Source organism: Argentina silus (assembly GCF_951799395.1).
Source record: "Argentina silus genome assembly, chromosome: 18".
NCBI classification, from domain to species: domain Eukaryota; kingdom Metazoa; phylum Chordata; class Actinopteri; order Argentiniformes; family Argentinidae; genus Argentina; species Argentina silus.
The window spans coordinates 5,345,862-5,559,622 of NC_139672.1; the positions used below are offsets into that span (position 1 = coordinate 5,345,862).

The window sequence follows — 213,761 nt, forward strand, 5'->3', positions numbered from 1 at the left end:
TTCTTAACTGTTGTTCTTATTTTGCTCATTTCAAACACATATAGCAACAAAATAGGAATAATAGGTATTTGAGAGAGCTTGATTGCTGTATCATATTGGATTCTCAATCATCCCTACCTAAAAAGGTGTTCTTTCTCTCCAGAGAGAGGAAATAAGTTAGAAAAATGACATATTGAATGTATTTCAGATGGTAATGGCAGTACAAAGTCAGGGTGTGGATGGCCCATCAATGTCCTCTCAATCCAATGTGGTCATATTTTCATTCAAAGTCCCATAACATTTACAAATCCTTGAAGTAAGCATTACAGTACATATCCTATTCCTTTTTAACAACCAGGCTTGGTTTGTTCTGACAGATTGCCCCAGTGGATTGGGTGACTGTAAAGTGAGATGAACAGCCTTGTGAGACTGAGTCTGGATGGATCAATGGAGCTGTTTGTCTGATGGAGTGGTGCTCCCCGCCAGACCTCCATAGACCGTTGTGATAACTCTCCTCTCAGAATAAACAGTTCCACAACTGACTATTCCATTGTCTAGACTCTAGAGAGAAGAAATATTCCTACTGTATGAACAAATGAACAACAACGAGGCTCTCTGTATTTGGCAGGTTAATGATAAACAAACACATATCTCATTGGCCAAGGAGTCATGGCAGAATTAATATTCCATCCACTTGTTGGTCAAAATATCAACATACTGCACATGAAATGAAACATTCATGTAGCCATTGTGTTCTACAGGTTTTTGGAAGTCCATCCTAGGCTCACATGTGCAAAAACCCCCTTTACGTGTCACAAGCTGTGATGGAGATGAAAAGCTGCTGAAAGGGTGAAAAGAGGAATCCTCGCCACGGTGCATATCTAGCAGTCGTTCATACACACCTCCCAGCACTAGGCACCCGTTCCCTTCTCATGACTATGCAAACATCTGTCTACTTGTTTTATTGAAGGAAGTAATCTCAGTTTCTCCTGGAGCGTCTGCCAGTGAAGGGCTCCCTCCTGGGGTTTGGACATAGCGAACATTAACTGGCTGTTGACCCTGACGATGACGCCTCTGCGAGGGGGAGAACCATGGCAGATGACAACAGTTAGCACAATGCTCCTCTGTGTCCATTTGTGCATTCATCTCTCGATCACTCTATTCCCAGTCTGCTGGAGCTTAAAGACTTCCGAGCGAGGGGAGTTCCTCAAACCTACAGCTGTTTTATGAACCACGTAGAGGGACCTATTATACTAGGCCCTGTCAGCTAAGCAGTACGCTTAGAAAATGCACGTTTTCATATTGAAATCATAGCTCCCAGCTGTAAATGCATGTTAAGAATCATGACACATTTACATCTCTGACTTAACAATACTCCAGGTTGACTTTTAATGATGCAGTTATCAGCGACATATCGCATTTCTATCCACCAATGGGATAATTTGGGGAAAAAGTTCTCAGAGTTTGGTTGTATCATTGTTGACAGCCTAAGCATGTCGACAGCACTACGAAAGGGTCCCATTTTCAACAGACACGGTGACAAGCTCCTGTTCTGGAACCTGAGGGAAAAATCAATATCCTGCAACGCAGCCCTCCATCCCTCCTCCCTGCCACCTCTCCCCCGCCCCTCTGCCCCTCCTCCCTGTCATTTTTATCTCATGCTCGCCTCTGAGATTGCAGTAGGCTCAGAGCCCCTCCGGTCCCACACCTTCAACACAGCAACGAACCCCAACGCTATCAGACTTTCATGACAAATCAGCCCACAACTGAGAGGCGGTGCAGGCTGCCCGTGTACTTCACACAACTTCAGAGGAAAAACATATTTCTACTGTATCTGCTCTGTTTAGATTGCAGGAAATGTCAAAGGTATGTAGCTCTGGAGGAGGACTCATTATCTACTTAATGTGTTATCTACTTCATTTGCATATTTACCCTATTTCTATATTTTTTAATTATTCAGTCATTTGATATTTAGCCGTGAGGTTGATATGTACTTTCTAAGGATTCACAGATGTAGTGTACAAATGTCGATCGCTACACGTGCCTGAGTAAGTCAGAGAGAGAGAGAGTATGCGTGTGTATACCAAGAAAGAAATCATTGACTGAGCTACATTTAAGTACTGATTAAGTGCACTGTCGTTCTGGTAAAGACAGTAAAGTTGTGTGTGCAGCATAAGTCCCATCCTACCTGTGGTGAATAAACTGTGTGTCCAAGACAAAAGGCACTGAAAACATTTGATTTATTGGATGCCCAGGCATTTGTATAGGTGGGCTGAATATCTCTATACTGCCAGCATCACTGATAATGTGGGTATGATTCATGCCTGGGATATTATATTCTTTCCTGACCTTCCTGTGACCCTCTTCCACAAGGCTGGTCTGTAATTCTAGGAAGAGTGTGTTTCTTAAAGAGGTTCATTCCAAGCATCAGAGGAAGCCTCGAACCCACCAAGGGTGTTTCCCTCAGAGAGACGTTGATCACAAACCACTTCAGAGCACATCAAGTTTCACTAAAACTAAGAAAAATGTAGTCCTCTTGAGCTTTTGCTTTGAAACATTAACAAACTGGCGACCAAAATAACATGGGAAGGCTTCTATTTGTGCTGCTTTGAGGTCTGGTTCTGATTGGGTGGGTTAGGATCTCCTCATAAGAACCTTGGTGTTTAGTGTTCACTATGTTGTGTTTTTGTCTATGACCATATGCTGTCTAACCTCACAAAATTCCCCTTCTGACTTCTAACAAATAAGCTAAAGATAGAATACCAAAAGGTCTCTCTGTCTAGGCCTGTCTTACTGCATATTGCTTTAGACCTCGCCATCCGTTTCAGAAAGCTGACCCCGACAAGTGTGAAGGGAGTAGTCTGAGATAGGATCTCTCTTCCTTTATACCTGATGATTGACAGGTGGCTTGATCATCCATTCTTCAAGGACAGGGCTGGCTGTCAGAGAAAGACATAGTATCTAAAAAATAAAACATTTCATACCCGTATGGTGGTTAGAAAAAATTATCCTGAAACGAATACAAAATCCAATATGTGTTTGGGTTTCACTACGATGCTTCATGTTTTCTGATTGACATGGAAATGTGACAATAATGTTCTCCATCAGCAGTTACTCTCTCCTGCCTCTCATTACCCACCATGCACCTCTCTGTCCATGCCATCAAGCACCTCACTGGTACACTAAATACAGCATGCTCAGGTTAACTTTCTGAAATATGCTGTGTGGAAAAAAATGGGTTGAAGAGTTTCTACCAAAACAGCTCAATAATCTTTGTTTGTGTGCCATGCACAGTAAAATCAGCGAAAGAGGGTTTAAATCATGGATGTAATTTGAAGTATGCATTTGAAAAGACCTGGAATTACGCTAAAGTAATGCCATTTTCAGACCACCGTGAATTTATCCAGTCAGCACATTAGTAGGTCTGTGAGGAGGGAGATGGGAAGCATAGAGGTTTGTTAACTGGACGGAGTGCAAAAGGACATTCTAAGTTAGTAGAAGCCGGCTGATTCTAATTCAGTTCATCAAAACAATTTGACAGAATGTACCTAAAACTGCCTTGGTCAAGACATAATCAGCCAGAAACGAAAAACCTAATCAAAAGAATCTATCCCTTCTAGAATATACCATCCAGTGTGAAAAGAAGAACGACAATAGAATGACAGCAGTGATTTCCTGTGTTGGCCTGGACTGTGATTGAGTTAGGTCTTATTGTATGCGTGAGCACACATGCAGAATCAATTCATTGGCGTGTTGACCTATGAGACAGCAGAGTTGTTGGGGTCCCTGATGGCTGTGATTAATCAGTCACTGCCTACAGGATAAGAGCTGTTATTACTGTGACAGCTACTCCAATACAAAAGGAGGAGACAATACTGGCATAAAACAAAACAACTGGTTGTGTAACGAAACGTTAAAGGTCTATTATTTAAATTTCTAATTGTGCATACTCAACTGCTAATTTCAGTTGATGATTATAGATAGACAGATAGATAGATACATAGATAGATGGGTACTTTATTGATCCCCGAGGGGAAATGAAGGTGTTACAGCAACTCACATCACAAACAACAACAACAAAATAAAGTGACAATAGAATAATAGAATAAAATAAGAATAATAGAATAAAACGAATACAATAATAGAATAACAGAATAAAATAAAATAGACATCTGAAACATTATATACAGTAAGAACAGTCCAATATGATTTGGCATCCCCCAGCCTGATGGCATCCCCCTCTGATCACCCCAATCGAGCCAGCCAGAGGAGGAGTTGTACAGTCTTATGGCGGCAGGCAGAAAATATCTCCTATAGCGCTCCTTAGTGCAACGTGGTTGGAGTAATCTGTTGCTAAAGGAGGTTCTCTGCTCTGCCACAGTGACATGTAGGGGATGGGAGGGATTGTCCATGATGGCCAGGAGTTTGGTCCTCATCCTCCTATTGGCCACCTCCTCCACAGTGTCCAGGGTGACACCGAGGACAGAACCAGCTTTCCTAATAAGCTTGTTCAGCCTCTTGTTGTCACTGCACTGGCCACCACTGACTGGTAGGACATGTTCAGCAGAGTCCTGCACATGCCAAAGGTAAAGCTGGCTCTGGCCCCTCTTGTACAGGACATCTGTGTTACCAGTCCAGTCCAGTTTATTGTCGAGGTGCACCCCCAGGTATATAAGTCTTTGATTTGGGGTCACACTAGGTATGACATTGTTCATTCTGCACAAATGCCTGCTTTGAATTGAAATTCAATCTTTGAAATGCTCTGGATAAGGGCACATGCCAGTAGATGGTAGTGTTAATGGATTCTTCAGCAGAGCAGTAACTGCAGTGAGAAAAAACAAGCTCACTGGAGGAACCCATCTTATCTGCAAAAATTCCACACAGATAAATGGCTATGGCTCAATAAATTGTATTTCTTTGAGTCACAAAAGCATGTGGGACCCTTGTTTAATGTAGTGTAAAAGTCTCTTTTGAGGTGCCTCCGATTCATTGTACCAGCCTGGCAAAGCTTAATCAGGGAAATCATCAAGAATGCCATTAATGTGATGGCAAGGGAAGAGCAGAAGGGAGAGAGAGAGAGAGAGAGGCCATGATGCAAAACTCATCCTGGGAAATGTTCTTCTCTTTCACAGAAGTAGACAGTCGAAGCTTGACAGAGACAGCACTTATATATCTTGAGTGTGGGTCCTGAAATGTCGAAGCCACCACAGCTTTGCCTCAGGCCCCTGTACAAGTGTTCCATTTGAAAGGTGTGCAGAGTGTCTCATCATTCGTTGACCTTTAACCAAGTCCAAGACTGAAGAAAGAGAAATAGCATTGAGGACTGATTGGTCCAAAGGACTGATTGGTCCAAAGGACTGATTGGTCCAAAGCTGACAACTGATCTGAGGCTGATCAGTCCTGGAGGAATCATTGTGCTTTACCACCATGTCTTGAGTGCAATAACTTTTTATGACAAGGACATTGATCCCTCCTAAAAAATGGCACAAGGTGGATTAAATGCCTGCAGCCAACTCAGCAAGTAATGCTTTATTACTGAAGCATTAGCAATATTGTTAATAGCTTGTAATACGATCTTGAAAAGTTCCACTGCTGATTTATTAATTATTTTACTGGACAAATACTTAATTTATTTGATAAAGAGCACTTTCATACTGTACAAATATAAACACAACAGTTTGGTACTGGACACAGTAGTGGTTAGTTTCCAATGTATTTTCCCACCCACAGTCTGAACCAGGGCTAATCTATTGACTGAGGAATCAGATCACAACACAGTGGTTGTACACCATCTCTCCCTCTGTTACTTGACTGGTCCATTGAACATCTCAAAGTTGTTGTTGGGCGCACATTTATGAGGTGAAGAGGCATGAAGACATAAACTTCAGATTAGAAACTATATTTTCTCTTTGGTCATCCCTCTTCATACAGCCAACAGTTTACTGTAATGAGAACAGCTTCCTTATGTGCACTGTGAAGCAGGGATGGACTTACTGTATGTAAATGAAGCTAGTAAAAACAATAGACATTAGACAATGGGCATTTTTCTTTTGTATTGACAGCTGGGAGAATTATAATTTGAATTCAGTGACGTATACAGCACATGATCAGCCTGTCCCTTCCTTCCCTCCTTCTTTGCCCCTAGTGTGTGTGTGTGTGTGTGTGTGTGTGTGTGTGTGTGTGTGTGTGTGTGTGTGTGTGTGTGTGTGTGTTGATTGCAGAATGTAAGTAGGAATCCCATGTTGCAGATACTTTCCCACTCTTTATTATTTCAATACAAAAACCATCAGCTTAACTCTGCATGCAGAAAAAGTATTCTTTGTTGTACAGGATTGCTCGCCATGCTTGGTATAGATACGGTTTCCCATATCTATTCTCCTCAACACACTGTTTAGTCCATTGTGGTGCTACAATCATTATCAATGCCCAACACATGTTGGCCTGGTTGAATCTGTCGTAGTAGCAGTGTCCACAACAGCCAATGCACTAATCCGCCTGTGTTGTAAATGTATCACAAACATATGTATTGGCATTTCCATCTGTCATGTGAGGTCGCTTGTGTCTAATTCTGCTGTAGAAATGATAGTGAGGACAACATATGTATCTCTTTCTCTTTCTCTCTCTCTCTCTCTCTCTCACAATTTGTCTTGAGAAAAGCAACAGTTACCTCAAATCTCTTTGAGATTTTAAATAAACATATTGCACATCCATAACGGCTCCATTATATGAAAAACACACCTACTGATGCATCTGATTCATTAAAAACAAGGTGAATGGCCTCTACCACACTTCACAACCCATTTGCCCCTCTTCCCGTTAACACGCAGGGGAGGGTGTCAGATGTGACCAGATTATTACACAGGGAAATTAAGCTGTCCGGCACGCAGATCGATGGCTACAGTGATGGATGGATCCTGTATCGAGATGAACGACCCCCAAGGGGCAGTTTGGGGCGCTGGCTCAGGCCTCGCCCCTGTCACGGGCAGACAGAGGATGTGACGGAGCAGATCATCAAGGTCAAAGACTCCTCAAACACACTGACCACGTTTGATGTTATTTACAGCACCCTCTAAGCTCATATGTGTGACCACTAAAAGGGCGGTTTGCACTACCTTCTCACTCTCTGGTGAGGTTTACAATGTCTAATGTACATACAGTAAATCTGCCCATGTGGATTAGAGTGGTGTCAGGCAGTGCTGTAGATCTAACAGTTCATGAATATGGGTGATTGGATTGTGATCCCCTGAGCATCTCTATGGTTCAGCCACAGCCTTAAGGGACAGGGGCTGCACATTGTGAAGCCTCTGGGAACAGGCTGAGTCCCATTAGAAACCTCTGTCCTTCTTCTGCTGAAGATGGAGTGGATTTGTGTTGACATGACATTGATTACTGCCCCTGGACGTTTAGACAGTCCTGCTAATGCTCCTAATCTGGTGGACCAACCACTATCAACAGAGAGGTCATATGGGTCTCACACAGCCACCGGGAGGCGGCAGATTATGGTTCTCTCTCTCTCTCTCTCTCTCTCTCTCTCTCTCTCTCTCTCTCTCTCTCTCTCTCTCTCTCTCTCTCTCTCTCTCTCTCTCTCTCTCTCTCTCTCTCTCTCTCTCTCTCTCTCTCTCTCTCTCACTTTGAAAGGTCAATATGTTCTAATGATGTTATGAGAAGAAAGTAGAAAAGTAACTACATTCATAGTCATAGCATTTAGACTCAGGGAAAGGCAACATTTCTATAGCCTAAGAAATATCAAGACCGCAGTTGCAGACACCTCTGAAAATGTGTGTTAGTGTTATTATCTTGAAATAAATGATGTGTGAGAAACGCGGAGTGTGAGTTAGAAGGGAGGAACAAAATGTTCAATTCAACCCTTGAAGATTTACATTTGCTGTTTGGACTCACTCACTTCAGCACATCTTATAGAAGGAACACTCACCTCACCGTCTCTGCTTGGATATTGATGTGACATAAATTACACCTCACAGGATCCTTACAAGTTCAAAGCATCCTCCTTGGTACAAAAACACTGTTTATTACAAATGCACTCTGGCACTACAAACAACTATACTCTGGCTCTCCCACTCTGTGGCATTTATCATGAGAGCCTGTACTCTCTCAACGGTGTATGTTCCTCACTTCCCAGTCAGAAGAATTGCCGTGTCTCCGCTGTTTCCCTGCCTGTTTCCAGTTTCCAAGGAGAAATAAATACAATTATCTCATAATGGGATCTGTTTTGATAAAAGCAGTCCTCCGTCATTCTGTTGGAGGTGCCAAAGTGTTGGATGGTGAGAAACTCCAGGTTAAGTGCTTTCTTTTATCACTGCTCCTTTTTATATGCAAATTGATCAGCCCGCCCATCTATTCACTGTTGCAGGTATTCAGACAGGGACTCAAACTGAGCCAGCCTACAACCACAGGGTGAGCTCCACAGCCAACACGGCGCCTGAAATAGATTTGATTAAACATTCAAAATACAGGCTTTGATCGTGAGTTTGTTAGCAAAAGGTGGCAAAAGGTGGATACAGATACTGTACATAACAATATCTCAATATGTCCGAGAGGGAGTTAAGTTTCGACGGTCTCTCCCAACATCACAGAGGTTTCTATTGTTCGTACAAATGTATAAATGGATGTATTTTGTGAAAATATTCATTTGAGAGAGGTGAGCCAGGAAGTGGGCTCATTTGCATCCAGACATTGGTTCCAATAAATGTGTCTTACTGGGTGGTGTTTAACAATAATCTGACATAAGCAAACTTCTATCCCAATCCCAAATACTTCCTTATCGTTTCGGGGGAAAATGCAGAGTCATGATTCCAAAGACCTGATTGGCACAACGGGCTCGCTATACAGTATTTGGATGTGCTTTGGCATGCCCATGAACTCTCTTGTAAACGGTTCTGCAGTTATCACCTCACAAGCAGATGGTACAGTACTTATCTAGACTTGTCATGTAGCTGAAGATAAACAAATATTATGATAATCAAATAGCTTACATCAAGATCGGCTCTTCTCTTTCTTTTTCTGCTGCCTGAAAAACAACATCCATATGGAGAGTTTACCACACAATTAGCATATTTATGTTTAACTATGCACTGCTCTTTGATATCATGTAAGTCTACGTGCGTGTGCACGGTTGGAAGGCCAGTACAATAGCTCTAACGTAGCTAACTCCAGTTGTAAAGCTGGGATTCATATTGAGGGTCTATTAAGGGAACAGTGCCAGATAGGCAAATACAGGCAGATTAGAGGCAGCTGGCCAACTGGCTTAATTAAAGTTAGCGGACGAGTGGTCCCTCCCCCTCTCTCTCTCTCTCTCTCTCTCTCTCTGTCTCTCTCTCTCTGTCTCTCTCGCTCTCTCTCTGTCGCTCTCTCTCTGTCTCTCTCTCTCTCTCTGTCTCTCTCTCTCTGTCTCTCTCTCTCTGTCTCTCTCTCTCTCTGTGTCTCTGTCTCTCTCTCTCTCTCTCTCTCTCTCTCTCTCTCTCTCACCACGTCTTATACATGGCTTATACATGAAGTTCAGTCAAGCCCTTGACTAAATCTGCCCTCTACTCTTCTGTGAGCAGGTTACAGTACTTTGAAAACCTCCCCTCATTTTAAGCTTCCAGCCTCTAATTGACAGGTCTTGATGTTCACACTGTGGAAAAGACCACGGATTTGCCTGGATTACAGAGGGAGTGTCGAAGCAGTTCCATGTTCTGCAATTGGATTAAATGACTTGATAGGAGAGGAGACGAAGGCTGTAGGTTTCCAAGATGGTTTGTGTGTGTCGGCGTTGGCGGAAGGTTAACTACACGACATTGTGACCACAATTACCAAGCCCACTTTTAAGATGCATGCGACGTTATGCAAGATGCAAGAGACTTTAAAATCAAATACAATACATGGATATATCTATGACCCTCTGCCCCATTCTGTCTCCTGTTCTGTCAGCAGCAAAGGGAGACAAACACACATGCCTAGTGGACCTAGAACAACAAAAAGCAAAAAAGCACAGCTCATCAAAATTTCAGAAGGCATCCTGCTACAATTCTTATTCATATGTGTAGAAAAGGTCGAACACCTCCTCCTACATTCCTATCCTTTTTTGTTCTGCTGTCATTTCATTTTTTTGCGTGTGCGCACACGCACGCACGCACGCACGCACGCACGCACGCACGCACGCACGCACGCACGCACGCACGCACGCACGCACGCACGCACGCACGCACGCACACACGCACACACACACACACACACACACACACACACACACACACACACACACACACACCCCTCAGCCTTCAGTCTCTTCATTGCTCTCATTCCACAGTGTCACCTTGACCTGTTTGTTCCAGATCACCTGCCTTTTCAGGTGTCTCTTCCTCTCCCTCTCTCTGCTATGGCTTCCCTGAGGCAGAGACAATTCTTTAAGAGCCTATCGACACGCTGTATCCATCCCAGAGAGATAGAACCTGCTTCAAGTCACCCAGAATCAGTCTCAGACAAGCCTTTACCAGTACCATTTGCCCCGATTTGCTATGAAGTAGGTCCCTAAATGCGTGAATGATTCCAATAATCTGATTGGAAAGAATTGTACAGGCTCCACACATTTCAGCACCATGTCCCTGTCCACCCCACTCTAATATTCTACACAAACATTGTACATATAGGGCCAATTCGCTGGACACAGAACAAGCGTAGTCCGCGACTAAATCATAATTTTCAATAGAATATCTCCATTGACGATGCATTTAAACAAGTTGGCCATGTAGCCAGTTGGCCAAGTTCTAAACTCTTTACCCACAGCCAAGGGACCAATCATGGAGCCTTATTTTGGCAGTCCTCCTCCAATTGCAGGCCTGGAAAGATAAACAGCCACAATCCTAAATGTTGCCAACCAAGGACTAGCACATTTTAATTACTGGATTGTAATCATTTTGTAAATCATACAGTACATGTACAATTAGTAGGCCCATATTAAATAAATATGAAACAATCAATCACAATGCGGTCACGGTATGCTAGAGAAATGATTATAATATTTTCTCTTTGTGAGTAACATGGACAAATAACACTGCCTTGTTGAGAACCTGCAGAGAAAGAGAGAGGTTGTGTGTTGAGATTACCATCTTAGTTGGTTGTGAGCAATCTTGGTCCGAATCCACAGTCGGCCCTTTATATCACATGGATCCCTGTGGTTTTCTAAAGCTGAAGTGAGAGACGACTTATTCCATTTCAAAGCAATAAGGGGGAAGAATCTGTGACTTCAAAGGCACTGCTGTGGCATTGCTCAGACACGTTGTGTGTTTCATTATGAAAGGGTTTTTCACGGACCTTTATTCCACTTTATTCCAACCCAATTGTTACTTATTACTTGTGGGAAATGCTTTTTTGATACATACTGCATACTCAACTCAATCTTGTTTGTGTTTCACTTTAACCTACGGTTTATCTTTTACCATAATTTAGGTAGCTCTGCAGTTTAAATTATGATGCAAATGCTTTTTGGTTTTACTTCATATTTGGTATACAATCATATTTAATATTTAATATCTCAGGCACAAATCTGAATTCCAGCCAGTAGTAATCTATTTTGATCAATCCACTCCCACTAGTAGTATACTGTAAGCACAGCACAGCATGATTTGATAGCTTTGGTCTGGGGAAATAGCATGTGCTGGGAGGGTGTCCAACAATGTCATGATTTATAGTTTCATTACTACAACTGTTAAGAGATACCCTCTACTCTACACATCTCTCCAAAATAACACACACACACACACACACACACACACACGATTAACATCATTCACACATGCCATCACCTGAAAAACAAGAACACATCAATGTTATTCCAAATATAAAATAAAAGAAAGTTGTAGCATAGACCATTTGTCCCTTGATAATTTACTAAACCTGGCACTCAAAGCATGTAGTATAATAGAACAATTAACTGAAACTAGCTGTCAAATTAGGGAGAAGAATTAAATGCGATCATGAACTTACTCCAAACATATGTCCTGTGGGCCAGATTTATTTGACAAGGTTTGTCTTTACTGTAGTTCAAAGTCGGACGAGAAAAAAAGGAACGATAACTCCCACTGCAAAAACGCCACATCTGACAGGCTGCATTTTTCTTCACATAAAACATTCATGTAATGGATCACTTAAGATATTGAAATACAAGAAAGCCGGGCAGACAGAATATTGTTCTATTTCATTCCAGTGGAAATATACATCACATTACTTACTTTGGGACAAGCAAAGAGTGAGAAGGAAACAATGCATTATGCATTTGAAATGGGCTGAGAAGGAGAATAGATTTCAGAGGTAGTCATGTCGCTATTGGTTTCCTACTGAGTAGCAGTACTCTCTGTATTCTGTATCAAAGAGCCTCTCTCAGACAGAAGACGTCATGCTGTACAGAAATACTGTGTTAGCATCTTGATGTCTTATTTATCACTTGTTCATAGAAAGCTGACATTGCAAAAATAGCTGAAAGGGTCATTCCAAGTAATGTCATTGTACACTGTTGCATTGGTCCACAAGGACTCGTCATTGGCAACAAGCTTGGTTTCCAGTTTTTAGAAAGTGCTCTTTTAGATATTCATCATCTCTCATACTGTTACATTGCATTTTGCCAATCATTCTTTCAACAACATCAAAAACCATTTCATCTGTGGCAGAGCAGCCACCAGAGAGAACTTTGGAATAGCCTCTGACTGGAGTTTACATTTACATGTATGGCATTTAGCAGACACCTTTATCCAAAGCGACTTGCAACAAAGACATTTGTTTAAGTAAGTGAATCATCTATCCAACAGTCATCATAAGACAAAATAATCAATGCTCATACCAGGGGCCATTGGCAGTCATAATGCCTTTTTTTTTTTTTTATTAACAGGAGAGAACTTGTACAGGGAGGTAGTGGGGGTGAAGAGGTCTCTAGGGTATGGGGTAGGGTTAGTACAGGGGGGGTAGTGGGGGTGATGAGGTCTTTAAGAGGGAACTGATTTTTTTTTATAGTGTAATTTCAATATTGTGACAAATAATAATCATAGTATATGGCACGGTGAACTTTGGTATTTGCAAGCCTTTTGTTATTCAGCAAACAATGCTTTGATAAAAGGACAATGTCATTATTGAGTCATACAGGTATACAGTATGGATACAGTCATCTGCAATATATTCTTTTCCTACTTGCAATGACCTTTCAATCGTTTCCTCATCATCATCATCATATCATATCTAGACACGGATATAGTAATATGTATGTTCGAGGAGAGAATATCAGTTGAATCAAGTGAGTTGTTGACATTTTTCTTGTTTCTGTAAAGGAGAGGAAAAGTTACCATGAGACATTTCAATGTGACTTGGATTGACCTGTTCTAAAAAAATAATCACCCCAAAACCCCCAGAAGCATCTTATTAACTTTAAGTAGAAAGATCCTCCTTGAGTCGTGTGGAACTTGAGGCAAGTAAACTGAATAAGCATTGATATATTTGTTCAAGGCTTGTTTCCTCAAGGACACAGTGACTCATTATACAGCACATCAAACATGAGCACATCTATGACACAAGGTCATCTTCGTTTTCCTGATCACATTTAGCTCCAGGCAATAGGTCCCACACCCACCTAGGGCATATGAATGGCTCTGTGACAGCTTCATCTGCACGACATCGCATCCTACAGACATGCTAATCATCACAGAGTACAATTATTTCTCATAGGGCTCAGTTTTGCTTCTACCTCATTTCTTAATGTCTACCTCATAATTATCACCCTGTCCTCTGTTCTTTTCCTACTTGATTCTATCACTTTGTCCCCTCAGTCTGTGAGGACATGAGTGAGGATGATGTGATGTATATTCCTCTTAGGGGCGAGGAACTCTTAATAACGTCTGTGTTTTAAATGCATCCTGAAGGATCTCTCTCTCTTCCTTCCTTCCTTCCTTCTTTGCCCCCAGTGTGTGTGTGTGCGTGTGTGTGCGTGTGCGTGAGTGAGAGAAAGTGTGTTTGTGTGTGGTGTGTGTGTGTGTGTCTGTGTGTGCGTGCGCATATGCGTGTGTGTATGTGTGTGGGTGTGTGTGTGTGTGTGCGTGCGTGCGCATATGCGTGTGTGTTTGTGTGTGTGTGTGTGTGTGCGTGCGTGCGTGCGTGCGTGCGTGCGTGCGTGTGTGTGTGTGTGTGTGTGTCTCTGTATATATATATATGGTTTGATTGAGACATGTGACAGTAGCATTGGTTATGTTGGAACATTAGGTGGGTGTCCTTGGGCTCCTCAGGTCCCTCATCAGTCTTGCCTGGGTGTTGTCCCTGGGCTGGGCTGTGATGTGACTGCCGCAGGGCAAAGCTATTCTCTGGATGGATCCCAGCTTCCTTCTATTATTTATGCCACTGTCAATCTGACATCAGCCCCCTCCACCTGTGCTATTCAGCCTGCCATATAGGATGTCAATAGGAGGGTGTGGTGGAGGCTAATAGTGTTTTCAGGGCAGACAAAGATCTGCCCACTTCATGTTGTTGTCTTACGTAAGCTGGGTTGGAGTGAATTGGTCCTTTGAAAATATACTGTACATAATTATCATCCAACATCATCTTTGTTGTTTGTGAAAAGCATACAGTAGGCAATCATGAAAATGAACCTCTTTCATAGCCACTGGATTAAAACATACAACCAACATTAAAACAACATTAACATACTCTCATTTGAAAATGACCTTTCACAAATACAACATAGCATACTTTATTGCACCTGGAAGGGATTATCTGAACAGCATGAAGCTTTTGGCACATCCAAACAGGTACTGTACTGCACACACAGGAGTGAAAATATAAAAACAAACATACTGGGGAGCGTGACCACCACCACAAAGGGGTTGATATGACAAATGAACAGTGATATCACAGTTCGAGGGCCTTTGGCTGCAGGTCCACAACTTTGTTTGATTGATGTTCCTGATCTACACATCAGTCAGTCTGTATCTGTCTGTCAGACAAGGCCAGTGCCTCTCTCTCTCTCTCTCTCTCTCTCTCTCTCTCTCTCTCTCTCTCTCTCTCTCTCTCTCTCTCTCTCTCTCTCTCTCTCTCTCTCTCTCTCTCTCTCTCTCTCTCTCTCTCTCTCTCTAGGTGGGTCAGCTCTGGCTAGGAGTTACTGTGTTGTTCTGCAGGGTTAAGAAATGCAAAGTCATTTCCTCTCACATCACCCGCCAGAGACAGAGAGAGAGAGAGAGAGAGAGAGAGAGAGGGGGGGGGGGGTGAGAGAAGAAGAAGGAGAAGAAGACGAAGATGCGCTGGACAGGGATCTGAGATCTTATAATAGCTTGTAGACGTATCTACAAATCTTAGTGCACATCTTGTAAAGGGGACAAGAGGAACCGAACTTAATGTCCCTGTTCTCTCCTGTTCTTTCCTGAGCACAGAAAAAAGAATAAATCAGGTAGTGAGTATTTGTTCCTACGGTGCATCACCCAGGCATCACCCAGGCATCACCCAGGCATCACCCAGGCAAATCATAGAACATGATGAAATAAAAATAACACAATACTGGTTTCTCAACATTGATATGTATGCTACTGTGTAGTAATGGTATAGTCATTTACAACAACACTGTATATATTGATTATATATTATAATCTATTCAACTAGTAATTCACACTGTGCCATCCAACTTCCATTTACGTCATAACACTGTAAGAACAGAAAAGCTCTGGAATTAAATAAGTTGAGTAAAATATACTTTCTCCTTACTCATTTGCACAGTTTTGTGTGTCACCAAAAGGTTGAGTAATGACACCGATAGCTCTTTTGAATTATTCTATTTAACACACAGTCGGCTATAGTATATGCAAATATGCAAATCAGCTGAACGGTATTATATTTCTCCCACTAAGTGAAGCGTTGATGTTATTTCAGTAACACAACATTTGAATAAATATTTGATTAAGCAGGAATAGAATTCATGCATGTTTGACAAGAAAAATCAATCAAAATGTTAGTTAATGCAAATGACATTTGCTGCACTATTAATGAGCATTGCTTCAACGCCTGCAGGGTCAATAGGGCACTCACCACCAGTGGGACACAGTAGCAATGATTTGGTGTGTGTGTGTGTGTGAGGAACAAAAACACATATTACCAAGTGAATCAGCTATTCTAAGTGAAAGCCTGGATGAAACATCCACATCTGCCACTCTGAAACCCATCCACGCACTCATGCACACACACAGACACACACACACACACACACACACACACACACACACACATACGCACACAGGTCTTCACAGGATTTCTGTCCTTTCACATGTGCTCAGAGGTTCAAAGGAGCATTAGATCACAGTGCTGCAGAGACAGGTCCTTGCAGGGTTAGTTCACTGGGAGGTCATGGTCACATCCTTGATATTTAATAGGCTTTACTGGACATGGAGTACAGTAGTAGAGCATGTGACGAGGAATTTACTGTAGGGAGGATATCATCCCTGGACGTTGGTAGGAAGTCATCCTTGCCAAAAAAAAAACCTGCCTGCTTTTCACTTGCTTTTCTTTGGAAAATAATGCTCTAAATGCTCTTGAGAAATTTCACATGTGCTCTATGGGCTTTCTGTGGATTTGCTATTTCATGTCTTTTGTGCCCCACCAAGTGTATGACTTGGTATGACAGCAGGCACGCACACACCCCGGCCACCCCCACACCCCCACACCCCCTTCACACCCCCACCCCCGCCCCCCCACACCACCCCCTACCCCCCAAGACACCCCCCAGGGAGAACAGAGCTCTGGGCTCTAGGCACAGCACATAGTTGTACCTCCTACTGTTTCAACAAGCACAACCTGAAGTCAGGTTGATTCATGGGAAACTGAAAAGATCATTTTTAAATACCTGTCAGACATTTGTTATTTATAATAAGGTCCATTTATAATGCATGAGGTGATGAAAACTGAAATGTCAAAATGAGACAGAGGAACCATTGGAGCTTGGAGTCAGGTAACCCAGCCCTCGCTGAAAGATACCGTTTTCATCATTAGGGCAGGATATTTGTTAAAGTTTCATTTCCAAACAATATCTAAATACAGACACACCTACAGTATTATTATTATTATTATTGAAGACTTATCGCTTCAGGTAAAATAGTCATTTACATGTTTACCATGTTGCATTTGTGCAAGCCACAAACAGGTATTACAGTACAATAGCAAACACTATGCCCATTCAAATATAATCACCACATAGAATCAGCAAGCGGTTTTAGTGCCATTTTATATAAATAGGGACAATAAAGGAAATTGCTGAGAATGGTCCCTAACAGTTCTATGTTTCTATGCACTTATTTTACAAGACGATGCACATTTGTAATCAGCAAATATCCCTATTGCACTATGAGTCACTGTTCCTATTCATTGGAATCCATCAATTAACTAATTAATTACAACAGATGTATTGTCAATAGAATTGGTTTTGCACTCAAGCTGTTTCGAGGCTAACAATTAATCTACGGCATAGCAATTACATTTGAATTGATTGCAGTAATGATCATTTCAATTGATTCTGATAACTTCCATAAGCAGGGGTTAAATGGAGGCCACTATATCACCGATACAGACAACATGAGTGGAAATCCGAGGACGGGCTCATTGTAATGCACAGAATGGAATGAGGAATGGTATCAATGAGGAATTGATGGAATTCCTCATTCCATTCCATGCATTTCAATGAGCCCGTCCTCCGATTTCTGCTTCCACCAGCCTCCCCTGACTGCATAGACATTACTCTAAATGTGGAACAGGGACATAATAACAGTGCTCTTAGAAGGCTTGTTCCAGGGCTATTATTTAATGGGTACGTTTTGCTACCGTAGGTCTAATTCTAAGTAACACTTATGTAACCAGTTTTTGCATCCAGACATATTCTTCCCACTCTGAGAATGGCTTCACGGCGCTCTTAACCGGGATTGATGCTACAGCTCGCTGGGTCTAAATTTAGTCTCCCCCGGAGAACATTCTTCTTCTTCTTCTTCTCGTCATTCGTTGTTGTGGGGGAGAGCAGTGGTTCTCAGATCCTAGGCGGTCACATGCTGAGGCGGGGAATCATTGGAGCTGAAACTCTCTCCCATGCGCCTCCCTCCCACCACTCTCTGTCTCTATAGCTATCTAGCTCCACATTCTTCTTTCTTCCTTAAGTTGTGCGGTTTAATTCCCCACGGAACTAAAAGAAGGAGGTTTCTATGTGCATAAGCTCAAACTCAGAAATCCAATTTGGGGCACTGTACGGTAGAGAGGTTAATTGAACATTGTGCAGTATAAGAACATATTACATTTGGGTTGAGAGAGGATTACAGTGCACTGTAGAAAGGCTATACCTCCTACATTTCAACACACCGTATGGGTGAATACCCCTCTAACACGTACTGTAAGTCTAAGTGACAGGTGTCAGTTACAGTATTATATCTCAGAGAAACACAATAGGAATTAGTTACAGTAATCATACTGATTACGCCATTTTAGTATTACTTCGGAGACTGGAGGAGTTGATCACCTGTCTTTGTCTCTGCGGCTTTCACAGATGCCTGAGCTTGAGTCACACTTCAGAGGCTGAGTGCTCAGTCGTAAAGTGCCGCTTTTCCAGCCAATGACCCGATGTGTGGAGTGGTTGCTCTCCTCTTGAACATGTGAGGCAGACAAAACAAGAGCTCTCGCTCTCGCTCTCTCGCTCTCTCGCTCTCTCTCTCTCTCTCTCTCTCTCTCTCTCTCTTTCTCTCAAAGCTGTGAGTGGCTGTAATGAGGACCTGCCAAGGATTGGACACTGTACTAGAAAGCTCAACCATAATGAGACTGAGGAGGCCATACTGTACAGTACATACTGCATGAGGACTTCATAAGAACAGCATGTGAATGTTTTATAGGGCCGGGAACATGCACAACCTATACAGGTTTAAGCATTCAATGAGATACTGATGTCAGGTGGTAAAAAAATGATCATGCAAAGGCATTTCTTCTCATTTCTGTTTTGATAAAGTCCTGCTGAGCCCAGGGAATGGTCCCTTTGAATAATAAAGTGCCTTTCAGAAAGCGATGGGCGGGCACACCTAAATTGATTCAATTTTGATCATCTGCCTTTGTAGGCTAGAATTAAGAAGATTAAAAAACACAATGAAAGCAATTTGGCAGCAACTCCACCAAAGGCATTTTGATTATCTCAGACATAGCTTTACTGAATGGTTTCTCTTGGCTAGTATTGGAGGGTATTTGACTCCGAGACAAAATAATACATTCATCAAGGTGCTGTCTGGGATGCTAACAGAAAAAAATCATAATTAGTAAGTTATCAAGGAAGTTAGAATAGGAGAAGGTGGAAATTAGAATAAAGAAAAAGTGCATTGAGTTTCTCCTCTGAGGAGCAGATATGGTATACCTGGCTGCTAAACTCTAACATTTTGATGTGGGCTTCCCTTATTGACAGAGCAAAATTAGCCTCATGAAGAGACAGTGTGAGAAAAAGGCATCATTTCCTCTACAAGTTGGAAAACTCCTATATATCTGGTAATCCTAAAGGGCATGAATGGAAACATACTAGACCTGCCTGTACATTCTCAACCCTAAATACCCTTCTTAGAGTATTCCGTCTTAGCTGCATCTCTGATTTTCTTTAAAGAAACAGACCTCTAACTCTATCCTCCCAATCCAGCCAGAGAGCTATTATGCATGGTCTCTTAATGGGAGATGAAAAACCCTCACTGGTAAAGGGGATAACAATAGAATGAATAGAACAATCATAGCAATGATTACCATGGTAATTGTGTATTATGATTCCATGTCAGCCATCTTTTGGTGTACTAGCCAAATTGCCGTGGTCTGAGGGACCATGTCCATTGTACTCATTCTATTTCTGCGGGCGAGTATACGTCTGTGCTCTCGTCAGAGTTCCCCTGTGGAATACAAAGCGCGGGTGAGAAGGTCAAGCTGAACCATTGATGCCCCTGCAGCCGTCATGGCAACTGCCATGGGGGGGAAAAAATGCTGTTAGATTGCGTCCATCGATATATTAGCCCGACAGAGTGTGTCATGCCCTCAGGGTGGCAAACTGGGATTGCAAGAATCTCATAAAGAACAAGAAGAAATAAATGAAGAACAACTTTTGGAGGAGAAACTTTTTGTGTGATCTGAAAAGAAAACAATACCCAAAGAGTAAACCTCATAAAAGTGCTATCGTCCAAAACTCATAATGAACATCCGCACAGCCTCATTTGTGTTCAAGTTCTGAACTCCATAAAGTCACGGGCATGGTCACCCTAAAAATAAATTAAGGCATATTCCAGTATTTCATAATTGTAATCAATTAACCAACAATTTTGAATGCAAATTTGGCACGACTTCTCATTAAACAGTTTAAAGATACTTTGAGGGGTCAGAGGGTCCACCCCTCCCAACCCTGCTATGAATATTAAACACGTCACTCTGCTAATCAACAGCACATACAGTGCCTTCGGAAAGTATTCAGAACCCTTCACTTTTTTCACATTTTGTTTTGTTATAGACTCAATTTAAAATGAGCGTATTTTTCGCTTTGTCATTCTGGGGTATTGTGTGTGGATTGATGGCAAATTCTTTTAATTTAATCCATCTTAAATTGAGTCTATAACACAACAAAATGTGGAAAAAGTGATACCGTTGCTCATTTCTGACAGCAGAAATATTTTATCACTGCATATGTCTACACTGGCAACTTACACAGCAATCACTGCCTCTTTCCCTACTGCTAAATCAATGTGTGGAAAATCAAGGCCTATGTTGCAGTATGAGCAGTCTGGGAGTTTTGTCTTGTATATTGATCCATGCTCACCTAGGACTACATATATACATTGCTGTCTATTTAATCCTCCTGTTAAGCCCCTCATTCCACCCCTCATTCCACCCCTCTTTCCACCCCTCCCTCCACCCAAATCACATTAATTCATCTTTCACTGTTTGATCTTTTCAATATGCCTCCTGGACTTAAATGTTGACAGCTCCCACAGATACCATCACAGATACCAATACAATTCTGATGTACTAGTACATTTTTGCTGCTAAAGTTGTTAAAGAGTTTCATAAGCACAGTTGTAAAGAATTTGAAATGCATGTGAGGTCTTCCTATGATACACTTAAAGAAAGTTTGTATATTAGCAACATAAACACATATACTCTACTTTATTGTGTGTAATTTACCAGCAAGTTCCCGTATTGACGATTCAAAAGACACTCTAAGAACCGGCTGTGCATCAACGCCTCCACAGTAAAGCCACTATGGAACCCATCTGCAATTGAGATCTTCTGTGAGATCGCAGTTTCACAGCCGCTGGAGGAGAAACAAGCAAAGATATCTGGCCTCCATCCAATGTCTCCGTTGCCAAATCCGAAAAGCATCTAAACAGGATTTTGAAACTAATCGTGAGTGCCTCATCCATGGCGAAAACTGAATTTCAAAGTGAATCTCTTCAGCAATCAATCTTCCTCTGGCTGTGTTACCCTCTCGGAAGTTGGAAGGCGTTGATGGAGGAGAAAAGTAACATTTACATTTTTCTGTCCAACTCTTAGTGGCAGGCTGCATGTTCTGGCCATGGCCCTAGATCAGTGGAGGCTGGTGGAGGCAGAAATCGGAGGACTGGCTCATTGTAATGCATGGAATGGAATAAGGAATGTATCAAACACGTGTGTTTGATACCATTTATCATTCCGGTCCTTGCATTACAATGAGCCAGTCCTCCGATTTCTACCTCCACCGGCTTCCCCTGCACTAGATGAAACCATCATGACTCATGACATGGGTGGGGGGGGGGGGGGGGGGATTCAATCAAACTATTTCTCTAATGGGAAAAGTTCAATAGCAGGAGGGCAATCATCTTACCTAAGCTCTCTCTCATTTCAAGGCAAGCAAACAGAAACTGCTGGTGAGAGGTGAGAGGTAGACTCTCTCTTCCCATCCACAATTAGTGCATCATGTATTCCTGCAGTAAGCTCTGAAAATCCACACAAAAAAAACATCAAAAGTAGGTTCATTTCAAATATTGGCATTTTAGTAAACTCTGTATAACAGGCCATGGTATGACCAACAATTAGAGACATTGCTCTCATTTGAACCCGGCTCTGATTTCCTGACAGAGGGGCCAGAACAGTAGGGCCACTCTCAAGAGAGTGAAAAACTCATCCACTGCATCCATCTCGGTGGAGTGACGAAAATCAATGGGCGAGGCAGTTATCAGGCGCATGTTAATAATTCATTGTGCGCCCATGGCAGGGATATAATTGATCAAGGGGAGATAACCTCTGGTGATAAATATTTCAAGGCAGGAGAGAGAGGGATAAGAGAGAGAGGCCTCACTTGTCAAAGCTCCTGCTGTCACCTCTCTCAACACGACACTGTGCTCATTGAGTCTCTCGGATTGGGAAGTCATTTTCTCCAAATGCCTGTGTGTTCTATTGATTGAGCCTTTGGAGAAGACAAAGGTGGGTCATACAAAGATGATCACGGGGTTTGAGAGGATCAGGGGAGGCTGGTGGAGGTAGAATTCGGAGGATGAGCTCATTGTAGTGCATGGAATGGAATGAGGAATGGTGTTTTATACCATTGTGTACTGTACAGATGAGTGGTATTTCAACTCCTCCAATTTGACCCTATGCCAAAGCAATGCAGTGTTGCTATCGACCAAAGCGTGAAGTTCAAGATCAACTTTCAATGACTAGATGTCATGTTTGATGAACAATAACCCAGCTAACCTCATTCAACTGAGAAGACAGACGATGACGGAAATTGAACATCTGGTTCCATGTTCACAATTCACTGAGAGGGACATTGACAAAGATATATGGGGGAACTGAATGAGATTGGTGAGCATATGTGCACATCAATCATCAATCATTAAGTCAATCATACTCTGAACATGTACCATATATGCTTAAACGTGCATGTGCTACAAATTATTTTAGCACCACATCAATGACATATTAGATATTGTTTAGTTAGTTTCCACTATCCTTAATTGTGACCAATATGAGACTTGTCACAATTCATTACAGATGATTAATTGCTCTCAGACAGTGTGTAAACAGCTGTGCCAACACGAGAAGGAAATGAGAAACAGGAAAACATGTTTTCCACAAGACCTGTGAAAGGATGTGAGTTCCACAGGAGGATATAAATATTCACCGCAAATTGTTTTATTAATGGGTTGTATTGTGTGTTGATTATACTACAATATTGAACTTATGTAACAAATAAAGATTCAGCCCCCTTGACACATTAAAAAACAAAATGTACCTCAATGAATTATCAGCATGACATGGCAAATAATTATCAGCATGACATGGCATTCTCAAAATCATTTGCACCTTTAAAAAATCTCAAATGCCTCAAAGTGTCAATTTATACCTGTGAAATGAAAGAGTTGAAGAGAAGTTCACGGGTATATGTTTGAGAGCACTACTGTTGCTAGAAGTATTCATTATTTTGAGCAAACCTGGAGGCCTCTTCAAGAACGCTCTGCTACACTAACGTTCCCTCTGCTGAAACCCATTCCCATTCAGGCTGGTTTCTGTTGGAAATATGAAGATGCTGCTTTTCTCCTAGATTCAACACTGTTTGCATACATGCCCATGTTTCCAAGGCCTTTATAAATTAAACAAGTACAAAATAAACACGTTCATAATTAATCGCATGAATAACCAAAGATTGAACTTGAGCGTCTCTTTTTTTGTGTTTGTTTTTTAATTGGAATAAATTAGTAATGTTCAGGTTGCTTTAACAAGAAGTCACAGTGGGGAGCCAGAAAGTCAAACAAAATGGCAGGAACATTCTACGTCTCTGAGAGACAAACAAAACTGGTACAAAATATGGCAACTTTAATGGGGGCAAATTTACTCAACATTGTGCCTCTCTTCTAATTTCACCCACCAGCCGGCTCCCTCTCTGTTGAGCCCCCTGGTCTCAGGGCGCACCAGATCGGGACTTGACTGGAAGCCTGTGTCAGGAGTGGCTGAAACAGCCGCTGGACTTAATTGGCTGATCTCTCAGTCCATCACCATCTAGAGCAACGTTTAGTACCGCCCGTCGTGAAGGTTTCTATCCTATCACAGTCTACACATCATAACATACAAGGCCTTTCCTGATTCAGGTACAGGTGTCAAGAACACATTCATGATTTGTCATGAAAAGTGCCTCCCACATTGAAGGCACCATGCAGTCTGACTGTGGGGCTGCAAAGGGCCTTGCTCTGAAAACTGCACGAGCTTCGATCTCACGACTCTCGTAAATTTTGAATGTGAGAATCCTATAGGATTCTATTTAAAAAATCTATTGGATTGTAATTAATATTATGTTACCCAGTAAATCCACTCCCCCTAAATTCCACACCGTCCCACGCTGTTACCAGGCTCTATACACTAGCAATCACAGCCTGAGGACAAGGTTACCTCTCTGTTAACAGAATATAATACATCCCATGGTTATGTTCCAAGTGAGGGATTTAGGAGAATGAGTCAAGCTTCAGTCCCCCACTGTATAACCATCAGATCCCCCACTGTATAACCATCCAAGATTATACTTTTTAATTGGATTGAAGACTGATTTACAGTACCATTTCACAAATAAGATAAAAATCAACAGGACTTCAGCAAATTCCTCAAATCAAGCTCAATGGCTTGACACTCTACGTACATTCTAGGTAGAATGACCCATTTAAAGATCCATTGCTTACACAGATTCATAGCTTAAAATCATAAAACCTGGTGATGGATGTGAACCCTGTGCCTCTTTCAAATATCACTGGATTAATTGCATATATTTTGAGCTCTGGGGTTGAGGATTCTGCTTAGAATCATTGGCACTTTCCAGCTCTCTGCCCACTATTGAATGCCTACCCACTGTGAGAGACAGGATTAAAGCTTACTGTGCCTTCCTTTATCCTTACTTTACTCAATTCAACTCAATCATGTGCAGAGCCTGAGCAAATTATTTTATGATGTAATATAATTGAGAGATCATAACTCAGCTGGAAGACGCAGATGGAGATTGCAAAATACCTGACCTTAACTGATGGTTAATGACAGAGCTCCCTTTTTAAGATTGAATTATGACTTTGCCATTTGTGCTTCGGATCCCATTTTCTCGTGCCATGGGCCATATGTTAATGGAGCCTTTTAATTAAATATTTCAAAGTTTAAACTTTAAAAAAATACTTTAACTGACTTGAAATGAAATATATTGCAGAGCAAAGCAGACAGATTGTTCGTCACAGAGGTAAAATGTTGCATTAACTGCTGGTGGTCAATTTCAAGTTCTTGTAACCCTCAATACTGAGTCTTAGAATTAATGATATGCAATAAAGGCAGCTATGAGATAATATTGGGTCTGCATAGTTAATAGATTAACAGTGCAGAGATAACACAGGAGTATGGTTAGGACCATCACTAGAACTGTAACTAGTATTTCCTATAGAGCAAAAAAACGATATTTAAAGGTGGACATATCTGGGATATGAAGCAACTACCTTTAACTGGCAGTGAAGCAGAATTAGTAGCAAATGCATATTAAAGCACAGGAGAAAAGCCCAATGTATTCCAGTTTGTCACACATAAATGAGCAATTTCTCATTCTTAGTGCCTCTGAATTTTATGCTCCAATTACACTTTGTGACCATATCACATTACTATACATGGATATTACAATGCAATACCTGAGTGTTTAATCATTTCTGGCAAAACAAGGTCAGGCTAGTTAATTGTGTCTTTGCTCAAGGTGGCTAATAAGGACGCTCTCGTGTTGTTGTGTGTGAAATAGGCGCTATATCTTTTCAAAAAACGATATGTCCTTGTGTAGTCACTTTCAAAACTCTGGCTCTTTTTGTTTGTTATTCTACACCGAGGCTTTTGTATTGTGCTCTAGAAATGATGTCATGCACAGTGCTTCTAACCCTACGGGAAATGCAGGCGTTTCCATAAACCTTACTCATCTGCAGGCTACTGTAGACAGGGAACTTGCCACCTATTTTCCATCATAGAGGTCTTACTGACTGATCTGACATTACAGTACTTTTTTGTTGGATGGTTTCCAACCAGACAGCATCATACCATGATTCAGTCAGTATCATATAGGGTCTGAATGAGTGATAGCTATATCTCACATTTCCAGAGGCTTCCTCAGATCTCCTCTTGGATAGCAGCTCGGGATTGGATAAGTGGTCTAAAACATGATCAACAGTCTCTCTTTACCAATAGTGCCTCGCAGCAAAATGAAAGAAGTGTAAGTAAGACTGTTCCCCAGTGATAAAAAGCTATGCCGTAAAAGGCTTTCTCACAGGGTAATTAATCTTGCGGGGGTGGAGGAAGGGATGGGGAAAGGGGGGTGGTTAAATTTCATCACGGTGTTTAAGTTAAAAAGTGGGACTCCACAGAGAGTACTGATCTATGCAGATTTCACACAGTGGCAGCCCTCTGTCTGAAATGTTTTACCTGACTTTGGTTGAATGAAAAAAGTACTGGAAATACAATGTTCAAAGTGAGAAAGGATTAGTAAATTGTTCTTCTTAATCCAAAACAGTGCAAACAGTCATAAGCAGTGCACCCACGTAGTGAATACACATTAGAGGTTTATGCTCCTGTCTTTCTCTGACATTCCTCTAACATTGTGCAGGGATTTAATATTTTAGAAGTTTTCTTTGGCAGTTCCGTATGCAGAGCATCCATCATTCAACCCTGCAGAAATGATGGTAAATTTAGAAGCTGTCTGAGATCTAAAGAGGGGCTTGACATCTTGAAGTAGAACCTCTGAAAGTGTTGCACTGACGCAGGTTTCTCATCAGCAACTTTTAAACACCGTTTCTTTCTAGCATCACAGTCTCCAGAAGCACACACAGTTTCACCTCACCCCTGTCTGACCCAGGTTCAATCGGCTATCTTGAAATAGCACCATCCCCTTTGGTGTTAAAAGTGCAAAATCCTGTTCATGACATATCACTGGAAGTCCCCAGAGCCCTCAGAACCGTCACCGCCATCATACACCTCCTCAAATGTCCCTACCGTCCCAGCAGCCCAGGGGCTAGCTATATAACAGGTCATGGCAAAGAGTCTTTTAGTTTCTCTAACGACACTGCCGTAGGTGCTTCATTACGTAACGTGGTGAGAACACAGTAACCAGCGAAATATAATACAGTATGTACACCTGTCTGCAGGGGTATTCACTCCCCGGGAATATATCTCATGTTTAATCCCCTCGACTGAACAGCCTAGTCAACCTCTCACTGCTTAGAAGAATAAAGCTTGCTGCAGCCAAACACCCGAACAAACAAACATCATCCTACCATCTGTAAATGTTGACTTTGGATTTCACCTCCTGCTCACTTACGGTATGTTGGGGCATCAATCAGGTTCTAACTGGGTTCGTTCACAGTTTGGGATGGGTAGCTCAGAGTTGGAAAGAGCATAATGGTGAGGAGGAGGAAAAGGTAGATGGTGAGACGAAAGAGTTGAAGGTGCAGGGTTGTTGGTTTCATGCGCGGAGGAGGTACTTTCACACACAGCGGGCCGGCTAGTCAGGTATGTGATGAGAACCATCTTAGATGATCAATTATTCAATATCTTTCTGGCCGAGTGACAGGACAAAAGCTTCCCTCTAAATTGAGGCTGTAAAGGAAGGAAAGCTCTTCATCTCAGTGCATCGGGGTCGGGTACAACATGTGCAAAGGTTTCCCAGGAATAGGACCTACATACTCTAAGTACGATCAAAATCAACTAAGTCCTATGCAGAAGGATAGTGTGGAAATGTAAAATCAACAGTCAATAACCTTAAAGGTCATATAAAAAACAGGATGTACCATCACAGAGCGTATAGACATTTGCTCCTATAGGAATGTAGCAACCAGAGGTGTCAAGTGCTGCATGTATTTCAAGACATGTATATTAGCCCATACCCAGCGGCGTATAATAAAGATTGAGAGCATTATTCATAAGTGGTAATGACTTCACAATGACTGTAGTTTATGTGAGGTCTATAAGACTTGACGTATGCTAATGTGACATCATATCTAAAGTTATTCATAAAAAAATGTGTGAAGGAATAGGAATGTAGGGGTTTAGGGTATATAGGCCTATCGCTTATCAACTAAATACATAATATGCATGCACATTATATATCGTTCTCCTCTCCTTCCATCCTTGAGTATTATTGGTCATGATTGAGACTTGTCTCATTTTCTCATCAGGATGATCCTCTCTTATCACCCTTCAGTTAATTAGAAGAGACTTTATGGATAATCCTTAATTATTTGTCACAGAACTAAATGATACTCTTTTATTGTTTATGGTATTGTTGTGAGACCCAATCAGAGAATCAGGCATTTTCGATTTAATTCCTAATTTAATTGGCATTTCAGCCGTCGAGAAAATAATCCAAATTTGCATATTTTCAAATCAGTAACTTCTCAAATGTTATTCAAGGACACTAATCCTCCAATGATCTGCCATGCCTCAGATAGCTTTTATGGTTTTAGCAACACTTTCAATTAAAAACCCCTGCTCATTAGTGTTTAATACTGTGCCACAGATGGGCCTAATCCTGCTAAAGTAGCCTATGCCTCTGTTGGAGTGACAGTAATGAGATGGGGCAGAGGTCTCTTACACAGTCCCAAGCAATAACTGTAAGGTCTTGATTCCAGCTCTTCTGCTCTATTCATAGCCTATGGGGCTCCACTGTCATCTAGTGATAATCCTATCACCACATTAATATCAGTCCTCTACGGTTTCTCTCTCTCCTCATCTAGACCGTGGCCCAGTTTGGAAGGAATGATCCTTCCGTTCTTCCTTTCCTTGAAGAACTCAATGATCTGACATGAGCTTAAAAGGTGAAAGCAATGCAATGAAAAGCTTGCAATGACCAAACCAATCATGAAAGATCAGTCATTACTTCAAGGAAGGGAGGAAGGAAGGAAGGAAGGAAGGAAGGAAGGAAGGATACATTTCTAAAGAATTGGAACAGGGCCACTGTTTCCATGACAGTGTCCAGGATCAGGGTGGAATGCATGAGTTAATAGTGTGACTGTGAGGTACATTTCAGGCTCCAGGTAAGAAATCTACTATAGCAACATAAGGTTTCATACTATACCCCAGCCATCCGATCCTACACATCTCTCAGAGGGTCCCATAGAGGATACAGTGGCCGTTAATTCACCACATACATTAGTTGAGGCACATTAATCCTGATGGATTTACATGCGGAAGCCATCACTATGGTTTGTCCTTTATTTTACCATAAATCAACCGTACCTACCGATACAATGCTCAATGACCTTGATATAAGGTATTATTGAAGAAAGAGTTGAAACACAAGTCCTTGAGTCGAACTTGCCTCCATGTTGAAATTGATACATTTATAAATCACACTGACATTGACAGGGCAGTCTTCAAGGACTTGACCATTTGGGCACTCTAACAATCCTGCCCCCTCAGCACACACCATGTTATTTCTAGACATACTGTATCAACTGTATCAACACATCCTTGGGTTCCAGGTGAGAGTATCGTAGAAAGTGTTATCGATTTTATCACTGGATATGAATATATGTTTTCGTTTCAGTACTGTATGTGTGGCGACATATAAATATCCGCAAAGAAAAGGAAAAGTGAAATGCATGTTGATTGATTGTGAAGAGTGCAGACAGTTGGGATTCTGAAGAGTGTGTGATTATGATCTTAGTTCACACATGCTGGTGTCCCAGAGCTGTTTCAACTGATAAAAGAACAGCATGGTCTGCAGTATGCTTCAACTAATTGCCCCATCTGTGAGAACTGTCGTCAAAACACACATGATTGTGATTTCTGTTTACTATAATGACATTGATGGTAAGTACTGGTTGATTTCTTATTGAAACTTCCATACATACAACAGAGATGTTTCAGGGTTGTCATACAGCACTAAACAGTAAACAGAAAGAGATGGAGAGAAAGGGTTGAGGAGACAAAGCACATGTAAAATTAAACGCATTGTTTTAATCTTTTTCAGTCATTTTTCTGGCAGCTAATGTGGACATTTAATACTACAAAAGAAATCATTCCCCCCAGTTTTGTTTCAGAATTGATCAGATCAGTCAATACTGTGATTCTGCTCCTTCTATTTTCTCCACCTCGGTGCACTCCCCATGGGAATACAAAACTATAATGGCTTTGGAGAAATAAATGTTATTGACTTTTCCACAGCCGTCTCTGTGCAGAATCTCATCTTCATTTGCAGCAAAATGCTGTTATGTTCTGCCTTCATATGAAAGCACGCTTGTACTGTATGGTGACAATCATGGCTGTGGGTGACACAGAGCATTCTGAGTGGATGATACCTGGTTGATTATTCAACTCATGTCACAATCTTCAGAAAAGTAACTAGCATATTCAGAAGTTTCCAGAAGCCAATTGAGCCTAATCTATTTAGTATTTGCGTCCTTCCTTACAGTACCACAACATCCTAACATTCACTCTTGGAATGTTAGTTCATCACGTAATGGTTACCTTCACACACTATTATAATCATCAGTCACAAGCCCAATGCCCCCCCCCCCGCCCCCCCCCAAGCCATTTGAACTCTGCAGGAGCTGACAACTAGGACTCCATTAGTAGACCCTTTTCTACATGTCTTGTATTAATGCCAATGATTATTGAGTTTGATGAACATTAGAGAGGCATTTCTGGCAAATTACACTGTGATCTGAACTTCACTTAGTGCACTACATAAAGGAGGCCTATGTGCTGTAATGGGCAATTGGGACTAAGAGACCCAATTAGGTAACATTGGCTCAAGAAGTTAGTGTACTTCAGCATTACGATACTTACTGGACATGAAAGCTATTCATCCATTTGTGATTACGTCACAAAGTGAGCTCTTGCCTTAGTGTTCAATCATATCTGTTCTATACATATTTAAAAGCATGGCAAGTTGTTTTAGAATAGTTGCATGTGCTTTTTTTTTTTATCTGCTGTTCTCTTCTAACCACCATAGGTTGATAGAGCTAGTTCAACTCATTTCAGTGGAATCCACTCTGATTTAAAATGTGACACTGCTATTGTCGCTGTTAAAGTGCTCTATTCAGTAAATTCCACCGGCACGTCTCCTATATTGCCCTTAAAAGACAACCATTTAAGGTAACCATTAAAGTTTTTAGTAATTTAGCACAGCCAGAGCTTTTACTCAGAGCGGTGTATTGTAAGTGCACATAACAAGAGATTCAAGACGTTACCTGAGTACCAAAGAAGGAGGGTATATTCAGGCCCTTTAGAGAGGGAATTATCTGAGCATCTCCAGTCACCATATCTTGGCTGATGGTTATGTTGTTCTCTGTGAGGTTAATGGTGTTCCACTTATTGGTGTGGTTTCACTACAACACAAAGGCAGAGATCATTCAGTTACCTCAATGGAAGCAGAATGATGGAAGATGAGTGTTTTTGTTGAGGGCCAGCACAGTGTGAAATTGCACCTTATTGGCAACATCATCTGATATGCGCTTACAAGCACTCATTAAAGGGATAGTTCACCCAAAAATCATCATTTCTTACTCTTTCACATACCTTGATGTTGTCTGTTGACCAGTAGTGACACCATCTGTGAAATGCATGTCATTCCATTTTGCGACAGCAGATAGCTGTAGCAAATAGCTTCGGATAACAGTTTAACATGGATTCTCAAACTAGCTCAACAGTATTGTCCAAATAAGCCTACTTAAACGATCCAAAAACAAAAAATAACCTTACCGTTTGCTTTTTGATGTAGACTAGGACTTTATGGGCATAAAGAAATGTAAAAGTAATTTTTTTTTTTTTCTTGGTTCTTGGTTTATGTTCCTCATTATGTTCCTCATCATCCTTCCCTGTGTATTTAGTCTGTGTTCCCCTGTCTCTGTGCCAGTTCGTCTTTGTACCTTCGTGTCATACATCCCAGCATTTCCTAGAGATAAGTATTCCTGGTTGACTTTGCCTTTTCGGATTATCTGCCTGCCTTTTTGATCTGCCTACCTGTGTACCAAACCCTGCTTTGCCTACCCCCTTCCTGGATTATCTGCCTACCCACTGACTGCCTACCTGTGTACTGAACCTTTCTGAAAGTAAAGACTATTCTACTGGATTTAGGTTTTTATCTCACAGTCGTGCGTTTGAGTCCTTTGCCTGAGTACTTCTGCCATTACACATGTATTTACATTTGCTTATTGACCTGCATTCCTACATTTACAGATTCCATGACCTTGACAGAATACAGAATACACAGGAGGGCTAGATGCCAGAGTATCTGAAATTAGCAAACATAATGATGTCACTCTTACATACAGAATACAGGGCTGGATTATCGGAATGGAAAATATATTTGGAACGGATAACATCGCTGCAAAATATTCTATTTCATGACAATATGAGTAGATGTAGGTGTGTAATGATAAGACAATACTGTTGGGCTAGATTGAGAATCCATGTTAAAGGTCTCGGCTGCTGTGGCAAATGGAATGACAGGTGCTTCACAGATGGTATCAGCTGGTCAACAGACAGCATCTAAGGTATGTGAAAGAGTAAGACATTTAGATTTTTGGGTGAACTATCCCTTTAACTCATCCACAAAGTCATAATCATAAACATTCATCAAACAATCCCACTTTCTCAACACACTCTCGATTTCTATAACAACATAACAAGACCAATGAAATCTGTCTGAAAGTTCAGGGCCACCACAAGGCAAAGTAAAAAGACTTCATATGCCAGATTTGGAATATAACTTGTTAGTGACGGTTGTTCCTGAAACACAGTAATAGGATTGTGTGCATTTCTTTGATGCAAGCTAATTCAAATTAACAGCAACAATTTTGTTAGGTCACATATTTTACATGTAGAAAACGTAGGAAAACAAATGTTTATCATCATGGGTCTGCATGCAGTACCTGTCACAATCACTTGGAGCCTGGAATAAATCCTCGTTGGCACTTCAGACTGTCTGATCTCACACACACACTCACTCACAAACACACTCACTCACAAACACACACACACACTCACAAACACACACACACGCACACACACGCACACACACACACATTCCGTCAAGATGAAAGATGTGTTTTGATGGGGTTTTATGATTATTTAATTGAGGCAAAACGGGGGTATGCCTTCAGCTATGGAGGCCTGGCCATGTGTGATGTGTTAAGGGGATTCCTTTTCTTGCTTTATGAGCTGTCTGCCTTTTGATTCATTTCAATTTGGAGTCCCAGAATATGTATCACGAATAGCACTTTATGATGGTCCAGTTTTAGCAAAAGAAGCAAGGCAGGGATGCACATACTCTTTGCTTTTGGAGCTGTGACCCTGTGTTGAACTGTAACTGTAGCCACAATTTGCACCCCAAGCCCTTGAAGACCATGCAGCAAATTACAATAATATAAAAAATATCTGTGTCAGCCATCACTACCTCAGATAAACCCCTGATTCATCTTCAGTTGAAAAGGGATCAGCGTTCAAAGCCACGCCGCTGGCTACACATGCCACTGAAGTAACAGAAAATTAGCTTTTCAGGCTCAACGTTTGATATTGTGACACAACCCACTGGAAGTCTTAACATCATAATGTATGTATTAGTTCCTTTATCAGATCCATGATTAAAAATAAACACATTTCATGAGACCTGACAGAGAAATAAATGGGAGACTTGGCATTCATTACGAAGAATGTCATTTCAAAAGAGGGAAAGGGCAAAGGTAATACTTGGTATAAATATCCACTGGTCGAGACATTTAAAAATGTCCCCCTGAGATATTTTAACAATTTGCTTTTTACTTTTGATACATACTATGTGGCTTGCCATATGTAGCGGTTATTACTGCTTTTTGCCTTGATACAAAAATGTTACAAAAGCAATGCCAAGACGCATCATTAATTTAACCATAACATCCATATCACAAATGGGTGGGGGTGTGTGGGAGTGACATGTTTTGAATGAAGCAATCTGCTTTTGTAATGTGTTTTATATCTGCTTCTTCAGCCAGGGCCTTGATAACCTCATAAATGTTTCTCTCAGAATGCAGGCATCCTTTTCAGCATTCCAGTAACAGGTCTCCGAGAGGTCAATTAACCATAATGATGTAATAATGTGGTTTACTAGAACCCTAATTGGATTTTCTTAAGCCAATGGACTCTCAGATGTCCCATATAAGAGGATGAACTGTGCATATAATTTACTGTGATTCCTTTCATTTCCCAGCCCTTGAGCTTGAAGAGAAATGGCTCCACAGAGGAAGCTATGGCAGGCAGGCAGGCAGGCAGGCATCAAAGACGCAATTGTTTGCCTTTTAAGTCTCCATCATTTTTCATTCCGGTTATTGAGAATGTTCACAAATCCCCGTCGACTGTACTTCCCCTGTCTCCATAATATCCAATTACCTGCCTCATTCTTATTATTTCTCTGTGGTCCCTTATTACTATGAGGGCCAACATATCAGATATGGAGGAGAAAGTAACTAATATTCACACAATAGATACAACTTCAGGAAACAACCAGCAACAATGTTATCCAAACTGTTGTTGATCATAGATCATGATCATCTAACCAGGATATTAGCAGTCTCCTAAAGGAATTGATGAGGTTACTTGCAACTGAACATTTTTTCTTTTTTTCAGGCATGCACCCAAAGCTTTTTGAGACAGAGCCAACGCAACTCGTCATTAATCAAAACAGTCCTTTTTTGGGATTTGATTTCTGTCATTAATCAAAACACACACAAGTTACACAAACAAAGCTAAAGGGTGCCAAACCAGAGAGATTACCCATGATGCAGCAAGGTCGGGTCAGGAGATAAGGTCAGTAGACAGTCTCAGTGGTTAAATTCAAATAGATGAAGAGGTCGGGTGGAATGTGGGACATTAATGCAAATTCGATTGGCTGAAATATTACACACTCAAAAGGCTTAAGTGGCCTTTGAGGTCGATTGACCGGTTGCTGAGTCGAAACGTTGCAGAGTCCGGGCTCCATATTTCACAGTCCACTCCACAGGAGAGACTGTATGAGATATCACTCCGGGTAGGCTCCTTTAACTCAGAGGTCCTCGGTGCCTTGGACCTGTGTCCTCTCAGGTCCAGTAGGATATAAATCAAACAGTCTTTGGAAAAACGCTTATTGACCTGCTTCCTGTAATATTGAGATTTCAATCAATCAAGAGGGAAGAAGGGGTCTTTCTGGACACTTCAACACAAAGATGCAAAGGGGTTTGAGGAAATACAATCTATAGCTAACTTAAAGCTTTTAAAGTTTGAGGAGAGGTACACTTTGAGAAGAAGCACACTTGGGGACTATTTTCATTCTTGTTTGTTAGTGACATTTCAAGTCCCTTGGTGTGATTCATTCACTTAGGATGGAAATACAATTTCCATGTTAAGTAGCTTCCTTCTCCTCAGTTGTGTGAAAGATGGAGAAGCTCAAATGTGCTCACATGCAATGGAAGAGCTTTTCAACAGAGATTTTATAAGGTTTCAAAACAATTTCCATCTATTGGATTTCATCCTGTCTTGACTTAATTCATCAGGGCTCTATCTGTAATACTCCTACCACAATTTATTTATGCTAATTACATTCGGAAATCTAAATAGAATATCATAAGCTCTGCAGGTGCACGCCAGGACTACATTTGCTTGCGTACATACGTATCTATGTTTTGCTTTCAAATTTCCTTGGAATGAAATAGATTATTTTTTCACACCTGTACTGTACATCATTGGTTTTTCGGTCATATCAACACTTTTCTTATGATTGCCAAATGGACACTTCCATCCTTTCCATGGAAACAGGAACTTTTTACCATCTGCTTCAATCAACTTTCCAAATAACTGTAGATATCTCCGAATTAAGATGGGTGAGTGAGAAGCAGACTGACTTCACAAATGGGCTGTATAATGCCTGTTATTATCTAGCATGCCTTACATTTAAATCTTACTTCAAATAAACATTTTGAGCAGGAATGCTCAGGTATACTCAGCATCCAAAAGACTCCCATGATACCATTCTCGATTATAATGGAAAATAAAAGACGTTCCTTGCCCTGCAATTTTTGGAGAGGAATCATTTTACCTGCAGCGCTTTTACCATGAAATTGGCTTTTGAGTCATGTCGTCGATACTTTTGATGTATTTTCAATGTTCACTGTTTTCACCCCCCTCAGATGTATACCTGCATTTTAGATCACCTGTCACTTTATCAACAGCTGTGGGGAAATCAAAGCAAAACCACAAGTGATGCTGAGGTGGAATGCAAGCTCTGCAAAGCCTAAGAGAAACTGCCAAAGTACTGCCAAAGTAAAGTAAACCTTATAACAATGTATGACTTTTGTGCTGTGTAATCACATGGCCTTCGAAGAGTTTAGTAGTTAAGATTACCGTCTGTCAGACTAGCAGAATATTACCTAACTTTTCTCAGGAATAGTTGACTTCACCCTAAGCCATATCAATGTGGAGTTGATTTGATTTGCTGAATTGTTTCTGCTTAACATAATTAATATGGAGGAGATTAAGAATATACTGTATTACTTTCTCTGCCTCGGCTAAAAGAGAAGACTGCTCGGGAAATGTTCTTATTTAATCCTGCTTACGCTTGGAGGTGTTTCATCAAGTTAAGTTGATGTATGTTATTATTTCATATTTTCCCATAGGGGACAGTGTTTATTTTATTTCCCTCTTTCGATCAGTCTGGATATCTGTAATCCCTTGTACACTATGTCACCCCATTTTGTGTAAGTAGAACTACCCCCCCAGTTATGACAAACATCTACTATCAGACCCCCAAATCCTATGGCAGACGTCACAGGGAACAAATTATTCACTCAAACTGACAGGTTTATCTTTCTCTATTGCAACCTGTCAACAACAGCCAATACTTTCGTTTTCTCAGCATGAGTTGTTATTGTACGTCGCCCTGAGTTGTATAGGTTTATAGCTCTATTGGATGTTCAAACTGAAAAGTTTAAAATGTCAAGTTAAGACTGTGTTTAAGTTTCATAAAGGGATAACAAATTATTTCTTATTTCTGATAGCTGGAATAGCACTGTGCTGGAATAGCACTGGCAAAACCGGTTTTGAAAAATAAATGTTTATGAGAATGGCAATAAACTGCACATGAAATACCACATGCAAATAATAATAATAATGCAAATAATAATAATAATGCAAATAATAATAATACGCAAAATAGGACATTTAACGTTGACCTCAGTGATCCAATGCTGTAGCACTGCCATATGTCTTGGAGCAGCCTTTCTGAAACAAAGAGCATTATTCATAAGGGCCTAGAGCGAACTTATCAGGGCTCACACTGACTACACAAACTCCGAGAATACTAACTCTGCCTCGTGTACATGTCACCAACATAGCAAGCACACTTCTCCCACAGGATCAGGAGGACAGTGTAGTAAGTTAACTGACTTACTGTCAGTCAGAGCAAAATCATAAGTATGTTGGAAAAAGAGAACAGCAAAATCACTAAAGATATATCTGGTTATGTAATTATACATTCTTGCTTGACTGTTATTTATATGGGATGTATGATATATGAAATGGGGATACATAAATTGCCACATTCAAATCATGTCACTCTAATATAGAATTTATAAGCTCTTGTATTTCTTATGAGAAGATCATCCATTTTGAAGTCAGACATACATTTGATCGCGTCTGCTTCAGTCTTAATTTGCATTTTACATCTAATTAGGATGCACTTCCCGCTCCATATAGGCCGACCTCCCCATCCAGAAACATAACAAGCAACATGACGTGTTGAGCATAAAATATGATTACTGTGGCTCATCATAAATGTGTTTTTGTGTCTGTTCCATGTACCCAATTAACTGTGGCACTTCAGGCATGAACATCTTGCAAATAGCACATTTTATTTTTGGATTGACATGTGAATCTACACAGATTACTCACATTTCCCGATATGAGCTATTTTCCTGTCACATGATTATTAACTATGACATTTATATATTTCTTTAGACTGCGGTTCAAAAGCCAAAACTTTTGCTGTTAACATTGACATATCATGAACCAATAATGCCGCCAAAAAAACTGTGTAATCCATCCTTCAAGAAATACTAAATGCTTAAAAAATATTTCCAGTCTCCTCTGCTCACAGCGTCTCCATCACAGAATATGTTGATGGTCTTACAAAACCGCCATATCATTAAATCAAGACATTTCTCATAGGGCCCTGTAGCCCAGGCCTTCTATATTAGCTGGTATAAAGAGAATCTTACAATAGCCCTATTCCTTATTTTGCATGACCAACTCTCATTTCGCTTGCTAATATTGTATGAATTAATAATAAGATGTCTCTGTGCTGTAGGTCGAGCTGTGTGTCATTCCATGAACTGGGAAAGAAGGGAGAGATAATTTCACACTTGAATATTTAACGGCAACATTTTAATCCCAGAGGACCTGACAGGAACTCTTTCAGATTTGATGAGGGCCATCATAGGTTATAAAGATGTGTTTCGTGTGTGTGTGTGTGTGTGTGTGTGTGTGTGTGTGTGTGTGTGTGTGTGTGTACAGTATGTGTGTGTCAGCTGTCATCTGGAATTAAATAAGAGCTGTCACATCTGGTTTTAGCTGAATGCTCACATCCAAGGTACGGGAATACTCAGGTATTCAAATTCAGCACTGCTAAAGTTAAACTCTTTAAGATGCAAATATCTGGTTGTACTATAAACCCATAAACCAGTGTAATGTATGAGGACAGTTTTGAAGTAGCATAACATGCAGATTTCCAAAGCAATATCAACTTTTAGCATCCATCTTCCCGGTTGTGAACCTTCACAGTTCTTTAATAATTTAACAACTTTTAGAGTTTCGCACTAGTCATTTCATTTTACCACGTCTGAGGAATAGTCAGTGTATCTACTATGGTTGAGTGAGATTAATCTGAGTTATAAATATCAATGGAGCTTCAATGGAGCACCGAGGAGGGCAGCTGAATGGATAGTTAAACCTGAATTATTTAAGACTAATTTCCCCCATTTGTTTCAGTCAGAGGGCCCCTGTTTCACTGTCAGCTGGATGCCAATTCAGCATCTGAGCAGTTAAAGGTACAGTGAGGTGTAAAAATGGGAGAAACCAACCAGGCTACTGGCACTTGTATCTCAACCATGAAATATGACAAGGTACTGTACAAATTGTGAGATGAATTTTCAGTACAGTGGTATAAAGGGCTTCGTGCTGATGCAGTGAACTTAAACACTGAAATGTCCTACGCCGATTGAGCAAAAAGATAATGGTGTTTAATGTGTAATAAGACATTGGATAAATTGTGTGCCTTGGTTTAATTGCTACACTGTCTACCGTATACAGGTGGAACAAACAAGTTAAATACTTTTATATAATGTAAAAGGGACAATAATCAATGATTGGATTTAGTCATTTATTTGCATAGTGTTTTATTACTACATGAATGGAATAAGGAATAGTCATTTAGTTTGATTGACTTGAATGAGCTGAATGTTACCCAAAAAGTATGTAGAAATCAGCGGATGGAGACTTCTATCCCTTCAGATTGAGTTGGCTAATGTATGATCATTTCAGTCCTTTAAGGTGTACGTGAATCCCACAGGAATGTGTCAGAAACAGGCCTTTCCTCCAAGGTAAATCGTCATATGAATGTGCTTCTCCTCCCATACAGAGTGCAGCTTACCCTCAGACTTTCCTTTGACTGACAAATAAATAAAGATTGAAATTAATTTGCTGTCAATGGATTTTGACAGGGTGCTATTTTCTCAGTTAAAGAAAGGTCAGGGTCAGTTAGTCAAATCTAACAGGAGGAATTGGAACACCTGAACTGCATCAGGATTGTACAAAATATTCTCATTTGATATAGAAAATAATTGCGTCATGGGAGCCTATTACTTTGGTTTCTCCTGTGGTCTGTTTATTTCTTAAAACATGTTATATTCAAGCACGAAATGTATTTTCACACAGTCTTTGTTCTCCAAGATCAATCAGAATTATCCCTGCCAAGGAAGTCAGGCTGATGTGCTTTCATTTCCAAGTCTCTCTCTCTCTCTCTCTCTCTCTCTCTCTCTCTCTCTCTCTCTCTCTCTCTCTCTCTCTCTCTGTCATCCTTCTCTCTCTCTCTCTCTCTCTCTCTCACTCTCACCCTCTCTCTCTCTCTCTCTCTCCTGATTTAGAGTAAATGTCATCTAGACACAGTGTGTTTTTGAAGATGTCTCTGATCAGTGTAAAACAGGCAGAAGTATTTTAGGCATCTGTCATAATGTTGAACAATCACATTTGATCACTGCTTTCATAACTTAATCTTCAGTAATTGTGTGTCTGATAACAACTCATGGGCTTGGTCAATACACCACTATCCACAGTGCTGCTGTTGTTGCTGCTGCTATAAAACAATATCAAAGTTCTCTGGTGCCAGAGATATCTCCGAAAACAATAGCACTAATAATGGATTATATTTAGCATCACAACAGCCTCTCGCTCAAGCATTTCCTCACTTAATCCAATGACGGCCTAATTACACCTATTCTGTTGTTTGGATGACGATGCAATAAACAACGATCGGGATGAATACTGGTATAGAACAAAAGAACAGACAACAAACAGAGATGGGAAGACAAACGCAGTTCCGGACCTACAAGAGTCTGCCCTCCTGCGTTCTGTTTTCACATCATTCCCCTGGGAGCCAGGATGTACCCTGCAACCCTGGAACATGTTCCCAGATTTACTACTGTAGACAGGGCCTGTTTTGATGGAAGATCAGAACGTTTACTGTAGTACGCCCTGTGTAACCATATCAGGTCTAGTCCCTAAAGACTCTCAGGTCTAGTCCCTAAAGACTCTCAGGTCTAGTCTGTAAAGACTCTCATGTCTACTCCCTAAAGACTCTCAGGTCTACTCCCCAAAGACTCTCAGGTCTAGTCTCTAAAGGCTCTCATGTCTACTCCCTAAAGACTCTCAGGTCTACTCCCCAAAGGCACTCTACCGATCATTCATGAAGAACACCAGTTTCCAAGCCCAAGCCAAACAACCAATCTCTAGCACCAGAGAGAGAGGTAGGGAGATGCTCTACCAATTAAGCCATAGAGCTCACCTAGCACTTGTAACAGGATGTGGACTCTTCATTGAAGGGCAGCAGTTGTGAAGAAGCAGATTGTTTACTCATGCTCCAAAAGAGGAACATGCAGGTGGTCTGATACACAACTTGAGAATGCACCAAGAGGGGGCCTTGAAATCTAAGGGTTTAAAAAAAACAACTAATTATAAAGAAACTAACTTTTATATTTATATTTTTTGTTTTTCCCTAAATATCCAAAACTCCAACCTCTCTGAAATGCCCACCACTGCAACTTAGAAAACACTGGCCCACAGTTTGAAGGAAGAAGAGACATTGTTACATTGTTGAGAAGGGGGGGGGACAGAGAGAGAGAGAGAGAGAGAGAGAGAGAGGGAGAGAGAGAGGGAGAGAGAGAGGGAGAGGGAGAGGGAGAGGGAGAGAGAGAGAGAGAGAGACAGAGAGAGAGAGAGAGGGAGAGAGAGAGAGACAGAGAGAGAGAGACAGAGAGAGAGAGAGAGAGAGAGAGAGAGACATGTGAGGAAGGGAAGATCCTATGGTGCGCCCACTTCTTTTTCATCCTAACAGAGGTCATCCTTCAGTCCCACAGGATGACCTCTGTTATGCTGTTTTCATTCTTTGTTGTTGTCATTTTTGTTTTATTCTCACTTCTTTACATGCATATGTATGTCTGGTACGCTTGTGACTCTTACAGCGAAAGACAAAAAGATAACAAACTTTAAAGAGGAAATAAAAACCTTTAGCAACAGCCTTTAACCTTTGTCCAATGCATCTGCCTTATGTTGCTTTACACAAATGTTAATTCTCACATGAATAGAGCAATATCCTTTGAATTATCCTACTGTAACTGGTGGACTCTAGCTGCTATTTTATATCCTGCTTTTCCAACATGTGTTGGATACCATTCCTCATTCCATTCCATGCTTTACAATGAGCTTGTACTCAGATTTCTACCTCCACCAGCCTCCACTCTCTCTCTCCACAACATGAAGACAAGCAGCGTACCTAATCAGGAAATGAAATTGAATGAAATGGGGCACTGAGGCATTGTGGGAAATGAGGGAGCATGATAACAAAGCACTGCTTATGATCAAGTCCCCAAAATAAAGAACAATGCTATCAGGTTTTTTTATCATGTGTTCAAGAATAAGCTTTAGTATTGACTTCAGCTCTACACCATTAACTCTTAATTGATTTTGGTCTTTCCAAAAAATGTCATTCTTGCACTGAGCAGGGTTAGGAGGATAAATGCCCAAAATAAAAAGTAGCACGAAAACAATTCCCTTCTAAGATGAAGGATCATTGCCTATTTGATCTGTAATGGCTCTCCAGGCATTTGGAAATGAAAGATAGTGTCTAACCAAATGTGGTTGTTGAAGTGATCATCATTCCATTATTTGTGTAATTGAAATGCTACCCTTCTCCTGAGCAGCTGTCCCACAGCATCTCTCTGCAAAGCACTGAAGCCTCTGGACCCATTGGGATTTTTACCATTGATCACATCATCACACAACAGGCTGGCCATCCATCTCACTTAAGTTAGATTCCCTCCCCCACATGTGCGCACACACACGCACGCACGCACACACGCACGCACGCACGCACGCACGCACGCACGCACGCACGCATGCACGCGCGCACACACACACACACACACACACACTATGAAATCCATCTATCAGTCAAGTTTTAGAAACTATTTTGGTGAGTAACTTCAAAACTCAGACGTGGGTATATTCTGTGTTGTTTACTTCTCCAAACCAACCAAAAATAATAAAAAAATAAACATATTAATCCTGAGCCTGTGAAGCAGATGCACATCTGTGGCATCATTCCTCAAACACGAATGATGCGAAAGACAGGAGGAAGGAGGGAGGTTTGGATGGTACGCCCGGGGCCACCTGTTGACCTGAATTATAAAACCGGCGCACGGCAGCAGTACTGTACAGTGTGTGAGACGCTTAAGACAGGCGCCTTGGGTAGCATGGAACGGAGGTCGGTAATTATATGGGGCTTGGTAGAGGAACCCTGTGTGTACGCTCCCCTATATGCTGTATAGGTGTTGTTCTGTTTTTACTTCAAGGCACAACAACTATGCATTCCCGTTTGGAGGTTAATAAACACTACAACAGTCGTAAACAAATAGCAGAGGGAGCACACCATCAGAATACAAATCATACTCATTACAGTACATGTCATAGCTAATACATGTATGTCATAGCATTGTTATGGAGGCACTGCCTCAGCCAATTAAATAACACTATCATGACAGCTGCCAAAGATATCTTCAAATTATCGATGACATTTTTGACAACCAATGACACATGTCATGAAGCCATTGTAAACAAGGAGTGTGAAATAGAGGGTGAACTTCTCCGTCATAACCAGTTTGGATTTTGATGGTACATACTGTATGCATGTGCATGCAATCTCCTGCCTCATTTGTGTGTGTGTCTCCACAGTGGCCTTGAATAATGGGGGTTTGGAACCGCACGTCTCTGGCAGTTCAGCCTTCCCTCACCTCCACTCTCCCCTCCTCCTTTTGTCTTTGACATCACCTTTTTAAAGATTCATAAGCCGAAGCAATTTACATAAAAGTTAAAGCCGCTGATTAGTAGTATTACAACCGACTCCGACCTGTATTAGCCTGCAGGGACTGCAAGAGCCGGCAAGGTTATACAGACAGCATGTACTCAACAACACTAGAGGACCCTCCACAAAGCTAGGAGTATGAAAGGCTGTGTATATTAAAGGTAGGAATACTGAGTATTTGATTTTCCTCTACCCTTCATGATATGAATATAGTCATCAACAATGAATAGCAATTAAAGGGGTTTGTACTGTATATACAAAAGATAACACTTTACAGTACAGTTGTTCATATAATAGACTACCTGCGGTAAATCTTTATTTACTGTAATTGCGAACAACATTGAGTTGTTGACGCATGATACCTTGATGTTTTGACATGTTGTTACACTGCTCGAATAATATGGAACAGATACTGAACTATACTGTATATTATGGGTTTCATGTTATATTCTGTATATCATATAATTATTCTGAATAGAATATGCTTCTAACATACAGGTTGTGTTCTTTCCGCTCATCTATAATGCAACGAATAACATTGTACTTGTACACTTCAAGGTTGCTCTAAAGATCACTTCTATTTTTTATTTATTGTGATGCATTTATTTTGTATTCTGAATGCATCAGGAGAAGTGACCATGGACTTAGGTGAAGATAGAACAATACTAGAGCGCACAAATACTTCAAAGTCAAAGCAGAGAAATGAAATTGAACTATGCACTGCTATTCAATTGAGGTCATTAAGCCTACATTTGCATTTAAATGGGGACATTAAAACATGACATGTCAATGGCTAACAGTGTGTTCATTCATATTGGGCCATCATTATTATTAATGTGTGTTTCCAAGCAAACCTGGGAGCCTAATTGCTTCGACGGGTGGTCCTCTATATCAAGAACACAATGTTTTGTTGCAAATCTCACAATGACCCGGAATGACCCTCATCATTTGGAATGCACAGAGTTGACCTGTGACACAACAATGAGTAATTCACAGTTTTAAAATTCGGGACTTTACTACAGCTAAGTCCTTGGTCCTCTATTTCTCTCTCTCCCTCTCCTCTCTCTTTTTCCCCATTTCATTCCACACTTCTTCACTCTTTGTATTCCTCACCCCTCTGCTTCTCCCTGTGCAGGTTTAGCTGTCATTTGGAATAATGTTGTAGTTTAAACGCGCCGTGTGTGCGTATGCATTTTGTAGGGAGCCCAGAGCCAGGTTCTTGCCCAGGTGACATCCCTGAGGCTTGACTGGAATACATAAGGACCTCTAATTGCCTCTCCTTTATTTCTCTGACATGCCATGAGCAGAATGGCCATGATGTTCTACAGGGTGTTAGAGGTGGCCTCTGTAGACAGCTGCTCTGACTGCTTCCTCAAAAATAAGGAAAGGACGGCTTTCTCAAGCGAAGGGGGAACATAGGCTATTAAAAACGTAGGGCCTGGGGGTTTCCCTTACCATGTGATCAGGAAGAACTCTGGGGCTGCAGTTATAAGCTAAACCTAGGGCCCAGTGTTTCCCGGAAACCTCTTGGCCCTATAGGAAATGAAGAATGTACAAATATCAGGCACTGTTCTATCAAAACTCTTTTCTAACTTTTTTCGGTCACTTTTTCTGAAAACTGCCACTTCAAGACTGATGTAGGGAGGATTCCGGAACAGCAATTTGTTCCTCGTCTCATCCATTAGGTCCTGTAATGTGGACCATTATCGTACAGGGGGGACATACAGGGGAGTCTGTCTCTGTCTGAACACACTTAGTGGCACTGCTGTGGTACTGTTCGTACCATTGACATTTTGTTTTTGTTTTTCTAGATGGAGTGAGAGGTGAGAGAGGTGACCATATGGTGGGTATTTATCAAGCGATGGCCCGAGTGGCAGAGTGATTGAATATGAGCTGAAGGTGAGGCAGCAGACAGCTGAGGGGAGAGGCCCCCAGGTTTGACATCAGGCTGTTCATCATCCCCTTCAGAAGAAGGTCAACTGGCCAATGAATCACCGGCAGACACCAAACTTACAGCTTCTTCCCTGTTAGTTGTCCCGTATCTTTACTGCTGCAATGTTGCTTTGGTGGCTGTTGAACTGTTGCCTGATACATTCGGAGTTATCTGAATTATCCTTTGAGGTGCATTTTATAAAAAGTAAGACATTCTTGTAAACAAACAAATGGTGTAAGATGGTGTACAATTCAGCATGGGCAAATACAAATGTATCATGCATTATTCAATGCTCAGTGGAGAGAAACTAGTAAGGGTACATGTCTGTGGATGAGGGTGATATATCTCAGAGTTTAGTGTCTGGTAGACTGTGACCAATGATGTACTGTACATAAACATTGCGACCTGTGCCTGTTGGTTACCGTGGATACACTGACAGCCGTCAGGAGGATGGCAACTGAAGCATTGTGCACTCTCATGGTCGCCCTTGGAGACCTGCTGTTCCTCACCATGGCTGCGTAACTAGAGGAGGAGGAAGAGCAAGAATGATTGCAAACAATGTTGATGAACCCCAGCCTGGGCCTCCTTAAAAAATCAACAAGATGAGAAAAAAGCCCAGAAAAGATTTGACAAGCCGCAGCAGAGAAAACATCACATTATTATTACTACTCTTTGAAAAGAGACTATACAGAGAAACAAGACCACTGGTGCATGATGAAAGGGCTTTCTGGGCCGTGAAACCAGATAGCCAATCAAGTAGTAGATGCAACGTTTTTGATTCATTTTTTTAGTCTTTCAGCCCGCAGAGCCTTGTGAACTGATTGTGTATTTTGAATACTGTTGTGTGTGCACTTCACTTGACCTACTCAACATCCATTTCACTCTCCTGCGTGAAAGATGATTTAGATTAAGATGAATAATTAAGTTTCACTCATATTCTGTCTAATTGTTATCTCTTAGAACATGTGTTGAGACAGGTTCACCACTCTACCAATTATCTTCAGACTCCAGGCGCAGTGTGTGATAGGAATGAAACACTAGTCTTATTTTATCTTCTCTAATCTCTGGTTCTGTTTTCATCACATTATCTAAATCTCTCAGAAGACACTTCGTAGCAGGTGGTAAAAGCTGCCAGTTCCCCCTTCATCAGCCTACCAGCTCTACAATCGCACGCACGCAGGCAGGCAGGCAGCACACGCGCACACACACACACACACACACACACACACACACACACACACACACACACTTAAACCAAACACATTGCTGTACCTCTGTTTCCTACCCCATTCCTCTACGTGTGCACAAAATACATATATACACTCACCAAACACTTTGTTAGGAACACTATACTAATACCGGGTAGGGCCTCCCTTTGCTCTCAAAGCAGCTTTAATTCTTCATGGCACTGATTCCACAAGATACTGGGAACATTCCTTTGAGATTCTGGTCCATGATGACATGATTGCATCACGCAATTTCTGCAGATGTTTCAGGTGCACTTTCAAGCTGTGAATCTCTTGTCTACCACATCCCAAAGGTGTTCTATTGGATTCAGATCCGGTGACTGGAAAAGCTACTGAAGAACACTGAACTCACTGTCATGTTCATGTTTGAGACGACTTTTACTTTGTGACATGGTGCATTATCATCATTATTATCATTATCGTGCATTATTATTATTATTAAGTAGCCATTAGAAGATGGGTAAATGTACATAAGTATTCAGACCCTTTGCTATGACACTCTTAAATTAGCGACCCTTGTCATTCTGGGGTAGTGTGTGGATTGATGGCAAATTCTTTTAATTTAATCCATTTTAAATTGAGTTTATAACACAACAAAATGTGGAAAAGGTGAAGGGGTCTGAATACTTCCTGAAGGCACTGTATGTAGGATGCATAATTAGAGCAGCAGCTCTAATTGAGTAACAGCTGCAGGGAAGAAGCTGTTCCTGAGCCTGCTGGTGTGTGACCTGTTCGGGTGGTAGGCAAACTGGTGGGGATCCAGTGTGGGGGGTAGGTGGTCTTTAAGGTGAGCCAGGACCAACTTCTCGAAGCACTTCATGATGATGGGGGTGAGTGCAACGAGGCGGAAGTCATTCAGGCCCGCTACCGCAGAATGCTTCAGTACCGGCACGATGGTTGCTGACTTGAGGCACGTGGGGACAACTGCCTGGGCCAGTGACAAGTTCAAAATGTCAGTGAAGACCCCGGCCAGCTGCTCTGCGCATGCCCTGAGCACACGGCCAGGGATGCCGTCAGGGCCAGCAGCCTTGCGTGCATTCACCTTGCTCAGTGTGCAGCACACATCAGTGGTGGAGAGTGTGAGGGGCTGGTCATCTGGGGGGGCTCAGCTTTGATGGCTGGTTCCTTGTTGTCCCGGTCGAAGCGAGCGTTGGAGAGGTTGAGCTCGTCGGGGAGGGAGGCAGTGCTGGTATGGGATGCTGTTTTTTTGGGCTTGGAGTCTGTGATGGCCTAGATGCTTTGCCACATGCGTCGGGGATCAGAGTTGTTCTGAATGATGCCCCTCTTCAGGTTAGCCCTGGATGAGCTGTAGGCCTCTGCATCGGCAGATCTAAAAGCGGCGTCGCTTGCCTTCAGCAGAAAGCGGACCTCACTGCCCATCCAAGGCTTCTGGTTGGGGAAAGTTCTTATCTGTTTGTGGGTGGTGACACTGTTGATACCATGTATTGATGGAATACAGAATGGAAGAAGCATATGAATCAATGTCTGTGTGGGAGTCCAGGGTGGCCTGAGTGGTGAACATACTCCAGTCAGTGTGTTGAAACTGGTGCAGTAGTGTAGAGTCCACTCCCTCTGGCCAGACTTTGGCTGTCCTCACTGTTGGTTTCACACGTTTGATGAGTGGTGTAGGGAGTAGGAACAATAAGAGGTGATCAGACTGTCCCAGGTCGGGGAGGGGAATGGCCTCAGCAATGTAAGCCTCAGCAATGTTTGTATACACATGATCTAGAGTATTTTGGGAGAACAGTTTTCATGTTGGAGTGGTTGAAATCCCCTCCAAATTCCACCAACATGTCTCCTGCCCCACTAGGGTATATACAGTATACCTGCACGCACGCACGCACGCACACCCACACACGCACGCACGCACACACACACACACACACACCGCCTATTGATTTCCCATCTCCCACTGCGTGAGACAGTGAAACTGATACCTAACTCTGGGATTACAAAAAAATCACCACACACAGAGAGAGGAAGGGGGGGGGAGGGGGGGGGGGGGGGTAAGGAACGAGAGAGAAAACAGTGTGCCATTCACTTGATCTGATCCCCTGAAAAGCAAATTGCATTTGTTCTGAATTTTGTTCCCTTGCCAGGGAACATCTCAACGCCAGGATCCCTAGGAGTGGTCGCTTATTAGAAGGGAAAGCTGCAGCCCAGCCATGTGGTGGTGGCTGTCACTCACATATGCATGAGCCAAGGGAGAGCCAAACTAAATTAATTGTTTCGCAGTTAGAGCTTTACTGGTCACCATTCATGTACAATACACGCATTACATGAACTCTACACCAAAATGTCTACATCATTCATGTATTCTCAAGATACAGCAGTATAATGCAGCTCACATTCTATCCATGCAAAGAACTGGAAATAATACAAATACAGAACACTGCATTCAGGGGTGACATCACTGGTGTATACAGTAGATCATTGGGTGACATGCATGGTGAAGAAGCAGAAATAACATGCATGGTAGGATGTCATTTCCCCTGTGCATGTAGCTCTGTTCAGCATGCATGCACTGTGTACATAAATGGTGTACATGGCTGTGTGAGTGTTCAAGCATGAGCGAGCCTTAGGAGCAGCAGTTTGAGCAGGGATGACGGGTGCATTTCTGCTGAGATGAAGAGAGGAGACTTAGGACATAAGTGCCTTCAAACATAGGTTGACCACTGGGCTGGATGCTGGGAAAATGTGATGCCGATGCAGCAAGGATAAGAGGATAATAGGCTTTGTGGCTATACTCACTGGTGTCTCTCCTACCACGGTTTTATTTTTTATGTTATCTTCTTATCTAAGAGGAGAGTGGCCCTTAAGACTTTAGCAAGGTGCGGTAGTGAATAATTCATTCTGAAGACTCCTACGCAAAACCTACACAGTAGGTTACCAACCCTGAAGTTCCAGACTAGCATTTTCAACCCTGAACAGAATATTTTCTTCCACTTTGGTCCAAAGCAGAGTTCAGTCAACCTTGGTTGAAAAGCTAGCCCTGAAGTGAGAATGCCAGTGGTGATGGAGATTCGTGTACACTTACCTGCTTGGGTGGCTTGGCACTATTGTCAGTCCATGCATTAGTCCAGCCTTCTGAGTCACAATAGGCCTACGGGCCAAAACTCGTAACATCTCCCACAAACAAACATCTGATTGGAATGCTGGTCAGGAGGAGCAGTCCACACACTGAATGACATTTCCGATTACATCACATTGCCCCCTAGTGGCCTGGCTGCCAACAACAGGACAAGCCATTTACAAATTCGGAAGAGGGTGCATTTGAGAATGTTACAGCTCACACAGCCCTAACCCATTTTAACACCACTGCTTGCACAGCCGTGAGAGAAGTCACTTGAATACTCTTGGCTTCATATTGATACACTAGATTTACCCTGTAGATCATTTGCCTGCAACCTTGTGTCACAACGCAATTATAGCAATTAACACGGCAGGTCTACCACAACCAGGTGCCAATAGAAACTGTAGGCCAAACAAATAAAACCGCGTAACCTTGCCAAACCAGTATGTGCTACAACTTGTTTCTCCCTGTGGGGGAAAACAGAGGGAAGCAACAGAAGGTGAGTTGGTAGAAAACTTCAAAGGTATTTGAGCATCCAGAATGAGATATTAAATATATAAAAACCACGAGTCATAGAGAAGCAACTGATTTTTTCCCTCTTTACTCTGAGAGAATGTGCAGCTGTTCAGGTATTCTGCCAGCAACACGCAAAGCCCTGACTCGCCTCCAAAAACCTATCCCACACAATCACCCAGAGCTGAGGGACCCATAGAGGAACCACACTGAGGTGCTGGTTTATTTATTAAATCATAATCGTGTTTTATGAGTGCAAGCAAAAATCCAATCCCCTCAGTATGGCTGTAGAATATAGACTGATTAAAGAGGGAGTCAGTGTGTGAGAAAGATTTATTTAGCTGAATCAGAGAGCAATGCTGATGTGTAATATGTTGTATGTATATGATTATTCACTTTTTGTATTCCCTTGCATGCACAGACCCTCACCATATGCTGTTCATTTTACCCTGTGTACCCATGTTCAGAAAAACATTTTTGGCTTATTTAGATATATGATAAATAAATAAATGTTTCAACATTGGACAGTTAGGATACTGTGCCCCAGCCATATCGTTTCCATGGCACTATTTTCATCAGTCGATGCATTTCAATATTTAGCGGGCAATTAAGTAACATTCCCTAGATCTGTTAGAGGCCCTTAGATCAACGGATAATTGGATTTTTCTAAACAAGCAAGTCTAAATACCATAGTAACATCACACTTAATTACTATGTGGTCCTACCTCCTCAAAACAGCTTTCTCTAATGCCCCTGAGTTCATTCTCAACTGAAATTCTCATCCAACACATGAATACAACATTCAATAACGCTTCCTGGCACATATCCAAACCAACAATATGACCATATTTAAGTAATAATTCAACCAAATTACAAAATCACATATTTGCTTTCTGCCGTGTCTCAGAGATGTAACTAAAACAAGATAACATCAATATTCTACAAATAGTCATGGCACTGGATTCAGAAACATAATAAAAAGTTAAATATACCCAGGGCCTTCATCCAGAAATCTAATGGTTGCAATTCTTCAGCACAGAGGAGAAAACAAAGTAAAAATAGTACTCTGAGAGTACTACAGCTCAGTTATGTAGCATGAATGATACAAATTGCTAGTGAGGTCCTCTTATTATCCTCTCTGTATTGGCCTGTATTCGTCTGAATAGGTAGCCACTGCGCACACATCTCCCCAACCGACACTACAGCCAACCCCCTCCCAGCCCCCAAATGTTCTACCAATTAAGCCATAGAGCTCACCTAGCACTTGTGACAGGATGTGGACTCTTCATTGAAGGGCAGCAGTTGTGAAGAAGCAGATGAGTGTTTACTCATGCTCCAAAAGAGGGACATGCAGGTGCTGATTCAGCAGTGGTCTGATACACAACTTGAGAATGCACCAAGAAGGGGCCTTGAAATCTAAGGGTTTATAAAAAATATATCTATATTTTAAACTAAGTGTATTTTATACACACACACACACACATATATATATATATATATATATATATATATTATATATTATTATTTATTTATTTATTATACATTTTTGTCCCTAAATAACCAAAGCTCCAACCTCTCTGAAATGCCCACCACTGCAAATCAGAAAACACTGGCCAACAGGTGGAAGGGAGGAAGAAGAGACATTGATGAGAAGAGAGAGAGAGAGAGAGAGAGAGAGAGAGAGAGAGAGAGAGAGAGAGAGAGAGAGAGAGAGAGAGAGTGAGATGGTGTTTTTGTAAGCCAGGTTTGACTGTCATGCTGTGCTTCCTGGCTTGCTTTTACGAGTTCAGATGCTGATGGATGGCTCAATCTCACAGCTCTCAGGTCAGAGAAATCACTCTCCAAACTGCAACACCAGCGTGCTTGTCATGTAAAACATACACACAAGGAAACAAACTTGATGCCACAGAACACACAGAAGCTTCAACACAGATACACAAGCACACTAGTAAAGCTCAAACAACAAAAACAAACACTTACTGTACATATGCCCAATTGTAATCTGATAAGCCTACGTCTAGTATAACGCGTCGGCAGGCATTAGTCATCAATCATCCTCAAGTTCAATCTAAGCCTTTCACTAGCATAGATTTGTTGCTCTTCAGGATACAAATGAGCTGTTCAGGATCATTAGAGAAAAGATCCAACAATCATTAGATATCTATAACTCTTAGCCTGTACTGAGACCACTGGTTTTACCAACAGGACTGTAGTGAACTAAACAAATCACTCAGGCCTGAGGCTCCTGAATGAGTTCCTGAGTTACGTGTGGTGTGGCACACCAGGCCTGCAGTGTAGCATGCTGAGCGCACACTGGACCTACAGGGGGAATGGTCTGTGTTGTATATCGTACTGCATCCTCATAAAGCTGGTCTTGATCCTTGAGTCTCTACTGGACTGTAATTAATGGTGATTAATTGTCCCTGTGATACAACACACACACACACACACACACACACACACACACACACACACACACACACACACACACACACACACACACACTCACACTCACACTCTCTCTCTCTCTCACTCACTCACACACACACACACACACACACACACACACACACACACACACACACACACACACACACACACACACACACACACACACACACCACTCCCATAATGCATATACATCTGTGGGCAAAACAAGAGGCAGGGGAGTGGACCAATTTGTCTACACTGCTTGTTGGAATCACCCCTGATTCAATGTTTCCTCTAATATTGGAGTTTATTGTACAATTCAAGGCCAGGAAAAAATGAATATTAAATTGAGCATGATAAGGGGGAAATGTGCTGATAACAAGGGAAACTGCTACAGAGACAAACGCGTTTGGAATCAGGTCAGTTATTTTTCACTCAGCCGTCTCCGCGCTTAGACGAGCATTTATGATTTTGATTGATGTGTGGGAACATTATAGATTGGGTTTACAGTGGATTATGAGGGGAGGAGGGGAATGCAAATGAGCATGATAGCAGCAGCAGCAGGAGGAGGAGGAGGAGGAGAAGGAGGAGAGGAGTATGAATGAGTCACAATCATCTACACTTCTTCACTGTAAGGATAGGAGGAGAGGAGAGGGGAGGAGATGGGAGGAGAGGAGAGGGGAGGAGAGGAGAGGGGAGGAGAGGGAAGGGGAGGAGAGAGAAGGGGAGGAGAGGAGAGGAGAGGGGAGGAGAGAGAAGGGGAGGAGAGGAGAGGAGAGGGGAGGAGAGGGAAGGGGAGGAGAGAGAACACACTGAGAGGTCAATAGTTCTGCTGTGACCTGTGAATAAGTCCATTCCACCTCCACCACATATTCATCTAGCATGTAGCCCAGCACATCAATAGAGAAGCAACCATGTCAGTCTTGTCAGTTGGACTGGGGAGATGATCGAATCACATCATGCCTGAAAGGAATAAAAGCCCCTGTGCCACTTATAGTGCCCTCAATAAGTATTGGAAAGAGGAAGCATGTTGTCTTCTTGTAGCTCCAACAGTTTGAATTTGAAATCAAGCAATTACTATGAGGTTGAAGTAGAGATTCTGAGCTTTTATTCAATGTTTTTTCTGATTGGTTTCACCATTTAGAAATTACAACCCTTTTTATATATAGTCCCCCTATTTCAGGGCACCAAAAGTATTGGAAAATTGACAGGTGTTTCTGGTTAGTCATAAGAGAGCTGCCAATCTCTAGTATTGATTCTAGGCTTCACATTTGGAGTCTGTCTACATGAGGACCAAAGAGACGTCAATGAAAGTCAAGGAAGCCATTATTAGGACATTATGAGGCTGAAATATCAGAAAAATCGGTCCGAAACATAGCCAAAACTTAAGACTTACCAAAATCAACAGTTTATAACATCATTAAAAAAGAAATGCTTCATCGTATAGTAAGACAATAACCCCAAACATACTGCCATAACAACTAGGGAGTCTTTCAGGGCCAAAAAGCGGAAGGTTCTTGACTGGCCAAGTCAAAGTTCAGATTTAAATCCAGTTGAACATGCATTTAATTTCCTGATGGTAGAAGATACCCAGCGCCTGGTGGGGTCAATGGGTCGCAGACTTCAGGCAGTTATTGCATGCAAAGGATTGTCGACCAAATACTAAACATGATATGTTTATCATGTTTAGTATTTATCTTTATTTGGACATTATATGAGTTTTTCTAATACTTTTGGAGCCCTGAAATAGGGGCAGTTTGTTTAAAAATGTTGTACTTTCTAAATAGTGAACCCAATCTGAAAAAAAACAACATTGAATTAAAACTGAGAATCTCTACTTTGACCCCATAGTAATTGTGTGATTTCAAATCCTGTCAGAGTATAGTGCTAAAAGAAGACAAAATGCTTCCTCTTTCCAATACTTCTGGAGGGCGCTGTATATCACACTCCTGCTCTTCACTCTGGTTTATAGTTTTACAGTAGAACACTTCCAGTCAAAAAGTGGTCAAACTGACCATCATGACAAAGTCACGTTCAGATGGTAGAAAGTGTTTGCAAACAGAAGATACTGTACCCCCTTGTTGATTCAGACAACTTCACTTAATTTGGAAAAACTGTGCCCAGTTAGAAATAATGAACAAGATGTTGACTCCCTGCAAAGAAAACATATAAATCATATGAATATGCTTAACATAATATACACCTGACATTCCCCTCTTCCCTGCAATATAATCTCACACGTAATACACAGACACACACACAAATGCACAAACACACGCACGCACATACTCTCTCCCCCTCTCTACAGTGCTATCCATTAGTCATGCCTGCCACACACCAATACAGAACACAAGCCCAGGTAAGGGAGCACAATGAAAAACAACAGAAAGATCTCTTTACTGGAATGACAGGGGGGAGACGGTGATTCATGACGTTATATTTGGTTGTAAGGAGATGAGCCGGCGGTAATGAATGAGCCTTAAGAAGGGCCTGGCCCCAGACATTAATCTTATGAGACTGGGAGACGCAGAAATGGGAGAGTCACTCTATTAGCACAAAGGAAGACATCCATTTGGTTACGCTTTATTTCACACACCTAGGAAATATTCAGATTGTCGTAGAGCAATTATTCGAAATCCAGTGGCCATTACACGGCTTCCCAGAAATAAATGAGAAAACAAAAAACTATTCCAATGAGTAAAGGAGAGAGAGGGAGAAAGAGAGAGAGAGAGAGAGAGAGAGAGAGAGAGAGAGAGAGAGAGGGAGAGAGAGGGAGAGAGAGAAATAGAGAGAGAAAGAGAGAGAGAGAGAGAGAGAGAGAGAGAGAGAGAGAGAGAGAGAGAAATCAAATCCTTGACCTTTCTTGACTAGAGTGGACACTGCAGCCAGTATTGAAGACATTTGAGCAGATTCTGAAAACGAAAACTGAAAACATATTCTGAGCACGAAAGTTTTAGCAAGAAAGCATAGCGTAATGTTATTAATTATTTTTTTTACAGCGACTCATCATACAGTTACACTCTAACCTCCAGCTGCTACTTGATAGGCCTTTAACACCGTTCACAGTGTCAAACTCACCCTTTCAAAAGCAGTGAAGAAGTACATGCATCAAAGTAGGTCCTAGTATTTTCTCCCCACTCATTAACGCTGCAATGCAGTTCCTTTTCTCCTCCGTAATGCAGACTAATGCATTTGGCATTCTCTCCTATCCACCAATAAAACAGGTTCTAATATGGCCCCCCCTGGCCTCCTCTTGAATCCAAGCCCAGCTGTCTCGCCCAGAATGAGATGGATTGAAATGGATTCCCTATCTGTACCTCCTCACGTACCTGTGTCCAGTGGTGAGCTTGGCAGTTCGCATCGGTCCATCACAACAACAAAATCCTCTGAAAGGAATGAAGGTTTTGAGCCAGGCTCATCTCGCTCTGTGAGCATCCGAGAGGAATGAGACAAGGAAAAAGCATTGTTTGCAGATGTTTTTTTCTCAGTTCAAAACCCTTGATAATTTCATTTTAATCACTGGTTTCACTTAGTAACCTAATTGCTTGTGAACATTTTTTATCCCTTACTAATGTGTCAGTGTCGCTGCCTTCAATTTTCACATTTTCCTCATCAAATCTTGCATAAAACATTACGTGCCTCTCAGGTGATGCGGGTGTTTTTGTGCTCGTTTTCTATTTTGTTTATTTTCCGTTCCTTCTGTGTTTTGGGATTGACAGTGAATCAGTGAAGAGTGGCAGGCGCAGCGTGTAAATTGGCACAATTATGTATGTTTTATTTTTAGAGGAAGCCTCAGCTAAAGGTGCTCCGTGGGGAATTAATCGTCAGACTGTTTGAGCTTTTTACCTGTTTAATAACGAATTTAATGACTTCCTCCAGAGGTTCAAGACTCCTAAAAGAAAAGAGTGTTTGCTTTTATTAACACACACAGTTTTCATTAAGAGCCAATTAGTGAGCATAAATTAACCAGCGCCATATTGTGTGTGTGTGTGTGGGGGGGGGTTATTAATTATATAATGATGTGTCCTACGACAAACACAACCACAGAGACAGGTAGGTACGATCAAGAATGTTCTTTACTACAGTTTTGGCTTAAAAGCATTCATTGGATCAGAAGTGCTTTTAGCTAAATCCACAGTGACGTTACCAATCTAAGACAGTTCAGTCCACATGTAGCTTAATCTGTTCCACGTCACGATAATAAGGAAAAACTGCCATTGCAACCATTACCACTAATACCACTATAACTAATACGTCCAGGCATAAAATCAGAGATAAAACATGTATATGTTTCCTCAAGTGACTTGCATGGCTTATAATTCTGTGGAGGTAACACTGGTAAATAAGAAAGCCCCCAGTCAAGGTCAATGTCATAGTTACAAGTCTAATTGAGAATTTGATCTGCCAACCCCCAGGCAGTGAGCAAAACTGCTGCTGTGAATGTTAAAGACGTGCTATCAGAGTTTTGATCAGAACTAATCAAAACCTACTTAAAAATCAGTTCCTTCTTCACCATGGAGAACCAGGGATGTCCGGGAGACTGACTGTGTTTAGTTGGGGGGGGGTTGTATTCTATACAGATTTGTATTCTATACAGGTGGGAACCTGTCATACTGTACGTGCTGTGAATGGAATGGATTGTGAAGGAGCCTTTCTCTGAACCTGTGGAAGAAGTTGTATAACTGAAAGTCGCATGACTGCCAGGAGAATTATACTTTCACAATCGTAGAAATGGAGGAGCATCAGCAGTAGCATTATTCTTGGGAAAATTAAACCCCACAGAATCGCCACACCTACAGTATAAAATGACCCAACAGGGTCACTTCCATCATCAACCCCTGTGTGCTACGCAACAATGACATGATATGGAGGGTTTTCTTCTCTGCCTTGTTTAGAGGTGGGTCTGATCTCTCTTCTGTGTGTCATGATGACCTCAGTGAATGTGACAGCTTGGAACATGTCACCGCAAACCAACCATTTATACAACACTTCTTATGTCTTAATGGCCACTCTCCTCTGAAGGAAAACAATCATGCCTTTCTCCAAACCTACAATTCATTGTCTACTGTAGCTGTTGGGTACCTTTGTAGAATAAGAAAAAAAAAAGTAATAAAAGCTGATGTTAGTTACCAGTCAGGACATGAACCTTAAGATGTGAATGATCCTGGTGAGACATGAAAACACGCAGACATATGGGATTTTATACAGTACAGCGGTAATGCACACACCATCCTAGAGTTGCTGCAGTGCCACTATATAATCATAAAAACATGGGCCTCAGTATAATGGCCTTTTATGGCCAAATAAACAAAACTGGGATGGGTGAATGGAAAGGCTCCAGGTCTGGAATAGTAGGTGTATGCACGTTCAGTAAATAGCTCTGATCGCTGTGATAAAACAAGTACAAACCAGGCTGAGTAATCTTACTTTGTCTGCTGTGAAAGTGTTATGGCCGCTCAGAGGGACATTCTATTGGGCTTGAGTTTGGGATTGTAACTAATAGGCCTAAGGCCTTTACAATGTTTACAATATGACATCCTACATTGCTGTGAACAACACTTCAGCATCTTGAAAGGCACCATTCCTGGTTCTAAAGTAATGTGAAAACGTTGTTTTCACTGGAAAATATCGCCATTGCCAAGTAGTTAGGGACAGACAGAAGTGAAACTTCACATGTGAGGCTTTGATAAAAAAGTAGCAGTGTCTCTTACTTACACTAACAACGTACAGTACATCACATCTAAACTTGTGTGAGAGGCTTGATGAACATCCCACCAGCTGACAGCCCGGTAATGAGAGCTCCTCTACCAGGCTTCTCCCAAGGCAAGTGATTACGGTGAGCTCTGCCAAGTATGACACCTTTTACCTAGAGCCCAAACAAAGAAAGAGAACATCACAACACATTTTTGACGTACAGTCGGAGTTGAGTTGAGTGTTGTTTTTTGTCTCTGCGTGAGTTTGTTTTATTATTCAAATTGGAGAGGCGGGTGGAAATTGGTTTTGCTAATGAAAATTACTTCCTGGCTATTATGAAAAAAAATAAAAATGAAAAAAGAACTAATGACTAAGAAGCATACCTGCATGTTCTAGTGCTCGAGTGGAATGCAAGTTGTTGAGCATGAATCATTTTGTCGGTGTGCCCTCTCTCTCGCCCTTTACCCAGGGTGCAGTGCAGCGCTAAGCCTCTATGAGAGGAATAACCTGTAATGGAGGAACGCTTCAATGTCGCCCTTTCCTCCCCTCCTCCACTAGTGATTATAGAATTGATTTTTTTTTTCCACTGGTGCCCGGTATAGGAGCAGTAATAACAATTTATCTTGGCTCCTTGTTCCATTACGGCAGGGCTGCTGAGAAACCAGAGGAAAGTGTGGTGGTTTATGATTTATGGGGCCAATTTGACCTGTGCTTATTAGAGGGATCTACAGAACGTGATGCAGGCTTTGGAAATAGACTATACCCCTCTGCTCTGCTCCGATGTGAACGTTACCATGATGGTTTTCAGAAAAGATTGAAAACATGGTTTGGTTGATTAGAAAACAAACGTGACCTAGTCTCAAGTGCCATTGGCATGTTTGAATTTCACATCAAATGTGATATCTCACCTCCAGATCATGGTCCACAGGAGGTTCAGTTCATACGCAAGTGGTCAAAGATTTGAGTCTTACAAGAGTACTGAACCTCCCATCCCTAAATAGACCTGATCTAGCTAGCTCACACCCAAGAGGTCAAAGATGTGAGTCTTACAAGAGTACTGAACCTCCTATCTCGAGGTGTTTATGAACCATCACACCATTTACCATAAGCGTCTCTGTGGAGTGACAGTTTCATAAAGAATAACATTATCATTATTGAATCACAGTTGAGTATAGGAACCAATTAGAATTGAGCATGGAGGAGAGGTCTGTGAGCTGTGAGATAATAATCGTCATGCATGGATGGAGACTCGGGTCCGAGATACAACCATAGCCTGTTGAAGACTCCTATATTCTCAGGAGGTTCTGGATATTCCTCATCGATTGGCATTTATAGAGCATTTTAAGCACGCTGCCTATCTACCTCCCTCTACCAAATCTAGGCCTCTCTCCTGCGGCCAGCAATAATATTTAACTGCTGACCTTATCTTCTGCTTCTCATACTTCCACTCCTCTCTTCCCCATTGCACGTGTAGCATGTTAATGTTTGACACGGCTCCACGTGTACCATGTTAACACATATCCCGCTCGGCTGATTAAAGATGGATATCGGTGAGATGGTAAACACACGCACACGCACACGCACACCCACACACACACACACACACACACACACGCACACACACACACACACGCCCCGGGCAGCTCTGTTGCACGACTGCATCTGTGCAGGATCATGTAAGCATTTGTCTACTTTATACCCCAGGCCAGTGCATAACGTTGCAGTCCTGACACAAAAATACATCCTCTATCTGCAAAGGAAGAATAGTTAGAGTAAACAAAAATGATATGATATATCACCCAATTTAGCTGATTAGGTACATATATTATTTGTTGGAGGACAAAAATGGGTAGGTAAAGTAAAACAATAGGTAAGGTTTTACAGCATGCCTTTTGTCCTAATTGGGTGTTTTTCAGAAGTGCTAAATCTTAGTCAGAGGAAAGGCGTTGTGTTCTCCGGAACAGCCTTGGTTCCTTAAGGTATTCATTTGGAGGATGCTTTCTGGTGTTGACAGAGATAAAATGTCTGCCTCCTTCAGTTGATCAATGGGGCACAACCTAAGCGAGTTGTGCCCTTGGACCTGTAGGTAGAGTGTCACCATGGTTTGGCAACTATATCACACAAATGTAAAGAACTGAATAGCACTAATGCCCGCCGTTCAATCCTGTGAGAAAATAACACGCAGAAAAGCAAGAAAACAATAGCAGCCAGAGAGCGGTCCCTAAAACGGCTCTGTAGTGGAGGGTTTATTTTCTCTCAAAGCCATCAGAGGCAATCATTATCTCCACAGGCCTGGGCAGTGGGAGAGAATGGCACTCTCCCCGGCTATCATATCAGGTGTGTTTCTCCACTATGGGAAGCCACAGGGTCACTGTGAGACTGGAGCGGAGCTCTCGCTCCAAGCCACTGCCAGAATACAAAAGAACATGGGGAGAGTGTTGTGTTCAACTGTCCGTACTCCTGTGAATGTTCTACCTCGGCCATTATAACATTATATTTCACACAGTAGAAATAGGCAAACCTCCCCGAGCTCATAACATTCTTTGAAGAGAGAAGAAGAAGAAGAAGAAGAAGAGATCCAAACAGTTTGATTGACAGGGGGACAGGGGCATAGAGAGTTTGGGGTGCTTTATCAGACAAGTCGCATTAGCGCTATCTACTGACGACAGGCAAAAGAGGAACCCTAGATTGTGGTGAACTTGCTTGCGGAATTAACGTCACCTAATTAGAGAGCACTTGCTCTCATCCGTGCCTGCTTTGGGACTCTGTCGGAGACTCTGGGGATTGTCATCAAAATGAGAGGCGGGAGCCGAGCAGGTTTCTCTGGGGAGCTGGTTCTCCAAGGATGTTGGATACCACGATGTGGAACGGGGCTACGGCGGAAGCTGCTTGGTGCGAGCAGGCGGGGTCTTTTGCCTTATGTGTGGGAGTCGACAAAGCACCGTTACCATGGCGGAGCCCTCTAGTTGGCTGAGCGCTCAAATGTTTGTAGTGTCACTACCAGGCTACCAGGTTGGTTTCTTAGCCTTTTGTCTCACGGGTGTCGTGTACCGTGTGCAGTATCACTTTGAGTGTTAATTCACTCCCTTTGCATGTGTCGGCCCTAGACCCATTGCAGCTAGTGGCCCGTTTGTAGGATTAGGAGGCCCCTACCTGTTACTCCTGCTGTTCATGAATTATAATAAACATTGCTTTTGTTTACCTTTAAACCCTTGTATTTATGTGGTAGTGTGTTGGGAGCTCTGACACCAGACCATACCGGCTTACTAAAGGTGGTGGCAGCCAGGGACGTACATAGTCTTATGGACGGGCAGGTGCTATTTCCCTAATAAAGGCACAATGGACCAATGGGAACAGGGGTGCGATGTGAAAACACCATCCAGGAGGACACTTTGAGAGTGATAGGGCAAAGGGGCAGGGGCCCCGACCTGTGCATGTGCCTGGTTGCAGCTAGATGCTACTCTGCTCAATCCTGTATTGACACCACCTGTCGGATGGTTTCAAGGTTTATGGCAAGATCATGGTGGTCTGTTTGCACTTAAGTATGGTTTTAGACATCCAGTTGCCATGCAAGTGCCAAAACAGCCGGATACTGAAATCTTCCAGTTCTGTTTGCAGGGAGGAGGAGTAGGGGGAGCTGCACATTTGCATAAATTAGGATTACTATGCATGACTGTCACTTCAAAGATAATCAAGCAAATTAGAAAATGCTTGAAGTGTTCACAAAGGTTGGAATGACTCAGACATAATCCACTTTTCTATTTATTTATTTATTTATTTGTTATTTTGTTATTTCTCCTCACAAGTCAAGAGCATTTGACTTGATTATGTAACTTAGATAGAAGAGGCATTATTGCAGAGCGGAGCAGCTGCAGGAAATGGGAGAAACAGCCAAAGAATATGTTGGAGACACAGAGACACTGTGTAACAGAGGGACAAGGGAAGAGAGAGAGACTGACTATGAGACAGAGAGAGAGAGACTATCTAGAGAGGGAAATGGATACCATCTCAATGAAATAAGCTCAATAATTCATATTGTCATCATTAGCACCTCCAGATGGGACTCTGTGATGGGCTCGGTTCGACCCTCACTACAAGACACGTACTCTGTGTACCTATTCGCTGAAGGCCCTGGCCACACCAAACTGTCAGAAAACGGATAAAAATGTATAAAAACACTATACGATTTGATTTGGGGAATTCGGGTGAGAAACAACCTCGAAACTGAACAATGCTACCTAGCAATTCAATACGAAACATTGTTTCTAATTGGCTCAGCGGAAGAACGGACTGTGGTAAGTTCAACTCCTTCAAACTCCTATGATTCTCCTGGGGCATTTGGTTGTCTCTACGTGAATCCTGCGGTTCAGTTTGACTGTTAAAGAAGAATATCGCATCATTTGGGAAGCCAAGTTCGTCTGTCTTCACCTTGTGCGCACCTGCTACTCTTTTGTGTTGTGTGTTCACTTTTTGTTGACACAGAGCCTGGAATAGAAATACATTAAATTAGGATTTGTTTCCCACTGATCTACCTGGTCTACCCACTTTCAAAGTGAACGAAAACATAAAAAAATTCCTACCCTGAGGCCTGGGGAGACTATAAAAACAATTAAATGGCTGAGAAGGAAAAGCATAATCGATGGGACAACATCATCCTAGTCACTCTATGAAATGTGTCTATATAACCGAGTGGCCAGATGGAATATCTTAATGAACAAAAGATATATTTCAAATACATAATTGTATTTGCATGTAATTGTATACATGTTGTATTTGCAACAATTAATTCAAGTGATTCAGTTTAGTGTAAATCCAGCACTTGCATCGCCGTTTCCACACCATATGAAACATACTGGTAGCTATTGGTATGCTTGTCACCGGCAGGGACTGGGGAGTTTGTCAGGATCAAAAGGAAATTGTTGTTGTTAGTGACAGCCTAATTAACACAGTGTGTAATTGACTCATATTCAAATCAGGGACCATATAAAGACAAAAATATTAATTCCGAAATCACATAAACTTTTATTCTTGCACTTAGAGTTTTTGTTTAATTTTTCTTTCACTTTAAAGGTGGCTGTACAGATCAGTGGGGAAAAAATCCTAATAGAATCTATTTCGATTCCAAGATGTGGGGCAACAAAAGGTGAACATTTTGAAAGGGGGTGTAGACCTTCTGTAGGCATTGCAAATTGAATATATGACCCCAGTGGTTTTGAGTGAAAGAAACGTGTGGGACAGGATTTTTCTTCCCTCCCATTAAGGCATTCAATTTCATCATCCATCTATGGCTTTGTTCCTTAACCTCCACAGAACAGAAACCTTATGCACTGGGCAATAGGAGAGGGTAACTGTCTTACTGTATGTTTGAAATAAATCATTTAAACCCATCATGGAGATGAAGGAAACCGCATACTGGAGTAACAAGTGTCTCCACACTCCAACCGCTGTAAATTCTGAATTACATCATCTGTGGATGCTGCCGAGAGCCTCATCAGCTGCCATAAAGTTTAATAAAGCCACAATAAAATTTGATTTTCACACAGCGGCGTTCATTTCCATAAGCCCTTCTATTACCACCCTCCTCTCTCTCCTCAGAGTCAAGTCTCAGTGTAATGGAGGTGGTGGTAGGGGGGTGGGGGGTGGGGTGGAGGGGTGGGGGGTGGGGGTTTGGGGGTGGGCTGCTGTTAGGGGGTGCTGTAGGAGCGGAACACATTCACAGCTCTGTTTTCATTTGATGTCATTAGAAATTCAATTCCCAACAAATGACTTTTTCAGAATTTCACAGCAGTCGCTTAAGATGCTGCGGCATGACCCACTTTTGTCCTGGCACAGCAGCAACTGACTCCTCTCTCTCTGTCTCTCTCTGTCTCTCTCTCTCTCTCTCTCTCTGTCTCTCTCTCTCTCTGTCTGTCTGTCTCTCTCTCTCTCTCTCTCTCTGTCTCTCTCTCTGTCTCTCCCTCTCTCTGTCTCTCTCTCTCTCTGTCTGTCTGTCTCTCTCTCTCTCTCTCTCTCTGTCTCTCTCTCTCTCTGTCTCTCTCTCTCTCTCTCTCTCTCAGCACCACATTGTAGCCTATCTGCCGATTTCTCAGCGACTCCCATTGATCGCTGCTCTTCAAAAAAAAATTTTTCAGTGTTCAGGCCTTTGGGTAGGACAGCCTGATGGTCACTGTGGGGGATCTTTGTCATTGACTTTCAGCGTCCCATGGCGACACTGCTGTACCGTAGCAGCTGGGCTACTTTCATCTTGTACATAAACACAGTCTGGGACCTGTGTGTGCCAATAACACCGCCTCCGTGGCGAGAGGGATGACGATGACAGAAATAACAACAACAATGATACTGTTACCCTTTTGAACTCTGTAAGGCAAAGGAGAGTACATTTATTCAGACTTTGGTCATTCCATGTACAATATGACCATGTAGCCTACTGTATCAAACTTTTTTGTTTACTGTGGATATCACCGTTTGACTCGGGTACTATGGTTTCACCGCTGAACTACACGTTTGCGACAGTACAGGAAAAAACCATTACATTTCCCAAGTGGTATTGATGAATGCACACATACTGTACTGCTGCAAGTGTATTACTACAATAAGTCATCACCAAACAGGTCCTTGTCTGTGATCTGTCTACTCCCAATTCCATCCTCCTCTTTTCGATAGGATGGAAACTGGATATCTATCAGCTACCCTGTTAAGTGTTACACAGGGCCCAGGTAAAGCTGACACATGTAACCTTTAGCGTGAAATGAATGCACTCACTTTTCTGTCTGTGCAAACAAGGCTTATTAGAGGTGATGCGCAATAAATCTGCCGCTGCTCCCTTTTTCAATTTCCTGCATCAGTGAGCACCTTATGGCAGCAGCTAGGGGACCCCCCTCTCCACAGGAAATACCTCACACCAGAGTGACATCACACATGAAGTTATATGACATGTATGAAATGGGTAGATACAGTGGAGCTGCTGTGCAAGGGGGAATAGGACTCTCACCAGAAAGGTTATTGAATCTCATCATTTCATCTGGGGAGGATCGGGTCCCTAGGATAGAGTGAAAATACATTAATGTGTGCTTGAACTGACCCAGAGGGATGGTAAGACATGCGATGATAATTTCAGTAGGGAAGAGCAGCAGCTATATTCAGGTTAATGGTTGTGTCCTAATACTGCTAATGGATGCTCCATCCTTGAGCTTATTAAGCTCATACTGTATCTTGGGAGAGGAGCTGAGTGAAGTCCAGCCAGAGCCCCCCGTAGTTGGTCTTATGCATCATCAGTCTTTAAGAGAGCTGGGTCTGACAGGTGGTCCTCTGTTGGGGACCAGACACCCCCTGTGATGCTGTCAGTCAGTCACCCTGACAAAGGTGACATTAGGACAGGATCCTGCCATGCATGAAAGGGCATCTGCACAGCATGGCCATCTTTAATGGTGCCAGGCCGGGTCAGACAGGCAGGTAGACACGCGTAAATGCACTCACACAAGGACACACTCACACACACACAAACATTATCTCTAAACACACATTGTAAGTGGTGGCTGTTTGTTACTTGTTTAACAATTGATGCCCTTCAATGAAAGTTGTTCATAGCTGATTACTCAAAAACCTTAATTATGAGGTTCCCCAATCCGTAGGGATGATTGATGCCACAAGGAATGCTAATGCACAGCGGCAAGATTGATGTGATCTTGCCAACCGTTTGTGTAAGTCTGATAAATAGTGGCCAAAAGACAAATGTGACTGCAAAATAGTAATCATTTTTAAAATAGTAACGCACCCCAGTTGGAAGGAAAATATACACTCACTTTACACTTTATTAGGAACACTATACTAATACTGGGTAGGGCCTCCCTTTGCTCTCAAAACAGCCTCAATTCTTCATGGCATTGATTCCACAAGATGTTGGAAACATTCCTTTGAGATTCTGGTCCATGATGACATGATTGCATCACGCAATTCCTGCAGATTTTTCAGGTGCATTTTCAAGCTGTGAAGCTCTCCCGTTCTACCACATCCCAAAGGTGTTCTATTGGATTCAGATCTGGTGACTGGGAAGGCCACTGAAGAACACTGAACTCATTGTCATGTTCATGGAACCAGTTTGAGACAACTTTTGCTTTGTAACATGATGCATTATCATGCTGGAAGTAGCCATTAGAAGATGGGTAAATTGTGGCCATGAAGGGATGCACATGGTCAGCAACAATACTCAAATAGGTTGTGGCATTCAAGCGATGATTGATTGGTATTAACAGGCCCAAAGTGTGCCAAGAAAAGATTCCCCACACCATTACACCACCTCCACCATGAGAAGGAGTACAGGTGTTCCTAATAAAGTGTTCAGTGAGTGTATATTAAAGTCCAATTCTAATTGTGAGACGTGTTCTCTTTAAACTGGCCTGCCTAAACCACTTATTCAGTGACACCTATGTCTGTAATCTTCTTACAGTCAGGAGTTTCATATTTTGCACCTCTTTCTGTCCCATGTCACCAATCAAACTCAGATCCAACTGCGGGAAATGGATATGGTGGATATGTTGAATCCTTCACTGCTTCTCCAGAGCATATAACTGTAACTGTGAGTGCTTGGCAGAAAAATGACACGGACATTGAGGGGAGACGCTCGAGGAGAGAAACTGAAAATCCTCTGAAAATTATCTCCCCTGAGTGATACGAGACAACAGTCATCAGTTCCTCCCTCTCCTTCCCCTCCTCCCTCTCCTCCCTCTCCTCCCTCCATTATTCCCTCCATGCACAGCCTCCCTTGTCAACATGCCTTAGGGCCATTAATGATGTCGATCTCTCTCGCTGGGTAATTGTGAATGCATCTACTGATATATATATACGGTTCAGTTTGGTTCTGTTTTACTATGGCAGGGTTCACCCCGGACTCACCTTTTAACTCACATACAGTATCATTATTTTTTGCATGCTACAGGCTGTCCCTGGATGAGATTTGCCGGATGCATTAGCAATGGGAGGAAAAATCCAAAATCCACTGCTAGTTGTTTGTGCACAGGCTATGGCTGTCCGAAGCCAAGCCAGAGGACAGGTTAAAGCTCCAAGGGCTGCAGAGCCATCGCAAAAAACACAGAACTGTCTTTATTTAACATGTGTTTCCTTTGGTCTGGGATTAATGTAGCGAGACAAACACAGGCAGCTCCGATGAGTAAAACATGATAACAGGAACTAATGGGTGCATCTCAGAGTGCAAGTTTATTTTCATGGTTAAAAAATGCATCATAATGGATTAATAATGGATGTCTGCATGCATAAAATATAATTTGTGCATTATTCACCATTAATAATAGTTGCTTTCAGAGGTGCATTGTTGTGCACGAGCGATCAACAAATGTTCTTTATAAACGTCCATGAATTTTTAATTTAGGTGGTGAATTATTCAAATTCATTGCAGACACTTTGAAAATGGCATCTTGATTTACAGTAAAGTGCCAGACACAGACAGCGGGTAGTAGCCATTGCTCCATCAACTTCTTCCTACCGTCAGAAACAGTCACAGTAACACATTCCCAGGGTAATGCCAAGTCACATTGTATAAGAGTGGAACAATCTGATGAATGTGGGATTTTCAAAGACACGCTAGTATCTATATTTATCACTCATGCCCCTACTCTAATGTCCTTATTTAGAACTCTGCATCACATGATGGTTCTGTAAGGTACAGTTTACCCACAAGGGACTCTTGCTTAATAACAAACGCCTGCAAACCAAGGACATCACACATACAGGCCACGGGGGATGTTAATGAAATGGTGATCTAATAGTGAAACTGTTCACTTCACACATAGGCAAATGCATATGTACATTTCCATATTCCATTACTGGAAACAAAACACATTTGAATGAGGGGTGAAAGAAGAGATGCGTGGCATTAGATATACAGTTGGAAACTGAATAATTTAAATTCTGTGACATGTGACCGCGCAACCTCCAGAGAGAGTAATAAGGTGACTGGAATACAGAGGCACGGAGATTGGCAAGATCGTATCATATAGGAGCAATGGTATATTAATCTTCTCTGCAATAGGGGGATATAAATACGTACAATGGGAAGGAAGAACTCTGCAGAGGTTACTATGTGGAAACTATGTCATAATGATGTGTTGTATTTGAATACAATACATAAAATGTTTGGGTTTTTTGTTATGTGGTAAAGCGACATCTGCTTACTTTTGGGGTGACACAGACTCTGATGGACTACATGTACTGTAGGTGAGGAATGATGGACACCCACATTTATAGAATTCTACTCAACAAAAAATACTTCTGCAGAGTAACAACTTCAACGCCGAATTGCATAACTGTGTAGAGGAACATGAGAGTGTCAAACAAGTAGGCACGTCCCAGCATACCATGGTGTGACAGTAGTAGTACTAGCCAAATACTTTAATAATTTAATAATTGTCCCATAAATGTCTGACTAATGACCTGCAAAAAAAAAGAAAGAAAGAAAGAAATTGTTTGAAAAACCTGACATAAAGCTCAGCCTAATTCAGATCAGCATTTCTTTGAGAATTTCCTCTGGGTAAACTTCTTGGCAAAACTGTAGAGACAGCTTTATAACTTGTGTCTGGTTTTGATGCAAGATCAAGGAGGATGAGTGTACATTGATAGGCTGAGGGTTGCTATCACACTCATTGTCCTGGGGCTTGGATGTCTTGGCTCTCTAACCGGTGGTGTTGCTGCTCACTAATGAATGCCGACTGGAATTGAAAGGTCACATCATAGAATGTATAATGTAACTACAATAAACCCCTAATATCACAATTTTAAACATTTACATTTCTGCTGAGAAAATATGCTCAAATGAAAAGAGCAAAGGTTTGCCATATTCAAATAAGAATGTTCTGATGTAATTACATTAGCATTTTTCTCTAATATTGCACAGTTGGAATATATACTTATTACAAAACCCACTAAACTTATTATGAAGCACATTGTTACTACACAGATATAGGACAACTTGTTACTATCTTCTGAATATGTGATTCTGAGCCCACAGGTGTAAGGCTGTTGTTTACTGATTGAGAGTCTTCCTATTAGCATAGCAATGTCCTTTGTTAGTCTCTCATGTAATGTACTAGCATGTAACTAGCACATTGTCAATCAAGAAGGACTGGTTGTCCTACAAAAGCACATCAATCAGGTGATACTGGACTAATAGACCTTCAGTGGCCATTGGAAATGGGAGGAGACCCACTGATAAATGGAGGAACACAGCACACACAACCCCTTGACCCATTCTCATCCCACTCCTATCACTCACCGTAGGAGGATAATGCCTCACACGAGGGTTGATCACCTGCAGTTCGGTGATCGATTGGTATGGTCTGGTATTGGATCTAGGTCAGCAATACTGACAGTTGATTGTGGGTCATCTACTGTCAACTAGAGGAAGGATTTCTCAATCACACTCTTGAGGATCCACTGCGTTTGCTGGATTCCTCCAAAGCTGAGTTATTAATTTGAGAATTAGTTTCATCAATTTCCCTGTTTTGCTATAAAGAACCAATTACTTAACGATGTTTAGGAATGCGCCTGTTCAATTAGACCCCATTAAGGTGAGTAATTGGTCGCTCTGCATCCCAGGAGCACAACTGTCCAATAGCTATTAACCTTCAGTCTCACTATCACCTTCCATTGCCTATCAAGTCATTAGTTTTGGTGGTGGGCAGTTATGTCTCAATGACTCCAGGGTAGTATGTTCAATGTCTCTAAATGCCAGATTCATTATACACAATTATTAATGGGATTTTAGGAGTATTTCTGGCATATTTCATTCATTTGGACTTCCAGGACGTAGTTAGAAGATTGATAATGGCAGGTGGCAGGTGGATTATCAAGAGAAGAGTCATGAAATGTACAATGTGTTTAATGAATCAGAGTGTAATATGAAATACCCATCTCATAAAAACACAGTTCTTGTTATGGCATTGAGAGGAAAATCAATTCACTTCCCCATGGATAACATTGTACTCTCTGGACAAAGAATGTCCTCATATTCAAAGCTGAGAAATGTCACAGTATGAATTAGTTGGTCTGTGCTTTTGTCTGGAGCTCAACTTTGTAAACTATTCAGACCAAAAAGCAGCAAACTGCAACAAAGTGACCTTCATTGAGGCTTTCTTTACATGTCCAATATGGCCAGAAATATGTTTTATTGCGTAACATTCTAATTCAAAGTAAATTATACATTTTTTTATTTAAAAGCTGAGTTTGTTTTTTTGATGGGTCTGCACTACAGTTCTGTATGTGCCCAGTTTGTACATCCAGCTGGTGCCACCCAGAGACCTGGGCATGGTTTATACCCCAGGCCATCTGTCAGGAAGAAGGGGGTAGTGCCAGCCCCCAACAGGCCAAAAAGGCCAGAGAGGTCATCTGTGGAGAGGGAAACTGTGACCATCCTATGGATCCCTATGGCCCCCCACAAGGCTGTGCAGTCCTTCAGTCACACAGTGGGAATGTAGCTGCTTCCTCTCTGCGATGTCACACCCATGTGGAGTACTGCTTCGCCCATTCTCACACTGGCAAAAGACCACAAATAACCATCCAGTCATACTGGTTCTAGAATAGTTATGGGTGTGTTATCTATAGCCTTCATACATGTCAAGTCATTTGCCTACAATTCAAGTGTATGAGAGCAGGCATGTTATGCTTTGCTTAAAGATTTTGCTTTGCTTGAATGTGTTATGTCATTCTCCAGAATATATGTTTTGCACAAATCACTGCACTTCAGTTGTGCATAGTATATGTTTTACTACTGACCTTCTCTTTGTGTATCATGTATTTACAGTATTCTGTTCATTTCTCTGTGCTGTTTATCAAGGAACTGAATTTTCTGTCTAAATGCAAATGTTATGGATAATAGTTTTCTGATTCTGAACCTGAATCTGACATCAATACATCATGGTGAAAGCATTACCAATGAGTTATAGGCAAGCTAATTCCTGTCCCCTTCCATTGTCGTCATACTATTCTGTATTTTAATTACTTGTGTGAATATTCATGCTGGATCATAGCAAGAGCAATCTGCTGATATAGCTGGCATTATGAGTCAGCCGTTAGTGAGTAAAGGGTACTAAAACCGCTTAATGAAGTGCTCTTGCTACGGGCCATAATCGTACTCTGTTTATATGCTGGGGTTCTCATCTCTCAACTCCACCCCCTCCTGTTATCTGGAGTATTTACACTGCTGCAATGCTATCAGAATGATTAATTAAAATGATGCAGCCTTCCACCAAATAGACTCAATCAGTCGTCAGAGGCTGACACAACAACAACAGCTCCCCTCCCCTGTCTCCTTCTCTCTGCATTTACATTTACATTTATGGCATTTGGCAGACGCCTTTATCCAAAGCGATTTACAACAAATACATTTGTCTAAGTAAGCGAATCATCAATCCATCAGTCATCATAAGAAAAAGTAATCTATGCTAGGACCAGGGGCTATTGGCAGTCACAATGCTAGAAGAAGGAATAATTACTTACTAATTGTTATTATTTATTTATTTTTAGTAATTTATTTACAGTAGAGAAACTTGTACAGGGGGGTAGTGGGGATGAAGAGGTCTTTAGGAGGGACAATTAAGATGTAGCCAGAAGAGATGGGTCTTGAATCTACGGTGGAAGATAGGTAGTGACTCTGCAGTCCTGACAGCAGTGGGAAGCTCGTTCCACCAGTGGGGTGCCAGGACAGTGAAAAGCTGTGAGTGAGTAGCGTGACTGCTGCATCCACGTAGAGGCGGCAGTGCCAGGCGACCAGCCGAGGTGGGAGAGCGGAGTGATCGGGCAACGGTTTGGGGGCTGTCTCTGTCTTCTCTGAATAGCCATTTACCTTTGTGTTTGTTGTTGGTGTCATCTCACTCACAGCAAAGGTGAAGTCAAGTAGAAACAGTCACTGGACAGATCTATCCCTTGCAGACATGGAGTAGATGGTGTTTTAATATGGTTTAACTTTTCAATACTCTGTGGTATAGTACTTAGAACTATGCATATTACATCCAACAGGAGCTACTTTAATAACCCAGCCTCCGTTGAGGGTATGATTCAAGAGTAATTATGATCCTTGTCAAAGGCAAAATTATCTTAATAGTTATTTTAACAGCTGTTTTGGGAAGGAATAACTTATTGGACGCAGTGGCTGAAATTCAGCCAGTGAGGTGAAACAAAAGGACAGCCCAATTCCAAATGGAACCATCGGAAATTGTGAGGCATCACAAAGGGAATCACCTCCCCCCCAACCCCCCTGTGATTGAACTAAAAATCCAAGACAGAATGTTACTGCACTGGCACAAACAGAGCACCATATGAGGTCATTTCATGAGCTCAATCTCAGACTGAGAGTACTGTACTGTTTGTGAGGGGAACCCATAGTGTGTATATTGTGGTGGGCCGTGCTACGTTATCATCTGTGTTCAAAGTGATGTTACCCATCTTTATCCATTTGTTCAGCATCAGTTATTGAGTTGTCTCTGATCCTCAATCTGTTATTTTGCCTCAGTCTAAAATATAAGACTCATCATTGCAGATAACCAAGAAGCTACCGAACATGGCTGCTGGAGAAAAAAAAACATCATGAAGTGAGAGGGAAGCAGGTTCGGAAGGTGAGGTGCCTCCAACAATAACACATCTGTCAAGATACAGAAATGAATGCATTTCTCTTAATTTACCATAATTCTACCTTCACACTTGCTCCTACTATTGATTAGGTGACAATGGAGGGACTGGGAGGATCTATTCACTGGAATCCATGGTACACAAGTTCACCTGCAGTAGGTGGCAGTGCAATAAATGTCCTTCAGAGATATTCAAGATGGAAACTTTACACATAAGTACAGGGTAAAGGAGAACAATACATGCCTAACTTTTTGTGAGGGAGCAAAGTGCAACGCATCAACTGAGGAGAGAAGGTTGTGGAGACGCCTTGAATGTGATCTTTTGATCATTATTTTATCTATAGAACATCATTTAGCTGACGCTTTTTCTTTTTTTTTTATCCAGAGCGACTTACATTGAGTGCGAGTGAGCGCATACATTTCAGTATATATGGTCCCAGCAGGAATCAAACCCACAACCTAAGCGTTGTTAGCACCATGCTCTACCAACTGAGCCACAGAGGACCACAGAGATCTGATTGTAGCAGTCTCACATAGCCTAGCGTTCAAAGGTGTTGTCGCTTGCAGGGTAAATGCCTTCTCTGATTTTCATGAGCTGTGCGCTCTGTAAGTAAATGTTTCATCAATTCACACAGGTCAAAATATGTTTTAGTCCGTAATAGCTATAGCAGACTAGTGCATCCTACCAGGAAAATGAGAACTTATATAATCAGCGTGAACATTCACAATGTTTTTAACCTTGCCAAATGTACTTTTACTTAAAAGGTACTTATTTAGTCATTGAGAGATTTAATTGCACTAAACAAATGATATCTTACTGAAACACATTTCTTTATAATATCTGCCCGCAGCCTTAAACAATGAGCAAATTGTGGTTTCAATCTGCAGAATCCTAATTCCAAGAAACTGGAGGGTTGTATATATTTTGATTCCAAGGACTGTTGTGAGGAAAACACTTGAGTGATTTTAATCACATTCTTCTTCCATTCAGCTCAGAGCAGCTCAGCCTCAACAGGACTGGTTATTAGTCTGAGTTGACTCTCAGGGTGATCCTGGATACAGTACAACAGCACCACCTAGTATGTAATTTGTGGCATTGCAGCAAGTCTGCCCTTCTTTACTGTACTTGAGCATGCATCACAGAGCCGATACTTAGTCTAGCCTACACTCGTGCTTTTGCCGCATTGCCCATTAACAATGCCAGACCAAAGATTAATAATGGAGACATCCCAAAACCATGAGAGTGTGTGCAGTCTTTGTTTCAAGTGTGGTCTGCCAACTGTCCCACAAGTATCAATCTCCCCTGGAAAATAGCATTCAAGTTGACTTTGTGATATCTTTTTCTTTTAGTTTTGTTTCAATTTGGCTCGGCCAGATTGTCTGAGTGTTGTGTTGAGGCTGTGTAGGGTTCAAAGGGAGAGATGTAGAGCTTTAGAACCAGCTGGCTGAGGGGAGTTTTCTCTCTCTCTCTCTCTCTCTCTCTCTCTCTCTCTCTCTCTCTCTCTCTCTCTCTCTCTCTCTCTCTCTCTCCCTCTCTCTCTCTCTCTGGCTCTGGTTTAAATGTTGCATGTTGCTCTCAATGCTGCATGTTCGCCTTCCTTTATCTAGAGCTCCTTTTATCTATACATGTTATATATTTTCATTATAGTTCCCTTTAAATAATACAAGTGAATGTGTCCAGTCTGTCCACTCAATGGAAGCTACTCTATGGCATCAAGACCTGGGTCATTCTTTCACCCCTGTCTTTCTACCAATGAATACATTTGTTTTGGTAATAAACGTGGCTGTCCACCTGTCTCTCTACCCCGCTCATTTATCAGCTCCATGGCAGCTGCCTGGTGTCCCGTGTGTGGGTGACTGTCATTAAAAATGAATGCCATCTCTCCAAACAGTGTCCTGACAAGGCATCCGCGCTCATTCGATAGCGGTCATTAAAATTTAGCGAAGGAGGCAAAAGGTGGACCGCCTATCGGGTTTCTAGGTTCTCATTCAAGCTGGGGATGAATTTTTCAACGTTCTATTACCTCTACTGCCACCTCGGCCTTCGTCCCAGGGCTGTACAGGCACTGACATTGCCGTTGCCTTTCTCAGTTGCCATTGTGCTATATCTGAAGCGTGACAATAACAGAACTGACAATAACAACATGACTTTCAGGATGGCTATACTGATTCATTTACTGTTAGTCGTTGGCAAGGCCGTCCCTAAAAAAGGTGAGTTATGTTTTTTTCATGTGAATGGGGTTTTGCCTAAATATGATGGGATTGATTATTATTGATATTGTTTTATGCATTGGGTAATCTAGGCAACTTTGAACAATGTAAAACAATGTTAAAAACCAATAAATTTGTTTCAGGTTTGAATACAATTATGGCAGGTGGTTCAATGCCATAATGAAAGAATGAAACAGAATATAGGCTAATTGTTAATCAATCAACAGTTAACCCTCACTGCAACACAGCTAATCAATAAAACAATTCTGGCTTTAATATCTGGAATGGTGATTTATAGAAATAAACAGTGTGAAAACACATGTGTAAACTGTGGTTTATATTGTTTTGCCAATGCTGGTAATAGCTCACATATCTACAGGTATTGAATTATATGGAACACATACAAAGTTGTTACATAATATGTCTTCAAAAGGACCAAACATGCTAATTTCATCTGAGTTATTCAGGGTATAAAAGTTGATCAAATAGCAGGGCATACTTCAACAAATAGCATGTTTTCAAATTATTTCATTTCGTAAAATGAACCAAATATATATATTCCCACATAGATAACTTTTATTTCTTCAACTTTAAGGTGTCAAATGTGGTGGAATCCTGTCTGCCTCCTCTGGCAACATATCCAGCCCCAACTTCCCTGGCCTGTACCCATACAACATTGAGTGTGTCTGGCTGATCGTGGTGGCTGAAGGCTCCTCCGTCCTCCTCACCTTCCACCACTTTGAGTTGGAATACCATGCCAACTGTGCCTATGACTACATCAAGATCTACAATGGCATCTCGGAGGATGAGGGGAACCTCCTAGGGGCCTTTTGTGGTGACATCTCCCCTCCCCAGTTCACCTCCTCCTGGAATGTCATGTCCATCATCTTCCACTCTGACCGCCATGTGGCTCATCGGGGCTTCTCTGTAGGCTACAGGAAAGGTGATGTCTAACAATCTACAACAGTATGGATATAGGGAATCAATGATTCACTTTCCTGGAGAGCTTTGGTGTTTGCTGTTTTTATGTAACCAAACAGACCATAATGTAATTGAATAGAAGGGGTATGTGGGACCACCTTATTTGGACTGATTAAGTACCTAGATGCTAGGTTGCATGATGTAATAATGGATTAATTAACTTGACGGGTCAGATCCTGCACATGACCTGGCTTATTTGGTGATTGTTGATTATCCCCCCCCCCCCCCCCCCCCCCACCCTCTCTCTCTCTCTCTCTCTCTCTCTCTCTCTCCCTCTCACACACACACACACACACTCTCTTTCTCTCTCTCTCTCCAGACATGTGCGGAGGGGTCCTGACCGGCCTGTCAGGTATCATCTCCAGCCCAGGCTACCCCCGGGAGTACAGCAATAATGCTGACTGCTCTTGGACCATCCATGTGTCCAACCGTAGTGTGGTCAGCCTGGTCTTCCTTGATTTCCAACTGGAGAACAACGAAGGCTGCCACTTTGACTTTGTCGCCCTCTTCGATGGCCCCACCGTCACACACCGACACCTGGGGAACTACTGTGGCGGGGAGATGCCCCCCAACACGGTCACTACCTCCAACCAACTGCTGGTGGTCTTCAAGTCCGACTTCAACATCGGGGGACGGGGGTTCAAGGCATACTACTACTCAGGTAAGATGGTGGGTGTCTTTGTCTTCTGTGTCTCCTAAAAATCACCTCCTCCTGACTACCCCACTGTTGTTGGTTGAGGTAATGGCAGTTGATATCCTCTAATATGTAAAGTCTTGATACTGTAAATACCTCTGATAGGTGTACGTAGTTTAGATTGGCAGTTGAAACAGTTAAGTGGGATATACAGTACTTACTTCTACTGAGCTTTTTAGAGTCCTTATCTTGCTTTTGAATTACTGTATTAAAAAGAGGAGCTATTAACTGACACCTGTTTTGCCCACACTGTATGTTTGATAGGAGAATGCCAGCAGCTCCTTTCAGCTGTGAATGGAAACTTCACCAGCCCACACTATCCCAACATCTACCCCAACAACATCAACTGCCACTGGACCATCACCCTGGCAAACGGGTACCGGATCAAGCTCTTCTTCCTGGCCATGGAGCTGGAGGACCAGAACAGTCTGTCAGACAAGTGTGACTACGACTCTGTTGCAGTGTATGATGGGAGTAGCCAGAGGGACACATTGCTGGGGCGCTGGTGTGGCTCGGAGAAGCCACCTACTATTATCTCCAATGGTAACAAGCTGCTGGTTGTCCTCAACACTGACCGAAACTCAGCGTATAAGGGGTTCTCTGCTTCCTACACAGGAGGTGAGTGTCTGCTCTTCTACGCTGTCTTCTAAGGTATCATAAACTGTACATGTAAAACCAATCGGGCAACTTAAAGGGTAAAAAGCAAACATTTTTATTCAAAACATTTATATTCAAAACTTTTTGCATAGGCATATTTCAGTACTCGTGATCATCTTTTCAGTCGAACATACTCCTAATTTGGCTGATGTCGAACTAGTTGCTAATCTGAGTGTTTGTGTCTGTATCCCTTTGATCCAAGTGGTACCAGTGAACATAAGCTGCACAAGGACAGAGTTTTCCATTCAGATATCCCAGCAGTCTTTGCCTCAGCTGGATCGAGAGAGCATCTACCTGGGGAACCCATCATGTGCAGCCCAGCTGACAGCCACAACCTATAAGATCCTGGCCCGTTTTGTCAACTGTGGCACTGCTGGACAGGTAACCAGGCATTCTAATGCCCTCCTCCTACCCTCATGTGCATGACAAGTAATCTTCAGAAAGTTTATAGTTTACTTTGTGTTTTATAATTCATTACATCTGTCTCATTGTAAACACAATGGAAGTGGAAAGAAAGACTTGCAGGATTGAGAGATTTTACAGTTTTTCAGATTGATTTGTTGCTAATATCAGACTTGTGCTCAACTTTCAAAACTCTTAACACAGAACACAAATCTAATAATACTTGTTAACATAGCCAGTCTAAAGTTCAAAACCCACCACTGTGCACTCATTTTCATTGAGACCTCTGTCAAATTGGGATCTTTGATCTAAAATAAACATTTACTGTGAAATGCCATAAGATTAAAATTGTACTGAGAGTTGAGATACAGATAACAACAGCAAAAGAAAACAATTACTGTAATTGTCAACATCAAGGTAGTCTGTAAAATCATGAGCTGTATGACCCCTGACCCCTTGCAGAAACGTCGGAACATCACCATGCTGGTGAACACGCTCTACATCGACTTCTCTAACGGGAAGCAGCAGAGCGTTCAGGAGTACGAGGTGCAGTGCGATGCCCAGCGGAAGATGGCCACCGTGGCCATCATATCCACAGAGGAACGCCACCGGCTCAACGAGCTAGCCCGCCAGGCGGAGACTTCCACGGGCGGGGGCGGAGAGGAGGAAGAATCTGAACCTCATGACCCCAGTGACATAGTCTTCATCAGTATCTGCGTGCTGGCTGTTGTCCTCATGTTGATAGCGGTTATATGGCTTGTGCTGCTTTAGGGGTGTTCCCCCCCTGCAACTTCCCCAAAGACACTGTGGCACAGGATAAGCAATAGAACATGTCTATTTTTAAATGTCAATCTATTTTTTTATAATAAAACATGCATGTGCTGATTCTGTGTATGCGCACAAAGCTACACTGGTGCACAAGGCAATTGTACTCCACCATGTCTAACCATTTCAATTGACAGCACTGCAATAATGTACAACTCATCAGAAATGCTGAGGCACAGGTGCTAGAGCAGCCATATATTCATTTAACACAAAAAGGATATACTGAATCTCTTTATTTCAGTTTAAAAATACTTTAATATCACAATTATGTTATATCATTCATTACATGTTATTCAATGAAAACACCAGCACAGAGCTCACTTTACCACAGTATAAATAAATGTGAGGGATAAAAAACAATTAAAAAACAACAATCAACAGAGGTAATGACGGAAACAACTATGTGCTTTCATAATTTAAAAAAGGCAACAGTTACCAAAGTCTATGCCAGACCCACCAGTCTCTCTGGCATTTCATTGAGTCTTATAAAGGCATTTTGGCTCTGAGGTTATTTCTTGTAGTTGGTAACCAGCTGGTTGACGGAGATCTTGCTGTCCTTCACCTGCACTCTGACCTCAGGCTTGTGTTTGAGGGCAAAAACCAGCGCCCTTACAGTCCGTCTGTAGGAGCCACTGACCAGCCGTGAGCTCTTGTGGAACACCTCTCTCTCTATGTTCTCCACAAGCCCACTGTCTGCCTGAGAGGGTTAGATCAGATACATCAAATTAACCACAAGGAACTGAGAAACAATCAGTACAGAACATACAACTAAAGAGCCACAGGGTAGATTGTTTCAGCACAGAAAAGTATGGTGCCAAAGGTAATATACTGCATGTACCTCCATGTCTGTCAATGTCCAAAATGTTTTTGGGTTTTTTCCCGCAGGCAAACACTTCTCACCTTTACTTCCAGTGCTTCAGACAGGAGTCTCCGGGCATTGTTTCTGAGGCCCTCAGACTGTTTGTCACATCGTACTTCTATGGAGGGCTTGTTGGAATTTTCTTCAATGAAGGTCCTCCACTGAGTGTAAACCTCTGCCGCCTGCGACCTCACGTCAGGGTCTGCATGCTTGCGCATCTTGTTAACAGTGTGACCTTTGGGGGAAAAAAGGTTTGCCTGCCTGTAAGTTGATTCTCAAAGGGCATGCACTAGTGTCTGAGCGGGTTCTAAGTTCTCAGACAGAGAGAGCTGGCTCTTACCTATTTTTGTTGACTTCAGCACCTCTCTGGAAGGTATTTTCTTGTTCAACTCTTTCAAGGCATCCAACAGGTTCTCCTTTGTCTGTCCAGGCAGCTCCAGCATCGACTTGAATCGCTCAATGTCCTCTATTACAACCACTCTCTGGTTTGGAGACACGTAGTAAAAATGGTATTCATGCCTTTTACGTTCACGCTTATCATATTAACATAATTCATTGGCTTGCTGAGAGTTGGGAGAGCTACAACAATAACATAAACTTACCCGTAAAGACTCAATGGTTGTTTGTCGATAAACCTTATCTGTACCCTTTGTTTCCTTGGGTATGCCCCCCGTTGGTTGCCGCACGACGAATTTGTCCATTGTCAATTAGTTACTATTCCTAAATGAACAAATAATTAAAATAAGTCATTTTTGTGCTCTTCATCACTGCTTTCACTCTTGTCCCACTGCGTCCTCCTCACTTCCTGTTTGGTTTGCGTGACAAAGTTGCGTTCGCGCGAGATTGCAAGAACAAGGAAGAAGAAGGATAGTCGCTTGTTGTTTGTTTAGATTTTCGCAGGGCAGGCAGGCTAAAATGGGGACGTTTAGGTCCTTTGATGTTATAGTGAGTCTGTGTCTCGTGCTTGCATGCAATTCAGCATCTTCGGATGTATTTGATGGCGTTTTGGGAAATACAGCATCTTGCCACAAAACATGTCAAATGACATACAGTTTGCACACTTATCCCCGGGTGAGTGACAAGAAAGCTATTTCCTCAGTACTAGCGTTGGTTTATCTGTGCCATGGCTTTATAATAATTAGCTAGCGTTATGTAAGCGGGTAGAATCGTGCAATTCCAACAGTGTAACGTTTGCCTATTGTAATTTACATTGCAAGGTTGTTTATAGTGAAATATCTGATGTTAAGATGAAAGTAAATTGCTGACTAGGCCATGCCCATCGTTGACTATATCGCATGTTTCTAGCCATGTCGCATGTTTCTTTTTGTATCCCGACTCCTGTTACAAGAAATGGGTTTAATCATTTTTGTTTTGTAGGAGGAGGAACTGTACGCCTGTCAGAGGGGTTGTCGTCTTTTCTCGATCTGCCAGTTTGTGGGTGACACTGAAGATCTGAATCAAACTAAATCGGAGTGTGAATCAAGTAAGATGATTGTCATATTGTCTGCCCTGATGCGCAGTATCATGCAGTCATCCATCCATCATAAAATAGAAATCCTAAACATTAGCTACAGGAGACTGTAAACTAACTATGCATTATTATGATTAACATATTTGCAAGGCTAGGTAAAGGGTATCAATAATATTTTGTCCTGCCATTTATGGTCTGGCTGAAATGGAATGTGTTATGTTGTTTGTAAGTTGCAATTTCCTGATTCCTCTACTGTAGCTTGCCAAGAGGCATACACCCAGTCTGACGAGCAGTACGCATGTAATCTGGGCTGCCAAAGTCAACTGCCATTCGCTGAGCAAAGACAAGAACAGGTAGAGTGACACTTATCCTGGAAGCAAATTGTGGTTAGTTACACTCATAACTCAATATATACTCATATCCGCCTGAATGAGCATTAGAAAGAAGGGCAGTTTACACAGTTTGAAGATTGAATAAACTTAAAACTATGTTTTGTGGTCTCACAGCTGGTGGCCATGATGCCCAGGATCCACATGCTGTACCCCCTGACCCTGGTCAGAGGATTCTGGGACGATGTCATGAGTCAAGCCCACAACTTCATTACCTCCTCATGGACGTTCTACCTTCAGGCAGACGACGGGAAAGTCGTCATATTCCAGGTAACGTCTTCTGCCAAGCAACCTCAGCTCAATAATTGTTGTACTTTGGGATTAAAAAAATGTGGTATTTCAATTTTGTTTTGTTTTTATTGACAGACTGAACCAGTGCAGTTCCTTCCCCAGTTTGAGCTCCAGAAAGAAGAAGTCAAGGGTGAATCACAGAAGACATGTAAGCCCTCCTCACTTCTCTTGTACCCATACAATGGATTTGGATTCTCTTAAATAGTAGCACAATGTTTCAGGGGTAAATAACTATACCATTTTAAATGTCAATCTCAATTCAATTCAAGATCAAGGCCTGAACAGCCCAGTTTACAAGGACTACCACCGCAGCTTCATCCAGGAGAGGGACAGGGACATGTTTATGGACCGGAGCGTCACAGAGGATGACTACAACCTCTTCAGCTGTCTCTCAAGGTACATTGACAGATGACAAGGTTTTAGGTAGGTATGTGTGTCTCAGGCAATACATGGGCTATTTGCTTTCAGTAGCCGATGAGCAAATGAGACAGACAGGCAGACAGACAGTCAGAGAGAGAGAAGGCAATAATTAAGTAAATGAAAAATGTATGGCCTCACTATCCCATCCTCCTCCCCAGGAACCCTTGGCTTCCAGGATGGATTCTAACCACAACCCTGATCCTGTCTGTCCTGGTTCTGATCTGGATTTGCTGTGCTACTGTGGCAACTGCAGTAGACCAATATGTACCAGCTGAGGTCAGTCCCACTTCATTCTAGATTACAACATGTCCAAATCTCTCTGCACATCTCAGCCTACACATCACTAAGGTGGTTTTAGTGAGAGTGTACATGAAAGTCCATGTGTGCCTTGTTTGAAAAAGGTCTGTTCAAACAAATGTTCTCAAATGTGTAAAATATTCATTCCCAATGTATGAAAATACTTTTCTCTCTTTGATCTCAGAAACTGAGCATCTATGGCGATATGGAGTATTCAAAGGAGCAGAAGCTGACCCCTTACCCAGCATCCTCTCTGGTGATCATCACCTCTGCAGGACAAGAGGAAGAGGCTGGACCCCTCCCTTCCAAAGTCAACCTCGATCAGTCCAATATTTAGGAGCCAAACCAATATGGCAGAACAAAAATATTCTTGAGGAATCAGAAGTTAGTCTTACTCCTTAGCACCTGACCCTTGCAGTCTAAATGGTTATAACTGCTTCCAGCACATTTTCTATGACTTTTGGTGTGTTCCCCTTTAAAGCTTTGAAAACTGGAGTAGTGGGGAGTGGTATTTTTTGTCTGTATATTGGTATAATTGAGGCATTATACTATCATAGTGATGGCACAATTCGATTATCTTTTTAGGATTGTCTTTCCTTTTTTGTTGTCTAAGACCCTCTTTTGATGTGCTTACTTTATCTTGAGTTATGCTGTGTTGATGAACTGTTTGCGACTTTGAAGTGTAGGTTTCATTCAGAACAGAAACCCTGAATATTTGATTTAAATTAATTGGGTTTGTAACGGGCTGTGCTTATACTGATGTCCACCCCTTTAATAATTGTGTTTTTGTTTACTCTGCTGTGGATAGAGGAGGGCCATGCCCCCCATTAATTGGATAAATTATACAATAAGGCAAACTATGCCCTCAATCAGTTATAGACATTTGGTATTTATGACTTCACTCTTGTGCTTTCTCCTTATTAAAATGGTTCAGAAATAAACAAGATTGATTCAACCACTTGTTGTCCATGCATTATTTTAATGGATAAAATAGCATTCCCAACTATAGGCCTACCATGGCTGATATTTACTTGTAATGTTTTTTATTTTTTTCTAATTGATCATGCTAGGAAAAACTCCTGAAGGGTGTGAGTTTCCAAGAAGTCCCTTGTAAACTGTCACTGAAAATTATTTCCGCATTTAAGCTTTGGTCCATTAAGTTTGATGCCCATTCCACTACAATACACTGAGCAAAGAAAAAAGTTGTTTGTCCTTGTCTCTTTGGGCATGTCTGATCTGGCATACAGGAAACTGTTTCCACAATGCTCAAGAGGTAACTAGGTGACTAACTGACCCTCCCAATCATATAAACGTCTTGTTTTGCTGTGCTGGAGTTCACAGAGATCATGTTGAAGACAAGAAGAATACTAATCTGGAGAAAACAGCAGATCTATTGAGAAAATAAACATGAAATCTAACAGGACCTATCCCCAGAAGGTAATGTGCTTGTAGTATTTTCAGTTTAGTATTCACTATACTCAGGAAAAGTGAGTGTACTTTAGTAAAAACTGAAATGGAAAACATTCATTTGGAATTAATCTCTGCCCTCTGTAGCCAATGTTTCTAAGAAGATTAATGTGTCCCTTTTTTTGTTCCATGTCAGAGACTGTTTGACAGCCATTGTTTTGGGTCAACTGCAACAATTGAGGAGGGTAAGGCTCAGGGGAGACTGGTGGAGGTAAAAATCGGAGGACAGGCTCATAAAAATATGGAATGGAATGAGTGTGTGTTTGATACTATTCCTTATTCCATTCCATGCATTACAATGAGCCTGTCCTCCAATTTCTACCACCAGCCTCCACTGGTAAGACTATCACGATTGATGTAGCTGTCACATAGAAATCAACATAGCTTAGAATGTGTGTGTAGGACTTATCTATCTCAGGGACTCAGACATAAGTACCACTGTCTGCTCGATCATTAGTGGTTGTTTACCTAACCTGAAATAGAACCGGACCTCTGTCCTATGAGCTGGGCAGGTTCTAACAAGTAAAGCTTTCTCCTTACTGTCCCTAGACAGCTGTGGCGAATGCAGCAATTGTCGGTGTTGCAGCAGAAGAGCTATCTGTATCTCTAGTATCGTGCTGTTAGGTCTGGCCTTGGCGGTCATAGGACTTGTGCTCGCTTTGGTCTTCGGCATCCCCAAACGTCCGCCTGGTAAGATATGGGATTCTGCTGGATCATCATGTTAGAACCCAGAAATGACGATCACTGATTTATGGATTTTCACTGTATAATGAGGTTTTTAATGCCCTCCCAGTGGACAGGACATGCAGGACAGTACATAATGGGACAGGCTTCCTATGTGATGACCGGCTGACCTGCATCCCACCCTCAGACGTCTGTAACGGAGTAGTGAACTGCCCCAGCGGAGCTGATGAGGAAAAAGACATGTGCAGTAATAATTAACACTTGCAATAATTATAACTTGCAGCCTCTAATGGCCCAAACCACTATATTGGGGTTTATCAAGTCACCATACTGTAAGCCGAACAGTATCATCAACTACAGCAAGACGATAATGTGTACTGTATGCAAATGCATTCACATGTTTTTCAGGTGATCTACCCAACAATCTCCCAGGGAATCTTGTGGTTCAATGCGGAAACCCTAAGTTCTGGATCTTTATTGACAAAAAATGCAACCACATCAATGACTGTGGAGACTGCTCTGATGAAATCGGAGCCTGTGAGTTTACTATTATTTTTTTATTTTTTTAATAACCAACATTTTGATACTGTATGTAGTCTACTCTGATTGGCTTTAATTAAGATGCTCATTAACCCCATCTTCCCCAACAGATGCTGGCTGCCCCTCCAACTGTGGGGTGGGATGGTGGTCCTGCATTCCAGTGGATTTCCAGTACTGCACCTGCATCCCCCGTAGTCTATGCAGAGATGGCCGGCAGCACTGCTCCGATTGGTCAGACGAGTATGTTTGTCCAAAACCCAGCTAGACTGCCTGCTCCAAAACCCAGCTAGACTGCCTGCTCCAAAACCCAGCTAGACTGCTTGCTCCAATACCCCCAATACCAGAGACAGTGAATGATATGAAACTAGATGTTTACAAAATACAGAACTTTATTTGTAAAAGTACATCATACTTCATTCAGTAATGTGGCCAATAAAATACTAAGAGTATTGAGATTCCTCTGCACCTCAGCCTGGAAACGCTTGGCGGTAGCGAAAGCAAGAAGATTGGCTATTCAACAGCCAAACAAATCAAAAGGAAGAAGTTGGTCCCTGCCCTGAGTGAAATGCACCCTAGATGCATGCTTCAGTAGCTGTTGAGCAGGTCCAAGTCCTCCGCTGTGAGAGATGGAGAAGAGACTCGTTTTGCAGGAGGGCTGTGACGACCACTGTTGTCATGTTCTGATTTACGTGGCCTTTTCTTGACGTTTTCTGTGAGTCGAGTCTGATGTGTTTGGATGCTTGTTGCTGGTTTACAAAAATGTATCCTCTCCCTCTTGTCATCTTCATCTTTGTCCCATACCAACGGCGATGCAGCCAGCACTCCTCGGACAAACTTCTGCCTGCCGACTGGAGAGCACAAGATGAATGTTAGACAGGAGATAACAATGGGACTGGAAATAGTATACTGGGAACCAGTAGGTTTCTGTGTCACATCATCTCTGTCAACTGACTGCACCCCTAGATAAGACCCAGCTGGCCACTGCAGAGAGACGATACATAAACTCACAAAAGCGAGCTGCTGATGTTCTTGACTCTTGGACCTTCTTTTGTTTTGGCAGCTCTGTCGCACTTATTTCCCACTGATTTATTACCTGTTATGAATGAATACGCAATCAAATTAAATGTGTTATTCATATACTTGTTGATACAGTGAATAGGTACAGCAATACAAGTTTAAAAAGCAATTGCATCTGTCCACAGTCTATGTTCATGACACAGTATATTTATGACAACAGAGTTTGAGGAGCTTTACCTGTTCTGCCCAACCTTCTGTTTTACAACATGAATGATCCAAGGCCTCCAGGGGTTTCTCAGACAGAACTAATCCCATCGCATCCCACAGGGTTTGCTTGAGAAACGTATCAAGCTGGGAGAGAAAGAAACGTCAGTTTGACTTTGATTACATACACAACTGAAAGGTATACAGTGTGAGTTCCAGGAAACAACTTTCTTACTTTCACATTAGTAGCTGACATGTCAAGCCCTTGTAGTTTTGGGAAGCATGTAAGATATCCAACTGCCCTCTCAGTGATGGGGTTATCTGTGGGACAGCGAAAAGACAGTCATGCCACACATCATTGCTGGTACAGGTCATCCACATGAACACAGCCTTATCCCATCTTCTCTGCACCATGGTCCATCAATGGACGTGGGCTGGAACAAAAGCATGCGCACCCTGTGGATCCCCACGATCAGAGTTGAGTAACACTACAGTGACTCACAGGACAGATCCAGTAGCTGCAGGCTGCTCAGTCCTCTCTTCATCATCCTGATAGGTGTAGTCAGTCTCTGTATGCCCATGTTTGACAGGTTGTTTCCTCCAAGGAATAGCTGAACAAGGCTTCTGAGAAAACAATGGCATAAAAAGGCTTTAGGGAATTGAAAACCTTTAAAATGTCACTCTCTCACACCAGCTCTAGTGATTACTAAAATCATCTTACCTGGACAATGAGTCGGATGTGAGATGTTGGAAAATGTCGTGACTGTCTCCCAGTCTGCATCCAAAGAGATCCAGGCACTTCAAACTATGGAACGTTTTGATTTCTTCCAGCTTTTCAGACAGTAAGGGAAACCTGTAGAAAGAAAATGAGTTGCAGGTTACATGATGACAGTTGATGGTGAATCGAGTGTCACTACTCATCATGGGAGATAAGCAGGTGGCTGTGGGGGGCGTTTACCTATTTCGTAAACAAAGTGAACCAAGAACAATTTCCCCATATGCGTCGCTGAATACTTGCAGAGCCCTGGGCGCAGTATCTGGATCGGAGAATATTAGTTTTTCTTCAGCTGCGGCAAAGATTCTATCACCCACTTGTTCTGGGAAGCCAACGAGGGAGTCGACATAATGGATGTTGTCAGCTATGAACAGCAAAGAGATATCGTAAAGCGATTTGGCTGAGTATCTCAGACTGCCTTCTTTGTTGTAAGTGAAAACGAAATGTTCCTTTTTCAGCGCCAGAGGATTTGTTCTTCTACAATGTGATGATGATGACGATGATGATGATGATGGGGGCTTCGTTTCCGCAAGCACAATGTCATTGACACGGCGAAGTTGTCCTCTCTCGCGGACATAAATCGTGCTAGAGTCAAAGTCGCCCATTTCGCAAAACGTCGTTAATACGAGAGCGCCTTCCCAAAGTATATTGTAACCTTCTAACCTAAATTATTATTCGACCAGACAATCATGTCAAGCAAGTAAGTAACTAGTAAGTAAGCTGCTTGTGGTTCATTTCGACCGCCAGGCGCCAGCAGCTGCGCGGCGATGAACGAACGTCCGCATACTGTCCTCCTGTTTGCTGTCAAAACAAAAGTCCAATGTTTATTTATGAGGCAAGCACTTTTAGGCAAGACAGAGCCATTCGTGCGCTCCACCTGTATCCCCAGTTGGCCTTTTTAATCATCATCAACAAAATAATGTTCATAAATTGAGGATTTGCATCGTGGTGAGCAGTGGGTTTGCAAATCAGATCAATAGACTTTTATTTAGAAAAATAAACATAACCGGAAGAGGGAGCTGTGTATTGTTTACAGTTCAGCGAGCTTCATCCTGTCTGCTGTGCTGTACAAGAACTGTGATTGAGGGTAAAGTGGACTTTTATGATATTGGACGGATGGTTAGATTAGTAAAGTAACTCCACGCGAAACGTCCGTTTACTACGGGTTTGGGTCGAATAGTTCAAAACGTAACCAAATGAAATTGTACTGTGACATGCCTGGCAAATGCATATGGCCCCTAAATGAATGTGTGATGGCATGCAGACGTTGCAGTGGTTGGTGAAGCAAAGCCAATTCTGGCAGCGACTTCGACTTGCTTGATTATCTAAACTAACCTCTCAAACAGCAACTCAGTGATGAATCACATTGACCTCGATTGTCCCCATCCATGTACTGTATGTATTGTACAAGCTACAGCTCCATATCGGCTAGCGCTATTCTGTCATTAAACTTTAATACATTTTACTCCACCAACAGTGAACCTACAATCTCCTGAATGGCGACTACAAGTGATTTCCACTTGCAGTTTCAAGGTCAGCATGATGAGCTCTAATTCTCTACTCAAATTGTATCCAAATGATTTATTGCAGCTTGTATGAACTTGGCCATTAAAGGTTTTTCCTATCATCATATCTTCATGATTTCAATGCTGAGGCACAGTCTTGGGTTATGATAATGCCTTATTCTGTCCCTTTTGTAACAATAAATTAGAATTTGAAGATGATGAAAACCTACTGGGAGGCAACAGGGATGCGACAACAATCAGCATTGAGGACACGGGTCACAAACCACAGAAGCAACAAAGACTTGGCGCGATGACTCCACGTGAGGACGACGAGGACTCACTGGCCAATGACGACAGGACTGAGGTAAGAGAAAATAATAATAAAAATAAATAATAATAATAATAATAATAATAAATAATCCTATGTATCCCATGCCGTGTCCCAGTAATGTGTGTGATGATAACCCATCAATTATGTGTTAGATTGTGGAGTGTTTTACTGCGTACTCTGTGTGTTAAATGTGAGGGTATTTTTCTCTTAGCTTCTCTCTGGTCAGAAGAAAAGTGCCCCTTTCTGGACCTTCGATTACTATCAAACATTTTTTGATGTTGAGACCCATCAGGTAGTACACTTTAATCACTAAGTTGTTTCTCATGATAACTTATGATGTTTTCTGACATCAATCTGAATTGAATCTGACAAACATAGGATACCACATTGAGCTGTTGATTACATTACATTTCTATATTGTAATTATTCATGTTTCCCCTAGGTAAAGGATAGAATCATTGGATCACTATTGCCATGGCCAGGAAAGAACTTTGTTCGTCAATATATCCGCAGCAATCCTGATCTCTATGGTGAGCATTTCAACGAGAGTATTAGTTTTCATTGGACAAAGCAACCTCTCATGTTCTGTATTTGAATACCTGGATGTGGATGTCTGTGCTCTCAGGACCTTTCTGGATCTGTGCCACTCTTGTCTTCACCATTGCCATAAGTGGAAACATATCAAACTTCCTTGTGCACCTGGGTCAACCAAAGTATAAATACGTGCCAGAGTTTCGGACGGGTAAGTAGAGTCCAGTTCATTCCAAAGCTCACACTCTGTCATGTGCAGCTGGCAAAACAGATACGACCCAGTCAAGAGGAAACACAACCCCAATGAGTTTTGAAAAAGATAAAAAGCATTCTATCCACTAATGTACTGTATATAATAACTGTTATTTATTTTTTAGTAACCATAGCGGCAACGGCGATCTACAGCTACGCATGGCTGGTGCCTCTTGCCCTCTGGGGTCTCTTGCTGTGGCGAAACACCAAAGTCATGAACTTGGTGTCCTACTCCTTCCTGGAGATTGTCTGTGTCTATGGATATTCCCTCGCCATTTATATACCAGCCGTGGTTGGTTGAGAACCTTCATTTTGTATTTTACTATAGTATGTGGCTTTTTGCGTTGATGTGATTTGTGTGTCAAAGTAAAATAAATGACACTTCCAGTCATAATATTCAGTGTTTCCAATGGTTGCGGTTACCATTTATTCATATACAACAGGAAGATATATGACTGTGTTATTAATACATTCTGTATTGTTTCAGCAAGAAGAAGTAAATCCATTGTAAGCACTAAAATGGTTTTGTTAAATGTTGTTGATGTCAGGTGCTGTGGATCTTACCATATGAGGGGGTGAGATGGTGCTCCATTGTGGTGGCTCTCTGTCTCTCTGGCTCAGTTCTGGCGTTGACCTTTTGGCCCGCAGTCAGGGATGACCATCCCAGAGTTGCCATAGCGATCATGTCAGCCATTGTGTCTCTTCATATCCTGCTGGCTTTTGGTTGTAAGGTACGGTTTTGTGAGTTTTAGTTAAGTCAGTGTTGATCTAGTTAAACTTTTATTGTTATATGTACTGGGATACAGGGGAGTGTATTACCGTACAATGATATTCTTACCTGCAATCATTATTGACATGTTAATACATTTACTTTACCTGGCAACCCTCCCCTGGCATATGCAATGACTCGATCAGCTAAGTGAACTAATGTTCTATGTTCTAAATATCCTCTATATCATGTCAATGCATTGACCCAACTAGCTGCATTTGATCTTAGATGTTATGTTACACTGCCATTTTGGAAGTGTCCGCTCTGTACATGTAAAAGGATTATACCCAAGGGTATCAAGTTAGTTTTACCCCAGTGGCTGCTCGTCGGAAACAATGACCATGGCTGTCAACAGACACGGAAAACAGCCAGTTGCTACACTTCCCAGTGTGAATGTAGCCAGGTCCCTCGAGTGTATCAGATGTCTGATGATATATAAGATGTCTGATGATATACTGTCTGAAAGGTTTACCAAATTACTAATAGGAGTGCTGTACTCTCTTACTGTACTGTAAGTGATTTGTTGTTGTTTTTATCCAGGCTTATTTCTTCAGTTCACTAGACGTTGAACGCCACCCTGATACTGTGTTGGATGTAATCAAGGCATCACCGACCAAGACGCACTGAACAATCTTTTGAGGCAAGTAGTGGAATAAAATGCATTCTTATAGCCCTTTATAGATTGTATATAGCCACTAGTGCAACCTGCAGTACATGTACATAGTCTGCTAGTTATTATCAGGGTTGTGCCACGGTTAGGTATTTTTTAGAACATTTTTCCACATTTTCTACGATTCAAGTCAAGTACCTTTGTCAATGTTTTTTTTTTCCCACAATACCCTGTCCCAACATCCGATACCTGACTTCCTCTACATGATTTCACCTTCCCAATACATGTGTTATTCTTTTTAATTGCAGGTTCTCCTGTTGCCTTATTAGAGAGAATCAAGTTGCCGTGGCGATGAAGTCATGGGCCGTCTGGATTTCACCTGTCTTTCTAAGCCCTTTAAAGACGCAGCGTACGTGAGTGGTCTGGCAGTGTGACCAGTGAAAATGAACACTGGTAGCATGTTATTTCTAATGGGATGGGTTCGAAACTGCCTTAAAGATATATTGCTGGGCGTGGTGTTACTTAGTAGACCTTTTTTAAGTATGATATGTTATTATTTAAATAGTTGCACAACATATTTAGGTGAACTTGATATGAACAAACACTGTTTAACGAAAAATGTAATTTAGGAAACACTTCTTTGTATTTTTAATTTTTTTTTCACAAAGTAGTTGCTATTTCATCTATGGTATGTTGATACCACTCCCAAGGGCAAACATTCTACAATTATTCTGCTTCGAATCAATCTGGTTCTAACTACTGTATTCTTCATGCTCAAAGTACATGTAACTATGTACTCTCGATGTAATGCCAAAGTTATATTCAGTGTCAATGGATTATTACTTTTTATAGAATATCTATTCAGTGGTATCACCATAATTTAAATACTATGGGATTGGTACATAAATGCATTAATTCCTTTCATGATTATTTATTGTATGGGGGTGCAGTTTGTGTAGTTCTCTGTGGGACCAAATTGTGTGCCTTCATAGTAAAATTCAAATAAATGTTCTGGTTTAAAGTTATCAGCTGATTTTTGTCCTGTCTCTCAGATTAAGAGGTGACCTACAGTGCCTTCGGAAAGTACAGTGCTTCGGAAAGTATTCAGACCCCTTCACTTTTTCCACATTTTGTTGTGTTATATACTCAATTTAAAATGGATTAAATCAAAATAATTTGCCATCAATCCACACACAATACCCCAGAATGACAAAGCGAAAACACATTTTTTGAAATTTCAGTAAATTTATTAAAATTGAAATACAGAAATAAGTATTCAGACCCTTTGCTATGACACTCTTAAAATTAGCTAAAATGCAAAAATGTCATCAACAAATCACTCAATAAGTTGAATTGAGTCCATCTTAATGCAACGATAATACTTCATGTAATTTTGGAATTAATATCTTTGTTTTTATAGGGTCTCTGATTTGCATAGGAATCAATTAATTAATTAAGAGGTGACCAATGTTTAGTTTGGTTTATTCGTGTCCATTCTCTTTGTGATTGGTCTAACACCAAGGATCTGGCATGACAGATCAATTCTTTTCACTTTGTCCTAACGTGACTTTGGGGAAGCGGTTCTTTTTATGTCTGTCTGCTATTGACAACATTGATGTAAGCCAGTACATCTGTACTCTCTTTGAAAGTTTAAATATTTAAGGGTGAGAACGTAACCAATAGGGACACAAGTAATTGCAACGTCTAGAGGTCAGCCAGAGTGGACTTTTGTCTATTCATGTTTTTTTTAAAAGCATCAATGAAAACTGGCTGAAATGTTGTGTGAACAGATATAATCTACAGTGTCTTTGTGGTGCCGACAGGATCAAATACAACGGAAAGTGTAGCTTACTGTATATCCCCAGATTAAATACCTGCACAACGGGACACACATTTTACCAAAACTCACCCACAATTTAGGAAGATTTGTTTTTAATAATTCCCCATGAAGGATAGGGCTCATGTATTTAATTAACAAAATAGAAAAATGTGTCACTTGAAACTGTGTCAAAGGGATGGTGTGCCCTAATTAATGGTCATTCTAGCCTCAGCTTTGAGTTACACTGGAGCTGGCTCTGACAATCTCAAAAGACGAATGTCAACTACTTAGGTCCAAGCAGAAAGGACATGCATGGAGACTGCTCTTGCATGCAAAGTGAATATAACATTGGGTGGTACATCATAGAGGTGGAGGAATAGGCTTTTAATTAGTTTTTTCAATGTTTAGTTTTTTCCATGAGAGGCACCACATTTATTATGCATTGAAACCTAAAGCGGGTAAGACTTGTAGGATATCTTAAGCCATGCTTTTTTGTTGTATGTGTGGTTTTTGAAACTAAAGAGCTGGGATGGCTGCGAATGGAAAAGGTGAGAAAACATCAAAATTTGAAACATTAAAACTATTGGAGAAATGCAGAAAGGAAAGAGACGATTCAATGCACAGAGAGGGTATTCTCAAGGAAAAACTGAGACAGTATGAATCTAGGATGAGATCAACAGAGGGCCTGAAACAGAAACTGAAGACTTCGACTTCGGACAACAAGGAGCTGCGAAAAACGGTAAAGACCCTCCGACAAGATATAGGACTTGAGACCAGTCCTAAATTCGTCGGGAAAACCACTAAGGACATAATAAATGACTTTCATGACAAAGAACGTCAGTGCAGTTCTCTGGTTGAAAAAGCCAGCAAATTGAGTCTGACAATTGATGATCTAACCTCTGAGTTGGCAAATACTGTCACCTCCAAAACACTTTTGGAAGATCAGGTGCAATCGTTGCAGCATAATCTAAAAGACATGACAAATAACCAGCGTCGTTTGCTCAAATTGTGGGAGGACAAGAAATCTCAAAGGGAGCAGATCTCTTTCCCTGCAATTGCCCAAAGACCGGGGCAGAAACCGGTAGCCCACAAAGCGGTCCAGACTGAGATGTCCATCAATTCAGCACAAAAGCTGCCAACCAATGCGTTTGAGACCAGCAACAAGCCATCTCGTCGAGAGACCGAGAAGAAGTCTTCTTTTGAAAAACGAGGTTTAACAACGTTGACCAATGGCAATCATCATCGCGAAAAGACTGCTTTCATTCATGAAACAAAAGGAATCCAAAATTGATGTTTGATTACTGACTGTTAAACGTATAACGAGATAGAGTAATTATACAAATAAAGAAAAAAAAAATGAATTAAGGCTAATGTGGGAAAAAGTAATTAAGATGCCTAATTGAACTAAACATAATTAATTGATTGATCAATAGGCGTACACTTTTATTGATAGGCCACATACATCCGCATGTCCCACTGTAATAATCACTTTTGTATTAGCTCACCATAATTAAGTTCATAAGCAAAAGCTTTTGACTGAATTCATCCAAATGCTGATTTTTAAAATAATTTACAGATATCAATCATGCGGAAATTGTTGGTCATTTTGTTGATAAATCTGTTACTTAATTGCATAAACAAAATAAAATGATCATTTCCTATCATGTTCACTGTGACCTACATCAGATTACTCCTACGAAATCCCACTATGTGGTAAAAGAGTCGCTTGTTCAAGCAGGCGGTACGAGGGACGCACTCTGAACAGGGCCTCAACGAGGTCCTTTGAATGCATGTGGCGCGCGATATGGGAAACTGCTCAACTCCGAATGGAATGTACCCTGCCAGCTTGTCAACTCATTTTTGAGCGATTTTAGGTGCCAGACACCCCTTTCATCGTAATAACATGATTTCTGCTGAACAAAGTTGTTGGTTCGTACGTAAGGTAAGTCTTTAAACGCTTTGTTAATAACCTGTCAGAGCTGAAACACACAACAAGCTAGCTACCGCTAGTCAGCTAGCAAAGTAGCCCACCGGCGCAGCTTTCCCATCTCTTTGTCGTAGACTCGTAACCAGAGAAATATTCCAACAATTGTTTGTCTAGCTAACTTAAGTGTCGTTGGCCAGCAGAAAGTTGTCTGATCATGTTGTTTTGCAACATTGATTTGGACGCCATCGAGTGGTACCTTGTTGCAGCTTCCTGTCTTTAGTTAACTAACGTTAGCTATCAATCCAATTATTATTCTACAAACGCTGTTCTTTGAGTGATAGCTGGCCTGTGGAGATCAGACGGTGATGGAATCTGACAACTGTAGCTAGCTCTCAATTTCCAAGGATAGTCCTTTAACTAAGTTAGAAGTAAACAGGGAGTGACCATGTATGTAAACATGACATTAAACTGGGAGTGTGCTGGTTTGCAGGTGATATGCTGGAGAGCTGTGGCCAGTATCGCTTGGTCTGTGCTGCTGCTGCCCCCCACCACAGCCATATTTGTAGTCCTCAGCAGGTTCAGTCTGTTCCACCCCATCCAGTGGATATCAGGTAAGCAAACAGACCCACGTTGTTGTTTAAACATGACCATGACCATGGCACACGTCTGACACAATATCATGGGTTTAGTTTGATACAGACAGTCTTTCCTTGTCTCGTCTCTAGAATGTCTGGCGCTGTTGACTAGTACTAGTGCCATCTTCTCCTTCATCCTGCTGTGTGGAGTGGTTCTGGTGGTTGGCTTCTGCAACCTGGAGTATTACTCAGGTGAGTCGAGATGGTCTGGGACCATTTTGAAACACAACTCTTGGGTGTTGGGTGGAGCTATTAACATTATTACCAGCAGCATGTTAGTTTGTTTCCACCTATCCACTCCTTTCAGACCTACAAGATGTAGTAAAGGGTTTCTGAGTGAGGATTAGATGACTGCTTCTGTTCCTTCACTGTATTGCTATGTTTAATAATTAGTCATTTAAGGTATTGTCCTCCCCCCAGTTGTCCCATCTATTGCCTGCTCAAAGATCGCCCTCTTGGGCCAGCTGCTCCACCCTCGTCAGTTTGTCCACTCACTGGTACACTGTGTCATGGGAGTGATAGTGGCCTGGTGCTGTGCCTTTACCATCGGTGGTCGATATCGGACCTTGGGGTATCCCTGCACACAGGGAGAAAGGTGAGACATTACACGTACACGAACAGGTTTACCTGACATACACTTGATTATTAATGAGCTCTCACATGTTTGGTGTTTTGATAGAGGTTCGCTTACATTTCTCTCTCTGTTTTGTTTTTGATGCAGTGGTAGTAGTCCTCAGATGTGCCTGAATGAGTACCACCTCTTCCTGCTGCTGGCTGGTGCCTTCATTGGATACAGCCACAGCCTCGTGGGAGTGGTCCACAACATGAGCTATGTGTCTTTTCACAGTGTCCAGGTACAGCTCCTGTCTGTTTCCGTTGCCTCTTAGTCTTAAATAATAAATGTTGATTATTGGTTGACTTTTGACTGTTGGTCATTGATTTTACTGTTGCCTTTGACGATGATCGTTGTTTTGCACAATATCACTGTGTTGCCGGATGTGTTTTTCAGCAATTCAAGTACCTCCGCTTTAAAGGAACTCTGCCCTTGGTGGTGAAATGCAGCGCCACTCAAGCTCTGTATTCAGCTAGGAACTACCTTGTCCTGTACTTGTTTTTAGGTAAGTAATAATTTCTGAATCAATTGAGGTTCTGTTTGTCTGTGAATGACTGACTTGGTTGTTAACTGCCCTTTCTCCCCTCCTAACAGGATATGCACCAAGAGCATGGATCTGTAAAACACTGGATCTTCAATTAAACAGGTTAATCTCACTTAAGCATTGGAATTTCACCCACAACATGACCAGCTGTGCATAGTAAGATGATGGTACTATGATCAATGCAGAAGGCACTGTACTGACTCCTTGTCTCCTCCAGCTCTCTCCACTCCTTGGACACGGTGGCTGGCCTGCTGGACCTCTCCCTGCTCTACCACCTGTGGATCAGTGGCACCTTTCTCCTGCTCACCTGGTACATCACTGTGCTGCTCTTCAGGATCTTTGTCACAGAGGTATTCACTGTTTCCTTGTTTACCAGACACTGCCAAGCACTTTCTCTATATTTGACAGTAGGGGGCACTGTTGTCAACAGGCCACGGGCACCAGCGGTGTGTCGAACAAGGGTTAGGGTTAATCTGATATTATCTCTGCTGAAGTGATCAGGACCGATAGGAATACATGTTACATTTTTTGCTATAAATGTACTATTAACATATTTGCACCTCTCATAACTGTGTTCTAAGTGCCATGGAAAAGTATATGAGTGATGATTTGTCTTACAGGTGTACAGTTTTCCTGTGCAGTCGACCTTCACTGAGGATACCCACCAGTGCCTTCCCAAAGTTCTCCCTGGCAACCAGCCAATGATATTGAAGGTAATCTCGTACAGAAATGTTATGAAATGAGTCACACATTGGAAAAGTACACCATTTCCTATTATGAGTAACTAGGATTTGCTTGTCTTTCACCAAAGAATATTGTTGTGACAGTAAGCCCTCTCTCCATCTCAGTTTTTAGCTCTGCAGGATTTGGCTCTGCTGTCCCAGCATTCTCCTTCACGGCGCCTTGAGGTCTTCAGCCTCAGCCAACCAGGTGAGATCATGCTTTTCCTGCAAAGAAAGATAACAGACATGCCGCCCACACTCTCACTTAGTCCTTATTCCTCCATTGGAGGTAGGACTGCTATGGAAACTCTCTGGCTCGCTGCATTTTGAAGAGTAATGTTCCTTTCAAAAAAAGCCTACAAAATGTATTGTTTTATTGTTCTATTTTGTAAATTTGTTATTGCAATTTTGCTAATATTTTTGCTATTTTGTAAATAGTTTTTTTATGTCCCATGCACCAACCTCACCAAGTAAATTTCCTGTATGTGCAAATATACTTAGCCAAATAAAAGAATTCTGATACTGACTGTTTTCCCCAGGTGGTCACCCTCACAACTGGAATGCGATCAGTAAGGAGTGTCTGTCACTGCTGGCTGACCTGACACAGAGGCTTGTGGCACATCATGAGACAGTAGCAACCAATGGCAGGGCCAAGTCCCAGTCCACTGGCAGCGACAAGAAGTCCGCCTCATCTGGAAGCTCAGGTACCGTCATTCTGGTGTCTCTCACCTCAGTCTTAGAGAATAATCTGACTCAAATGTATCAGATGGTGGTTGATGTTGAAGGTATGTTCGGGTTTCACCTCAAGAGCTCAGTTGACAGAGCAAAGGACGGCATGTGGAAAGTCTCTTTGGAATACCTTTAAAATACCTCTTCTGTTTTTCCTCCCTGTGGCCTGCAGTGGCTTCAGGGAGCGAGGATCTGAAGACCCCCCGCCCCAGTGTCCTCATCAGAACCCCCGGCTCAGTCTTCCTACGCTCCACCACGGGGGGCCTGCGCAGCCCCCTCACTGCCCCCTTCACCTCTGACCTGGACAGCCCCTTCGCCTCCCCAGCCCTGCAGCGCCTCACTGGCCCTGTGGAGCCCTCATCTCCCTGGTTCGGCTCTGTCCAGAGCCCACACGTCATGAGGAGAGGCCCCAAACTCTGGTCTGCCTCCACAGGTGAGAGGGACACACCTGGCAGATGTTGACGTTGCCTATTGTCCTTCTGTTAAGATGCTCTGTTTTAGCCATGGTGCTCCCCTCCCCTCCCCTTGCATTGGATTTATAAATGATCGTAATGTATTTAACCTTTTTTTTTCCAGGTTAGTCTCACTGAGATCAAACTCTTTACTGAATAAAGGGTGTAGTAGTTGTATAATACTTCTGCACAGATGTGTGTAACCTCTGGCTTCTCCAGTCCTCTTATGAATCAATATAATCATCTCTCCATTTTCAGATTCTCAGCTTAGCAGCAGTCCCCCGTCCCCTCCTGCCCTTGCGTCCAGCCCCACCCAGACAGCACAGAAACCCAGCCTCCTGGCCCAGTTCCTCCAGAACAGGAAGGAGCAGGTACTATAGTGTTCTCTCCCTCCCCAGTATTTTACTGTGGTTAACATTATCCCATATATGGTTCAGATTGTAGTGAAACGTGTGATATATTGTTTTATCAGAAGAATCAAAAAGACCACTTAAACTCTTTCTCTATTTTCACACTTAATTGTCCCATTCAGGTTAAACATTTCTTCTCAAAGCGGGTGCTGATAATGTATTTGTTTAACAAGGTAAGGTTGTAAGTAATCTCTCAAAGATTGCATGCCCATCAGAGACTGGAGGACACCAAGGGGACTCATTGCATGATTAACCCCAACCCCTAACGATCTAATTCCTCATCGCCTGATCCAGGAGCCTCATCATACAGATATTACTTATAGAGCACCTGAGATTGGAGTTCCACCACACAGACATAACTAATTAAGCAAGGAGTCAATCTGGATGACATTCCTAACAAAGCCAAGAGTCTCTCGAGGCATTCGTCATTGAAGTGGCAGCTTAACTTATCAGGCCATGAGTGTGTTGTTACATTGTATAACTAAGGTTCATTTAACCTAGATAACTTTGGTTACGTCTCAAGATGGATGCAGGTGTTGAATATCCTATTCACCTCCAACAGCAGTTAATCACTCACTGCTACTCATCTACCCAGCCTCTTGAAAGTGTAGCGTGATAAACTGAACAATATTCTGAAGTCAATCCTGTTTTTGGTGGAAGTCCTTTCTTTGTAGAAAAATAGATAATGTCACAGAAATGGCATTATATATGATATTTCCGTATCATAGTCGTAGTTGCTTTTCCGTAGTGTCTTGTACATGTCATCCTCTTAGATGTAATGCATGATTTAGATGTAGTTCATCCTGTCACCACTCACTCCTGTCACCACCCAATCACAAGACATTCCTTAATTTCTGCTTGATTCACGCTCAATCATGACTACACGCCATGCCAGCGTGATCACTCATAATCAATCATGCCTAAATGATTGGCAGAAATCATTGATTTGGTAGATCAATTGTCACCTGGGTAGCTTCGTCCCCTTCACTTGGCACCATGGGATGTGTCTCTTCTGATCAGATGATGCTTGTCGATAACTTATGATCTCTCCTCTCTTTGTTTCCCCTCCAGCTTCCAGAAGCCTCCAGTCAAGCCCTGTTTGCTGACAGCCAGTCTCACATTTGGGCGCTTGAAGGTTAAAAAAAACACAAAAAAAAACTGCTTGTATTGGGGGGGTAGGGGTGTTATCAAATGAAAAATATCACATTCTTGAGACTCCATGCAATGAATCTCTCCCCCAATGTCTCGCCTTCATTCCAGGGTTGTCTCATCTGGTTGTCGCCTCCTACTCAGAGGACCGGTTTGGTGTGGTGCAGACTACGCTGCCAAGCATTCTAAGTAGCATGCTGGTCTTACAAGAGGTGAGCTATTGGGACATCGCGGCGTAACACCCATTATACTAGTATTACATGATAGTCACAAACCTACAACCTCACCGGTAAACCCTAAAACTGCATATAACTCTGACTTTTACATAAATCAACAATTTATAAGTCAGGTGTATATAGTAGGTCGACACTATACTATGCATGCTGCAACTGAACTACCATGCTGTTCCATTCCTGTGTTCTAGGCTGTGGATAGACACTTCAAACTGCCCCATGCGTCCAGTAAACCAGCCAGGTCCTCCTGCAGCATGGGGGACTCCACCTATAAAACCCTGAGGTTCGCCCTGAGGGCCACACTCAAGACTGCTGTCTACCGGATAACCTCCACCTTTGGGGAACACTTAAAGTAAGGCTTCCACGTCCGATAGACCCGCTTGTATTGATATTAATCTAAAGTGTATGTGTGTGAGAGAGACAATTGGTTTATGTTATTCTTTTGTAGTATATGATAGAATGTGTTATTGTGAAGGTTGTGTCCAGTTTATGCATGATAGATATAGATATATATTAATATATCCTTGTGTCTCACACTTGTCCTCTATGTCCTCAGTGCTGTACAGATGTCTACAGAGCATCGAAAGAGACTGCAGCACTTTCTGGAGTACAAGGAGTAACACACACACACACTTCCATCATGGCTGCCGCTCTTCTGGACCACTGCTATAAAAGTGTTGGATCAACACTAAAGTGTGTTTCTGCAACTGGAGCCTGTGTGTGTCTATGGCTCAGAGTGAACACCCTTCCCAAGTGCCTCTTTTTAATTTCATGGCAGGACTAAATGTCACGGGGGGGCAAACAAATTCAAGCAAGGACTTGACATGAGTTGTAGAAGGGTGACCTGCATTGCCATTTGAATCATGATAGTGTGGTTTTGGTTAAATACAGTACTTGTTTAATTAATCTACATTCATCTCTCTAGATTTCTAAACATTGTGTGTTGTTTGTAGAGAACAAATGATGACAAAAGAGGCCACTTCTGTATTTATGTCATAGCTAAAATAAACACACAAATGTAGTGTTTAATAGAAAAACCAATGGAATTATTTTACACATCTGGCTTTGTTTTTCATTATCTGGACCAGGATTTCATTTTCAAGCATGGGAAAAAAAGGTTTCTTATGTCTGTTACTTTGTTTGTTATTTTGTTTGTTTCTTTTGTCTTATGAAGGCTTTTGTTATCAGCTTGTTGATAATGTTAAATATGTTGATATTTGTGTATGTGTATGTATGGATTGAATTCATTCATGGAAAAGTTTAGCCTTTTCTGTTTTATTTGGCTCCTCACTTCTAATGAATGGTGATATGATTGTGGTACATAGGTGGAGAATCTTTCAAATGTCACTACCAGCGCGGTCCGAATGGATATGCCCACCTGGTGAATATATAAAATGGTTTCTAAAGATGCGTTTGTATGTAAACTGTAAATAAATCTGTAAAAATACGATTTTGCGCGACAGAGGGCGCTGTGCACATTCAATTGACACGGACCACGTAGGTCATAGTACCTGTATGGAGAGTATTGCCATTTTCCGAAAGTTTCCCTATGAGTTTGTGCAGTAGCAAGAAGACTCACAACTTAAGTATGTCTTCAGTTTAACTGATTTAAATAACTCACACACCCCCCACACACACAAAAAAAAGTTTGGCCATATTTCACAACTGTATGGATGCAAGTCGAGAATAGTCTGTCACACACCCCCAGTCTACACGACCCTTGTAGTATTTGGCGCGTGTCGCGGTGTATCACATGGGAAAGCACGGACGGTCGACGGTAACAACGGAGATACAATGAATAGACTATCCCAGTTCCACGGAGTGATGTAGAACTTGTGTCGACGATACGGATAATGTTATTGCATAGTAAACGGGCATCTCCTTTTCATCTGAAGGTGAGTAACTATTGAAGTGTCTTAAACATTGGTCTTAAAATGTATTTTCTTCTAATTTGCAGAAGTTAGTTCACCAAATCATGATTAACGGTATAGGCCTAATTTAAATTGCTCATTTCTGTTTAAATAAATTTTTCGAGCAAAAAAAAAGTGCATGAGAGCAAAAGGTTTATCATAGATTCATAGACAGGCTACTTAGTTATCTACAAATACATACATGAATACATCAAGATACTTGTGATACAAGGGTGAGACAATTTTGGACCTTCAGACAGCCAGGATAGATGAGATGTCAAAAGAGCGCTTGTGAAAAAGTAATAACTCAATGTAGCTTTCATAATTTAACAATGACATAGCTGAATGAATACAATAATTCCTAGATCGGTTGTTTTTGCATCAAAAGTCAAACATCCCAGATGTTTTATTCATAAAAGAGGGGGCGTCCCAAATCTGAGGCTTCTTAAGAGTCTTTCTCCTTAGGAAGTTGTCCCAAGGAGTTCCCCTGTGGGTTTACCACTAATCCGAAGCATCTTTCAAAGTTATCTTACACGGATGTTTTGTGAACTAGCAGATGAAACAGTTTAAACACTCTTCTTTTGTGCATGCAGCCAGTGGCCCCTTAGTTTTCCTAAATCAGACTCTCCTTGAGATTCTGGGTTCCTAGATTAGTGAATCAAAACCTGGTATTGTTTTACTGGTAACAAGTGACTTTCGCAGCATTTAATCAGGAAACAGGCTTATGGTGAGTGATTCCTCCAGATTCAGGCAGTATTAGTCTTGTCAAACACATTTTAATTGTATCTATAATGATGATGCCTTAGGCCTCGAACAAACTTACAAATCTTCCTTCAGTTCCTTACCTAATATTGTAAATGTATGCTTTGATCCTATAAGTAGTTTTATTGTGCAAGGGGTTTATCTAAAAAAGAAAGTTACATAATCTATTGTAGCGAACTAGCCAGATAAATGATTGGAGAATTTCCTCTCCACATCAGTGGTGAGGCTTACCAGTTCAGCCTGTTCTCTGAATTATGTGATGCAATTGGAATGAAACTGCTTTGCAGGGGGTGGAAATATGGTTAGCACATTTGGCCTGTAGAAGACAACACAGAGAGAGAAAGAGCTGGGACTTGTTTTTATCATCTGTCTCTAAAGCAACACTAACATTGAGCTCCAAGTGGAGAAGCCTTCTCAATATGAAGAGCTTAGGTCACAGCTTCCTATGAGTCAATAGCGATGTTCTAATATTTAAAAGTGTTTTGTTGAATATTACATTGAATTATTTTTTTTCTTCAATATAGCATTAGCTTACATCTTGGAACTTGTCAGCAGCACCATTTAAGCACATTTCTGGTAAATCCCTAAATGTTTTTGTTGGCCACAAGTGTTATTTTGCAACACCCTGGGGTGACACAACCAAGCATTGTCACTTGTAAATTCAATAAAAACAAAATATCTGCGTCAGAATTCAAAGGAGAGACCATCCAAACCAGATGTGTTTTTGTTTCTTTTATGAATTTACCAATTTATTGAGTTCAGTCCTCTGACCTACATGTATTTGATGCACACCAGTCAGAGAATGCTGAATGTTCTTTACTTCATGTGCTTTATTTACTGTGTGTACTAAATCAATGCAAGGCAATGAAGACATTTGAGGAGGTTTATAACATCTGGGCAGAATTCTCCCATGGAATAACAGTGGGATTTTAAGAGATCCAGACATTACAAGGATGAGCTATATCTCAGGAAAAAGTTTGTTACCCATAAAGTAGAGGAGACTGATTGTGTAGGCTGTGTAGTAAACTCCTGCTATGCTCCACTTCGGGCTGTTTTTACAAGACTTTTCATTAAAGATTGGCATCTTTTTTTTCGGTATGTGTGTGTGTGTGTGTGTGTGTGTGTGTGTGTGTGTGTTTGTGTGTGTGAGAGTGTGAGTGTGAGTGTGCATGCGCATGCGCATGCGCGCGCGTGTGTGTGTGTGTGTGTGTGTGTGTTACAAAATGCTTTCCCACGGTCTGGAGCTTTAGCTTCCCTTAGGCTAAGATTTGACTTCAGCTCAACAAACACTACTATTTAATGCATATAAATATGAATCATGAATGGAAGAGTCATATGATGTGACGTGTGTAAGTAAAACATAATGTTTTGATTGAGAGTGTAATAGTCAAACTGTCTCTATAATCTATCTAACCCTATAGGTGGGGTATTTTCATGGTGCCCTTGGGCCAGTCATGGTTAACTCCATATCCACATCTTACCTTTATATTGATAGTTCATGTAGTTCAAGGTTTCATGTGATTGGTTAAGGAATTACAGATGTTTGTAGGATGGTACATATGTTGGCTGTGTGTCTGTAAATATATAATATTAATATATAATAATATGAATTTATGTGTATATATATATATATATATATATATATATATATATATATAAAATCATTTTTACATGGAAAACTCACCTTTCCTATAACTGCACATTTCTATAAAGTAGTTGGTGTTAGTGGGATACACACATTGAAAAGCAAACCAAGCTCAACTGTGGGAGCTGTTGCAAAAAAGTTCAAATATTTTCGCTGGAAGCCACCTAACACTAACATACAAGCACAACAAACCACAACGTTAAGGAGTAATGTCAAGATTGATGAGGTTTTGCTGAATAGGTGGAGAAGATGTATACACACTTTTCTCTTTGTATCCTTTCCCAGGGGAAAAAGACATTCACATTTCAAAGTTTATGGATGAAGAGAAATTAAAAACAAGACCATTTCATAGGCTTTGGATCCCCTGTTGGAAATACAGGACAGGATACGTGTTTATGAATTGCTGTATACTGTAGCTTAGCAGCAGTGAGTGCAGTTTACTTCTCGACGGGGCTCAGAGGACTCTTGGACAGAGGAGTGTACAAGATAGCCCACATGCTGCACATGTAACTCTGTAAGAGTTAAATCATACTCTTCATAATGATTTCTCCTTGAATGTATGGTGAGCTTTGGAAGGGTTGTAAATTAGGATTCATCTCATGATCTTTGTTAATGCAAACTTATACAATATATAGTTTTACGATCCTGACCAACTGTATATTCTGTTTTATAAATACAGAATCAGTATATTCTGTTTATTCCCCTGCCTGTCTCATCCCTGTCTGTCTCCTGTCCTCTCCCCTGCCCTCTCTCCCTGATAGATGGTCCCGTAAACCCTTCTGACGACTCCCCCAGATCACTTCAGACCAACAAAACCAGATTGTTATCCATCAGCTCTCCTATGACATCATGTAGTATTGGAGCATATATATTCTGCTGAATGTGGTCCTCTGCTGCTCAGTTGGTAGAGCATGGCGTTAACCACGCTTAGGTTGTGAGTTTGATTCCTGCTGGGACCACATATACTGAAATGTATGCACTCACTGCAATGTAAGTCGCTTTGGATAAAAGCGTCAGCTAAATGGCATATATTATTATTGTTATATATTAGAACAGAGCCTGGAGGTACTGTAACAGCGTTAGCTTAGCGTTAGCTTAACTCAGTGAATGAATATAGGTGAATTGTTCTTTATCTTTGACAGATTTACAACTTACTGTAGAAGCAGGGAAAGAGCCACATGCAAAAACTACCGTATGCATATAGCCCACTGTGAAAAGCCGAAACTTTCAGTTCATCGCCCGAGTTTCTTTCAAGGTTTGTCGGACCAACTACTGTAACTGAACCCAAAACATTTATTTGGAGAGCTCCGTTAGAACCCTTAAAAATACATCACACCGGACACAAATGACCATCAAATGTTTTTTTACAGACGTCTTATGTAGCCGCTCTTATTTCAAGGCATTGGCAGACGCTACACCCCATGAGGAGGCCATAGTTGGTCCTGGAGTGTCTACTCCTCTACACGTCTCCATGTCTGGTGGTTTGGATCGGGCCACTGTCATTTAACTGGTATTTCCTGCCATCTGCACACAGTGGATTTTTCTCACAGATTTGCACCTGCTTGTAAACCTCGGCGTGTGCCAGGGTGGGGGAGTTGGGGAGAGGGGTGCCGGTAGGTTGATGGAGTGGCTGTCATAGATCACACTGTCTATGTCCAGTAGGTGTGAGATCAGTTATGTACTGTAGTAAATGGATGCCGAGACTGCAGAGGAAACACATTCTTATTGTAATGTGATGATCCCATGATGTTTGGTTGAAATGCAGTGAAATGATGCATTCCTTACCAGTAATTGCATTCTCATAGATTTTGGAAGTGGCCATTTTCCCTCCGGTGAAATCAGTTATGGAGCTGGTCTGAAATGACTTACACTGGGCGACAGCATTTAGCCACATGAAGGTAATTATACTGGTTGAGTCAACCCTTGGGTGTAACTGTCCATGTCTCTGCTTTCTATCTTTACTGAAGTCCATTGTTCTCTGACCAGTTGCAGCTGCCAGAGTGTGGTATGCCAGCTCTTTACGTACAGCAAGCCAAACCGTTGTGTCAGTGTTTATTGTATTATTCCCTATGTAAACCTCTTTTATATAAATATGTAGTTTTCCTTGTTCTTGCTTTGTAAGTGGTATTGCGACTTTGTAGCATCATTGTGGTGAGGAGGCATCTCTCTCTCTCTCTCTCTCTCTCTCTCTCTCTCTCTCTCTCTCTCCCTCTCTCTCTCTCTCTCTCTCTCTCTCTCTCTCTCTCTCGCTCTCTCTCTTGCTCTCTCTCGCTCTCTCACTCTCTATCTCTCCTTCACACACACACACAAACGTTGTATTTTTAGTCTGTAAAATCCAGAGTCACAGTCAAGTCCTGGCATTGCTCATCCTATCTTCGGTCATAGAGTGGAGGAGAGAGTCACTACATTCCACACCAGCCCTATGAACACTAATTCATCCCAAAGTCCTAAAGTACGCCATTACACATTATAAACACTACATACTATTGGTCATCAACACATAATTAGAGTGTGTCATTCTAAAGCACCAACACACTGTGGGTATGTGTGTGTGTGTGTGTGTGTGTGTGTGTGTGTGTGTGTGTCTGTCTGTCTGTCTGTCTGTTTGCGTGTGTGCGCATGCATGCGTGTGTGTTTGTGTGTGTGCACACATGCGTGTTTGTGTGTGTGTGTGTGTGTGTGTGTGTGTGTGTGTGTGTGTGTGTGTGTGTTTAATCTGTGGTCAGATGTCTGTGCTTATGCCACTCTCACAGTACACTGTTTCATTCAGTGCCTGCCTGTCTGGACAGATGTAAACCATGTCACACAACACCTGATGTAGAAAAGTGACACACTTGATGTGGCCAGCCAGAGCCATGGATGTGCTCCAACTCAATGCTGAAACACATTCATTGAGTGTGCTGATGTTTGAATTCAGGCGTTTTTGTCAGATTTGTAAACATTTTGCTTTGGTATAAAGGAGGCAAGTGAAAGCTGGACATGTGCAGCTAGAAAGTATATGACACGTAAACATTCTTCACACTTGTTTTTTGAGTTAGTTTTTTGAGCTCTGTCAAAACTGAGCAAAACAGTTGTCCATTTAAAGGTCCTTTACACTTAGGAGGACAATTTCTTGTTTCATCTTTATAAAAACATTAATTCAAAGACCGCTTTAGGAAAATTATATATTCCCCTCAGGAACTATTAAGCCAATTTTCTCTACATTATTGCCAACCACCTGCTATAAATGTTCCCATGAGACTGATGCTTTACGATACTTTCTCTCTGCATCTAGTTTAACATTTTACATGCATTACCAAGGGCAGAAATATCTACAGACCAGCTAAACATTGGCGCTTGTTCGCAAACACAAATACACTCTTGAGTTATGACTTTAAATGGCACATAGCAAGAGCATTTACTGTAATTTTAGTTTATGGTTATTGGAATTGGCTTTGGGAGTACTTCAGCATATTCTCATCACTTTTCTCAGCGAAGAAGAGTTATTTTTTTTCATGTTTCTGTGGTTTTGAGTTGAACAAAGTTGACAGCACAGGAAAGAAAGTTTAATTCAAGAACCAAGATATTTATTGTTCAGACAAGTACACATTTGCGTGTCCTGAAATGCCACAGCTGTGTTTAGAAAGCCTCAGTGAAAATGTCTTTTGAATAAATCCCATGATGATTTGCCATTTCATAAAATCAGTTAAACTGATAGCTTGCTAAATAGAGACTTTGTGAGAAACTTTTCTTTGTTTTTTACTGTCGGTCGCTTCTGTTTGGATTGATACCAAAGCTGCTTTTAATAGATGCCTTGCTTAAAAAAAAAAAGAAGAAAAATCCTAACCCTTTTGCCCATCTGTGCAACTACAACCCACTCCGTTTCCATACATCTGAACCCTGCATCCTGAATGATAAATGACTTAATCAAGACAGTTATTAGTTATGTCATCTATGCGCCACAAGACTGTGTTAGCCCCCCTAAGTCTTCAGGTCTCAGGCAAGGTTACTCCACCATAGTTCACGAAACCACCTCCACTACAGTGGAGGCTGGTGGAAGTGTAAATCTGACGATGGGCTCATTGTAATGCATGGAATGGAATGAGGAATGGTACCAAACACACACATTCTCCTGCTCAGCTTGTAGACACGTTTAGCTTGTAGACACGTTTAGTCCTTCGCAGCCTCTCTAATTAGGATCGAAACCACATTTCCCCTGGCACCGCTCACTCCATGACTTTAGTGTGGGGAACTCCAGTAATTTACGGGAAGAATCATAAAACTATTAAACAGAGTATACCAGGAAACTATGGACATAAACCTACACTTACTGCCTCGATCCTCCGCTAATGAACAGGGTGAAGTTTACATACTCATCAGTTTGAGCATTTTAGCAAGGATACTGTGGTTTTACAGCATAACAGGCACCCAGAGATAGCAAACCACATGTAAATCACACTTAGACACCTACAGAATATTTGATATGACTAGCTGCTCTGTGATAATCATTTGAATATTGTAGTTCTTGCTTTAAATACTGTAGGTCATCAATTGTTGTTATACACACAAACAACATAGAAGAACTATGACCAACCTACCCATTATAAAGACAATTTCACAGTCGATCTACTGTCCGATTGGTCAAGACCTCTCTGAGACCTCTGTGTCCAAGCTGCCTCTCTGTTGGTGCTCTGCTGGTTAGTCAGTGGTGAGATCTGGTCCATTACCCGCCTTCTCTGCACCGGCTCCAGGACCAGCAGCCTCATCTGGAGGAGGTTCCAGGCAATCTGCTGTGGTACAAATGTCTGCCTGTTCCCCTGTACTGAGCCAGGGTGGTCCCAACCCCAACGGCTTCTTATAATGAACCGGCAACACACAGCACCTCAAAGGAAACCAAAATATACACTCGACGCAGAGAGCCAAACTCAGGTCCATTCTGATGGACGGCTGTTGACAAGGGGTTTCACTGTCTTGTTTGTTGCCATTTGATTTTTGGCCTGACCTTTAGGAATGGTCACCTTGGTCCATTAGCTGTTAATGGTTGAGGATCAAGGATTCTAGGAGGATGGAAATGAGGGGTGAGTTTACAGTGTGGCACAGTTCCCCCTGGGCCTACCTACCATGTGTTTAACTCTACTGTACCGATCTGCTGTACCAAAACTATGGCAGTCCATATGTTGGTGTGAATGGAGGCCTTTGTAAATAACCTTGCATTTATTCATCAATGACATCCGTGTGTTAGCATTGTGTCAATTTCAGTATGTCTAAATGTGTTTAAACTGTGTATCACCTAGAACTTAGTTATTTTTCTTCTACCCCACAGTGAACAAAGAGAATGTTAGACCTGGCAGCAAGTTGGAGTATGTGACAGAAGCTAAGGATGCAGTTACCAACGAACGCCACAACTTTGTCCGAAATGAGGATGTCAAGCAACACATTCAGAGGTTTGACTGACTTGCATTCTACCTCATCCGCTCTCTGCACCACCAAGGCCTTCAGGGGCCATTGAGGGACTCCACTGAAGATGACAGATTCTCATTTCCCAACTGAAAACAATTGAATTTTATCAGCTGGTCATTCCGCTCTCTGAAAACTTCCAGTGATGATGGGGACCGCTTTTTAAACAGTGTGGTCTATAACATCTAACACGAAGGACCTCAACATCACTCATACAGGATCCTCTCCTGGGAGAGAGGTGGTTGGGGCCAGAATGGGGCCCCCGGACCTGGACTCCCCAGACATCCAGCTGACTCTGCCTGGCTTTGGCAGTGTGTTTGACAACACTGAGGCCTTCTCGGAGGCTCCACTGTCCCCTGGAGGTTTCTGTCACTCTGGGCCATCAGTCCACTCAGGGGGCCTGGGTATGTGTCGTCTTCCCAGGGCTCCGCTGTCTCTGACCTCCCTGGGGCTGGACCTCACCTCCATCCTCTGCTCATCTTACAAGGCTGTTGGGTCTCATATCAACAGAAATCTGGCTGGCTATGCCCCAACAGGACAGACATGCCCCAAACTTAGCCCTCTGAGACTGGAGAGCTACCGCCCACCCACCCCTTCAGCCTGCCTGCTGTCCTCCTCCTCCTCCTCCCCCTCTCCATCCTTCTGCTCCCCCTCATCCTCTCTCTCCTCCACCTCCTCTTCATCCACTTTGTTTTTGCCCTCTTCCGCTTCAGAGGTACTGAGCTCCCCTCTTCATGCCAGCCCTGGACCCCCAATGTCCTACACCAAGGGTGCCCTGAGGCAGCAGCAGCAACAGCAGCCTCAAGAGTACCAGACAATCGTGACCAAACTGAAACAGGAGCCAACAGATGAGTTCCCAGCATGTGAGGGGGAGCTGTTTCAGCTCAACAACCAACAGGGAGAGCTGTACCATCTGAACCAGCACATGGGAGGAGAGCAGGGCCTTGTGGTCAGTCACCCTGGGAAAGACAGCATCTCTCCCCCTCACCAACCCGGGAGGCTCCTCGGACCACCAGGAGAGGGGGCAACAGAGGACCAGTCTGGCCAGTCGTGCCAATGGATCGATTGCAGTGCCGCTTATGGCCAGCAGGAGGAGCTTGTCCGGCACATCGAGAAGGCACACATCGACCAGCGCAAAGGGGAGGAGTTTTCATGCTTCTGGGCGGGCTGCGTCCGCCGCTACAAGCCCTTCAACGCCCGCTACAAGCTGCTCATCCACATGAGGGTACACTCGGGAGAAAAACCGAACAAGTGTATGGTGAGTCTATCTCCTCTTATCTACGTTGATGCACTATTAGGTCAATAAAATAAATTTTAAAAATAGGCAAATTGTACCTTTACACCTTTTTTTTTTTTTTTTTTTTAATCATTTGAGTGAGGTGATATTGCATTGGATGAAAAGTAGCCATTTCCATTCATTGGTGGCTACTGAGGTCATACAGTGCGTGATCCAACTGTTCCCCTATTATGTGGGCAGGTAGACATTCTAACAGGGTTTGAATGGCATCAACTTTAATGGGTTTTTGTCCTTACCTCATTGCTTCGTCCAGACGGTTTAGACACAGTAATGGAGAGACTATGTCTGAGAAAAGGAGTGATGATCAAACGTTTTCCTTTCCTGATGTCAGGTTTCCTTTACTCATGCATGCCAATGGGATAAGTCTAAACATGAAGAATGAATGTGGGTTCCATTGTATGAATGGAAGATGTTACCATAGGGCTGGTCTCAATCTACCAAGAGTCTGGCAACCCTGGCAACTGTAGGAGCAGAGCATACACAAGAAACAGAAAAAATAAGGACCATATCATGCGTCAAATTACAACTGAATGCCATCCATCTAACATCAGATCATAAGGTTCAGGTTTAAGTCCTCAAATGAGCGGAAATAGACCACCTGTGAAGCTGTGTTTACTCTGAAATATGCTGACTGACTCATTCATTCCAAGATATCAAAATCACTTCATCATCATTTCTGTCCATATTTCCCTATAGATATTATAGACTATAGTCTATATAGATATGACATTTTCTACTGGTGTGAGCCCAACATAAGCTAACTGATACGCCCTTAGGACATCCTTTTTCATGAGTCATGTTACAAAATGGAACTTGAGTGATTTTTGGGGGATGGAAACCCTCTGCCATTTTATGACCTTGTGTTATGGGCCAAACCACTCCATCTGAGATTGAGGCCATAGTGTATGTAACTGTTTCTTTTCATTCCCCAATGATTTCACCACTGTCATCACCCTGAGTCTCCCATTGATATTTAACTCAGTGAGAAACTTAAACTTAGGGACAGATTCCCAATCAAATTAAATTAGTTCATTAAAAGGCCTATTTTAAGGCCAACTTGTAAATATTACTGTAGAGCATTCCCTCCTGACAGATTCATAAGATTAAATAAACACCAAAAAGCATTACCAGAGGAACGACTTATTAGTCTCGCTTGAAGAGCTCACATTAAATCATGATGTGGACGAAGTAATTCAATTTCATAAAGAGGCTGAGCCAAAACACGAAAATTAAGTCATGCCTATTGCAATGATGGAAAACGAATACCTCGTACAGTATGAATAAACTCAGTGTTTGTTAATGGATTCTGCTCGTTAACCCACCAAATAAAGTCGGATCCCAGATTTGACATGTATTAGGCTACTCAGGTTGTAAACAAGTAAATTATGGAAGAATAGCCCATGCGTGTCCACATACTGTAGTGTCAGGGCTCTTTGGATCTCGCCAAATGGAGTTCTGAATTCACAGTGGTATTATACAGTAGAGCATTCCAAGAGAACAATGCTTGCTCTGGACACAAATGTACTGTATATGTTATATGCACTGTACAGTAATGATGATATAGAATGGTTGAGTGCTTACTGCTTTTCACACAACATATAAAGTCTGTTGAATGTCTAGTACAAGGTAGACAGCATGGATAGAAAGTACTGGATTGTTTCAGTATACAACATCTGGACAGTAAAGAATGTCTTGCCAAGAGAAGATGCTCGCAGAAAATGAATAGCCTACTTTGTCCCTACCTCATTTAAACCATCCATAAAGCAAGTTTTGATTTATTTTAAGGAGATCTGCAGCTAGAGGAAGTGTGTTTTTCTGGACTTTATGCGTGGGTGTGAATTAATGTCTATATCAGCTTCATGGCATGTGAAAGAGAATGACAAAGAATGTTCCTCTTGCACAAGGCTTTCCATTTCAAATACAGAGGAGATTTGCTGACACACACTCTGGCATGCCAGGGAAACAAAGTACGTACTGTAAACTATTAAATCTGGGTGCTTAGATAAAGCTGTGTTTAATTTTCCCCTCAATGAAGTAGTAGAGAAATCTGTTTCTTCTTAACAGGCACGAACAATCATATGGATATGGTTTTATTCGCTTTATTTTTTCATATGCTTTAAACTGTGGTAGCCATAGGGTGATTGTTGCAGGAAAGATTGAATACACATGTTGCTTCCTGTCATTTATTGTTTAAACATTTCCTTTCGAATGTCTCAGGCGAAGGTATTAGGTAGCAGACGTGAGTGCGGTTGGCCCAGAAAGGTCAATTGACGGAGACATTTGGTAGTAAAGTAAGTGGCAGCCACTATTTTAGGTGGTGCAAGCCAGAGGCACTTGAATAATGTTTGGATTCACAATGTGATATTCACATCAAAGGTTTTTGATCTGTGCGTGTGTAGTGTGTGATTGTGTTTGTGCGTATGTGTGTGTGTGTGTGTGTGTGTGTGTGTGTGTGTGTGTGTGTGTGTGTGTGTGTGTGTGAGTGTGAGTGTGAGTGTGTGAGTGTAATTGTAATTGTAATTGTAATTCTACTCATTAGTGAGACCAAATTAAACCAGGGGCTCAAAAAGCAGAAAGAGACAAACTATTTGATACTATGGTCCTGGGTCCAGCTTGAAAAGGTACAATCTGAAAACAATGTGTGTTGTATAAAAACAGTGCAGTCATAACAATCATAATCATATGGGATGTATACAATATTACCAAACTTCTCATACTATAAAACAGTAGTCTGACATCAGGTATGGTATTCTGAGGTCCCTGTGGGGCATCAGCCAGGGTGCCTGCTGAGTGTGTTATTCACTACTTTCCTGGCGTGTGTCCAAAGGAAACACTTTTACCAGAACCTACCACAGCTTCTCGGATCACACTCTTTACAGGGTCTCGTGTGTGTGTGTGTGTGTGTGTGTGTGTGTGTGTGTGTGTGTGTGTGTGTGTGTGTGTGTGTGTGTGTGTGTGTGTGTGTGCGCTTGTGCGTGCGTGTGTGTGTGTGTGTATATGCATGTTCGATTGTATATGTATCATTTTTACTTCTGTCTATGTGTGTTTGCCTGCCAGTTTGAGGGCTGTACCAAGGCCTTTTCCCGCCTGGAGAACCTAAAGATCCACCTGCGTAGCCACACGGGTGAGAAGCCCTACATATGCCAGCACCCGGGCTGCCTTAAAGCCTTCAGCAACTCCAGCGACCGGGCCAAGCACCAACGCACTCACCTGGACACAGTAAGCACACAGCTACACACTCACCTTCTCTGGCTTAGGCCCTTTTGTCATGCTATTATTATTATTATTTATGAACCGTAACCCCCCCCCCCCCCCCCCAGCCCAAAACACACACACACACACGCACATACTCAATTTTTGTCTTTCCCTATCCCTCCCTCTGTGTTGCATGTTTAGTGTAAAGACATCCATGAGGGACATTTCTGTTGATAAACACAAACGTGCTGAAGGAACGTCCTTCTCGCTTCTCCCAGATTTATCATCAAAACCACTGGGGTTTTATTTACACTTACTGACGATCCAGGAGAGGGCAGATATCAACTTTCACTTTAATGACTAGGGATAAAACAAAGCCACTGGTATTGCGCCCCAGTGGTGTGATTAAGAGACATTGCGTTGGGCATTTTTCTCTCTCCCTTCTGCTTTCACACTAGCCAATAAAGGTTTGTAATAGCCAGCCTGCTGGTGATATCTGTTTCCACTGAATGTCAACATAGTGCACCCAGTTAAAGCTATAGGATTACAGTAGTTTATTTTTGTGGGTAGTATTTTGCAACAACTATGATTTCTCAGTTCTTTTAAGTGTATTTCATACATTAAAATACACAGGAGTATTGCACAATTTCTTACAGTAATTAGGTAGAGAACATTTTATTGGTTATAAGAGCTCATTTTATGTACACTCATGAACTTGTATTTCAGTTCAATGTTGTAAAATGATGTAGAAATATAGAAACAGAGCAAATATTGAACTGTTCTTCTTACTCTCTTTTCTCTTTCTCATTTACCCTGACTTCTCAGCAGAAAGGTACAGTATAAGGGTAGCTGGCTGTTAGATAACATGTTACATCAACATATTTACAAAGGTGTGCTTATGCTTTCTCAATTCAACATCACATTCAGCTGTAATTTGATTCCCCAAATCCTAATATTTGTCCTAATATTAGCATAGATTTTCAAACATAGCGACTGTATTGTATATAACTTTGCACCTGTACCATATCCGTTTGTGATTCTGGATCACCAGTGACTGTATTCTGTATTTATAAATAGAGTTTTCCTTAAACTAATTATAACCTCATTTTGAACGTTCTGTCATTCTGTGAAGCATCTGGTGGGTCAGTAAACTTTGCTCTAGCTTTCTACAACACAGATGTTTTACACGCATTTCCCTCTCTCACACCTGTTTTTCACTCTCTCTCTCTTTCCTCTCATTCTGTTTCTCGTTGTCTCTCACTCTGTCACACCGCTGTTGTCCCTGTTATGGCCCCGTACAGAAGCCGTACGCCTGTCAGATCCCAGGATGTACCAAACGCTACACGGACCCCAGCTCCCTACGTAAACACGTCAAAGCCCACTCAGCCAAGGGCCATCAGGAACGGGAGGCCAAGGTACCAACACAGATACTCATGCTACAAGAGAGAGATAAAGGGAGGTGGGGGGGAGGGGGGGGAGGGTGTCGGAGAAAGAGAAAGAGAGAGAGAGAGAGAGAGAGAGAGAGAGAGAGAGAGCAGGGAGAGAGGGGGAGCGATAGAAAAAAACAGGGTTGTTGTATATTTATGATACGGTAGATGAAATACAGTAAAATGCAGAACATTATTCCTTGGAAGTCAGAATAGGGGGCCTATTGTTCTGAGTTATCTGGACTTGTTTGTTTTTCAAACTGCACATGGATGAGTTTGTAGCCCTCAGTGTATTCCCAGGCCTTTTCGTGTTTTAAAGCAGAAACACGTGTGCTTGTAAGTTGTGACATCGCTAATAAGCTGTGGACCAGAATAACCCCCATCGGACCAGATGGAACTTTCAAATGTCAAACAAGCAATTAATTAATTTAACTATACATCCAGTGGTGCAGCATGTGTTTCCTGGAAGTGGTGTGTCACTGCTTTTGAAGTTCTTATTTAAAAAAATATTGCTTGGTTTGGAGGAAGTGTTTGGTAGAGTTAGGCATAGTGTAACATTCCTTTACCCTTTTTTTTGGTGTCTTTAGAAAGTTCCTTCGAGAGACAGTCCAGAAGCTATCAAGCTTGGCTTTATGTTTTAAGATCCCCAGGGATATGCTCCTTGAATATTCTATAATAGATGGTTTTCTTCTGACCTTGTCAGGACACTTTTGGAACATTGGCCTAATTAAAATGTTCATGGAGCATTCCATTGTAATGTTGTCGGACAACTAAACGAGAACCAGAAACCCTGTCCTGTATGCCACATATCCTTGTAAATGGACACAAAAGCAAATTAAATGGAGAACTATATTGGGGATTTCTCTCCTCATATTGTACCCCCATTTTGCTAATTTAGTGTACTCATGCAAGGTAATACATCGGTTATGTGTTTCTAGGTTTGTAAACAGAATTCTCTCTGCATTGTCTCATTGTCTGTGTGGCAGGTACAGGTGCAATCTCGATTGGAGTCAGATATCCTGAGTGAATGTTTGGCAAGACAGCATCTGTACGGATCTGTCCCCTCCTTGCAGTTTCCAGACGGCAGTAGAGGCACCAGATCCCCAATACCAGGCCTGGATGAGTTTACAGGTGTGCAGAGAATTACAGGTAACACAAGTGCAATGGGAATGCCCCACATATGACCTCAGATCTCCCTCATGAAACTCATTAAAACAAAGAAATGAGCATTAAAACTAATAAAGGGATGTTCCACCCAATTAATTTCATTTTCCTGTTTGGTTTGAAGCTACATATTTTGCTTCCTTAGATACTGAGTAGTCATGTTTTGGGCCCTATAGGGACCCATTCATTCTGGAAATGTGTCCAAAACACTTTGCAGACACTCCAAACCAACTAATATTATGACAGAATCCCCATCTGAAGACATTGTCTGCATTCAAGTTTTGAAAAGTCACTTCACTGTATTTTGTTACCATGACAACAAAATGCTTTAGATGGGGATTCTGTCATAATATTAGTTGGTTTGGAGTGTCTGCAAAGTGTTTTGGACATATTTCCAGAATGAATGGACTATGGGGTCCAAAATATGACTATTCAGTATCCAAGGAAGCAAAATATGCAACCAAAAAACTGTCTAGGCTAATCAACTACAACCAAGATCAGGGCCAAACCAGGAAAACAAGTTTTTGGGCTGGAAAATCCCTTTAAAGGTCCTCACTCTGTCTCTCTTTTTCTCTCATTCGCTCTCACCTACTCCTTCCCTATTCCCCCTTTCTTCCCTCTGGCTCATCATGCCAGTGTTTACCTTGCCCAATGACTGGGCGCTGACTGTGGGCATGTTGGCCCTCTCTCCGCCTGTCCCTCACACTCTTAAAGATGTTTTTCCAGCCAACCTTTTTTCTCTTCTTATTGAATGGCTGAAACCAACTCAAGAAGCTGTCAGATACACTGAAGCTCCCCTGGCAGGCGAGAGAAGTGAACGTCCAGGAGAGCTGTCCATGCCTATTACCTCAGACTAACTCACCGTTTTACCCTGAAAGACGTTGGGGGAAAGCCTTAGGCTGCTGCATACAAAGAGTTATGTTTATTCAGAGAGAAACAAGCTGTCAGTGTGTTAAACTTTAGAAATACCCAAGAGAGAGGACTGCGTTCTATATCAATAGACAATCTCCAGCAATTTGATATATCATTCATAATCAGAATGTATTACTTTGCGTGTAATTTGTTTTTAATCCATTTTCTATTCCTATTGGGTAAATTACGCTTTGATACCCATCATCTAAATGGTTGGAATATCCGTAAGTGTTTTGCTAAATACATTTAGTTTGTCTTTCAGGCTTATACTCTGTCTCCAGTGCGCCCCATAAAAGAGCTGGTTCTGGACTTCTCCTTCCAGCTCTGGACCCTTGCTCCAGACATCTGGGCCTAGAGGGGAACTTCAGTGTCAGCAGCCCTCAGAACACCCTCTCTCCACTGGACACCCAGGGGAACACCCAGGGGAACACTAGGGAGGGGTAAGTAGCAACTACCAGAGACGTCCTGATGACCTTCTGGAGGTCAGCAATGATGTTGATTTTATTTTAGCAGAGTCAATTCAGTGAATTTAAAGTATTGGACAATTTCCAATGCAGCAATTGACAGAGTTATACTTATATGATAACACTGGTGGCCTCTCTAGGCTACCATTTCAAGAACTATTTCCAGGAAACTCTATAATTTCTATATCGCAGATCTGAATCGCAGCAGCATCCACCACCCCTCAAACACAGATTAAAAAATCTCATGCTTAGTTTGATCTGCCTCTCAAAGAAGGACTTACTGTGTGGTAACTGCCCCGGAATGAAAGACATTGATGTGTGCCTACGCATACATGAGCAGGCCAACAACATTATCATCAGAATTGGAGACAGAGCTTTGCGGTGACACTAATTGGGTGATTGGAGCCCACAGAAATTACATGTACTGTAAACTGAGACGGATTCTAGTCTTACTGGGACATCTGAAGAGGCACAGCTGACATTTTCTGGGGCAGCGCACAATTTAGGATCCAAATCATCCAATCATCTATTTGTAAGACGGTCATTTGAGGATTGCGTGTAATTGTTATTGGCACTTGGAGCACTTTAATGACAGATTTCCCACCGGATGCTGGGAGCAAGAATAATGGCAGAGATACAATATATGTTGGATAGATCAGATAACATGGAATAAACACCTTTAGGACACTGGTGTCAGTATTTTATATGTATGTATCAGTATTTATATGTATTCAGTCTACTTATGCATACTTATGCACATTTACTTGATGTCTCTTGTACCAAATAGCCTGGGAACATACATGGACAGAACCTTCTGTCCATATAGCAATGTACATAAAGGTACAATCTGGCCATTTACATTTATCCTAAAAAGCAGCATGCATTTCATTGAATCCCTGTGGTTAGAACAGTATATGATGCCTTGCCAAAGCCAATAGCAGACAAGCACTTGTTTTTCCCCAAACGGTTTAGTGAGACATTAAACATTTTAAAGTAAATTATCTTTGCTTCACTGTGCAGCGGGGATCATTTTCTGACCTCATAGTTGAGTGTATGTTTACACTGGCTGAAACGAGGCATTTTAAGTCCTTTTAATTATTTAATACTGCTGGGATTTGTGAGGCCCATGTTGAAATGTGTCTGTCAGCATGCATTTGTGATGTGTAGTGTGTGTGTGTGTGTGTGTGTGTGTGTGTGTGTAATCTGTGGTCTGAAGAGGGGTACAGGGGCTGGTTTAGGTTTGTGTATCCATCAGGGAAATGAGAAAAACTGGGATGGGTCTCAAACAGAAAGTCTTTTATAAACACCCGCTTTAGGGAGAGGGAGTAAAGGACAGTTGACTATTTATATCTCCGACTGACAGATGAGCGTAGCTATAGTTAAGGCAATGGTTTTGATACTAAGCAATAGATCTATGTCATATGAGTCACGTACATGGTATGGTCAAGATTGTCCAGTCAATATTATATGAGATATATGAGATACTGTATGTTTTGATCACACATACACACATATACACACACACACACACACACACACACACACACACACACACACACAGGCACCACCATGGCCACCCTACTCATCCCCTCCTTGGATCCATCCAACTCCCATGTAATTGAAAACCAGCCATAGATTTATGTCTGGGTTTAGTATGATTAAATTTGATGTGTATATAATCTGTAAGATGACTAAGTCAGATTTTATACGCCGCATGAAGGATTCCTCTCATTCCTGCTGACTCCTGCGTGGGAAGGCAGCTGGCAGTGGTTAGGTAGTGATTCACTCTGGACCGTGCGTAAAGAGAGCAAGAGAGAGGGGGGGGGGGGGGGTTGGTAAGCTGTAAAAATATGAACACTGTAACTGTTTCCTGAGTTTGTGCTGACAGCTTCTCCCCGGGGACTGGGCTCTCTCTGTTAAACGCATGGCAACTCAAAAGTACGGGCATTCGGACCGCAAAGGACAGATCGAGGGAGCAGGCCCGCGTAGCACACAGCTCAAACATCTCTGCTATGTTGCTGCAACATTGCAAGAATGTAAGCGGTGGAACAGGCAGCATTGTTTATAGTTCAGGTCAAAGCTATTCAACTTAGTTGTTAGATGATCATTTTTTTGGATAAGTCAAATGGAATTCAGAGACGTGCCGAATTCTTGGAACCCACAGTCATAATGGCACAGCAATGCACATATATTCCAACAGCCGTAGTATATCAACGACCACCTTGTTTACGTAACGTTATACAAAGCCTGTTTTTTATTACCTTTCTAACCCGCAGCCATCTGTAACTTATATCAGATTGAATACAAACAAGGACAACTGATTCCATGTTGGCTTTTATGGTATTTCTCTTTTAGAAACACGGTTTGTGAGATTTAAGGTGATGTCTTTTGACATGGGAAATGGCCAATAAAAAGAGTCGGGGAAGATAAATGATAGAAATGTAAGGAAATCTCCAAACATTTCCCTGTTTTTATGGCTGGTCAGATCTGAGTGTGGCCCAGCAGTGGGCCAGCAGATGTCAGGGACTCTGACAAGGCCTGGCTTGTTTATGAACCCCACTAAAATCTCTCCAGTAGAAACCGAGGCCATCTCACCCCTGAGGGACCAAAACGCTACATCATCCAAGAGAGCTCTCAGGCCCACATGAAATGCTGAGTGCTCTTTGAAGGGAAGAAACGCAAATATGAATACCATACTGGGTTTTAGCATCCTAACTCCTTTGAGAGAGATTCCATGTGCCTCTTTTTTTTTTTTTTTTTAAACTTGGCTCCATTGAGTCACACATTTCCATGTTGAGTCAGAGTACTGTGTGTGCATAGTCAGCGCATTCTTTCTGTGTGGTGATGGATGCTACGCTACAAAGCAAGCCAGCATAGCATCCCCCCCTCTGGGTGAAATGTTCGCTTTTAAGATTTACAATGTGTTAAATATGTTGACGATGTCATACTTCAGAAACGGCTTCATATGAATTTTCGCTATGAATTAGCTCTGGTTTTAGTGAGAATGAGACTGTTGGCAAGGCATCAGTCTCCCAAGCTTTCTTTATGTTTTGACGCAAGGTCACACAGCCACGGCTGTTCTAATCAACATTCTTCCCTCTTGTTTCTGTTTTCCAATGCCGAACCCCCTTCTTCACAGGTTGGTCTCCCCCTTCATACCTGCTGGCGTCAGCCCAGTGAGGACCCCCCCAGACTGCCCCCCTCCCCCTGACAGACAAGACCCCCCCAGGATGATCACCCATCAGAGAGTCTACACACACCACCATGACCTGCAGCCACAGCACCACGGTACCTACAGTAGGAGAAGAAGAAGAATATATCTTTTGAGTGCTTAGATTTTATTCAATGTAATTCAAAATAATTGTATTTGTCAGAATGTTTGAATTTACAGAGGTTTGAATGATTAGCTTTCCTCTGTCTTGCCCATTCTCACTGTATCAGTTTTATTGCGTCTGCACAGAGAACAAACCAATATCTCTCCCTCTTCCCCTCCCTTTCCCTCTCATTCATCCTCTGCTACCTCTCTGCCCCTCTCAAGGCTGTCATTATGGAGATGGTAAAATGGAGCAGCCTATGAGTGATGGAGGCTTCGATCAGTGTGGTTATCCTATCAACCCCTCTGTGTCCCACTCTACAGGTCAGTCAACAACATATCCTGTGAAATCGATATGCACCTGAATGAATCTAATGCTTTATTTCGTGTACAGATTAGATTAGATTAGATTAGATTCAACTTTATTGTCATTGTGCAGAGTACAAGTACAGAGACAACGAAATGCAGTTAGCGTCTAACCAGAAGTGCAAAATAGCAGAAAGTGCAATGAACAGTGCCTCCCTTTCACTTTTTCCACATTTTGTTTTGTTATAGACTCAATTTAAAATGGATTAAATTAAAATAATTTGCCATCAATCCACACACAATACCCCAGAATGACAAAGTGAAAATAGGTTTTTAGAAATGTCAGTAATAGTTTAAAGTTTATTAAAATTGAAATGCAGAAATACCTCATGTACATAAGTCTTCAGACCCTTTGCTATGACACTCTTAAAATGATCTAAAATGCAAAAATGTCATCAACAAATCACTCACTAAGTTGAATTGAGTCCATCTTAATGCAAGGATACTAGTTCATGTAATTTGGGAATTAATATCTTTCTTTTTATAGGGTCTCTGATTTGCATAGGAATCAATTACACAGTAGATTAGATGTGTAGATTAGGATGTGAATTTCATAATTTTTTCTTGGTCCTGACAAACTCCCCAGTCCCTGCCAGTGACAAACATACCCATAATTTGATGCAGCTACCACTATTCTTCACACAAGAGATGGTGCGGAAACTGCATTGCATGTGCTGGATTTGTACCAAACTTAATGCTTTGTAGTAAAACCAAATAAACACATTTCCAGTCACTTTCTTTGCTGTATCACTTGAATTCATTGTTTCAAACACAATTATGGATATGAGATTATTGAGATTATTTTCCATGAAGGGATTATTTTTGGCCACTTGGTTATAGACCAATTTTGTAGAGCGACTGAGATGATGTTGTCCTATCGACTGTGCTTTTTCCTCTCCACCATTCAACTTTGTAGATTTTTATAAGTCTCCCCAGGCCTCAGGGTTGCATTCCTGAGCAATTGTGTTCCTCTTCCTCTTTGTTCCTCATTTGCTCAGTTTGCAATGACAACCTGATCCACACAGTGTGTAATTGATTCCTATGCAAATCAGAGACCCTATAAAAACAAAGACATTCATTCAAAAATTACATTAACTATTATCCTTGCATTAAGATGGACTTAAGATGAATTCAACTTATTGAGTGATTTGTTTTTCTGCATACTGTCATACATTTGTCACTGTTACTTTGAAAATGAGCAAAAGAGACTATGTTTAAAAAAAAAAAGTGTTACAAGGCCTACTGTATGCCTTCATAAAACTGATTCAAACTGTTGATGACATTTTTGCATTTTAGCTAATTTTAAGAGTGTCATAGCAAAGGGTCTGAATACTTATGTACATGAGGTATTTCTGTATTTCGACTTTAATAAATGTACTGACATTTCTAAAAACCTGTTTTCGCTTTGTCACTCTGGGGTATTGTGTGTGGATTGATGGCAGTCTTTTAATTTAATCCATTTTAAATTGAGTCTATAACACAAAATGGAAAAAGTGAAGGGGTCTGAATACTTTCCGAAGGCACTGTAAGTCCTAATGTCCTGGGAATGGAGACAGCTCTAACTCTGGTCTCCTCTCCTCCAGGTTTTGACATGGTTCAGGACCTCCAGGGCCAGGCTGGGGGTGGGTACTCCTTCTCCTCTTGCCCAGACGAGAGCTTCCTCTTCCAGGCAGGAGTGTTTGACCGCTGCCTGAGTCAGATCTACTCTGTGTACTCAGACTCATGAGGACGGGAGATCCTCTAAAATCCAACACACCAGCAGACAGGGTCAGACCAAAGACAGAATCCAGTTGGCCAAATAGAGCCAAATAGAGCTTTGATTGAACAGCCATATAGAGCTTTGATTGAACAGCCAAATAGAGCTTTGATTGAACAGCCAAATAGAGCTTTGCCACCTTGGAAGGCACATGTTGGAGCACCCAGAGATTGGACTGAGCGAACACCAATCAGAAAGGACTTCTGCGTTTCTCTCATGCACCTCAGACACCTAGCCAATGAGAGGCTGTCTCTTCCTTCTTTTCCCTTGTCTCTCTGTAGCACTCTTCCTGCCACACACATGCATTAAACACACACATATACGGTGTTGTTTCTGATGTCAATGTCCTTGTGTGATTACGTTTAATATTGTATTTTATTTTGAGAGAGAGGATGGTGTTGTTTACATTTCGTTATATGCACTCTTGTTTTTCTGCATACTGTCATACATTTGTCACTGTTAAAATACTTTGAATACTTTGAAAATGAGCAAAAGAGACTATGTTTACAAAAAAAAGTGTTACAAGGCCTACTGTATGCCTTCCTAAAACTGATTCAAACTGTTTTCTTTTTTTATCTAAGTAAATAACATTTTATTTCCCATATTCTGTTTGCAATTCATTATTTGTGAAACAACTTGCAACTGTAGCAAGACTGTCATGGATGCTTACTCAAGAACGGGTCATACCTTCTCCAAGGGCGCCATCTAGTGGCCATTAGAGTCATTAACCCTTTAGACCCAGTAGAATTCTTGAACATGTCAATGACAAGTACATTTCTTTTTAAAGATGAGAGGCTAAACTTCATTTTAATTAAATTACTCTGTTGCCCCCTAAAATCCTGTCTACTTGTGGGAATGGTCATGCCATGTGAAATAATATATTATCGAACCTGTAGGGAAGGTCTAATACAAATATAACTAATTCATCCCGTCCTCATAAAGGCTATTTTGCACACCTAATGCTACCGGGCTCAATTGGGCACCCAATATCCATCAACAATGAAGGGAATGGTTCAAATTCTAATTGTCGCGCAAAAAAAGAGCTCACTGGCATTGACCACCAGAGTGCGCACTATTATCACCCAATTAAACAAGGTGTAAACACTTTCTCTCTCAAAGTTTCAATCTCTCCTGTCGCACGCACGCACGCACGCACGCACGCACGCAAATGCACACACACACACACACACACACACACACGCACACACACGGGAAGCTGATTTTCCACATTCCGCTTAGAGTTGTAGGCTACAGCGGAGGGAGGGACACACCCAAAGAGGAGACTCAGAGAAGGCGTTGGGGTTGATGTGATGCGGAGAAGCATTTTGAACCCGAATAAGGGATTCATGACCGAGTCGTTTGAAAACAGTATCCTATGGGCATCTAACAGAGGAGAGAGCAACAGGTTGCAGCCATGGCAATTAAAGGTAAGAGAAATTACACATGAATTTAATAAACCTATACTGTACAGTACTTGATAATAGAGGATGTCATGTGTTTATTAGAAGAGGTAGTAAATATCAAATAGTGGCCACTCAAAGTTTTCATGTTTTATTTAGGAGAAGGTTTATAATTCGTAGTATAAATAATGCAATGTATCTGTGCTGTTTCCTCAAACCATAGTAGGTTTTAGAAAAGTGTATAAAAAGAAAAACAAATTTTTTAACAGCAGGTATATGAATTTGACAGAGGAATATAAAGAAGTTGTTTAACTTTAACTTCTGAATTTCATCTGTCCCCAAATTTGAGTTAAGTGTTGCCTTATTTTATATACAAAACAAATGTATACACTCACTGTACTCTAAGTTGCTTTGTATAAAAGCGTCAGCTAAATGGCATATTATTATGATTATTATGAATATTATGATTATTATGATTATTATGATTATTATGATTATTATTATTAGAATATGTCCTGATAGGGGAAACAATATGTAAAGTTAAAAAAAGTTTGTGCATTATGAAAAGCAAGGTTGTTATCTCTGAGGAAACTCTCACGGAGAGAGGATGTAGAGGCTCACATTGTTGCTTAGTGAGATCATCTACGTGCCCCAGAATAAACCTTGCTCCTCTCTCACTGTATACACACCCTGAGGCGAGACGTTCCCAAGAAACACACTGTTTGGATAATTCCAAGTGAACATGCCATTGCTACTGTACACATGAAAAAGTAGAGCCCACTTACATGGACATGGGTGGTGTTGTGGTGTTTCATGGTACATGGAGGGATAGTCATCCACACCCTTTGACCCCAGAGTGGGTGTCAGGGCTGTGGTTTCAAAACACAGATAAGATCTATGTCCTATGAAAGTAGTCAATAGGCTGTTACTCAGGCATGTGAACTATGACTTGACGAAAAACAAAAGCAAGACAGATTCCCCTGTCATATAATCTTATCACTTCACAAATTTGGAAATATTATCAATGTCTAACCTTTAGACTATGTTGCCATTGCAAACACACAGAGTGACTGTTACCTTGACTCCCACGTAATAAATACACATGGACCTCAAGGTTCACACAGTCTTGACTAAGTGGTGAGCAGCGAAGGACACACAAAGCCCTGTATTAGATGCTGCTTGAAAAATTCCAGACATTTAAAACAAAACACCATAACTAAATGAATCACCACCACCTTTAAACATGTGATGCAACAATATACAACAGCAATGTTATCTCTTTGTAGTAATACACTACAGCCAAGCATTAATAAAACCATCCACTGATAGCTATCGGTTCAGAGAACGCCTTTTCATACAAACTGTGGAGGATGCAAATAATATGGATTTAAATAAAAACAGAAGTCAGAGTAAAAATAAACTCTTATAGCTCTCAATCATCCTGGGGTAGAGTCCATGGGATAACGCTAAACTCTATACACAAAGTTCCTCTCCCATTCCCTTGAGCATTCTTAAGAAAACACACAACATGACGTTGCCATAAATAGCTGAATAATGAAGTTACATTTGAAGACACTGAACGAAACAAATTAGACCAGATATGACCAGGTTCTATTAGACAGCTAGAGCACATCATCAACTCTAAACATGACGCTAGTTAAGTTTCTCCTTGGCTGTAGAGAGAAAATAAATCACCTCTTGACTACCTCTAATAAGCCTTTAAATGCCACTAATGTGGCAGGGGTAATTGCAGCACACCAATACTGTTTAGCAGGAGGGTGTGAATGAATGCTTCACAATAGGCCTCACCATGTGAACATCACTCTCTATTTCGAGGCCATTAGGCATTTGCTCAGCTGATTTAAACAGTCTGTCTGTATATCTCGAAAACCACACACTACAGTGCATGGGGTCGTACACTACAAATGTTTTTTTCACTCCTTCGTTTGTGATTGATCATTAAAAAGAAAGTGTTTCTTTCGACGATAGGGATATTTGGAGCGTGTGCTTTTTGTAGCCTATATTCTGAGGGACCACACTGAGCGCTTGCCTTATGTTCAGCTGACACCCCTCTGACCCCTGTCCCTGGCAGTGAATCCGCCGTGTTGTTGAGGAGTTAGCACATTCCTCCCTCACTGTAGAGCAGCTTTCCACCCCTATTGTAGAGGTCGAGGAAGTGTGATGTCAGAGCCACACACACAGACAGAGCTCTTTTCCTGACTGTTTGAAATGAACTGTTTAAAAGTCGGTTGGAGAAGACAAGCTCTCTTTTACCGTTTACATTTTCAACACAACCTCGCAGAGATTGAGAACGTTGACTCAGTGGAACCTTTCATCCCCTTGCAGACAATGACTGTGTTTATGCAATCTGTAAGATGTTATCTCCATGCTAGAAGCATAATACCTATTTAAAAGCCCCCATCCCCCCTCAATCCTCCTGTTGAGGTTTAACTGGACTCCTGATCCCCAGCTCTCTGCATCACCATGCCGACACCTTAGCTAGTAACAACAGCCAGGAGTCCTTAGAAGCGTTGCTAGGTGCTAGGGCCTGTCTACATCTCTGTGGGACAGATAGCAGGTCCCCTCGGGCCGGAGAGAGAGAGAGGGGGGGGGGGGAGAGAGAGAGAGAGAGAGAGAAATGTACACAGAATCATATCATCAAATGATTTATTTACGCACCTCTATAAAACTTTGCAATAGCAATCATGGCAGGAATTAAATTGCACATTCTGAATTGTCTTTGTATTTTGTTACTTCAGAAACAGTCTGCCGATGGGGTCTCCTGTTGCTGTGTATGTTGCTTGTGAGGGATGGACAAGTGGAGGGATGTGAGTGTCCTGGAGCAACCATTCTGGCCCGGTTTCCATTGGAGCTGCCTACCAAGGCCTGCTGTCTGAACTACTCCGGCTCCTCTTTTGGTCATGTGCAGTGGCCCATGTTTACCAATGGGTCAAACCTACAGATCTTGGACCTCTCAGATTGTAACATTGCTCACATCGAGGTGGGGACGACAGGCTTCACAAACTCTTCTCTCAAGGAGGTCTACCTGAATCACAACAGACTAGCCACACTGCCTGGGGACTTCCTGGCTACTCTCCCTGCCCTCAGGGTGCTCGACCTGAGCATGAACCTGCTCTATGAGCTGCCGGAGGAGTTCCTCAAGGGCTCTGATGACCTCCAGGAGCTGGACTTACAGGGGAATCGCCTGCACTCTCTCCCCGCCTCCGTCCTCTTCCAGCCCAGCCTGCTCAGACTGGAGCTGGCTGACAACCCCTGGGACTGCAAGTGCTCCCTGGTAGAGCTCCTCCAGGGGAACATCACCAGCAGGCTGCAGGCCATCGTGGGTAACCTGACCTGTGCCTCTCCTCGGAGCATGGTAGGCCGGAACTTGTGGTCATTGACGTCAGGTGACGTGTGTCGCCCACCGGGCCTGACAGCCCTCTTCATCCTTCTCCCGCTACTCATCCTTTTCGGCCTCATGCTCTGCTGGTGCTGCGGGAGGAAGAAGAAGAGGAAGGAGACCCCCGCGTTTGGGTCCTCTAAGAAGAAGTCCTCCCAATCAAATGTTAACGGGCATCGATATCGCTCTAAACACCCAGCAGGAGAGGTCCCCAAGGCTGGGGAAAGCGGGAGGGAGGGGATACTGAAGAACCAGCTCCTGCTGCGGCCCTCCTCCACCCTGCTCGGCAGCACACGGGACATCTATGAGGAGGTGGAGATTAAGCTGGGCTCCGTAGAGTCCCTGCCCCGGGGCCCCTCCCCCTGCTCCTCCTCCATGGGGGGTGGGTCAGGGAGGCCGGGGTCCCAGGGGGCCGGGGAGGGCCCTGAGGTGGGGGGGAGCAAGGCAGAGCTGGACGCGGTGAGTGTGACGGAGGTGATGAAGGACTCGGCCGACAGGGAGAAGGCCTACCTGACCCAGTCCACTGAATACTACAGCCTCGTGCCTGGCATGGACCTGGAGGACTCAGACCATGGAGAGTATGAGAGTGTGGACCTCTCGTGACATCAGACACAGGCCCAGTTGACTGGAGGGATTATCTCTGTGTGTGTGTCTGTGAGAGAAAGTGTGTCTTGTTGACAGAGAGACAGTTGGTCGAAACACTGAAGTATCGCAATCTTGTTTGAGGAAGTGAGGAAATGTTGAGTTTTTCCTGTGAGACCAGAGAAACACTATCCACAGAGCGAAAGGGAAGGGAGGCCCACTATTTCTCTTCTTATAGGATAGACTTTTGTCGTCAATCATTTGTATTGTATATACAGATTTGTAAATGGTGATTTACTTTTCATACTCTACATTTCATGAAGGAGATTTCACTAGCATAACTTTGTAACCTACAGTAGAGCAACGTTTTAGAGCTACCGTGTCTCCCACCCACTATTGCCAAGTCAAGCAGCTCTCTCGTCATCTAAATAGTTTCCTCCGCCTCACCCTTACTGAACTATCCTTCTGCATTCCAGTCTGACCTGTTACTTGGAAAAAAATGTATTATGTTTTTTCACACCTGTTGTTCACACCTTTAATTAACTCCCTTGACCTTTATCACAACAGCAAATGATTAGGTGCTGAGGAATGTCTAAATATGCAACTATGGCTACATTCAATATCTATAGTGCATGTGGAATTTAAACCATGCATAAGACTAAATTCCCATGTGGCAAAATGTATGTAGGTCCTCATGGTGCAAAAATGAAAGAAACATGCATGCACATGCCATATCCCATCATGTGCGGAAATGTGCGTACAGATTGGAAAATACCAGGACTGTCAGATCAGGATGCTGGTTCCAGATAACATCTCTCCTGCCTGAATAGGGTTGGCTCAGCAGACAGAGGTACAGGGACAGAGGGCTGTTGCACAGAAGCAGGCGATGAAACATTCAATGTCGGCGGTGGAGCTCTAGACTGTGGAGTGCCTCCACCTCCATAATTAAACTACTACCTTTACTGAAAGCTCTGGTAATCAAGACGGTTTAGACCCTAGAGCATACTGACTCCATTGTACTCATGGTGTGGAGCACACACTGCATGTACACGCTCTCACCCTTTGTGGTTTTGTAAGCTAATTTAACCCTGCGCATATCAAGTGTGTGGGAAGGGAGGGTGTGGAACTTCCTGGAATTTAGAGAATAACTGAGGTGCATTGTCCAGACAGCACTTCATTGTGCCCCTCAAGTTTTCCATTGAAGATTTCATCCAAAGACGTATCCCCGTATTCCAATTAAAAATGCAAATCATAAAAGTTTTTTTATGTTTACCTATGCAACACTCACACTGACAGAAACATTGACTGAATCTTATATTTAGGAATATTAGTTGCACAATGATGCTATATATATATATATAGCTGCAATATAATAGGACCATTAGGGCTAAAGGATAATGAATGTTCATAAGAAGAAGGGTAATTAAGTTTGTTACAAAGTTCTTACACTGTTGTAATGGCAGCGATATAAAAAGTGTCATACTGCCACATAACCTTTTCATAGGTGACCTCTCCTCACCAAAGGCACTGATTTTGGTCATTTCTGTGTGGTCATATTGAAAAACATGTATCTGTCCATTTTGTACTTGTCTGACTTGCATTTCAATGTTATTTGGAGAAAAATAAATGTTTCTTTCATGACACTTTCTCTTTGATATGAACATGAAAACAAAAGCTATAAGTTGTCTACATTATATGAAGGCCAGTCTCTAACCCCCTCATTTGAACCTGTTATACAGTCTCTCAGCCCACTCTGTCCCCACAATGACCCAGGCCATTTGCAGCTACCTGAAATCTCACTTCAACAGCTATGGTACCAAGCTCTGATTTCATCCAGTGTAGGAGGTTGTAATTATAGCATTGGGTTACCCAAACAATCACCCTGGAGCAGCCTCCTCTGTCCGGTTCTCAGAGGTCTTAGCCCCAACCAGCAGCTCCTCTGTCTGATCGGAGCCAGGAAATGACTTGGCAGAAAGTCCTGGGGATCTCAATGGATGTTAATCTCTGAATGTATTTGATCTACATCAACCACAGGTCAATGATTTTCATGAGGTGTAATACAGCACTTTCATTCAAAGATAAGAGTACCTAGAAGGTCCTTGGTTCATTCTTCTATGGTGGGTTTATTGGTAAGGTGTTGCTTTTCCACTTAAAGGTAACAAAGTCAGCTAAGAATACCTCCTCAACCTGAACCCTGGCTGCAATGTGAAACTCCTCCATCCATATGTGATTGAGTTATGTGTATCTTTAACTAATGCTAGGTATGTCTACCCATGTTTGTCACATATGTTCTGAGGTAGAATTCCTTCATACGGAAGGACAGAAAGAGAATATATGTTATTCACGGCTATTGAGATAGGGAGAAATAGACGAAATATAGATTCTTATTTAAGGTATGGGAAGGGGTTTTCCTACAGTCGTTGGCATAGCGCAAGATATAAATATTGTGGAAATGCCAGAAGGGCTTTTCTCTTCTTCGCTATATCAATTGTTTTGTATAGAATATCCGGACGGCAGAATTTGAAGTTTCTTCTAGCTCCCAGCATGGGCTGGGTCCAACTACTTTTTAGACCACAAGAGTGTCATCCAGTGGTAGGAATGGGAACTGCACTATAAACACCGTAACCATACTCATCAAACCTTCTCTGCTGTGCTGCTAACTGAATAAACACCAATAGACATATAGAAATATACATTTTATATGAACTATATAACTGTAAGAAACTCTACAGTCTACATGATATTCACTCTGTCCTACATGATTTGTTGATCCCCACATTCATTAACGTGACTTAAGGCTGAGGACACTGGCTATCGTCAAAAGAGGGAAGTCCACAGTGGAAGCCAAAGCTGGCTCCTCTGAGGTACACACAGGTCCATAAATATTCTCTCAGGAAAGGGCAAACAGAAGAGGAGGGTAAAACAGTCCTGTGGAGAAGAGGCTGATTTATTGCAGATCAGTGAAACAACTCTGCACATACATTATTCTCATGTGAAAAACAAACAGCTCAGTAAACGGAGCACGAGCACCAATGACAAAGAGTAGGAGATGGGTGGGCTGTGCCCCTTTGTCAGATATGCATCGAGCTGTAAGAACATTTTGTTGAGTGCTCCTATTTATCTGCTGAGGTGAGATGAGAGTGGAAACATCAGTGTGTCACTGTCATCCTCAGAACATTATAGGATGAGGTTGTGGAGATTTCTGTCTGTGTGGTCAATCAATCACAATATATGTATTTTTATTTCAACATGACAGGGTTTGGGATTGATGCGCTTCCTTGTTTTTTGTTGCACGTGTAAAGCGCACATGTCATGAATACTGCAATAATATGTACGAATTGTCTAGAATTGTTGAACAAAAATAGTTAGAAAAGGTATATGATGATAGTGTTGTAAGTTCAATTACCCTTAAAATGCATTATGATGGAGGTGTATCAAAGCTGTCATCCTAATGAAACTGGTCTCCTCACGTGCGCCTTAGGACACTTCTTCTCTAAAGTAGTGTTCCCAGCCAATAAATCCATAGGATGATGATGCTTTTGACAGTCCAGTGGAGAGGGTTAAAATGGGAGATGAGAAGGTTATACTCTTTCTCAGAACAGTGGGACAGGATACGGGAGTAGGTGCTTCAGTAACCCTTACAGGTGAGAGGAGTAATACTTTCAGCATGATTTCAAATCTGAATCACATGACAGCAAATATCTCAATAACTTTATATGTTGGTGATGATTTATGGACAAACACTATATGTATTTTACAGGAAGTCTCTTTTCTTGCCACACCATACAAACAAAACACAATGACGGTGTCCTATACCCATGAGGTGGCCAGTGCCAAGTTCGGAGGGTTTTCCAAGCTGCTCTTCAGGTGGAGAGGGAGCATCTACAAGCTGCTGTATAAAGAATTCCTGGTCTTTTGTGTGATGTACAGCTTCTTCTGTGTTTTCTACAGGTACAAGTAGCCACTGTATCTTTTATACAGACTCATAAGATTTGACCATAACATTGCATATATCAGAAATACCCTGACATTACAGTAGATTTTATTATTACTATTAGTGAGTTATCACTGTTGGGATGTAAGTTGTGATGTTATTGTCATCTTTGCAGGCACTTCCTCTCACCAAAACAACAGAGGTTGTTTGAATCAATAGCCCTTTACTGTGATAAGTTTGGCAACCTTATACCGATGCCTTTTGTGCTGGGTAAGTCAAAATAACTTAAGTCTATTGCATGTTTTTATTGCCTTTATCTGGACAAATGTGTGCAAAGTCTCTATGTTATGAAAATGATATCTTATGTTTGCAATTGATCAACACCTGGGCAGCCAGATTAAGGTTACTCAAAACTTCTATTGTATAAACAGCACCTTGTGATTCTGTTTGTATCATAGCAGCAGAGAATGGGAGTCCTGACGTCCTCTGTTATTGTACAAGTCCATATTCAGATACAGAGAGGTGTTTGTGCTTCTTTGATGGCAGGATTCTATGTTACCTTAGCCTTCAGTCGTTGGTGGGGTCAGTACACAAGCTTCCCCCTGCCTGACAACCTGATGATGGTGGTTTCTGGGAATGTCCACGGGACAGATGAGAGAGGACGGATGCTGCGGCGCACACTAATGAGATATGCAAATCTGTCATCTGTTCTCATCCTCCGTTCCATAAGCACTCGAGTGCACAATCGCTTTCCATCCTTGGAACACGTTGTGGATGCAGGTAAGACTTACCTGTGTCATTTCAACAACTAAATAAATCCCTCTAAACGAAGAAAAACATCTATGAATTATGATTGTCAAACCAAAAATGACATTTTGGTATTGAATGTGTGTGGTTGTTACCATTCTCCTTGCTCGAATGAAACTAGTGCCATGTCCTAGGGATCCTGTTACATGCTCTTATCTTCTCCTGCAGGGTTTATGACATCCCAAGAGCTTAAAAAGCTTGATAGTCTATACTCAGATTTCAACAAGTATTGGATGCCGTTGACTTGGTTCTCAAATCTGGCATCCCAAGCAAGAGAGGAGGGTCGGGTGAGGGATGACATAGCTTTGAGACTGCTCATGGATGTGAGTCATTTCTTCTGCTAAATGTGTGAATTGACACAGTGACTACACCATGCAATTTAATTCTAATGTAATATTCCCCTCAGACACTACTAATTCCACCACTGTCAACACCGTAAATAAATCATGATGACACACTATTTCCTCAGGAGCTGAATAAGTACAGAGGCAAGTGCAGTCTACTGTTTCATTATGACTGGATTAGCATACCTCTGGTCTACACACAGGTATGCTTGGTCATGAATTGTGGTGAAATTAGTGCACTTTAACATAGAAACAAAACTACAGTTTTTGGGCTAGTTTTCCGAGATTGAGATTAATCCTATAATCCGAAACTAAAATGCATCTTTAATGGAGATTTACTATTTACTTCAGGACTAGGCTTCATCTGTGTCCTAGAAACTGGCCCTTAATTTTCAAAAAATCCCCAAATCATACTTTATGTGATGTCACACACACAGGTGGTCACCCTGGCTGTCTACTCTTTTTTTGGCTTCCGTCTGATTGGACGACAGTTTCTGAAGTCTGAGAAAGATTATAACAGAGATCACAGTCTGGATGTGTACGTGCTTCCTGTTTTCACTCTGCTTGAGTTCTTCTTCTACACAGGCTGGCTCAAGGTGAGATGAGCATCCCATCTCTTCTTCTTCTTGTGTGCCCAGACAAGTGTCTTTCTCACTGTGGCTGTATGTCTATAGCCAAGCGAGGCTCTCTGCTCTTGAACTAAGGTAACATTTTCCTGTTATGATAAAGGTCTTGGTTGTAACTACCATCTTGTCTGTTCTGTAGGTGGGGGAGCTGATCATAAATCCCTTTGGAGAGGACGACGATGACTTTGAAACCAACCAACTAATTGACCGAAATATTCAAGTGTGTGATATATCTTCTCACTTCACTTGCATGCAGAGTATTGTCTGCTTTTGTTTTATTATCGTCTGGCTTGCTATCTGGCTTGGTACTCTTGTTCTCATTTTCTCACAGGTATCAATGCTGGCTGTAGATGACATGTACCAGAACCTGCCCCCCACTGAAAAGGACAAGCACTGGGCGGAAAGATGCTTTCCAATCCCATACACCACATCTACTGCAGCAGAGACTCTCAAACCAGTCTTCATGGGCTCCACATACGATATGAGGTAAAATTACTCTCATATTCAGTATATCAGTGGTCACATTCCCATCTCTTCAATCCATACATGGATAATTACAATATTGCCCTGCGTAAAATATTGCCACACTTTTCTGTGTTCACCATCTGCAGGACGAGTGGGGAGGATCTCACACTCCACCAGACTGCAGACACACCTGTAAGAGGCCAATACCTGCCTCACAGAGGCTCAGTGGATGATGCCCTTAGCAACCACACCCAGGGGGGCCAGGGGGTGCAGCTGCTGCAGCTCCGTGGAGGCAGCTTCACCTCTGGGCAGGACTGCTCACCATACATCCATGAGGATGAGTGTGAAGATGGGAGGGATGTTATGATTGCATTGGAACTCAACCAAGCCAATGAAGATGAGCAGACAGGCTGTTGAACATTGACAACTGTTATGCATCAGTAAAAAATACATGTTTACCAATTGAATGCATCTGTTTTTGCATGCATGTTATGTTTGACACATCTTTTGATAATGTTCATGCCATAACATCTTTATATGTTATATATAACAATTAATTAAAGGTTTCGTAAAACATATGGTTTTGCACAATTACTTGTTTTTAGCCTGCAGTAGCACACAGCATTGTTTAGAAAAAAATACCTTTAAAATGTTTAAAATCTACCAAAAATCACAGATCAAAATAAATTAAAATCAAATGAAACATAACAATTCCACACAATCATAAAGTAGCAACAGACAGTATAATTCACTGAGGTCATACAACGCAAAAATGAAACTAGTGTCAGTGAAGGACCTTTACTTTGAAATGTGCCAGCGACCATCGATATTATCTGCACCCTTTGCCTTGCGAGGGAACTTCCGTATTATGCTACCTGACAGATGATTTACATAAGTGAGCAAACTAGCAAATGAACAACGCAAAACTACGCTTTCAAGACTGCCATGTGTGAGTAAACAAAATGATTGTATTGCTTGTTTGGAATTAAACGTAACTTGCCAAATATCTATTTCATCTCCAGTAGGGACAGGTAAACCAGCTAGCGAGGCTAGCCACACTAGTCTGACACACGACCAGTCAGCAGTGCAGAACCCAAAAATGGTAAACGCTATGGGCGTTTCGCCCTTTTAGACCCCGGCCAAGTGCCACGGCATAGAGACAGCATGTTAGCTACCTAGCCAGCTAGCAGAGTTGATGATGCGTTGGTCCATGATGAGAATGTTCCGTTTTGTTTGAAACGTCAACCTGTGGATAATTTGCTTTTTGTGTTGTCTTGTTTGTTCAATAGGAGCATTACCACGGCATACCAGGAATACAAAGGGAGAACCAAACCGAAAACTGTAATGTCAGGTGACGTCCCTTCAACTCTGTGTTGACACATCGCTCACAAAAGTGCTCGAGATGTCCCCAGGCGACAACCCTCACGTTCTACTCGGAAGGATTCGATTTCTGAACAAGTGCATTGAATGTTTTAGGAAGAGCGAATCTGTGCCAGAATGTTTATGTTACGTCCCGAATGAGGTATGCTACAAAATCTGTAAAGATTCGTCATCAAATTCAACGGCCTCCACTAGCTCATCTGCTGCCAACTCCTCTGTGGGAAAGACCCTGATTTCTGTTTGGGAAAGCCCCCACCAAGCTCCTCACATTAAGAAATTATGCAAGTGCAACATCGAACCAAAGAAAGGGACATGTATTCGGACTACAGGGGAAGAATATTGCAACAGTCAAGGCCTTTGGGTCAAAATAAACAAGGTAAGATTTGAATGTTGTTACAGTACTAAACATAATTTTGACAACTGTCAGAAATGGTTTCCCTCTAACTTTGTCTTTGTGTCTGTCTGCAGGACCAGTTGGAGGAGCACCGTGTGGGGCAGGAGCTGGAGGAGGGATGGATCCTGGTGTGTAAGCACACAGAGGGAGGAGACAGGCTGGTTCCTGTAGAATCAGCTGACACCGTCAGCAGACACCAGCAGCTCTTTGGCTACGACCACAAACCCTGCGACAGGTATGTGTGCGTGCGTGCGTGCGTACCCCTCAGCTGCCTTCGCAAACATAAGCTGTTCTACTTGCAATATTTAAGGATTTGGACTTTGTAGTGGGTGTCTTTATAGATGGCCTCCTTCTGTCTCCCTACTCTCTCATTCTCTCTCTCTCTCTCTCTCTCTCTCTCAGATGGGAGCAGGTGGTGGATGTGGAGAGTTCCCTGCACATCGGCTCTAAACCCAAGATTGCTGAGAGTGACGAAGCTGCCGTCCAGAAGCTCAGGTGAGTGGTTGTCTGTCAATCAGACTGTCAGCATAAGGCATGGCAAGTGATGAAACAAAAGGTGGTTAGGTCAGACAACGCAATGTTCTCCTCCCCTCTGCCCTGCCAGATATGTGCCCCCCACCTGGACATTTGAATGTGACGAGGACCTGGTGCACTACTTCTACGACCACATAGGGAAGGAGGACGAGAACCTGGGGAGTGTGAAGCAGTGTGTGACCAGCATCGACGTCTCCTCCTGTTCTGTGAGTAGTGCAGTGATAATGACAGTGTTATAGTACCTACATCAGTGCTGGTTTTCATTTCACAAAGGAACTATACTGATCAATAACATAAATGATTGGCCAGAGTCCACACACCTGGTTGGCCAGGTGGAAATAAGTGTGAAGAAGGCAGGGACGAAAACCAGTGAGCTCTGCGCCCCTCGTCGACCAGAGCAGTCACAAGCACACCTGACCTAGATACCGGTAGTCACTTTTGTCTTTGTGTGTTTCCATGCATATCTGATGGAGTTGATGTATGTGCTGGCAGGAGGACCCAAGTGGAGGCGCAGGCTGTTTGACTGATGGAGACACAGAGACATACTGGGAAAGTGATGGCACGCAGGGCCAACACTGGATTCGCCTGCACATGAAGAGAGGCACTGTGGTCAAGTAAGGGCAATGAAGGGGGCACTTCTACTACTTCAGTTATAGGGCGTTTGTTGTTGACTTGGATGTGGTATAGGACACAGTTAGAGAGGACTGCTCAAGCGTTGTACAATTGGAACCTCTTTGTCCTTTGTTTTGTTCTTCAGCAAGCTGATTTTGACTGTGGATTCTACGGATGACAACTACATGCCAAAAAGAATCATTGTGTTTGGGGGAGAGGGAAGCAATGTGAAGCTCAGCGATGTCACCATAGATGAGTAGGTTATTTATCGTTCATTTGTTTCACTGTTATGAAAACTTTGCTGTCCTTCGTTTTAGATATTGATAGATTGTTTTGTTCGTACCGCAGCAATCTGATTGGAGAAGTATGTGTGCTGGAAGACATGACAGCCCACCAGCCCGTCATTGAGGTCAGGATCGTGGAATGCAGAGGTAAGAGCTGCTTCACACATGAGAAAGGAACACTGAGGAATAGAACCTATAGAACTTTCAACTTTAACATTGCAGGTCAAAGTTCAGCAACCGAATGGTATCAAGCTCTGGCAAGGTGACAACTTGAAACTCCTTAAATCCCCGCCCTGTAATCACAACTGGGATAGGCAGAGTGACTGCAAGTGTCGATAGCTGTGTGACTTCAAATTAAATCATCCATCCTAGGCGTAGTCACAGTTGTTGTGTCCCCAAAATGCCCTTCCTTACGCCTCTCTTTGCTCTCCCAGATGAGGGAATCGATGTGCGGATCAGAGGCCTTAAGATCAAGTCGTCATGTGAAAGGGACCTGGGCTTGAACGCTGATGTGTTCCAGTCCCCAAACCTGGTGCGTTACCCCCGCCTGGAGGGCACCCCACCTGACGTCCTCTACCGTCGGGCACTGGTCATCCAGAGGTACAGAAATGTGGTTCATACATGATGCATTTCTCTCTTAGATCCTGATCTTCCTCTGTCACCTCTTTCAGCTTGACTGTCTCTTATAACCCATCCATTGCTACCGTGATGAACAGTTCTGTTCTGTTAGACTCTTATACAGTGTGTATTCAGTGAGGTTTCCTGGTCATTTGATTGTGTCTCCTTCCCCATGGGTGGGCAGGTTCATCTCTCTCCTGGACAGTCTGTTGCCTCACCTGGTGCCAGCCTGGGACTACAGCCTGGGCACCTTCAACCAGATCAAAGTGAGTGTCACAACTAAGTAAGCATCACAAAGACACTAAGGCCAGGATGAAAAACTGCTGTTCTACATTGTCCTACATTTGTTGTTTGTAGGTTGGTGTTATTTTGTAGTTGTTAGTATCATTGAATTGTTCCATCCTTCCATAATCTCACATTGTTACATTGACCAGCTTGCTCTCTGCTGCCACCTAGAGTATAAAGCAGTTCCTGCTGTTGTCCAAGCGCCGCTCCGCCCTCATCACCCAGTGCCTGAAAGACTCGGAGACCAGCAAGCCCAACTTCATGCCCCGTCTCTACATCAACCGTCGCCTGGCCATGGAGCACAGGGACAACCCTTCACTGGACCCCACCTGCAAGAACGCCGTCTTCACACAGGTACACTGCAGTCTGGTCTGTACTGGTCATCACATAGTAAAACAAGTAATCGTGTGTGTGTGTTTCAAGTGGGCGACTTTGACCCCTCGTTTTAATCATGCAGGTGTACGAGGGTCTTAAGCCGTCCGATAAATTTGAGAAGACGTTGGACTACAGGTAGGCGCTGTCCTCGACCCAGCATCTAATCGTTCTGACAGGGTCCTGGTAGTGAAAGGATCTACAACAGTCTAGAAAAATACATGTTTATTGGAGAACTTGATTGAATTTGTGTTGCTGTTCATCAGGTGGCCTGCACGATATGACCAGTGGTGGGAGTGTAAATTCATTGCAGAAGGGATCATTGACCAAGGTTAGTCCTACTTGGATAGCATCTTTACATACTATCACATAAACTGTACTATTGACATAGCAGGTATAGCTGATTTACTCACTCAACCCATCAGAACTTTCTCAAGGGCCTTATTATTGGTTATAGAAGACCTGTCCTGTTCCACCAACCACTTTTGATTGTACTTTCTGTGATCTTGTTCTTGTCCTCCAGGGGGTGGATTTCGGGACAGCCTGGCAGATATGTCTGAGGAGCTTTGCCCCAGCTCAGCAGAGTGCCCCATGCCTCTGCCGTTCTTCAACCGGACATCCAACCAGGTAACCCCACATCCTCCACCATCCCTAAGTCACAAGTGTTCTGACTAGAGTTTCATGGCTAGATATTAGCATTGTTTGCTTATTTTTCTCCTTTGTGACAAATGCTTGGAAATAATAGTATCTAAATGAGATGTGTCAACTAAAACCGGCAGAAGGCTAATACATTATTTTTCAGGATGATTCCTTTTGCCTTGTGGTTAAATGGATGCCTTGTTTTCTTTTCCAGGGAACTGGAGAAGCCAGAGACTACTATGTGCCCAACCCGTCCTGTCGAGAGTTCCACAAGTTTGAGTGGATAGGCCAGGTCATGGGAGCGGCTCTCAGAGGGAAAGACTTCCTGGTTAGTGACCTCACTTCCTCCCCACCCTCCTTTTGTTTGAGTTTGATAGTTGTCTTTGTACAGTTCATTGAGATACATCATTGGACTATGATAATGAGATATGAACCCTCTGTGTCTGGTACAGGTTCTGGCTCTACCTGGGCTGGTGTGGAAGCAACTCACTGGAGAAGCAGTCAGCTGGAGCAAAGACTTCCCAGCTGTGGACTCAGTACTGGTGAGCACCCCCTCATTGTGACATGTCATTGGTCATTTTCTCTAAGCTTTGCCAACTCCTTCAATAGGGATAAGCACTCTTGATGCTGCATTTCCTTCCATCTAATTTTTCCATGTCAGTAATAAGTGTAGACTGTGTGTGAGAGGGTTTGTCTGGTATTGATATAAGTATGTGTATGTGTACAGGTGAAGTTGCTGGAGGCAATGGAGAATATGGACCAGAATACGTTTGAGTTTAAATTTGGCCAGGAGCTGGTGTACACTACTCTGCTGAGTGACGGCAGGCTGGTGGACCTCATCCCTGGGGGCAGCAGTGTGGTCGTCCGCTACGAGGACCGCAGGGAGTTCATAACCCTGGTGCAGAAGGCCCGTCTGGAGGAGAGCAAGCAGCAGGTAGTGTGTGGGTGTGTGGGTGTGTGTGGTAATGCTGATGTGTTTGCTCCAGGTGCTTTGCAGGGACAGATGAAGATATGAGTGTATGCATGTACCCCTGCGTGCTGGTCACACTAGTGTGTGTGTGTGTGTGTGTTCCAGATTGCGGCCATGCAGGCAGGACTAGTGAAAGTGGTGCCCCAGGCTGTTCTGGACCTGCTCACCTGGCAGGAAGTGGAGAAGAAAGTTTGCGGAGACCCTGAGATCACTGTGGAGGCCCTAAAACGACTCAGTGAGTCCTTGATCACTACCTTGACGCTACATTAATCAGTCACTCAAAAAACATATTTGTAGATATAAAACCTAAACATTGTCTCTATTTCCCCCTCAGCCCGCTACGAGGACCTGGAACAGACAGATGTTAGAGTACAGTACTTGTGGGAGGCATTGATGAACTTCACCAACGGTTAGTTACAGGCCTGTAGATGCATGTCTGAGACTTGGATTGGTCTACTGCTGAGCAGTGAGCCCCTACTGCATGTGTTTTTGATTGCTGACTCTCTCAAATGCTGTCTGTTTTCAGAGGACCGCAGCAGGTTTTTGAGGTTTGTCACTGGAAGAAGCCGTCTTCCTGCCCCTATCTACATCTTTCCTGATAAACAAGGGTATGTGGAAAGACAATTCATAAGCAAAAACACTTCCCCTGCACTGATGCTACTGCTTACAATCCCTAATTTTACGTATGATTTTGTTGAAGAGAGATACAGATATTAATGGTGTGTTTGCTGCACTTTTACAAAACATATTTTTATAAACATTTTCCCTCTAGATCTGAAACCACAGATGCGCTACCACAATCCTCTACCTGCTCTAGTACCCTTTATTTACCCAACTACCCCAGGTGAGTGCTTAATGTGTGCTCTCTGGTTTTTGATATGTAGTTGTCTATCTTTGTTTTCCATGTCTTCCAATTCACTAACGGTGTATTTCTGTGTATCCCTCCCTGTGTGTTCCTGTTCTCTACAGTGCGAAGGTTTGTGAGGAGAAGCTGCGCTACGCTGCCTACAACTGCGTGGCCATCGACACAGACATGAGTCCCTGGGAGGAGTGACTCCCCTCCACATCACTATAGGAGTTTTACACGCAAACATATTTTTTAGCAGCACTATCTAGCCGGAGCTAATGCCAAGCGAATAGCTATATATACGCAATTGCCAATCAATCACAGCTGTACATAATAAACAACTATGCTGAATCAGGTATCAATGCTGTTTGTGGATGACATGTACCAGAACCTGCCCCTCACTGAAAAGGACAAGCACTGGGCGGAAAGATGCTTTCCAATCTCATACACCACATCTACTGCAGCAGAAACTCTCAAACCAGTCTTCATGGGCTCCACATACGATATGAGGTAAAATTACTGTCATATTCAGTATATCAGTGGTCACATTCCCATCTCTATACATACATACATGGATAACTACAATACTGCCCCTCCCACCTCTCCCCTATCACTTTTCTGTGTGTTCACCATCTGCAGGATGAGTGGGGAGGATCTCACACACCACCAGACTGCAGACACACCTGTAAGAGGCCAATACCTGCCTCACAGAGGCTCACTGGATGATGCCCTTAGCAACCACACCCAGGGGGGCCAGGGGGTGCAGCTGCTGCAGCTCCGTGGAGGCAGCTTCACCTCTGGGCAGGACTGCTCACCATACATCCATGAGGATGAGTGTGAAGATGGGAGGGATGTCAACACTCTTCCTCTTGGGGGAGGGAGACTCTGGGAAGTCTCCAATCAGCATCAAGAAAAAGGGGAGGCTCTGGTTAAGATTGACTTGGTTGAGTTCCACTGCAGTGAAAATTAGCAGACATGCTGTTGAACATTGGCAACTGTTATGCATCAGTAAAAAATAAATATTTACCAATTGAATGCAACTGTTTTTGCATGCATGTTATGTTTGACACATCTTTTGATAATGTTCATGCCATGACATCTTGTTAATTAATTAAAAGTGTCGTAAAACATGGTTTTGCACAATTACTTCACTATCTGTACTTTTTTTCAGCCTGCAGTAGCACACAGCTTTGTTTTGAAAAAAATGACTTTTTTCATGTTTCAAATCTACAAAGAATCACAGATGAAATAAATCAAATGTTAAACGAAAATATAACAATTCCACACAATCATAAAGCAGCAACAGACAGTATAATTCACTGAGGTCATACAACTGACTTGATGCGCAAAAATGAAACTGCTGTCAGTGAAGGACCTTTACTTTGAAATGTGCCAGCGACCATCGATATTATCTGCACCCTTTGCCTTGCGAGGGAACTTCCGTATTATGCTACCTGACAGATGATTTACATAAGTGAGCAAACTAGCAAATGAACAACGCAAAACTACGCTTTCAAGACTGCCATGTGTGAGTAAACAACATGATTCTATTGCTTGTTTTGGAATTAAACGTAACTAGCTAGTAGCTTGCCAAATATCTATTTCATCTCCAGTAGGGACAGGTAAGCCAGCTAGCGAGGCTAGCCACACTAGTCTGACACACGACCAGTCAGCAGTGCAGAACCCAAAAATGGTAAACGCTATGGGCGTTTCGCCCTTTTAGACCCCGGCCAAGTGCCACGGCATAGAGTTAGCGATGGATAGTGTTAGCTTCCTAACCAGCTAGCAGAGTTGATGGTGCATTGGCCCATGATGAGAATGTTCCGTTTTGTTTGAAACGTCAACCTGTGGATAATTTGCTTTTTGTGTTGTCTTGTTTGTTCAATAGGAGCATTACCACGACATACCAGGAATACAAAGGGAGAACCAAACCGAAAACTGTAATGCCAGGTGACGTCCCTTCAACTCTGTGTTGACAGATCGCTCACAAAAGTGCTCGAGATGTCCCCAGGCGACAACCCTCACGTTCTACTCGGAAGGATTCGATTTCTGAACAAGTGCATTGAATGTTTTAGGAAGAGCGAATCTGTGCCAGAATGTTTATGTTTCGTCCCGAATGAGGTATGCTATAAAATCTGCAAAGATTCGTCATCAAATTCAACGGCCTCCACTAGCTCATCTGCCGCCAACTCCTCTGTGGGAAAGACCCTGATTTCTGTTTGGGAAAGCCCCCACCAAGCTCCTCACATTAAGAAATTATGCAAGTGCAACATCGAACCAAAGAAAGGGTCATGTATTCGGACTACAGGGGAAGAATATTGCAACAGTCAAGGCCTTTGGGTCAAAATAAACAAGGTAATATTTGAATGTTGTTACAGTACTTAACATAATTTTGACAACTGTCTGAAGTGGTTTCCCTCTAACTCTGTCTGTCTGCAGGACCAGTTGGAGGAGCACCATGTGGGGCAGGAGCTGGAGGAGGGATGGATCCTGGTGTGTAAGCACACAGAGGGAGGAGACAGGCTGGTTCCTGTAGAATCAGCTGACACCATCAGCAGACACCAGCAGCTCTTTGGCTACGACCACAAACCCTGTGACAGGTGCGTGCATGTGTGTGTGCGTGTGTGTGCCCCTCTGCAAACATAAGCTCTTTTACTTGCAATATTTAAGGTATTTGACTTTGTAGTTGGTGTCTTCATGGATGGCCTCCTTCTCCCTCCCTACTCTCCTTCTCTCTCTCTCTCTCTCAGATGGGAGCAGGTGGTGGATGTGGAGAGTTCCCTGCACATCGGCTCTAAACCCAAGATTGCTGAGAGTGACGAAGCTGCCGTCCAGAAGCTCAGGTGAGTGGTTGTCTGTCAATCAGACTGTCAGCATAAGGCATGGCAAGTGATGAAACAAAAGGTGGTTAGGTCAGACAACGCAATGTTCTCCTCCCCTCTGCCCTGCCAGATATGTGCCCCCCACCTGGACATTTGAATGTGACGAGGACCTGGTGCACTACTTCTACGACCACATAGGGAAGGAGGACGAGAACCTGGGGAGTGTGAAGCAGTGTGTGACCAGCATCGACGTCTCCTCCTGTTCTGTGAGTAGTGCAGTGATAATGACAGTGTTATAGTACCTACATCAGTGCTGGTTTTCATTTCACAAAGGAACTATATTGATCAATAACATAAATGATTGGCCAGAGTCCACACACCTGGTTGGCCAGGTGGAAATAAGTGTGAAGAAGGCAGGGACGAAAACCAGTGAGCTCGACGGCCGAAGAAGTCACAAGCACACCTGACCTCGATACCGGTAGTCACTTTTGTGTTTGTGTGTTTCCATGCATATCTGATGGAGTTGATGTATGTGCTGGCAGGAGGACACAAGTGGAGGCGCAGGCTGTTTGACTGATGGAGACACAGAGACATACTGGGAAAGTGATGGCTCGCAGGGCCAACACTGGATCCGCCTGCACATGAAGAGAGGCACTGTGGTCAAGTAAGGGCTGGAGAGCATTCGATGAATGGGGCACTTCTACAACTTCAGTTATAGGGAGTTTGTAGTTGACTTTGATGTGGTATTGGACACCGTTAGAGAGGACTGCTCAAGCGTTGTACAATTGGAACCTCTTTGTCCTTTGTTTTGTTCTTCAGCAAGCTGATTTTGACTGTGGATTCTACGGATTACAACTACATGCCTAAAAGAATCATTGTGTTTGGGGGAGAGGGAAGCAATGTGAAGCTCAGCGATGTCACCATAGATGAGTAGGTTATTTATCGTTCATTTATTTCACTGTAAACTTTGCTGTCCTTCGTTTTTGGATATTGATCGATGTTTTTCGTTTGTACCCCAGCAATCTGATTGGAGAAGTATGTGTGCTGGAAGACATGACAGCCCACCTGCCCGTCATTGAGGTCAGGATCGTGGAATGTAGAGGTAAGGTTCACACATGAGAAAGGAACGCTGAGTAATAGAACCTTTTGAACTTTCAGAGAATATCTCGAACATTGCAGATCAAATTTCAGCAACCGAATGGTATCAAGCTCTGGCAAGTTGACAACTTGAAACTCCTTAAATCCCCGCCCTGTAATCACAACTGGGATAGGCAGAGTGACTGCAAGTGTCTGTTGTGTGACTAAATCAACTTGGACTTTGGATAAAGATAGCTGTGTGACTTCAAATTAAATCATCCATCCTAGGCGTAGTCACAGTTGTTGTGTCCCCAAAATGCCCCTCTTTATGCCTCTCTTTGCTCTCCCAGATGAGGGAATCGATGTGCGGATCAGAGGCCTTAAGATCAAATCGTCATGTGAAAGGGACCTGGGCCTGAATGCTGATGTGTTTCAGTCCCCAAACTTGGTGCGTTACCCCCGCCTGGAGGGCACCCCACCTGACGTCCTCTACCGTCGGGCACTGGTCATCCAGAGGTGCGGAAATGTGGTTCATACATGATGCATTTGTCTCTTAGATCCTGATATGTCTCTGTATGATATTCCTCTATGTCACCTCTTTCAGCTTGACTGTCTCTTATAACCCATCCATTGCTACCGTGATGAACAGTTCTGTTCTGTTAGACTCTTATACAGTGTGTATTCAGTGAGGTTTCCTGGTCATTTGATTGTGTCTCCTTCCCCATGGGTGGGCAGGTTCATCTCTCTCCTGGACAGTCTGTTGCCTCACCTGGTTCCAGCCTGGCACTACAGCCTGGGCACCTTCAACCAGATCAAAGTGAGTGTCATAACTAAGTAAGCATCACAAAGACACTAAGGCCAGGATGAAAAACTCCTATTCTATACTGTCCTAGATTTGTTGTTTGTAGGTTGGTGTTATTTTGTAGTTGTTAGTATCATTGAATTGTTCCATCCTTCCATAATCTCACATTGTTACATTGACCAGCTTGCTCTCTGCTGCCACCTAGAGTATAAAGCAGTTCCTGCTGTTGTCCAAGCGCCGCTCCGCCCTCATCACCCAGTGTGTGAAAGACTCGGAGACCAGCAAGCCCAACTTCATGCCACGTCTCTACATCAACCGTCGCCTGGCCATGGAGCACAGGGACAACCCTTCACTGGACCCCACCTGCAAGAACGCCGTCTTCACACAGGTACATTGCAGTCTGGTCTGTACTGGTCATCACATAGTAAAACAAGTAATCGTGTGTGTGTGTTTCAAGTGGGCGACTTTGACCCCTCGTTTTAATCATGCAGGTGTACGAGGGTCTTAAGCCGTCCGATAAATTTGAGAAGACGTTGGACTACAGGTAGGCGCTGTCCTCGACCCAGCATCTAATCGTTCTGACAGGGTCCTGGTAGTGAAAGGATCTACAACAGTCTAGAAAAATACATGTTTATTGGAGAACTTGATTGAATTTGTGTTGCTGTTCATCAGGTGGCCTGCACGATATGACCAGTGGTGGGAGTGTAAATTCATTGCAGAAGGGATCATTGACCAAGGTTAGTCCTACTTGGATAGCATCTTTACATACTATCACATAAACTGTACTATTGACATAGCAGGTATAGCTGATTTACTCACTCAATCCATCAGAACTTTCTCAAGGGCCTTATTATTGGTTATAGAAGACCTGTCCTGTTCCACCAACCACTTTTGATTGTACTTTCTGTGATCTTGTTCTTGTCCTCCAGGGGGTGGATTTCGGGACAGCCTGGCAGATATGTCTGAGGAGCTTTGCCCCAGCTCAGCAGAGTGCCCCATGCCTCTGCCGTTCTTCAACCGGACATCCAACCAGGTAACCCCACATCCTCCACCATCCCTAAGTCACAAGTGTTCTGACTAGAGTTTCATGGCTAGATATTAGCATTATTTGCTTATTTTTCTCCTTTGTGACAAATGCTTGGAAATAATTGTATCGAAATGAGTGGCAAGATGTGTCAACTAAAACCGGCAGAAGACTAATACCGTATTTTTCAGGATGATTTCTTTTGCCTTTAGATAAAAATTTGGGTTAGAGTCCCAAATAAAAAATTGGGTTAGAGTCCCAAACACCTGGGGAACAGGTATTCTAAGGTAAAGAAAACTAAATAGCTGCTAATAATTGCACTCTGACCCTAAAATGCACAGTGACTTTTTTTATTTTTTTTATGTCTTTTATGTAAGGCACTTTGAAGTTCCTCTGTGTATGAAATGTGCTATATAAATAAGCTTGCCTTGCCTTGTAGTTAAATGGAGGCCTCGTTTTCTTTTCCAGGGAACTGGGCAAGCCAGAGACTACTATGTGCCCAACCCGTCCTGTAGAGAGTTCCACAAGTTCGAGTGGATAGGCCAGGTCATGGGAGCCGCTCTCAGAGGAACCGACTTCCTGGTTAGTGACCTCACTTCCTCCCCGCCCTCCTTATTTGTCTTTGTCTTTGTACAGTTCATTGAGATACATCATTGGACTATGATAATGAGATATGAACCCTCTGTGTCTGGTACAGGTTCTGGCTCTACCTGGGCTGGTGTGGAAGCAACTTACTGGAGAAGCAGTCAGCTGGAGCAAAGACTTTCAAGCTGTGGACTCAGTACTGGTGAGCACCCCCTCATTGTGACATGTCATTGGTCATTTTCTCTAAGCTTTGCCAACTCTTTCAATAGGGATAAGCAGTCTTGATGCTGCATTTCCTTCCATCTAATTTTTCCATGTCAGTAATAAGTGTAGACTGTGTGTGAGAGGGTTTGTCTGGTATTGATATAAGTATGTGTATGTGTACAGGTGAAGTTGCTGGAGGCAATGGAGAATATGGACCAGAATACGTTTGAGTTTAAATTTGGCCAGGAGCTGGTATACACTACTCTGCTGAGTGACGGCAGGCTGGTGGACCTCATCCCTGGGGGCAGCAGTGTGGTCGTCCGCTACGAGGACCGCGGGGAGTTCATAACCCTGGTGCAGAAGGCCCGTCTGGAGGAGAGCAAGCAGCAGGTAGTGTGTGGGTGTGTGGGTGTGTGTGGTAATGCTGATGTGTTTGCTCCAGGTGCTTTGCAGGGACAGATGAAGATATGAGTGTATGCATGTACCCCTGCGTGCTGGTCACACTAGTGTGTGTGTGTGTGTGTTCCAGATTGCGGCCATGCAGGCAGGACTAGTGAAAGTGGTGCCCCAGGCTGTTCTGGACCTGCTCACCTGGCAGGAAGTGGAGAAGAAAGTTTGCGGAGACCCTGAGATCACTGTGGAGGCCCTAAAACGACTCAGTGAGTCCTTGATCACTACCTTGACGCTACATTAATCAGTCACTCAAAAAACATATTTGTAGATATAAAACCTAAACATTGTCTCTATTTCCCCCTCAGCCCGCTACGAGGACCTGGAACAGACAGATGTTAGAGTACAGTACTTGTGGGAGGCATTGATGAACTTCACCAACGGTTAGTTACAGGCCTGTAGATGCATGTCTGAGACTTGGATTGGTCTACTGCTGAGCAGTGAGCCCCTACTGCATGTGTTTTTGATTGCTGACTCTCTCAAATGCTGTCTGTTTTCAGAGGACCGCAGCAGGTTTTTGAGGTTTGTCACTGGAAGAAGCCGTCTTCCTGCCCCTATCTACATCTTTCCTGATAAACAAGGGTATGTGGAAAGACAATTCATAAGCAAAAACACTTCCCCTGCACTGATGCTACTGCTTACAATCCCTAATTTTACGTATGATTTTGTTGAAGAGAGATACAGATATTAATGGTGTGTTTGCTGCACTTTTACAAAACATATTTTTATAAACATTTTCCCTCTAGATCTGAAACCACAGATGCGCTACCACAATCCTCTACCTGCTCTAGTACCCTTTATTTACCCAACTACCCCAGGTGAGTGCTTAATGTGTGCTCTCTGGTTTTTGATATGTAGTTGTCTATCTTTGTTTTCCATGTCTTCCAATTCACTAACGGTGTATTTCTGTGTATCCCTCCCTGTGTGTTCCTGTTCTCTACAGTGCGAAGGTTTGTGAGGAGAAGCTGCGCTACGCTGCCTACAACTGCGTGGCCATCGACACAGACATGAGTCCCTGGGAGGAGTGACTCCCCTCCACATCACTATAGGAGTTTTACACGCAAACATATTTTTTAGCAGCACTATCTAGCCGGAGCTAATGCCAAGCGAATAGCTATATATACGCAATTGCCAATCAATCACAGCTGTACATAATAAACAACTATGCTGAATCAGGTATCAATGCTGTTTGTGGATGACATGTACCAGAACCTGCCCCTCACTGAAAAGGACAAGCACTGGGCGGAAAGATGCTTTCCAATCTCATACACCACATCTACTGCAGCAGAAACTCTCAAACCAGTCTTCATGGGCTCCACATACGATATGAGGTAAAATTACTGTCATATTCAGTATATCAGTGGTCACATTCCCATCTCTATACATACATACATGGATAACTACAATACTGCCCCTCCCACCTCTCCCCTATCACTTTTCTGTGTGTTCACCATCTGCAGGATGAGTGGGGAGGATCTCACACACCACCAGACTGCAGACACACCTGTAAGAGGCCAATACCTGCCTCACAGAGGCTCACTGGATGATGCCCTTAGCAACCACACCCAGGGGGGCCAGGGGGTGCAGCTGCTGCAGCTCCGTGGAGGCAGCTTCACCTCTGGGCAGGACTGCTCACCATACATCCATGAGGATGAGTGTGAAGATGGGAGGGATGTCAACACTCTTCCTCTTGGGGGAGGGAGACTCTGGGAAGTCTCCAATCAGCATCAAGAAAAAGGGGAGGCTCTGGTTAAGATTGGCTTGGTTGAGTTCCACTGCAATGAAAATTAGCAGACATGCTGTTGAACTTAGGCAACTGTTATGCATCAGTAAAAAATAAATATTTACCAATTGAATGCAACTGTTTTTGCATGCATGTTATGTTTGACACATCTTTTGATAATGTTCATGCCATGACATCTTGTTAATTAATTAAAAGTGTCGTAAAACATGGTTTTGCACAATTACTTCACTATCTGTACTTTTTTTCAGCCTGCAGTAGCACACAGCTTTGTTTTGAAAAAAATGAAAATATAACAATTCCACACAATCATAAAGCAGCAACAGACAGTATAATTCACTGAGGTCATACAACTGACTTGATGCGCAAAAATGAAACTGCTGTCAGTGAAGGACCTTTACTTTGAAATGTGCCAGCGACCATCGATATTATCTGCACCCTTTGCCTTGCGAGGGAACTTCCGTATTATGACACACGACCAGTCAGCAGTGTCAAGGAAACCAAAAATGGTAAACGCTATGGGCGTTTCGCCCTTTTAGACCCCGGCCAAGTGCCAGGGCATAAAGTTAGCGATGGATAGTGTTAGCTTCCTAACCAGCTAGCAGAGTTGATGGTGCATTGGCCCATGATGAGAATGTTCCGTTTTGTTTGAAACGTCAACCTGTGGATAATTTGCTTTTTGTGTTGTCTTGTTTGTTCAATAGGAGCATTACCACGGCATACCAGGAATACAAAGGGAGAACCAAACCGAAAACTGTAATGTCAGGTGACGTCCCTTCAACTCTGTGTTGACACATCGCTCACAAAAGTGCTCGAGATGTCCCCAGGCGACAACCCTCACGTTCTACTCGGAAGGATTCGATTTCTGAACAAGTGCATTGAATGTTTTAGGAAGAGCGAATCTGTGCCAGAATGTTTATGTTTCGTCCCGAATGAGGTATGCTATAAAATCTGCAAAGATTCGTCATCAAATGCAACGGCCTCCACTAGCTCATCTGCCGCCAACTCCTCTGTGGGAAAGACCCTGATTTCTGTTTGGGAAAGCCCCCACCAAGCTCCTCACATTAAGAAATTATGCAAGTGCAACATCGAACCAAAGAAAGGGTCATGTATTCGGACTACAGGGGAAGAATATTGCAACAGTCAAGGCCTTTGGGTCAAAATAAACAAGGTAATATTTGAATGTTGTTACAGTACTTAACATAATTTTGACAACTGTCTGAAGTGGTTTCCCTCTAACTTTGTCTGTCTTTGTGTCTGTCTGCAGGACCAGTTGGAGGAGCACAGTGTGGGGCAGGAGCTGGAGGAGGGATGGATCCTGGTGTGTAAGCACACAGAGGGAGGAGACAGGCTGGTTCCTGTAGAATCAGCTGACACCGTCAGCAGACACCAGCAGCTCTTCGGCTACGACCACAAACCCTGCGACAGGTATGTGTGTGTGCGAGCGTGCGTGCGTACCCCTCAGCTGCCTTCGCAAACATAAGCAGTTCTACTTGCAATATTTAAGGATTTGGACTTTGTAGTGGGTGTCTTTATAGATGGCCTCCTTCTGCCTCCCTACTCTCTCATTCTCTCTCTCTCTCTCTCAGATGGGAGCAGGTGGTGGATGTGGAGAGTTCCCTGCACATCGGCTCTAAACCCAAGATTGCTGAGAGTGACGAAGCTGCCGTCCAGAAGCTCAGGTGAGTGGTTGTCTGTCAATCAGACTGTCAGCATAAGGCATGGCAAGTGATGAAACAAAAGGTGGTTAGGTCAGACAACGCAATGTTCTCCTCCCCTCTGCCCTGCCAGATATGTGCCCCCCACCTGGACATTTGAATGTGACGAGGACCTGGTGCACTACTTCTACGACCACATAGGGAAGGAGGACGAGAACCTGGGGAGTGTGAAGCAGTGTGTGACCAGCATCGACGTCTCCTCCTGTTCTGTGAGTAGTGCAGTGATAATGACAGTGTTATAGTACCTACATCAGTGCTGGTTTTCATTTCACAAAGGCACTATACTGATCAATAACATAAATGATTGGCCAGAGTCCACACACCTGGTTGGCCAGGTGGAAATAAGTGTGAAGAAGGCAGGGACGAAAACCAGTGAGCTCGACGGCCGAAGAAGTCACAAGCACACCTGACCTAGATACCGGTAGTCACTTTTGTGTTATGTGTGTTTCCATGCATATCTGATGGAGTTGATGTATGTACTGGCAGGAGGACACAAGTGGTTTGACTGATGGAGACACAGAGACATACTGGGAAAGTGATGGCTCGCGGGGCCAACACTGGATCTGCCTGCACATGAAGAGAGGCACTGTGGTCAAGTAAGGGCTGGAGAGCATTCGATGAATGGGACACTTCTACAACTTCAGTTATAGGGAGTTTGCAGTTGACTTTGATGTGGTATTGGACACCGTTAGAGAGGACTGCTCAAGCGTTGTACAATTGGAACCTCTTTGTCCTTTGTTTTGTTCTTCAGCAAGCTGATTTTGACTGTGGATTCTACGGATGAGACCTACATGCCTAAAAGAATCATTGTGTTTGGGGGAGAGGGAAGCAATGTGAAGCTCAGCGATGTCACCATAGATGAGTAGGTTATTTATCGTTCATTTATTTCACTGTAAACTTTGCTGTCCTTCGTTTTTGGATATTGATCGATGTTTTTCGTTTGTACCCCAGCAATCTGATTGGAGAAGTATGTGTGCTGGAAGACATGACAGCCCACCTGCCCGTCATTGAGGTCAGGATCGTGGAATGTAGAGGTAAGGTTCACACATGAGAAAGGAACGCTGAGTAATAGAACCTTTTGAACTTTCAGAGAATATCTCGAACATTGCAGATCAAAGTTCAGCAACCGAATGGTGTCAAGCTCTGGCAAGGTGACAACTTGAAACTCCTTAAATCCCCGCCCTGTAATCACAACTGGGATAGGCAGAGTGACTGCAAGTGTCTGTTGTGTGACTAAATCAACTTGGACTTTGGATAAAGATAGCTGTGTGACTTCAAATTAAATCATCAATCCTAGGCGTAGTCACAGTTGTTGTGTCTCCAAAATGCCCTTCCTTACGCCTCTCTTTGCTCTCCCAGATGAAGGAGTCGATGTGCGGATCAGAGGCCTTAAGATCAAATCGTCATGTGAAAGGGACCTGGGCCTGAATGCTGATGTGTTTCAGTCCCCAAACTTGGTGCGTTACCCCCGCCTGGAGGGCACCCCACCTGACGTCCTCTACCGTCGGGCACTGGTCATCCAGAGGTGCGGAAATGTGGTTCATACATGATGCATTTGTCTCTTAGATCCTGATATGTCTCTGTATGATATTCCTCTATGTCACCTCTTTCAGCTTGACTGTCTCTTATAACCCATCCATTGCTACCGTGATGAACAGTTCTGTTCTGTTAGACTCTTATACAGTGTGTATTCAGTGAGGTTTCCTGGTCATTTGATTGTGTCTCCTTCCCCATGGGTGGGCAGGTTCATCTCTCTCCTGGACAGTCTGTTGCCTCACCTGGTTCCAGCCTGGCACTACAGCCTGGGCACCTTCAACCAGATCAAAGTGAGTGTCATAACTAAGTAAGCATCACAAAGACACTAAGGCCAGGATGAAAAACTCCTATTCTATACTGTCCTAGATTTGTTGTTTGTAGGTTGGTGTTATTTTGTAGTTGTTAGTATCATTGAATTGTTCCATCCTTCCATAATCTCACATTGTTACATTGACCAGCTTGCTCTCTGCTGCCACCTAGAGTATAAAGCAGTTCCTGCTGTTGTCCAAGCGCCGCTCCGCCCTCATCACCCAGTGCCTGAAAGACTCAGAGACCAGCAACCCCAACTTCATGCCCCGTCTCTACATCAACCGTCGCCTGGCCATGGAGCACAGGGACAACCCTTCACTGGACCCCACCTGCAAGAACGCCGTCTTCACACAGGTACATTGCAGTCTGGTCTGTACTGGTCATCACATAGTAAAACAAGTAATCGCAAGTAATCGTGTGTGTGTTTGTGTTTCAAGTGGACGTTGACCCCTCGTTTTAATCATGCAGGTGTACGAGGGTCTTAAGCCGTCCGATAAATTTGAGAAGACGTTGGACTACAGGTAGGCGCTGTCCTCGACCCAGCATCTAATCGTTCTGAAAGGGTCCTGGTAGTGAAAGGATCTACAACAGTCTAGAAAAATACATGTTTATTGGAGAACTTGATTGAATTTGTGTTGCTGTTCATCAGGTGGCCTGCACGATATGCCCAGTGGTGGGAGTGTAAATTCATTGCAGAAGGGATCATTGACCAAGGTTAGTCCTACTTGGATAGCATCTTTACATACTATCACATAAACTGTACTATTGACATTAGGGATGGGCATTCGACTAAATTGTCTTAGTCGATCGTCGGGAGAATTAACGATCGATTTTCGATTAATCATTAATATTTTTATATTAAAATTCACTATTTATAGGCTATATTCAAAATGCAATGAAAATACAAAAAGACAGCGTGTTTTCCTCATTGAGATCTTTATTACAATCCGTTCAATTGAAGATACGCGGAGCCTGCAGCTAAGCCGGTGCTTATAAACACAACTGACCCTCGTTTTTTTTCCAAAATAATAATAATATAAAAAAAAAAAAACAATCATGTTAAACAATAACTTAACCAAAAATATATAATACTTAGGTCGGACAGGTTTTGCCAAATGTAACTCAAAACGATCAAAAAAGGCACCATGTCGAGAAAGAGGGAGATTAGCCTACCCAACAATGAATTAGGCTTATTAACAAAGCTTCATAAAAAAATAACCAGTAACTCACATACAACTTCAGCACCAGTCTACTGATTTTTGTTGAGAAAGATATAAAGAAAATAATTTAATCGACGAAATTCTAATGATCAATTAATCGATCGTCGATTAATCATGCCCATCCCTAATTGACATAGCAGGTATAGCTGATTTACTCACTCAATCCATCAGAACTTTCTCAAGGGCCTTCCTTTATTATTGGTTATAGAGGACGTGTCCTGTTCCACCAACCACTGCTGATTGTACTTTCTGTGATCTTGTTCTTGTCCTCCAGGGGGTGGATTTCGGGACAGCCTGGCAGACATGTCTGAGGAGCTTTGCCCCAGCTCAGCAGAGTGCCCCATGCCTCTGCCGTTCTTCAACCGGACATCCAACCAGGTAACCCCACATCCTCCACCATCCCTAAGTCACAAGTGTTCTGACTAGAGTTTCATGGCTAGATATTAGCATTGTTTGCTTATTTTTCTCCTTTGTGACAAATGCTTGGAAATAATAGTATCTAAATGAGATGTGTCAACTAAAACCGGCAGAAGACTAATACATTATTTTTCAGGATGATTCCTTTTGCCTTTAGATAAAAATTTGGCCAAATAAAATTTGGGTTAGAGTCCCAAATAAAAATTTGGGTTAGAGTCCCAAACACCTGGGGAACAGGTATTCTAAGGTAAAGAAAACTAAATAGCTGCTAATAATTGCACTCTGACCCTAAAATGCACAGTGACTTTTTTTTATTTTTTTTATGTCTTTTATGTAAGGCACTTTGAAGTTCCTCTGTGTATGAAATGTGCTATATAAATAAGCTTGCCTTGCCTTGTAGTCAAATGGAGGCCTCGTTTTCTTTTCCAGGGAACCGGGCAAGCTAGAGACTACTATGTGCCCAACCCGTCCTGTAGAGAGTTCCACAAGTTTGAGTGGATAGGCCAGGTCATGGGAGCCGTTCTCAGAGGAACCGACTTCCTGGTTAGTGACCTCACTTCCTCCCCGCCCTCCTTATTTGTCTTTGTATTTGTACAGTTCATTGAGATACATCATTGGACTATGATAATGAGATATGAACCCTCTGTGTCTGGTACAGGTTCTGGCTCTACCTGGGCTGGTGTGGAAGCAACTTACTGGAGAAGCAGTCAGCTGGAGCAAAGACTTTCAAGCTGTGGACTCAGTACTGGTGAGCACCCCCTCATTGTGACATGTCATTGGTCATTTTCTCTAAGCTTTGCCAACTCTTTCAATAGGGATAAGCAGTCTTGATGCTGCATTTCCTTCCATCTAATTTTTCCATGTCAGTAATAAGTGTAGACTGTGTGTGAGAGGGTTTGTCTGGTATTGATATAAGTATGTGTATGTGTACAGGTGAAGTTGCTGGAGGCAATGGAGAATATGGACCAGAATACGTTTGAGTTTAAATTTGGCCAGGAGCTGGTGTACACTACTCTGCTGAGTGACGGCAGGCTGGTGGACCTCATCCCTGGGGGCAGCAGTGTGGTCGTCCGCTACGAGGACCGCAGGGAGTTCATAACCCTGGTGCAGAAGGCCCGTCTGGAGGAGAGCAAGCAGCAGGTAGTAGCATTGTGTGTGTGTGTGTGTGTGTGTGTGTGTGTGTGTGTGTGTGTGTGTGTGTGTGTGTGTGTGTGTGTGTGTGTGTGTGTGTGTGTGTGTGTGTGTGTGTGTGTGTGTGTGTGTGTGTGTGTGTGTGTTTGTGGTAATGCTGATGTGTTCACTCCAGGTGCTTTGCAGGGACAGATGAAGATATGAGTGTATGCATGTACCCCTGCGTGCTGGTCACACTAGTGTGTGTGTGTGTTCCAGATTGCGGCCATGCAGGCAGGACTAGTGAAAGTGGTGCCCCAGGCTGTTCTGGACCTGCTCACCTGGCAGGAAGTGGAGAAGAAAGTTTGCGGAGACCCTGAGATCACTGTGGAGGCCCTAAAACGACTCAGTGAGTCCTTGATCACTACCTTGACGCTACATTAATCAGTCACTCAAAAAACATATTTGTAGATATAAAACCTAAACATTGTTTCTATTTCCCCCTCAGCCCGCTACGAGGACCTGGAACAGACAGATGTTAGAGTACAGTACTTGTGGGAGGCATTGATGAACTTCACCAACGGTTAGTTACAGGCCTGTAGATGCATGTCTGAGACTTGGATTGGTCTACTGCTGAGCAGTGAGCCCCTACTGCATGTGTTTTTGATTGCTGACTGTCTCAAATGCTGTCTGTTTTCAGAGGACCGCAGCAGGTTTTTGAGGTTTGTCACTGGAAGAAGCCGTCTTCCTGCCCCTATCTGCATCTTTCCTGATAAACAAGGGTATGTAGAAAGACAATTCATAAGCAAAAACACTTCTCCTGCACTGATGCTACTGCTTACAATCCCTAATTTTACGTATGCTTTTGTTGAAGAGAGATACAGATATTTATGGTGTGTTTGCTGCACTTTTATAAAACATATTTCCCTCTAGATCTGAAATCACAGATGCGCTACCAGAATCCTCTACCTGCTCTAGTACCCTTTATTTACCCACCTACCCCAGGTGAGTTCTTTGTGTGTGCTCTCTCTGGTTTTTGATATGTGGTTGTCTATCCACACCACGGAAATAAGTAAAATGCTATTTTGGAGAAACTGGTCTTCATCACAGTCCATTTAAAAGCACAGTAAATAATACCATCATGTCTTCCAATTCACTAACGGTGTATTTCTGTGTATCCCTCCCTGTGTGTTCCTGTTCTCTACAGTGCGAAGGTTTGTGAGGAGAAGCTGCGCTACGCTGCCTACAACTGCGTGGCCATCGACACAGACATGAGTCCCTGGGAGGAGTGACTCCCCTCCACATCACTATAGGAGTTTTACACGCAAACATATTTTTTAGCAGCACTATCTAGCCGGAGCTAATGCCAAGCGAATAGCTATATATACGCAATTGTCAATCAATCACTGCTGTACATAATAAACAACTATGCTGAAATATAATGAACTCAACTTTGGGCCATCTTTTCTTATGTTCTCACATGAACGTTGTATACAATTGCAGCATAGACTTTCCATGAATCTCAACCTAAGGTCAAGGCCGGTAGGGACGACACAAGGGGGAATTACAGACAAGGGGTTTTATTGTCATGAACAAACAACCACTAAATCAAATTTATTTTGTCAACACATTTTCAGACAATAGCCAAGCTGTCGAGAAAGCTCAAGCATGTACCTGATACAATGGTCAAAACAATGCCAGTCAAGACTTGCATTATTGTCTCGGACTTTTATTTTGATTGCATTAAATCTCAGACTGTAGTTGAAGACTGATGCTCCTTAGAGAAGTGCACAATTGTATTGTCTTGAATAGCTTACAATCACACAACAGTATTTCATGGAACAGTATAAAACAAAGATAACAGAAACCAAGATATTAACCTTTTAACAACACATACACACACATGTAGTACAAGCAATTCAAATCTCGACATTGAAACACCCTTTAATTTAATTAACCTATGATTTAATTGAGAAATTTGAGTTTTTTCACCACCTCCAAATGTCCACTACATCCTCTGTATGCGTTCACCAGAGGTATTCACAAATGATCATGCTGCTTACAGTCCTTCACAAGTAGATGGCGGTACTGACCATTTCAAGTTGTGCAACGGTGAAGGAGGAAAATGAAGATGACCTGCATCCACTTATCGTGCTTTCTCGCGATATGTGACAGCTTCAAACTTCCCCCATGAGCCCTTGCGTGTTCTCTTTCTAGCCGGCGCCTGAGAATGGGTACGTGTTTTCATGCTCGGTTCGGAGAGAGAATCCATGTCCATCAGATATTTTGCAGCAGGAATATAATAATTATGGTCTGACAGGTTAAAGATAATTTTAGTATCAATGAGGTTATTGTGAACTTCCATCGATATCTGCATTTATTCTTATTTTGATGAGATTATTGTGAAGTGATGGCTGACATGTCTCGACAAGATGGCTGCTCGCATTGGGTATTTGGCGTTTGACTTGAAATTTCGCTATATTTGCTTTAATACACTGAGGTCGCTTTGGTAGTGATTCATTGCAGTATTTATTTTCATTGCTTACATCCCTAAACCTACTATTTACAGCGTGTAAACATTGCTTTGGTTTTTCAGTGTTAGGCTTCCTGGGTAGCAAGTGATGCTGTATGGTTCGCTAGGCCTCGGAGTGTCTGCTCACGCATTCTGAATTTTACTGCTACTGACTGCTATTACTGTCTGTTTTTGTATTACTGTTAACGCTCTTACTGGTGGCGTTGAAAGTAAATGTTCATTGGCATTCACTGAACTGCAGTCATGTTCTCTTTCATCCAAGTGTAACTACCTTAGTTCGCCATCCAGCTAATGCTAGGCCAATGGTTAGCCACCTACCCTAAAGCCATGCTTTCGTACGTGGATTACCATGTGTAGGGCTTGTTGAGCTGTCGTGCTTGAGTGTTTATGATGACATTTTAAAGCTGTTTCCGATTTCTATGAGGATAACACCTTGGAGAACTGACTACTCAAGCACGTCTGCACGTGGAAGTCATGCACAACATTCTCTTGAGCGTGTCCTTTTCTCACTTGTCTTGTCTCTGTGTTTTTCGCCAGGTATCTCCAGGGACAACTGGCACAAGCGCCGCAAGACCGGCGGTAAACGCAAGCCTTACCACAAGAAAAGGAAGTATGAGCTCGGTCGTCCTCCCGCGAACACAAAGGTAAGCTCCCAAGGGGCCACGTGCTGAAATATTTTGATATGACTGGTCTGTTGTCATTTGAGGTGTGGGTGATGAAAACGTGACCTTAGGTAGGTTTGTTTTTGACCGTTTTGGTTCAAATGTTAGGACCTGCCGATGTTAGGACTTGTCATAGTTACTCTGACACACCGCAATGCATGTGAAACAAGGACTGAAGATGGGCTGCTATGGTGGGTGAAATGTATCCTACTGACTGATGCTCTGTGTATTTGACAAGCTCATAATGCTTCTCTCCCTTGTCTTAGATTGGACCTCGCCGTATCCACACAGTGAGGGTTCGCGGTGGCAACAAGAAATACCGTGCTCTCAGGATCGATGTTGGCAACTTCTCATGGGGCTCTGAGTGTAAGTGGCCCTCAACACATGGCCCTCATGATTGTAGCTTGTAAAGGTTTCAGTCAGTGTGGGAGCAGTGCAAGTCTTTCTATGAAGATATCTTTGTCCAGTTCTGCTACTGAATGCAAGTGATGATATTTGTGACTCTGAGAGAGACCAAAGTAGATTCCCCACAGGAATTTGACATGATTGTCACTTTCAATCATTCTGCATATAATAGGTGTATGAAGGGGTTTATTCCACCCCTATCAACCTATTCAGCATAGAAAGTTAAATGGCTTCTAAACACTGCTTGCTTGTTTTCAGGCTGCACCCGCAAGACCAGGATCATTGATGTGGTCTACAACGCCTCCAACAACGAGCTGGTGCGAACCAAGACCCTGGTGAAGAACTGCATCGTCCTCGTTGATAGCCTCCCCTACAGGCAGTGGTATGAGGCCCACTATGCCACTCCCCTGGGACGTAAGAAGGGAGCTAAGCTGGTACGTTGACCCATTCTCGTAGATCAATATCCCAATTCTGGTTCCGAAGTACCACCATTGGTTTCTGTAAATGCTGTTTCTTTCTGCTAACAGTACGGTGATGTGGCCTCAAGGGTTATTGTGCCGGTTAGAGAACCAAATGGCGCTTTGGGACCAGAATTGTCAGGTCGATGCAAATGTTTTATAGACACTTCACTTGTGAAGAATGCAACTTATCTTCATGCATGTGCTGTGAACACGTTTGTATATTGGTCTTTCTATGATGATAACTTTGTCCAGTTCTGCTACTGAATGTTAGTGATCGATATTTGTGACTCTGAGGAAGACCTGGGTTTTGAAGTACTTTCTGGATGCTAACCTTGGAAAATAATGAAATTTGTCTAAAGTGTGCTTGCCTCAAGCATTGTTATTGCAATGCAGAGTTGTGCATCTGTCCCTTCATTGATGATGATCAACTCCTTTGTTGTAGACCCCTGAAGAGGAGGAAGTTATTAACAAGAAGAGATCGAAGAAGATCCAGAAGAAATTTGACGAGCGCAAGAAGAACTGCAAGATCAGCACCCTCTTGGAGGAACAGTTCCAGCAGGGCAAACTGCTTGGTGAGTCAAAGCTAGTATTCAGTTGGTTAAAGCAGTTTTCAATCATTGTCCCACACGTGTTGCATGATTTTGTTCCTGCCTGGTGTTAACACCTAATTCATCGTTGAGTTGAATCAGGGTAAACTATGGGAAAGGAGCAAAGGCTTGCTGTGTCAATCCATGATTGGGGGGAAAAAACGCATTCATAGGGTTGCAGTCGAGTTATTTGATTATAAGAATCTTATCCAGTTCTCCTTCTGAATCCTCAGCGATGAGTCTTTTTACCATTTCTGATCAGACCCTGTAGTGCCTCTATTGTAGCATTCCAGCTTGAGTTTGTAATCATTGCGTGTCATCTCTTTCTCCCCTGCAGCCTGCGTTGCCTCCAGACCTGGCCAGTGCGGCAGAGTAGATGGCTATGTCCTGGAAGGCAAGGAGCTTGAGTTCTACCTGAGGAAGATCAAGGCCAAGAAAGGCAAATAGATGTACAGCTGTTTGATACTACGTCAATAAAACCCAAACGTCCCAGATCTGTGTCCTGTCTTTTTCTTTCTCGTGGGTCTATTGGGTGTTTAGTGGGTACAAGTACTTGTGACAGGAAGTCCCGAGTTACTAGTGTTTGTCCAGGGTTAAAGGGGATTATCATCGTATTGTATTTACTGCACTGTCTAGTGACTGGTCTGCCGTTCCCCTGGCTGTCCAATCTCATTCCAGTGCCAGATTAACCTCAGTCAGCAGAAGGGCTGGGCCACAACAATGGCTCCTCCCTTTCGAAGGCCGAGAACAAATTATGAAGTGTGAACTGTTGGGCTACTTGCTGACACTGCTTTACAGATTCTGCATCAAATTAAAGTGTTGTGATATTTGCTGAATAAACTGAAATGCAGCAATACATTTGGATGTCTTTTTTTTATGGTTGTGGGGAATGAATTGGACCATAGATGTTAGGTCAGACTTTAGGTGACTTCAGTGTACTACAATGCTCTGACAAAACTGCACATTGTAGTAAATTCATGTTGCTAGTGTGTCCTTAAGCCCACCATTCAGAACCAAATACAGAGTACCTCTGCTAGGGGCTCCTCAAAGTCCTCCCCCTTGTGGCACAACAATGGAGGTATGAGATTCCACGATCCTTCAATATGACTGTCCTGGACAGTCAGGGAAAATGTTGGAAGTACATTGTTTGCAAAATATCTTGAATGTGTAATTAATTAAAATGAACTTGAACTCCTAAACTTAAGTTGTCGAAAGCGCTGATGGATTCCAGGTAGAGCACCCTGGCGTGGGGAGGTGGCCCCATCTAGTGGCCTCACGCTAGAAGTATCCAGTGAAACAGAAGTCGGGGGGGGGGGGTACCTACAGAAGAATATGTCATAGCTCCTCAGTGTCCTCTCTGGAGAGAGTTTAGATTCGGAAGCCCCCAGTCTGTATTGCTGTTAGTATCAGGAGTAGGCTCTCTTTTTAGCTGCCTAGATTCGGCTAGATTTAGTTTATTTACGTTAAATTTCTTAAACTTCTTTACTCCTTATATTTACTTTAGTATTTCGTTACTCCTATATATTTACTTTTACTCTAATTTCTTTGATTTATTTTTTTTAATTTATTTTTTTACTTTAATTGCTTTAGTATCTTTTATTTTCCTTTATTTACTTTAAATTTTCGTTAATTACTTTGATTTATGCCGGAGTGAGTCATCATATCGGGCGGACTGGGGAACTTATAGCACTCGATCTATGCTGGATGGAGCCTATGTAAATGTATATTAGGAAAGTTGAGGGTAAGAGGTTATAATATCTATTATCTTCTTTTCCTATAAAATTATTGATTTTACCACTTAATGAATTTGTCTAGTTCATGAGTAGATTTGCTCTGCTGATAGGGCAAGATTTAATTTCTTTTATTTCGTTTATTATATTTTTACCCCGTGGATTTACTTTAATTACTTTTTATCTTTTTTTAAAACAATATAAATAAATCACTTTATTGATATCTTTTTTGCCATGCTGTAACGCTTAATGCTTGAATAAAGAACAACATTGTAGTTATGATATAACTATAGCTTATCTACTGTACATCACAAATAACCTTAAGCATCATCACATTTTCCAAAAAAATGGGCTTGTGTGCCATGCTTATTCAACATGATGAATCCGGTTACCGAGGTCCTATAAAGCAGTCGTAGGTTAATCAAGGTGAACATTTCATTCCAGCTCCCAGGCAAACTTTGGTATGTTGCTCTGCGTGGTATACACAGGCCTCTGTAACCATATACATACATAATGTATTCTAACAAACACTAATTTTAGCCCAATTTGTGACTTGACTTACTAGTGATTCACTGAATCACTGTTGTGATTAGGCAGAAATATTGTTTTGGTGTGCGACAAAGGTAGTGCGAATTTATACTTTTTCTGTATGACTCCTATGGGTGGGAGTGAGATCCAGCAACCCACTTTCATTGAGACACACTCAATATTTGCTTCTGTATTGCCCAGTATAGGTATACTATAGCCAGCTCATACTGCATATTTTTCGTTTGCAGTCATGTATTTTGGTTACTATAAGTGAAAAAAAAACTTTTTAAAAACGTTTTATATGTCAAAGGAGCGCTTTTATTTTGAAGTTTCCGCTAAACCGGAAGGTCCCTCAAATCTGTGGGCTTCAGGGAGAGTAAGTTTGAAAACGGTCTTTGGCTTCAAGTAGTTGGTGTGTGCGGCTGCTCTGTCTTTTCAACTTGGACGTCTCAGTCACTGTGTAGGACAATGCTTTTTAACAAGGTAATGTAGTAGAAAATACAAATAGCTGACAGAGTCAAGCAAAAGTACAATAGAAAGCTGCAGCTCGTATTTTCCAGATTATTCGATAAATGGTTGTATTTCTACATCTGTCAGTCACAGAAGAAAGTGCAGAGCTGCTATGCTGGTTAGGTTACTCTAGCTAGGCCAGCTAATGCTAGTTGAATGGTTAGCCACCTACCCTAAAACCATGTTTTATCACATGTGGCTCATTTGGCGATCGTGCATGGGTATATATGATGACATTTTAAAGCGGTTTCCGATTTAAATATGTGGATAACACCTTGGAGAACTGACTACCCAAGACAGAGCACATCTGCACGTGGAAGTCATGCACAACATTCTCTTGAGCGTGTCCTTTTCTCACTTGTCTTGTCTCTGTGTTTTTCGCCAGGTATCTCCAGGGACAACTGACACAAGCGCCGCAAGACCGGCGGTAAACGCAAGCCTTACCACAAGAAAAGGAAGTATGAGCTCGGTCGTCCTCCCGCGAATGCCAAGGTACGCTCACAGGGGGCCACGTGTAGTGATGGCTGTTTTGGCTGAGTCGGTTATTTCGAACTCTTTCGATTGAAAGAATCCGATCTTTCTATTCATTTTGTTCGTTTGATAAGTTAGTAATGCTGGAGGAAAACTAATAACTGCTCATTACAAGTTATGTTTGTGGATTTCTACTAAGTGTTTTTTCAGATGAAATTGTGCAGCAGTTCACGAATGATTCATTGTTTTCACGAACAACTCATCAACTCTGTTACGGTGTTATTATAAACCTGTTTGTTGCCTGCTGCCACAGCCTTGGTTAGCTCACTGAAATTAAGACTGCACTAACTACCACTCAGGCGCCCCAAACGAAGAAAAACAACGATTCACTCAGAGGTGAATCAACTCACCCGATTCACTAAAGAGTCGTTCAGAAATAACGACTCGTTCTGGAACTGCACATCTTGAAATATTTTTGATTTGACTGAACTGTTGTCATTTGAGGTGTGGGTGATGAAAACATGACCTTAGGCATGTTTGTTTTTGACCGTTTTGGTTCAAAAGTTAGGACCTGCCAATGTTAGGACTTGTCATAGTTACTCTGACACACCGCAATGCACATGAAACAAGGACTGAAGATGGTCTGCTATGGGGTTGAAATGTATCCAACTGGCTGATGCTCAGTACTTTTGTCAAGCTCCTAATGCTTCTCTCCCTTGTCTTAGATTGGACCTCGCCTAATCCACAGTGAAGATATGCAGTGGCAACAAGAAATGACGTGCTCTGAAGATCGATGTGGGCGTCTCTCATGGGGCTCTGAGTAAGTTTGTACCTCTGTTCATGTGGTCCTTGTTAGGGTCTGTAAAGGTTAGTTGAGATGGGGTGGGTAGTGCAAGTCTTTCTATGAAGATATCTTTGTCCAGTTCTGCTACTGAATGCAAGTGATGATATTTGTGACTCTGAGAAAGACAAAGGTAGATTCCCCAAACAAATATTTGATGTAGAATGAATTCCCCCTTCCATCAATCTTCTGCATAGAATGGGTGTATGAGGTAGTTTATTCAAACCCCAAGCAACCTCTCAGCATAGAAGGTTAGCTTACTTATTAACACTTATTGTTTGTGTTTGCAGTATGCCCTCGCGAGACAAGGATCGTTGATGGGGTCAAGATCTGCATTGTCCTTGTTGATGGCCTCCCCTACAGGCAGTGGTACGTGGACCTTTTCTCATCTCCGTATCCCAATTCTGGTTTCCAAGTAGCACCATTGGTTTCTGTTAAGATGCTCCAATCTGTTTGTTGAATAGTGAAGTGGCCAAACGGTTTATTGTGCTGTTATAAGAGCCTAATGGTGCTTGGAAACCAGAATTGCCAAGTGAATTTGAATGTTTCACATGAGCATCACTTGTATGGAGTACAACTGATCTCCATGCATGTTTTGCACAAAGGTTTATGAGTCTTGGTCTTTCTATGAAGATAACTTTGTCCAGTTCTGCTACTGAATGCAAGTGATGATATTTGTGACTCTGAGAAAGACAGAGATTTCTTACATGATTTTGCATCATGTAGAATAAATTGCCCCTTTACATCAATCTTCACATAATTGGTGTATAAAGGGGTATTTTCACCCCCTTAACTTGAGTCGGGCAACTTCAAGCTTCTTACTTCTAAGTATGAGAGTCTCTTGGTCAAAGATAAGCCCTCCTGACTAACAATCAACCTCTTGATCACAGATATAGTTGACCCACTTAACACTCTCTTTTGCATTTACAGGCTGCACTCACAAGACCAGGATCATTGATGTGGTCTACAGCCTAACAACGAGCTGGTACAAACCAAGACCCTGGTTAAGAACGGCATCGTTCTCCTTGATGGCAATTGGCAAGTGGGTGCAAATGTTTCACAGGAGCATCACTTGTATAGAATGCAACTGATCTTCATGCATGTGTTGTGAACAAAGGTTTATGAGTCTTGGTCTTTCTATGATGATAACTTTGTCCAGTTCTGCTACTGAATGTTAGTGATTGATATTTGTGACTCTGAGGAAGACCTGGGTTTTGGAATAGAGATGTTTTGACAGTCTGGCAACCTTGAAACACTATTTACTATCTGACACTTATCAATTGGCAATACAATTTTGCATTTGCTAATGATTTAACCTTTTTATTTGTATTCATTGTGTTCTTCTCTACCTCCTCCCTGCAGCCTGCATTGCTTCTAGACCTGGCCCGTGTGACATGGCAGACGGCTACATCCTGGAAGGAAAGGAGCTTTAGTTCAACCTGCGGAAGGTCAAGGCAGATGGATGTACAGCTGTTTGATACTCCGTCAATAAAACCTAAACATCCCAGATCTGTGTGCTGTCTTTCTTTGTGATGGGTCTGTTGGGTGTTTTAAAGTGTGTACAAGTACTTATGCGGCAGGAGGTTACAAGTGTTTGGAGGTGGTTAAAAGGATTATCATTGATTTCGCTGCACTGTCTAGTGACTGGTCTGCTGTTCCCCTGGCTGTCCAATCTCATTCCAGTGCCAGATTAACCTCAGTCAGCAGAAGGGCTGGGCCACATCAATGGTTCCTCCCTTTCGAAGGCCGAGAACAAGTTAGGAAATGTTATAACTGTAGAGCTATTTGACAGATTTATATTTCCTTTTCAAATGAGTGCTTGTGACATTCGCTTAAAGAACTGAAATGCAGCAGTGAATTTGTCTAAATGGGATGTCTTTTAGGGGTGTGGTGGGAACTGGCACAGACCACACACTAGATGTCAATCATGTCAAATATTATTGGTCTTCGGTGGGCTGCAATGCTCTTACTATACTGCACATTGTAAGAAATGCATGTTGCTAGCAGCTAGTGCATATGTCAGTCTATAATAGTAGAGCCACATCAGGGCCCTATGGCTAGACTGCAGACTGCGCCCCCCTGTGGCACAGCAGTGGAGCTACAAGAGTTCCTTCAAGGTGATTGTCCTGGTTGGAAGCACATTGTTCAAGAATGTGAATTAGCTCTGAACTGGTATACTGTTGAGTGTGCAGTGGTAATATTTTGTATTTACACTTTGTTTTGACATAAAAGATTTAATGAATTTCACATTATAGCCAGCTGATGTTCCCCCACCACCATATAATAGTCATGTAGCTAGAGGTTGCCTATTGTACATTCCAACAGGTAACCCTTACCATCATGACAGTTTTAGAATTTGGCATGTGTGACTCATTGATGCCATATTCAACAGAAAGAATATACATGTCCTTTAAAGCAGTAGTAGGTCAGTCCAGGTCAATCCATTTAATTCCAGCCTTCAGGCAAACTTTGGGATGTTTCTGAGTAGTATACACAGGCCTATTTGCAGCCACAGGCACACATAATTGATTCTAACATTAACATCGGTCCTAATCTGAGCAATGATACCCTGGGTTTTGGTAATATACTGTCATAACCTTGCCAAATGTATGTTCATGCACACCATGATAAAAATATTAAATATACATTTATTACACCGCAATTAAGTGTATTTCTTTTGGAAAATGAAAATATAGTGTTTTGTTATAATGACGTACTTGGATAAGGAAGTAGGGCAAAAGTCATTCTCTGTATACCATTAAACGTCACGTGATACAATCCGCTCTTCTGATTGGACAGAGATATTTTTTTGTGGGCTAAAGGTGGTGTGGCTGCTCAAGGATTTTCTAACGTGCGGACTACTGCTGTGGGATAATAATGCTTCTTAATAAGGTAAATGTAATACAAAGGACAATCCATAGAATGCCGTAGCTCGTAATTGCCAGATTGTTCGATAAATTGATGTATTTCCGTATGTGTCAGTCACTGAAGGAAATGCAGAGCTGCTATGCTATTTTAGCTATTGTCTAGTTGTCATAAAAAACATGAGACATTTGGCGTTGGTTCCCCTCCGAGCGTCATATACTAACGTTACTCGACTTTGTATGCTGACTTTGCCCAGGCTTCTTTCCAAATGTGTGGTTTATACACCAATTGTGTTGTGAGACAGCTCCAGGACCTGTCATGTAACAAGACAATCTTTCTTCACTTTTTACGTTACACATTGACAACATCATAAGGTACTGGTATAGCTAGGTGCTTCAAATGTGACGTGTACTGACTACGATGCTTACGTTATGGAAAGCCGAAAGCTTGTGCGTTGGTGGGATTACTTGTCAGTGTTCCCCTTGAACAAGGTCACAGTAGACACGTTTATTGATGTGCTCAGTGTTATTCCACCCTTTAGGCACTTCGGGCTGGCGTCCAGACCGGACTCCGGCTCCAGAGCACCAGTGCTAGTACCGCTGCAAGGGCTGCCGCCACCAGCACTCAGCATGGAGGGTTCTGCTTCGGTGAGTTGGATTTGTCAATACATGCCTGCCTGTTATTTTTAGATGGTTAAACGAGTGTCTCACAATCACCGTCGGTGTTGTCAACAGAGATGACCGAACAGCAGAAAGAGTTTCAAGAGCTGGCCAGGAAGTTTGCCCGTGAGGAGATTGTTCCCGCCGCAGCAGAATACGACAGAAGTGGTGAAGTGAGTGTTATCTGTTGTCTGCTTTGGTTTAAAACCTCACTCAATATGTTGGACTTTGACTTCATTTTGTCCACATACAGACATGAGAAACATAGGTTTAGGATCATAGGATCTTCTAATAAGAGTAAGGTATATTCAGAATGCAATGTAGCCAGAGCTTAGCAGTCAGTTCACCTAATGGAGTATCTAATTATTTTTATTCCACAGTATCCTTTCCCCATCATCAAGAAGGCATGGGAGCTGGGTCTGATGAATTCTCACATTCCAGAGGACTGTGGTACGCCCATGCCTCTCTCCTATACAATATCAGTCTTTGAATCATGTGTATAACCTTCCTCCACCCTTGCAAAATAAATCAGTATCTATTGTTAATGATTGTCTCTTGGTTTCAGGTGGAATGGGCCTGACTATATTTGATTCCTGCCTCATCACAGAAGAGCTGGCCTATGGCTGCACAGGAGTACAGACTGCCATCGAGGCAAACTCTCTCGGTGTAAGTGAACTTTGTCAGTGATGAGATTTCCTCAAGGTCAGATTGGTTATGATGGTGTATATCATAGATGCAGTCAGTGAACATTAGTCATCAGTGTAAACCTGGACCATGCCAACCTCCTAGCCTGCACCTTTCTATTTTCCTACAGCAAATGCCAGTCATCATTGCAGGAAATGACGCACAGAAAAAGAAGTACCTGGGAAGAATGACAGAGGAACCACTTATGTGTGTAAGTGTTTTTCTTTCTCTAATGAGCAGTTAACATGATCATACAAGGAATCTATTCTACCCAATTGTATACTGTCATACAAACCAGTGTGGACTGATGGCGTTGTATATGTTGACAGGCGTACGGTGTGACGGAGCCTGGTGCAGGCTCAGATGTGGCAGGCCTTAAGACCCGTGCGGTGAAGACGGGGGATGAGTATGTTGTCAACGGACAGAAGATGTGGATCACCAATGGAGGGAAAGCTAACTGGTGAGTGACATCACATACTCGACATTGCAGAAGAATCAACCTATGGTCGTGAAGACGACAAAGCATTCGATCAAAGGGAGAGATTTGTCCGTTGTATACCCATCTACAACGGGTATTTTTTGGGGACAAATGATCATGTGTTGTTCCCCCGTCCTCACAGGTATTTCCTCCTGGCCCGCACTGACCCAGATCCTAAATGCCCAACAAGCAAGGCTTTCACTGGCTTCATCGTCGACGCCGACACTCCAGGAATCCAAGTGGGGAGGAAGGTGAGTTTTTAGTTTTTCCACTGTCATAAAAATGGTGTGGCTCAACTTAGAAAAGCCCTGTCATCGTCATGGTTTAACATAACATTGCTGTCTGTCTTTCTCCCTGTATAGGAGTTAAACATGGGCCAGAGGTGCTCAGACACCAGGGGCATCACCTTTGAGGATGTGAGGATACCCAAAGAGAACGTCCTGATTGGGGAAGGAGCTGGCTTCAAGATCGCCATGGGGGCCTTCGACAAGACAAGGCCACCAGTGAGTCAGAAAAAGGATAAGCCGCTGCCATGTAGAGTGTAAAGATTAGTTAATGCTTAATTGCCCCATTGTCTGGTAGTGGCACCACTAGTGACTAGCCAATGTGACTAGCCAGTGACTAGCCAATGTGTCGTACAAGCAAGTAGTGTCCGTATCATTGTTAAAGTGACTCTGCTCAATATTTGTTACTGACGGTGTTCTATTTTGTCATGAAGGTAGCAGCAGGGGCAACAGGCCTGGCCCAGCGGGCTTTAGACGAGGCCACTAGGTACGCCCTGGAGAGGAAGACCTTCGGAAAACTCCTTGCTGAGGTAATGGACTTGGCCCACAGCTAGCATGGTAGCAGAACAGTTAAAGGGAATGGGTTTTAATGTTTAATCCATCCAGGCTCAAGCTAATAAGTAGCCTTCCTTTGTATATTACCTTATGCTCCAACCTAGTGCTCTGAGGTTTAATCTCATTCCCCCCCCCCACCCCCCCCTTCTGTCCGACAGCACCAGGCAGTGTCCTTCATCCTGGCTGAGATGGCCATGAAGGTGGAGCTGGCCAGGATGGGCTATCAGAGATCTGCCTGGGAGGTGGACAATGGCCGCAGGAACACCTACTACGCCTCCATCGCCAAGGCCTTTGCCGGTGACATTGCCAACCAGGTTGCTAGTGATGCTGTGCAGGTCTTCGGTGGCAATGGATTCAACAGTGATTACCCTGTGGAGAAACTGATGAGGGATGCTAAGATTTACCAGGTTGGTATAGTTCTGTTCTACCACTTGGCTGGATGGGGGTTGTTGTATGGGAAGTTATAGGTGATTTAACAGTATCTGTTTTTGCTTGTTTTTTTTTTCAGATCTACGAAGGCACTGCCCAGATTCAAAGACTAATTATTTCTCGTGAACACTTTGGGAGATTCAAGATGTGAGCCAAGACCTGTCCTTGCTGAAATGTCACCTTTCCTGTTAAAACACTTTTATATTCATGTGAATAGAACTAATCTAGACAACTCAGGATGGAATACACAGAATGTCAGTTGCCTTATGTCTATTATATTATCACGCCTTGCTCTTTGAAATGCAGATGATTTATAAATTAACCGATCAAATAAGAGTTAATGTTGATAAAGGAATGTGATATATATTTTTTTTTTTCTAACTGTCATATCTCACCCTCCAGACAAGCAGCTTTTGTTCAATATAATAAACTGTATATACTGAATGTGTTGTCATTGCATTTGTTTAATTCCTTTATAGACATGTCACGCTGGGTTCAAGAGCTATTGAAGAGCGAGAACCGAATATGCAATATAAAACTTTACCTAGGTGTATAAAATGCCATTTAAAAAATGTTGTCCAGTAAGAGTTCGACCACTTTCAGTCGTATCATCCCTTTCTGGTCCGCTTAGAATTGACGTAAAACGTGATGACGTAGTTATTCTGCGCCGCCATATGATGCGAAGATTTTCAGAATGGTAAACTGAATTGTGATAACAAAATTACGTTTATTTGCTGAAATATTTACTTAAATCATTAAGACCCTTTGTCTTTACTGTGTTTTATAGTGCCAGTGTGTAGTTAAAGCGCTAAAAATAGAATGCCAAACTGCCAATGAGTGAAACAAATCTAAATACCGACCAGCTGGGTTAGCAAGCTAGCTGTGTCATTGTTTTCCCAGCAATCTCTGTAGTCAATCTCTGACAGCTTTGAACACCGGTGAATGTAAACATGTTAGCTAAATCTGAATGTCTAATGTTGTGTGTTGTGTTCACATTCACGTGTGAATTGTGTGATATTGTTTGTCTGTCCTAGGGGACCCAAGTGAAAGATGTGGTCATCAAGTCGGATGCCCCTAGTGCTCTCTTTCTGGACAAGCATGCAGACTACATTGCTGCCTACGGTTCCAAGAAGGATGACTATGTAAGTATTTCATGTCAGGTGTCAGAACAAGGATGTCCTGCATGTGGGTTGGCAATGAAAGCAAACAAGAACACAATTGAAGTATTTGTTTCTCAATATCATGTTTTGTTTATCCCATATCTGCAGGAGTACACACTGTCAGAGTATTTGCGGATGAGTGGGATCTACTGGGGCCTGACTGTGATGGACCTGATGGGCCAGCTCCCTCGGATGAACCGGGAGGAAATCACTGAGTTCATCAAGTCCTGTCAGCACGAGTGTGGAGGCATCAGTGCCAGCATCGGACATGACCCCCACCTGCTTTACACCCTCAGTGCAGTGCAGGTGAGACCACTGGAAACATAGTTCCTCTCAAGGCATTTTCCGTTGCCATATACTTGCCTATGTGAAATAAATGCATACTCTTACTTTTGACAACAAATAAAATAGTTTCCACTATGAGGTTTTGTAATGCCTACTGACATTTCTATCATTTTGAGTCTTTCTCAAGTGTCTTATTTCTCCCTCAGATCCTCTCCTTGTATGATAATGTCAGTGTGATTGACGTGGACAAGGTGGTGGAATATGTGAAAGGCCTCCAGCAGGATGACGGGTCTTTCGCAGGAGATAAATGGGGTAAGTTTAAGTCCAGGTTTCGTACTTATGACAAGCCTGAAGCCCTCTTGTGCGACACAGATCTAATTGCATTTGAATTTGATGATATTGAGCCATTGGATTGTGAATTATATAGTGGGATAGATGCATTATACTGTGTTACGTATTGACTCCATGGACCATCTCTTTACAGGGGAGATCGACACACGATTTTCCTTCTGCGCTGTTGCAACACTTGCATTGCTGGTATGTGCAAAATTCAAGTGTCAATATTTCCTCTGGTTGCATCATACAGTTGACTCTGACAGCACGTGTCTCTTGTTGTATGTTTGTATATTCATGCTTGCTTTGTTTGCACATTCTAGCTGGTAACATAATAAACATTTTGATTTGCATTTTAAAGGGCAAGTTGGATGCAATAAACCTGGACAAAGCTGTGGAGTATGTCCTGTCTTGTATGAACTTCGATGGAGGATTTGGCTGCAGGCCTGGCTCAGAGTCTCACGCTGGGCAGGTATGTCAGGTTTAATTCATAACACCTCGCTGTTGTCATGGTTGCCTAGCAGTGTGCTTGTTTGAATGCCTACCTGCTGTATGATTACAATCAGCAAAAAGCAAAACATACACCTTTTTTAAGCTAGACCATGAGACAGATAAATTACACATTTCGCACTTCCAGTGCTTCTGACAAATCCCTGCGAGCCATGATTTTTCATGCTCTTTGTTTGTCTCTCTCAGATCTACTGCTGTACCGGGTTCCTGTCCATCACAGGACAGTTGCACCAGGTGAATGCTGATCTGCTGGGCTGGTGGCTCTGTGAGAGACAGCTACCATCCGGGGGCCTCAACGGTCGCCCTGAGAAGGTACGCCGAAAAGGATTCACACAGAGGTTTCGTGTTTTGCCCCTAGCTGTCTGACCAATATCGTGAAACATTCTCTACTTACAGACAGTAGCCTTATCGCTGGGCATTTAAACACGTATATCCTCAGCTCACTATCACTTATCATTCCTTCTCCGTTCCTCTCCCTCATACCCCCTCCCTCCCTCAGCTGCCTGATGTGTGTTACTCTTGGTGGGTCCTTGCCTCTCTGAAAATCATCGGCAGAATCCATTGGATTGACAAAGCCAAGCTGCGATCCTTTATTCTGGCCTGTCAGGATGAGGAGACGGGTGGTTTCGCTGATAGACCAGGAGACATGGTGAGTCCCCTCAAGTGCATCCCGAACCGCCTTTCTGTAAATGTTCCATGTTGACATATTCCATGTCCAGAGTTCCTCTCTCATTGTCATCCCCTCACCCTTCTTTCTTAATATTTCTCAATTTCTAATTTTTTTCACTTACAAATACTGTACCCTTCCTTTCTCCTCATTTTTACCCTTACTCTGTTTCCTGCAAATCCTTTTTTCCGTCTCCTTGCTGACACCACTCCTTCTCTCCCTTCCTCATCCCTTCCTTTACTCTCCTCCACAGGTGGATCCATTCCACACTCTGTTCGGAGTGGCTGGTCTCTCTCTCCTCGGAGACGAGCAGATACAGGCAGTTAACCCTGTGTTGTGTATGCCGGAGGACGTGCTTCAGAGGATAGGCCTTCATCCGGACATCCTGAGCTAACCCTCTACACTCCACCACCACACAATACCCCACCGTGCCCCCGTCAACCACCCCCACAGACCCCACACAGAGCACCAGGACGCAGGGGTGGTTCGGGGAGCAGTGAGAGGACCACCATGTAAGACTAGGGCTCGGCCACCCTGGTCCTAGAGACATGAAAGTATCTGCAGGCTTTCTTTCTTCTCCGGGGTTCAAACCATCTCATTCAGTTACATTCAAATCAGTTCTTCCCTTGATTTAGATATTCTAGTTGCTCTACTTCTAGAATTGAATAAGATGTTTTGATGACAAACTAGAACAAAAGCCTGCACTACCATGGCATTCTAGACCAGGGTTACCACAAGCAGTGACAGAGGAAGGCAGTTGTTACTCCAAGGACATTGAAAGGCACACACAATACAGAGTTACCTTTGAGTATGATTTGTTGTTGAAAGATAACTAAATTCGTATGAAGCACCAAATCGCTCTTGTTCCTCTCTGGTCCTGCCTTTTTCTGCACCTTTTAGTCACAGTCAAAAAGGTCACCTAGCCGCTTATGAGGTCATACCACCTTTCTATGTTTACACTCGAGCAACCATACTCAGTTCACCGCTAGAAATGATCACTGTGTCTCTTGAGGCTAGCACCTGAAGCTACTAACAACAGGATTTATTGTACACAAATCTTACATGCTGTTTTTTTTTTTTTTTGTCATGTTAATGTGCATTGTAATGAACGAATATGCAGCAACAGTTTTGGGAGAAGGAATTCTAGAGGCTCTTGTAGTAGCATTTTGATCTGATAGCATCGACTTCTGGTGCCAAACCTGGCATTTCTTTGTTTTATGCACAATAATAGTATTTATTTATAAAGTTATTTTTATCCAACCAAATTGTTTCATGTAACTATTAATTATTAACATTGTTAGAGAGAGAAGGGTAAGTGTCCCCAGCACTAGAATACATATTTGAATCATAAAAATACATCTGTTTTGTTTCAGATGTTTTCTCAGAGGTAGTCTGTAGGATAGCTGTATGATCACTTAAACACATATGCATTTCTTGAACATTGATTCAATGTTTTGATTTAGCAAATAACCATTATTTTGATGACAATGTTACAGTATATGTGATAACAACTTGTTGCTCTGTTGTTGCCTGAATGATGTCCATCCCATCTCAAGGAATGGAGATACACTCTTAAATGAAATTACTGTTGAATTGTTGAGGAGGGGGAATAAAGGAACTTCTGAAAAATAAATTCCCCGAAAATGTCCTGTCATACAACCACCTTTAGAATAAAACATCTTTGATTGATTGTCTGTAGTTTGGACATCTACTTTAGCAATGTAATTGGTATGTTATATGATCTTGTAGGACAGTAAATACATTGATTATTTCACCCTGGGTATCAGTGTTAATTGATTATTCCCCACCCATGTTGCTTCTTTTACATTACGATCTCTGTATCTAAATCAATAAGATTCCTCATGAATGTAGTAGCTGCAGTAGCATGCAGACAAGGAGTGCGTGAGCTATATAAAACTTAGACCACAGGCAACCAACAGGTGGCAGCGTTGCACCTTTCATGTTTGTTCTTTGATTTGCTGTGGAGTGTGAGGTTATTAAATTGGGTACGGTAGAAGTTAAGCTTCTTGAAATAATCTGTATACATTATACAGTGCTCACATTTTCATGCTTCATGCACTCAGTTTTCCAAAGCACTGATGGAGGGTTTTGCTCTAGGTGATCTGTTCTGACAATCCCCAACTGTTTAATCAGACATGACACACCTGGTGGGTACAGCACAGTAAAGCAGGTCGTCATTTCTCAGACAACCTAGTATACAATAGGCTGGTGTAATGCTCCTCACTCATAATTTGAAGTGTGGCTTAAGCTGGCTTTCTAACCTGTTTTACAACTCAGATACGACATTAAACAGAAATGATATGAAATCCACATCACAGTCACACCATGTACTGTCCTGTAAGCCAAGTACACTGTGTACTCTTAACAGGTATACAGGTAAAGAACTCTAGATGTTTGTTTTTATTTATTCATTTAGTCCACTGGAGAGCAGTAATAGGTAGGCCCCAGGCGCCTGAGCAGAGACAAACATGTCAGTTGTTAGGCTACGGTGAAACCCCACAGGCTCTCATTAGTGTGGGGCTGAGAGACAGAGAGAGGGGGGGTATTCACTACAGCTCCGTTGCCAATGCTCACTGCTGTCAGTCTTGTTTGTTTGCACAGCAACCAATTTATTCTCCCCTCCTCCTCCTCCTCTCAGTCCGATCACCATCTTGTTATCTCCCAGCAAGGGGGAAGATTAAAATTTGTACTTACAACCGCCAAATACTGACTAGATATTAAATTGTAACCAACAGAATACCTTTATGTGTTGCAACAAACCTTTAGGCACATTTGCCAATAGGATTTTTTATTGCAGAATGTATTGGTTTTTTTCAGCTTTTTCTAACGCATGCTATAATTCTAGTTTGTAATCACATTCGGTCATGTACTTTATGGGTACACATCATGTTGAAATGTCCTGGAAAGTGGAGAGCAGCATTGTTTGTTTAGATCCTCACATCAGTTAGCATAGATTTTTGGACTGACTCTCTGTCTCATGACATTTGCAGTAGCCAAGAGTACAGAACACATTACAGGGGGAGAGCCCATCTCTGCTTCTCTATTTGCCAAATGGCTCTGGGAGATTTCAGGCCAGATTCTGCAACCCAACACTCAGGGAGGCAGGGAGAAAGTTGTTATAAAAAAAACATTCCTTAGACTCACACCTGCTCTGAGCCCTACTACTCCTCCTGCTGCATAGTGAAGAAAGTCTAGTTCAGGTGTGCTTCACTTTAAACCGCTCAGTGCAATGGTATACAGTGCAACCACCTCAAGGACACATTCATCAATACTATACACACATACAGAAAGTATCATCAATTGGTGGGCATTTATTGATTTTCCAGAGGATCACAGTATAAGACTGATCAGTGGTCAGCTCTCCAAGTTGAGGTAGCTGTGGATGACTGCTGGTAAAGGCAGGGCCTTGATGCCGTCTGGCAGTCGACCCCAGTGCAGCAGAGACCCACGTATCGACATCCTGCACAGATGGCTCAGCTCACAGGGCTCCTGGCAGCGTCTCCGAGGAATGTGATCTCTCCAGTCATCAATCAAGGGCTTCCGTCCATAGATTATCTGCATCTGCAAAGACGGCCATGTCATCTAAGTGAAGTCATTGTTTCACTTGACCACAAACATAGGTCCATGATATGCCACTTATTGTGTCATTGTTTATACGGCCACCGACCTCGATGTCTGCAATGGAGATGTACGTGAGCACCCTGAAGCACAGCGCCATGCACTCTCGCAGCTCTCGCATCATAGTCGCGCGGCACCGATCGTGCGACACTTCCAGACGCGGCGGGTTGAACAGGACGGAGATGATGATGTAGGTGGGGCGTCGCTCTCGCTCTAACATGCCGTACTGCAAGAGCACCTTCAGCACGTCGAACTGGCGATTCTGGGCCACGAACATCAGAGGGGTCACTCCACCCATGGGACTGGGGCTGTAGATGGGAGTGAAGCACCTATGGAGAAAGATCAATGTGGTTTCAGGACCGCTGAAGTCACTACTCACAAGGCCTATGTGAGCACACTGCAGCCTCTGCCAAAAGAGGTCTGCACCTTTATGGATCAGCTGGTAGTGCAATCATCACTTGATATTACTGAAAGCAGGCTCCAGCTGTTACCCCATCTGTCACACTTGATTGATCAAGGGAGAATATTTTGAGGGTACTTTGAAGCAAATCCCACGTTACGAGTGTCTGGATAGAGAAAATGAATAAGATGACATTTGGTGTAAACAATATTCAAAGTGGGTGTTGTTACCTCCATGCAATGGCCAAGTTATCTGTCTGGTCCTGAAGATAAACTGACGTCCTCTCCATCAGCTTCCTAACTATGTCCGCGCTGCCCCTGCGCGCAAAGACCCAGTGCAGGATGGTGTTGGTGCACACGTTGATGAATTCCATGTAGAACTGCATATCCATGCGGGCTTGAGCTGTCTTGGCGAAATGGATAAAGTCTGTTATAAAGGCATCGAATTCTTCGGATGTTGCATTCCGTAGAATTGTTCCTAAGGTTTTGTAGATTCGCGGCTCATAGGTCTCGTGTCCCCATTGTCCTGGAAACCTATACAGTGGTTTCCGAATTACACGAGCGACCAAATTGAGAAAAACGTTGTCATCATTGCTGTGGTCATCGTCGCTATCCGACATTGTTGTGGTCGGATACTCAAATTACTCCAGACGACGTGGTTTGTCATAATTTTCGAAACCTATACAACATCAGTGCATTGTTACGTAGTTAGTTATAATGCGTACGTTGCTAAATGAGGTTATATTGTGCGCACTTGGACCTACAGTAGCCTATAAGAGATGATTGATCACTTGAGTTGAGGCGTAGGCTAGGCCTGCCGTTCTAAAATGCAAGGCTCTAAATCATCCTCAAGAAGCAAACACTGAAGTTTATGCATGAATGTCTCCCACTGGGGGATTAAGTAGGAATTAAGTATGCGTAATGCGTAAAGTCGTTCCATTCTTAATCAGTCTCTCATAGTTTTTCAATAAAGGCAGTAACTTTTGTTCGTAAAGCTTTTTGCTTTTCTTTTTCGAGATAGCTCATGGTTCTGGGCCTATTATACTCCAGGACCAGCGCTCTGAGGCCCTCCTGGAGCCTGGTCTTGGACATCGCTGTTATGACGTGGCGGGTGCTGTCCATGGTGCCAACGGCTGCCCCGGGCGCCTCCGTGAGCAGTCTTGACTGAGATTGGATGGAATTCAAACCTATGCTCTGGTCGTTTTTCAGTGGCACTGCTGATTTGGAGAGCGTTTTCTTAGAAAACATATGCGTATTCAGCGGATCAGAAAGCCCGCTATGAAAGTCTCCAAGTTTGTCCAAATCTCCCTTGTGTATGACGGGCACACTGAATGGTCTTTTTGTGCCAGAATATGAACTTGCTAAATAATCAGACAAAAAGGGGGGTAAAGGGGAAACTGAATAACCAACTAATCCATTTTCCAAAGTGTTACCTCGTGTCTCTCCACCGCAGAATGCTGTTCTTTGCAAATGACGCACCGATGAAGACGCACTTATATTTGGGCCAGGATTCCCCCTCACGGGATTGAGATCAATCCTCGGTAGTGGTTTGACAAGCTTGTCGCTCAAATTCAACATCCAATTTAGATCTTTATCCTCTTTGCAGACATTTCTGAAAGTGTTTGTGGGGCTTGGATTTGGAGAGTCCCCTCTGGTTTGCGTTTGGTGGCAATACCCACTAATCGTCTTTATATTCCTTAATGTCATCTGTATATTTCGTATTCCATTGTTGATCAGAACCATCGAGCGGTAATGATCTTGCTCCAGTAGTTGCTTTCCAACTGTATGTCTTTTTAGTTCATAGGCGTTTTTCTCGTAAGCCTTCATTAGATTTTCGGCTCTTGAGTCTTTGTCCTTGCTACTCCAATACTTCATGTTCTCACCATGCAAGCAGCTGACTTTTAATGAAGGGATCAGACTGTTCCCTGCCAGCACTGTGCCCATGGGGTGATTGTGTCAGACGTTCGAACAAACATACACAGCCGCATGGGAGGAGTTTGGCTGATGTCAAGACACCTTCAAGTTCTATGCTTTGTCAAGGTTTGGCCATATGAATAGCCAGCATACTGATCATTGAATAAAGTTTATATGTATAAGTAAACTTCTTTCAATAAACCCGTTATAAATCCTCCATAAGGCATGTTAACATCAATATTCAGCAAGAAACCACTCTCAACATTTGTGATCAATCACCAGGCAATATTGTTTTGTGTACTCCCCACGAAATCTTGATACATTGGTATTTTCATAACGTTTCAGTCTCCAGATGTGCACTGTGTTATGTGCTCTTGGCTTGATGCTATGCAAACATAAGCCCACAACACATGCATTATGGGGTACATTCACTGGGAGGCAGTAAAAGACAATCATTGCAAGGATGCTTGTCAGACATAGTCTCGCTATCTGACAGGAGACAACTGTCCTTCCATTGCTTAATGAAGATTGCTCATTAATGGGTCATGCTTGGTTGTTATGGTGATATCAGAGTGCTCACGCAATTCTGCACCAAGGATACAGCTTCTAACCATTTACTGATTTATCTTGTGTAAAACAGACTGCACCATTTATTACCACTGTAGATGATGTACTCACAAAACCAGATACAAAATCTTTCATTTAGTCCAGTGTATAGTTTTTAACAAACTGGAAGGGCAAAATGTATCATTGGTGCCATGCAAGAATTAGAGCCAATGTCAATGCCAGGTGTCTAGCTCTATGTCTTTAGGGGTGTTGGTGCAGGGGCAGTTATCAGAACAAGAGCAGCCTTACATGATTTTACTCTCAATGTTTCACCCCCCCCCCCCCCCCCCTCTCTCTCTGTGTTTATCAATGTATCTATCATCAAATATTTCCATCTACACTGTACTGTATATCGCTCCAGTAAGCTGATTCTATCAAGCTTATACAATGGGACTTGTAAGCATCACCTGGGAACTTGCATCAGTGCCATTGTCTGTGTCTGTCAGCACGGGAGGAGGGTTTCAGACCATGGGAGGGCTGATCACTCAGACATCGTCTCCCAGAGTCTATGGCCTGGGAACCAACACTGACACAAGCAGAAACTGTCTGAGCAATCGACTACAGGAATTTGGAAGAAAGCCAATGTTTCAGAGTGCTATCTTACATGTACAGAGAACGTGTCTATGAGTAGTAAATGTGTAGTAAATGTGTAGTACCTTTCTAGGTAGAGTGTGAGTGGACATATGGAATGGGGCAAACTGTGTAACAAAAAAGGAAAAAGGAAAAAAAGGCTTCAGTACTGGCATGGTCAGCTGGCATGACTGTCACAAGATCTTGTAAGCCGAACCCGTTGGGAGACTAGCTGAGACTGATTACCCCCAAAATACCTCTTTTATCTCTGTAGTGTTGTGTTACTACCCTCCTCGGCTTTTCTGTGGCCAAAGTCACACCTAGAGGCGGGGAGAATTTCACCCTCAGTCTATCATCTATCATTTAAAGGCCACCAGCATTAAACCTTTATCGGCCTTGTTGTCTATGGTGTAGAAAATAAGGGTTTAGAGTGTATTTGTCGTATTGGTGTCTTTCACCTATTCTTCAAGAATGACACCTCAGAGAATGTCTACTTACTTTGGTTACCAAGCCGTCTGGTACTGTAGGAAGGCATACTATGGCTGAACCCAGTTACAGTTGCCATACTGGCCAGGGAAACCGAAGGGAGCATTTGAATAAGGAAAAATATGCACAAAAAAAACTCCCCCAGTCAGGTATCTTTCCACTGACCTCAATAAAAGACTCATAAACCTAAATATTCGCATGCAACGCATGAAGTCTTGAGCAGCTCACTTTCAAGACATAGCAACAGTAGGCCCTACTGTTGCAATTATGTTGAAAGTGAGCTGCATATGATTTCAATAGGTCACCATTTTCCAATTCAAAACGGAAGAAGACAAAGAAAAATGTAGATACCAATCTTATCCACTATAAATATAAACATAAGCAGTGATTTGTATGCAACTAAACACTCTCAAATTCAATGGGCTTTGATAATATCCGACGGACCACTGTGCTGGGCTGAGAGTCAAGAATCAGACGTAGTCACATGACACAGGAGGCGGTGCTGCTGTATTCACCGGCCAGTAGCAATAAACGTCAATCCAGGCTCCATGGAAAAGCGAAGAGAACACGAATAACGGTACGCTACAATATTTATGGAAATGATCACCACGATAACACCGAATATACGTCGCGCGCATGAATAAATGCACACAACAACAAACACAGAACGGTGTTTTCGGCTCGCCACGAAAACAAGCGGTCCACCATTGTCTGCATAGAATTTAGGATGGCCTGGATGTGGAAGGTAAGTCGGGGTTCTCACATAAATTACTCCTAAATAGAGAACATATTCTGTGCATTCTATGACTATCAGTATAGTTTAAAATAAACGTATGGCCGCAAAATAAGACATTTGCTTTGAATGATTGATTATTATACTGTGTCGGTGAAAGCTCTCGTTTGATGTGAAGCGTTAGTGTTTTGGCCACCTATTGTGGTTCACTGGTGGAAAACGACCATCCATGGGTACAAAATAACGTGGAAATTAAATGGAAAGGCCTACTGCCAACATATACGGTTACATTAAATCTACTTTATATTCACATGCTGTTCTCATGTTCCAATACCCTTTAGTAAAACAGACACCAGTTTGGCACTGAGTATGCAAGTATTTCGCCCATTGCACCCAAGTTAATTAAAGTCGCTAAACAAATGTTCCAAGGGTAGAGCTATTGTTAAAAGTCTAGCTATTGTCAAAGCTAAAATCTGTAGGTTGAGCTTTAAGTCTAGTTCACATTAAAACATTTCCAGAAAGTGACGTAGGTCTATGACTCAAATAACGAAACTATTTGGCAACCACACCACACCACACCACACCACACATACACTCACACTCACACACACACACACACACACACACACACACACACACACACACACACACACCTTTGTGTTCCCTTTCATTTTGTATGTAACACAGAGTAGCCTGTAAAACCGCTAGTTGTCAGAGACGTGTAAAACAGGGATCATTGACCAACCACAGTCACCATCAATGTCATTGATGCCAGTGTCAGCGATGACACCACTGAAATGCAATGCAGAGAGGACAAACTCTTGGCATGCCCCTATATACAACGCACAAGTCTCACTTGCCAGATCATGAGCTGTGCAAAGAGAGTAACAATACAGTAATCCTAATAGCTTACGACATTCAGAACACTCTGAATCACAGCCTGTTTTCCAGTTCATTTTTATAATGAGAGCTTGTGAATAAGCTATGAAGTGGAACCCTTTGTTAGCCTGTGTTTTAATTGGGAAGAGTTCACCCATGAAGTGCTGTGTGTGGAGTTGGACAGGCTGCAGCTTTCAGCCTGATGAAAACTGCTATGTTACTTGTCACACACACATACACACACACACACACACACACACACACACACACACACACACACACACACACACACACACACACACAGACAGACAGACACACCCACACACACACACACACACACACACACACACACACACACACTTGAGAGTGAAATCAATGGGGTGGTGAATGGTGATTGTCATTGTGAGTGCCCCAGTTCCAAATACTCTCAGCGATGAAAGGCACTTTTCTACTTCTTCTTGTCTCCTGTGATTGTGTTACAGCTGAAGGCTGGCTGATAAAGAATAACCTGTCGCAGTTTTAGAGGCACACTATAGGGCACCGGTCGGGTGTTGAATGTGTCCTCAGCCACTACTGTGACATTCAGAAAGAATTCTACTGATTGTTGAGTCACTGATTAGAATTTGAGGCTTTAAAGTTGAGCTGGATTATTTGAATTTCTAAATGTTATGCTTTTACAGTGTGCTTCTTTGTAGTTTCTCTCCATACTAGATCCCCATTATATAATTAATTTGCTTATGGGGCCTCATTTTGGAAGCTTAATTAAACCTTTATAAAACCTACCTGGTTTACAGTAATGTGTGACAGAATATATGTCACATTCATATAAAAATATATGTATTTCACATAAATATTGTCACTATTGTCACAGTTTGCTTTGATATCATACATGACCTTGCCTGTGTTGTTTTTTTGTTAATTAAAACAAACAGGCAACATCACATGTTGAATCATTTCCATTTTCTGCAGCCTTCCTTTTCAGTCTTATTTAGCCAACACCCTAACTCTGAGCGTGTGTCTGCTTTATCATGGTAATGTAACCTACATCCACAGTGGCCATGCCCACAGCCAGGTGTTGCAGCCTGGGCAGGATGCTAGGGGCTACGCATTAGGGGCTAGGGGTCAGGGGCTAGGGGCTAGGGGTTAGGGGCTAGGGGCTAGGGGCTAGGGGCTAGGGGTTAGCTCGACCACTGCTAACACAGGGAGATGAATGCAGTAATCCGGTGTGCTACAGTTTTAATGAGGCTCGCTGACCCCGCTGTCAGAAAGCTGCTGAGAGGGGATTTTTTCATCAACATGTGGATAAAATGAAGATCATCTAGTGAAGATAAAACTAGTAGATTGAACTGCCCTTCTATTTAGTATACTGACATTATCAAGCTCAGCATGTTGTAACAAATCACAATATATTCAATGTTGTAATACAATACATGCCATTTAGCTGATGCTTTTATCCAGAGTGACTTACATTGCAGTGAGTGCATACATTTTTCAGTATATACAGTCCCAGTGGGAATCAAACCCACAACCTAAGCGTTGTTAGCACCATGCTCTACCGACTGAGCCATAGAGGACCATGTTGTCAATTCATATCTATTTCAACCACCGGCCATAAGGAATCAGCGGCCCATATACTACATGTAACCTCAGAACACACAGCCAGAGGTTTGGATCTCTCAGGTTAGATTCTGTTTATTTATACAAGGCATCGGCATCACACTGGTTGAGTCATGGTGCACAGGTCATTAAAGTTAAGTGACACTGCTCTTACTGGAGGGGGAGAGAGGATTTGTCACCAGCCCATGGCTCTACATGGTGCCAGTTTTGTATCAGGTTCGTTGTGCTTGTTTACCTGTAGACATTGATGATCCTGATGATACAAGTCTTCATCCCTGGATTAGGGGAAGGACTTGGCAAGTGATAGCAGCACGTTGGACTTAGGACATGAGGCAAAGTAAAAAAACAAAACAAAAAAAAAAACAAAGAGAGAGAGAGAGAGGGCAGGGTAATAAAGACTGTTTGACAAGGACATTTGGCTTTTATAATTTCATTTATTGTAATTGTGTGTGTTTCTCCTCAGCAACCAGACAGTGAGATGGCAGTTATCTGCAGCAGGCTGAAACTCTGAGTAATGGCTGGTGGCTGGTCCCATGCAGTGTGTCCTGATCTGACTGTGCTCTGCCCTTGAACCAGACCTCTGAGCAGGCAGAAAATCCCTGTAATTGCATTAGTGTTGTCCAACCGCAAGCTCTGTGCCTTGGCTGCTCCCCATAGAGGAAACAGGCTTTTTAGCTCATTTTAGGGCCAGCAGACCTTTAAAGCTATGTCAAGTCTGATGTTTTCATCCACAACTGCAATAATGTAAGGCAATTAACCGGGGTCTTAAATTTCTGATCCCCTCATACTGCATGATTCTGCCTTCAAACGTTGCTCCAGTCAAACCTCTAGTAAATTGGCAGAGATGGACACGCGCACGCACGCACGCACGCACGCACGCACGCACGCACGCACGCACGCACGCACGCACAAACAAACAGTTGCAGTGTCAGGTCAGACCAGTATAATCTCAGTATAACTCAATGGCCTGCCCAGTGGGAGCTAGGTCTGATCACAGCAGAGGGCCCCTCCTGAGGGCTCTTGACTCATAATCAAAGATATCAATGCTACCGCTATTATCTCCAATGGGAGTCTAAGAGAAGTAGTCTACAGAAGTGACACATCATATCACTACCGGTGTGAATTATACTTATTACATAACAACATAACATAGGCCTCTCTCTGTTTTTTATGTTGGGGGGAAAGTTCTGGAAGTTTCTTTGCCTGACCTGACCTGTGATAAAAAAACAAAGAATTGTGCATCAGTTCAGTGATTCATTATTCTTGGTTATGCTGCATCTGTTCATTTTACCGTCCTTGTTTTGTTTATGAGGGCCTCTATTTAGTATTATAATATTTCTGGTCACACTCTTTTGTTTGGGTTTGCAGTGTTTTTCTCTGTTAGTTTGTTTATGCAGATTCCCATTTCCAGCTCTTATTGATTTCAGACAGCAGGTGGATGTTATTGTTGTTGTTGTTGTCTGCTGCTGCAGCTGCTGACCCTACTCATGGGACGGGGCGCTCTCGCTTCCCCCTGATTCTGTCAACAACCGCATTGCAGTGAGGACTCTCATAGACTCCCATAGATGTTATTGTTACTTGTTATTATTTTTTTTACCACTGCCAGTGGTCCCACCGCCTGTTTGTTGCCCTCAAAAAGACTCACCGCTCAGAACAGGTGCTAGTGACTGGGTGCATTTTAGTAGCACTGAGCTAGGCTGGAACTGATAGTTTCCAATATTTGAGAGAAGCTTTAAAACAAAGGCTTGTTTAGAGAATCCTTGGCCTCCAGACTTGGTCAACATTTATGTTGTTTTTGCTGGCCAGGGTTTCTAACTCGCCGCTGAATGTTGATCCAGGACACAGGAAGAGGGCTGTGTCCTGGATCAGCTGACCAGTTCTTTGTTATGATTGGCTCAGAATACTCCCTTATCTCCATCCTAAGGAAGGTTTAGAAATGTGGTTTGGTAACTTTGCTTACCCCCGTGACAATGATTCAGCATTAAAAGAACATGGTTTTGAGATGTTTGGTTGAATGTCATTACTAGCTCTATCTATAGAGCTTTCCAGTTTACCACTGAATCTCAAGGATCGGTGAACATATAAATTGAGAAGGAAATCATAGTATAGTGGCCTTATTATGACAATTAACTTGAACTTGACCTTGATTGGATTCATAATGCCTGTGGTATGAGGGCATCTTTGTACTTTTTCTTATGATGTTTCAGTATGGATGAAGGAGTTTTTGTTTCATTGTTGGCAAGCTATATAAGCACACTTAGTTAGTAATGCAGAGACTTGCAGTGTGGTATCCTTCAGGGGAAATGTTCTTTTTGGACACGGTTCTTAGACAAATAAAAACCGTAGGAAAATGTACAGACATGCCAGATGTCTTTATAGTCTGGTAGTCTAGCAAATCGTCAGAGTAATTTGGCCAGCTCTGGAATACTGATTGACTAATGCTGGTCCCCAATGTATGTCTCAGTCTCAGGAACATTGGTTATGTCTGGTAAGAAGGCCTACCCCCTCCTCCTCCCCCATGACCCACCAGACTGCTGTGAATTGAAATAGCATCCCTTTATTTCAACTGTTTTTATTAATAGCATATTTATGCACTTGTTCTGAGCCCAGTTTGAGCTTGGATGTTCTGTGGTATCACAGTCAGTAATCATTAGCGGTGTGATGGAGTTGTCCCCCAGGGTACAGCGATGAGTTTCAGGGAGAATATCCAATGCTAAATGTCAGTAATCTTGCACCCTCATCTGGCAAATCGAAATGGATTTCTGCTGATCGATGTTTTTTCACCAGCCAGGCTTTTATTTTCAACAGCCAGGCCCCCCCTGCTGCCTATGCCCTTCAACTGAGAATGATTGGTATGTTGTGCCCTGTTCTCTCTTTCATCATTAGGGTAATGCTTTTTATGTGACCACAGATTAGCACACTCTGAAAAAGCCGGGGAGGATGTATTAGGGGCGTCTACTTACTAATTTGAAGGGAACAGTACTGCAGAGCTGAAGTGATCTTCAGTTTTCTTCGTGTTGGTGATAAAGGAGTAGGACTGTGCTAGAGGTGCCACATAGCCCTGGCTGAGTTGTGGCCTGGATCATTTGGACCTCCTTGGGAGATGGCGAGCAGCCATGGCAATTTCATCAGGGTGGCCTTGTCCTTGGCACTGCAGACTGAGAGACTCTCTCTCTCTGGCTCTCTTACTTGAGCCATCTGTGTAAGCACTAGCACTTAAAAACTCTAATATCAGGATATAGAAAACTGGCAACCATGAAAAGTTAATGCCAGTGTTAATTTTTTAATGCCCGGAACAGTGTAGTTTTAAATGCGGGATTATGAGAATCTGTCTAGAAGGAACGGTCTTTAGCAGCGTTACCATAGGTCTCTTCTCTTTCCACATATCTTCGGACTGGAGCAGATGGTGTGGTGGAGTTGTTTCCAGCACCGTCCCAGTTCTTAGCAAACGAGCGAGAGCTGGAAATGTGTCCTTTTTTAATATGTTGATATTTTAGAGCTGATGATGATCCGCTGTGGCCGAGGAGGATAACCAGGTCACACTGAAAACATCTGAGAGCCTGAGAGCAGACATTAACAGATGAACCCAGAGCAGACATTAACAGATGAACCCAGAGCAGACATTAACAGATGAAAGGCACAATTGTTTAAAGTGCTCTGTTTCAGGGAAAAGCATGGCAGATGTGTCAGTCACTCGCTAAAACCTACATGTGAAGTGAGAGTGAGAGTGATGGTGATGGTGATGGTATTCTTAAAGGTGTTTCCATCTCCAGAAAGTCAGTTATAGTATTTACTTTTGAGTCTCTGAGTGCAGCTTTTCTTTTCAAGGCAAGATGATGTTTCCGTAAGATTCTAAAGTAGCACAACAGACGTTTTTTCCCTGTTAATTAGTAATTCTTCACTTTCTTGAGTGCACATCAACCTTCACGTACAGGCATATATATAGTCTCTTCAGACCAATTTCTGAAGACAAGATGGTATTGTTTTGCAAATTATGTACCAAAGAGAGAGTCACGCTGTTTAATCTCTTACTTAAATGGATTATATTCTATTTGACTGACATCACATTACACATATACAAAAGTAGAGAGTGAGGTTTGGCAAATTAAAGCACCCTACTCACACACACACAAACACACACACACACACACACACACACACACACACACACACACATACACAAACACACACGAATACACACAACAACACACACTGAGGAATTGGGATTTGGTTTCTCTGAAGAGGGAGTAGAGGCTGATCATTGCCCCCTGATGAGCACACACATAAACAAAAAAACAGACTGATCAGGATTAAGTGTCTCTTTGGCACTTTGTGTCACAATGATGTGCTATCATGCTACCAGGATTAGGGTGTTTTGGTGACCTGAATTGAAGGATTTGTATTTAAATGTCACAGTTGATAGAAGAACACAACTGGAGTGGTATTTTCCATCAAGGGCAACTGTATTAGTAAAGGGATTTACAGTTCCGCCAGTTGATGCTGTGGTAATCACAGCATTTTGTGAGAGAGAGGATGGATAACACATTTGGTACCACTGGATCACAAGAATCCACCTCCAGTGTAGTAGCCTAAATACACATATGTTTTTAGCTTTTCAAGAAACATTGATAAATTATATTAGAACATTTATAGACTTAGTTGAGCCAAATAATGGGCCTCCAGTAGCAGCCTGATTGATATTCACTGCTTAATAACGTAACAGAATAGCAGTTGCTATTTGGCAGAGTTATGTATAGGATTACAGAACAGAGAGTGATTCAAAAACTCAAAAAATCCTTTTAAAATCAAGTCACCAGCAAGCTCAGTTTCAGACAGAACTCATGTCGACATTCGCTGGACAGCTGTGCGTGCGTGCGTGCGTGCGTGCGTGCGTGCGTGCGAGTGTGTGTGTGTGTGTGTGTGTGTGTGTGTGTGTGTGTGTGTGTGTGTGAGAGAGAGAGCACTGCCCCCTCTGCTGGGCTTTATAGGGATCACCACAGGATTCCTGTCAGAGAGATACACTCCTGTCTGTTTACTGTACTGTGTGCTCCAGTACTCAGCCACATTGCTGGTGCATCAACCTCCCACTTCAGACTCTAGATCCATACCAATAACAAATATATCCATTGATTCAATGAATGTGAAAATCCTATGTATTTTGAATAAACAACTGTGTTTTGTGCTGCATACCCCATACAGAGACTTCAATGAGGTGAGTATTCTAATATGAACAATGAAGAAATCATTATGCTGCAATGAAAAGAGGGCTACATTACTGATCTTCCATCCACATTCATTCACATTCACAGAGGAGATGCAGGTTATGTGACCTGCTGAAGGACACAGCATTAGTGTGTCCCATCTATGCAGCAAACCATTAAGGTCAGAGCCCTGTCACGCGTCACTGCTTTCTACAGAGACAGGTTGGCAGTGGAAATGACACTAGTCCGTCTGGCAGTCTATGAGTGCATACCAATGGAGGCTGGTGGAGGTAGAAATCGGAGGAAGGGGTCATTGTAATGCATTGAAATGGAATGAGAAATGGTATCACATGTGTTTGCGGTAATGTAGCTCCTAAACAATGCAGCATCAACAATCAATCAAACAAATCAGCAATTCAATACAATATCATATTAATAAAATAATGTATGTGGCAGCAATATTCACAATGTTGATAGTACTGGTGCAGATGGTGCAAATGTGCAATGAGCAGTTTCACTAAACAGGGGGGGTAGTGTTGAGCTATAGTTCCGGGAGGGGGGTCAGAAGTAATGTCCAATGGAACGGGGTGTGTGTGTGTGGGGGGTGGGGGGGTGGGGGGGGGATGGGGGGCAGTTGAACAGTCTTATGGCCTGCGGGTAGGAACATCCTCGATGATATCGGCCTTCCTCTTGCACCTCCCGGAGTAGATGTCCTGAAGGGCTGGGAGCTCACAGCTGTGATTAACTGGGCCGCTTTCACCAACCTCTGCAGGGCCTTCCGATCGAGGTGCAGCTGCCATACCAAGCGGTTATACAGCCGGACAGGATACTCTCATACTCTGCACCAGTAGAAGTTTGTGAGGATCTGGGGGGCCATGCTGAGTTTCCTCAGCCTCCTGAGGAAAAACAGGCACTGTCGTGCCGACTTGATCACTGTATGGGTATGGTGTGACCATGTCAAGATGTGGACACCGAGGAGCTCGAAGCTGTGAATTAGAATACGTTCCAAGACACTGTAATAATGTGTGTAACTGTCTGCAGCTCCACTTTGGAAAACTTTCTCAATTGCACTGGAATTACTTTTTAAAGATCAACATGCTTGAAGTAATATGATGAATAAAGTAATATGCCCAAATGGTCATCACAAGAGGAGTTTCTGTTTCCATCTCCCTTTCTCATTTCCATGGACACGACGCAGGTTGGAAATTAGGGAGAGAGAGAGGGAAAGGGGGGAGAGAGAGAGAGAAAGGGGGGAGAGAGAGAGGGAAAGGGGGGAGAGAGAGAGAGAGAAGGGCTTGGTAAATATTTCTTGAATCCCTGATTAATTGAAATTGGATTTAAACTGCTCACTGGACCATGGTGGTGCTAATAATGTGCCAAGAAGGTAGCATTTTTGCAATGCAAATGTAATTTTCAGTTTTTGCCAGAGCCCAGGAGATCTCTGAAAATGGTTACCAGTTATGTTTTTTCATGAGCCATTTTCTCCAGGTTGAGCTCGTCATTATTTTAATGCCCTTGTGCGATTAGCTTTTTGAATGAAATGTGTGTTTGTTGTTTACTGAGCCAAGTGTTAACTATTGCAAAGGCGTTCCTTTGATAATGGATTCATTTCGTGCCTAGGTAGGGCTTAATGAAGGTGAAAGTTTGATTGCTCAATGAAGTATGAATCAATGACTAATTTACTCTATCGCATTACTCTAGTTGTAGGGAATTAGGTGCTGATAATTTCATAATGGGCTAATTTATTGCCTATTCTAAATTCACAAAACAGTTTTTTTCCACCACTATCTGATAGAAGCGTTTGGCTACAGCTGAGGAAAGAGGGTTAGAGTTGCAATAATCTCGCCCACCAGCCCGCTCTCTCATTCGAGCCTGGGGACGAGGTTAGAGTCGCAATAATGTAATAGGGAAAGGATTCAATACCCTCACACAGTGTGAATTCTTCTGTCATTTTTTAGAGGCTAAATTATCAATTTCCACCTGTTCAATCCCTCCTCCCCTGCGATAGAATGCTCATCCTAATAAGGTCATCTCTACAAACGACTGAGGTGCCCATCAATATCCCCTTATGGATCTTCTCTCTATATAACTCTATATAAAATCTAGTCACACACAGACACACACACCCGGACAGTCTGGCTGAGAGAATTATGGTTCTCCCGTGTCTTGGGTTTCAATGATCCCCAGCAGCACTCAGCCCTCTGAACTGAGATCAATACACTCACAGATGAAGCTTCAGTGGGTCCAGAAATAGCCCTGGGACCAGGGGCTATTTGGGCCCCAAACTCAGAGCTGCTGCTAGATAGATAGCCTGTGTGTTTGTTGAAATGGTGCCTGGAACCATAGGTGTTAGTGGTGTAGTGCACAGGTGCCAAAGTAGTCAAATTACATCAATGCATGTTTGTCATTTTTCAATAACAGTATGAAATATACTAGTGTGTGATTGAGTTTTTGGCCTTTTCAACCCTTGAGCTTGATAAATAAGGTGTTTGGGATCATAAGCTGCTTGGCTTTCAAAGGCCATTTTCAAGCACAAATATCCACAGTTACTTCTTCCTGACTTCCAGTCACTCGTCAAATAATGCTGAGTGGAATTCCACATCCATGCATTTTTGTGTGAGTGTCACAATCAAGTTTTACAATCCTCACGTGCAGCCATGCATCGGGATCTAGTTATAACAGTGCTTCACTGAATCAAACACAATGTATTGTGTCTGTCCTCTCCTCTCTGAATCTATAACCTAGTCTGCCATCTATTGCTTATATCCTGTGGTGCTATTGTCCTTGTCCCACTGAGATGCCCTTTTCCTCTAAAAGCTCTATTCTGTAAAATGGCCGATAACACGACCTGGCCAATGATGACCCTGAAGGACGAGGGGATGGGCAGCCAATGATGACCCTGAAGGACGAGGGGATGGGCAGCCAATGATGACCCTGACGACGAGGGGATGGGCAGCCAATGATGACCCTGAAGGACGAGGGGATGGGCAGCCAATGATGACCCTGACGACGAGGGGATGGGCAGCCAATGATGACCCTGAAGGACGAGTGGATGGGCAGAGGACTGAGAGGAGTCATGTGTTGCATGTTCAGCCAGGCCAAGTTCCTCGTCCACTCAGCCAAGGCTGGATTATGGACCGGGCCAGTGGGGCCAGTGCCCTGGGGCCTCAGACTGCCAGGGGGCCTCCAAGTCTCAGGCCGCGCGCGGTGCGTGGCCCAAGACTTCCGAAGGAAGTTGAACGCCAGGGTCCTCAGTGCGCACAGCGCAAGCTGACCACTAGGCCCCTGGGTGCTTATAGTGTGAGCTAACCACTAGGGCCCCCCAGACCCCTCAGTGCTTACAATGTGAGGGCCCCCGGGCTCCTTGGTGTTTAAAATGTGAGCTCACCACTAGGGCCCCCCAGACCCCTCCGTGCTTACAAGCTAACTGCCCATATGATTCACCTTGTTAACAGAAATTAATTAGCTAGCTGCCTTTTTTGCCAGCTAGCTGACCTTACAACCAAATTAGCTGCACTAAAAAGCCAGCTAGTTAACTAGCTATCCGCCTAAAACTCAGCTGTCTAACTAGTTAGGTGACACACAACTTAACTAGTTAGTTACGTGTAAAAAAAAACAGACCGTCTGTTTTTAGATCCACGGAAGTAGATTGGAATAGTGGAATAGTGGTGCTTCCAAAAGGAAAGCCAAAAAAGAAAAGGAGGCAAGAGAGGCAGTTTTGCTTCAAAGTGATCCACTCATTGCCAACTTCTTTCAAAAACCCTATGATAGTAATAATGATGACAGCAGCACTTTTGTCAGCCGTGAGGAAGGAACTAGCATTACTTCAGTTTCCAGTAATGTTGTCACTCCCCCAGAGCCATCCTTTGAAGGCGAACCCTCAACAGCTAATGGTATACAAGAACCATAATTTCCACCTCAGGAGCAGTTGGGCAGTTCACAAGAATCAAATCAGCAACCAAGCCATTCCTGGTGCTATGAGGTCACTGACCCTGCATTATGGCAAAGCACTTCCAGTGACATTGTTAAGTCAGTGCTTATTGAAAGAGGAGAAGTCCCCTTCCAAAACCGCAGTGAAAAATACCCAGCTTCAGTCCGAGATAGAGTTGTGTCTACTGTTTTGCATGCAAACTGTTCTCCAGCAAGCTCGGTGGCTTGAGTCAGGGGCTTAGTGACTGGAAGCACTCTGAAAGAATAGGGGAACACAAAAAGACTGCAGAACACAGACCATGCATGTGGACAAAGTGCAGTGCTATAGATGCAGATCTCATGCAGCAACTTGATGGGGAACGTAAATACTGGAGGGACATTTGAAAAGAGTTGTAGCCAATGTTCCCTCTAATTTTTCATGTGTCTGGGCATACACACAAGCTCCCTGAGCACACTGAGGACCACTGTGAGCAACAATCAAAAATGCTGCGCTACGCAGCAACTGGCGGCAAATTCAAATGTGCGTAACGCAGCAACCGGCGGCAACTCAGCAACTCCGCCGCATTGTTGTTAGCTAGCTAACCTGCATGGTGCGTATGGGCAGGGGACATATGCAAGCACTATCAATGCTATGATTGGCTGCGTAGCGTCAGTAAACCGTATCGTATCATTGGCTGGACACCTGTCACTCACTGTGTTACATTGAAAAATGGTACAAAAAACACATTATTGGTCTAATTAATTAGATTAGATTAGGTCTAATATTAGATATTAATTAATACGTTTATGGTGAATTTTATTTTATGCGCTGCATAGATTTTGTGCGCTGAGAATGTGCGAGCAGTGCGCGATTGCGCAGGCGCGCAGCTTAGAGGGAACATTGGTTGTAGCAGTGGTCAAGTTCTTGGGTGAAAGAGGACTTGCGTCTAGGGGAGATGATGAACGGTTTGGGTCAACCCATAACGGTAATTTCCTTGGCATCCTAGAATTGCTATCACAATTTGACCCATTCTTAACTGAACATATTAAAAAGTTTGGCGGAAAAGGAAGAGGCACAGTGTCCTATTTGTCATCGACAATATATGAGGAACTCATTGAGTTAATGGGTCAGAAAACTCGGCAAACGATAGCAGATGACATTCGGGATGCCAAATATCTTTCAATAATTGTTGACTCCACCCCAGACCTGTCACATGTGGACCAATTGACGTTCATATTCCGGTTTGTTAACAGCAGCAGGAATGTGGTGGAGCGATTCCTGGGCTTTGAGCCAATTGAGGTAAAAGTTTTACCACACTGGTAAAAGTTGAGCAGACTGTGTGACTCTGACGGTGGAGAGCCTTGGGTTGGACCTCTCAAACTGTAGAGGTCAGTCATATGACAATGCAAGCAACATGTCAGGAAAATACAATGGGCTACAGGCCCACCTGAAACAAAAAAAAACCTCTGATAGAGTATGTGCCTCGCGCAGCGCATTCACTTAACTTAGTTGGTGTTAACACCTTAGACGGCAGTAACCCAGAGGCTGACGAGTTTTTCTTAACATGTTGCAGTCACTGTACACATTTTACTCTTCATCCACACACAGATGGGGGGAAAGTCTTTCGGAAGACAGATCGCTGTCCAGTACTCTGTGGAGTGCTCGGGCAGAGTCAACCAAGGCACTGTGGAGAAATTACACCCACATTAGAGAGGCCTTCGGTGGTATGTGATGATAATGTGCAATGATGATAATGACAAAAAACATACTCGAATTGAGGCCGCTGAACTATGTGCTAAATTGGACATCTTAGAGATGGTGTTCATGGCACATTTCTGGGACGTCATACTTGACCGGTACATACTCCACGCTACAAGCATACACCTACAGAAATGTGACATTGACATCTCTGTAAACAGCACAGCTTTTGTCTTTGTTGAGTGATTTTGCGGCGGGACAGCGAGACCAGTTTGAGGCTTTTGAAAGGGCAGCCTTAAATGTGACAGGTGTCTCTCAGTCATATAAGCACGATATTCAGTGAAAGAGGAAACATTTGCAGATGAGAGCTCAGAGCCAAGTGTGACACTTGAGGGGAGGGAGAAGTTCAAAATTGAAACATTTTATATGGTCATCGATAAGCTAGTGGCATGCCTTGAACATCGCTTGGACGCTTACAAGCGTTTGACCAGTCTCTTTGGAGTTCTGTTTATGTCAGATTAGGTCTCTAACAGTGATGTCATAGTGGAAGGTAAATGCACTCTCCGCTGCATATCCATCAGACCTGGACATAAACTTTGCCAATGAACTCATCCAATTCAAGTCTATCATGTCTGACTCTGAGAGTGCGTTGCATGCAGTTAATCTGCAGTCAGTGTTCCCCAATGTTTTTGTGGCACTTCAGATTTTTCTAACTTTGCCAGTGGCAAACTGCCAGGGTGAGTGGACTTCTTCCCTTTTAGGCAGAATAAAAAATGAACTGCGGAGTAGCGTGTGCCAAACCCGTCTTAGCTCATTGTCACTGTCAATAGAGTCTGACCTTGTCAGACAGCTAGATTTTGATGATCTAGTGGATGATTTTGCAAGGAGGAAGGCAAGAAAGACACCAATATAGGAAAGCGGGGGGGGGGGGGGGGACATGTGCCCAGGGGCCTCACAGGACCATGATCCAGCCCTGCTCTCAGCCCACTCCGAGCCCACCAATCGGCCTGCACTTTGACACATAATTTCCCAGTGATTTGTGGCTAGATTGAAATCTGAGGAAAGGGGAAGGAGATTTTCTGTCCTTTTTTCTTCTGTCCTGTGAACAGATGAGACTGACATTGCACTGCAGACAGAGGTCTATTTTCCCATTGTGGGTTTCCGAGGGGCCGACGCCATCTCCTATCTCCTATCTCCTATCATGGTACCCCATTCCATCCGCTGCACAGCATTTTCAGTGACAGACAAAGTTATCTGAAGAGCTGAAAGTCCACAGTGTTTAAGTATTTCCTTTCAAATTCAGAATGAAATGTCCCAAAACATTGAGAGCGCATTATTTTTTCAGAGAGAGCTGTACCACTTAGAATATCTCAAGAACAGCGAACCGAAAAGTCGTTTTCCTTTAAACATTCCTCTGTCCCGTATTTTGTTAGGCATTCGGGCTGAGATCAAAGCAGAGCCTCCTTTCTTTTTTTATCAAAGATGGTATGCCATGAAATAAGACACAGTGATGTAACTTACATGCAATTGTTAAAAAAAAAATTCTGATAGTTTTGTCAGTGCAGTAAATGGTCATTTCTTTTCATCCATTCCATCCGTTCATACAACATCCTCCCTGTGTTTGATCAAGCTCTGAGAGAGACGCAGACTCCAACCCCCCTGAGACGTTTGATGTCGGAGATCAGAGCTGGTGGTGGCGAAGGCAGATTGTTTGACAGGCAACCCATTATCCCACCGCAGATTGAATCCTCTTGCCATCAGATAACTTCAAAGAACCTACAAACGGCACCTTTACAAATGTGACGTTTCCCACCCTTGTTTGGTGCTGCACACTGCCAACGTTTGATCACTATTGAGGCTCCCATCTCTGGTGGAAAATATCTATCATCACCTAGGGTTCAAGATAACAGATACAGTGTCATGCAAAACTAATTTCTTCCGAGACTGATTACATTTTCCCTCCCCATCTCTCTCCTCTCTTTGCTGTGCACTGATCTCTATTTTTACCCTGCGTACAGCATCTCTTCTTGGAGACCTTTCCCCGTCCTCTAGCTGTTATGCATTATTCATCCTAACTCACAACTCTTTTCTGCAGAGTCGTAATTCTTCCAGCTCAAAGATGATCATTTTGTGTTTAGCAACAGATGAAACAATAATGCAGCTTTACTTTATTGTGGGAGGCGTTGAGACAGATAAGTAGATTATTGTATCTATGCATGGTGGATGAATCCTAATCCACTCCTATATGGAAAATGACGTCAACTTCGCAATTGTGCTGCGTCAGCTCTTTTTGAAGTGTGCACAATGTTGCCTCTATGAGATATTAGGTGCAAGGAGGAGAAGCTCAGCTCCAATGAGCAGGGATTAAGTATTCATGGGTGTGAATGGATTTTCTCCTCCTTCGATGTGTTTGAGTTCCTGGTGAAGGCTGGAACAAGACTAAAAGCATTTTTCAGTATTCTCTCAGTGATTGCTTGGGTATCTTCTGTTGAGTTTTGATTGAAAGTGAATTGAAAATAAGTTATGGACAACTAAGGGCTGTCTATTATTGACAACATACAGTACTGGTTGATTTTAACCCCATCCTCTGTTCTCCTCAGAAGAAGTCGGTCATCGCCACCAGTCTGATAGCGGTGGTGTCGCTGTTCGTGGTGGTGGTGAATTACTCAGAGAAGCCCTACTTCCTCCTGCAGCCCGTCTTCGGCCAGACGTTCAGCAGCCACTGGATGTTCTCCAGGCAATCACACAAGGCCTTCAAACCCCATCTGGGCTATGTTAGCATCCCCAAACAGGAGGTGAGGGTGCACGCACGAACACACCCACACACACAAACAAACACACATGCATGCATGCACGCACGCACGCACAACACACACACACACACACACACACACACACACACACACACACACACACACACACACACACAACAGAGACAAATGAATGCATTACAAACACATACATACACACATATACTCATGCCTTGCATGGAATCATAAAACCAGGATTTCTTCCCTTATACAATGCATGATTCATAACCATCCATTAGCTTTAATGAATGTTTGGTACATAACCTCTGACTCACCTGTGACTTGATATGCTACTGAAAATGATTTTTTAATACAATGCCATGCCATTACCTCCTCCTAATGGATTTTCTTTGTATTCGTTTTGTGTGATGGATTTGAAACAGCGCTGTTTGATGTCTTCAAAGTTATTATTCTTTTGTAATTCCAAAGACCCATGTCCGTGATCCCATTCTTCTCACATCAAACAGCCCTGCGCTGGATATTCCCAGCACAATTTATGGAAATTGAAATATTGTTAATTCACAACAAAATGTAAAACTGAGCAGCACGCTTGTTGTTTTCTGGAGGGAATAGAATTGGAACTGAATTCATAGATATTGCATATGTATTCACACACACACAGCTCATATATGTTTCAGATAGAGACATACATGCAATTGGAACATGTTCAGTGGATGTAAATTGAACTGTGCAACTGTGAACTTGAGTTCTCCGTGGACATACAGCAGCAGGTTTCGGGTTGTCTTATTGGTTTCCCTCTCTGATGAAAAGAGGATGTCTTATTTTCCCTGAGCCTGTATCATTAGATTGATGTCGAGCATCATCCTCTGACACAGGAGAGTTCCATACAACGCCACAGGCCCAGAAGCAATCACACATTACACCAATCCCTACCATTGCACCTCCTTCTGGGCCTCAGACTAGCCCAGACAAGCCTGCTTAAATCACTTTGCCCCCTCTCCCCCTTGGATGTTTATGTAAATCTGGTAAAAGACTGGCAGGAGCAGCAAAAGAAATAGGGCTCCTTTCTTTCTCTTTTACAGTTCTCTACCTCTTGAGTTCTCTATTGAGTAATAGGACTGGGCTGTGAGTGGTCTGAAAGTTAATGTCAGCAGCAGACGTGTTAGGCATGCCTCTGGAATCATAAAAGATAGAGGTGATTCTCGTAGGGTGTTGGTCAGAGCAATGCCCTTGTGCTAGGTGTCATAAGTGATTATGTCTCTGGTGAAAGTTTGCTGTGTAAGCTGTCAACACTTGTTAGGCGGCCGTTAACACACTACAAAGTGACAACGGTTTCATCATGGATAGTTTTGTGCTCTTGTGTCATCCATTCATGGTCAGGTTTTTCATGTTCGGGGGTTATAAGCTGTTATAAGCTCTCTAATATGCATGGGAATTAGGAATGCTGTGTGAGTGGTAAATCCTTATTTTCCTGATTTGATTGAGTCTGTCTATCAGGGTTATGAATTGCTCCCACTCCACATTTCATGAGAAATTGAAAACATTGGTCTTGTCAGACTTCTCCGAAACCTTTGCATATACAAGCATATACAGCCATCACTGTCTGTGACAGAAACTCAATATTTCCATTTAGACTTCAATTGTAGAAATCTGGCCTTTTGAAATGTAAACAATGATCAAGAAGAAACTGACTTGGCATTTTTTGGGTGAGATTTGAATCATAAATATACAGGCCGAAGGTTTACAGTAGAGGTATGTTATTATAAACCAAACACTGGAAAAATAAAATGTTGTTAATATTTAACAAGGGACACTCCTTACATATATATGTATATGTTATAGCATTTTAGAAGTATAAATAGTATTTGGGTTTTAACAAGATAAATGTTAAAGCACTTACGATTAATTGGGGTATCACTGCACTTTTCAGAGCTCGACACCAGGGGTAACATTAAATCAGCCCCGTGTGGAGCCGGCCACATTAATGTAATAATTATCGCTTATTAATGAATCATGTTTGGAGCATCCTAATGAATCTCAAGGTTAAGTACGCCCCCCCCCCCCCCCCCAACAGCATTAATTAATGACGGATCATGTCCCCTGCGTTAAGCCTGGTTTGATAACCCACTTTATCTTTTAACACGTAAAAACGTTAAAACCAGAGCTGTAAGTGGAGAGTATATTTTGTGGTCATTAGTTCAGGCAAAATTCATGGCAATTATTAAGCTGCATGGCATTTGGACACTTGACATGTAGGAACAAAATGCTCTTTCATAACATGAATACTACTCTACAGTATACCTCTAATTTCGCTAGAATTTCATGTCTTGTACTGTGTTGTGATGTCTATATCTATGTCTGACTGATTTACAGTAAGATGAAGGTGAAGCATTAAAATAGAAAGACAGATGCCAGTTGCAGGGCATAGCAGGTGAACAGGTCTCCAGTCACACAGGGTTAACAGTGTACATTCCCAACCAGCCATTGTTCCCTATGAAGCAGAGTCAATCTGTACTATGTGCTGAAAGGCAAGTGAAATGGAGTTCTGAGAGGCACTGAGAGTGGCTGCTAATGGGCCAACCATCGACAGCTCAAGGCCACAATGATGTGTGTTTCAACTATCACATCAGCGAAAGCTAGATAGTTCAGACCCTAAGACCTTTTCTTCAAAGAGCCTAGATAATATACTGTAGTAGGGTGTTATACTGGTGCTCCACTGGTTGCACTTTACAGAGTTATGCAGCTTGAAATCATCTTCTGTCACACTTTCTACACTCACGGAGCACTTTATTAGAACACTATACTAATGCTGGGTAGGGCCTCCCTTTATTAGAACACTATACTAATACTGGGTAGGGTCTCCCTTTATTAGGAACACTATACTAATACTGGGTAGGGCCTCCCTTTATTAGAACACTATACTAATACTGGGTAGGGTCTCCCTTTATTAGGAACACTATACTAATACTGGGTAGGGCCTCCCTTTGCTCTCAAAACAGCCTAAATTCTTTGTGGCATTGATTCCACAAGATGTTGGAAACATTCCTTTGAGATTCTGGTCCATGATGACATGATCTACCACATCCCAAAGGTGGTCTATTAGATTCAGATCCGGTGACTGGGAAGGCCACTGAAGAACACTGAACTCATTGTCATGTTCATGAAACCAATTTGAGACAACTTTTGCTTTGTAACATGGTGCATTATCATGCTGGAAGTAGCCATTAGAAGATGGGTAAATTGTGGCCATGAAGGGATGAACATGTTCAGCAACAATACTCAAATAGGCTGTGGCATTCAAGCGATGATTGATTGGTATTAACGGGCGCAAAGTGTGCCAAGAAAACATTCCCCACAACACTACACCACCTCCATTTACATTTTTTACATTTATGGCATTTAGCAGACGCCTTTATCCAAAGCGACTGACAACAAATACATTTGTTTAAGTAAGTGAATCATCTATCCATCAGTCATCATAACAAAGTAATCAATGCTCGGACCAGGGGCCATAGGCAGTCACAATGCTAGAAGGAAGGATTTTTATTTTTTTATTATTAACATGAGAGAAACATGTACATGGGGATAATGGGGGTGAAGAGGTCTTTAGGAGGGACCGTTAAGATGTAGCCTGAAGAGATGGGTCTTCAATCTACGGCGGAAGATTGGTAGTGAACCTCCACCATGAGAAGGTGTACAGGTGTTCCTAATAAAGTGTACAGTGTCTCAACCATTCAGTAAATGTATGTACATTCTTGACTAATGATAGCTGCCATGGATCGTACCACGCATAAGACATGGAATGCACTTACTGCAATGCATAAATGGTATTGATCACTACGGCACTTACTGCAATGGTATTGATCATCTACGGAATGCATTCTGGAGTTTTGTTTGTGCAAACCTCTCTTGATTGATGATTGAATATGATTGATGGTGAGATTGTGCCAGCAAGCCATTTCCAAGGTTGTAGTAATGTCCTTATTTTACATATCCCCATAAAGGATTATAAATTCAAATACACATCAGTTTTACTCTTCACAATGCAAGTCACACAAAGTGCTTGTGAATGTGTGTGTGAAAGTATTGACTGAAGTTTGTCCTTATCCATAGACTCATTATAGCCAAATAGGTGATTTAATAGGTGAAGTAATTTGGGTGAACTATTCCTTTAAGTATGTTTCATCTTATCAAAACAAGCCAAGCATATTAGCTTCAATTAAATAAATCTTCCATTTCATAGTCACGGTAAGGGCTTGTGCACTTGAAGGCGTAGAGGGGTTTTTCTCTTTCTTGGCAGAGCTTAGTAAAAAGCAATTACTGAAGGTTCACTACAAATCCTCTCAATGCACAAAGTCCGAATGAATGACACGACTTCCTTTTGCTCCCATAATGCAAAGCTTCAGTACTGTGGTTTGCCACACACTCCTATTTGAAGACATATTTTTCTATTGGAAGCTCAAAGTGGCCATATTTGATAAAGCGTGTTATATCTGAATGTAATGGCATATATTTTCATATAAAATAATTGTCTTCTAATGCCCCATTGGAATCAATAGCATGTAACAACAGCTAATAACAGTAGTAATAACATATATCACCCTCCTCTTTCCCCCCTCAGCCCCTGAAGCTGCACTGTGAGGTGTGCAGCATCGTATCCAGCTCAGGCCAGATGCTGGGTCAGGCTGCAGGCCTGGAGATCGACCGTTCCTCGTGTATCTGGCGTATGAACAACGCGCCCACACGGGGCTTTGAGCAGGACGTGGGACGCAGGACCACCCTGAGGGTGGTCTCCCACACCAGTGTGCCCCTGCTGCTCCAGAAGCCCCAGTACTTCTTCGGCCAAGCCAACAACACGGTCTACGTGGTATGGGGGCCCCTCAGGAACATGAGGAAGGACGGCAAGGGCATCGTGTACAACATGCTGCGTCAGGCGGCCGAGAACTACCCGCAGACACGCATCTACGTCACCACGGAAGACAGGATGAACTACTGTGACATGGTGTTCAAGAAGGAGACGGGCAAAGACAGGTGAGAGTGGTGCCCAGGGCATGATTGTACTCAGTGTGTGTCTATGTGGTTGTTGTGTTCTTGTAACAATACGGTATGGAAATCGATACTTCACAAACTGCAGAATGTAAACGAAACTGTGGACACTTGTCATTTTTGGAGACAGTCTCATTGTGGTGATTGCTTGCAAAATAGAGTCAGCGCTGGGGGAACAAGCTTCCCACTGCTGTCATGACTGCAGAATCACTACCTATCTTCTGCCGTAGATTGACCCATCTCTTCAAGCTACATCTTAACTGTCTCTCCTAAAGACCTCTTCATCCCCACTACCCCCTGTACAAGTTTCTCTCCTGTAAAAATTACTTTTTAATTACTTTTTAAAAAGTAATTATTCCTTCTTCTAGCATTGGGACTGCCAATAGCCCCTGGTCCTACCATAGATTACTTTTTCTTATGATGACTGATGGATAGATAATTCACTTACTTAAACAAATGTATTTGTTGTAAGTCTCTTTGGATAAAGGCATCTGCTAAATGCCATACATGTAAATGGTTAGGGTTATGGTTAGGGTCAGCACTGTAGCTTATTCATGGTAAATTACAGTAAATTACTAAATGTACCTTATCAGTAAACCTTGGGACAAATCAGAATATATTTAATGTTTGTTACCTACTGTACTTTTGCTAGCAGTCATAACAGTGACGTCCGTCTCCAAACATAGTGTCTCCAGTTGTGTTTACATTCTGCAGTTTGTGACATACTGACTTTCATAATGTATACCGACCTAAGTACATTTTGAAACCATTATGCATTGTTTTCAGGGTTAGTTCAATCATATTTTAGCTGAATAACCTCTCACACCTTTGCAACAGAAAACCTCCCACACATATTTTCTGGGTTAGTCCCTCAGTCATGTTTTATTGACGTGGTTGACCTTATTGATATTGCAGGTCTTTTGTACGCTCTGTACCTGTCTCTTTTCAGTGCCTTCCAGAAACTGTTATCCAGTCATTTTATGTAACAACCTCTAGTGGGTGTGTTTGCCTGGCTGGAAGCCATTTTGAAGGATGAGACTCTTTGATGAGACCTTTCAGATGTGTATTGGCGGTAGATCCCAGCTAAATGTTGGTATACCAGGGAATTCAAGTCAATGTAGTGGTATGCTTCAGGCAGTCTACAGTTTGCTTCTATTTAGCCCCACTGCAGCAGGCTTCAAACAACTCCATTGACTGTATCTTGGCTCCTTGTATAATAGCACATACAAAGCAGAAAAATGATTCAAGCCAAAGGTTAATGTTCAGATTAGCCGAATTGTGTGGCATGCTTTTGGGGATGTTAATCACAATGTTTTAAGTCTGGTTGGAGACAGAAGAAGGAGAGTAAGGATTGTGCACCCTTAGAGATACAGCAACTTGCTTACAATACAGCACCTTAGCTTCTAGCTATTTCCCGGTAGCAGAGTAAATGGTTATAATGAGAACCACACTTGTCCCATCATTGTTTGAAATGGACCTGTGTTTCTCAGCCTGCCTTCCATTCACCATCACAACCTCTGCTGCTCCCACATGTAATTAAGACCTGCTTAACTTCTTAAGAGGATTAAGATGTACAACAATAAGCAGGACATTCATTCCATTTTAATTCCATTGTCATATTCCGATTCACGAGGCTAGCGTTGACAGCATAATTATGTAGAGGGTTGGCCTGGCGTCCCCGAGATCTGTATACTTGTAATGCACATACTGTACAGATCCGGGACTACGCTAGTATAGCGTCACCCAGGGAGAAGAGTCTCAGTGGATCTAATTTTTCCAAAGTGTTGTGGCAATGCCTCATTGCTGATTGGGAACAGAGGTGCGACAGCGTGGCTGATCAAGCCCACAGTGAGAGGCTGTGCCAGGGCTGAGGTAGGGGGCTGTCTCTCTGTGTGCTACCTCTGACAGATAATTAGAGTCCAGGGAAACTCTGCAATCTGCCTCACAGCTCACATCAATGCTTCACTGACAGCGGTTATACCTAATGATATCTTCTGCCAGAGACAGGTGCGATACCACCTATCGCTACATTGAAAAAGTGAAATATCAAGAGAAGCTCTGCAGCCCCCCCCCCCCCCCCCCCCCGCTCAAACACACACACACACACACACACACACACTCTTTCAGCTGTCTATGCGCCTCTCACTATGTTGTTTGTGTGTTGACTGTGTTCACTTCGCCACACACTGCATAGCGCCGGTGGAGATAATCATCAGGCTCACCGTAGACAGGGCAGCATGATCGAACGCAGCTCGGATTATCTCTCTTTCTGCTTATCTGAAGTATCTTGATTGGAACTAAATGGACAGCATGTCGTGCTACAGCACTTAATTTCAGATTCATTTTGTTCTTTACTGCTGTTTAAATGGGATTGACAGTCACTTTAATGCATGTGTCATGCATCTACATAGTTGCATACCAACCAGGGTGCTGTGTTATCAGGCCTTGTTGCATTTAGCTGTCGGACCAGCAAGGCCCGGTTAGTTGCAGTAGATAACAGTGTTATAGCACAGCGCTTAAATCACACTGTCACATTACAACATTGCCACCTGGGCCCCCGTGACCTGGGTCTGTGCTCCCTAGCCAACTGCTCAGTCATCTCTCAATGTGTGTGTGTGTGTGTGTGTGTGTGTGTGTGTGTGTGTGTGTGTTTGTGTGTGTGTGTGTGTGTGTGTGTGTGTGTGTGTGTGTGTGTGTGTGTGTGTGTGTGTGTGTGTGTGTGTGTGTGTGTGTTTGTTTTCCAAGATAACACAGCCACAGGCCTCAGTTCACAACAGTATTTTTTTTTTAAATGAGACACGAACACATAGTCTAAGACTGTTCTTAGTGAAATGAATTTTTCAACAGTAATCCATCATAATGAATGACTCACTATATCCGGGGATGCACTTAATGTCAAATGTCACTCTTTGGCCTCAAAATATGTTTTTATGGGATGTTTTTATGGTCTATATTTATTTATTTGTCTATATTTAGTCATGAATATCATGATGAACTCACAGCAGTTACATAATCCCGGTCCATAATCCCTAAACGTCCGGTTTAAGAGTAAGTGTGCACCCCTGGCAGGGCTCTCTGACCCCATCTGATTTAAGATTAAAATACATTTATGTCACTAAGTGTTCAGTGGTCTGAACTCTGGCGTGGATGATTACAGTCAATCTCAGCTCGCACTAAAAAAAAAAAACATCTGTACGCTTCGATGTTTAGATTACTTTCCAGTACAGTACATGGACAATATACGGTTTTCAGAGCACATAACACAGGTGTGTTTTTATCTATAATTGCTTTGCATTGTGGATGTCAAGGGGAGTAAAAAACAATACATGTGGTCCTCCTCCCTATAGGGTTGTTCTAGGCTTGTTGAGGAGAGTAGATTGAAACAAAATCATGCTGTCATGGGAGCAGAATGCCACCAGGGGAGGCTGGTTGAGGTTGAAATTGGAGGACAGGCTCTTTGTAATGCATGGAATGGAATGAGGAATGGTATTAAACACGTGTGTTTGATACCATTCCTCATTTCGTTCCATGCAGTACACTGAGCCTGTCCTCCTATTTCTACCTCCACCAGCCTCCACTGAATGCCACATAATGGCAATTTCATACTTATCAGGCTACACCATCAGATAGAACAGTGGGATTCATTGTGGTTGTCCCTGCATGAGAGAGTTAGAGAAAAGATGTACTGTGTCTCAGATTCAGCAGACGCACCACATTATGAGCATATAATTCAATTACATGACTGTGTTATAAGTCTGTTATTGCTGTGACATTACATTTCAAGTTAATCCGAAACAAATTACATTTACAAAAAATGTGCATCTACCCATAACGGTCTCCTAGAGCACTAAACCAAAAGTAAAAAAATCAAGGACTCAAAAAAAAGAAAACCTCAGAAAAAAACGGTCTTCTCAGAATTGAAAGATGGAATGTGTCTGCAGCCACCCATTGGCAGTGTTCTTAGAATGACCCCATCTGAGAAAGAAATGAGGCGATTATTGAGCGGCTAGGAGGCAATTGTCAGCAGAAGATGTTGTGAAGCCTTTGTGAGGCTATTTGCATGATGCTAGCAGTAGTGTAATGATACAATGATGATGTAAGAAGAACTAATACAGGACAGCCACATTGGTATATGCGTGTGTGGTGTGCTAGTGATGTCCTACCCCTATAGGATTTCATTTTCAAGTCATTTATTTTATTTAACCAGTATAGTCCACACAGAAATACATGTCACTGTTTTCTAGAGAGTACTGAGACCCATCAAATGAATAAGAAACATACAAGTTACATAATAATGAATATTGCTTTGAGTATTGCTGTTAATATTGCCATCCTTGCTACGAAAGCTAATTCCTCAATTATCTAGGGGTCGCAGGGAAGGTGTCCATTTGAGCAGTGACACAGGTAGGCATGGCGTGTTAGCCTTGAGTGCGAGAGGTAGTAAACGCATTTTATGCTCTGTTTCACTGTGTGAATCAACGCCGCTGGCCACCGCGTTCAAACCCACACACCTGCTTCGCTAGTCATGTAATGACCCGAATGTGATTAGGCATAATTAGATCAACTGCCTGTTTGGCTTGAGAAAAACTGCCTACACAGAGACAATAGTGTCAGCCTTGCTATATAGCCTATACAATATTGTTTTCAGAGGCTCATAAAGAGGAATCACATAAAAACTAGCCTGCAGGGTAGATTACAAGGTTGAGAATGTTTCACACGTGTGTTATAAATCTTTACCTCCTGCTCTTTCCCATCTCTCTCACCAACTTAATGTTTGACATTTAAAGTGCAGCAAGTGCAGAATGTTAAGCCTCTCAGCAGGTCAGGCTAGCTTGACCCCTCTCTGTCTCAAGAGATCCTCCACCTCACACACAGACTTTGTATCTCTGGCCCTGTAATGCATAGACCTCTGTAGCACTTTATTTGGATTGTCCCAAATAGATGGTTTGTAGATTCCACTAACTGATGATGTTCAGTAGATGTTCAACAACATTTCAACAAACTATCCACTAACCCTAACCTTAATCCTTATCCTAATCCTAAACTTAACCCAAAACTTAACCTTAATCCTTAACCTTACCCTTACTCTAATCCTAAACCTAACCATTACTCTAACCCTAAACCTAACCATTACTCTAACCCTAAGCACAACAGAGTTGCAGTTGATAGTCTGTTGATAGTTTGAGCAACTGTAGATCATCTATATGGGACTATACAAATGAAGTGTCACCTAGACCTCTACATTGGTTAGAAATGAGATAATAATACATTCTTATCTGTATTAAATTACACTGCATTTATAGGCATCTACATTTTAACATTTAGAGACCTTGGTTTGCTCTTTAACTTCAAACTAGTGGACTAGGCTATTCTCAATTGCATGACAGCATAAAAGGATGGGTGTACAAATATAATTCTGTAATTCAATGCTCTCTTGTATTTGACATCAATAGGGCATTCATTGATGGATCTAATTTCAGTGTTAAAAGAAATTCAATGAATGGTTGTCATTTTCCCTTGGCACAATGTAGTCATGGATGTAATACATTCTGTCAGTGATGTGTGTGTTCCGTTATGTATTTGAACAAGTCACTTTATATTACAGTCATAGAACGCTCCAGAATGTGAAATGGGAGCAATCACTTTTTGGCAGCTGAATTAAAATCTGCTTGTAAAATTGTCAAGCCGACATCTCGCAAAACTGTGAATAGAACTTCACTGGCGCGCTATCTCACAGTCTCTCTAATTCGACAACAACAACAAAAAGAATTCAATCGTTTGCTCAACAGACACTGGCTTTTGAATGTTTTTGAAGTGGCGAAACGGCTTTCATTGCCTTGCATTGTGTTTTTTATTTCACACGCATTGAAATACAAAATCATAGTAATCCAAAAAATACACTTTTTTTTTCTATGTCTGGCTTGTGTGAAAATTCATGTTTTGCTGTCTGTGAAATAGATGTCTTTCTAAAGTGGTTGATGGTTCCCTTAGAAAGAGATACTGTAGTATTTGGTATTGGACACTGCTTGTTCAGACTGAATGAAGTTTGCCTTGAAAGTAAACAACAGTTTGGAGGTTAGAGAGGAGGGCTACAGTAGGAAGGTTGCAGATTTGAATCCCAGAGTGATCCTGAAATTCATACACATGTATGTATGTGTGAATATGCAATGTGTGTCTTGGGTTGGGTCTTGAGGCCTCAACATGATAAGATCCGTTGTAAAAAATCAATAATGTAAACCAACCTGAAGGGAATTGTCAAATTGCCGAATGGGTTAATAATATGCTTAACATAATGATGAAAAATTATACATATTTTGCCTCAATACTCTGTATGAACATATAATTGATCTTTTTGCATGCTATTAGGATGATTAGTGTTGCAGCCATGTTGAAAGCACAAACATGTCGAGCTACAGCTGGGTGTACTACAATGCCATGAGTCTTTCATATGAGAAGAACCAGAAGAAGGTTTTTCACCCCTTTATTAGGGCCATAATTAATTTTCTGTTAGCCAGGCATAAATCTCTGCATTAAGAGGAGTCCAAGTGGGTCTTAAGGACAGCCTAGAGAGCTTAATTCTAACATATGATTATTGGAGTTCTCTGGTGAATCACTCCCTTATGTTCAGTTCTCAGAGGTGCAAATCCACAGGAATGGATTTTCTTTTAATTATTCAAGACTACAACCGGGATTTATTGATTATTGAGCTTTAAGTCAACAATGATATGTGCCTGAATGTGTGATTGTGGATGTAATGCCTTTGTCGTTGTCCTCATCCTTAGAGGCATCTCTTCTAGCCTGCTTTGCTAATTTGGGATACTTATTTCCAGTGTTCTCAGAGATTGTCTTTGCATTGACAGGTTGAATAGACCATGGTTTTCAGCTTGTTCGGTTTTAAGTGTGTTTGTTTTCTGTCCCGTTGTTGGATTTCAAGTATACCGTTTATAAAGAATACTGAATTGACAGCATAACAGATAATTCATGGTTTCGACACGCTGAAAGGATATAAACCATAGAAAAGTTGGTAGCACTTTATTTCACAACACCGTTTTGGTAATGACCATTTTGCTATGTCGTTTTCCAGCAAATACTTGGTCATTTGTGTACCATCAAATAGAGTGCAGTTAAAAAGTTGTCTGAAGAGAACTGCTGTGAAGTATGCAGATGTCTCCTCTCAAACCACAGTGACAGTAGAATGCATCAGCAAATGGAAGCAGTCATACAATGTCCTGTATTTTATGCTCGAGGTCATGTTGGGGTTTAGCGGGAGCATTTTGAGATACTGTAAGCCTACATTGTTTATGCCTCTATGGTATAATGGAAGCTTTTAGAGCCTGGTTTGTAAAAAGCTAAAAACAGCTCCTCGTGTACTCTATGGCAATGTGTTGTTGTTGTAACTATGGACAATGGTTGTTGTCAGGTGAGTCAGCTGACCTGTTTCCAATAAGCCCTGGCACATACTGATACCTTATCACACCGTACATGTGGTAGTGGCCCACACATACATATCTACATATAAATAGACCTAGACTAAGCAAATATACCAGGCATGTGCTAATTTTCACATCACACTGGAAAGGCTTTTTAGAGTGGTCATTCAACATTTTCATTGTTTTTTTTTAAAAACGCGAAGCAAAACAATGTTATCTTTCACATTTTTTAATCAAAAAAGTACAAATTCTCAGGGGAGTGTGGTAGGAGTGATTGTGACAGGGGTTTTATCTTTCGGCATTAACTGTGTGAAATAACTATCAACTAATTCTTTTTAGCCGGCTTTTGACTTCCCCTCAATTTTCACAGTTATTTCGAGGCAGAAAGATGAACCCAATTAAAATAATGAATGGGAGTGATATTGCATTGCAAAAAAAGACACACATCATTTTGCTCCTTTGCAGAATAGTTCGCCTCCCCTGTGGCCAAAAACAAAGAATATCTTTTGTTTCAAGTCTTTCAGAACAGAAATAGAATACTAATTTCTTGTGAAGCATACATTAATACCAGTATAGCCAGACTTATTCATGCTGTCTTCTTTTGTAGGGCTTAAGACCAGAGGCACACCTTACACTTAGTTCTCAAAGCAGAGCATGCTTTGAATACCAGCTCCAAATCACATCATTAATATGCTCACGGTACAGAGCACCTTGCTGCCATTTCATACATGTGCTGCATATGGTTCATTTCTTAGATCCCAAACTGGCTTATAATGTAAGAGATCTCCTCTCAACTTTAGAAGCCGTTTCCTTCAATTCCTTGCATTCCCACCACCGTGCTACGAAATTAATGAGTGAAAAACTGCTGGGGTGGTGGTGGGCATAAAAGCATCAGATTGACTTTCTCCGCAGAGAGAATTATTAAAGGCCTCTGTGCCAGCCATATAGAGATCAGTGAAGGAGTCCTGGGCGCCTTGCTGAGGGTTTGATGCATATTACCATGGAGGAATCTGTTGCCATAAGGATACACAACGATACAGGAGGGTGGCGGAGGAAAAAATATGTTTTTTGGCTCTTCTCATTTAGCACCATCTGGTCAGGCATTTGGAATGTTTCCTTTTTTGTAAACAGGAGGATGGAATAAATGCTTGGACCTCAGTCAACATTGTGAGTGTGGTGTGAGTTCTGTGGGCTTGGGGCTGGGACGTTGACAAATGCTGAATTCACATGGGGAATGTCAATGGAGATATAGTGCAGGGGGAGATTGGAGACTGAGAGGTTCTATCGAGCCAGACCTTTGGGATCGTGCAGAGGAGTAAATCGTAGTGCCTTGAGCATCGTTATTGAGCATCACCATCGTTAGCCATGAGTTGTTCCTCTTTTTGACTTTTTTTCTACTCCAAATGGGGTGACACTGAACCAAGACAGGAACTGATATTGTCCATATATTCAGTGTGGCACAAAGTGTCAAATGCCTGAGC

The 213,761-nt window shown here is 42.5% G+C and overlaps 19 protein-coding genes and 1 long non-coding RNA gene across 23 annotated transcripts in view; 17 read left to right on the forward strand and 3 right to left on the reverse strand.

Annotated features, from left to right (window-relative positions):
- Positions 1-75,318: 75,318 nt before the first annotated feature.
- cdcp2 (CUB domain containing protein 2) lies at positions 75,319-78,890 on the forward strand (the record flags this gene model as incomplete). The annotated part of the gene is made up of 6 exons (XM_083689934.1): positions 75,319-75,385; positions 75,981-76,328; positions 76,686-77,027; positions 77,325-77,678; positions 77,920-78,098; positions 78,582-78,890. 6 exons carry the CDS (start codon positions 75,319-75,321, stop codon positions 78,888-78,890), a joined length of 1,599 nt encoding a protein of 532 aa, XP_083546060.1.
- Positions 78,891-79,191: 301 nt separating this feature from the next.
- On the reverse strand, positions 79,192-80,599 carry tceanc2 (transcription elongation factor A (SII) N-terminal and central domain containing 2). The gene is made up of 4 exons (XM_083689703.1): positions 80,406-80,599; positions 80,144-80,285; positions 79,845-80,038; positions 79,192-79,641 (listed from the first exon to the last, which is right to left on the reverse strand). Exons 1-4 carry the CDS (start codon positions 80,502-80,504, stop codon positions 79,453-79,455), a joined length of 624 nt encoding a protein of 207 aa, XP_083545829.1. The 5' UTR covers positions 80,505-80,599; the 3' UTR covers positions 79,192-79,452.
- Positions 80,600-80,665: 66 nt separating this feature from the next.
- tmem59 (transmembrane protein 59) lies at positions 80,666-83,626 on the forward strand. Its single transcript, XM_083689813.1, has 8 exons — positions 80,666-80,874; positions 81,181-81,286; positions 81,533-81,627; positions 81,781-81,933; positions 82,030-82,102; positions 82,224-82,350; positions 82,533-82,650; positions 82,856-83,626. Exons 1-8 carry the CDS (start codon positions 80,719-80,721, stop codon positions 83,006-83,008), a joined length of 981 nt encoding a protein of 326 aa, XP_083545939.1. The 5' UTR covers positions 80,666-80,718; the 3' UTR covers positions 83,009-83,626.
- A 377-nt stretch (positions 83,627-84,003) lies between these two features.
- LOC310818660 (low-density lipoprotein receptor class A domain-containing protein 1-like) lies at positions 84,004-85,645 on the forward strand. The gene is made up of 6 exons (XM_083689660.1): positions 84,004-84,108; positions 84,275-84,323; positions 84,688-84,828; positions 84,932-85,069; positions 85,231-85,359; positions 85,473-85,645. The coding sequence occupies exons 1-6, from the start codon at positions 84,079-84,081 to the stop codon at positions 85,625-85,627; spliced, it is 642 nt and encodes a 213-aa protein (XP_083545786.1). The 5' UTR covers positions 84,004-84,078; the 3' UTR covers positions 85,628-85,645.
- Positions 85,646-85,753: 108 nt separating this feature from the next.
- lrrc42 (leucine rich repeat containing 42) lies at positions 85,754-88,110 on the reverse strand. Its single transcript, XM_083689657.1, has 7 exons — positions 87,542-88,110; positions 87,305-87,436; positions 87,086-87,207; positions 86,819-86,904; positions 86,617-86,730; positions 86,371-86,455; positions 85,754-86,210 (listed from the first exon to the last, which is right to left on the reverse strand). The coding sequence occupies exons 1-7, from the start codon at positions 87,961-87,963 to the stop codon at positions 85,948-85,950; spliced, it is 1,224 nt and encodes a 407-aa protein (XP_083545783.1). The 5' UTR covers positions 87,964-88,110; the 3' UTR covers positions 85,754-85,947.
- Positions 87,645-92,375, forward strand: yipf1 (Yip1 domain family, member 1). 2 transcript variants are annotated; one of them, XM_083689659.1, is made up of 10 exons: positions 87,645-87,786; positions 88,836-88,891; positions 89,070-89,227; positions 89,406-89,486; positions 89,637-89,724; positions 89,820-89,936; positions 90,103-90,269; positions 90,526-90,708; positions 91,287-91,386; positions 91,665-92,375. In XM_083689659.1, the coding sequence occupies exons 2-9, from the start codon at positions 88,855-88,857 to the stop codon at positions 91,371-91,373; spliced, it is 918 nt and encodes a 305-aa protein (XP_083545785.1). In that variant the 5' UTR covers positions 87,645-87,786; positions 88,836-88,854; the 3' UTR covers positions 91,374-91,386; positions 91,665-92,375. The 2 variants fall into 2 exon arrangements, with proteins under 2 accessions (XP_083545785.1, XP_083545784.1); XM_083689658.1 differs by lacking the exon at positions 87,645-87,786 and adding an exon at positions 88,384-88,445.
- A 1,329-nt stretch (positions 92,376-93,704) lies between these two features.
- Positions 93,705-94,466, forward strand: LOC310819207 (uncharacterized protein; the record flags this gene model as incomplete). Its single annotated transcript, XM_083690451.1, has 1 exon — positions 93,705-94,466. The coding sequence occupies one exon, from the start codon at positions 93,705-93,707 to the stop codon at positions 94,464-94,466; it is 762 nt and encodes a 253-aa protein (XP_083546577.1).
- A 515-nt stretch (positions 94,467-94,981) lies between these two features.
- On the forward strand, positions 94,982-102,037 carry ndc1 (NDC1 transmembrane nucleoporin). 2 transcript variants are annotated; one of them, XM_083689755.1, is made up of 18 exons: positions 94,982-95,117; positions 95,593-95,713; positions 95,828-95,929; positions 96,158-96,332; positions 96,459-96,591; positions 96,747-96,855; positions 96,945-96,996; positions 97,112-97,244; positions 97,515-97,607; positions 97,743-97,824; positions 98,156-98,320; positions 98,518-98,778; positions 99,056-99,168; positions 99,330-99,380; positions 100,279-100,342; positions 100,468-100,568; positions 100,781-100,941; positions 101,146-102,037. In XM_083689755.1, exons 1-18 carry the CDS (start codon positions 95,079-95,081, stop codon positions 101,207-101,209), a joined length of 2,019 nt encoding a protein of 672 aa, XP_083545881.1. In that variant the 5' UTR covers positions 94,982-95,078; the 3' UTR covers positions 101,210-102,037. The 2 variants fall into 2 exon arrangements, with proteins under 2 accessions (XP_083545881.1, XP_083545882.1); XM_083689756.1 differs by lacking the exon at positions 99,330-99,380.
- Positions 102,038-110,595: 8,558 nt separating this feature from the next.
- glis1a (GLIS family zinc finger 1a) lies at positions 110,596-122,200 on the forward strand (the record flags this gene model as incomplete). Its single annotated transcript, XM_083690452.1, has 8 exons — positions 110,596-110,746; positions 111,056-111,600; positions 114,697-114,858; positions 116,136-116,249; positions 117,248-117,410; positions 118,600-118,777; positions 121,941-122,089; positions 122,193-122,200. The coding sequence occupies 8 exons, from the start codon at positions 110,596-110,598 to the stop codon at positions 122,198-122,200; spliced, it is 1,470 nt and encodes a 489-aa protein (XP_083546578.1).
- A 3,345-nt stretch (positions 122,201-125,545) lies between these two features.
- Positions 125,546-131,261, forward strand: LOC310818726 (uncharacterized protein). The gene is made up of 2 exons (XM_083689750.1): positions 125,546-125,663; positions 128,396-131,261. Exons 1-2 carry the CDS (start codon positions 125,651-125,653, stop codon positions 129,637-129,639), a joined length of 1,257 nt encoding a protein of 418 aa, XP_083545876.1. The 5' UTR covers positions 125,546-125,650; the 3' UTR covers positions 129,640-131,261.
- A 2,156-nt stretch (positions 131,262-133,417) lies between these two features.
- On the forward strand, positions 133,418-136,211 carry best4 (bestrophin 4; the record flags this gene model as incomplete). The annotated part of the gene is made up of 9 exons (XM_083690453.1): positions 133,418-133,569; positions 133,728-133,822; positions 134,099-134,332; positions 134,528-134,682; positions 134,829-134,906; positions 135,141-135,299; positions 135,469-135,549; positions 135,661-135,815; positions 135,941-136,211. 9 exons carry the CDS (start codon positions 133,418-133,420, stop codon positions 136,209-136,211), a joined length of 1,380 nt encoding a protein of 459 aa, XP_083546579.1.
- Positions 136,212-136,644: 433 nt separating this feature from the next.
- LOC310818862 (E3 ubiquitin-protein ligase HECTD3-like) lies at positions 136,645-143,508 on the forward strand. The gene is made up of 23 exons (XM_083689931.1): positions 136,645-136,743; positions 137,084-137,550; positions 137,643-137,803; positions 137,971-138,063; positions 138,173-138,308; positions 138,595-138,716; positions 138,860-138,970; positions 139,063-139,145; positions 139,433-139,598; positions 139,801-139,882; positions 140,073-140,255; positions 140,359-140,411; positions 140,540-140,604; positions 140,797-140,900; positions 141,127-141,240; positions 141,365-141,454; positions 141,640-141,846; positions 141,988-142,117; positions 142,217-142,291; positions 142,409-142,490; positions 142,655-142,726; positions 142,852-143,239; positions 143,369-143,508. Exons 2-22 carry the CDS (start codon positions 137,197-137,199, stop codon positions 142,934-142,936), a joined length of 2,568 nt encoding a protein of 855 aa, XP_083546057.1. The 5' UTR covers positions 136,645-136,743; positions 137,084-137,196; the 3' UTR covers positions 142,937-143,239; positions 143,369-143,508.
- Positions 143,509-144,167: 659 nt separating this feature from the next.
- LOC310818571 (E3 ubiquitin-protein ligase HECTD3-like) lies at positions 144,168-151,654 on the forward strand. Its single transcript, XM_083689559.1, has 23 exons — positions 144,168-144,257; positions 144,618-145,084; positions 145,169-145,329; positions 145,480-145,572; positions 145,682-145,817; positions 146,094-146,215; positions 146,371-146,481; positions 146,571-146,653; positions 146,979-147,144; positions 147,364-147,445; positions 147,636-147,818; positions 147,922-147,974; positions 148,103-148,167; positions 148,360-148,463; positions 148,923-149,036; positions 149,152-149,241; positions 149,427-149,633; positions 149,773-149,902; positions 150,002-150,076; positions 150,194-150,275; positions 150,440-150,511; positions 150,637-151,024; positions 151,154-151,654. The coding sequence occupies exons 2-22, from the start codon at positions 144,731-144,733 to the stop codon at positions 150,719-150,721; spliced, it is 2,568 nt and encodes an 855-aa protein (XP_083545685.1). The 5' UTR covers positions 144,168-144,257; positions 144,618-144,730; the 3' UTR covers positions 150,722-151,024; positions 151,154-151,654.
- A 327-nt stretch (positions 151,655-151,981) lies between these two features.
- LOC310818689 (E3 ubiquitin-protein ligase HECTD3-like) lies at positions 151,982-159,165 on the forward strand. The gene is made up of 21 exons (XM_083689693.1): positions 151,982-152,605; positions 152,702-152,862; positions 153,024-153,116; positions 153,226-153,361; positions 153,639-153,748; positions 153,904-154,014; positions 154,104-154,186; positions 154,512-154,677; positions 154,897-154,978; positions 155,169-155,351; positions 155,466-155,518; positions 155,647-155,711; positions 156,492-156,595; positions 157,064-157,177; positions 157,293-157,382; positions 157,568-157,774; positions 158,024-158,153; positions 158,253-158,327; positions 158,445-158,526; positions 158,678-158,749; positions 158,952-159,165. Exons 1-21 carry the CDS (start codon positions 152,252-152,254, stop codon positions 159,034-159,036), a joined length of 2,556 nt encoding a protein of 851 aa, XP_083545819.1. The 5' UTR covers positions 151,982-152,251; the 3' UTR covers positions 159,037-159,165.
- Positions 159,166-159,927: 762 nt separating this feature from the next.
- On the forward strand, positions 159,928-162,884 carry rps8a (ribosomal protein S8a). The gene is made up of 6 exons (XM_083689815.1): positions 159,928-159,978; positions 160,815-160,921; positions 161,206-161,305; positions 161,603-161,778; positions 162,248-162,377; positions 162,730-162,884. The coding sequence occupies exons 1-6, from the start codon at positions 159,975-159,977 to the stop codon at positions 162,837-162,839; spliced, it is 627 nt and encodes a 208-aa protein (XP_083545941.1). The 5' UTR covers positions 159,928-159,974; the 3' UTR covers positions 162,840-162,884.
- A 2,170-nt stretch (positions 162,885-165,054) lies between these two features.
- Positions 165,055-167,973, forward strand: LOC310819316. Of its 2 annotated transcripts, none has more exons than XR_014554760.1 (6): positions 165,055-165,133; positions 165,546-165,652; positions 166,357-166,451; positions 166,763-166,841; positions 167,403-167,514; positions 167,835-167,973. It is a non-coding gene; the product is annotated as an uncharacterized lncRNA (long non-coding RNA). The 2 variants fall into 2 exon arrangements; XR_014554761.1 differs by having other exon boundaries at positions 167,403-167,510.
- A 1,309-nt stretch (positions 167,974-169,282) lies between these two features.
- acadm (acyl-CoA dehydrogenase medium chain) lies at positions 169,283-172,870 on the forward strand. The gene is made up of 12 exons (XM_083690558.1): positions 169,283-169,364; positions 169,879-169,984; positions 170,072-170,169; positions 170,377-170,446; positions 170,562-170,662; positions 170,811-170,891; positions 171,010-171,140; positions 171,301-171,409; positions 171,521-171,661; positions 171,877-171,972; positions 172,156-172,404; positions 172,506-172,870. Exons 1-12 carry the CDS (start codon positions 169,350-169,352, stop codon positions 172,575-172,577), a joined length of 1,269 nt encoding a protein of 422 aa, XP_083546684.1. The 5' UTR covers positions 169,283-169,349; the 3' UTR covers positions 172,578-172,870.
- Positions 172,871-173,101: 231 nt separating this feature from the next.
- On the forward strand, positions 173,102-177,014 carry rabggtb (Rab geranylgeranyltransferase subunit beta). Its single transcript, XM_083690676.1, has 9 exons — positions 173,102-173,123; positions 173,461-173,568; positions 173,695-173,892; positions 174,078-174,183; positions 174,356-174,408; positions 174,566-174,676; positions 174,901-175,026; positions 175,214-175,363; positions 175,635-177,014. Exons 1-9 carry the CDS (start codon positions 173,121-173,123, stop codon positions 175,773-175,775), a joined length of 996 nt encoding a protein of 331 aa, XP_083546802.1. The 5' UTR covers positions 173,102-173,120; the 3' UTR covers positions 175,776-177,014.
- Positions 177,015-178,756: 1,742 nt separating this feature from the next.
- LOC310819210 (ankyrin repeat and SOCS box protein 17-like) lies at positions 178,757-180,039 on the reverse strand (the record flags this gene model as incomplete). Its single annotated transcript, XM_083690454.1, has 3 exons — positions 178,757-178,963; positions 179,070-179,349; positions 179,651-180,039. 3 exons carry the CDS (start codon positions 180,037-180,039, stop codon positions 178,757-178,759), a joined length of 876 nt encoding a protein of 291 aa, XP_083546580.1.
- A 3,634-nt stretch (positions 180,040-183,673) lies between these two features.
- st6galnac3 (ST6 (alpha-N-acetyl-neuraminyl-2,3-beta-galactosyl-1,3)-N-acetylgalactosaminide alpha-2,6-sialyltransferase 3) overlaps positions 183,674-213,761 on the forward strand; it is a gene marked incomplete at its 3' end in the record, with an annotated part of 34,660 nt that continues 4,572 nt past the window's right edge. The window contains exons 1-3 of the mRNA XM_083689800.1: positions 183,674-183,740; positions 199,634-199,828; positions 204,426-204,835. Of these exons, the coding sequence (XP_083545926.1) occupies positions 183,723-183,740; positions 199,634-199,828; positions 204,426-204,835 (623 nt within the window). The 5' untranslated portion in view covers positions 183,674-183,722. The remainder of the gene's footprint in view (positions 183,741-199,633; positions 199,829-204,425; positions 204,836-213,761) is intronic.

What these genes read in the sequence shown, in the direction of transcription:
- tceanc2 (XM_083689703.1), bottom strand. Translation starts at nt 80,504, where the DNA reads ATGGACAAATTCGTCGTGCGGCAACCAACGGGGGGCATACCCAAGGAA. An exon ending in GCTGAAGTCAACAAAAATAG is followed by an intron (nt 80,039 to 80,143) that starts GTAAGAGCCAGC and finishes TTTCCCCCAAAG; the next exon opens with GTCACACTGTTAACAAGATG. An exon ending in CTGAAGCACTGGAAGTAAAG is followed by an intron (nt 79,642 to 79,844) that starts GTGAGAAGTGTT and finishes TAACCCTCTCAG; the next exon opens with GCAGACAGTGGGCTTGTGGA.
- tmem59 (XM_083689813.1), top strand. Translation starts at nt 80,719, where the DNA reads ATGGGGACGTTTAGGTCCTTTGATGTTATAGTGAGTCTGTGTCTCGTG. An exon ending in CTGAGCAAAGACAAGAACAG is followed by an intron (nt 81,628 to 81,780) that starts GTAGAGTGACAC and finishes GTGGTCTCACAG; the next exon opens with CTGGTGGCCATGATGCCCAG. An exon ending in GGAAAGTCGTCATATTCCAG is followed by an intron (nt 81,934 to 82,029) that starts GTAACGTCTTCT and finishes TTTTATTGACAG; the next exon opens with ACTGAACCAGTGCAGTTCCT.
- LOC310818660 (XM_083689660.1), top strand. Translation starts at nt 84,079, where the DNA reads ATGAAATCTAACAGGACCTATCCCCAGAAG. An exon ending in AACTGCAACAATTGAGGAGG is followed by an intron (nt 84,324 to 84,687) that starts GTAAGGCTCAGG and finishes TACTGTCCCTAG; the next exon opens with ACAGCTGTGGCGAATGCAGC. An exon ending in TGAGGAAAAAGACATGTGCA is followed by an intron (nt 85,070 to 85,230) that starts GTAATAATTAAC and finishes CATGTTTTTCAG; the next exon opens with GTGATCTACCCAACAATCTC.
- lrrc42 (XM_083689657.1), bottom strand. Translation starts at nt 87,963, where the DNA reads ATGGGCGACTTTGACTCTAGCACGATTTATGTCCGCGAGAGAGGACAA. An exon ending in TGTCAGCTACTAATGTGAAA is followed by an intron (nt 86,731 to 86,818) that starts GTAAGAAAGTTG and finishes TTTCTCTCCCAG; the next exon opens with CTTGATACGTTTCTCAAGCA. An exon ending in CAGAAGGTTGGGCAGAACAG is followed by an intron (nt 86,456 to 86,616) that starts GTAAAGCTCCTC and finishes CATTCATAACAG; the next exon opens with GTAATAAATCAGTGGGAAAT.
- yipf1 (XM_083689659.1), top strand. Translation starts at nt 88,855, where the DNA reads ATGGCGACTACAAGTGATTTCCACTTGCAGTTTCAAG. An exon ending in TTGATGTTGAGACCCATCAG is followed by an intron (nt 89,487 to 89,636) that starts GTAGTACACTTT and finishes TGTTTCCCCTAG; the next exon opens with GTAAAGGATAGAATCATTGG. An exon ending in CGTGCCAGAGTTTCGGACGG is followed by an intron (nt 89,937 to 90,102) that starts GTAAGTAGAGTC and finishes TTTATTTTTTAG; the next exon opens with TAACCATAGCGGCAACGGCG.
- ndc1 (XM_083689755.1), top strand. Translation starts at nt 95,079, where the DNA reads ATGATTTCTGCTGAACAAAGTTGTTGGTTCGTACGTAAG. An exon ending in CTGGATCTTCAATTAAACAG is followed by an intron (nt 96,997 to 97,111) that starts GTTAATCTCACT and finishes TGTCTCCTCCAG; the next exon opens with CTCTCTCCACTCCTTGGACA. An exon ending in ACCAGCCAATGATATTGAAG is followed by an intron (nt 97,608 to 97,742) that starts GTAATCTCGTAC and finishes TCTCCATCTCAG; the next exon opens with TTTTTAGCTCTGCAGGATTT.
- LOC310818862 (XM_083689931.1), top strand. Translation starts at nt 137,197, where the DNA reads ATGTCCCCAGGCGACAACCCTCACGTTCTACTCGGAAGGATTCGATTT. An exon ending in AAGAGAGGCACTGTGGTCAA is followed by an intron (nt 138,717 to 138,859) that starts GTAAGGGCAATG and finishes TTTGTTCTTCAG; the next exon opens with CAAGCTGATTTTGACTGTGG. An exon ending in GAGAAGACGTTGGACTACAG is followed by an intron (nt 140,412 to 140,539) that starts GTAGGCGCTGTC and finishes GCTGTTCATCAG; the next exon opens with GTGGCCTGCACGATATGACC.
- LOC310818571 (XM_083689559.1), top strand. Translation starts at nt 144,731, where the DNA reads ATGTCCCCAGGCGACAACCCTCACGTTCTACTCGGAAGGATTCGATTT. An exon ending in AAGAGAGGCACTGTGGTCAA is followed by an intron (nt 146,216 to 146,370) that starts GTAAGGGCTGGA and finishes TTTGTTCTTCAG; the next exon opens with CAAGCTGATTTTGACTGTGG. An exon ending in CGGGCACTGGTCATCCAGAG is followed by an intron (nt 147,145 to 147,363) that starts GTGCGGAAATGT and finishes ATGGGTGGGCAG; the next exon opens with GTTCATCTCTCTCCTGGACA.
- LOC310818689 (XM_083689693.1), top strand. Translation starts at nt 152,252, where the DNA reads ATGTCCCCAGGCGACAACCCTCACGTTCTACTCGGAAGGATTCGATTT. An exon ending in GACCACAAACCCTGCGACAG is followed by an intron (nt 152,863 to 153,023) that starts GTATGTGTGTGT and finishes TCTCTCTCTCAG; the next exon opens with ATGGGAGCAGGTGGTGGATG. An exon ending in AAGAGAGGCACTGTGGTCAA is followed by an intron (nt 153,749 to 153,903) that starts GTAAGGGCTGGA and finishes TTTGTTCTTCAG; the next exon opens with CAAGCTGATTTTGACTGTGG.
- rps8a (XM_083689815.1), top strand. An exon ending in CTTCTCATGGGGCTCTGAGT is followed by an intron (nt 161,306 to 161,602) that starts GTAAGTGGCCCT and finishes GCTTGTTTTCAG; the next exon opens with GCTGCACCCGCAAGACCAGG. An exon ending in GTAAGAAGGGAGCTAAGCTG is followed by an intron (nt 161,779 to 162,247) that starts GTACGTTGACCC and finishes CCTTTGTTGTAG; the next exon opens with ACCCCTGAAGAGGAGGAAGT.
- acadm (XM_083690558.1), top strand. An exon ending in TCGAGGCAAACTCTCTCGGT is followed by an intron (nt 170,663 to 170,810) that starts GTAAGTGAACTT and finishes ATTTTCCTACAG; the next exon opens with CAAATGCCAGTCATCATTGC. An exon ending in CAGAGGAACCACTTATGTGT is followed by an intron (nt 170,892 to 171,009) that starts GTAAGTGTTTTT and finishes ATATGTTGACAG; the next exon opens with GCGTACGGTGTGACGGAGCC.
- rabggtb (XM_083690676.1), top strand. An exon ending in GTTCCAAGAAGGATGACTAT is followed by an intron (nt 173,569 to 173,694) that starts GTAAGTATTTCA and finishes CCATATCTGCAG; the next exon opens with GAGTACACACTGTCAGAGTA. An exon ending in TTGCAACACTTGCATTGCTG is followed by an intron (nt 174,409 to 174,565) that starts GTATGTGCAAAA and finishes TGCATTTTAAAG; the next exon opens with GGCAAGTTGGATGCAATAAA.